Source organism: Loxodonta africana, chromosome 1 (genome assembly GCF_030014295.1).
Source record: "Loxodonta africana isolate mLoxAfr1 chromosome 1, mLoxAfr1.hap2, whole genome shotgun sequence".
In the NCBI taxonomy this organism is placed as follows: domain Eukaryota; kingdom Metazoa; phylum Chordata; class Mammalia; order Proboscidea; family Elephantidae; genus Loxodonta; species Loxodonta africana.
In genome coordinates, this window is record NC_087342.1 from 42253184 (window position 1) to 42541541 (window position 288358).

At 45.7% G+C, this 288358-nt stretch overlaps 1 protein-coding gene across 1 annotated transcript; it reads right to left on the reverse strand.

The window, feature by feature from the left end:
- Positions 1-2604: 2604 nt before the first annotated feature.
- Positions 2605-232980, reverse strand: SLC22A23 (solute carrier family 22 member 23). Its single transcript, XM_003417860.4, has 10 exons — positions 232310-232980; positions 172054-172157; positions 165747-165901; positions 69658-69826; positions 37982-38109; positions 30993-31095; positions 24266-24498; positions 22441-22473; positions 21267-21390; positions 2605-2968 (listed from the first exon to the last, which is right to left on the reverse strand). Exons 1-10 carry the CDS (start codon positions 232958-232960, stop codon positions 2605-2607), a joined length of 2064 nt encoding a protein of 687 aa, XP_003417908.2. The 5' UTR covers positions 232961-232980.
- Between the last annotated feature and the right edge of the window lie 55378 nt (positions 232981-288358).

Genomic DNA, 288358 nt, shown 5'->3' on the forward strand with positions numbered 1-288358 from the left:
TGTCTTGCTTGGGTGGCATGGGCTCTGCCCTCAGGGGAGCTTTCCTGCTTCAGCTGCATTTAGTAAAGGTGTCCTCAAGACTTCAGCTGCCCTCTGTGGAACCGGCCAGCAGAACAGCTCTGCCCCATCCTTGAGGCCCAGACTGGAGAGCTGTGGGGCCTCCTTCCTGAGATGCCACCTACCGGACAGTCAGTCTTAATAAAATCTGCAGACTTTGGTTAAAGGAGTGTTAACTTCCCTCTGTTCCAAGAGCCCAGACTCAAACCTAGCTTCCCTCCTAGTCCTCTGATGACTGGGTCCTGACTGCCAAAGTGCTTAGCTTGGTGTTTGTTGGATGGTTTCTACTGTCACCATCTGAGATGAAGATGGGAGATCTGAGGACGGAAGTTTTAAGTGCTGTGCCTTGCCACCACCTTCCTACAGGGCACTGGCAGCTTGCTCCAGCTTCAGTATGTTTCTTAAGAAGCTCTACACGGCCAGGCTGTGGGGTGCTCATGACTCCTGCTGTCTGAGTCTCCACAGCACAGTAAGTGGATCCTAAGATGTCCTGTGCTGAGGGTGCCTGGGTGTGGCTCCGTCTACCTGCCCAGCCACCACCTGGCTTGGCTGTGTATATGCCACGTGCTGCGTGAAGGAGTTTGCTGCCAGCTGGTTTTGTAGCAAGGACTCTAAAAAAGGCAGAAGGTATTTCACAAGTCTGGCATGCGAAGCTGCCCCACATCTAAGAAAGGCCTTTTTAAAGGTGAATGTGGACTAGCGTTGAAACACAGAACAGAAGAGACTCAGAAAGGAGACCAGGGCAGGCAAGAGTGAGTGGGCGGGGGCCCGTCAGCTGAGGGGGCTGGCCTGAGGACCACCCCTGGCGGAGCAGGTGGCTCTGTAGCAGCTCTGACTCCAGGCATCAGCTACAGACGAGTCCTAGTGCCTTGCAACAGTCTTTGTGTCAAGTCAGGGGGCTCCCACTGGTGTCTGGACTGTCTTTGGAGGAGAACCAGTAAGCTGAGCAGGTGAATCGGGAAGGAGAGAAAGGGCAGATGAAGCTACCTCTTTTCTGCCCTTCTGAATCCAGCTACCATCAGTTGGAAGTTATCCAATTGCTTAACACAGGCCCCCGGCCCAGCTTCTCTGGAGGACCTGCCCATAGCAAAAGTCTGCATCACTAAGGGCAGGTGGGCAGAGGAGGCTGGCTCAGGACCCTCTAAATTCTGGAAGAACCATGGCTGTCTGAAAAAAGCCACTGACTGTTGCTACAAAGAGGTGTTCCCCTGAGCCAGGAGGGCTGTTTCTCAGAGGAATCATCTGTGAGTTCTAGTAGCCCCCGGGTGTCCTGGAGGCCACTCTTCTACAAGTTCCCGCTGCGCCACCCCTTGAGACAGGGGATTAAAGCTTGACTTGGAAACCCTCCTTGTCTGGGACAACACAAGGGGCAACTGAAAACCCTCGGTGGATAGGCAGGAGGAGGGAGTGGAGCTTTGGTTGATTATTGCTTCCTCGTTTGTCTTGGTGCTCTTAAGAGGCTGGCTGGCCGGTAGACTCACCTGTTGAGACCTCCTGCTCCTTGCCCCGTGCCTCCCTCTGCGCTGACAGAGGGACAGACAGGGAAGAGGGCCACAGGAAGGCATTGGGAACAACACAGTTCTGAAGGCTTGGCCCCACAGGCATCTTGTCCCTGGGCATGGCATCAGCGAGCCGACAGGTGTCCCAGCTGGTGATTTTCGGCATGGCGTGTGCTCTAGGTGCAGGTGACAGGGAGTCCCCCTCCTGTGGATGTGCATTAGGAGTCTATTTCAGTTATTTTCCTACTACTTTTAGTTCAGGAAGTAGCCATGTTTTCAAGTAATGCCGGCAAAAGCTGATTGTGAAGGAGGGAATTTTTCTGCTGGAGCTAACTCTGAAAACGTCTCAGACCCCAAGACGTTTGTTTTCCACATAATTAGACAAACCTGGCGTCTGAAAAGCTGTGGCACTATTGCCACTGGTCATTTGATATTTCTAATGAAATGTTCAAACTTTTCCCAAAGGAAGTTCTGGCATTAAGTACAAAAAGCTGATCCTGACAGAAAGACTAAGCTGGTTTTAATGACATTTGTGAACCGCCTTCCCCCAAACACACTGAACAGAAGCTCTTACCTTGACAGAAAAAAAAAAAAAAAAAAAAGACCTTTTTAAAAACCATACACAGACTCTCTAGCAAAAACCTACGTAATGTATACTTCACCCCGTCTAAAGTGCGGTCCTAGAGGTGGCTGGGATAGCGCTGTGTTTTGTACAGGGTGGGCGCAGCCGGGGCCACGGCGCAGAGAACTGCTGGCTCTCCTGAGTGGGGCGGGGAGCAAGAAGACAGGCTGCTGCTGCTGTTGGTTAGTGAAGGGTCTTCCTTGGAAGGGCCGTGGCTCTGCCCACAGAGGTGGTCTCGTGTGATCAGCAGGAGAAGGGGAATAAAGTGCTTCTTAAAAATGACCAAATAAATACAAACATTTAATGGCAGAAAAGAAAGTCTTTTAAGAGTTTGTTTCCTCAAACATACGTTGCTGGGCTGTGTGGCAGACTGTCCCCATGCCGGCCACCTGCCTGTGCAATGCCCCTGGCCAGCGGTCTGCACGCCTACATGGCCTTCCTGCTGTTGGCTGTGGCGCCCTCGGGCTGCAGCGCATCCCCCGCAGCCAGGGCAGCCTCATGCAGCCCAGAGTAGTCCTTGAGCTCGGCGTTGGTGAGCAGCAGCGGCTGCTCGCCCTTCTTGTGTGGCAGGAGGGGCTGCCGCGTGTAGTGCTCGCCGTTGGAGATGCTCTCGGGCAAATTCTGGTGCCTGCTCTCGGGCAGCAGGAGGATGCAGATGATGCAGATGAGCGTACAGCAGGCGAAGATGATGTGGTGCAGGAAGTAGCCTTTCTGGTTGTGCAGCTCGATGATGGGCGCCGTTAGCATGCCAAAGCCCGCACTGGCCAGCACCAGCCCCAGCCCACCGCACCTGCAGGACACAGGCTGGTTAGCGGCCCTCCTGGTCAGCCCGCAGCCCCGGCCACTTCCCAAGGAGCCGGGGGCACCCACTGTGGGAAAACGGCCTGGCCGGGGTGCCCAAGCAAAGGCAGTCGAGGCCTCCCACCCCCCACCTTCCCGGGGTCATCTCCCTGCACCACTTCCAATTCCCTTACAGCTTTCCTCATCACAAGTTGTTACTTAACTAAGTTTATTTCAAGAGGAAACTTTCTAACACTGAGGTAGAGGGAAAATGCACATCACAAGGAAAATGTGCATCACTTGCCATGAATGAATACAACAGAAACGAAGTGCTATTAAGCAATGCAAGTTCCCTGAGGCCTGCTCTCTGTATAAAGGTGGGGAATTATTAAGGTATCAATCAAAATGCTATTAGACACACACTGCTGGCACTGAGAGAGGCTTTCTCCTGCTGCTGTTGGAGAGGCTGAAAGGTAATTTAAAAGAAAACAATTTTCCACCGTGCCTTGGCGTTATTTATTGCTGTGTACCATGTATTTGTCCCCAGGTGGTGCAAGCGGTTAAGTGCTTGACTGCTAACTGAAAGGTTGGTGATTTGAGTCCACCCGGAAGAAAGGCCTGGTGATCTACTTAGGAAAAATTAGCCATTGAAAACCCTACTCTGACACACATGGGATCGCCATGAGTTGGAATTGACTTGAAGGCAACTGGTTTTTTTCAGGTTGCTGGGTGGGACAAATGGTGACCTCTGTCCTGTGGACTTTGAGGGCTTCTAAAGGAAAAAAAGAAAATTCTTTTCTTCTCAAGGGGAAAGGCAGACCCGAAACATTAAAAGAATTCCTGGATCTCTAAAGTCTGTCCTTTTGAAGCAGGCTGTTGTGAAAGGGTTATTAACCATCCCATAATAGTTGTTTTTCAGAAAAGTCTACTCTTGATACATTTTTGTTATAACCTTTACAGCACTTCACCATGATTGGTTGAATCCCCAGGTTTCTTGTCTTCTCCTGGCAGGAGGCTGGGGGGGACGTGCACTGACTCCAGATCTACCAGCTATATGACCTTCCTGGGGTGGCAGTAGTGAGCCATCACCATTTTTTTAGGGCTGTTCTCAATATTTTTAGAGCCGTGTGCAAAAACCCATTCACAGAGATTATGTGGACTGCTCATGCATCACAGGACTGAAGATCCTCCCCTCACTGTTCACGCATATGTATGTCACTCCCTATAAAAGGAGCAAATCTGTCCTGGTTCAGGGAGCTGGCAGCCTTAGGTCATGAGACCCTGCCTGCCTCCGAGTTTGCAAACTGAATAAACCTTTCTGTTCTTCCAACCCTGTGTCTGGCTGACTTCAATTCTCTGGTCTGCTTGACAGGAACCTATTAGTTGAAGGCTTCACCTTGACATGAAGGCACACTCTGGGGATAAGGTGTTTGTGGCCCCTGAAGAGCTGTGCTGGGCTGCAGTGGAGGGTGTGGTGGTCCCATGGCAGGTGACCTGCATCTGTGATCTCCAGTTCTGGAGGCAACACTGAAGAGAATGGGCAGGGGCTTGTAGAGGGGGAAGCAGAATTACTTTGCCTTGCTCCAGAGAGCAGAACCAGGCCCAGTGGTCAGGAACTACATGGATGCTGACTTCAGCTGGCTTCAGGAAGAACTTTCTAGCAGAACTGCTCAAGAATGAATGCACCACCTCCTAATGAAGTGACCTCATCCTCGGATGCACTCAGGCAGTCTGGGCTGAGCAAGAGGCCCCTGCAGCAGATGGGAGGTGGGGAATGGGATTCTCTTGTCTGCACTTATGGGTCCCAGCTCAGGGAATGTTCTACAAGGTCACAAGATACAAGACCAATGCACACAAATCAATTGTAGAGCTACAGACTAGCAAGAAACAATCCAAAAATGAAACTAAGAAAATTCCATTGACGACAGCATCTAAAACAATACAGTACTTAGAAATTTAACAAGAGAAACACAAGACTCGTACACTGAAAACTGCAAATGTTACTGAAAGAAACTAAAGAACGTAAATAAGTGGAGAGACACTGTATGTTCGTGGACTGGAGGTCCCATATTGCCAAGATGGCAGTTCTCCCCAAATTGATCTGATTCAACATGGTCCCTATCAAAATCCTGGCAGACATTTTTTCCCCCAGAACATGATAAACTGATCCTAAAATCTATATAGAAGTGCAAAAAACCCAGAATAGTCAAAACAATTTTGAAAAACAACAAAGTTGAAGGAATTAACTTCCCAATTTCAAACTTACTGTAAAGCTACAGTAATTAAGTATACTGACAGCAGATCGATCAGTGGAACAGAACAGAGAATTCAGAAATAAACCCTTACCTTGATGGCCAATTCACTTTTTATAAGGGCGAATTCAGTGGGGACAGGATATTGTGGTGAAATGAGTTCCTTTCTGGGGCCTTTTGGCCTGGTTCTTTGGAAAAACATCTTGAGAGGTTTTTCCCTAAGCCCTGAGGAGTTACCTTTGCCCCAGTTTTCTACCCCAGAGGGTTTGTTACATTTCCTGGGTCAGCTGTAAACAACTTGGTTTGACACTTCTTGTCTGGCCCTGGGCTGCAGCCTGCCCTGTGATTGGCAGCCCTGTGATTGGTATGCGCCTTGCAGACTGGTCAACAGATTATGCAAATGAAGTTACTATACCTTACTATGCAAATGAAGTATCTGTAGCCTACTATGCAAATGAAGTGTCTGTGGCCTGCAGAGAGCTCGTGGCCTGCCCCATGGGAGAGGTTATGCCTTGGAATTAACAAGGAATTGGATATATAAGCAGGCAACCCCACAGAGGTTTTTGAGACAAAGCAGGAGTAAGACAGCAGGAAGAAGCAGAAGGAAGGAAGACGCAGAGAGAAGGTTAAGAAACCTCCTAAAAGAGCTGTAATACAGGTCAAAGGCTGTAACACTGAAGACCATGATAGGCCTGGAAAGGACCCAGCTGCAGAGCTGGCTGTGGCAAACCACAGGGCCAAGAAGAGCCTGTCCTGAAGGGGCCTGAGAAGCCTGTCCTGAGAAGCCCAAGAGAAGCATGTTCTGAGGGGCCTGTGAGGAGGCCTGTCCTCAGGGGGCCTGAGAGGAGCCTGTCCTCAGGGGGCCTGAGAGGAGCCTGTCCTGAGGGGGCCAAGAGAAGGATGTCCTGAGGAGCCTGAGAGGAGGACCGTCTTGAGGAGGCCTGAGAGGAGGCCTATGGCCAAGAGGAGCTGAGAGAGCTGTCCTGCGCTGAAGAAGGGAGTCTGTTTACGTGCTTCCTGATCCTGATCCTGATCCTGAGTGGTAGCCTGTTGACCCTGATCCTGAGTTGTACCCTGTTACTTCCTTAATCAACTACTTATCTGTAAGTACATGGTCTTGAGTTCCCTGTGGCTGAGAGATTATGAACTCAGCAGAGAAGCAGAGAGTGCTGTGGGGAAGGCGACTGGTGTCAGAAAAGGTTGGAGAGTGCAGGTACGTCTGACCTCTGCCTCATGGGAATCAGCTTTGGGCTAATCTTGGTTCTGACCTTAGGTTCTGACACTACTACTACTATTCCCGCCACTTTACAGGTATTCTTTTCAACAACCAGTGCTGGGGCAACAGGAGGTTCACGTGCAAAAATGATAAAATCACATCATCCACAAACATCAGTTCAGATGGAACACAGCTAAACGTAAGAGTGAAAACCATAACATTTCTAGCGGAAAATGTAGGAGAAAATCTTTGATCTTCAGTTAGGCAATGATTCCTTATATGGTATCAAAAGCAGGAGCCAACTGGGCAAAAGATTTGAATAGACATTTTACCAAAGAAAAGTATACAAATGGCCAATTAGCACATGAAAAGATGCTGAACAGGATTAGTCATTAGGAAAATGCAAATCAGAACCACACTGAGGCACTTCCTCACACCCACTTGGTTGTTAGTTGCTGTCCAGTCATAGCCAACCGGCATCACAGAGCTGAACTGCGCCCTAGGGTTTCCTAGGCTGTCATCTATACTGCAGCAGATTGCCAGATCTTTCTCCTGAGGAGCCGCTGGTGGGTTCAAAGCGCCAACCTTTCAGTTAGCAGTCGAGTGCTTAACTGTTGTGCCACCATGGCTCCTGTCAAACCACTAGGATGGTTATAGTTGGGAAGACAGAAAATAATAAATGTTGGCAAGGATGTAGAGAAACTGGAACCTTCCTCCATTGCTGGTGGGAATGTAACACTGTGCACCTGACCTTGGTAACAGCCAAGAGCTTCCTACCTGGCTCTGCGTGTGTCCTACCACCCCTTGGACTCCCTGTCCTCTCTGCTGCGCAATGACTTTTGATGGCTCTGGCCACTTCCGGAAGCCACAGGATGCTGTCAGGGCCATACCGGATGCCGGGGATGGTGGGTGTGTTTTCTCCGAGCCTCCCTGGTCTCAGCCGGACCTCCACTGTCAAGTGTGGGTGGCCCTGGCCCCCATGCAGGTAAGTCCACCTGTGGTTAACCCACAGAATGGCAGAGGGCATGGCCCACAAAGAGAATGTGCCCAGGTAGTTTCAAAGAAGGAAATGCTCATCACTGGGCAAAAGTCTCCTGTTTTCCAAGTCGAATGAGTTGAAATATATCTGACTTTTTTTTTTTTTTAAGGTAGGGTTATATGGTTTATTTTAAAAGTACCCGTGTATCTCTATATGTATGTATAATATGCAATATATGCATGTGTGATATGAAATATACCATTTTTTACGAATGTGATTTTCTGTTTAGTTTTCTATCAAGGATTCATTGCAATTATTCAGTAACATCAGGAACAATTTTGGCAAAATTTGGTATACATTTTTGGTTTTGTTTTTCCTCTTTTAAAATTTTAGTTTTTAGAATGCTTGACTGTAAGGTTAATTTTCTTCCCCCCAAAGGCCCTTATTTGAAGCTGCACGGCTACATTTCTCTGGTTTGTCACTAGGGGGCAGCATGTACCCATGCTTACATGTAAGGGTTGCTATGAGTTGGAATTGACTCAATGGCAATGGGTTACTTTACTAGTAATAACGTCCTAAATAACTTTAAGGGTAGAAAGACTGATGTATGTTGTTATTGTTGTGCGCCATCGAGTCGATTCTGATTCATAGTGATTCTATATGACAGAGTACTGTAATTTTTACAGGAGCAGACTGCCAGGTCTTTTCTCCTGTGTAGCTGCTGGTGGATTTGAACCTTTTGGTTAGCACCTGAGGACTTTAATCATTGTGCCATCAGGGCTCCGAGACTGATGTGTACCCATTGCTGTCGGGTAGATTCCAACTCATAGCAACCTTACAGGACAGAGTAGAACTGCCCCATAGAGTTTCCAAGGAGCGACTGGTGGATTCAAACTGCCAACCTTTAGAGACTAATGTATATATATATAAAAAAAAATGTACAGGCAGGGCTAATTATTAGAAGTAGCAAGCTTGAATTAAGAGTCCTGAAATCCGATACATGAGGAAATGCTCATGATCACTAGCCATTAGAGAAATGCAAATCAAAATTACAATGAGATTCCATTTCACTCTGACAAGGCTGGCATTAATCCAAAAAACAGAGAATAATAAATGTTGGAGAGGTTGTGGAGAGACTGGAACACTTATACACTGCTGGTGAGAATGTAAAATCGTAGAACCACTTTGGAAATCGATTCGGCACTTCCTTAAAAAGTTAGAAATAGAACTACCATACCATCCAGCAATCCCACTCCTTGGAAATATATTCTAGAGACATAAGGGCCTTTACACGAACAGATATATGCAAACCCATGTTCACTGAAGCACTGTTTGCAATAGCAAAAAGATGGAAGCAACCAAGGTGCCCATCAACGAATCAATGGATAAATAAATTATGGCCTATTCACACAATGAAATACTACGCATAGATAAAGAACAGTGATGAATCTGTGAAACATTTCATAACATGGAGGAATCTGGAAGGCATTATGCTCAGTGAAATTATTCAGTTGCAAAAGGACAAATATTGTATGAGACCACTATTATACAGAACCCCTTCAAGACATCAGGGAGGAAATAAGGCAATACACAGAGCAAGCCAAGGAACACACAGATAAAGCAACTGAAGAAATCAAAAAGATTATTCAGGAACATAATGAAAAATTTAATAAGATGCAAGAATCCATAGACAGAAAGCAATCAGAAGTTCAGAAGATTAACAATAAAATTACAGAAGTAGACAACTCAGTAGAAAATCAGAGGAGCATGAATTGAGCAAGTGGAGGGCAGAATTTCTGAACTTGAAGATAAATCACTTGGCACTAACATATTTGAAGAAAAACCAGATAAAAGACTTAACAAAAAATGAAGAAACCTTAAGAATCATGTGGGAGTATATCAAGAGAAATAACCTATGAGTGACTGGAGTACCAGAACAGGGAGGGATAACAGAAAATAAAGAGAGAACTGTTGAAGATTTGTTGGTAGAAAACTTCCCTGATATTGTGAAAGATGAGAAGATATCTATCCAAGATGCTCATCGAACTCCACATAAGGTAGATATTAAAAGAAAGTCACCAAGACATATTATAATCAAACTTGCCAAAACCAAAGATAAAGAGGGAATTTTAAGAGCAGCTAGGGATAAACGAAAAGTCACCTAAAAAGGAGAGTCAGTAAGAACAAGCTCGGACTGCTCGGCAGAAACCATGCAGGCAAGAAGGCAATGGGATGACTTATATATAAAAAATTGAAGGGATGAAATTGCCAGCCCAGAATCATATATCCAGGAAAACTGTCTCCCAAATATGAAGGTGAAATTAGGACATTTCCAGATAAACAGAAGTTTAGAGAATTTGTAAAAACCAAACCAAAACTACAAGAAATACTAAAGGGAATTCTTTGGTTAGAAAATCAATAATATCAGGTATCAACCCCAGACTAGAACACTGCGCAGAGCAAGTGGAAGTCAACCCAGACAGGGAAATCACAAAAATAAATCCAGATAAAAAAATGCTCAAAACAGGGAAACAGTGATGTCATTATGTAAAAAAAGACAACATTAAAACAATCGAGAGGGACTAAGAAATGTAGTCATAGATCTTCCATATGGAGAGAAAGACAAGGTGATAAGAAGAAATAAAAATTAGGTTTAAATTTAGAAAAATAGGGGTAAATAATAAGGTAACCACAAAGGAGACAAACTATCCTACACATCAAAATAAAATACAAGGAAAAAAAAAAAAAAAACAGACTCAGCAGAAACAATATCAACAAAAATGAATATGAGGAAAGAACAATATGTAATCTACTCAGCATATAAAATTAAGTGGGAAAAAGAAACTCTCAACAAAAGAAAAAAAGACATCAAAATGATAGCACTAAATTCATACCTATCCATAATTATGCTAAATGTAAATGGACTAAATGCAGCAATAAAGAGACAGAGAGTGGCAGAATGGATTAAAAAACACGATCCGTCTATATGCTGCCTACAAGAGACACACCTTAGAGACACAAACAAGCTAAAACTCAAAGGAAGGAAAAAAATATATCAAGCAAACAACAATTAAAAAGGGCAGGAGTGGCAATTTAATTTCTGACAAAATAGACTTTAAAGTTAAATCCATCATACAGAATAAGGAAGGAACTATATAATGATTAAAGGGAGAATATACCAAGAAGATATAACCATATCAAATATTTATGCACTCAATGACAGGGCTGCAAGATATATAAAACAATCTCTATCAGCATTGAAAAGCTAGATAGCTCCACAATAATAGTAGGAGACTTCAACACACCACTTTCAGTGAAGGGTAGGACATCCAGAAAGAAGCTCAATAAAGACACGGAAGATCTAAATGCCATCAACCAACTTGACTTCATAGACATATACAGAACACTCCACCTAACTGCAGCCAAGTATAATTTGTTTTCCAATGCACATGGAACATTCTCTAGAATAGACCACAGGTCATAAAGCAAGCCTTAAAAGAATCCAAAACATTGAAATATTACAAAGCATCTTCTCTGACCATAAGGCCATGAATGTAGAAATCAATTACAGAAAAAACAGGGAAAAGAAGTCAAACACTTGGAAACTGAACAATACCCTGCTCAAAAAAGATTGGATTGTAGAAGACATTAAGGATGGAATAAAGAAATTCATAGAATCCAAACAGAATAAAAACACTTCCTATCAGAACCTTTGGGACACAGTGAAAGCAGTGCTCAGAGGTCAATTTATATCAATAAATGCACACATCCAAAAAGAGCAAAGGGCCAAAATCAAAGAATTATCCCTATAACTTGAACAAAGAGAAAGAGAGCAACAAAAGAAACCCTCAGGCACCAGAAGAAAACAAATACTAAAAATTAGAGCTGAACTAAATGAAATAGAAAACAGGAAAACAAGTGAAAGGATTAACAAGACCAGAAGCTGGTTCTTTGGAAAAAATGAACAAAATTGATAAACCATTGGCCAAACTGACAAAAGAAAAACATGAAGGAAATAACCCGAATAAGAAATGAGATGGGCGATATTACAACAGACCCAACTGAAATTAAAAGATTCATATCAGATTGCTATGAAAAACTGTACTCTAACAAATTTGAAAACCTAGAAGAAATGGATGAATTCCTAGAAACACACTACTTACCTAAACTAACACAAACAGAGGTAGAACAACTAAATTGACTCATAACGAAAGAAGAGATTGAAAAAGTAATCAAAAAACTACCAACAACAAGAAAAAAAAGCCCGGGCCAGGACGGCTTCACTGCAGAGTTCTACCAAACTTTCAGAGAAGAGCTAACACCACTACTAGTAAGGCATTTCAGAGCATAGAAATGGATGGAATACTCCCAAACTCATTCTATGAAGCCAGCATATCCCTGATACCAAAACCAGGTAAAGACACCACACAAAAAAGAAAATTACAGACCTAGATCTCTCATGAACTTAGACGCAAATATCCTCAACAAAATTCTAGCCAATAGAATTCAACAACATATCAAAAAAATAATTCAGCATGACCAAGTGGGATTCATACCAGGTATACAGGGATGGTTCAACATTAGAAAAACAATTAATGGAATCCATCATATAAATAAAACAAAAGGATCACATGATTTTATCAATTGATTTAGAAAAGGCATTTGAGAAAGCTCAACACCCATTCATGATAAAAACACTCAGCAAAATAATAGAAGGGAAATTCCTCAACATAATACAGGGCATTTATACAAAGCCAATAGCCAACATCATCCTAAATGGAGAGAGCCTAAAAGCATTCTCCTTGAGACCGGGAACCAGACAAAGATTCCCTATATCACCACTCTTATTCAACATTGTGCTGGAAGTCCTAGCCAGAGCAGTTAGGCTGGATAAAGAAATAAAGGGCATCCACATTGGCAAGGATCATGATATCTATTTGAAGATACCATGATCTTATACACAGAAAACCCTAAGGAATCCTCCAGAAAACTACTGAAACTAATTGAAGAGTTCAGCAGAGTATCGTGATACAAGATAAACATACAAAAATCAGTTGGATTCCTCTACACTAACAAAAAGAACATGGAAAAGGAAATCAGCAAATCAATACCATTTATAGTAGCCCCCAAGAAGAAAAAATACTTAGGAATAAATCTTAGCAGAGATGTAAAAGAAAACCACAAAACACTTCTGCAAGAAACCAAAAGAGACCTACATAAGTAGAAAAACATACCTTGCTCATGGATAGGAAGACTTAACATCATAAAAATATCTAGTCTATCAAAAGTAATCTATCAATTTAATGCAATTCCGACCCAAATTTCAATGACACTTTTTAATGAGATGGAGAAACAAACCACCAACTTCATATGGAAGGGAAAGAGGCCCCGGATAAGTAAAGCATTACTGAAAAAGAAGAACAAAGTGGGAGGCCTCGCCCTACCTGATTTTAGAACCTATTATTCCACCACAGTAGTCAAAACAGCCTGGTACTGGGACAACAACAGATACATGGACCAGTGGAACAGAATTGAGACTCCAGACATAAATCCATCCACATATAAGCAGTTGATATTTGACGAAGGCCCCAAAACAGTGAAATGGGGAAAAGACAATCTTTTTAACAAATATTTCTGGCATAACTGGATATCCATCTGCAAAAAAATGAATCAAGACCCATACCTCACTCCATGCACAAAAACCAGCTCAAAATGGATCAAAGACCTAAATATAAAATCTAAAATGATAAAGATCATGGAAGAAAAAATAGGTACAACGTTAGGAGCCCTAATACATGGCATAAACAGTATACAAAACATTACTAACAATGCGAAGAGAAACTGGATAATTGGGAGCTCCTAAAAATCAAACACCTATGCTCATCCAAAGACTTCACCAAGAGAGTAAAAAGATAATCTACAGACTGGGAAAAAGTTTTTAGCTATGACATTTCTGATCAGCGCCTGATCTCTAAAACCTACATGATACTGCAAAAACTCAACTACAAAAAGACAAATAACCCAATTAAAAAATGGGCAAAATAACATGAACCAGAGACTTACATCATCCTGAGACCAGAAGAACTAGATGGTGCCCAGCCAGAACCGATGACTGCCCTGACAGGGAGCACAACAGAGAACCCCTGAGGGAGCAGGAGATCAGTGGGATGCAGACCCCAAATTCTCATAAAAAGACCAGACTTAATGGTCTGACGGAGACTAGAGGAATCCTGGCAGTCATGGTCCCCAAACCTTCTGTTGGCCCAGGACAGGAACCATTCCCGAAGACAACTCATCAGACATGGCAGGGACTGGACAATGGGTAGGAGAGAGATGCTGATGAAGAGTGAGCTACTTGTATGAGGTGGACACTTGAGACTCTGTTGGCAACTCCTGTCTGGAGGGGAGATAGGAGGGTAGAGAGGGTTAGAAACTGGCAAAATTGTCACGAAAGGAGAGACTGGAAGGGCTGACTCATTAGGGGGAGAGTAAGTGGGAATATGGAGTAAGGTGTATATAAGCTTATATGTGACAGACTGACTTGATTTGTAAATGTTCACTTAAAGCTCAATAAAAATTATTTAAAAAAATGGGCAAAATATGTGGACACTTCACTAAAGAAGACATTCAGGTAGCTAACAGATACATGAGGAAATGCCCATGATCATTAGCCATTAGAGAAATGCAAATGAAAACTACAATGAGATTCCATCTCACTCCAACAAGGCTGCCATTAATCCAAAAAACTGAAAATGATAAATGTTGGAGAGGTTGTGGACAGACTGGAACACTTTAACACTGCTGGTGGGAAAGTAAAATGGTAGAACCACTTTGGAAATTGATTCGGCGCTTCCTTAAAAAGCTAGAAATAGAACTAGCATATGATGCAGCAATTCCACTCCTTGGAATATATCCTAGAGAAATAAGAGCCTTTACAGGAACAGATAGATGCACACCCATGTTCACAGAAGCACTGTTTACAACAGCAAAATGATGGAAGCAACCAAGGTGCCCATCAATGAATCAGTGGATAAATAAATTATGGTATATTCACACCGTGGAATACTACGGATCGATAAAGAACAGTGATGAATCTGTGAAACATTTCATAACATGGAGGAATCTGGAAGGCATTATGCTGAGTGAAATAAGTCAGTTGCAAAAGGACAAATATTGTATGAAACCACTATTATAAGAACTGGAGAAATAATTTAAACAGAGAAGAAAATATTCTTTGATGGTTACAAGAGGGGGGAGGGAGAGAGGGAGGGAGCGTGGGAGAGTGGTGTTCACTAATTAGATAGTAGATAAGAACTATTTTATCTGAAGGGAAAGACAACACACAATACAGGGGAGGTCAAAACAATTGCACTAAACCAAAAGCAAAGAAGTTTCCTGAATAAAATGAACGCTTCAAAGGCCAGCATAGCAGGGGCGGAGGTTTGGGGACCATGGTTTCAGGGGACATCTAAGTCAATTGGCATAATCTATTCAGAAAACATTCTGCATCCCACTTTGAAGTGTGGCATCTGGGGTCTTAAACGCTAGCAAGCGGCCATCTAAGATGCATCAATGGGACTCAACCCACCTGGACCAAAGGAGAATGAAGAACACCAGGGACACAAGGTAATTATAAGCCCAAGAGACAGAAAGGGCCACATAAACTGGAGACTACATCAGCCTGAAACCAGAAGAACTAGATGGGGCCCGGCTATAACCGATGACTGCCCTGACAGGGAACACAACAGAGAACCCCTGAGGGAGCAGGAGAGCAGTGGGATGCAGACCCCAAATTCTCTAAAAAGACCAGACTTAATGATCTGACTGAGACTAGAAGGACCCCGAAGGTCATGACCCTCGGAACTTCTATTGGCCCAGGACAGGAACCATTCCCAAAGCCAACTCTTCAGACAGGGATTGGACTGGACAATGGGTTGGAGAGGGATGCTGGTGAGGAGTGAGCTTCTTGGATCAGGTGGACTCTTGAGACTATGTTGGCATTTCTTGTCTTGAGGGGAGATGAGAGAGTAGAGGGGGTTAGAAGCTGGCGGAATGGACATGAAAAGAGAGAATGGGGGGAGGGAGCGGGCAGTCTGATTAGGGTAGAGCAGTTGCGGGTCTGTAGCAAGGTGTATATAACTTTTTGTGTGAGAGTCTGACTTGATTTGTAGACTTCCACTTAACGCACAATAAAAATTAAAAAAAAAAAAAAAACCTACACTGTCTCCCCCACCCAAAAATTCTGAAATTCTAAAAATCATTCAGTTAAACATATGAACATCACCGTCTTGCATTTAAGTGCCAGAAACCAACCTCCCATGTTCACTTCCTCTTTTATGTTACATAGTTTATCCTTACTACATTTCTGTGAAGGAAAAAAAGAAAACAACTAAAGAAAACAAGCCCAAACCAGTTGCCATCCAGTTGATTCTGACACACATGGTATCAGAGTAGACGTGTGCTCCACAGGGTTTTCAATGGCTTACCACATGTGTGAGTTAGGATGAGCTGCACTTATGACTGTCTGGTGATCTTTGTTTTGTACGTTTTATCATGAGTAATATGTACCACGTACAATGCTGCAGTGCATAATTTGCTGATTTATCATTTTCAGGCGTTCACTCATAGATGTTCAATTTTATGATTTGCTGTTTAGAACACTGCCGCATAGCAGGGTGTGACCTGGTCTATGATGAAGTCCATGTTGGCGTTGGGAGGCATAATGGTTAGAAAGTTGGGCAATGTTCAACTCTAACAAACATGCTCCAAGCATTCGATTGAGCTAAGGAAGAAATCAGAGGGAAAATCATCCATACGGCAAGAACGCTGAATTTAGAACTTGGTATCGCGGGTGGCATAGTGGTTAAGTGCTTCGGCTGTTAACCAAAAGGTCAGTAGTTAGAATCCACCAGGCGTTGCTTGGAAACTCTAAGGGGGTAGTTCTACTCTGTCCTACAGGGTTGCTATGAGTCGGAATTGACTTGATGGCACTGGTTTTTTTTGGGTTTTTTATCGCGGATGTGGACCAACAGCTCACAGATCACGAAGAAGGGAACTGACAAATCAGGATTTAATGGATTTGGAAGAAGAAAGAAATGCTGAAGAACAAAGAAATAATGAGGAAGAGGAAGGAGAGAAATCAAAAATTTTATAGTGAGAGGATTAGCTGTAGTTTTTTCTAAAAACTCAGGGGTTTCAGTTGCTCAAAAACATGGGCCCAAATGCTGTTGGCTTCGCTAAAGTCGATGAGCAGATTCAGGAAACAGTGAGATGTTAGTACAAAATAGATGAAGAACAAAAGAAAAGGATCACACGTGTCCTCTCATTAATTTTCTGACTAGAAACGCCATCCCCATTCCCAGGGATAATCCAGATGATCCAGAACCTTCCACAAGTGGAGTAATTACTGCAAATGACAAAATGCCAATGCCGTCCAAATCTTCATCTTCGGCATAAATTTTTAGGACTTGTGTATTTTTTCATGCATGTATGTATTAAAATACATCTGTAAGTTTATATGTAATGTTTCCAACCCCTAAAAACAAAGATTGAATTTATAAAGATTCTGGATAATAAAAGGAATAATGAGAACTAAAAAAAAAAAAGAAAAAAAAAATGAGGTCTTGACTTACGTTAGAACTGACTTACGATAGAGTCATCAGAACAGAACACCATCTTAAGTTGGGGACTACCTGTAGATTGCCAGGCCTTTCTTCCGAGGTACGTCTGGGCGGACTAGAACTACCAACCATTTGGTTAGCAACTGAGCTCGTTAATCACTTGTACCACCCAGTGAGGATGGTCAAATTTGTACCAATTTTTCAGAAATAAATATAGCTGACAAAATATTTAGGCAAGAACACTATCAGCTGCCAGGCCCTTTCTCTCTCTCTTCATTCTTCACAGCCATATTCACAGGGAGGCATGACTGTTCTTATTTTAAGACAAAGAAGCTTAGGGCAAATGATTTGTCTGTGGCCACAGAGGAAGAAGTGGGCTGTGAGTCCTGCGGGCTCTGCCTGGCTCCTCCATCTTACTCTCCCACCGTGCTGACGACCTGATGTTACCCCGCCCCAGGCCCACTGTGCACTGTGCACGCAGGCCTCTGTGTGCTATTGTCACCTTCTTGTGCCCCTGCTGTGACCCCAAGACCATGGGCTCTTTTCCCTGCAGGGCTAGCGTGGTGCTGTACACAGAGCAGGCCCGGAATAAATACTAGCTTCTCATTTGCTCCTTCACTCAAATATTGGATCTTTTTTAGGGTACAAATATTCAAAGAAGTTAAGCAGACTCCCAATATTACATTAAATAGCAGCCAGACACTCCCTTCCCTGTCTTGGGCCCAGCTTCCTAGGGGTGCAGCCCCAGGTGAGCAGTGGGCTCAGGCAGGTCCTGTTCTGGATGGAGACAGGGAAGAGGTGGGCAGAGAAGCTTTCAGGGAAGGTGTGGGAAGAAGGCTGGGAAGGCCTGTGTGGCAGAAAGGTGGCCAGCACGCTGCGGGGTGGAGTGGATGAGCCAGGGAGGGACGTGGCACTTGGCAGGTCTCTGCGGAATAGCTTCTGAAAATGTAAAGGGCCTGGCACTATCACTGACACGTGCCTCCTCTGTCTGGGATCTTCATGAAAAGAACAGGAAGACAGCCAAGGCCTTGGTGGCTCACACTGGCAGCTTCTAAACCCATTACCGTCCAGTCGATTCCAACTTATGTTGACCCTATAGGTCTGAGTAGAACTGCCCTATAGCATTTACAAGGAGCAGCTGGTGGATCTGAACTGCCAACCTTTTGGTGAGCAGCCAAACTCTTAACAGTGTACCACCAGGGCTCCACGTGGCCCTAAAAAGCCACTGACTGCTCCTAGATCTCCCGCGGCCCCAGGCCACTCTGCTTCAGTGCAGGGGAGTGAAGCTGCCGCCACATCTGGGGTACCCAGTGCTGCCCGTCTACCTCCAGAAGTCCTGTGAGTGAAGCTGAGAAGAGTCTGGGTGTTGGCCAGGGTGAAAGCCAGCTGACTGAGCCTGAGTGGCAGTGGTGTGTCTCTCTGTAGTGAAGACCTGGGCGGGACCTCAGGAGACACACTGAGCTCACTCCTGTAAGCCAGATCCTTCCTGGACAAGCAACCTCTGCGACCCTCTAGGAAGAAGCACTCTAGCTCCTCACCCATGTTTCCAGCCAGCCGATCTTGAAATCTCATGACTGCTACTGTTCTCCTTTGGAACGTTTGTTTCTAATACGGCATTGTCGAAAACGGCTAGTTTTGTGATAGGAAACATAAAGCTCCTAGACCCCAAGTCCACCCATACTAGCTTACTGTAGGTTTATCTCTGTGTGAACTATTGGGGTGGGGAGGGACAGCAAGGCAAGTGTTTATCCACCCTGCCTCCATGGCTGGAATGATTTCCTGGGGTACACACAACAAAGCCATGGCCCTAAGGGACAGAAGAGGAGAAGGCACAGCGAGAAGAGGGACTCTCAGTAATGGCAGACATCCTTCCACCCTGGCCAGCAGACCCCACGGTACTTCACTTCCTTTCTTCCTCTGCAGGTACAAAAGCATCACCAAGGGTCAAATAATCTTTCTACTTTGTCACCTTAGCAAGCTGAGCATATGTGCTAAATTTTTGTTGCAAAATAGCCCTTCCAGGTTTGCATCAAAGAGGAAGAGGATACTATCTGTCCTTCAGTTGAGCTCGCTAAGCAAAATACACCAATAAGTAATGAGGTCTACCAGCTTGCATGACCAGAGCAAAGTGGTGGTCAAGCCACCCAGAGAAACACTTGGGACCATGCCAAGGCCTCAGAGAGGCTAGCCGAAGACCACAAAGGTCCAACCTTCACTTCTGTTCTGTTGAAAGAATCATCTTTGTTTTTTTCTTTTCTAGAATAAAGAAAATTTAACCAGGTGAAGAAAAAGACACAGAACAAGTTACTATATGCTTAAGATCTTTTGCAACTGCAAGCATGAACTAAACTCTGGGCTGGAATCTTTGCTTTAGCTTGTGTAGAAGGTAAGGACAGAATGAATTATTTTGCACTTAATTGCTTTTTTTCTTAAATATACAATTTCTTGGCATTTTCTTGCAGGTACCGAGCAACCTTCAGGCTTGGCATGTATAGACAAATTCCAGGAGAATGAATCAGAATGAGGTCATGTGGAAATTCTACCGTCTGCAAGACCCCTGGCAATGTGGGAAGGCAGTCTGTGAAGCTGCCTGCCAGAGCTCTTCCCCACAGCACCAGAAGACCAACGTCACCGGCACTGCAGATTCCCCGGCCTGCGACGGCTTGTGCTTGCCTCTCCTCGTGAAGAAACAAGGGTGGTGGGATGCCACCAGGCTGATCTCTGGGTTGATCTTCCCTCTACTCACAATTTATATTAAATGTGAATGTACTTTAGAAATGCTAATGGCGTTCCTACAAGAAGTTCAGCATGAGCACACCAGCAAGTCACGAACAGCCATTCTCAAGAAAGCAACACGCTGAAGCAGTTAAGGGATGCACTTTTAACTTGGGGCTGTTGTTGTTAGGTGCCGTTGAGTCGATTCCGACCCATAGTGACCCCACAGGACAGAGTAGAACTGCCCTGTAGGGTTTCTAAGGAGCGGCTGGTGGATTCCAACTGCCGACCTCTTGGTTAGCAGCTTGAGCTCTTAACCACTGCACCAGCAGGGCTCCTTGAGGCATATCCTCTTGTTATGCTGGCATCTTAAAAGGATAAATGGTTTGTAGTGCCTCGGCACCACGGCCCGGGAGTACTACCAGAAAGGACCAAACCTTGCAGTGTTGTTGGGTGCCCTCAAGTCGATTCTCACTCATGAGAGTTGCTGGGTGGGTTTGAACTGTTAACCTTTCGGTTAGCAGCCAAGTGCTTAATCGGTGTGCTACCAGGGCTCCCTGAGCCTCTTGCTAGGAACTAAAATAAGAGTAACTTGTTGTTAGCTGCCATCAAGCTGGCCCCTGACTCGTGGTAACCTCATACACCACAGAACAAAATGCTGCCTAGTCCTGCACCATCCCCATGATCCGTTGGGGACTGGACTGTTGTGATCCACAGGATTTTCATTGGCTAATTTTGCAGCAGTAGATCACCAGGTCTTTCTTCCTAGTCTGTCTTTGTCTGAAAGCTCCCCTGAAACCTGTTTAGCATCACAGCAACAGAAGAACCTCCACCGACAGACAGGAGGTGGCTGCATGTGAGGTGCACTGGCCTGGAATCAAGCCCCGTTCTCCTGCATGGGAGGTGAGAATTCTACCACTGGGCCACAATTAATAGCACCTTCCAGGAGAGGAGAAAATGAGACTAGCCCTGTGTAGACAGGGTCTGCGTTGTTCCTGCTGATCTGGCCTTGCTCGGGCACACACAGTGCTCAGTAAAACTCTGTGAGTGAATGGGCTGGGCTACTCGCTCGGCTGTCTCTCCAAGTCTTTCCTCTGGATTGATGGCTTCTCAGACCAATAAAAAACAAGGTCCTTTCTACTTCACTTCTTTCTATTTTGAAGCCTTTTAGAAGAGCTGGCAGCCTCTGACTTCAGTGGCAGTATGGGCATATGTGACCCTCTTATCCCCCATTCCCTGGCACGGCCTGGGCCCTTGCACCCTGGAACCTTGACCCTCCACATCCTGTGGGCTGCACAGACAGGTCTGGGCTCTGTCCTCCCTTCACCGTCCGTCGCCCTGGGCCAGTTTACCCTCTGGCTGTGGACGATGGAGCCATGTGCCCAGCCCACATGCTGCACCTGACCTTGCTGCCAGCCAGGGCAGAGCCAGCATTGGCAAATTCAACAGGAGCTTGGCCAGGCAGGCGCCCCTCCCACCGTGACCCAAGAAGGACATCTGAGTGTCAGGGTACCCCAGCTTCTTACCGTATGACTGTCGGGGTGATTTCTGCACAGAAGAAGACACTGAGGCTTCCCACCGCATGTGAGGCGAACATGCCCACGATGGAGAAGGTGATGGAGAACTTGTCCTTTATGCTGTCACTCATGCCTGCCGGAGGATCAGAGGGGCGGTAAGAGGGGCAAGAGGGAAGAAGAGAAAGAAGCTGGTAACAAAAAGGGCACAGCCGAGCAGAAGCAGGAGGGCTCAAGCCTGTGGGGTCCCCAGTCTGCCCTCTAGGAATGGTAGAGCTGTGGGTTAGAAGTCAGAGGCCTTTGGTCTGAGGACTACAGGGGTCTCCAGAGAGGGCAAGCCCACTTCTGCCAGGCCCTCAGGTCAAGAGCGTCTGCACCCTGGGCCTCAGTATCCAGTGCCCAGGGCAGTGCCAACTGAAGAGAATGCCACCTTAGACCACCTGCACGGGGCCCAGGGCACTGCGGGCCTGGAGGAGCCTGGAGAAATCTGCACAGAGCTGGCTCACAGCGGGGCGGGGTCTAGCGCGCAGCATGCTTCTGGGGTTCATGCGCATGGGGCGCAGCTCAGTCTTCTCCCCAAGCTGGCCAGTGACCTCAGGCTCAGAGGCGCACATTCTAAGGCAGGTGAGGGCCTGGCTGGGCTTCTAAGGCAGGTGAGGGCCAGACCAGGCTTCTAAGGCAGGCAAGGGCCAGGCCAGGCTTCTAAGGCAGGCAAGGGCCAGGCCAGGCCAGGCAGAGAGCAGCAGCAGCAGCAGCAGGCCGCAGCTCCCTATCCCCCGACACAAAGCAGGGAGCGCAGGACTGACAGGGGAAGCAACAGCTTCCCCTGCAGCACGGAGAGCCAGGCCTGGAGCACACGGCCTTTCTGTCTGGCCCTGGCTCTGTCCTAGACCAACTGTAGTGGCCACAGCCAGAGGGAGGGGGTGAAGGGACCAGGCGAGGGGACGCATGCCAAGTGGGCCAGAACCGGGAAACCGAGTAGCTGGAGCTAGAGGCACGAGGGGCAGAAAATACAAATGTGTGCGAATAGTGTCCAACCTACGGCCAACTTCAGCTGCACCTCTTGGAGGGGAAGGGAGCGGAGGACAGAGAGAGGAAAGGGAGACCAGAGGTCAGTGAGTCGTCACAAAAGTGCCTGTGTTGACGCAACAAGATGATGAGAGGCGTGGCGCGAGTGGGGCTTTACCTGAATCTGGGTGCTGGCTGTACTTTCCAATCACTGGCTCCGGGAAGTTAGAGCACCCCCATGCACAAAAATGGAGATAGGAGGGGAGAGAAGAAAGCACATCAGGTATGTGCCTCTATCACTCTCCCAAGTGACCTTCTGTAGACAAACACATGCCCTGGGCTGGCCCAGCCTGCCTCCCACCACGAGGGCCCCCTCCCCACCTACAGCCCACTCCCCCATTACACTCCACTGAGGCCCCACCTACACCCCATTGGGGGCCCACCTACACCTCACTAGGAGCCCTGGTTACGGCCCACCAGGGACTCTACCGACACCCCGCTGGGGGCCACCTACAGCCCACCGACCCACCTACACCCCCACCCCCGCCCCCCACACCACGCACAGTGACCAGTTAGCACTGGCACATATAGGATCTTTTTGTTAGAATGGGTGGGATCAAGCCCTCGGGCTCAGAGCCCCTAGCAGATTTGCCCAGCCTCAAACAGAAGATGAATGTTACTGTCTCAAAATTATTTGAGTCTCTGCTAGGCTGTGCTCAAAGGGACAGAGTCTACTAGGTGGCATTTTGTGTGCTCAAGCTCTGTTCCTCACAGCCACTTGTCACTTTTGCCATGTTCCTGCTCAGAAGGTATCCTGGCATTCCCTGGGCCAGGCGCTGGCCCCCACATGGCACGGGCTCACTAGATAGGGTTCCCAAAGGGTGCCTCAGTACTGCCCACCACCAGGGGCAGGAGTGATAAGACAACCCCAGCCCACCTCCCCCAGGTTTGCCTTGTCCATGTTCACTCTTGGTGACAGCTGAAAGTCAGGCTTGCTTCCCAGCAAGACACAGAATGCACAACTCCATGAGTCAGACAGACTGCTCCTAAGCGTAAGCTAGCTGTTCTATACGCCAGTGTGACAATAAGGCTGGGAACAGGGACAAGATTCTCCTTCCCCCTTCTGTTCTGGGTACGGATTCTTGAACCGGGGCTGTGGGAAAACCTGAAATACTGGGAGGCTTTTGTTTTCTGTTCTGCTACAGGATGACCCAGAGACTAGCTCAGGCTGTGCTGTCAGTTTCCCTGTAGGAGGGGAAACACCAGCGGGTCAGGTTCCCTCCAGGTCCTGAGCTGTCTCAGGGGAGCCCAGCCTGGGGATGAGGAGGGCGTGAGCCTCGGTACACAGAGTGTGTGCTCCAGGCAGCTCCAGGAAGCCAGAGTGATGCCTGCGGCGGCTTCCATGCTGCACGAGATGGCACGAGCTTGCCTAGTACAGCTGGGGTGCTAGATGGACTCCCTGGTTTTGGCTTGCATTCTTTACCTTGACTAGAGTTCTCAGCAGAGCTGGTGCACCTGGAGCAGGTGCTGAAGACGGGGCAGTGCGCCTACATGAGCAGTCGAAGCTTTAAAAAAGTCGAAGCTTTACCTCCCCCAATTTCCAATGAAAGAGACAAGCCTTTTTTCTTTGCTGAGTGATACATGACATAGAAACAGATGGCCAGTTCATCCAAGCCATGCCCTTCAGGGCTCTAAGGCCCCCAGGCTGCAGAGTGGTGCAGCCAGCAGGACTCTGTGCTGGGCCAGGGAGCCCAGCCGTCATGGGGGTGAGGAGGGTGGCCTGGCACATTTGAGGCTGTCACTGTAAAGACTTTGATTCAAACTTGGTCCTTCCCAACATACTTTCTTCAAGCTGCTGACTTAGGAGTAACAACACAGGTCACTGAAGTCTTTTTCAAAAGTCTTATCAAAACCTTTTCCAGTACCCCTTGGTGGTGGACACGGCCCGGTCCTCAGGCAGCCCCTGCCCCACAGTGCCTCCCCGCAGCCCTGGCCCCACTCACGGTTGAGAAGCCCGAGCTGCAGGAGCGAGGCCAGGGCTGTGAGGATCATGAAGAGCAGCAGCCCGCCCCTGCGCCCCAGGAACCGGACCAGCACGCACATGGCCAGGCAGGACGCCAGGGCGATGGCTGCTGTCGTGTAGTAGTCAGCATAGAAGTTCTCCAGGAGCGGCACCTTCACCTCGTGGCCCATCATGCTCCGGGCAAAGCAGTGGTGGATCCCGAACCCTGTCAGCCTGCACAGGGACACACAGGTGAGCACAGGGAGGGGCAGGGGGCGGGGTGTGCAAAGGTACGGGGACACGGCATCTTCCGGGGAAGTCGTATGCAGTGACGAGGACACAATTAATAGTAATGCTTAATATGTGATGTAAAAACATACTGTTACCAGAAACTAACGCACTGGAGTAAAATGTAAAAGAGAGGACTGCAGAGAAACGTCAGCAATGCCCCCCACCCATGGTGCTGTTGGCTGTGTCAGGTCGGCCTCCGACTCACAGGGACCCCGTGTGCAGTGGATAAAACCCTGCTTGGTCCTGCCCCATCCCCATGATCAGTTGTGGATTGGACTGTTGTGATCCACAGGGTTTTCACTGGCTGATTTTCAGAAGTAGATCACCAGGCCTTTCTTCTTACTCCGTCTTAGTCTAAAAGCTCCCCTGAAACCTGTTTAGCATCATAGCAACATGTAAGCCTCCACTGGCAGACAGGTGGTGGCTGCGCAGGAGGTATGATGGCCAGGAACTCAACCTGAGTCTCCCCCATGGAAGGTGAGAATTCCACTGCTGAAACCCCACTGCCCCTGCCTCTGCCTGCCATGGGGGGTACATACTCAGTCTTCGCTGCTATCACTTTAGTAGAAAGATTTGAGCATAAAAGCAGTGAAGCCTTTTGTTCAGGTACAGCCTTTCAGGGGACTCTGACATGTGACACACATGAAGGTGGAGCTGTGACTGATCATGGGGATGGGGCAGGACCAGGCAGGGTTTTATTCCAATGCACATGGGGTCCCTGCGAATCGGAGGCCGACCTGACACAGCCAATAGCACCATGGGTGGGGGGCATTGCTGACGTTTCTCTGCAGTCCTCTCTTTTACATTTTACTCCAGTGCGTTAGTGAAGGTGGAGTGGGGAGGGGGGACCAGCAAGGCTGGCAGCAGCAGACCATGGCAGGCTGAGCAGGTCAGGGATGTGCGGTGCACACGGCAGGAGGTACTGGAGATGACCCATCACAGATGGATTAGTGTTTTCAAGAGGCCACTGGCTGCTGCATGAATGTGAGAGATGCAGGCCCATGGGGGCTGCTCAGCCACCCTGGTGAGAGGCTGACAGCTTGGATCATGCTGGGTGTGGAGGAAGATGACAGCCTGGGATGTGTTGCAGGTGAAACCGACGGGATTTGCTAGCGGGGGCGAGGGATGAGGAAGAATGGACGGCCCAGAGGGCTTTGGCTTGAGCCAATGGCAGGGGATCATCTGTTCTAGGCAAATTCCAGGCTATCTGGGTGGGGTGTGGATGGTGAACTGCATGCAGGGAAGGCAGCGTCAAGAGCATGCTGCCCACACACAGTGTGGGATGCCCACTCAGCCTCCAATGAAGCCGCCAAGTGTGGAGCTGGAAGTATGAGCCTGCTGGCAGGGGAGAGGTCAGGGCAGGAGATGCCAGCCTGAGAGCCCTGGCACGCAGGTGGTGGGGAGCCATGACCCGATGTGAGAGGCCCCCAGGTATACACAGAAGGTTGAGGGCTGGGGTCCCAGCCTTGAGGACTCTAAGGTACAGATGTCCAGCAGAGGAGGGGCAGCCAGCAGGGTGACAGGGAGGAAAGGTGTGTGGGAGAAGAATCCTGGAGACACGGGGCCATGAGTATGTTCCAGAAGGAGAGGGTGGTCAGTCATGCTGACACTGCTGAGGAGTCGATGAGGTGCGGGCAGAAAAGCGAGTGATGGATTTGACAACGGGTCGGTTACTGGATGATGTTCCTAAGAGCATTTCTGGCATGTAGTGACTCTAGATGTCCAACTAGAGCGAGGAGGGCCTGGGAAGTGAGGAGGAACAGACGGCAACCACAGACGGTCTCCGCTGGGGAGAAATAGAACTTTTTTTTTTTTTTTTTAATGGAAGAGCATGTTTATGTGCTGATGTGAAAGAGAGAAATTGATAATGAAGGAAAGGGAAAGTCCTGGGGAAGGCAAGAGGAAATGGAATCCAAGCTCCAGGGGGAGCTGGCCTGGGCTGGAGCAGGGCCAGTCACCCACTGTCATTGCAGGGGAGGTGGATTTAGTGGAGGGAAGATGAGGGAGCTCCTGTTGGGTGATTTCTATTTACTTGGTGATGTCTGAAACAAGAGCATTAGCTGGAAGCCGGGTGACGAGCAATGGCAGCGTTGGCTACCTGAGGAGAAAAAAGGCGTAAGGTAATTGTTTGGAGACTGGGAGAGTGAACTGACTAGAAAAGTGAAGTAAGGCGGCTGGGCTGTGTAGAATACCTATTGGGAACTGCTGGCCATGACTTTAAAGTGAGGATGACCAGCAGGACGGTACTTTCCTCCAGCCACATTCAGCTGCGTGGCAAAAGGCAGTGTAAGGTCCAGGCAGCACAAGTTAGGATAAAGCGGTGTGGGGCAAGGGACTGACAGTGGGGTAAGGAAGTGAGCAGATGAGGGGCCATGGACTTTAAGTTGGGTAAAAAGAAAGTGGGGAGATGAGGTTGGAAATGGATGATGAGTACGGTCAATGGATTACAAGACTCAATAAGAAGAACTGTTGGGGAAGAGGTTCTTGAAAGATAGGAAAGGATGAGGTATAGTGGGCTAAGGTGTGGTAGGACAGGAGAAAGGATAGTGTATGGTGGACTAAGGTGTGGTGGGAGAGAAGAAAGGATGGGGTATGGTGGGCTAAGGTGTGGTGGGACAGGAGAAAGGATAGTGTATGGTGGGCTAAGGTATGGTGGGACAGGAGAAAGGATGGGGTATGGTGGGCTAAGGTGTGATGGGAGAGGAGAAAGAATGAGGTATAGTGGGCTAAGGTGTGGTGGGACAGGAGAAGGGATAGGGTATGGTGGGCTAAGGTGTGATGGGATAGGAGAAAGGCCGGGGTATGGTGGGCTAAGGTATGGTGGGACAGGAGAAAGGATGGGGTATGCTGGGCTAAGGTATGATGGGACAGGAGAAAGGATGGGGTATGGTGGGCTAAGGTGTGGTGGGACAGGAGAAAGGATGGGGTATGGTGGACTAAGGTGTGGTGGGACAGGAGAAAGGATGGGGTGTGGTGGGATAGGAGAAAGGATGGGGTATCTTGGGCAAAGATGTGGTAAGACAGGCGAAAGGACTGGGTATGGAAGCCAGATAATATGAAATGGACATCTCAGATGTGATGGTGTGACCAGTGATGAGGTCAGTGATGATGAGGTCAAGATTCAGTCCAGGTTGAGGTGGGCGAAGGGCAATCCCTGGGAGGTGAGGATGTGAGTGCCCATGTTGCCAGTAATCAGGTTGGGAGTACAGTGGAGAGAAACAGAGTGATCCTGGTCCTGTAATCACCAGTAACTGAGAGGGAGCAACCACATGGTTGGTAGGTGGTGTAGGGGGTGGTATGGCCTAGAGTCACAAGCTTCAAAGGAGTTGGTGTTTCTGAGGCAAGATGAGGGCAAAATCATTGGGAAGCAGCAATGGGGAGCAGTAGACATCTACACCCCTCCTGGCCTGGCAGGGGCCAGCAGGCTTAGTGAACACAGGCTGAATTTCTTTTGGGTCATGCTAGAGGAGATTCCCTCACTCCCATGTCATCTGGCTGCCAGGGCAAAGATGCAAGCAGACCACATGAGTGGCAGGGTCTTCTGCCAGAAGGCCGCCCACTGGACATGTGGCATGGCTCTCTCGTGTAATTCTGCTCAGGAACTGGAGAGGGAAGGGTGGGTTGCCACTTTGGTCCTGCAGTCATGGTGCCCTCCCACCAGCACCCTACTAGCTACCTTCTGCTCAGAAACAGCCACGGGCACAGGACTGTTTCTTTGGAGGAATCTCAGAATCTTGCTGCCGGTGTATGCTTAATCCTTCAACTAAATATATTTTCTCCAAAAATAAGGAGCCCTGGTAGCACAATAGTCAAGTGCTTCGCTGCTAACCCAAAGGTCAATGGTTCGAACCCACCAGGGCCTCCAAGGGAAAAAAGACCTGGCAACCTGCTGTTATAAAAATTACAGCCTAGAAACCCTGTCCTATAGCGTTTCTATGAGTCAGAATCGACTTGACGGCACACAAAAACAATCTCCATTTAAAAAAGTGAAAAAAATGACCTGCAAATTCAGTGTGAGGGAGTGAGGAAAGCAGGCCGACAGAGCCGGGAGCCCTACCCTGACCCCTGAGGCAGCCTACTCTCAGCCACTCCTCTTCTCACAGGCACCCCGGCACTCACTTTAAGCAAGTACATAAGGTCCTGGCAGGTGAGAAGAGTTAGGGAATGCCTATGCTTGTCACCAGGACGCTTCCCTTACTTCCCTATCTGGGATTAGAGGATCCTCTGCTGACCTGGGGGTTCATTCTTTGCGCTGCCCAGTGAGAGCCAAGCCAAGAAGTGGGAGAACCAGTGAGCTGGGTGTCTGGAGGTGCTGACTGCCACCTGGGCTCACAGAGGGAAGAAGGAGCCTGGGCCTCTTCTGGACCCTAGTGCTCACAAACTCTGTGACCAAGACCTGGGGGTGTTCGAGCATCTTTGAGCCTTTGCCTCCTGAACATCAGAGCAGGGAGCTGGCCTGAGGCCCTTGTTGGAGGTCGTGGGCTTGCCAGCTTCTGGACATCACTTGCTGAGGGGGAAGACCAGCAGGATGAAGTAAGGGAGTGGGTGTCATGGGATTCCAGAGGACACCAGGCACAACCTCACTGGATGGATTTGTCCTTGACACTTATTTAGGCTTACCAGGTGCCAGGCTGACACTAACTGCTTTCCACATGTGACTTCATTTAATCCCACGGCAGCACTGTACGAACTGTTGCCATATCCATTTTACAGGTGGGCAAAGAGCCTTGGAGAGTTTGAGTGACGTGAACAAGGTTACTCAGCTGGCACTTCTAGGACAGGTTCTCTGCCTCTTCCCACAGGTACTCATCCAAAGAACTACCCCTCCCCTCACACCTGCCCCTACTCAAGTGCCTCCTGGAAAAGCCAGTGGGAGTCAGCTTGAGTGAAAACACTTGGTCCTCAGGAGGTTCTCTGCAGTTGTCTTCATCCCTGCTTCCCTACCACCCCTGGTCACAGCCTGTTTATTGCCCCCGTGATCATATGAACCTGTTGGGTACCGCGGTCCAGATCCTGGGGACCGATGGCCACCCTGGAAAGCAGGAATGTAGGAGCAGCTGTGCAGCCTCAGAGACACGTAGGCGGTGACGGTGCCCACCCACATCTGTCGGGGGTCTCCTGGGCTCCCCGGGGCCCCATGGGATGTGGCCGTGTGCACACGGCACCACCCGCAGAGACTCTTCCTGTGTCAGCTCCTGGCATCCATCCCAAAGCTAGAATTCCTCCCCCCAGCCTCCCTTAGTGCTTGGGGAGAGCAAAGTGCTCTTCATCAACCCTGAGGGGGCATCAAGGCCCACAGTGTCTACGCCCCTGCTAGAGGGGCCCTCTGACCCACGCCAACTGCACCCCTGAAGTGGGGAACCTCGACTCGTGCCACATGCACCACTGAAGTGGCGGCCCTCTAACCTGTGCCACCTGCACCCCTGAAGTGGGGGCCCTCTGACCTGTGCCACCTGCACCCCTACAGGAGGGGCCCTTCCAACCCTCACGACAGACATCACTGGGTCAGGCAGGGGCCCTTCAGACAAAGGTAGGAAAGGCTTTCTAGGTATACATGAGCCAGGGGATAGTAGCTGCCAGGAAACGGTGTGACAGGGGTCACAAGGGCCTAACAGGCCAGTGACAACACACCAAACAGGTGGCTGGAGGGGCGGGATGGAACCACTGAGAGAGTCCCTAGAGGTCGTGCATTGTCATACACAAAGGAAGGCAGGCACTCCCACACTTGCTGGCTGCAGGGGTCTGGACCCTCTGAGTCTGGGAATGGCTGCCAGGAGGCAGGTGGAGCCTGGCTTAAATGGGTCATGATGGCAGGGTTGATCCTGGCTTAGGAGCTCAGGAGACTGCTAAGGCCCCATTTGTCCAATACCCTTGCCTGGGACAGCACCTGAAAATTCCACCTTAGGAGTCATTTCCGGAAAGAAGAACATTTACCGAAACCTTTGTCTTCTCTCGCACCCCAAAGGGGCCTGATGCTAGTGCCAGCTCCTGGGACTTATATACACTGGATAAATGAGACACCCACAGAACTGCTCTTTGTGAAATACGAGGAGACACTCATTTTACCACCATCTCTGTGTGAAATAGTTCACAGCTCCCCACCCTCTTCACAGCACACATGGAAAATTCTTATTTGTGTAGCGCACAGGGTATGTTGACCAGGCTGCCCCTGACCTGACCAGATACCTCAAGGCTGGGGGCGGGTCAGTTTCTTCCAGCACTCGTACCCTTCAGACCCAGCGGCAGGGTTAGGGTTAGGAAGCTCTGTGATGTTCACCAGATAGCCCTGTGATCCCCTAGCAAAGGACAGACCCTAGGGACTAGGACCCTGACAAGCATGTGAGCCCCTGCAAAGCTGTCCTTCACAGTCCAGCAGGGAGGACTGAGTCCCTTCTGCACCCCTCCCACGGCACTCTGCAGTCTCCCCGCAGACTCACGAGTTCACACACAGGACCACGATGTTCTTCCACAGGTTCCTGGTGCCTACCACCTTCACGATGCAGACCTTCTTGGGCGTCCGGGACAGCTCCTTCTCCAGCTCTGCAAGAAATGGGCCACATGACCACTGAGACTTGTGGATAGGGTAGACAGTGTTTCCCACAAGCCTGGGGAAAGGGTCTGCACTTTATGGATAGAAAGTGGACGCAAAAAAACTAACCACCCAGTTTACACTTCCCTATGGTGCCTGGAGGTGAGCCATGAAGCACGCTCAGTTTCAGTTGCCATCGCAAACCTTCTCATGGAACCAGGCAGAACACACACAAGTAAACAAGCAGCACTAAGCCATTTCACTTTTGCCCAAGTATAGAACTGAATGATGATATTCTAGGTCCCTGAGGCACTAATTGGGGCACCAACAGATGAAAACAAGCAGTTCTTTTCTTTATGGAGTCTGCATCCGTCAGCGTCACTTAAGCTGAAAAGGCCCAGGGACAGCACGCACAGAAGCTCCTCAGTGTGGTGGGCAGGACAGAATGTGACTGCCCCTAGAGTACAGGCACCATTGGGAGATAAGTAAATAAACGTATATATACCTATAACCAATTGCCATCGAGTCACCTCCAATGCATCACAGCCCCGTGTGTGCAGCATCAAACAGCTTCATAGGGTTTTCATGACCGTGACCTCTTAGAAGTAGATTGCCAGGGCTTTCTTGCAAGGTGCCTCTGGGTAGACTCAAACCTCCAACCTTTTGGTTAGCAGCCTAGTGTGTTAACCATTTGCACCACCCGAGGACTCCATGTCTAGCTACACATACATGTATTTATGTCTACACATGTGTATGTACATATACATATATCTTAGTTAAAAGTCAAAAGTTATTTGGAGCTAGGTAAACTGAACAAGTTGGAGAGTGTTTTGGTTCAAAGTTTTGGAGTCTAAAAGCACTCCAGTGTCATGTTAATAAGGTCAAGTAGTTTGCTAAAGGCCTGGTGTTGATTTGTCAATTTAACAGGGAAGATCAAAACAAGGAAAGGCCTCCATAGCTTCCTCACAGGCCTGTGAGCAGAAAGTCCAGCTAATCTCCCTACTGAAGTGCTATACAAGAGACAGGAGACTTAACAGAAGTGGTGGGTGACCAGGACTCTGCAAGACTGTCCCAGTTTGGAAAGCAAGGAAGGCTGAGAAACTCTGAGAGCCCAGAGGCGGCTGGGGAGACAGGCGCCTGCGTCCATGTGGTCCTGGGGCAGGACGGGTTCAGGAATGGAGAAACCGGGAGATCCCCATAAAGGCTGGGGTCCATTTCATAGCAAGGACCCAGTGTGACCAACGCATTGTGGTAATGAAAGACATCAGCCCTCAGGGAGCCTGAGGGAAGGTGCACAGAAACTCTGCATCCATGCAACTTCCCTGTAAATCTAATGCTATTTCAAAATAAATGATTTGTTTGCAAAACGGCAGGGGGTATGGGCGGGCCCAGCCCACTGAGGAAGCCCTTAGTGCTTGGAAAACAACTATGGGGCAGGGACCCTGTCAGCGTTCTCCAGGGCCTGCCCTGGGATGTCCTAGGGCCACTGTCACCCTGGAGGCCCCATGTTCAACCTCCTCCTCTTCCCTCTTGTCTGCCACCCAGGGGGGGAAGGTCACCGGCCACATTATTACAAGTTGAAGGGAAAATATACTGTTTATCCATAAAGGTTTAAGGAGTTTTTTTATTTTAAAGTGTTTTTTTTTTGGACTCTGTCATCAGCAGGGGCACCGACAGGGTCACCGGCACGGCATGAATCCCTATATCTGAGGGATACCGTGCCACCATTTCTGGAATTTCCTTACTTCCTGTTTTAGATGCAGGGAAAAAAGAGAGGTGTGATCTGAGTGGGCTTGGGGGTGGGGGTGAGATAACTGGCTTATCCTGTGTCATGTTCATGTGTCACTGGTGGAACTTGAAAAGCACCAATTATAGAAATGATAACCAAGAGATGACCAAAAAAAAAAAAAAAAAGAATAGATCACAGAAGTTATTAAAAAAAAATGCACACACTCAAAGCTCCAGTGAAACTGCTGTGTGACCCCAGGCCCACGCTTGGAAGTTGAGAAAGCTTCATCTCTCTCTCTCACCCAGCCCCTCAGCTCGCAGGTCCAGATTAGGCGATGGTGGCTCTTGGCTACTGGAACAGGACTGTTCCAGAAGCAGCTGGAGGTGACGGTGGCAATACCAACAGCTCACCTAGGCGTGCCCACACTGTGGACGGCTCACCTAGGCGTGCCCACACTGTGGACGGCTCACCTAGGCGTGCCCACACTGTGGACAGCTGACCCAGCACTCTCATCTTTGTAACTCTCCCTCCGCGCACGTGGTCTCATCTAGCCAGGGGCCTGATACACAAGAAGGACACTTGTCTGCCCAAGCGGTCACAAGCAAGGACTCTGGAGTCACCTGCCTGCATCAGATCTTAGTGTCATCACTCACCAGTGCCGTAACTTTCATCAGCTTACGTAACACTGAGGACTTGGAGGTGCCTGATGCTGGAACCTCTTTTCACATCAGGTTCTGAGCAACTGACAAGAGGCAGGAGAGGGCACAAAACAACCGCTGTGTAGGTGGGGAGGAAGCCTAAATGGAGTCCCTGGGTGGTGCTCTGCTGCTAACTGAAAGGCTGGAGGTTCGAGTCTACCCAGAGGTACCTTGAAAGAAAGGCCTAGTAATCTACTTCCAAAAAAAAATCAACAACTGAAAACCCTATGGAGCACAGTTCTACTGTGACACCCGTGGGGTTACCATGAGTCCGGGATGACTAATCGTGGCTGGCTGGCTGGCTGAAGCCCCAAATGGGCCTGGTAGCTGAACCTTCGAATACCACAGACTCCCCCCGCCCCATCCTGGCCATGCTGGAGCAGACTGGCTTCTCCAGTGGGGGCGCCCAGAGAGCAGATAACCCTGGAGGACACAGGGCACTTGTTCCCTGCATGTGTCTCACCCCTAGGGACAAAAGAAAGGAGCAAAATGACCTCACCCCTGGAGGCTCACTTCCCACTAAGAGCTCTTCTACCTGGAGGGAAACATCAGGAATAGGAAGCTGGGTTTCCTACAAGGGGTGGCCTCTTTGAGCCTCACTTCCCTACCTGGAAAGCAGGGGCAACGGGCAACAATTTCATCTGCCTCTGAAGGCTCTGAGGAGCATTAAACGCGGTGGTGCATATGTGTTTAACCTGTGCTAGGGTTGTTATTGCTAAAGCAAAGCTTGAGAGTGCTCCATTCCAAGGTTTCCTTTCGCCATGGGCTGCAGTCTACCTGGCCACAAAGGGAGCCAGCAAGACTTCTCCTTCTGCTGTAAATTTCTGAAGTGTTGGGTATCACTGGTTAGGAAAGCTCTCTGTACTTGAGCCTCGTGATGCTGCTGGCTGTAAGACGACACTGTGAGTCACACCGGGGAGGGTGCAACCGTAAACGCCATTAAGAAAATCAGACGTGTCCGACGATAAGCCAAAGAACACTTTAAAAGAGGAATGGAAACCAGGAATTTTGGAGCGTCGGGTTTTCTTCTAGGATAAGTCAGCCTAAATCCAAGGGTAGGATGCTTTTGACACCCTGTTCTACCTCCACGGCTCCCCATACCCACACCTAAGTATATCCAAGCTGGAGACCCTCATCCGCCCAGAGGCAACAGTGCCAGCAACTGCAGTTGGCTCCCACGTAAGACTCCCTGGCCCTTCTGACCCCCAACTCATTCACTCAGTAAATATGCATGGGAGTAGGCTCTGCATCAGGTTCCCTGTGGCACTGGGGTACAGCAGAAGCCGGGCAGACACCGGCTGTGTGTCAGCCCTCGAGCACTGCAAGGTGACAGACGGAGACAAGAAATTCTACAGTCATTCCTCACTGCTGGGCTGAGGGGACTGGCACAGTGCCTGCAGCTATGATGGCAAGTAACTGGGGGCTGACTTGGCCCTGGAGGCCTGGGCTCACGTGGCCCCCGAGTCCTTGGCCAGGAGAAGAGCGGGGCCAAGAGGACCAGGGCAGGCCCTGAGGGGAGAAAGGGCGTGGTGCATTCTGGGGGCTGTTGGAAGGCCAAGTGCTTGGGGAGAGGGGCAGAGCTCAGTCTCCGAGTTGGCTTCAAGGACTTGGGGGCCATCCTTAGTGTCCTGGGAAGCATGGAGGAGCACTAAGCCAGGTAGTAATGGGGTCATCCCTGGTCTGGCTGCCGAGAGAGAAGGGCAGCAGGAAGCAGAGTAGGGCAGGCCTACTCAAGAAGGTAGCCAGCAGGTCTAAGCACGAGATGGCCAGCCGAGACTGAGTGTTGGTATGGTCACCGGGCAAGACCACTGGAAGGGGGGTCCAGGGATTCATCTCAGGAGCCCAGACGGGCATAGCTGCCAGGGGCGGTGGAGGCAGAGGAAACAGCCAGGTGCCCACCTCCCACCTCCCCCGCCCATAGGCCGTGTCCTGACGGCGAGTGAGCAGAGGTCCAGGCAGGGAGGAAAGCTGTGCCCCAGGAGGCCTGTGACAGCCACCCATGTGGAAGCCAGATGCCTCCTCTTTGCTCAGTCACACATAGAAACTACCTCTTGCCCAACCTCCTGCGCAGACACCTGAGTAGAGATACATGCCAGCTGAACTCATAAGCAGTTTTAACAACAAAAAAATTAAAAAAAAAAAAAAAGATTCAATACCACGTTCCAAAAATAGAAGGGGAAGTGAATCCGTGTAATTAGGATTGAGAAAATAAGCTTTTCCCAGACAATATTTTCACCGGCAAGAAGTGTGACGATTTTATTAAGTAAATCCAGAAACAAATTATACTGTATGCAAGGGTGAGCACATTAACCTGCCAATCAGTGGGGCCTGAGAAGTTCTGGAGGACACCTGGACACATGGGTGGATTATCCAATCAGCAAGGTAAGCACGGGCTTACTTACTAATCTATAGTGAACAATCTCACATGGGTTTCACCACGTCACATCAGCGTGAAACTGTTCACTACAGATTAGTAAGTAAGCACAAGTAAGCCTGTGCTTATCTTGTTTACTGAGTCAGCCATCCCTGTCAGGGACTGTAAATCTGAAAAGAGGCTTTGATTCTATAGGAAGGTGCTGTGGGGTTGGGAGAGAGACAGATGGCAGTCATACCTAGAAGCAGAATCTTTGATGTGGTGAAAAAATGTGGAATTGTTTACTACAGCTTAGTAAGTAAGCACAAGTAAGCCCATGCTTACCTTGCTTATTGGATAATCTGGCCCTGCCTGGACAGTCCAAGATAGTAAACATTTTGAAGAATAAGCAAGTGGCCAAGGAGGCACGAAGTCCATTGACTACTTATTCCCATCCATACAGCACCTTTAACAATTGTGTCTATCTCTCAGAAGCACCACAGGGCAGGGGCTTTGGTCTGGACTTGCTGAGTTCAAGTCCCAGCTCTGCTACTGACCAGCTGTGTGACCTCAGGCAGGTTACTTAACCTCTCTGTGCCTCATCTGCAAACAGGGACAACTACAATCCCTCATAGGACTACTGTGAAGAAATATAAGTTAACGCATGTACAGCAGTTAGGATTCAATATTACATACAAGTTAGTATCTGTGAATCACTGCGGGTGGCGCAGAGCCCCACTGAATGCTGTCTCATCTGTCATTACCACCACTTGATGAGAAGGGCTCACCGAGGTCCCCTGGCAAAGCCCAGCACTTGGGACTCTTCATGTCAGCCCTGGGGCTGTCCTTCTTTATTCCAACAGAGCAAGAGCTCCTGGGTTCCCCTCAACTCCTCACCTGTGCTGAAGTGCTGACGTGCTCAAGTCAGGGGCACAGGCCTAGGCAGTGGTATCGTCCTGGTAGGTCAGCACCATCGCTGGGGGAACTTTTATAGGCACCAAACCCAGATGTCCTGGATCAGAAGTCTTAATGAAAAGCCAGTCTAGGAACCCGTGGGCTCCGTGGCTCCAGAAATCCTTCCCAGCCAGGAGGCTCTGGCTCCCCTGGTTCAGGTTCTCACGCGTTCTCTTCCTGTTGTTAATGGAGCACTGCAGGGCGAATTCTGTTACCTGCTCAGGTGTCTGCTGCCATGCCACCGTAGAGCCAGACCTGCCCTGCCGACTGCAACCCTACCTGGCTGCCCTCCAGACCCTTCCTTTACAGCATGAACTCTCCTGACAAACTCACATCTCACTGCTCCTGAATGTAAGCCCGTGGGCAGTGCTGGCATGGGGCAGCTTTTAATAAAGATGGCTGGATGAACGAGTGAATCACTGTCCCGAGAACTTCAGGCTGGGGAGGGGCGGGGACACGGATGTTCTCTCTTGGAAAAGTGTTTGTAGATGATTTTCCCAGGCAATGCCATCTGTAACAGCCTGTCAGGTGAGGGTGGCGGGTCAGAGCTTGGGATGGATCTGCTGGTGGTTTGCACAGGGCTACACTAGACCCTCTTCTGGATCTGAGTACAAACGCAGGCTTGCAGGGCTTAGGCCCAAGGCTCGGTGCAGGAGAGGTCGTGGAATGTGGGTTCTAACCTCCTGGTGTACCATGGCCCCTGCAAGGCAGCCTGACTGGGACGTGGTAATGCCTGGTGGACAAGCCCACAGTGCCAAACACTTCACGTCCCCAGGTCTGCAGCTGGCCAGCAAACAGGCCATGGCCAGAATAGCCACCGGCAGCCCTCTGAAAACCACGTTTAAGAGGTAGGGGCTCTGGCCCCATCTGAAGCTGGCAGGCCAGTGTGGATTCCACCCCCCAAGCAGGTCCTGGAAGATCAGACGCCTGTTGGGATTTGGACGGGCTCCCCAGGGCTGATGTGTGCTAGACTCAGTAAGGGAAGAAGCCTGCACCTAGAGGCAGGGAGAACTGAGCTTATGTCACTGGGCTCACACGGCTGCAGCCGCCTCCATGCAGACCAATTGGCTACTGGATGCTGAGGCAGGGCCAGGACAGCTGTACAGGAAATGGCTGGCCTAGGCTCTTCCCTATCAGTGCCATGGCTGGGCCAGTGTACTCACCCGACATCACTCCTTTGATGTCACTCTCAGGGCTCATGTGGTTTTTCTGGGTGAAGTGCAGAATCAGCTTCTTGGCGGACTCAAACTGCTGGGTCGCCATCAGCCACCGCAGGGACTCTGGGAAGATCCTACAGAGAGACAAAGGGAAACGGTAGATCCTTCGCGTTCTGCAAGGCACGCAGGCTAGTCTAGGCTCTACCCTGTGTGGTGGACAGTCACAGATCGCTCATGAGCCCATAGGGTGAAAGCAGCTGGGGCAGAAAGGTTTATAATTTCCTGTTAGAATGTGCAAAAATCAAGGGTTTAAAATGTGGCACATATGAACAATTTTCTTCCAACTGTGTCAAGAAGTCACTGTATACTTTTCAAGATACCCACGAATTTCTGAAGCATGTGTAGGCAATATATCGAAGAGTTGCTTTTGTTACATTTTGTCACACACAAAAAAACAAATATTAACAGAACGATTTTAAGCTTAAAAACTTAGCCCACACACTACCAACCCGACAGTCATTATTTTCAGCTTTCAAACATCAGAAGGCTCACTTTCCCAGGGCTTGTGCACATCACTTCCCCACCTGGTGCTGTACAACAGGGCTTCTCAAGGTTTACTGGCAATAGACTCCTTTGTTAAGACAAAATGTTGTGAGGGGCCCCAGTAGAAGAGAAAGTGGTATTTTATTAATATGGACACATTCTGTAAATTCACGACTATGATAATAATTTACAGGCCAATCAAAGGGACTGGAGCAGGAGTCACCAAACTTTTTCAGTAAATATTTTAGACTTTGCAGGCCATGTGGTCTCTGTCCTAACCATTCACCTCTGTCGTGCAGCAAAAAGCAGCTGCAGATCCTTACATGAATGGCTGTGTGCCAGCAAAGCTTCATTACAAAGACAGGCAGCAACAAAAATGGCAACTGTAGCCTTCTGTCAACCTCAGTGTTCAGGTTAGCACTGTATTTTAATTACACAGTATCAATAAAATCACAAGTCACATTGATCAGTTATCCTTTTGTAACTAGGCACCTGCCTTGCACCTCAGATTGTCTTTAATTAAATTAATTCAGGAGCTTGCAAGAGTATTAGTGGTAATTTCTTATTTCACAGTCACATCACATCAATATCTAATAACAGCTTTGCCACCCCCTTACCTATATGAACAAAGATTCAGTTTCCATTTGCTTGTTAATATATTTTACAGAAACAGCCAGGCAGGTTCCCACAGAATTGGGTGGTATGTTTGAGATGGTCTGAGCCTGATGTTACTTCACTCTGGGAGACCAGGGGGCCTTGGGGGGAGCTGAAGCTCCCTCCTGAGCAGCTGCAGCTGAGGGCCAGGAAGCCTGCACAGTTTCACAAAGGAGCCCCAAGTGGAAAGCCATAAAAATGTTTCAAATTGTAGGCACCAATTTTTAAAAAAAGTAATGGAAGTTAACATTTGTTTTACTGGCTTACGGTTTTTAAAAATTAACTTTGAATAACATAATTTAAACAAACAGAAATACTCAGAATATAACATAACATCAGTATTATACAGATAATGACTTGCCATATGTTTGTCAGGTCTTTATAATGAGATCACCTGACGCAAACGCCAGTCCCTACAGCTTAAGTTCCCATCTAGATTTCTTCCTTTTTCTGACGTATTTGGGTTTACTGTCCTTTTCTGGTTTCTTGAGATAGATACTCATTAACTTTAATTCTTCTTTTCTAATGTAACCATTTAAGACTGTTAAGTATTCCTATTTATCACGTTAGCTACATCTCACAAGTTTTGAAATACTAGTTTTTACTATGATTTGAGTCTAAATGTTTTGTGATTTCCATTAGGATTTTTGTCTCTGGGTGGCACCAATGATTAAGCACTTGAGTACTAGCTGAAAGGTTGGTGGTTCGAACCCACTCATAAGTGCCTCAGAAGACAGGCTTGGCCATCTGCTTTTGAAAGGTCACAGTCTTGAAAACTATGGAGCACAGTTCTACTCTGATATACATGGGGTCACCATGAGCTGGAACCCACTTGATGGCAACCACTAACAACATGAAATATATTTAAAAACAAACAATTGTTGCCTCAAGTCAATTATGACTCATAGCGACCCTATGGGACAGAGCAGAGCTGCCCCATACGGTTTCCAAGGAGCGGCTGGTGGACTTGAACTGCCAACCTTTTGGTTAGCAGCTGAGCTCTTAACCACTGCGTGTTTTTACATTTTAAAAGGTATAGGCTTAGTGGGGCAAGTTATGGGGTTGCAATCTTTGTTCATGTTTAATTAATTACTATCAGATGACACAGTCTGCATTACTGGATTCTTTGCTACTTTGCTGGGTATTGCATTGTGACACAGGATGTGATCAATCATTGCAAACCTTCTGTTTGTGCAGGAAAAGTATTTTATTACTGTACACAGGATTCTGTACACAGCTAATAATTCAAACGTATTCTTTGTGTTGTTAAAACCACTTTCTCCATGTGAACCTGTCTGCTCAAGTTATTGGTAGGGAGACAGGTGGGTTACCCTGCTACTCTGACAGTTCCTTTCAGGCTCTGATTTTGGCACACTCCTTCTCAGATAGGCCACTCTGTGTGCAGGCTCCAAGGTGGATGATGGCAGGACTTTGGAGCTGAGCAACGACGCTTCTCCCAGCAACACTCAGGGCAGAGGAGACACTTCCTATACTGCATCTCACAGCGTGCAGGCTACCTATCATCCACGGCTGTCCCTCAGCAAAGTGGCAGAGCCTGGCATGGACTGGCCTGGATGGGTGTTTGCCAGCCAGTGTGGGTGGGTGTATACAGCCTGTACGTTCAGTGCCAGAGCTGAGCTTCTCCCTTCTTGATCAGAGACACATTTATAGGAGCTCAAATAGACTTCACAACTTCAGGAGAATCTTTTAAAGAGAGCTGAAAGACCACTTGGTGGCGGGGGAGGCGGGGGTTGCGGTTCAGTGGTAGAATTCTTGCCTTCCATGTGGGAGACCCAGATTTGACTTTTGGCAGATGCACCTCAAGCACAGCTACCACCTGTCTGTCCATGGAGGACTGTATGTTGCTATGATGCTGAACAGGTTTCAGTGGAGCTTCCAGACTAAGGTGGACTAGGAAGTAAGGCCTGGCGATCACAATGGTCCAGTCTACGACCCATCGTGGGGATGGCGCAGGACTGAGCAGTGTTTCATTCTGTTGCGCTTGGGGTTGCCGTGAGTTGGGGGCTGACTGGAGGACAGCTAACAACAACAACTAGAGATCAGCTAATATGTTAATATGTGGCATCTGAAGTATAAAATAAAAGCTGGGCTGCTAACCAAAAGGTCGGTAGTTCGAATCCATCAGCTTCTCCTTGGAAACTGAATGGGGGAGTTCTATTGTGTCCTATAGAATCGCTATGAGTCTAATAGACTGGATGGCAACAGGGTTGGGCTTTTTTTTTTGTTTGTTTGTTTAAAGTGTAAAAATATAGTATATAACACATGTCAGTTTGTGTCCTTTTAAAGTACCTTCAAGTTATGTATATGGAAATGTTCATGGAACAAACTCCACAGCAGGGAACAGAATGTGCAATCAAGACCATAAAGAAATGTGATGCAGGGCAAGAAGAAGGCCATTTGGAGAACAGGAGGCAGCAGAGGGAGATGACATACCTCTACCTTCCAAGCCCCAGAGCCTATCCCCAGAGCACCCTGTGCTGAGACACAGGAGTGAGTAAACAAGCATGGGGAGATGTCTGAAACACAACATTTTCATCACTCGAAACCTGAAGTCCCCCTCCTCAATCTGTCCTAAAGCTTTATGACAAGGTGGGGCTGGGGGAGGAGGGAGGCTGCAGCCATGTGCTCACAGACCAGCAGCTCTGATTCCCGGATGGGACGTGGGTGGCCACTCAGGGAAAATACAAAGAGGTGTGTTGAGTAGCATCATTTTGTCTTCCAGATAAAGCCCTGCCTTGGTGGTTTTTTTGGGTTATGCATAAGCAGCAGACATTTCTGTTACTGGGATTCCACCAGTCGAGGCCATTAGACCCCAGCAGACACAGCTGTGTGCACCTCTTATCAGGACCATAAGAGCCCTTGTCCTTCAGAAGCGCCCCCGCTTCTTCCAGGATTCAGAGCTACAGACAGAGACCTGTGTCCCACAAGGAGCTTCTGTGTGCGATCCAGCAGCGCACAGGCCAACGGGACTGCGCAACGTGGCCATGCAACTCTCCACAGTCAGCCAGTTGCTGTCACTCAATCCTGTCACCCCAAAGCTGTGTCTACAGACAAGAGTCAGGCTGACTAACAGTGATGGAAATAAACAAATCCCCTATGAGAAATGGCCATGAGCACATCTCTGCCTAGACAATCTTTGAGAATTGCAAAACTTGTAGAAAGGTTTCACAGCTAGCTCCACTTGAAAATGCACCATGTGCTCTTAGAATTGAAGAAGTGGGTGCAGGCCTCTTCCGGGTCTCCAGTTTTCACTTAGTCACCAGATTGTTTTCTCTAGTATGTATCGAGCATTGTCACTGCAAAGGTGAATACGATATGTTCCTGACCTCAAGGAACATTTAGATAGATAAACAGGTAGGCAAAAAGTAAGTAAACACACACACAATAGATTTATGAGTGATTTGTATAGTACAGGAAACCCTGGTGGCGTAGTGGTTAAGTACTACGGCTGCTAACCGAGGGGTCGGCAGCTCAAATCCGCCAAGCGCTCCTTGGAAACTCGATGGGGCAGTTCTACTCCGTCCTATAGGGTCACTATGAGTCAGAATCGACTTGACGGCACTGGGTTTTTTTTTTTTTTGTATAGTATAGGATACAAAAAAAAACAACAACAAAAAAACCCAAAAGACAAAATACATTGTCATTGAGTCGATTCCGACTCATCGCAACCCATGTGTTACAACAGAGTAGAGCTGCTCCATAGGGTTTTCTTGGCTGTAATCTTTATGGGAGCAGATTGCCAGTCTTTCTTCTGCGGTGCTGTTGGGTGGGTTTGAACCACCAACCTTTGGGTTAGCAGTTGAGTGCAAATCATTTGTGCCACCTCAGAGGTTCATTAGCATGGGATACAGTGGGGGCTAAAGAAGAGGGTGGGCAGTCCTGGGGAGGGGGCGAAGAAGGTGCTCGGGGAGTCTTTACAGAGGCGGGGTAGGCTGGGCTGAGGTGTGCTGGGTGGGGTTGTGAAAGTTAGGGAACCTAGTGAGCAGCAGCCACCCGTCCAGAGTGAAGCGAAGGGGTTTCAGCGGGAGAGGCGTCGGCGCCCGTGGGCAGGTTCCCGCTAGTCACGTAACTAGTCTCCCACTTCCTTCCTTCGCTACAACTGGACTTAAATTTCCCAGGCACTGTTCCAAGTTCCTTATGTATTAGCTTTCAAGCTCATTATGTGGTGGTACTGTTACTGTCCCTATTTTACAGGTGGGAAAAGGGAGGCAAAGAAAGGTCAAGTCTGTCGCCTAAGATTACACAGATACTCAAGGGCAGAGCTGGGATTTGAACCCACACTGTCTTGACTTGGGTCCACAGAGTGGACATGGCAAAGAAACAGACCCAGAATACATAAGTGATGCTTAAATGACTGAAGATTGGGAAATGCTATTCTAACAAGGTTGCCAAAGACATCCCAGAATGCCGCAGGCCCAGAGGGCACACAAATGGAATAATGGATTTTGTGATACCTGTGTGCACTTAAATCTGCTGCAAAGACAGAGAGAACTCCTTGAACTGTGGGTCGATGAAAAAGTCCAAAGATGGCAGTTTTCCTTTATGTAATGTGTAGGGTGGCCACGTTACGGGAATTCAATGAAACCTCTCCTAACAAGTAAAAAATTTAGTAACACCTTGCAAATCGAAAAGTGAGCCAGTGGGCCCAGGACCTAAAAGAAGCAAAGCTGAGCCTCAGAGAAATCAGGCTGATTATTTTCAACAACAAAAATGAAAAGGCAGGGTAGTTGGCTGGAAGCGATGTCACCCGGTACCCTCATGCTTGGATGGTGGAAAGTGGCTGTGAGGGTGGCTTCCCAAACCAGGGGGGCAGTCATGAAGAAAGGCCAGAGTGGCTTCCTAGTGGGTGCCTGACAGTTGGCACCAGAAGTGGCAGTGGCCAAGGCAATCTTTGCAGTTGTTCGATATGACGACACATCAATGGGGCAGGAGGAGCTACCAGCCAGGAAGCCCGCAGTGCAGGAAAAGGAAGGCCTTCCACAGAGTGAACGGCTTGTCTTGCCCCATGGGGTACGACCGAAGTTTCCCAGGCTGGAGATTTTCAGGCTGGGGTGATGGAAAGGAGCTCGGCGTTTCCACCTGAAGAGGGATCCCTCTAAGCTGGGCAGTTCCATGAGCCCTCAGGACTTCTGAGAGGGATTGAGAGGGCCCAAAATAATAGTTTTCACTTGTCCTTCTAGGGGCAAAGCTAAGTGCTGGGGTGTGGTGTGGAGAAGCCTTTGCTTCCAAAGAGCGAGCTGTTCTGGGTGAAGCCAGTGTCCTGGATCAGAGCGTCCAAGCCACAGGGACCCCAACCAGGAAGGAGCAGCAGAGGGGCGCTGGGTTGGGTGTGGCACATGAGGCCACCTGGAGTAGCAGAGATACCCTTTGCTGTAGATGGTGCATCCCCAAGTCCCCAGCTGCGTCCAGTGATGCTTCCAGGAAGCTTGCTTCCAGGAAGCTTGCTTCCTGGGTGGTCTAGCTGGCAGATGTTTCTGTCAGTGTGTGCGTGCTGAGCAGATACCACACTGAGGCGCAGGGCACCAGATCATGGTTCCTTAACGTGTCGAGACTGGGCACAGACCCACACACTTACAGGCACCTCCTTGGCTTCCCCCACTGGCTGGGTCTCAGCTTAGCTCTCCTTTGACCCTTCCAGCCACCTGACCCTACAGAGTTCCTCAGGATCTTCCTACTGCAGACAGGCCTCTCGTGCTCCATGGCATGGCAGACTGTCCGCAGGCCTCCTAAGAATCATGTCCCAGGAAGGGGCCTCACCCATCAGGAGGGTTAGGAAGGCCACAATCCCTATTCACAATTCCAGAATCCAAACAGTTCTGAAATCCAAAAAGAGCCTTCTGTGTAACCCATTTGGCACCAAAACCTGAATGGAGCTGAGCTCACTGGAGCAAAACCTGATGCCTGGGAGTATGGGTGCTTGGCGTTGGCCATCTCACTTGCTGTGACGGCGTACACATCCACTGCAGGGAGTCCTGTGTGTGATTACATAGTGTTGCCCCAGACCCGATGGGTGTTCAAGAACACTCAGGATTATGCACTATATTACCTTTCTGAAGTCCAAAAAATTCTACAAACCTGATCCCCAGCGTTTCAGGTGAACAGTGGTGGGGCCATCTGAGGAAGGGAAGAACGCTGTTGGTGTCTACTTAGTGCAGGGACTGTGTTAGCAGGCACTTCCCAAGGCTGACTGCAGCTGTCCTCCCCCACAGCTTAGGCCAGGCACTGCCAGCAGTGTGCTAGATGAGGAAACTGGGCCCAAAGAGTTTGGTTACGAGATTAATTTTTACTTACGTGACGGATAAATTTTTTTCTATGTTAAAAACAAAAGTATTGGGAAGATGAATGTCCTCTTGACCTCTAGCCCCACTGCCATGCCCTGCACTGCCACGCCCCCCGACCTGCTATGTGATAACTCCACTGCTCAGAAGTGTATTCTTCCACGTATATCTGGAACACCTCCCCACATACCACAGCAGCTCCTTCACTATGTCACGTTGCCTCCACAGTCCAGGGAACAAGGTGTTTTGTTCTAAAAACCCCCTTTCCTCCAGAGTGGCCCATATCTGCCCCCAGTGGCCAGAGACATTGCCCCTAAGTGTGTGCACAATGGTTTCTACCCTGAGGTCCTGGATACAATCCACAGTCATTCCCTAGTTGTTTTGCTGAGGATGTTAACATGAGGTCAGTCTCATCTCAGCACAACTTGAACAACATCATTTTCCATCCTGTCCTTGGAACATGAAACCACTGCATGTATCACAGGCCACTTACCCTGTGGCTTCCATTATTCTAAAAAAAGCCAAGAGCCAGAAATTAAGCGAAAGAGGCTTCTGATGGAACAACAGGAGGTCACTAAGTCTTTCACTGGAAACACAATCTCCATGCACAGAAAAACCCCCAGGCTCTTCCTTGTACACCTGAAGTCCAGGTTAGAAAATAGCCCTGGGCAGGCAGTATGAGCAGGGCGGGCCCTGCAGCCACAGGAATGATGAGCTGACAACAGATTTGGGGAGACACCAGGAAGTCAGCCAATGGACAGCACAGATGCGCAAACCCATTTGAGGTAGGTGCAAATGCTTTACACTCTGTAGCAACTTCTGGAGGTGTCGCTCTCCTATAACACAGGAGGAACTGATGACCATAGTAATAGCCCTTGAGTCAATCATCAAGAAAAGCCAAACATACAACACTGAATTTCAGAGCCCCCATTGGAGGGGTGGACTTAGTCCCAAACACAGGCAGTGTCTGGCCTAGGGTAAACATTAATGGCAGAGTCAGTCCTGAACTTGGGTCTTGAGACCCTTGTTGTTGTTGTTAGGTGCCGTCAAGTTGGTTCCTACTCAGAGCAACCCTATGTACAACAGAACAAAACACTGTCTGGTCCTGCGCTATCCTCACAAGCATTTGCTATGTTTAAAGCCCATCGTTGGAGTCACTGTATCAATCCCATCTCATTGAAGGTCTTTTTTTTTTTTTTTTTTTGCTGACCCTCTATTTTACCAAGCATGATGTCCTTCTCCAGGGATTGGTCCCTCTTTTTAATAACATGTCCAAAGTACATGAAACCAAGTCTTGCCATCTTTGCTTCTAAGGAGCATTCTGGCTGTACTTCTTCCAAGACAGATTTTTCATTCTTCTGGCAGTACATGGTATATTCCACATTCTATGACAACACCATAATTCAAAGGCACCAATTCTTCTTCAGTCTCCTTTATGCACTGTCCAGTTTTCACATGCATTATGAGGTGATTGAAAATACCACAGCTTGAGTCAGGCCTACCTTAGTTTTCAAGGTGACATCATTGCTTCTTAACACTTTAAAGAGGTCTTTTGCAACAGATTTGCCCAGTGCAATACATTGTTTGATATCTTGACTGTTGTTCCCATGGGCTTGATTGTGCATCCAAGTAAATGAAATCCTTGACAACTTCAATTTTTTCTCCATTTATCATGATGTTGCTTATTGGTCCAGTTGCGAGGATTTTTGTTTTCTTTATGTTAATATGTAATCTATACTGAAGACTGTAGTCTTTGATCTTCATCAGTAGGTAAATGCTTCAAGTTTTCTTCACTTTCAGCAAGCAAGGTTGTGTCATCTGTATAATGAAGGTTGTTAATGAGTTTTCCTTTAATCCTCACGCTGTGTTCTCCATATAGTTCAGCTTTTCGGATTATTTGCTCAGCATACAGATTGCATAAGTATGGTGAAAAGATACAACCCTGACAAACACCCTTCCTGATTTTAAAACACACGGTATTCTCTTGTTCTGTTCAAACGACTGCCTCTTGGTTTACAGACAGGTTCCTCATGAGTACAATTAAGTGTTCTGGAATTCCCATTCTTTGCCATGTTATCCATAATTTGTTAAGATCCACATAGCTGAATGCCTTTGCTTAGTCAGTAAAACACAGGTAAACATCTTTCTGGTATTCTCTCTCAGCCAAGATGCATCTGCCATCACCAGTGATATCCCCTGTTCTATGTCCTCTTCTGAATCCAGCTTAAATTTCTGGCAGTTCCCTGTCGATGCACTGCTGCAACTGTTTTTTAATTATCTTCAGCAAAATTTCACTTGCACGTGATGTGAATGATAAAAAAAAATTTTTTTTAAATAATTTCCACATTCTGTTGCATGTGCACAAATATGGATCTCTTCCAGTCAGTTGGCCAGATAGCTATCTTCCAAATTTCTTGGCATAGACAAGTGAGTACTACCAGTGTTGCATCCATTTGTTGAAACATCTCAATTGGTATTCAGTCATTCCCTGGAGCCTTGTTTTTCTACCAATGCCTTCAGTGCAGCTTGGATTTCTCCCTTCAATACCATTGGTTCTTGATCATATGCTGCCTCCTGACATGGCTGAACATCAATTCTTTCTGGCACAGTGTCTCTGTGTATTCTTATTTTGATGCTTCCTGTGTCATTCAATATTTTGCCCACAGAATCCTTCAATATTGTAACTTGAGGATTTTTTTCTTCACTTCTTTCATCTTGAGACCCTTAGGCTAGTGTAATTTTCTGTCATACCACCTTTGCAGTATTGTTCAAAGAGCAGGAAAAATATATTTTAGAAAAATGTCCACCCAAAACAGCTATAGTAGATTATTTTCCCAATTCACCACCTATCTGTCAGTTTGTTGTACTATGGTAGCTTGTGTGTTGCTGTGAAGCTGGACGCTATGACAGTGGTATTTCAAATATCATCAGGGTCACCCATGGTGGACAGGTTTCAGCAAACCTTTCCAACTAAGACAAACTAGGAAGAAAGGCCTGATTACCCACCTCTGAAAACTAGCCAGTGAATACCCTATAGATCACAACAGAATACTGTCTGATATAGTGGTGGAAGATGAGCCCCCTAGGTTGGAAGGCACTCAAAATACACAGTGGCTGCAACAATAGACTCAAACATACCAACGATTGTGAAGATGACACAGGACCAGGCAACGTTTCGTTCTGTCGTACATGGGGCCACCACGAGTCTGAGCCGACTTGATGGCAACTAACAACATTTTCCCAATGGCGTCACATAAATGATGCTACTATATCAAGACAGATAATTCCCCTATGTTTTAATTACTATTAGCACACAGATATTCCTCAAAGGTGAGGGCATACTTGCAGTTCCAACAAGGAGAACTCTGTTTCTTTAGTACCGCTTGGATTCTCCTTGAGTCTTTTGGACCATGATAATTTATGATTCAATAGTAATGTGTTGCTTCCATTACACATTTCCATCTTTGTCCTCATTCCTGTCTTTCTATTATTTGGCTGAGCCGCATGCCCATCTGTTTGACATTTCATTGATTTGTTTTACATCTTAGTCCCTGTAACCTGCACAATCACTCAACAGAATTGGGAACTAAAACTCGATACTGTGGTCTTTTCATAATACCATGAGGTTGATCATTTTTCCTTGACATTTTAAAATAAAAGTATTCCTTCTCTCTAATTGGGGAATTTGACATACACGTGTACATTACATAGGCTGCCTTCTTGCTAATTCATTTAACACCCATGCTGATAAAATGCCAACCTGGCAACTGTCTACATAAAATGCAACATCCTCGTTGAAAGGGGCACTGGTGGTACAGTGGTTAAGTGTTTGGCTGTTAACCAAAAGGTTGGCTGTTCGAATACATCAGCCGCTCCTTGGAAATCCTATGAAGGCAGTTCTATTCTGTCCTACAGGGTTGCTATGGGTCGGAATCTACTTGATGGCAATGGGTTTGGGTTTTTTTTTTTATGGTTAACTGTCACCTCCTTCTGAAAGACAAAAGAGATGCTGACCACTGAATGCAGTGAACAAGCATTCTTATGCTGCTTTAGGCTTTTGCCAGGCAGAATGAAGGATTGGCAAACTAATTTATCCAGGAAAGCAATTACCAGCCAGCAGAAAGGTGTACAGTACAAAGGACACCCAAAGTGACGTTGCAGGGGGAATCTGGCATTTCTGCAAATTATTTGAAAAAAGTGATGTTTAAAAGCAATTTGAGGAGAAGATGTGCAGGCAGAAGGAGCAGAAGCTGGTGTTGCTTCTGCTTCTCACTGGGGTCTCACTGGCACCTCTGTACTAGCAGCCCTGTGCCTGGCACGACCCCACCCTGTCCTGGCCACAGACACATAGACTCATCACCGTGCTGGTCTCCTGCTGGTCCTGCCCTGCGCTGCCACCTGGTGCTGCTAGTGGCTTCCTGCCGTTACAATGTGCCATTGCAACATAACAAGTAATGATGACTCATTATCGAATCCTAATAAGTGAGTGTCATGGATTGAATTGTGTCACCCAAAAATACCTGTCAACATGGCTAGGTCATGATTCCCAGGACTGTATGACTGTCTACCATTTTGTCATCTGATGTGATTTCCCCATGTGTTGTAAATCCTGTCACTATGATGTAATGAGATGGATTAGTGGCAGTTATATTGATGAGATCTACAAGATTAGATAGTGTCTTAAGCCAGTCTCTTTTGAGATATAAAAGGCAGAAGCAGGCAGAGAGACATGGGAGCCTTATACCACCAAGAAAATAGTGCCGGGAGCAGAGTGCATCCTTTGGACCTGAGGTTCCTGAGCAGAGAAGCTCCTAGGCTGAGGGGGAAGACTGATGACACAGATCTTCCTCCAGAGCCAATACAGTAAGCCTTCCCTTGGAGCTGACGCCCTAAATTTGGACTTGTAGCCTCCTAGACCATGACAGAATAAATTTGTCTTAGTTAAAGCTATCCACTTGCAGTATTTCTGGTACAGCAGCACTAGACGACTAAGACAGAATTTGGTACTGAGAGAGTGGGGTGCTGCTCTAACAGATACCTAAAATGTGGAAGCAGTTTTGAAACTGCAAATGGATAGAAGGCTCAGAAGGAAGTGAGGAGAACTGTTAACACTGGAGAAGGCGCAGATGGTGAGAAACAGCAGCAGAGAACCAGAAACTGCAGAGGACCGGCAGCCGAACCAGGAGATCAGCACCAGACGGTGCTGGAGGCGACCCACAGAGAGAGCTGAGTGCCTTTGCGCAGGAGGCTTTCTGGCAGAGTGCGGTGGCTCCCAGCACTTACTGGTGGAGCTAGACTTGCCGACTCACGGAGCAAGAGAGCTGAGTGCCTTCCAGCCAAAGTTTACTGGCAGAGTGGGGTTACCTCCAGGCACTTATTGGTGGAGCTGCAGGGCTTTGGAACACTTGCCCCAGCAGGACAGATGCAGGTGTGAGGCCCGAGGGCTGAGAGGCCAACGAACACAGGAAGCTGAGCAGACTCAGTCTCAAAAGGTATGGACTTGACCATTGTGGTTTCAAAGGGTGCAGCCATAGCCTCTGGTGTTTCTAAGGGTGGAGTCCCACTCAGATGGACTAAGAGAATGGTGTGTCTAAAGCCAAGGGAGCAGAGATGTCATCCCAGTGGGTCTGGAAGGCAGAGCTGAAGCCTAGAGCTGAGGGGCCTCCACTCAGAATCTGGAGCGTGTGGCCAATACCTAGAGTCTGCAGGGCAGGGCTACTGTATAAATGGTCTCCGAGAATAGGGGATTATTTTCAAGTTTTGAGGGCTAATGTGTTCTGTTGACTTGCTTGGTGCCTGTTATCCCTTCTTTCCCTCCAACTTCCCCATTCGTAATGGAAATGACTAGCTTGTGTCTGTTCTGCCATTGTACCTTTGGAAACAGACAACTTGTATTCTAGATTTCGCAGATAAGGAAGAATTTCCGGATTTTGGACTTGAAGTTGATTTAAGGATTCTGCTACAATATGATGGGGTGAATATGTTTTACATGTGGCAAGGATATGAATTTTTGGGGACCAAAGGGTGGAATGTCATGGATTGAATTGTGTCCCCCTAAAATATCTGTCAACTTCGCTAGGTCATGATTCCCAAGATTGTATGACTGTCTACCATTTTGTCATCTAAAGTAATTTCCCTATGTGTTGTAAATCCTGTCACTATGATGTAATGAGATGGATTGGTGGCAGTTATATTGATGAGATCTATAAGATTAGACAGTGTCTTAAGCCAATCTCTTTTGAGATATAAGAGAAGGGAGCAGAGAGGCATGGGGGCCTCATACCACCAAGAACACAGTGTTAGGAGCAGAGCGTGTCCTTTGGACCTGAGGTTCCTGCACGGAGAAGCTCCAAGGCCAAGGGAAGATTGATGACATGGACCTTCCGCCAGAGCCAATAGAGAAAGCCTTCCCTGAATTTGGACTTGTAGCCTACTGTACTATAAGAAGATAAATTTCTCTTTGTTAAAGCCATCCACTTGCGGTATTTGTGTTATAGCAGCACTAGATGACTAAGACATGAGTAACCTCACGTTGACTTCCTTTCTAGGATGACTATTTCTTTGGTATTGAAATTTGCCTTGCTAGAGTTCCTTTAGAGGTTAGAGCCCAACCTGATGGGTGGCTGGGTCCCTCAATCTGACTCTCTTTATCCATTCACATGGACTTCTGCCCACTGCCGGGGGGACAGCCACTTAGCAGCTAGCACTGGACACCTGTCTTTAAATGTTCATCTGCCTGAATCCTCATTCCTGCCAACACCAATCCCCCAATGAACACATATGCATGCTCACATACACGTACAGATACACTGCACACACACACGCAAACATGCCACACACACACCACATGCACAGGCATACACACACACTGGCTGTGCTGTGGTCCACCCAGTGACCCTCAAGCTGACTTTAGGCAGTACCCAGCTTGTTCAGGGTGGGCAGGGTAGTGAGAAAACATCTCAGCGCTCATTCTAGGCACAGGGACTGTAGTGATTTCCTAGGGCTGTGTAACAAAGAACCACACACTGGGCGGTTTAAAAGGACAGAAATATATTATCTCATAGTTCTGGAGGCTAGATGTCTAAATCGGGGTGTCAGCAGGGCCATGCTCTCTCTGAAGGCTCTAAGGGGGGATCCTTTCTCATCTCTCCCAGCTTCTGGGTCCCTGGTTTACAGCATAACCCCATTGTCACACGCCATCTTCCCCTGTGGGTCTCCTCTTTTGAAAGGACACCATTCAGATTGGGTTAGGACCTTCCCTACTCCAATAGGACCTTGTCTTAACTAACAGCATCTACAGACACCAGTACCAAACAAGGTCACACTCACAGGTACGGAGTAAGTACTTCAACGTAAATTTTGGGGGGACACAATTCAGTCCGTAACAGGCACAGAAGGGACAAAGGCCTGGCACTAGGGACAACAGCACTGGCCTTTAGAACAGAGGGTGGCCACTCTTCCAAAACCCCTGGCCAGCACATAAAAGTAACACAGGAAAGCTTAACAACTGCCTTTCCCACCTTCACTGGCCGTCCTTCATTTCTATCTGGAAGCAGAGCTGTGGACCTCAAGGTTCATATTATTTTACCCTAACCCCTGCACACTCAGAAGTCAAAAATAGAGCAGCCTCTTGCCCGGGGGCTCCCGAAAACCCCACGCCACCAGCAAATCCCAAAAGGCCAGTGCAGAGGACATTTTAATCTCACTTTTAATTTCTCATTTAACTTTAATGATTGAAATAGGGGCTATCATTTGTAGTTATTAGCTTGTCTTTTGTCATTGGTATCTCATCTTTCCTCGCTCTAGATAATCTGTAGACAAGTAGGGTTCGATTAATTAAAAAAAGGGTTTCTTGTTTTAGTTTCCTAAAATTAACTATCCAGTAACCTGTGAAAGTCATTATATCCCGTATTTACTCAAGCTCTCAGTGGCTACAGGCTCCTTACCGCTCCCCTCCTCCACTTTCCTTTGAGGAAAACTGTTTCCTGTGCAAATTCACTGTTAGTACAGTGGGGTGCAGCTTCTCTCCTTGTGCAGGGAACCCCACAACCCCTTTTTTAAATTGTACTTTAGATGAAGGTTTATAGAGCAAACTAGTTTCTCATTAAACAATTAATACACATATTGTTTTGTGACATTGGTCAACAACCCCACGACATATCAATACTCTCCTCTTCTCAACCTTGGGTTTCCAGCTTTCCTGTCCCTTCCTGCCTTCTCATCCTTGCTCCTGGGCTGGCGTGCCCATTTAGTTTCCCACAACCCTTATTTTGCTTATCACTAAATCTCTTTGTATAATTTTGACCCCTTTGAAATAAAAACTTTTTTTGATGGAGGAATGTGCTGTACCCTTCAGGTGTGTTAAACCTGTTGCCGTCAAGGTGATTGCGACTCATAGTGACCCTGTAGGACAGAGCAAAACTGTCCCGCAAGGTTTCCAAGGCTGTAAATCTTTACAGAAACAGACTGCCACATCTTTCTCCCATGGAGCAGCTGGTGGATTTGAACCACTGCCCTTTTGGGTAGCAGCTGAGTGCTTAACCACTGTGCCACCAGGGCTCCTTCTCAGGTGTGTTAGGACAGGAAAAAAAGGCTGAGAACCACTGGAATTAAGCCTATAAATTTAAACAGTAGTTGTTATGGGTTGAATTGTGTCCCCCAAAAGGATATATTGAAGAACACAAACTTGTTTGGGAATAGGGTCTTAGAAAATGATATCAGTTCACATGAGGTCAGCGGGGCAGAGGGATCCTAAGCCAATATGAGTGATGTCCTTTTGAAAGAGGACCACAGACACAGAGCAGAGCCATGCGAAGATGTACATACAAGCCCAGGAACACATGGGACTACCAGAAACTGGGAGAGACAGGGTCTTCCCCTAGAGCTTTCAGAGAGAGCAGGGGCTGGCCAACAGGTTTGGATTTGCACCAACAGGTTTGGATTTGCCTCCAGGGCTGTGAAACAGTCCCCCCTCTGTTCTTAGAAGCCACTATGTTAGGGCAGTTCTGGAAAACTGTGACAGTGGTCTTTTAAAACAATCTCAGCAACGAGGAGCAACATCAATTCATCCGCTTAGTAAGTTTTTACTGAGCCCCAGCGCTTTTAAGAAATACTTTTGTAGATGTTAAAAAATACGCTAAATAAAGAAGAGGGATAAAAGAAGAGAATCCCTCCTGGGTCCGAAGCACAGCCCCAGGCCACGTTCTGGGCACTGTGGTCTTTCTCTCCTGCGTCTTGCCGAGTTGGCCCCAGAAGCGATATGGCCTGTCTGACGGGCAGAGAAGTGAGTGGTCAGAATCCAGGTTTGGGTCTGCTGCCTGAATCTGAACCCCAGCCCACCTACCCCTGTGGGCCTCCAATCACTGCATCTCTCTGTGCCTCAGTATCTCTGTCTGTACAGGGCCACCCAGCTTTTATATTAGAGGGCCGTGGTGAGGACTGAATGAGGCAAGTCATGTAAAGGGCTCAGCAGCACCGGACTCAGAGCAAACCCGCCGTGAATGTTAAAAATGACTACTACTCCACACATCTATGTTCACTGCAGCACTATTCGATAACGAAGCAGATGTTCATCAATGGATGAATGGCTAAACAAAACGTGGTACATACATACAATGGACTACTCCTCAGCCATAAAGAAAAACGAGTTCCTGAAACATCTCGCAATGTGGATGAAACTGCAAAACATTATGCTGAGCAAAATAAGTCAATCACAAGAGGACAAATATTGTATGATCTCACTTTCACAAAATGACAAAAATAGGTATATATACAGAGACCAGTGTCCATTGGTGGTTACCAGAGGTGTGGGGGAGGGAAGAGGGGAAACTGTTCTCTAGGTAACAGTCACTTTTCGTTTATGGCGATGGGAAAGATGGCACCAAATATGGGTGAAGTATGCACAGCTTGACTAATGTGGCTGATACCACTAAGTTGTACACATGAAAAAGGATGTATTGGTAAATGCTATGTTATACATGGTTCTGTACCAGCAACAACTTTATATATGTATAATGAAATAAACAGGGATGACAGACACTGATACTTCTTAGACACAGTCACCCCATGGGGTTAGTTTTTCTGGTTTGAAGACTTAGGATCATAGTCTTGTGGAACAATTCAGTCAATTGGCATAATATAGTCCATATCGTCTATGTTCTATATCCTAGTTTGGTGGGTAGTGTCTGGGGTCTTAAAGGCCTGCAAGCAGCCATCTAAGATACAACTATTGTTTTTCATCTCCATGGAGCAAAAGAAGGAAACCTAAGAACCAGAGAAGGAACCAGGCTATAGGACTGTCTTCATGAACCAAGGCCTCCTCTACCTTGAGACCAGTGGTACTCAGCTACCACTACCAAATGTTCTCATCAGGGGCACAATAGATAGATCCTGATAGGGAGAAAAATGCGGAACAGAACTTCAAATTCTCAAAGAATTCAGACTTACTGGACCCACTGCGGTTGGAGAAATCCCCAAGACTACTGCCCTATGTGGTGAGGTGAATTCCTTTATGTGGCATTTTGCCTTGGTTCTTAGGAGATTTTTCCCCTAAACCATGAATAGTTACCTTTGCCTTAGTTTTCTACCTCAGAAAGTTTGTTACTTCTGTCCGGGCTGATTGACATTTCCTGGGTAATCTGTAAACAACTTGATGGTTTGATGCTTTCTGTCTGGTCCTGGGCTGTAGCCTGCCCTGTGACTGGTCTATTTTACACAACTTGCAGGGACTGGTCAGTACTTATGCAAACAAAGTGACTACAGCCTACTATGCAAATGAAGTGACTGTGGCCTACTTAGAGGGAATGGGTTAGTTTGGGGCCCTGATGGGAAAGCCATGCCTTGAAATTGACCAGGAGTTTGCTTATATATGCAGCCAACCCCACAGTTTTATAGACAAAAGCAGCAGCAGGAAAAAGAAAAGGAATAGAGCAAGAAGTGAAAAGCAGCAGAGGTGAGACACATCCTAAAAGAGCTGTAACACAGAAGACCGTGAGAGGCCCTGCAGCAGACATGGTAGTGATGGTAGAAATCTGCTACTAGGAATGCAGCTAACAGAGCTGAACAAAATTGCTACACTGACTATAAGCTGGGTCAGTTAGCAGTGGAGAAGCCAAAGACATGGAGGTCAAAGGCAGAGAGGTCTGTCCTCAGGCGGCTGGGAGGAGATCTATCCTGAGGGGACTGAGAGGAGGCCTGCATGGCAGAGGGAAGGGCCTGCCTGCTTGCATGGCAGAGAGGAACTGAGAGAGCTGTCCTGAACTGAAGAAGGGAGGGATATGCTCTCCACTTCAGGGGTGTCTTCCAGACTTTACGTACATGCTTTCTGATTCTGATCCTGAGTTGCAGCCTGTTGATCCCAATCCTGAGTTGTACCCTCTTACTTCCTTAATAAACCACTTAACTGTAAGTACGGTCTGTGAGTTCTGTGTGGCCAGTGCAACAAACTAATGAACACAAAAGAGAAGTAGAGCGTGCTGTGCGAGGGATGGCTGGTGTCAGAATTGCTAAAAAGGTTGGAGAGTGGAGGTCTGGCCTGCACCTCATAGGAATTGGCTTTGGGCTGCTCCTGGTTCTTATTCCTAAGAAATCTAGAAAAGCTCTGACACTACTACCACCATTTTACACCCTGAGATACTCCTTACATCTGGAGCCAAAACTATTCCCTGACCAAATGGAGATCAGTTACTCTCAAGCATGGATGAGAAAGTTAAGCGGTCGTGAGACTAAGTTAATGGGAACAGAACAACTAGAATGGAAATGAGAATGTTGACACAACGTGAAGAATGTAACCAATGTCACTGAACGTTACGTGCAGAAATGGCTGAATAAGGAAACTGTTTTGCTGTGTACACTTTCACCAAAAATACAATAAAATATTTTTTAAAATTACTATTACTCTGTCCAAAATATTTTGATTGAAATTTAAGAGCCAAGAATTAGGACCACTGAATTCTAAGTAATTTTCTTTAGCGGACACATACTGTATTTTTATGCAAATAACGTGTGCCCTTTGTTTGCCAGCCATACCCCCCCACCCCCACCCCAGCTGCAAGGCATTTTCGTAAGCATGCTAATTTATATATATATATGGAATCGACTTGACGGCACTGGGTTTTGAGGTTTTTTTTGGGTGTATATATATGTATATAAAACATATAAAAAAGGTTGGCATAGCAGTGCTTAATACCTCACCAGGGGAGGGCATGACTGGTAAACGTAGACGGCTCGTGTTATTTGTATAAAAATATGGTATCTGACCTGAGGCCATTTAAATATTTTAAATGGCTTTTTAATTGAAATTAAAAAAAAATTAAACTTCATTTTGGCATGCATGTTTTTCCCTAGGGGTTTTTACACTACCAATCTCTTAAATCCCCCTCGTCCCACACCCACCCAAGTTGAGTCCTTTCGAGAAGCAGGCTCTGATGTCCTCCACTCTGGGTTTTATCTTTTACTCAGAGAGTTGGTGCTATCACTTATTCTCTAGTGTTCTGAAGTGCAGCCTGATCTTTCTCTAGTTTTCCCATTATTTCCCATAGGGTTTATCGTCATCTTCTTATTGCTTCTCCAGATGCATTTTATGCTTAGGCTGATTGCCAACAGCACTTTCCTTTGGTTAGAATTAAGTTCCAGCTTAACAGCGTAGTTAACAATTCACCATCTTCACATATCTCAGTGTGTCTGTTGTCCTTTGCTGAAGGGCTCACTCTCCAAGAAGAGAATCCTTCCTAATCAGGTACTTGATTAAAAGCCTTGAGGGAAGGCTACAAGAAAAGCATACCCTAACACTTCCCTGCAGGCGTGGAGGGATGTGTCTGAAAGCAAACCCCACAACAGAGAGGCCCCACTGCTGCCTCAGAGAGAGGGTGTAAGTTAAGGCTGGGGAAACCTTCCCTTGCCTTCATGAAAGCAGCCATCATTCAAAACTACCACATGTACTAATACTTAAATATGTGTTATGTGTTTACGTCCCTGGGTGGTACAAATTGCTTAAGTGCCTGGCTGCTAACCCAAAGGTTGGCAGTTTGAATCCAGCCAGAGGTACCTTGGGAGAGAGTCCTGGTAATCTACTGTTGAAAGGTCACAGCTATGGAAAACCCTATGGAGCACAGTTCTACTCGGACACACATGAGGTTGCCATGAGTTGGAGTTGACTCGAAGGCAATTGGTAGTTTCTACGTTTATGCATGTATAGTGCAGAATAAAACGGTCACGTTCCTTCAGCATTCCCAGGAACATCTATGACTTCTGCTGTCCGAGAGGATCGAGACCACCTTGTTCACCGCGGTGACACTGGACCAGACCATCAGGTCACGGACTGATACTTCACTGAGCACCTTGGGAACAGCGTCTGTTTAACTGCACAACAGGTCTGTACAGACTCTGAATTATGAAAGGTGTGTGCTCTATACCAACCCAAAAGCTGCCTTCTTGTGCCTCCTTACAGCACCTTCATTCACAAAGCATGTCAGTTACCACATTCACATGTAGGACATCTGGCATCTTATTCCATTGTAGGTGCCTGGAGTATGACTGTGCTTCTCAAACTTTCACACATCAGCACCTGGAGGGCTTCTTAATGCAGTCTGCTGGGCCCGCCCCCAGACATGCTGGTTCAGGAGGGCTAGGAGGCCTGAGAATCTGCATTGCTACCAAGTTCTCAGGGTATGCTTACACTGCCAGTCCAGGGACCACACTTTGAGAACCATTGGCATTTGAAAACCAGTTTTTAAATGACTCTTGTACATGTTTAAATGTCTTGGTAAAGCTTTTTAATGCCTCAGTTTCCCCATCTATAAAACAGGAATAGGCTCAGCACTGCCTGTTCTTACTTAATCCAGGAGTTCTGAGGGGCTCTCCTGTGGCCCTCTCCTAGTCCAGGATCCCTCCTGTGCCCTCCACTGGTTCAGGATCCCTCCTGTGCCCTCTCCTGGTCCAGGATCCCTCCTGTGCCCTCTCCTGGTCCAGGATCCCTCCTGTGCCCTCCACTGGTTCAGGATCCCTCCTGTGCCCTCTTCTGGTCCAGGATCCCTCCTGTGCCCTCCACTGGTTCAGGATCCCTCCTGTGCCCTCTCCTGGTCCAGGATCCCTCCTGTGCCCTCTCCTGGTCCAGGATCCCTCCTGTGCCCTCCACTGGTTCAGGATCCCTCCTGTGCCCTCTCCTGGTCCAGGATCCCTCCTGTGCCCTCTCCTGGTCCAGGATCCCTCCTGTGCCCTCCACTGGTTCAGGATCCCTCCTGTGCCCTCTCCTGGTCCAGGATCCCTCCTGTGCCCTCTCCTGGTCCGGGATCCCTCCTGTGCCCTCTCCTGGTCCAGGATCCCTCCTGTGCCCTCTCCTGGTCCAGGATCCCTCCTGTGCCCTCTCCTGGTCCAGGATCCCTCCTGTGCCTTCTCCTGATCCAGGATCCCTCCTGTGCCCTATCCTGATTCAGAATCCCTCCCGGGCACTGGGAGGGCCTCTCCTGCGCCTCTCTCCAAGCTCTGGTGGCTGCTGTAGTCCTTGGTGTTCCTTTGCTGCTTACAGATGCCACATGGTGTGGCTTCTTCCTATGTGTGTGACTCTGTTTCCGTATCTGTCCCTGTTTTTTATAAGACGCTATCAGAAGGGATTAGGATTAGGACCACCCTACTCTGTTAATTTAACTGATAACATCTGCAGAGAAAAACCCTATTTCCCCAAACAAGGTCAATTCACAGGCACAGGGGTTAGGACTTCAACAGATCCTTTTGGAGAACACAATTCAATCCTAACACAGTCATCTGCTAGGAAGGATGCACAAGATGGACAAAGCATGACACTTTCCTTCCTGGCTGAGTTATTCTATGAGTGCAGGCTGCACGTGTCTGGTTTTCTACGGCACCCCTCCCCCATGCACCTAGAAGACATGAAGACTGATGGAAGAAGAGTGGGCACTCAAGTACTTGGTTGGAGCCTTCCTCCTATGCGCTTACTCGAATCATCATCACGACTGTCCACCAGAACATGGCCAGCACAAAATAGTGGAGGTGCAAATATTGGCTTTGCAGATAACAGCATGCACCCAGCATCCTTAACTCACATTGCGAGGCATGATGGCGGCATCTACCAACTCTCTGGGAGAGTGGAGCTAACGTCTTTGTTATCTCTTGAATTCCTACTTAGCATGGCTTCCTCTAAAACACTCTAGGTAGATATTCTGTGAGTGGCTTTCACTCTCACACTTCACTCTTGGGCTGTTTCTCCACAGAGAATGCCATGCAGAAAAGCCTGCATCACCCTGCTAAACTTACTACCTTCCTGACTCTCCACCTACAGTTCTCCTAGGTGTTCTGAGATAACACAGACCTCACCCCAGATACAGTTACCTGGGTGGTAGAGTGTCCAAGGGCTGCTAGCTGAGGCCGGCCCTCTGTCACCCAGCTATCACCCAGCCCTCCCTCACCTGGCCCTCCCTCACCCAGCCAGGCTCCATCACCCAGCCCTCTGTCACCTGGCATTCTGTCACCTGACCAGGCTCTATCAACCAGCCCTCCGTCACCCAGCCCTCTGTCACCCGGCCCTCTGTCACCTGGCCCTCCCTCACCCGGCCTTCCCTCACCCAGCCAGGCTCCATCGCCCAGCCCTCCGTCACCCAGCCAGACTCCATCAAGCAGCCCTCTGTTACCTGGCACTCTGTCACCCAGCCAGGCTCCATCAACCAGCCCTCCGTCACCCAGCCCTCCATTACCCAGCCCTCCATCACCCAGCAAGGCTCCGTCACCCTTCTTCTCCCCTGTGCCGTGAGGAGGCTGCTGCCCTCCTCTGTTTCGTGTCACTCTGCTGCCCAGCACACCTAGAGTGCCTCCGATGTTCTCCCCTCCTCCTTCAGAACATAAGTCTTTCCTCTCATCTGTCTGCTCTGACCCTGGAAGAGGGCCACATTCATTCTGGAAAAAAAGATGATGGGTCAGTATGACTTCCTTCTAGGTTAGCACGGAAGCACTGCTGCCCTTTCCCCAGAGATAATGAATACCCAGGCAATATGGCTGAACACACGTCTCTATTTGTCCCAGGTCCTGAGGTAGTGGCGTCCCTCAGTGGAATTGCCCACCACTTTACCAGGGTCTACAGTCAGTCAGAAAATATCCCCAACTACTTTTTCTGTTCTCGCTTCATGACATGTGACTGAACTGGACTCAGCTAGCAGACTAGAGTACCAACACCCAAGAAGCACATTCGTGCATTGTCTCTGGCCACTTCTGACACTCTGCCTGTACCTAAAACTCACAGGACAACAATAGCTGCCCCTGACTCAGAATGCACATGTAAGTTCTGAGCACCCCAGGGGCTCCTGTGATGACATTAATCTATACCAGCTCCATTCCCTGAGCCCACACCATTCCTGCACCGCATCCACCCTGTCCCCAGAACCCACTGCATTCCCTACATCTCTGGTAAAATCCGTTTGGTCCCAGGCCATTGTGTCTCTGCTTCGACCCCTCTTCCAGGATGGCTTCTTCACCCCAGGCCACTCCATCCCAGATCATACTTAACCCTGTAGCTGCCACTGGGCTGTGGTTCTGTTGTGTCTTCAGGTCTCTAAGCTCTTCATTGCCCTCTGATCAAACCTCCCTTTGCAGGTCTCCCTCTACACTCTACTCTCAGAACAGACTTCATGCCCCATTCCTGCCCAGGACAGGGCAGGGACCAGTCTTCCCATTCCAGGAAATGGTACCACTGTCCCCACCTTGCTCAGGCCTCAAACCCCAGCCAATGAACCTTCTTTCACCCCATGTGCCACACTGAAGCCATCGACAAGTATTATTGTGATCACCTCCAAAACATGTCTCAAATCAGACCTCTTCTGGTCACCCCACTTCCCATGGCCTAGTCCAGCACCATGATACTTCCATGGACTAGCCACTGCCCATGGCTGGGTCCAGCACTGTGATACCTCCATGGACCGGCCACTGCCCGTGGCCTGGTCTGGCACTGTGATATCTCCATGGACCAGCCAACAGCCCATGGCCTGTCCCGCTCTGTGATACCTCCATGGGCCAGCCAACTACCCACAGCCTGGTCCGGCTCTGTGATACCTCCATGGGCCAGCCAACTGCCCTTGTTGCCTCCACTTTTTTTTTTCATGTTTTCTTTTTTTTTTTAAAAAATATTTTATTGTGTTTTTGGTAAAAGTTTACATAGCAAATTAGGTTTCCATTGGACAATTCCTATACAAAGTGTTAAGTGACATTGGTTATATTTTTTACAATGCGTCAACATTCTCTTAAAATGAGTTCTGGTTGCTCTGTTTCCAGTACTCTAGTTCCCCTGCCCCCTCATCTTTAGAGTAATTGTTGACCTTTTGGTCTCATATAGATGGTTTTTTAATGGCACGCAGTACTCATTACCCTTTACATCGTGTGCAATGTTACTTCGCTAAAAGGTGACCTCAGAGAATAGTTTTGGGTCAAGGTTTAAAGAGTACCTCAGGTCATAGTCTCAGGGAGTCCTCTAGTCTCAACTGGTCTAGTAGGTCTGGACTTAAGAATTTGAGTTCTGTTCCGCATTTTTCTCCTGTTCTATCAGGGTCCATCTATATCGTGGCCCTTATCAGAACACTTCGTAGTGGTAGCCAGGCAGCATCTAGTTCTGATCTCAGGGTAGATGAGGCTGTGGCTTGCTGCCTTCCTGTTGTCTCCCCTCCATCCACTCCTCATGCAACACACCTGGAGACCTTCTCAGAGGTTCCCTGCTGAGAACCTCAACTGCTTTTTCATGGTACTTAGAATAAAACCCACCTTTAGGTGGTGTAAATGGTTAACATGCTCTGCTGCTAACCAAAAGGTTGGAGGTTTGATTTCACTAAGAGGCATCTTGGAAGAAAGGCCTGGCAATCTACTTACAAAAAAGCAATCATTGAAAACCCTATGGAGCACAGTTCTACTCTGACACACATGGGGTCGCCATGAGTCAGTGTTGACTCAACAGCACCTGGTATATACAATGAAACCAATAGTGCTCAAGATCCTACCCAGTCTGACCCCCACCTACATTTCTGAACTCCAGTTCTGCCCCCAGCGCATTCACCATGTTGCAGTGACACCAGCCTTCTTGTTCTTCCAGAGTAAGACAAGCTGCAACCAGATTTTGCCCTGGCTGTTTCCATTTGCTAGGAATGTTTTTCCCTGGAATCTTATGTGACTTTGAGGTGCAATAGGTTTCTTTCATGGCCTTTCTGGCCCTGGGTTTGCAATTCTACCAAAATGATTGGTCAGTCCTCAATCTGCCAAGTGATTGGTTTGCTATCTGCCTAAGTGGCTGCAATCCACCCAATAACACTGGTCAATTTATGATCTGCCTAAGGGACTGGTCAATTTATGATCTTGCTAGGAAAGCCACATCTTGAAATTGGTAAGGAGTTTTCCCATAGAAGCAGCCGATTTCACAGAGGTTTTGGGGTCCTCCGGATCAACAAGAGCCCAGGGAGGAGAGCATCCTTTGGATCCAGGGTCCCTGTGTTGAAAACCTCCTAGACCCAAATAAAAGAGCTGTAACTGGGTCAAGGGCTGTAATACTGAGCCGGTAACACTGGAGACACCCAGAAGGAGCCCAGCAGCAGAGAAGATGGGTGTGGTCTGAGTGGCAGAAACCATGAGGCTTGCAGCAGGTGGCAGTCGGGATGGTGGTGGGTATGCTGGCCCAAAGACAAAGAGGTCTTTTGCAGCAGATGTGCCCAATGCAATGCATTGTTTGATTTCTTGACTGATGCTTCCATGGGTGTTGATTGTGGATCTGAGTAAAAGGTAATCCTTTCCAACCTCAATATTTTTTCCAGTTTATCACGATGTTGCTTATTGGTCCAGTTGTGAGGATGTTTATTCTCTTTATGTTGAGGTGTGTAATCCATACTCAAGGCTGTGGTCTTTGATCTTCATCAGTAATTACTTCAAATCCTCTTCACTTTCAGCAAGCAAGGTTGTGTCATCTGCATATTGCAGGTTGTTAATGAGTCTTCCTCCAATTTCAGACATAAGTCGGTTCCTCTCTTATGATGCTAAGTGGGGTACTCAGGGCAGTGGAAGGGACTGATTCACCTCACGTCTGTTCCTGTTGTTTTCTGTCTACCTTCTACAAATAGTAATAACAGCTTTTAATTGCCAACTCTTTGTAAAGTGTCTGTGTATGTGTGACCCAGGTGGATCAGACAGCAGACTCCTCATCCTAGCAGTCTCATGACTGCTTGGGATTTAGAGGACAACCTGCGTGTGTATGCACACAGGTGCATATACAGACAGTTCAGACTTCCCGTTTTCAATCACTGAGGTCTCAGTTGGAATGTCACTTCCTCAGAGATGACTTTTCTGGGCACCTTACTTGTCATTCTCTACCCCATTGCTTCATTTAATTTCCCTTGTACCGCTTATTGTCTTCAGGCATTGGCTGTGCTTGTTGGTGTGCCCGTGGTCTGTGGGCTCCCTTCCACTGTACGCCCCACTGTACTGAATGCTTCAAGTGAGCAGGGGCTGGGGTGTGCATTGCAGTATCTGGATCACTTAGGACCTAGGATAGAATTGGGCATGTGGTAACTACTTGGTAAAAAAAAGTCCCTGGGTGGTGCTCAGCCACTAACTCAAAGCTTAGAGGTTTGAGTCCACCCAGAGGTGCCCTGGAAGAAAGGCCTGGCCATCTACTTCTGAAAAATCAGCTACTGAAAACCCTATGGAGCACAGTTCTTCTCTGACACACACGAGGTCACCAAGAGTTGGAAGTGACTTGATGGCAACTGGTAAAGGTATAAAAGTACTTAGTAATTAGCTGAATAGACTGTTCTTCCAGATTGTTCTATTTTCTATAGTTCCTGAGATGGAAATCCCTCAGTTTATGAGTTTCGATCCTCATGGTGGTTTCCTCACAGGCTCTGTGAATTTTGCCTGTGAGCTCGTCCTGGGTGAGAATTTCCTTCCATGTCACCCTGAGTACCTGGTCACAGTGATGCTTGGGGTCTTCATTTCTAACTCTGAGGGCCCAGTGAGCTTCACCAGCTCTCACCCAGGTCCTACCTTATGCTCTCAGGCACAGGGCTTGGAATGTAGAGCACATACCCACACATAGTGCAGACTTTGAGGCTCCAATTTCTTCAGGGTGAATCTTTTTCTGCCCACAGTCCAAGGCCACCAGCCAGCTTTTAGGCTGAGTCCCTGCGGTGGATACTGCCTTTCTCATCCTGTTTTCATTGGCAGTTTGGACTCCCAACCTCTTTAAGGACCTGAAGACCCCTCTGCAGGGTCAAAACTGAGCATTTCAGGCCTCTTTTGGGCCCAGTCACCACACAGGCTGCCCTTAGTGCCTGTTCCTGCCCATTCCAGGCTCTGAATCTTCTTGGAGCTGGTCCAGAGGACTAAACCAAAAAAAAAAAAAAAAACACCCCAACCCATTGCCATTGAGTTGATTCCAACTCATAGAGACCCTATAGGACAGAGTAAAACTGCCTCATGGAGTTTCCAAGGAACGCCCAGCAGATCTGAACTGCTGACCTTTTGGTTAGCAGCCTTAGCACTTAACCACTATGCCACCAGGGTTTCCTCCAGAGGACTAGCCCTTCTTAAACCAGAGCTTGGCACTGTACTTTTATTCATGCTGTATTTTGTGCAGCACTGTGTATGTGTTTGGAGGGCCCTTTGGTCTTCCACCCTGATGAGCCCTCCCCCTGCTACTCTGCCCCTCAGTTTTCCTGCCACCCTCAAAGTCCCTGTGTTTGCAGTGCTGCACTCACACGATTGGTGGATAGCCTCGTTAACGTACAAGCTTCCATGCCTGTTCCTTGGGCGGCTGGAAGTCCAAGGACAGGGCTGGGTCCACTCACACACCCAGTAAATGCCTGCCCATATTTTGCCACCAGCAGCTGCCAACCTGGGGCTGCAGCTCCATCCCGCTCCCTAGCAGCCGCTTCCTCCTGTCAGGCAGCAGAGCCTTCCAGCCAGGAAGCCCTGCTCCAGCAGGTGGGAGAAGATGGTAATCAGGGAGCCGGCAACAGGGATGGCACCTCAGAAGCCACCCAGTGATTCTCGTAGAGCCCTTCCGGGCTGGTAGGCAAAGGGGGAACATACTTTTCACCACCAATTTCTACTTAACCTATCCCTGTAAGGCCCAAACTCTTACACACAGTAACAGGTAATGGAATAACAATGATGATGATAATGACAGCAGTTACTATTTATAAGCTACACGCCAGACATGTGGTAAGCACCTTAAATACCAATATTGTCACAGTAGTAACACTCAGTGACAGGCATGGTTCTAGGTGCTTCTCATGTATTAATTCACTCCTCATTGATTCATTAACACCATTATTGACCATTATTACTTAGAGCGGTTAAGCCTGAGGCACAGCCTCTGAATGACTTGCTCAAGGTCACACAGCTAGCCAGTGGCAGGGCTCTAAAGCCTGTGCCTTAGCCCCCAAGCCCACTGGCCTGGCCAGGCCCCTCATTATGGAGACGAGAAAAGAGAGGCTCAGGACAGGTTAAGTAGGCCCCTGAGGATCACAGACAGCAGTACAGCCCGTTCCATGCTGCTGGAGAGGTGAGTGCTAAGCACTGGCCTCAGGCCTCAGGCCTCAGGCTACCCACAAGCATACATCTGTACCAATCAAAGTCCACCAATGCCCTTTTAGCCAAAACATGTATTTTTACATCGTATTTCAAGGAATTTTTAAAAACGGTTTTAAAATGTCTTTAAGTAAGGTGGCCACTTTACCTCGTCTGTCATTAAACCCAATATATTTTTTGAATTTAAATTAAAAACATAAGACAAACCAAAGCTCCAGCCCCTCCCTGGGCACCAGCCCAGGAGGCCTGGAGGCTGGACAGCAGCTGCTTCCCACTGGGCTGCCTGGCTGGCCTGGGGTCCAAGAGGCCCTTCTCTGCCTCTCCTCTGCCTAGGCTGGGGCACGGGGTCCAGGGGAGGGCAGGGCTGCCCCTCAGAGCCCAGAGGTGGTAGAAACAGCATCTGTGCCTCCCTGGGAATGCTAGTCTCCTGAGGCTGTGCCCCCAGCCTCAGATCTCCCCAGGGGCCTGCATCAGTGCCTTGGGGCACTGTGGAAGCAGGAAATGCAGAGGTGGGAGGAGGGAACGCCCCAGGGCAAAAAGGATGTGCTGTGGAAAGAAGGGGACGCTCACTCTGCAGAGGCAAGTTTCTTGGTTGTCAGAGACAGGGGATGGACACTGGTGGAAGGTGGGAGACTGGGAGGGAGACCTCGGGAGACAGCACGGTGCCTGTAATGGAAGCGGCTCTAGTGTACACTAGCTGTGTGACCTCAGGCAGTTCACGCAACCTCTCTGTGCCTCAGTTTTGCTGTCCGTACAACGGGGCGATTAAATATGAACATTGAAGGATTTAATGTTGGCAACTTGCTTGTGATCTGTTGTCTGAAGAGAGGAGTAACTATGCAAGCATTTGTTAGTGAATAAATGCCCTTGAACTAAACAAGTGAGCCCCAACTATGCATGCAGCAAGGGAAGGGACAGGAAGGGTTTCCTCAGGAAAGAAAAGGAAAAGTGCTGCCGATGTCATCCTGCTCAGGGAGCTGGTTTCGTTCCTTGTTCTTAAGACCTGCTGGAGGAGGACCTTCTGAAACATGCATGGTTTGTGGCAGGAGGGGAAGCAGACAGGGTAGCTGGAGGGCCCATGAATCAGAGATAACAGCTCCTCGCTCCTCCTTGGGGGTGGGGGGTACAGAGAGAAGGTAGGTAGCGATGAGGGGCAGCTGGCCAGGGAGGAGCAGTTCTGGCACCTGTTAGGAGCGCTGGCCGGCCTCCCGGCTGGTGGCCTCTTCCATCAGTTATTGCTAGTAATCATCTGCTCCCCGCGGCTGTCAGCAAGAACTGGGCTTCTGAGGACAATGCAACTGTGCCTTGGCTTACCCCAGGTACTGCTCCTCCCGTGCAGTGGGGCTAGCACTATGAAGCTAGGAGGTAGCTGCTTCCTTCCCCTCACTGGTACTTTAGGGAAAAAGCCTGATTATAACAGCTTTCCCTGCTCAGTGAGTACTTGAAGCAAGGACACAGGTGACTTGACTTCATGCCAGAAATGTGATTTTCATTAGTGACCAAATAATAGAAATACAGGACGGTGTGTATATATACGGGGTCCTGGTGCTGCAGCAGCTAAGAGCTAGGGCTGTTAACCAAAAGGTTGGCAGTTCAAATGTACCAGCCACTCCTTGTAAACTCTACGGGGCAGTTCTGTTCTGTCTTATAGGGTCGCTGTGAGTTGGAAATCGACTCTCTGGCAATCAGTTTGGTTTTTGGCTTGGTGTATATATACATATACACAGACCATCGTACTGGTGGGTGAAACTAGGGTGTTGGCAGGGACGGGGATGGTAGGAAAAGGAGAGAAAGAGAAGAGCTACTTTATGTAAGGGTGGAACGACCATTTTTTTCTCAATATCTCTCAACCTACGGAGCAGTGCTTTCAACCCTGGTTGAACATTAATCCCATGGGGAGTTTTTAAAATCCTCTTGTCCAGGTCATGTCCCCAGACCAATGAGTTTAGTGGGTTTTTTCCTGAAGTCAGCAAGTCAAAAATGAAAGTTATACATGGTCTAAAATCATACTGGAAAAGGTAGGGTAGGCAAATTACTCCCCCCCACCCCCAGCCCCATGCAAACAGCCAGATAAGTAAATATTTTTGGCTTTGCAGGTGACACCATCTCTGTCACAACCACTTGACCCTCCTGTTGTAGTGAGAAAGTGGCCACGGGCATAAATAAGGGGCTGTGAGCCCGGCTGCATCCCAATAAAACTTTATTCACAAAAACTGACCACAGGCAAGATTTGGCCAAGGACTATACTTGGCCCACCCTGACGTTGAGGATGTAAAGGGCTTTTTCTATTGCTCCGTGAACACTGCATAAAAATTCATGTCTAAATAACCCAGTGGGATGGGTGGCTACAAGCAGGCAGAGGCTGACCCACCACAGGCAGGCTATTGGGACTGGGCAAGGGGCATGAAGGGTGGGGTCAGCCCACTCTTCTGCTTGCTTTTGTGTATGTCTGAACATTTCTCAAGATTGAAAGTTTGAAAAAAATTAAATTTCTGAAAAGAGAGAAAACTCCCCTCACACAAACAAGCAGGCAAGTCCACGAGACATCAGCAGGGTGTCTAGGGGTGGACCTCATCTCCCGGGGGTCTTGGCTGCGCACGGGGCATGTTGGGTACTTACGACCAGTAGAGCAGCATGAGCAGGAAGGGGCAGATGATGAGGGCCTGCAGCACCTGCCAGTCCCGGCACAGGACGGCCAGCCCCGGCATGAGGAACTGCCCCGCCATGGCCACAAAGCTCGCCACCATGGCGATCATGAACCGCTTTCCAGGGGGGCACAGTTCTATTCCTGCAACAAAAACAGAACAAGACAGATGTGAGCATAAGTCCCGTGGCCAGGGGAGTCACAGGACACCCCCAAGCAGCAAGCACTGTGCCATCACGTCCACTTGCTGGTCACCGTGAGAGCCCCATGTGTTAAGTCAAGTGTTGAGATCCTCGCTCGTGTCGGTGGCAACGGAGGCCCTGACAGTGAAGGAAATGAGTTAGCTGCTTAAAGCCACAAAGCAGGCTGTGGCAGAAGGCTGCACTTCAGAGCTGTTTAGTTTGGAAACCCAGAAACGCTGCAGCGCTGGGTATGGAGCCCTTGTATCACCCCTTGCTCCCGATCCTCTGCTCGTGGGTGTCCCTGAGCTGGTTTGGAGAATTCTCCTCTCTGGGCAAAGCTATCCCATTGAAGCCCAGCTCACTGCTACCCTGTGGCCACTCCTTCCTGCTCATGGTGCTGTACCATGGGACCCCCAGTCCCAGGACAGGATGGCAGGACAGCCGTCTACTCGCTGCCACCCACCTGCACTTCTCACTCCTGATGCTTCTTGAGGACTCTGAGTTACAGGCACCTGCTCATAACAGGAGGCCAAGAGAGATGGAGCCTAGCCACATTTCCACCCTCACAGACACATTCAAGTGCATCCGACATTCACCATCTGACGAGGAGCTCTTCCCCACATTGTTGGCGCTCTGTGACCCAGTGTGATAGAGGCGAGCTGTGTGTCCCTTTCTCTGGCCCTATCACACAGCTCCTTCGGGCAGGGCCATGTCTGATTCATCTCGTCGTTCTAAAACCAAAACCAGTGGCTGCCTTCCATAAATGTTTGCTTCATGGGAAGAGACAACTCCCCCTGCTGTTTGCCAGAATTTATTCTCTTAAACTGACCTTGAGAAAAATAGATGGTCATAATACCTTAAACTGTAGCACCCAAGTGACAACCAATACAGATCTACTACATGGATTCCTATAGTAAAGGTCCCTAATACTAGAAAAAGCAACTGGTTTCATACATTTTTCCCCTACAGAGTATGTACATCTGTTTGCTACTGTTCCTCTATAATATGCAATGTTCCTCAAAGTTCTCCTGCTTGCTTCCTCTTCTTGTTGTTTAAGTATAGTTGAAATGATTCAGACAAAAAGAAGAGTGAGCCTCAGGAGGGAGTACTTTTCTCACCATTGCACAGAGCCTGTGCCAACCGTGGGCTTTGGAGACAGTCACTGCAGCCCATCTGTGGGCCGTCTAGAGACCTAAGCAGAGGGAGGTAGGAGGGCAACCAGAAGGGGAGCAGATTACCAGGCACAGCAGACAGATCATGACTTGGCTACAAGGACAGAATCAGCTCTAACAAGGGTAGGGCACCATGCCAGCTAACATCTATACCAACACATCTTCAGGAAAAAAAAAATAACGTAATCAAAATTCCCCTTCCTGTTCTACCACAAAAAGATTGTCCTCCAAGCTATAGGCAAGCAAGAGAAACCCAGCCCCGCAACGATAGCTCTAAGAATCCTTCCACAATTTAATTACAAAAACTGGCGGTGCAGCGGTTAAGAGCTTTTTGGCTGCTAACTGCCTATGGGGCAGTTCTAATCTGTCCTACATGGTCGCTATGAGTCAGAATCAACTCAATGACCTTTTTTTTGGGGGGGGGGGCAAATATCGGGATGCTGTTCTTGCGATGCCATGGGCTAGGCTCACTTAGAAGATCACTTCCAAGCAGGGCCCTAGGGGTTGGCCCAGATCTAGCATTTCTGTGGTTAAAAAAAAAAAAAAAAAGATTAGCAGTCACTTGCTCTAGTTTTACCTATTAAGCCCAAGCAGTACTTTGCTGCTATGGAAACCAGACATCTGCATTAGCCAGGATAACATCCATGTTCCGGAGGCTGGCACAAGCCAGTATCAGAAGAAAACTTAGCACCTGGCTGCCCAGGTAAACTTTTAAACAAAGTCAGCAAGATAACATCAAAATAGCAGAATGGTTCCATGTCTACAGGTTTGTTGGCACAACAGACATCGTTGCTTGTGACTTTTCTCCTCTCTTTAATGCTCCTCTCTTTAATTAAATGATACAATAAGCGTGACAATACCTGCAGCTACAATTCTTCTACCACAGCCCCCTCTGGATCATCTACTTCCACACACCAGGCTACACATACGCAATGCCATGTGACAGGTCACGAGGCAACTCCCCAAACCAGTCTCTAGCCAAAGTCAAGTCATCCCTTGATGAGCAAATGATGCCAGAACCTGACTTCTCAGTCCCCTTGCTGAAAATGAGCTGCTGGGACTGGCACATACGTAACCGTTAACATGACAATTATGAAGTTGTCATTGTCTTCCGTAATGCTCCCCCATTCCTCTCCCCTAAGTGGTCTAAGCGGTCCTCTAACTCCTTGCTACTTGAAGTGTGGTCCAAGAACCAGCAGTAATGGCGCCACCTGGAGGGTTGTTAGGAATGCAGAGTTCCAGGCCCTACCAGACCTACAGGATCAACATCCATGTTTTAACAAGACCTCAGACTACTCACTGAGAAGTGCTGGCTAACCATATTTTCCCCAAACCATGAGCACCACCCACAGCAGAAGTGGCTTTGCCTCACAGACACATATCTATAGAAGCTGAGTAAGTGAAACCACCCCCTGACCTCTGCACTCTTCCTGTTGTTGCTAGGAAACTTAGTGGAAATTTACTCTATTGTACCAGGTAGAAAGATTCAGGGCACTTCAACAGATTCTGGGCGTGTGAGCATGCCTGCCTGGTCAATGGAAAAACCCCGCAAGCTGACGTCAAGGCACAGGTGTAGTCACTTACAGGTGATTAACCTTTCTGCCCTGACTCACCAGAAATTCTTTCCAAATCACCTGAATCCAACTACATTCTGAAAGTGGCTATAAAGATGTTCAAAAAAAAAAAAAAAAAAAAGAAGGCAATTATCAAAGAACCACCGGCACTTTGGGTTTGCTGTTAATCACATGTTCTTTCTGATGAGGAGAAATCAGTTTTTCTCCAGTGGAAGAGAGGAAAAAATACACCAGAACATCAGAGCCTTAAGTGCTGGCATCTGCTGGGGGGATGTGTGGAGTGTGGTAGGTTTCTGCTCACAAAGGGACTGCTCTCAGCTCAGCAAACAGGAGTGGATGCTGTGGCTCACACACTTGGAGACACCTGGGTACAGCTACCTGGCCAGAGTCACTGGCTGTGATCCTCAAAGGGTGAGAAACCTGCCACCAACAGGAGACAGTGTCCACAGCCCACATGCCCCCCTCAGGCCAGGCTACTGCTCCCACTGCCTCCTGTGAGTCACATCTATGGCAGACTCAGGGCTGTAAGTGAAGTGGTGTTGTGGAACTTCTTGGAGTCGATTTCTTTGCCAATGGAACTGTCCTAGATACCTCATGCTGCTGTAATAGAAATACCACAAGTGGATGGCTTTAAAGAACAGAAACACATTTTCTTACAGTTCTAGAGGCTAAAATTCCAAACCAGGGTCTCAGCTGTATCGATTCCTTCTGTGGGTCTCTCCTGGTTTCTGGCGTGTACTAGCAATCCTCGACGTTCCTTTCTTTGTAGATGGGTCCTCACATGGTATCTGTCTTCCCCCATACATGTGCCTCTGTGCCTACTCTGCCCTTTGTATTTCTCAGAAGTGTTTAGGTTTAGAACCCACCCTATGAGGGTACGACCTCATTAATATAAGAAAAGAAAAACCCCATTTCCTAACAGGATCACGTTCATAGGTTCAGGGGCCAGGACTTCAATACATATTTTTGGGCAACACAGTTCAATCCATATATTCCACTCTTTGGCCTGCAAAAGTTCATGTCTTTTCCACATGCAAAATATATCCACTCTATCACCTCATCCCTCCACATCTCAACCCATTCCAGCATCACCTGCAAGTCTGAAATCTCATCTTCTTAATCATCTAAATCAAGCAGGGGTGAAACTCTGGGTGTGTTCCATCCTGGAGCAAAATTCTTCTCTATACTTTGACCTGTGAAAACTAGAATACAAGCTTTCTTCTTCCAAAGTGCAATGGTGTATCAGGCACAGGTAGACATTTCCATTCCAATGGGGAGAAACTGGAGAGGAAGAAGGAGTTATGGGTACTGAGCAAGTCTAAAACCCAGCAGGGCAGATCTTATTACCTCTCAACCTTGAAACTAATCCTTATTTTTCAGGCACATCTGGGCAAAGCCTCACCCTCCAGACTGAGCATTCGCCAGGTTGTCTGGATTCTGGACAAAGAGGTCCCTCAGCCCTGGACACCGGCCCTGCCTTCAGGCCCACTGGGATGGAGGTGCCACCCCCTCAGCTTTGGGTGGCTCCATTCTTCTGGTAAACTGAAGTAATGACCCCACCCCTATCCTGCACAATCCCATTCTCTCACCCCACCAGCATAGCACCCCTGGCTCCTCAAATCTGAGCAGTAGCCCCATTCTCCTGGCCCACTGGTATGGAATTCCCGCTCTTCAGAACTGAAATGGTAGTGACCCTACTCTTTGAAACCTAGGTAGTAGCCCCACCTTTTGAAACACAGGGGGTGGTGGATCCACTCTTTGAAACCAAGGAAGTGGTGCTCCCTCTCCTTCCCCCTACCCCCATGCTCCTTCTGATAGTTATTCTTGTCTCTGAACTGCTCAGAGATAAGGGTGGTCCCTTCCATTTCTTAGAAGACAACAGATGTTCACAACCAAGTAGTCCTACTGGTCCATTTCTGTTTACAGAATTCTAGGAAGCAGACAACTTACCTTCATTTTGCATTGCCTCTGTCCCCTTCGGTCTAAGCCGACAGGGGTTCTGCTAAGATGGTTTATTAGATCCATCAGTCACAGGTCTGATCTCTTTAGCAAACTGTTGTGTAGCCATAGCCTTGGTATCATTTCCAGGACAAGCTCTCTGATTTTTACAAAAGAGTTTTTCAAATCTTCATGTTCTGTCCCTCCCCTCCAAGTTTATTTTTCAATTTATCTCTTTCCTCCCATATTTTACTATAAACAAGGAGAAGCCATGCTGCATTTTCAAGGTCTTGCTTAAAAATCTCCTCAGCTAAATATCCAAGTTCATCACTTACATGCTCTACCTTCCACAAAACATTCAAATATAATTCAGACAAGTTCTTTGTCACTTTATGATAAGGACTGCCTTTCCAACAGTGTCCAACAACATGTTCATCATTTCCTATTAAAGCTTCACAGGAGCATATTTAACACCTACTTTTCTAGCAATATTTTATTCATGGTGATAGAAGCTTTCCCTATAGCTCTCAATGCTTATAACCCTCATCAGAATCTCCTTTAATATCCGTAATTCTATCAAGGGAATCTAGGATCTTACTATCAAGTGCATCAAATTCCTTCACCCTCTGCCTATTACCCAATTCTAAATCTACTTCCATATTTTAGGAATTTATTAGAGCAGCACGCCACTTCTCGTCTCCAATTCTGTATTACTTACTTAGTGCTGCTGTAACAGTAATATCACAAATGGGTGGCTTTAAAAACCAGAAATTTATTTTCTCACAGTTCTAGAGGCTAGAAGTCCAAATCACGGTCTTGTCTGTGTCAATTCTTTCTGCAGCCTTTCTCCTAGGGTCCCACACAGCATCTGTCTTCCCCCTGTGTGTATCTCTGTGTCTATTCTGCTCTTTTTATAACTCACAAGGAATTAGATTTAGGATCAACCGTACACTGGTATTATGACCTCACTAACATAACAAAAGAAAACCTTATTTCCAAATAGGATCACATCCACTGGTACAGGGGTCAGGGCTTGAATACATATTTTGGGGTGATATAATTCAATCCATAACAGGAATCAAACCCCAAATTGTCTTAGTGGCTTTTCACTTATGGGCATCAAGACTTCTCCCTGATTGTGTAAGATAATCAAGGGTCATAATAAATTATCATCTTAGGTGATACATCAAAGATTCAAACATAAAAACATCTCAAGTGTCTAGCATTCAGTGCTTTCATTGGTATTGTTATATGCATAGATTATAGAGTACTGTGTCTGGGTTCTAATCCTGCCTATAGTACTAAAACATGTGTGACCTTGGTTAAGTCACATCAGAGCTCTCCTACTGGCTCTGCTTCTCTGGTGGACTCTGACTGATACTGAGAAGCCCTGTCGTACCTGCCCTTCTCCAGGTGCTGCCAGGGGGATCGATGACCCCCTCATCTCATCCCTGCTCTCTTCCCGGGCCAGCCTTGGGAAGGCTCCACAGCCTCACAGGCACAGCCAAGCTGGAGGAGACATCTAAGTCACAGCACAGGGAGGCAGCAGGCATTAGCATGCTTTCTCGGTTGTGTATGTAGATGGGGGGGGGTGAATGGGTCCCCAGATTAAATATCAAAGCTGCACTGAAGCAGGCAGTGCAGCAGCCTCTGGCAGAGGGGAGCAGGGCAGGAAGGGAAAAGGGGAGGAGTTAGGGGCTCAGGACTTAAGAACTAGGGAGCTCAGAAATGACTTAGAAATTCTGCAATAAAAAGAAATCATAATGGCTCTTCGTTTTGGGAGCAAGAAGGTTGGGAAGACGGTGCTCTGTCCCACTGCTACCTCCTGACCACCGTCTCCCAGGAAGAGGAATCTGAGGGGCAACTTTGGCTTTCCAAAGCCCTTTCCAGGTTGGAAATTCCACAATTGTACAAAAGCTCTGGGCTTCCTGACATGGCACCTTAGCCACTAAGAGGCTGAACAGGCAAATGGACCAGATTTCTAACGCTCCCCACTTAAAGTGATGGCATCAAAAAATACCAGTTAAAATGAACTACATGGTCTGAATGAAGGGTTTTGGGGGTGCAGAGCCCCAGTGTTGTCTGGGGAGCCCCATCATGGGAACCCAGTCCTACTGTGATGGCTGAACCAAGAGCTCTCACAAGCTTGACGAATCCAGTGGGCTGGAGACAGGCACCTCGGGGAGTATCGTGGACTGGGAAAAGCTGGTGCATTCTCATGGGAAACACCACTGCATGTGCCCACCATGAACCCAAACATACAGAAGGTTCTCCTTTGGCCTTGACCAGAGGCTCTGTCTTCTCCTTTACTCACTCTCTGCTCGTCTACATGCAGCCTCATGGGTGTAACAGCCTACTGTTTTGCCGGCATGGAGTGCCAAGTAAGGATATTAGAAACCCCTTGCTTACATAATTCTTAAGACATATACCTTGTTCACATAAAACATGGTCTATCGTTGACATTTGCACACATAGCAATAGTAGGCATCACTCAATTGTCAGGTCACAGTCCCTTAAATTATTGCTGTATAGCTGGATAAGAATTTTGCTCTGTGTATAAAGATGCTTACACTTAAGTACCTAGGGAAGAAGCCCTAGGTAGAACACAAGCTTTGTGGTGGTGTTAGCTGGCAGAAGTCAGCTCTGGCTTCAATGTTGAAGTATTTGCCTGCCAAAAATGCCGTTTGGAGAACGAAGCCTTTACATTCTCCTCCATCTCTCCACACACACACACACACACTAATTGTTCACTGGATTTGCTACTTACACTGTAATTATTTAATTAAAAGAAAAAAAACTTTTGAAACCAGTGCTAAAAAACATGTCTTACCTTCCTATAATACGTGAGTGAATAAAACACAGCCCTATTCTTTTTTAAATACGTTTTTAAAACTGTGTGTGTGCCTGGTAAAAATAAAAGTGCATATTTTCCTTGGATTGCTAAACAATCCTACCTTGTAAAACGAGTCTAGTAACAATGGAATACATTAAGTGAGCTGGGAATATTTAAACCAGGAAGCAGTATTCTCAGAGCCGTGGTCCTGGTTGAGGGTGCCCTGCAGCCAGATGTGAGAGCTCAGACACAGCTGACGGTGGGAGGAACTCCTCCTATGCCTCTCCAGGCAGCTTGAGGTTATTCAACCTCCTTGTGCTTCTGTTCCAGTGCACATGATGAAGCAGCTAATAGTTGTACTTACTGTACAGGGTGGCTGTGAGAAAACAGGAGGTGCTCAGACCTGCGTTTGGCCCCTCCCTGTTGCTCACAGATGCTCCGGAGGCGTCCCTGCTCTTGCAGACAACAGGACTCTTGGCTCAGTACAATTAAAAAAGGAGCTTCTGTCAGTCAAGTTCTTCCACATGGCACCTATCTTGTGTTTTAAGCCAAGCTTGCTCAAAACTGACCCAAACAATGGAGGTTATAAGGCCCATGTGATAGCACCCCTACTTTGTGATACCTCCGCTATCCGACGAAAGTTGACAAGGCTCTGTAGGGAAAAGAAAATCTGGGATGGCTAAGGACTTTGCCCCATAGCCTGATTCCAGTTCTGAACCAGAGGCTGGGAAAAGGTGGGGGGTGAAAAGGGGGCACACCAGCATAACCTCGCTCTTCCCACACACTCCCCCTTCTGAGGTGCTTTATTTTAGCCATGGAACCCACTTCCCAGACCCACATCTCCTCTCCCTCACTAATTTAGAAACGGCATTCTGCAGAAAGAAGCAGGAGGTCTGTACTGAGGAACAAGCAGCCTCAAAGCTCCTAATGAATTCGGAAAGGGTTTAAAAAAAATTATTGTACATTCTACCTGGAAGGCCCTTTATGAGAAAAGCCAACCCTTGCAACTTATCCTGTTGTGTTCCATGTAATTCTGGTTACACCTAAGATAACTTTCCGTGGGGGATGAATTTGCTCAACTCTTGGCCAAGGGAGGAAAACAAGTCTAAGAAAAGAACTGTCTCCAAGCCTTACATCAAACACACTTTCTGTCGCAGACCCTGGGAAGGAGAAACCCACTGACGCTCAGGCCACTGCTGCAGACCTCAGCTGTCCCACAGGGCACAAGAGCAGCAGGGCTGGCCAAGGCCAACTAAGAAACCACATGGCACAGCCCCACAGCAGGTGCTCATATAGTCACAGAGGGCACGCTTCCAGACTTGCCGCCATTACGCACTGACCCTGACCCCTCCTTCCCCTCCCCGGGTCCTCCCTATTACCAATCACATGGTTTAGAGGTGAATCTCAGCCACGGGGAGAGAGACTACAGAGCTAATGGAGGCTCTGCTTCCTCAGAGGCATCCACCTTCAGTCACCAAGGGCAGGATGCTACTGGGCTGAAATGGTGGCTGCCCCCTGGCCTGCCTCACTCTCACCAGCAGGGTGAGCCTTCCAGAGAGCCCCACTGGTCCCTGCCTTCATGTGTCTGCAAAGCTTCTCTCTCCCTCCTGTACTTCCCTTCCTTCCCACCGCTCCCCTAGCCGGGTCTGGGGGTCCACTCGCACTCATAATTACAACCACAGGCAAGGACACAGCCCCTGGAATCCTGAAAAAGAGGCCTCTGGACATGTTATTATGGAATCCCTTATTATAGCAAGAGAGCCTGAGGGTGTGGCTGTAAAAGGCTGTTAGTGTCACAACAGTCCGAATGGTCCTTTCCTCACGGAAGACTTATTTTTCCTCTTAATTTAGGACTACCAACTCAGAGGAAGGTTGAAAGAATGTGAAAGAGCTGTTTTCTCCGTTTAGAGAAACCGAAAATTAAAAAGGGAAATTTTAAAGTATCTCCTACAAATCACATTCCAGTGTCTGCCACACATGTAGGAATGAATGTTTAGTGCTCAAACGCATAGGTTCTGAATTAACTATCAACTGACTACCTATTATGTGTCCAGGACTGGGCTAGGTAACAACGTCTACTTGCTGTCACTCAAACACTTCAGTGGGTATTTTTCATGCATTAAACTCACGCGCCCATCTGCAGTTTGTCGTACTGTGGTGGCTTGTACATTGTTGTGATGCTGGAAGCTATGCCACCAGTATTTCAAATACCAGCAAGGTCACCAATTCTGGACAGGTTACAGTAGAGCTTCCAGACTAAGACAGACTAGACAGAAAGGCCTGGTGATCTACTTCTGAAAATTAGTCAGTGAAAACCCTGTGGATTACCAGAGAATACTGACCAAGTCTTCGACCCACTTACTGTGGACATGGATATCCTGGAGAAGGATATGATGTCTGAAAACCCTCAAGGAAATGGACTGACACAATGACCTCAAGAATGCACTTGAGCGTACCAACCATCACGAAGGTAGCGTAGGCCAGGTAATGCTTTATTCCGTTGTACACGGGATCACTATGAGTCAGAGCTGACTGGAGAGCAAATAACAACAACAAACTCATTTAATCTCCATAAGAATCTTAGGATGTAGGTACTATTTTTTTTTTATTATTAACTTTTATTAAGCTTCAAGTGAACGTTTACAAATCCAATCAGTCTGTCACATATAAGTTTACATACATCTTACTCCGTACTCCCACTTGCTCTCCCCCTAATGAGTCAGCCCTTTCAATCTCTCCTTTCGTGACAATTTTACCAGCTTCCCTCTCTCTCTATCCTCCCATCCCCCCTCCAGACAAGAGATGCCAACACAATCTCAAGTGTCCACCTGATATAATTAGCTCACTCTTCATCAGCATCTCTCTCCCACCCACTGACCAGTCCCTTTCATGTCTGAAGAGTTGTCTTCAGGGATGGTTCCTGTCCTGGGCCAACAGAAGGTCTGGGGACCATGACCACCGGGATTCCTCTAGTATCAGTCAGACCATTAAGTATGGTCTTTTTATGAGAATTTGGGGTCTGCATCCCACTGATCTCCTGCTCCCTCAGGAGTTCTCTGATGTGCTCCCTGTCAGGGCAGTCATCGGTTGTGGCCGGGCACCAACTAGTTCTTCTGGTCTCAGGATGATTGTCTCTGGTTCATGTGGCCCTTTCTGTCTCTTGGGCTCCTAGTTGTCGTGTGGCCTTGGTGTTCTTCATTTTCCTTTGCTCCAGGTGGGTTGAGACCAATTGATGCATCTTAGATGGCTACTTGTTAGCATTTAAGACCCCAGACACCACATTTCAAAGTAGGATGCAGAATGTTTTCATAATAGAATTATTTTGCCAATTGACTTAGAAGTCCCCTCAAACCATGGTCCCCAGACCCCTGCCCTTGCTCCGCTGACCTTTGAAGCATTCATTTTACCCCGGAAACTTCTTTGCTTTTGGTCCAGTCCAATTGAGCTGACCTTCCATGTATTGAGTGTTGTCTTTCCCTTCACCTAAAGCAGTTCTTATCTACTGATTAATCAATAAAAAACCCTCTCCCTCCCTCCCTCCCTCCCCGCCTCGTAACCACAAAAATATGTGTTCTTCTCAGTTTTTACTATTTCTCAAGATCTTATAATAGTGGTCTTATACAATATTTGTCCTTTTGCCTCTGACTAATTTCGCTCAGCATAATGCCTTCCAGGTTCCTCCATGTTATGAAATGTTTCACAGATTCGTCACTGTTCTTTATCGATGTGTAGTATTCCATGGTGTGAATATACCACAATGGTATATTTATTTACCCATTCATCTGTTGATGGACACCTTGGTTGCTTCCAGCTTTTTGCTATTGTAAACAGAGCTGCAATAAACATGGGTGTGCATATATCTGTTTGTGTGAAGGCTCTTGTATCTCTAGGGTAAATTCCGAGGAGTGGGATTTCTGGGTTGTATGGTAGTTCTATTTCTAACTTTTTAAGAAAACGCCAGATAGATTTCCAAAGTGGTTGTACCATTTTACATTCCCACCAGCAGTGTATAAGAGTTCCAATCTCTCCGCAGCCTCTCCGACATTTATTATTTTGTGTATTTGGATTAATGCCTGCCTTGTTGGAGTGAGAGGGAATCTCATCATAGTTTTAATTTGCATTTCTCTAATGGCTAATGATCGAGAGCATTTTCTCATGTATCTGTTGGCTGCCTGAATATCTTCTTTAGTGAAATGTGTGTTCATATCCTTTGCCCACTTCTTGATTGGGTTGTTTGTCTTTTTGTGGTTGAGTTTTGACACAATCATGTAGATTTTAGAGATCAGGCGCTGGTCGGAGATGTCATAGCTGAAAATTCTTTCCCAGTCTGTAGGTGGTCTTTTTACTCTTTTGGTGAAGTCTTTAGATGAGCATAGGTGTTGGATTTTTAGGAGCTCCCAGTTATCGGGTTTCTCTTCATCATCTTTGGTAATGTTTTGTATTCTGTTTATGCCTTGTATTAGGGCTCCTAGGGTTGTCCCTATTTTTTCTTCTGTGATCTTTATCGTTTTAGTCTTTATGTTTAGGTCTTTGATCCACTTGGAGTTAGTTTTTGTGCATGGTGTGAGGTATGGGTCCTGTTTCATTTTTTTGCAAATGGATATCCAGTTATGCCAGCACCATTTGTTAAAAAGACTATCTTTTCCCCAATTAACTGACACTAGTCCTTTGTCAAATATCATCTGCTCATACGTGGATGGATTTATATCTGGGTTCTCAATTCTGTTCCATTGGTCTATGTGCCTGTAGTTGTACCAGTACCAGGCTGTTTTGACTACTGTGGCTGTATAATAGCTTCTGAAATCAGGTAGAGTGAGGCCTCCCACTTTCTTCTTTTTCAGTAATGCTTTGCTTATCCGGGGCTTCTTTCCCTTCCATATGAAATTGGTGATTTGTTTCTCTATCCCCTTAAAATATGACACTGGAATTTGGATCGGAAGTGCGTTATATGTATAGATGGCTTTTGGTAGAATAGACATTTTTACTATGTTAAGTCTTCCTATCCATGAGCAAGGTATGTGTTTCCACTTAAGTATGTCCTTTTGAATTTCTTGTAGCAGAGCTTTGTAGTTTTCTTTGTATAGGTCTTTTACATCCTTGGTAAGATTTATGCCCAAATACTTTATCTTCTTGGGGGCTACTGTTAATGGTATTGATTTGGTTATTTCCTCTTCGGTGTTCTTTTTGTTGATGTAGAGGAATCCAAGTGATATTTGTATGTTTATTTTATAACCTGAGACTCTGCCAAACTCTTCTATTAGTTTTAGTAGTTTTCTGGAGGATTCCTTAGGGTTTTCTGTGTATAAGATCATGTCATCTGCAAATAGTGATAACATTACTTCCTCCTTGCCAATCCGGATACCTTTTATTTCTTTGTCTAGCCAAATTGCCCTGGCTAGGACTTCAAGTACGATGTTGAATAAGAGCGGTGATAAAGGGCATCCTTGTCTGGTTCCCGTTCTCAAGGGAAATGCTTTCAGGTTCTCTCCATTTAGAGTGATATTGGCTGTTGGCTTTGCATAGATGCCCTTTATTATGTTAAGGAATTTTCCTTCAATTCCTATTTTGGTAAGAGTTTTTATCATAAATGGGTGTTGGACTTTGTCAAATGCCTTTTCTGCATCAACTGATAAGATCATGTGGTTTTTGTCTTTTGTTTTATTTATGTGATGGATTACATTAATGGTTTTTCTGATATTAAACCAGCCTTGCACACCTGGTATAAATCCCACTTGATCAGGGTGAATTATTTTTTTGATGTGTTGTTGGATTCTATTGGCTAGAATTTTGTTGAGGATTTTTGCATCTATGTTCATGAGGGATATAGGTCTATAATTTTCTTTTTTTGTAATGTCTTTACCTGGTTTTGGTATCAGGGAGATGGTGGATTCATAGAATGAGTTGGGTAGTATTCCGTCATTTTCTATGCTTTGAAATACCTTCAGTAGTAGTGGTGTTAACTCTTCTCTGAAAGTTTGGTAGAACTCTGCAGTGAAGCCGTCCGGGCCAGGGCTTTTTTTTGTTGGGAGTTTTTTGATTACTGTTTCAATCTCTTTTTTTGTTATGGGTCTATTTAGTTGTTCTACTTCTGAATGTGTTAGTTTAGGTAGGTAGTGTTTTTCCAGGAATTCATCCATTTCTTCTAGGTTTTCAAATTTGTTAGAGTACAATTTTTCGTAATAATCTGAAATGATTCTTTTAATTTCATTTGGTTCTGTTGTGATGTGGTCCTTCTCGTTTCTTATTCGGGTTATTTGTTTCTTTTCCTGTATTTCTTTAGTCAGTCTAGCCAATAGTTTATCGATTTTGTTAATTTTTTCAAGGAACCAGCTTTTGGCTTTGTTAATTCTTTCAATTGTTTTTCTGTTCTCTACTTCATTTAGTTCAGCTCTAATTTTTATTATTTGTTTTCTTCTGGTGCCTGATGGCTTCTTTTGTTGCTCAGTTTCTATTTGTTCAAGTTGTAGGGACAGTTCTCTGAGTTTGGCTCTTTCTTCTTTTTGTATGTGTGCATTTATCGATATAAATTGGCCTCTGAGCACTGCTTTTGCTGTGTCCCAGAGGTTTTGATAGGAAGTATTTTCATTCTCGTTGCATTCTATGAATTTCCTTATTCCCTCCTTGATGTCTTCTATAACCCAGTCTTTTTTTCAGGAGGGTATTGTTCAGTTTCCAAGTATTTGATTTCTTTTCCCTAGTTTTTCTGTTATTGATTTCTAGTTTTATTGCCTTGTGGTCTGAGAAGATGCTTTGTAATATTTCGATGTTTTGGACTCTGCAAAGGTTTGTTTTATGACCTAATATGTGGTCTATTCTAGAGAATGTTCCATGTGCGCTGGAAAAAAAAGTATACTTTGCAGCAGTCGGGTGGAGAGTTCTGTATAAGTCAATGAGGTCAAGTTGGTTGATTGTTGTTAAGTAGGTCTTCCGTGTCTCTATTGAGCTTCTTACTGGATGTCCCGTCCTTCTCCAAAAGTGGTGTGTTGAAGTCTCCTACTATAATTGTGGAGGTGTCTATCTCACTTTTCAATTCTGTTAAAATTTGATTTATGTATCTTGCAGCCCTGTCATTGGGTGCATTATTATTTAATATGGTTATGTCTTCCTGATCAATTGTCCCTTTTATCATTATATAGTGTCCTTCTTTATCCTTTGTGGTGCATTTAAGTCTAAAGTCTATTTTGTCAGAAATTAATATTGCTACTTCTCTTCTTTTGTGCTTATTGTTTGCTTGATATATTTTTTTCCATCCTTTGAGTTTTAGTTTGTTTGTGTCTCTAGGTCTGAGGTGTGTCTGTTGTAGGCAGCATATAGATGGATCGTGTTTCTTTATCCAGTCCGTGACTCTCTGTCTCTTTATTGGTGCATTTAGTCTGTTTACATTCAGCGTAATCATAGATAAATAAGTTTTTAGTGCTGTCATTTTGATGCCTTTTTATGTGCGTTGTTGACAATTTCATTTTTCCACATACTTTTTTGTGCTGAGACGTTTTTCTTAGTAAATTGTGAGATCCTCATTTTCATAGAGTTTGACTTTATGTTAGTTGAGTTGTTATGTTTTTCTTGGCTTTTATCTTGAGTTATGGAGTTGTTATACCTTTTTGTGGCTACCTTATTATTTACCCCTATTTTTCTAAGTAAAAACCTAACTTGTATTGTTCTATATCGCCTTGTATCACTCTCCATATGGCAGTTCAATGCCTCCTGTATTTAGTCCCTCTTTTTGATTATTGTGATCTTTTACCTACTGACTTCCGTGATTCCCTGTTATGTGTATTTTTTTTTTTTAATGAATCTTAATTTGTTTGTTTTTGTGATTTCCCTATTTAAGTTGATATCAGGACATTCTGTTTTGTGACCTTGTGTTGTGCTGGTATCTGTTATTATTGGTTTTCTGACCAAACAATATCCTTTAGTATTTCTTGTAGCTTTGGTTTGGTTTTTGCAAATTCTCTAAACTTGTGTTTATCTGTAAATATCTTAATTTCGCCTTCATATTTCAGAGAGAGTTTTGCTGGATATATGATCCTTGGCTGGCAGTTTTTCTCCTTCAGTGCTCTGTATATGCTGTCCCATTCCCTTCTTGCCTGCATGATTTCTGCAGAGTAGTCTGAACTTATTCTTATTGATTCTCCCTTGAAGGAAACCTTTCTTTTCTCCCTGGCTGCTTTTAAAATGTTCTGTTTATCTTTGGTTTTGGCGGTTTGATGATAATATGTCTTGGTGTTTTTCTTTTTGGATCAATCTTAAATGGGGTTCGATGAGCATCTTGGATAGATATCCTTTCGTCTTTCATGATGTCAGGGAAGTTTTGTGTCAGGAGTTCTTCAACTACTTTCTCTGTGTTTTCTGTCCCCCCTCCCTGTTCTGGGACTCCAATCACTCGCAGGTTATCCTTCTTGATAGAGTCCCACATGATTCTTAGGGTTTCTTCATTTTTTTAAATTCTTTTATCTGATTTTTTTTCAGCTATGTTGGTGTTGATTCCCTGGTCCTCCAGATGTCCCAGTCTGCATTCTAATTGCTCGAGTCTGCTCCTCTGACTTCCTATTGAGTTGTCTAATTCTGTAATTTTATTGTTAATATTTTGGATTTCTACATGCTGTCTATGAATTCTTGCAACTTATTAATTTTTGCACTATGTTCTTGAATAATCTTTTTGAGTTCTTCAACTGTTTTATCAGTGTGTTCCTTGGCTCTTTCTGCAGCTTGCCTTATTTCGTTTGTGATGTCTTGAAGCATTCTGTAAATTAGTTTTTTATATTCTGTATCTGATAATTCCAGGATTGTATCTTCATTTGGGAAAGATTTTGATTCTTTTGTTTGGGGGGTTGGAGAAGCTGTCATGGTCTGCTTCTTTATGTGGTTTGATATGGACTGCTGTCTCCGAGCCATCACTGGGAAACTAGTTTTTCCAGAAAATCCGCTAAAAAAAAATGCAGTCAGATCCCTATCAGAGTTCTCCCTCTGGCTCAGGCAATTCGGATGTTAATGAAGCCGCCTGGGGAGGGTGGGGGAGGGATCAGAGAGATAGGAGAGTAGCACCTCAGAATATAGCTAGAGTTGCTTGTCTTGCTTGGAATGACTATTATATCTGAGATTCCCGCGGGGCGCGTCGCCTATGTGTGCTGGCTGTGTGGAGATTGTCCCCGGGGGTCTGGCCCGCTGAAGTCACGGTCAGATCCTCCGCTGCCAGCCCCATGCCCAATGTCAAGGTTCCCCTGCTGGGACGGTGCACTCTCGACTCCAAAATCAGTCGCTGCCTCCCGGGGACTTCTCGTCCCACCAGCCGCGTCGCCGTGCCGCCTCCGCGAACTGCCTGGGCCCCCTCCCGGGGTTAGTTCAGGTGAGTGGAGCAGCTCCCCGTGCTTGTGCCGTGACAGCGTGTCCCGGCTGGGACGCTGCTCTCCCCGCTCCAAGACCAGTCGCTGCCTCCCGGGGACTTCTCCCACCGGCTGCGTCGCCACGCCGCCTGCGTGAACCGGCTGGGCCCCCTCCCGGGGTTATTTCAGGGGAGTGGAGCAGCTCTCCATGCTTATGCCGTGCCTGCACACAGTCAAAATCCCAGCGGGACGGTTCCCCGGCTGGGACGCTGCTCTCCCAGCTCCAAGACCAGTCACTGCCTCCCGGGGACTTCTCCCACTGGCTGTGTCGCCACGCCGCCCGCGCGAACCGGCTGGGCCCCCTCCCGGAGTGAGTTCAGAGGCTAGGGCTGGGCCCCTTGTTTGTGCCGTCTGCTCCCCTGGGCTCTGCCCTAAATCGGGCACCGAAGGTTACCTGACTGGTACGCTGGCTCCAGGCCCTGAAAACAATCACTGCTTCCCCGTATTTGTTCGTTCTCCGTCTCTAAATCTGTGTTTGTTGTTCAGGGTTCGTAGATTGTTATGTATGTGATCGATTCACTTGTTTTTCCGAGTCTTTGTTGCAAGAGGGATCCGAGGTAGCGTCTACCTAGTCTGCCATCTTGGCCCCGCCTACTACTATTTTTTTTTTAATAGTCATGGTAAAATATATATAACATTTGCCATTTCGACCATTTTTACATGACCATTACATTACCACAATTCCTGTTGTGCGCTAGGTTATGTTTTTAATGCTCATTACACTGGCCGCCATGAAGTCTGCACCTCCAGGCACAGCACTGGCTCCAAGAGGAAGGGCAAAGGCCCCCCGACAGGGGTATAGGTGCCACTGACTGGGAATGATATGAGGACGTGGTGATTAATAAAGGCCCAATGGATCATCCGTCTAATCTGCAACCAATCATGAGGATGGCGCAGGACCTGGGCAGCATTTCGTTTCGTTGTGCATGGGGTCACCTTGAGCCGGGCTGACTCAAAGGCAGCTAACAACAACAGCAAAGTAAAAAGGGAATTAAACTATTACAGGATACTTTGTTAAATAATTATATAGAAACTTCGCTGAGCAATTAAATAGCCAACAGCCCCTGCAGCTGAGAACTATCAGCCTCTCCTGTAGAAAGTGAACAAGGCTGATGGGGATTCTATAGCATCAACTTCCTCAGTTTTCATCACAAAGAGCATGAAACTTCCTAGCAATGGAAACTTCTGGAAGGGGGTTCTGTTCTCAGATAGATTAGCCCACTGGATAAACTGTCTGAGAACCATGCCCCTAGGAATTTGGTGGCAACGGTGGTGGTGGAGCTAACAGTACATTTGCAGAGAATCTTCTGAGTGGAATTTCTTTTGGTCATGTTTTCCCCTGGGTTTTCATGTTTGGTAGAAGAAGCGTTGTGCTTGGGAGCTGGCAATGCACAGGAAAAAGAGTTTTTTGTTCTTCAGAAGGCTGCTAATTTTCATGAAGCTTTGAGTTTTCAAACTGTCCCTTATCAGCCCTCCTGGGTTCGACTCATTCACAGGTCTAACAGTTTCTTGGGTAAGTTACTCAGCCTTTTTGAGCCCTGCATATGGAATTGCCTGATTCAGCGCAGGGCACTTCTAAGAGGCCATTCTCAACTCAAACATGAGCACATTCTTCTCACTGAAGATCTCATACTCTGGGTCTTCCAGAAAGGAGAGCACATGGTCAGAATCTTCAGCTTAATAACTTTGGGGCTGAATTAAAAGTAGTATAAGGTTGGTGCCACTACTCACCTGTCAGTTTGTCATACTGTGGTGACTTGTGTGCTGCTGTGATGGTATACACTATGCTACTGGTATTTCAAATACCAGCAGGGTCACCCATGTTGGACAGGTTTCAGGGGAACTTCCAGACTAAGACAGACTAGGAAGAAGGATCCAATGGTCTACTTCTGAAAAGAATTAGCCAGTGAAAACCTTATGAATAGCGGCGGAACATTGTCTGATATGGGGCCGGAGGATGAGCCCCTCAGGTTGGAAGGCACTCAAAAGATGACTGGGGAAGAGCTGCCTCCTCAAAGTGGAGTCCACCTTAATGATATGGATGGAGTAAAGCCTTTGACCTTCGTGTGCTGATACGGCACGACTCAAAATGAGCAGAAACAGCTGCAAATATCCATTAATAATCGGAACATGGACTGTACAAAGTATGAATCTAGGAAACCTAGAGGTCATCAAAAATGGAATGCATAAAGATCAATGTCCTGGGCATTAGTGAGCTGAAATGGACTGGTATTGGCCATTTTGAACTGGACAATAATATGGTCTACTCTGTTGGGAATGACAAACTGAAGAGGAATGGTGTTGCATTCACCATCAAAAAGAATATTTCAAGATCTACGCTGAAGCACAATGCTGTCAATGATAGATAATATCCATACGCTTACAAGGAAGACGAGTTAATATGACTATTATTCAAATTTACGCATCAACCACTAAGGCCAAAGATGAAGATATTTACCAACTTCTGCAGTCTGAAATTGATCAAACATGCAATCAAGATGCGTTGATGATTACTGGTGATTGAAATGCAAAAGTTGAAAACAAAAAGAAGGAACCAAACCAAACCCCCCCCAAAAAAAAGACCAAACCCACTGCCATCAAGTCAATTCTGACTTGTATCAACCCTATAGGACAGAATAGAACTGTCCCATAGAGTTTTCAAGGAACGCCTGGTGGATTTGAACTGCTGACCTTTTTGGTTAGTGGCCATAGCGCTCAACCACTACACCACCGGGGTTTGCAGAAGAAGGAACAGTAGTTGGAAAATATGGCCTTGGTGACAGAAACAATGCCAGAGATCACTCAATAGAATTTTGCAACATTGATGACTGATTCATTGTAAATACCTTTTTTTCAACAACATAAACAGCAACTATACACATGGACCTCACAAGATAGAATATGCAGGAATCAAATTGACTACATCTGTGGAAAGAGACAACAGAGACGCTCAATATCATCAGTCAAACAAGGCCAGGGGCCGACTGCAGTACAGACCATCAACTGCTCATATCCAACTTCAAGTTGAAACTGAAGAAAATTTGAACAAGTCCACGACAGCTAAAGTATGACCTTGGGTATGCCACACCTGAATTTAGAGACCATCTCAAGAATAGATTTGATGTGTTGAACACTAATGACCGAAGACCCGATGAGTTGTGGAATGACATCAAGGATATCATACATGAAGAAAGCAAGAGATCACTAAAAAGACAGCAGAGAAAGAAAAGGCCAAAATGGATGTCAGAGGAGACTCTGAAAGTTTCTCTTGAACACAGAGTAGCTAAAGAGAAAGGAAGAAAATCTGAAGTAAAAGAGCTGAACAGAAGATTTCAAAGGGCAGCTCAAGGAGACAAAGTAAAATATTATAATGAAATGTGCAAAGACCTGGAGTTAGAAAATCAAAAAGGAAGGATACACTCAGCATTTCTCAAGCTTAAAAAACTGAAGAAAAAATTCAAGCCTCAAGTTGCAATGCTGAAGGATTCTATGGGCAAAATATTGAATGATGCAGGAAGCGTCAAAAGAAGATGGAAGGAATACACAGTCAGTGTACCAAAAATTGGTCCACGTTCAACCATTTCAGGAGGTAGCATATGACCAACAACCAACAACCGTACTGAAGGAACAAGTCCAATCTGCACAGAAGGGAGTGGCGAAAAACAAAGCTCCAGGAATTGATGGAATACCAATTGAGATGTTTCAACAAAGGGATGCAGCACTGGAAATGCTCACCTGTCTATGCCAAGAAATCTGGAAGACAGCTACCTAGCCAACTGACTGGAAGAGATCCATATTTGTGCTCATCCCAAAGAAAACTGATACAACAGAATACAGAAATTATCTAACAATATCATTAGCATCACATGCAAATAAAATTTTGCTGAAGATAACTCAAAAACGGTTGCAGCAGCACATTGACAGCGAACTGCCAGAAATTCAAACCAGATTCAGAAGAGGACGTGGAATACGGGATATTATTGCTGATTTCAGATGGATCATGGCTGAAAGCTGAGAATACCAGGAAGATGTTTACCTGTGTTTTATTGACTATACAAACACATTCGACTGTGTGGATCATACCAAATTATGGATAACACTGCAAAGAATGGGAATTCCAGAACACTTACTTGTGTTCATGCAGAACCTGTACATAGACCAAGACGCAGTTGTTTAAACAGAAATAGGGAATATTGAATGGTTTAAAATCAGAAAAGATGTGCATCAGGGTTGTATTCTCTCACCATACTTATTCAATCTGTATGCTGAGCAAATATCTGAAAAGCAGGGTTATATGAAGAAGAATATGGCATCAGGATTGGAGGAAGACTCATTAACAGCCTTTGATATGCAGATGACACACCTTGCTTGCTGAAAGTGAAGAGGATTTGAAGTACTTACTGATGAAAATCAAATACTACAGCCTTCAGTATGGATTACACCTCAACATAAAGGAGACAAAAATCCTCACAACTAGGCCAATATGCAACATCATGATAAACAGAAAAAGACTTAAAGTTGTCAAGGATTTCATTTTACTTGGATCCACAGTCAACACCCACGGAACCAGCAGCGAGAAATCAAACGATGTACTACTGCATTTGGAGAATCTGCTGTAAAAGACCTCCTTAACGTGTTAAAAAGCAAAGATATCCCTTTGAGGTCCAAGGTCCAAGGCCCTGGCCCAAGTCATGGTATTTTCAATCCCCCCACATGCATGTGAAAACTGGACAATGAATAAGGAAGACTGGAGAAGAACTGACATCTTTGAATTATGGCATTGATGAAGAATACTGAATATACCAAGGACTGCCGGAGGAACAAACAAGTCTGCGTTGGAAGAAATACAGCCAGAATGCTCCTTGGAAGTGAGGATGGCGAGACTTTGTCTCAAGGACTTTGGACACATTGTCAGGAGGAACCAGTCCCTGGAGAAGGGCATCATGTTTGGTAAAGTAGAGGGTCAGCAAAAAAGAGGAAGATCCTCAACAAGATGTACTGACACAGTGGCTGCACCACTGGGCTCAAGAATAACAATGATTGTAAGGATGGCGCAGAAGTGGGCAGTGTTTTCTCCTGTTGTACACAGGATTGCTATGAACTGGAACTGACTCAGCAGCACATAACAACAACAACAAACAAGAGGACCCTGGAGGTCAGAGTGATTAAGTGACTTGTCCAAGATCACACAGTCAAGGAAGAAGCAAGGTAAGAACTCAATCCAAGTTTCCCCTCTACAGCCCCATCCTCTACTGCAGGCAGGAGTTCCCATCAAATGGGATTTGACTCCTTTGCTGCCTCCACCCTAGAATCTATGCACTGGGAAGGCAGGTCCTTTGCCAACTTCACTCACCGCTGGGTCCCCAGAGCCTACAACAGTGCCTGACACACAGTAGGTCTCCAACATTTGTTGAATGACTAAAGTATAACAGGTTCTTCCTCTCTAGTTCAGTCACTTTACCTGCATCCTTGTTTTCATAGATTTCTACAACAGAATCCATTATATTTATTGTGGCTGAGATCAGTGAGTGAATGTGCAGAAGCCAGCCTACTGCCTTACATGGACCTCAGAAAAGACCACATCTAAAGGTCTACAGTTTCATATGCTCACAACTATTTAAGGAAATATCGACCCTAAAATCCAGCTACCCAATATGTACCCATGAGTACATTTTCCTTTCCAGATAATAAATTATTTCTACCATGTTGTTTCTTTTTATAAAAACTAACATTACAATTACTCAAAACTGGCATAGGAATTTAAATGTGCAAACATTTCTGCTCGGCAGTTTCTTCTGTTTAAAAACAATGATTGATGTTCAGTAGTACATACTTAAGAATTTAAATTGAATGCTTCGAAGGCCAGCGTAGCAGGGTCAGGGGTCTGGGGACCATGGTTTCAGGGGACATCTAAGTCCATTGGCATAATAAAATCTATTAACAAAACATTCTGCATCTCACTTTGGAGAGTGGTGTCTGGGGTCTTAAACGCTAGCAAGCAGCCATCTAAGATGCATCAATTGGTCTCAACCCACCTGGATCAAAGGAGAATGAAGAACACCAAGGACACAAGGTGATTACAAGCCCAAGAGACAGAAAGGGCCACATGAATCAGAGACTACATCATCCTGAGACCAGAAGAACTAGGTGGTGCCCAGCTACAACCAATGACTGCCCTGACAGGGAACACAACAGAGAACCCCTGAGGGAGCAAGAGGACAGTGAGATGCAGGCCCCAAATTCTCATAAGACCAGACTTAGTGGTCTGACTGAGACTGGAAGGACCCCAGTGGTCATGGCCCCCAGAACTTCTGTTGGCCCAGGACAGAAACCATTCCTGAAGCCAACTCTTCAGACAGGGATTGGACTGGACAATGGGTTGGAGAGGGATACTCGTGAGGAGTGAGCTTCTTGGATCAGGTGGACACTTGAGACTATGTTGGCATCTCCTGCCTGGAGGGGAGATGCGAGGGTGGAGGGGGTTAGAAGCTGGAGAAAAGGACACGAAAAGAGAGAGTGGAGGGAGAGAGCAGGCTGTCTCATTAGGCGGAGAGTAACTGGGAGTATGTAGCAAGGTGTATATGGGTTTTTGTGTGAGAGACTGACTTGATTTGTAACCTTTCACTTAAAGCACAATAAAAATTATTTAAAAAAATTTTTTTAAATTAATGTCACCTTTGGTCTGCCAGTATTTCACAGGAACAGAAAAGACCAAGGAAAGAAATGACTTCAAACATCAGAACAACCCACTGTCCTTTAAATCCTTACATTTCAGGTCTCCAAGCATCTTCAAGCTAAATGAAGGAGGAGGAAGGGAGATTGGGTGGTTTCATGGGTCAACAGCACTGTCTGAACTTGCCATCCAAGTTTTCCAGCTGCCGGTTCCAAAGTCGTAATTCTTACCTCCCCAATTCCTCCGGTGTGCTCTCCTTTTTACAGAACAAAGCCACATTGCTGACTGATCAGGTTTGCATAATTATATTATGCATTTGAGCAAATGGGAGCTTCGTGGCCTTCAGATTTGGAATCTCAGAGGAGTGGGGCAGACTGGGAAGTGGCCTGAGTCGTTTCCAACTTGGCCCTGACAGTAGCAGGGACTGGACTCCCCAGCTGCCAAACGGCAGGAAAGATTCCCCAGCCTGACTTATCATCAGTACTGTTTAAGTCACTGTTAATCAACAAAGCTTGGCAAGCAGTCAGGAAATTAGGGGCTGAGTTAACAGAAGCAGAACTTATCTCAACACGAGTTCACAGCATCATTTCGTGTAGCATGTAGTCCGAGCAAATGCATTTCTCCCTTTGGCATCAATTTCCTAAGCAGGAATCATTACTAGCAAACCTGTTATATAGTTTTTTAAAGATCTAATTATTTGCTTTAGTCTCTCTGAAAAAAAGCCTTCCTTTTTTTATTTTCTCACCTTGCCCCTTCTCTTGTATCTGTGTTAAAATAAAAAACTTTTGAAAGTGCGTACACTCACAAAAGAATAAGCGTAACGAATCCCCATATACCATCTGCTAGATTCAGCAATTATGGATATTTTGTCATTCTTCTTCTTTTTTCTGTAATATTTTAAATCGAATTCCTAAAATCATGTCATTTCACTTCTAAATACAAATATGTTTCTCTAAAAAAAAAAAGCATATTTTCTTATATAACGACAATACCATCCTCCTGTCTAACAAAATCAACATAATTATTTAATATTATTTACTACCAGTCTATGTTCAAATTATTCTAATTACCTCAAAAAAGTCTTATAATTTTTTTTTTTTTTTAAATCGGCATCCAAACAAGATCCCCATATTGCATTGTGTTGTTGAAGGAGCAAGGCTGGTTTTAGTTGATTACTTTCCCAGGGTGTGGTTAACTTGTTCCCCCACCTTAATGTCTCAACAGGAAGTTAGATCTACAGGTCTGATTAGATAAGTCTAATCTGCACACTTGTAAAACCCATTGCCTTCCAGTGGACTCCAACTCATAGCGACCCTATAGGACAGAGTAGAACTGCCTCGTAGAGTTTCCAAGGAGCACCTGGTGGATTTGAATTGCCGACCTTTTAGTTAGCAGCCATAGCTCTTAACCACTACGCCACCAGGGTTTCCAGAGCACTTGTAGGTGGGGGAATATCTACCCTTACTGATGCAAAGACAATCAAGGATTCCAGAGGTGGTGCCTGACCCTCCTGCCCCAGAGTTTTCAGTACCTGTCTCCCTAACAGACCACCAGTGTCTGTGTCACTTTGTCATTAAAACCAAAACAGTTGCTGTTGAGGCAACTCCGACTCACAGTGAGCCCATGTATTTTCAATAGGACTGTGCTCCACAGGGTTTTCAACAGCTAATTTTTTGGAAGGAGCTTGACAGGTCTTTCTTCCGGGGTACCTCTGAGTGGACTTGAACTACCAACTTTTCAGTCAGCAGCTGAGCATATTAGCCATTTGCACCACCCAAAATGTGAAGTGGTCATTAGGTGTGAAGCGGTCATTACGAGGTGCAAAATGGCGATTTTCTAATTCCATCACTCCTTGTGCACTTTTTTTACATTGAATTATTCTGTAAAGAAGAAACTTTATTTACGAATACGGGCTATCTGTTCACCCCGAGATAGAGTTAATTCAGAACAGGCTATAACATCATGAGCACTCCCGGTGACGGGTAATTTCACACACTGTGGCACCCTCAATGGCTCCTACCTCACTCAGAGTAAAAGCTGAGTCTCTCACAATGCTTTAAGACCCCCATGGTTTTCACTCCCCCATCCCTCTGAACTTTCCTCCTGCCACCCCCCTCGCTGACTCCATGCAGCCACACCAGCCTCCTTGCCATCCCTCAAACCTAGCAAGGATCCCCCCTTCTGGGCTTCACACTTGCGGTCTGTCCCCTTAGCCTCGAGCGCTTTCCCTCCACTCATCACATGGCTCCCCTCTGCTTTTATTCAGGTCTCTGCCCAAATTTGCCTCATCAGGGAAGCTATTCTTGTCCACTCTATATAAAATAGAAATCCTTCCCCGCTCTCACTTCCCCATTTTCCCTCAGGACTTATCACATAGGGGAGCATTCCTCTACAGAGGAGCTTCTCAAGTGTGCTCCACCGGGGACTATGTAAGAAACAAACTTGAGGGCCACCTCGGGACCCTCTAAAAAAGAAACTGGAGGAGGGGACCCGGCACCTGTTTTTACAAGCCTCTGGAGCCCACTAGAGTTTACCAGCCACAGCAGTTGACTGTACAAACAGTGAATCTTCCATCATCATAATAACCCTATGAGGTAGGAAAGCACTTTATAAGCCCACCCCCAGAGTTACTGATTTAGTAGGTCTGGGCAGGGCCCCAGAATGTGCCTTTCTAACTTGCTCCCTAGTGCTGCTGTTGGTCCAGGGACCACACTTTGAGAATCGCTGCTCTGGAACACTATACGTAGAGCTTTACACATCTTAACCCTGAAATCCTACCATTAATTTTCCTTTGAATATTAGCATATTCAAAACAAAACAAAGCTGCATTAGAGCTTACTTGGCCTACCAGCCGTGCAGTGACAAGCTGCTTGCCTTGCCCCATCACCAAACACCAAAACCAAACCCACTGCTGTTCAGTCAGTTCCGACTCATAGCGACCCTATAGGACAGAGTAGAACTGCCCAATAGAGTTTCCAAAGAGTGCCTGGCAGGTTCGAACTGCTGACCTCAGAGTTAACAGCCATAGTACTTAACCACTACGCTACCAGGGTTTCCGGCCCATCACCAGGCATGAGAAAATCCATTGAAAATAATGGTTCTTCTAACGCTCAAAGGGTAAGGCAAGCAGAGGCTGAAAAGACCTGGAGTTGCAAGCAAATTCACCTTTCAGCCAATTTCAGATGAAGGGAAACTCAGAGAACACCCACCAGTGTGCGCAAAGACAAATGGCAGGCAGGTAACACAGGTGTGAAGCTGACCTGGTGTGGGTGGGTATGTGTCTGTCTGTCTGTCTGTCTGTCTGTGTGTGCACGCGCGTGGGTAGTTGCTGCAAATTGCAGCATGCCTGCCCAGTTTATAGTCATTTAAATTCAATTAGAAAACACAACACAGCATGGGTCAAGAAGAACATGAATGCGGGGTCAGAGTCTGACTACACACTGCCAATTTACGACCACTGATCCTTGTCCCGCCTGCTCATTTTACTCAAGGGGGAAATAAGGTCACAGAGCTACTTGGCAGCAAATCCAAGACATAAAGCCTGGAGCTCTCCTGACCTTACCACATTGACTTTGGAGAACAGAAGTCACTTGGATCCTTTCAGTTCATTTTTAAATATAAATTACAACGAAAACAAAAATCAAACTTGTTATGACATACAGTTAAAATTAACTTTGTCGTCCTCGGCCAAATTGGCCAAATTGGCTACAGCATCAGCCAACTCAACAAGAGTCAGGTCAGGCCAGCCACTGGAAAGAGATCTTCAAGAAACATGTCAATGGTTAGGGAATATAACAGCAGAAGGGAGCAGTCAGTGGTTTTCCTCCCAACCTGGTGAAATGATACGTCCTTCTTAGCAGTGGAAATACTCCGGCACAGTCTAAGACCTGGCACCATCTTGTTTTGACAGAGCTGGTTCCACATGTGACTTGCCTTTGAATTTCCTGCACATGGTGGGGGAAGGAGATGTGGAATTTGACACCACAGTGCACTAGCTCTGGGCCAAGGCCTGTGCTAGATCATTTACAGAAGACACCCTACCCAAGCCTCACAGCCTGCTCTCTGGGAAATTCTTCTCTGTCATGTGGTCAGGGGGAAACAAAGCACTGAGGGCACACGCTTGAGTCCCATCTAGAACTCCAAAGACTATATTGGGTTCACCACTCCACTGCCTTGCTAAGCGCACAGTGTGGGCTCAGTAACTGTGTGCCGACTGACACATTTAGAATCTTCAAGTGACAGAAGATGCCCCGCTTAAGTCCCCGGCCATTTATGCCAACCTCTCCACCACCAAGCTCCACTTCATTCCACAGAGGCAAGCTCCAACTGTGAGTCCACTTGCTCACAGCTGTGTGGCCTTGAGGTGGCTGCTTAGCCTCTTAAAACCTGAGTCAGTGGCTGCTCCTCTGAGAGGAGGAGCAAGAATTTCTTTTCCGGAAGTCAGGGGCTTTTCTCCCCATGGCCCCTTAGGCCCCTCTAGTCCTAACAGGTGTGAGCTTATACCGGTGCTGACTGGAATGTGGACCCCAGGAGAGCTAGTTCCCTCCTGCTCTGCTGTCTCCTGGAAGTGGCTCTGGCAGTTAGAAAGAATGCATACACAGAGATTTGCAGTTCCATCAGCTCAGCAGGTGGGCACATATTTCCAAACAAGCTGGGGCACTGGGGACCAGGGCTGCAGTGTGATCCCCTCATGGTAGAAGCTGGGGACCAGGGCTGCAGTATGATCACCTCATGGCAGAAGCTGGGGCACGGGGGCCCAGGGCTGCAGCGTGATCACCTCATGGCAGAAGCTGGGGCACTGGGGACCGGGGCTGCAGTGTGATCACGTCATGGCAGGCGCTGGGGACCAGGGCTGCAGTGTGATCACCTCATGGCAGAAGGTGGGGACCAAGGCTGAGTGGGATCACCTCATGGCAGAAGCTGGGGCAGTGGAGACGAGGGCTGCAGTGTGGTCACCTCATGGCAGAAGCTGGCGATTCAACTCCACCACCTTCCCATTCCCACTCTCGCGGCCATGCAGTTGTTCCCCAGCTGGACTGTGCGACAGCCTTCTGATGAAGGGGATCCCCACCGGACCCACCCCCTTTCAACTCCTCTGACACGCAGCTGGCAGGTTAATGGTCCCGCAGCACAGCTCTCGTTATATTCAAACACTGCTCAGAAGTCCCAAGCAAAGCTCAAGCAAAGCTCAAGCAAAGCCCAGATTCTGGGCACAGCATTCTGTCCCAACCCTCCTTCCCAGCACTATTTCCATCCTCACATGCTGCTCTCCCTCAGGTAATTCAAGGTCCAAGCAAACCACACGGTTTAAGTCGTATATCACCTGCCCCGTCCCCTCTCCTGCCCCTCAGCCTCTCAGGCTGGCTGCTCTGCCTTTCTCCGGTCAAACCTTTCATCCACCCAGGCAGCGCTTAGAGGTACCTTCCTCCACTCTCTGATCTCCCAGCAGGCATACCCTCCTCTGAACCCCCAGCACTTTATAATCATATTTTACCAGCCAGTCAGCCAAGTGCCATGGAGCCCAACTCATGGTGACTCCACACGTGTCAGAGTAGAACTGTGCTCCGTAGGGCTTTCAATAGCTGATTTTTCAGAAGCAGATCTCCAGGCCTTTCTTCTGAAGTACCTCTGGGTAGAAATGAACCACCAACCTTTTGGTTAGCAGCTGAGCGCATTAACCATTTGCACCACCTAGGGAGATTGCTCATGTTCAACCTCTCCCTTGAATCTGTCGATCTTGTCCCCACGGTAGTTCCCTGAGAACAAAAAGTCTGCCTCCCACCCCCGCCTCTTTCCCATTGTGGAGCACAGCATTCAACACCACCAGCCTCACAGTAAAGGGCTGCTGGGTCCAAGAATGACAAAACAGAGAGAGAGACAATTTCTATGGGAGCCAGAGAGTCTGGGGAACTGGGAAACAACTGCAGCTTTGTGAAACCCACTCACATGAGGGCACAGGGGGCCCTCGTGAGTTCAGCCTCTAAGGGCTGCTCTGGACTAGGCACAGTGCACGGATCCCTCAAAGTGACCCCCAATCGCAGAAAACTCAGTAGGATCTATTTCCTTACAGCAACCCCACCCCAATGGCTCTCAATGAACATTTGCTGTCTACAAGATGGAGATAATGCCCCCCAGACTGGGTAGCCCTGAAAGGTGGGTGGAGCTCCAGTTTTCACTGGCTGGAGTCTGGGTGCAGCAGACACGTGCAATGCGCCCTTCCTTTTCATTATTTTATTCTTGGAAGGACCCTATGAAACAAACAACTATTCTTTTCTATAGATGAGATAAGCAGGCTTTGAGAGGTTCTATAAGACACCAAGGCACACACGACCAGTGCCAGGTGCTTACACACATCTCATTTATATTTTATCTGCACGACTTCCCTTGGGATGTTAACTCACTGGCTCGCAGAACGCAGCTAGTAAAGGCAAGGGCCGGATTTTAAACCCAGGTCCCTGTGGAAAGGTAATGGGGGGAGGAGGACAAAGGGACGGGGACATTTATTTATGAATAAATGTGTGCTCAGCTCCAGAAAGGAGGCAAACAGCTTGGAGAGTAGACGGGGCCTGGCTGTGCCTCCAGGGACCCATGGGACCCTCGGAGGTGAGACACCGTCTGGTACTTGGTGTTCTCATTTGTAAGAGCCAAGCTGGGCAACATGACAGAGTTACACCCTAAAAATTGTAACCTTTCATAACTGTGTGATAATTTTTGTCATAAAAGAACAAAGCCGCTAGAGAAATATATAATTTATGCAAACTTAACAGCAGCAACGCTAAGATCAACCCAAGTGTATTAGATGACATGTTGTTACTGTTGGGTGCTGTCTAGTCTACTCTGACTCGTACAGATTCCAGAGGACAGAGAAGAACTGCCCATACGGCTTCCAAAGCTATAATCTTCACAGGAGCAGATCACAAGGTCTTTTATCCCAAGGAGCTGCTGGGTGGGTTCGAACCACCAACTGTTTAGTTAGCAGCTGAGCACTTCATTGTTACGCTATCAGCCTCCACAAGATGACACAGCTCTTCATATTGTCTTCTCTTGTCTGAGAATGTCGGCTCTTTCCACCCAGAGTGGCCATCCCATCAAGAGGGACCAGATGGAGAACAGGGAATGAAAGAGGTCTGAGAAGGAGCTCTGGGAGGAGGGGTGTGGTCCAGGGGGCTCAGTGGAGGAAGGGGCGCCTGGGCTGACACTGAAGATGGATGGGGGCACATCAGCAGAGGGAGTGGCCGGTTCACAGGGAAAGGGTGGTCAGTCCTTTCTGAGGTGACACAGGGCCTTTGTGGCCATTTCTTCCAATGCCACTCAAATCCCTGCCGTCCTCCTGCTGTGAAAGCTCCTCCCCCAAATTCCAATGAAAATAAAAATAGTGTGCTTTCCCTGCATCTGCTCCAGATCTGGTAACCACCCCCAAATCTGGTAACCACCCTGAAATCTGGTAACTACCCCTGTGCACGCAGGCCCTGGATGCAAACAGAGGGTGACTGGTCTTCACAGACTGCTAAGCTCTACCACAGTGTTTTCTGTCCATTCCCCAGGTGCAGAGGAGGCCCAGCCTGGCCCCTTCCTTCTGGGGTGAGAGCACCCTGGCTGTCCAACTCGTAAAGCTTGAGCACTATCTGACCAAGGCTGGCCTCCTATGCTGGTGTGTGAAGCTACGATGACTGTACCCATGAGAATCCACCCTGCTTCTCCATCCTTGTGGGGATGCGCTTACTGGCCCAGAAGGCTCCAGTATTATCCAAGCCAGACAGCCTGGACAAGAGGTGGGAAAGGGCAGGGGCTTTGAAAGTGGTTTCAATCTCCATTTTCCAAGTTCCAGCTATGTGACATTGGGTACAGGGCTTAACATATTGTGCCTCTCTTGTACAATGAAGACAGGAACTACCTGAAAGAATTTTTGGTAGGAGAATTAAAAAAAAATAACGATAAAAGGCAAAATGCCTGGCATATTGGCTCTTGGGCCTTGAAACAGCATATGAGTCTAATCATTCGGGGTACACTACAGACCAGCCTCATGGGTGGCCTGGGGATCTGCTCACAACCATAACAGAGTCTAGGACAGAAGCTCTTTTAGTTCCAGGTAACCAAGATATAAATGGACTTTTGCAAATGTTTACCAACTCTTGCAAAAGTTGGGGACTTCTGGCGTAAGAATGGCTATCTCCAAATGAACCCAATTTCTAAAAGTACAAGGACCTTTCTAAATGGCCCTGTGTATAAAGGCAAAAACCATTTCTACGGTACCATATGAAAAAGGATTAGACAATCTCCACAGCAAATTTATAAAGCAACAGAGTTCAGGCCCCGAGGGCATAGCCAGCTCCACACAGTGCTGAAGGCAAAGGCATGGGCACTGAGAGACAGCTCCAAGGTAGTCATGATGGGATCAGTTGGAAGAGGTACGTTTGGTATTGGAAAAAACAGAAATGGAGGCACTAAAGGTTAAAATTAATTGTGTTTAAAAATAAACAGTCATGTTTTCCCATCATGTTCTTCCTTTTAAAGAATAAAGTGGATAGGCTGCAACACCATCTTTTGCATTCCATCAGTATCACAGATGCAGACCAGGGCACCATCTGGGTTTACTTGGTGCCTGCCAGTCCTTGGCTCTGAAGGAAACACATTCTGAACATGCAGCCCTTTGTAGAGAGACCTCCCCAAGTGGAGGGCTCAGGTGGGCGGGCTTGGGTCACAGAAGCCTAAAGAGGTTCAGGGGAAAGAGAGAGAGCTTCTCAGAAAGCATTCTCTCACACCAGGTTGAGAGGAAAAACGTAATACAAAGGACTTATACTTATAAAAAGTTATACCACTGAAAAACAATTTTTTTTTTTTTGGTTGTTCAAAGGTTTCATTCCAAAAGTTTATCTTCTATGTGTTGAAGGCCGGGCTTCAAACTGGTTCACACTGGTTCAGTTATGGCTGACGAAGTGAAACTGGAAAAGACTCAAATTTTTACAATTTGGGTAATCTGAAATGGCAACCAAAATGGGAAAAATTATGGGTGGAAAGCCCTAGGATGGGAGACTCAGAAGAGGCATAGTGTGCCCTTTCAAGAGCCTGATATGTGAGACTGGATTACTGGCAGGACCGTGGAGATAGACACACATTAAAGTGGTGCAGTTGGCTGCCATCTTTGAGCTGGGCACCACTGTTTCTGACTTTGCTCAAAATCCAATGGGCAAACGATTTGGTTGCTATTTTCAACACATATGCTGTCTTTGTTTTCTAATAGGGAGATTAAGTTTCTAGCATGGCTTCGACCTGTAATTTTTCCCATTCTGGTCATCGTTCCAGCCCACCCCAAAATTTTAAAATTTGAGTCTCTTCTGGTTTTGCTTCCTCAGCCATGACTGAATTGGAAAGAACCTGGTTGAAAAAGGCTGTTTCAAGGCGAAGTTTTAAGGGCTTATTTGAAGATCATTTTTAGTAATACTACTGTTGAACCCCACAAGAAACTTCTGCAGCAATTAGTTTTGTTCTCTCCCTCCTTCTCACACTCTGTCATCCTATTACTCTACTTGGGATGTGCTCCTACAGTCACCGATTAGGTTAATCACTCCTATGGTATCAGGCGACATTCAAATGGAAATGCTGTCACGAAAGAGTCCCAGGAGGCTACATCTGGGACAGTGTTGAGCCACTGCTTCTGATTCACACCGGGATGCCTCTGACAAAGCTGACTGGGAGAGAAGGGGTGAAAGAGCAAGCCATCTCAGCAGCCCATCGATCATCTCTTATGAGTAAGGTTTTCTCATCAAAAGGGCGAGGGGTGAGGAGGAGATGCTGTGCCAGGCAATAAAACACAAGAAGAGAACAGTTCCAGGCCCCATGCCTCACCGTCTCTGCTGGGTTTGGCAAAAAAAAAAATAATAATAATAAAATTTGGGTGATGTGCTTTAGGCAAAATAAACCATGTCAATTCTTAAAAAGTTTATACACACACATATTAATTTTATAACTTAAACCCCCATGCACTTCTCGCATTTATTAAACAGATCCAATCCTTGGGCTCAAGTGATTAAACATATCTTGGTTCATGGGTAGAGGAAGCAACCTGCCCATTAGAGTTAAGGAGGCAATCCAAGTTTAGTAACTCCTATACTAGCAAAATGTTTCTCTGGGTAAAGAGTATGGGTTTAAGATCAGGGTGTGTCCATGTAAGAACTTATTTTTAGCCACCATTTTGTTTTAAGGTGGGACCTGGAATTTCAAATTATACCCAAATACAGCTTCATATTTGAAGGGTATGTGTCTCTTTAACATAATGCAACTCCTTTTTTTTTTTTTTCAAAAAGTCATTGTGTGGCTGACAGATTGAGATAGTGCAAAATTGAAAGGGACACCTCATTTCATTTAGGCAATCAAACATTGAACTGAAAATTCAAATTCTCAATGGGGTACAGCCCCCAGGAACTAGGAAAGCAAGACCCCCACGGCTCATCTCACCACCCTCTCTGCAGCGTTTCTCAATGGGGCTTGTTGACCCTCTGCGTCAGAATCATCCTAGACCCAGACTCCAGAATCAAAGCTTTGCAGTAGGGCCTGGGAAGCTGAACTAGGGGTCCCAAGTCATTCTGAAGCACATTAAATTTTGAGAATCTTTGCCATAAAGTGTCAGCAAAACCACCTCAAACACCATCATGACAAATAACACCTTCTCTGTTCTCAGACTCAGCCACCTGCATCACCACCTGTACTCCTAACCATGGTCTTGTTAGATAAGGAGCCACCTATTCCTGTTTTACATGGTGGCCCTGAGAGGTGGGATACCGGCCTGGGGCAACCAGGTTTACGGCATCCAGGACTTGAATAAAGACCTCTTGGTTTGAATTACCAGGGTCTATCCTTTAACAACAAAGCAAACAACCCCCCATGAAAAACATTCCCAGTATTTAAACATACTGCCTTCCTCTCAGGCACCTTTTTCCAACAAGAGAGGCACACTTTATCACTGTGACCATTAAAGAGACCAGCCTTTACTACACTGAGCTTCGTAATGAGACTCACTGCGGTATTTGTTGGGACATAATTAAACGCTCGGCTACCAGCTGGCCATCTGAGGACCACGGGTTGCTCTTGACTTGTCCATCTGCTTCCAAACATGATGGCGCTAATTGAGGACCTCGGGGACCAGGCTGTAGTTACAGCTAGCAAAGAGATAATTTCTATCAAAGCCTGGTGCCTACTGGAGGGCAGCTCTTACATGGAAGGAGGAAGAAAAGCACTTCACCTGAGCAAGGACCAGAGAGATGGCAGCAAAGCAAACTACGTTCTATACATAGTCAGCAGATTATTTCCCTGAATAAAATTTAGACTCGGTTCATTAATTCCAAAGTGAGAAACTTTTAAATGAGGACTTTGGCTAAGCGAATGGTACACAAACTAGGGTATGCAACCTGGGTCTTTCAACGCATCAGGGGTACACTGGTTCTCTTCTAGAAATGCGCTGTTCAATACGGGAGCCACATGTGGCTATTTAAATTTAAACCTAAATTGATTAAAATGAAATCGAATTAAAAAATTCAGTTCCTCAGTTGCATTAGCCACATCTGAAGTGCTCAGTAGTATACACAGAACTTTTCTACCAGCCCTGATCTAGGATCCGGTATCAAAGCACTGAAATGAAGATGCGTTGCTGTCTGCTGCCAGCATCCATCAGAACCTGTAAGCATGAACGATGAGAAAAAGTAAAGTTTTAAAATAAACTTTATTAGGGAATATTTCAAGTACATCTAGAAAGTACCCAACAGTCAACTTTTTTTTTTTTACTCTTTGCCATATCTTCCTCCATTTTACTTTCCTTTGGTGAGAATAACAAAACACAATAGATTCAACAGAAGCCCCATTTAAGGAATACTGTAAATGCTCTCTTGAGTTCAAAGGCTGCACGTACACAATCACAACCGTGGGCCCTGGAGCTGGCCAGCCCAATTCCAGCCTCCTGGAAAAGGAGGAACAGCTGGAGAATGTCTTGAATTGTATGGAAAGCTGAAGGGAGACCAGCTTGAAGGCACAGAATGATGCACAGAGACTCTTCTTAGAGGCAGAAATGGAGACATGTCTTGAAAGCACCGATTTCAAACTTTAAGCATAGTAAAATAAGTAATTGTTAGGACCAATCACAAGCTCCTTCAACATCACCTACTGGTCCTTGTAATATAGGAAATGAGCTTCTTGCAAACTATCCACCTGCTGCCTCATTGTAATGGAGCAAAGGTGCCTCTATATCGAGAAGCAAACACATGGGTATCGAGAAGCAAACACATGGGAGAGACACTCTTAATTGGGTGGCTGGGGAGCCTGGACTGAGGGGGCCTCTCACTGATGTTGGCCAATCAGTCACTGAATTTTAAGTTTCAGGAAACAAGCGCACCCCTCACTGACCAAGCTTTTTTTGTACAAAGAAAAAGGCTATTTATTGTCCAATATTTGAGTAGACAAAACACCTGCTGCTAGGTCTGTCCTAAGTGTGCCCCTGTGTCTGAACGCCCAGCACATCCAGCTTTGCGGGATTCTTTACCTACTCTTGTTTCACTGTCTTCTATTCTCTAACCCAGCGGGCTCCAGACATATCACTCGGGGTCATTACCACCCAGAGGTGTGGCTACAGAGACCCAAACGACTGAGGAACAGATGGAAGGCATTTTTTGTATGGTTCATCTTTATTTATCTTAAGAAAACAACTTAGAGGGAAACCACTCACTTTTAAGTTATATAGAATGTACACATAGCCTGCATTACTAAAAAAATGGTGCCCTTCACAGGGCAAAAGAAGTAAGGAAGAATGATTCTTATGGTCATGGACCTGCTGACAACATTTCTATTACTGTGCAGAAATATTAGAAATAATCATATAATAAAACTGGCCCTACCTGGGGTGAATTTTTTTTTAGATTTATAACCTATTAGTGCAAACGGTTAATGTGTTTGGCTGCTAACTGAAAGGTTGGAGGTTGGAATCCACCCAGAGGTACCTCAGAAGAAAGGCCTGGAGATCTACTTCTGAAAAATCAGCCACTGAAAACCACATGGAGCAAAGTTCTACTCTGACACACATGTGGTTGCCATGAGATGGCGTCAACTGGACAGCAAATGTAACTGGTATACCTACAGGTATACCTACAGGTGGGCATTTTTTTCCTTTCCCTCCTTCCTTCTTTCCTTCCTCAGCTCTGTTCTCTCTAAAGCACCACGTCTGCTGTGGGGCTTTTTCGGGTTTATAGACACTGAAATTAGATGGTACACTGTTACACTGCTACAAAGGGTGTGCACTTCAGCACTTAAAATGTCTCGCAGACAGAGCAAAGCAGTCATGCAGCTTCTTTCCCCTCCAGCTGCTCACAGCCAGAGACGCCGGGCTGTTTTGTTTAGCACGCAGCACTTCCTGCCCTCCTAAACGCAAGCTCTGCACTTCTGCCGACCTACCTGCATGTTTCTCAACCTCTAAACCCCAGCACTGCACATCTGAAACTAAACTTGCCATTACCCCATCCCACATGTAAGTCAACCCCCCATCTACCCTTTACGTCTGTAAATGACACATATTCTCTCAACACCCCCAGGTCGGGAGTGCGGCAGCATCTGACATCCTCCTCCCGAGACACGGACTCAGTCCTCAGGTCCCACAAGCTTCTTCCCTACAAAGCCCCTCAGGTCTGCCTGTTGTCCTGGCTTCTACTGCTACTGCTGGAGCTCAGGCCAGGGCCCCTCCTCACATTCCCTAATCTTCTCCCACGTGACTTAGGAGGCCACTCCTAAGGAACCACATGCATCTTGGCTCTCCTCTCTGTGAGCCCTCCTGATGGCATCCCATTCCTATGTCATTAGGTCCAAATCCTTAGCCCAGAATTCCAGGACCTCCACTGACATTTTTTTTTTTGTGTGTGTGTGGTAAAGTTTATATATAAAATTTGTATTTTAATGAAGTCAGTGGCACTAATTACCGTCACAGTGCTGTGCAACCATCACATCTTCTACTTCCAAAAGTTTTTCATCACCCCAAGTAGAGACTCTGTAGCCATTCAGCAGTAACCCCTACCCCTGCTCCTCCATCCCCCAAGGGCCTCTGATCCACTTTCTGTCGTTGTGTATTTGCCAGTCCTGGAGATTTCACACAGTGGAAGCACGCAATCCCCAGGGCTTTTCTAAGGTATCTCGCACAACACCCCACAGATGTCCTGCGTCGATACCCCTCGAAGTACCTCATGGTTAATATTCTCATACCAAGCCCTGACGTGACCTACTCTGCCCTCCTCGAGAACCAGGACGACTTTTAGCTGCCACCTGCTTAGACTCCTCCGATGTGGCAAGGCTGACTTTGATGAGGACACACATTTGGCCTTCACCACATATTCCTTTGTAGCACTTAAAGCCTGTGTACACAACATGACCTCTAAAATTAAAGGCATGGCTACTGTGGGAAATCCTGAAAAGACAGGCACGTGTACAGTAAATGAATCACCAGTGTGATTCCAAACACCAAGAGTTCATATTCTAGTACATTCTTCCCAATCTTTCAAAGACTTATTTACAAATAACTGGGTATCAGCTTGCTTTCGTTATTTAGCACTATAATGTAAATATTTCCCCAAACCATTAAAAATGCCACCAAAACAGGGTATTTCACGGTGGCATGAGAAGGTCCTGTGTGGCTGTACCATTAACCCACTTCTTCACTGCTGGGCATCCAGGTTGCTCCCAGTTTGTGGGTGGTTACATCATCTTGTGCACACGTGGGTTCATCTCCTCAATGGGACCTCAACATCCTCACGGGCCGAGTCCTGCTCTCATACTTCTGTGAACCCCCAAAGGGCCTTGCGAGAAGCTGACACAGAGCAGGCATGGATACAGACTAGCTGATTGGCTGACTGAAGGAGCAAAGCATCTCCTAAAGTCGGAGCTCCTCAAAGTGTGGAGTATGGACTCGAACCACCACAGAAAATCCCTGGTTATCCCCCAGAGAGCAGGAAGCAGGGTCTAACCACGGCTGAACTCGCAGATGCCTCAGGTCTCTGTTCCTCCACATGTGCTACGGAGTTCTCTGGTTTCTCTTCCAGTCTCCTCAGGAAACACCTCTTCTTTCACTCAAAAGCGCCTGCTGGAAACCCAACACGTCCTTTCTCCTCCTGATACAATCCCTCAACAAATCCTGGTAATTCTCCCTCCAGAAGCCCTCCGAGATCATCTCCTGTCCATCGCTTCCTGCCACCACCCTGGTCTGCTGTCATCTCTTGCCTGGACAATTGCAGCGGCCTCCTAGCTGTCCTCTGTGCCTTCATCTTGTTGCTGTTGTTAGCTGCCATCTAATCAGCCTGGATTCACAGTGACCCCATGCACAAGGGAACGAAACGCTGCCTGCACTATCCCTATGATCAGTTGAGGAACAGACCATTGTGATCCATAGGGTTTTCAATGACTGATTATGCAAGCAGATCACCAGGGTTTTCTTCCTCTCCTAGTCTGGAAGCTCCGCTGACACTTGTTCAGCATCACAGCAACTCACAAGCCTCCACTGACAGACGGGTGGGGGCTGTGCATGAGGTGCACTGTCTGGGAATGGAACCTGTGTCTCCGGTGTGGAAGACGAGAATTCCACCACTGAACCCGCACCCCCCTTGCTTCCATCTTACCACCTTTCAAGTTCCCAGCTACCTTCAGACAAAGTAACCTTTCTAAGATCATGAATCTGATGTTCTGTCATTATAACTCTAATCCCTGCCACAGCCCCTCATTTTACCTACGAGAACCCCAAGGCCTCTGTGTGGCTCGGGAGGCCCCACATGGTCACAGCCCTTTATTCCACTAACAGAAGGGCCAAGTACGTCTCTGGTCCTCCTTCTCCCATCCTCCCCTGGTCAGTCTTCAGGTCTGTGCTGGGTGTCACGTCCTCAGGGGCCCTTCTCCCCCTACCCTGCATGGAACTCAGGTCATCCATGCTCTCTTAGGTCACCCTAGACTCTTCCTGCATAGCCCCGATCCAACTGGGGAGACACATCTATCTGATTCTCTGCCTAAGATCTGCCCCCTGCCCTGGACTCAGAGCTCTGGGAGGGAAGAGGTTTGGTTCTTCTTTAACACCCATGTGGTGTTCACTCCTGTACCTTGTTCACATCCCAAGCTTTTGGGAGGAAGGAAGGAAGGAAGGAAGCAGGGAACGCTGGCACTGGTTTCTGACCATCGCCCAGTGCACCGAGCAATTATGGGTGTGGACTCTGAACAAAGCCCATGCCCACGGTCCCTGGTGTGGACCTGCGTGTTCCGCGAGCTTCCTCTGTGTCTTCCTACCTCTGCAGGGCTGTGCTTGGTCTACTTGGAGCCACCTGCTTACAGTGTGACCACAATCTCAGTTTGATTCGTCTTCTGCTGATGGTTCTGTATTTCAACAGGCCATCATCTGGTTACTGGTCTGTGCATCTGAACGCGTCCATACACAGGACATGGGCTTGCTGATGGCACAACGTGCCTGCCACCCCTCACTGACTCAGCAGTCATCTGAGTGTCCAGCAGGCTCCGGGGCTGGCAATGGGCTGCTACCCTGTCTGCCCCCAGGATGTGCCTACCCTTACACCACAGGTGCCCACCACACCACAGTTGCTGTCCTCACACCAGGGCCCAACTAGGGGGCTGCCCCAGGGAAGGATGGCGCCACAATCTCCTCTTGCTGGGCCTTACAGCAAGGGTCCTGGACCATGAAGGGACAGCCCCCACCAGCCTGCAGGTCAAAAGCAGGGCAGGGTAGAGGATGGCCACTGCAATTTAGACTCCAGAGCTGAATCGACCGGTATTCTCTTCCTTCCGCCCTTCTCCTCAGCCTTCATCACCGCCCCGTAAATAGAAGCTATCTTTCATCATTCCTTCAGAAAGATAAACACATTCTCCCTCTGAGTAAACAAGAAAGCCTCAAGCACCATGTGGCAATACGAGGAGGAAGCAGGCACACCTCCCCTGCAGACAGGGAGTTGAGGGGCTCACCAACCCTTGCCATCGCAGCCTCCGCTGGCCTCAGCACTGCTTCCCCTGGTCTCCATTCCTCCCACCAAGGCTTCCAGAGCCCTGGAGCCCAACGCCCCTGCTGGGGAGCTGCTCTAACCACTGGGGAGGAACAGGGAGCTGCGGGCTGTCCTGGGTCCCACATCTTTCCACCCTCACCTTGCCCTCTTCCTCCCCTGCACTTTTCTAGAGCTGTCCATGGCAGGGACCCAAGTCTGTCTCTCCCTCTTTGCCTCCGCTGCCTTCCCACCTGCCCAACAACCTGCCAGTCAAGCTGATTCCCACCACTAAACACAACCCCCAGCCCAAGCAGTCCTGTGATCCTGGCAGTCCCTTGCTGGGAATTCCCTGTGGGCCTAGATCATTACAGTGCAAGGAGTCACTCCTCCCACCCCCTCCACCTCCCGGAAGCCTATCTTGTAGTTGGGAAGGAACAGCCATGGCTGGCATCAGTTGTTTTTATTAGATTAAAATTTATCATCCCTCTTCCCACACACTACTGTGCTTCTGTTTGCTAAAGAATACCGAATACCCTACCAACTGCTTTAAGTATCATGAAGGTTGGGGAGGTGGGGAGAGCAGAAAGGAGAGGTCGAATTCCTGGAACTCCTCAGAAATGAGCAAAACATGAAAGCAGGAAATTCACATTTAGTGGGTGGTGCTCCAAACAGCTACCTTAAGGATAGATGCTTGCTTGTAGCTCCACCCTTCTGTGGTGCAGACCCTGGCAAGGACATACGCTGACCCTTGGCTCCTGTGACATATGAAAATGATGTCCATGCTCACCTCTGCCCCGCTTATGGGCTAACTGCACGAACACCTGGATGGCTGTGTCTTTGTGTTCTCTGGGGCACATAAAAATCTGTAGGATAATGAGGGGTATGGTTTATACAAAGTTTTTCCTAAGTACATCCCCTAGGAAGAACTATATTTTGAACAGTGACCTAGCACATGCACACCCCAAAATTCTCACGAAGCAATACCTTTTTATGGGTGATGCACTAATTCTATTCTTTTAAAATGCTAGTTCCACCAAACACATTTCATAACCCCCCAATATGTCATGACCTGCAGTTTTAAAGACGCTAATCTAAAGAAGGGTCAGCTAACTACTACCTGGAGGCCATATGTCACTCACTGCCTGTTTTTTATTCGGCCCTCAAGCTAAGATGGTTTTTATATTTCAAGTAGTTCGAAAAACAAAATATTTTGTAATACATGAACATTACATTAAATTCAAATTTTAGTGTCTATAAACCAAGTTTTGCTGGCACACAGCCACGCCCACTCATTTATGGATTGTTCACGGCTATTTTCATGCTAGAACAGCCGCTATGAGTGGTTATGACAAAGACTGCATGATCCGCACAGCCTAAAATGCTTATTTTCTGACCCTTCACAGGAAGAGTTTGCTGAGACTTCCTCTAAAGCTTTGAGAGCTGCATACTGGATCAATTTGTCAAATTGGTTATCAGGGCAGGGATATTTAAATTTTGCTTCAGTTTCTAACAGAAAAATCAGTAATGTCATCTAAAAAGAGCAAATAGTAAAATGCTAATTTTTATTATGAGGGTGGATTCCTCAAGGGAGGCAATTTATCTTCACACAGGAGAAATAGCACCAATGGGATGTGTTGGGGGCAGCGGGGAGATGGGTGGGAGGGTCTCTGAGGGCAACGATACAGTACTGTCAAAGGACATTTTAATTTTTAATGTTCCTTTCTTACCGAGGCATTTAATTTGTGGTGGAGCAGAAAAATTTTAACAACTGCCCGTTTTTTATTTACTAACTTATAATCATAAGCATTTCCTCTACAAGAGGAAACACTGGTTGATTTGAACAAGTTTCACTTAAAATTCAAGAAGCTAATGTTGGATGGAAAATGTCCTGTCAGAACGGCGGCAAACAAAGAACTCGTAAAAGGCTAATGCCATCTGTATAGAATTACAGGAAAGAAAGTGAGCCCCGGAGGGGCCGGGGTTGAAGTCCCTGCTTTGTGAGGTCCACAGGGTGTAAAAGAACCACCCCCCCCCCCACCATTAGCATTCCAGCTAGATGGTTCTATGCCCCCTGTAATCAGAGCACTGTGGAAACTCCAGGAAATTTAGCCTCTTGGGGTGGAAAAAGGAGGTGGGGGAGAGGGTGAGGGGAAACTTAATCTCACATGAGCGCTAATGCTGGCAGAGAGACAAGCCTCAAGATGTCAAGTGTGGGGGTGGCTGAGCCGGGTGACAAGTTGGCCTGAGAATGCTGGCCAGCACCCAGGATCCAGCCCATGAGTCAGGATCCTGAGGCCATCCTGAGCACAAACACCCTCTGTTCCCCGTTCCCTAGCCCCACCCCCACCCAGCCTCTGTAGAAACCATTTCTTTGCCCCTCTCTTGGCATTGGCCTAGGAACACGCCACTGGCACTCTGAAGACCCAGTAACGGGTCCCTCCCTCCACACAGCACTGTGCACTGGTCAGTAATGCAGATACCGTATTTCTGTTACTTGGCACCAAAACTGTAGCCGTGGGACTTGTTGCAGGGGGAGCCTCAGACCAGACACAGCAGAGAATGTTTGCTCTTGTCAAACATTCACGTCTCCCAGCTGAGTGGGACAGAAAAGGAATCCAGAGGCCTGAGTGCCCTAAAGACGAGAGCCAACGTTCAGGTGGAAGCAAATCCCCTCGTGGCCACTGCCAACAGGAAGGCAGGACATGTGCTTTGGGTGGCTACCGCCTGAGGTCTAACTGGCCAGGTCATTCCTGCTCTGACCTCTAAAGTCAGTCAAGATCAGAGCACCCACACGCCCTCCATGGAGTAGGGCTGCCCAAGGCGAGAGGTGGCAACAAACCAGACAGCAAATGTAGGCCCGTCAACACCATGAAGAAGGAAGAAAAACGGCAGGTCTGAGAGAAAGTGTGTCTCTGTCCTCTTGTCAGAAAGGGGAATGTCACACGCAGACACACACACAGACCTAGAGACACAGATACATACAAACACATACACAGAGATACAAACACATACGGATACACAGACACACATACACACAAACACATACACACAGACACACAGAGACAGACATAAATACATGCATACACATAGAGACAATCACACCCATGCATACGCATATACACATAGGCACATATCACCACAGACGCACTCACACATACACGTATGGGCACACATACACAGATACGCACACACACACACACACAGATACACACACCACCAGGGACTCAGCTCTCACAAAGGGTGTTTAACAAAGGCAAAGAATGTCTGCTTTCAGGGTGTCATTTGCAGGACGCAGATCTCTGTCTCCGTCTCATTCTCATTTTTCCAGCTGAAAATCAGAAACCCGCTATTGGGCCCCATCCAGATCATGGAAAACTGAATCACTTGGCCCCTTACATCATATTCTCAAATGATGTGAAAAATGCCAAAGTCTCGGCATCAAGATTCTTTGAGGTCCGAGAATGATTAGTGTTGCTTACCAGTGTTAATTTTTTTTTTCTTTGACAATTCTGTCATTTACCTGAATGAAGCGTTTTTACCAAGAAGGAAAAGCATGTAGTGAAAACTCAGCTAGAGTAACAGTATCAAAGCCCTCTCATGGCCAGGACTGGAGAAGCTGAGGGTGATGCAAACACCTGGGAGGCTGTTCCACAGGCCTGCAACCTCCTACCTGAGAAACAGGGTGAAAGCCTTGCTTAAGAATGAAGGTGGTAGGTAAACAGAATTACTGTGCAAATACTGGACTAGTCCCACAATGCATCTCACTAATGCTCTCCTTAATCTAAAGCTAGATAGAACTGCTACTTCCGTGTTCAGAGGAATACGCTTTTATCTTTAGAGGTTTTGAAGAAAAGATGGCACACACATGGGCTGCCCAGACTGACACCTGGTCCCCTAGTATCTGAACAAAAAAAGAGAAGCTCTTTCTATCTCAGATTCCCTGTTCCATAGCCAGAACCCCAATAAAGAGGTGCTGCCCAATTTTCCTCCTGGTGGATTCCAACCTTCTCCATGGAGTTTCCACGTAAACTACGTGCTTCCTTGTGAGGATGACAAGACTTCAGCTCACTTACGTTCCACGTGCCATCAGGAAAGATCACTAGAGAAGGATATCATGTTTCATAAAGGATCAGCAAAAACAAGGGAAACGAAACCTCCATGAAATGGATTGACACAGTAGCCACAACAATGGGCTGAAACATACCAAAGATCTTAAAGATGGCACAGGGCCAGGCAATGCTTTGTTCTTTTATATGTACGGTTGCCATGAGTCAGAGCTGACTCCATGGCAACTAACAAAAAGATGTTTCCTTCACATCTCACCTGCATGGCTTGGCCTCACTGGCCCTGGGCACCCACTGAGACCACTGGGACTAAGGCTAGGTCGGCGTCAACACGCTGCTCTGGTTAGGTGATTACTCTTTACAAAATCCATACACATAAACATCGGAAAAAAAGTTCAGCTGAAACCCTAAAGCCTGGCTCTAATGGAACCTTTGTTCCCAAATCCTCCAAATACTGCTCTCCCCAGCTGAGAGGAGTGCCCTTCTCTTCCCCTGCTGAAGCTCTGAATGCTCCATGCTTTCCTTTCTTGTCCCTCCCAATGTCAACCAGTCATACTCATGTGCCTTCTGGCTCCTAGGATCACTGTTCCCAGGGCCTAACCTGGGGACCACTGCCTTCCCCAGCAGAGGCAGATCTCAAATGCCTCCCAGGACCTGAGTATGGACACCCGCATGGCAGCACGAGGAAACCATGACAAAGGCACCTCCCAAGACCCAGGCCAGTTATTGTGACACCCTGGGGGCTGCTTTTTCTAGGAGACAGAGGAAAAAAGGCTGCTCCCTTGGGCAGGCTGACTGAATTCTGTGGTGTGTTCCCTGGAATGACAGGTAGCTAAGCCACATGTTTAGCTGGGTAAACCTCCTTGGCAGACCTGAGTGGTTTGAGGGAATTTCGATGGCGGATCACAACTCAACTCTCTGTAGAGCTGCCATGGCCGAGACAAGAGCCACACAAACGGCTCAGGGAAAGTTCTGGGCTGGGTGCATACACAGCCACAACACAGAGCACTACTGATCAGGAAGGATGAAACGATCCTTCCCTCCCAAAGGCAACTGGAACACCAGATGGCGCAAAGGCTTCTCTTCAAGACACCTCAGGGGCAAATTCAACAGGAAATGCTGGTGACTAAGGACACTTAGAGTCTCTCCCTTCTCCTCCCCTTTGTTAAACAGTACCTTTTACATGAAGGGGAGCCCTGGGTGGGGCAAAAGTTAGCACATTCTGCTGCTAACCCACAGGTTGGAGGTTTGAATTTACCCAGAAGCACCTGGGAAGAAAAGCCTGGTGATCTAATTCCAAAAAATCACCCATTAAAAGCCTTATGGAGCACAGTTCTATTCTGACACACATGGAGTTACCATGAGGTGGAGTTGACTCCACAGCAAATACGTTCTATTTTTTTCTGTATATAAAAAAAAAAAAAAAAAAAAGTAGCTACTGGTATCTCCCTTTATCAACGAGGAATCAAGTCTAAAAGAAATTAAGCAACTTGTGAAACCTTTCTAGGTCAATACTGATCACATTCTCCTTCTCCCACATCTCCAATGCATTTAGTACATGTCTCTACCACAGTGAACACTGTACTGTGGGCAGGGGCCACAGTTATACTACAGACCAAGGGTGTCTGCTGCAATGACAGGACCATGCCTTTTCACCGTCAAAGCCCAAGCTCCCAGCAAGCACTCGTGAACTAGTGGATGGACCATTTGTTAGTGGATGAACTACCTGGGTGAATGGAAATACGGTTTGTTTTTCTGGTAGATGCCTTGTCAGGAGTGTTAGAGGGAGGACAAGGAGTTTGAGAGGTTGCTCTAGGTTTCAATTATCTACACCATCTCTAATTTCTCCAATTTGTGAATGTCTACAGTGCGGAAGGTACTATGCTGGGCCAGTTACCATGTAATTGGTTGCTGAATCTTATAATTCAGTGTCATCTTCTTCAATTAATATTTGTCCTTCCTTATTAATTGAAGAGGCTATTCTAGTCAGCTCATGGGTGGGCAACATGGTGCAACAGAACAAGTCATGATCTGAGGGTCAGAGGGTTATAGTGTCCATTCTGTCCCTACAGGCATGCAGCATCTCAGTAACCCTGTGCTGGGCCTCTTCCTTTAAACAGACAACATGAAGAATACTGAGGCTCCTGTTAATGAGTTTGTAAAAAAATAGTGCGTCTTTCCCCATACAAAATGATATTGTCCATATCCTTATCTCTGGGTTCCATCTTCCACCACTGGAAATGGTTCCTTCTCTTTGTGGCTACTGCCCTCCTCCCCAGTTCTCCCCCAAATACTGACTGCTTGCGCAGGGTCAGAAGAAAAGAGGAAGACTCTCAACGAGACAGGCTGACATCGTGGCTGCGAAAATGGGCTCACGCGTAACAATTGTGAGGATGGTGCAGGACCAGGCAATGGTGCAGGACCAGGCAGTGTTTCGTTCTGTTGTATACAGGGTGGCTATGAGTCAGAACTGACTCCACGGCACCTAACAACAACAACAACAACTACTGTCTACCATCACGTCCCCTTTACATCATGGAAATCAAGGAATATGAGGAATAAAGAGGCCTTCTTGATACCATCCATTTCCTCCTTTTTGAGATGGAAATAAGATGTTGACCTATTATGTATAGTAAGGAACCTTTCAACTTAAAATTAAAAAAAAATAAAGAAGGAAGACAAGTGTCCTGTCCATCAATTCTCAAGCCCCTACTGTTGGCAACACAGCCAGTCTTCCCTGGTTACAAACTGCATTTCTCCCCTGACTAGGTTTATTAACAGAAGGATGAGAATGGGGTGATGGGCAGAAGACACCGCCCTGTGAGAGAGCTCATTCTCAGATTGGGCTTTGACTGGGCCCTTGTGCCCCACCTGCCTCAGCCTCACTCACAGGCTCCAGGGGAAGGCGACTAGCTACCCAGTGAACCCTTCCTGTGCTTTCCCCAAATGTGATTTCAACAGAGGAAACAGAGCCAGTCCTGAACAAAACCCCAACATCAAAGCAGACCCAGCTCTAGTTCACTCATTCTACCCACACCAATAATGAGAAACCTTGAAAACATAATGCTGAGTTCAAACAAAGAATAATAAAAAATGCAAGGTAGAAGAAAAAATATAACATGATACCATTTACATAAACTTTTTCTAAAGACAAAACAATACTATACGCTGCTTTTCTAAGCTGCTTAGGAACAAACATATTGTTGCTGTCAGCTGCTGTCAACTTGGCCCCCACATCATGGTGACTCCTTGCACAATGGAACAAAACACTGCTTGGTCCTGCTCCATTCCTGTGATCAGTTGTGGACTGTTTTGATCCACAAGGTTTTCACTGGCTGATTTTCAGAAGGAGATCACCAGGCCTTTTTTCCTAGTCTGTCTATAGTCTGGAAGCTCCGCTGAAACCTGTTCAGCATCATAGCAGCATGGAAACCTCCATCCACAGACGAGTGGTGGCTGTGCACGAGGTGTGCTGGCCAGGAATTGACCCTGGGTTTCCCACTTGGAAGGTGAGAATTCTACCCCGGAACCACCACTGCCCCTGTGCTGGGATAATATTGATGCAGTAAAACTAAGGGGAATGCGTGGAGTAACAATAACAGATACAGGAGACTGGGGACTTCTGGACAGGGACCTAGGAGGAGCCCAGGGTGGGGGCGCTCGCACTGTATCAATGATGCTTTATTTCTGAATAGATGTTTGATGTCAGGGAAGTTTCATGATTAATAATGAGAAGAGAAATCAAAGCACACACACTTCCCCTGAGTGCTTTTCCTAAGCCCGCCAGCCCCTGTGACTTGGACTGCTGGCTACCGGAAACATCCAAAAGGAAGTGATGAACAGCTCAACAGCTGGCAGAGCTGGGCCATAAAACAGGGCATCAAATCCAGGCTGACAGCAGGCAAGGTTAAAGGGCCACACCACTATCCTGGAGTGGACAGTGACCTCAGAAAGTGGAAACCTCAGAGGGTGATTTTGGCAGCCTCTCACTTCCTCACTGGCCTCTGAAAATAATGCCGGCTGTAAACTTAGACACTTCACACTAACTTCCTTTGCCTTCTCCATTCACTGGGCAGAGCTTCAGCTTAAGAGACGAGCGGGTGTATTTCAGAATCAAAGTCACCACCCAGGAGACCATCGGTGTCAAACCCTGTATGTCGGAAGCCTTGTTATAACTGTGCTGTGATACTACTCATCAGCGAGGCTGTGCGTGTGGACCGAGCTGGACCTCTGGGTTTGGAAATTGGCCGTGACATCAAAACCGTCCATAGGAAGAGGCACGGTTCCGGCCACTGCTCGGTGCTGCAAAGCATTTTTAGGTGCATCACCTCATCAGCCCTCACCAAATTTTGCAAACAAGGATTATCAAGTGTTGTCCCCATTGCTAAGATGAAAAATGGCACCTCTAAAAGTCAGTCCGTGGACACGGAGATACTAGCGGTACCCCTAAGGCAGGCACAGGCTACTCGATTCCAACTCTGAGGCAGCCACGAATGCTGCAGCAGCCTAGAACCCCAGGCAATCCTCAAGGAGCCAATTTAGCGACCCAGCCTGGGAAGAGGAGTCCAAACAATAAAGAAGGCAGGCACCATATGTTAAGCTGACAGTTAGCATGCTGCCCACACAACATTCTCCAAGCCTCAGAGACCCTGCAGCAGTCAAATGTCATGGGGATATTTACCATTGTTTGGGCTAAACAAACCCTTTCTTAACTTAAGCAAAGGTCAAATACACCATAAAACCCGAAGTACAAACACCTGGATGGGAGGACTTATTCTCAGCCTTTTCAGAGACTTTGGTCATAATTATCCAGAAGTTTTTTTTTGCAAATGCAGGTGGCTGAGCAACAGTGTAGGGGTCCCCCCTCATCAGTGAGCACCAGGGAACTACTTCAAACACAGCGCTGGTATGTTATTCTACTGTACCAGCCGCAGGGCTCCACTGTTTCAAAAACTAACCCCATCTTCTTTTCTTTAATATTAAAAAGACATCTAAAAGCAATTCATAGATTAAAAAGTTGGAATTGACCTTTCTAGCTACCAAATTCAAAGCTCCTTGAGTTTCAGGACTGTGTTGTTACTCAACTTCCTGTGCCAGCTGCTGACATGGAGAAAATGCCGGGTAAAGGGTGACGGTCGTGCCCCAGGGGTTGCTGCATCCACTGAGCCAGGACTAGGCCGTGGGCGAGAGCAGCGGGGCTCCCCCAGGCCCTCTCTTTTTAAAGGGGCTGTAGATTCATATACCACTTCATTCTTCTCTAAAAAGTTGGATAAATTAAACTTGTGCCTGTGACAATTCCTCCAGCTTGACCCCTTGCCTCTCATAACTTGAGGTGCTTTTCTTACTGATGGTTCAGGGCCACCCTCAAACAGCATTCCCACGATGGCCTTCCACTGGCCTGGGGGTGAGGGCCAGTACGTCGGGGAATGGAGGTGTCTAACAAGTCACTGAGAGGTCCTGAGAGGGGCTGCTGACCCAGCCTCATTAGCTCAACATCCAGAAAGCTGGGCTGTGGGTCCCCAGGCTTACACATTCACCCCCAAGTTTACATGGGCAGTGAGTGGGGTGATACCCTGGAGAGCCTCTCTCCACTTGAGTAACGCCTCCCTCTCCCGGGGACCAGGTACCAACAGGCCAGCAACACCCTCTGTACAAAGCTCGAGCGTGACAGCGGCACCCTCTGTCGCCTGAGGGAAGCCACCAGTGTCCCGTCGCCAGGGCCATAGGAGACGCGAGGCCATCTCAACAGATGACAGGTCACTTGTACAATCAACATGTCAGGTGTGGGCTAGGTGCCCATTCCCACACAGTCCCCGGGGAGTGACCCTGGACACAACACACTCCATATCCAAAGGCAGCACTGCCCCGTGGCAAGCTTCATCCCAGAGCCCCACAGCAGAGGCACAGAAACCCAGGAAATGCGTTGGAATCATCTCAGGGGCTTTTCTTGGAGATTCACATGCATATCTGCAAAGTAAAGCCTTTGTGAGATCCTCTAGCAAAAAGTTACCATGTGAAGCTATACTTTAATTTCACATATATTCTACCCAAGAATTGAAATACCTAATCAGAATTTTTCCTGATACAGTTAAACAGTGAGGGCTGTGTTCCTTCTAGGATCTCTCAGACAGCGGGGCTGCAGCCAGGTGCCAGTGAGTGGGACCCGTGAGCACACCACATGCCAGCCACAGCCTTTTACATAGGAGGACAACACTGGAACCCTGGTGGGCGGAGGTCCCTGCCTGAGGTCTCCTCAGCCTGTGAGAGGTTGACAAGGTCCTGGGAGGACCGCTGCAGGCCCCCAAAGTGAAGCACACAACCCCACTAACCAGGAGAGGGAACCCATGAAGTGTAGCTGATCAAGGACAAGGTGGCAAGGGTTGGGCCATGGCAAAGTCCAGGGCCAGCTGCTGCTGCAGGTTGCTGTTTTTCCTGTGTGTGTGCGTGTGTGCGTGTGTGTGTGGACACAATGCTAATGAGGCTCAGCAGTCAGCAGCCTTTAACGCCACAAAGCCCTGCACAAGGAAGGGGCTCTGGTCTCCTCACTAGACTCACCAGCACTCAGCCAGGACCAGGTTCCACTTTTAGCACCCAGTGGATCCCTCTCCCTAGGGCCGCAGCCCCGCCCTCCAGGCAGGCGAACACCAAGGCCTGTACCCCTGGCCCTGTGGTGCCCGCCTCTGAGGACAAACTCGGCTCCTGGAGGCTCGGCCGGTGCTGGCACCTGTGGCTTGCTGTAGTTACACTGTCCAGCCACCCAGTGGGCTCCCCCCATGGCAGAGGGGCACAGCAGGTGCAGGCGGTGGCATACTTTTTCACCTAAGCTCTCTGTCATTTCAAAACACAACAAAATGCACCAGGAGCTGCCTCTCCCCACCCCCAATTCAGTGTTCTCTTCCCACAAGCCCTGGGCTCCAAGCCCTGACCTAGCACAGAAGCAGTGAGGGGTCAGACAACACAGCCCTGTGTTACATGAGGCCAGGCAGTCAGCAGGGGTCTGGGGGCTCTGCCTCAGAGGCTAGGCCACACAGGACATGAGGCTTTGCCCAACTGGGATGTGGCACTGCCCAGGGACACAGGAGGGAGCTGGGTGGGAAAGAGGAGAGGGCAGGGCAGGGAATGTGGCTCGGGGCTCAGCCCCAGGCACGGCAGTGTGGGTCCCTCAGCGACAGCAGCCTCCTGGCTGCAGTGAGCATGGGTCCCAGCAGCCTCGTCCAGAGGAGACTGTGTGGCCTCCAGCACTGAGAGGTCAGCCAGAAAACCGTGGCACACCCCCGTGGCTGTGTGGAAGAAGAAAGAAGGACACCCCCTGTGGTGGTCATGGAGGCACCAGCTGGACTTTAATGACCGCCCCACTGACCACCCCTCCTGACCTGGCCCTCTCAGTGGCACTAGCTTCTTATTTCCAAAAGAACACAGAGAACAGGGAAAACTCAGGGGCCAGCTGGCCCCAACAAGGCACTGGCCACTCACAGCACACACGGAGGGCAGCCAAGGACCACCACCCAATGTTCATAAACCTCTCTGGGATGGGATGTGGGCAACAGAAAGTCCATCATTCAATCCGCACACAAATAACAATACCGTCTTGTCTGGAAAGGAGCACTGTGTGTCCTGAGGCCCAGATGTTCACACGTTCTTACGGTTGAGGAAAACGTTCCCTACATGTGAGGACGCACAGCCGGGAAGGCAGAGCAAGTGCTGTTCCCACTCTATAGACTAAGAAACCAAGGGTCAGCACTCTGAAGTAAACTGCCCATGTCCACATAGCTAATAAGGCCTTAGGTTTGGGACCAGAACACAGGTTTTCAGGCTCCTAGGGCAAGGTTCATTCACATTTATTCCCTTCTTTAAAAATACATACGTGGTAACAACCAGGACCAGTGCAGTACACAGAACATGACAAGCGTGTCTCACAGATGGGCCAGGTATTAGGTCTCACAGGAGAGCATTGAGGCCTGACTCGGAGCTGACAACAGCACCAGGTGGTGTCTCAACAGTGCCAGTGGGCTATCATGTGGAAGGAGCAGCTGGAGGGGGTTACTCCTGGCCACGGAAGCAGAGGGAGATGGCCTCATGTAGCTGGGACTGCCCTCCCTGCTCCCTAGGACGGGCCTGGAGTGAGAAGCACAAAAGGGAGTGGGGAGAGGAGTGAGTCAGCCCACCCTGGGACGGGGCTAAGACTGTAACACCAGGACTCAGGACTGCCCCAAGGACAGTCGGAGCCCCTGCAAAGATTTGAGCAGAAGAGTGGTATGATGGCTTAGGGTTTTAGAAAGGTCCCTTAGGAAGTTCCTGGAGCAATCCAGAGCAGGGTGCCAGGGGGAAATTAAAAAATCAAAGGACAAGGAAGAAGCACCCCTGTGGTGGCTAAGTTAGCAAACTCCTCCAGCTCTGGGTCTGTCTGCAATTTCTCTTTCTGGGCAAATGCAGTAAACCTGTCTTGGCACACCTTTGACAAAATAAGAGGGTTTCCTAAAATACAGGCTTCTAGATCTGGTCCAGTCAGTCAGCAACTATTTCTGGAGTTGTCCTGTGTGCCAGGCACTGATTTGGTGCCAAGGACACAGCAGAGCGAGGCCACCAGGACCACTTGCTTTTCTAGTGTACTCACTCTCTATTCTACAGTCTCTGTCAAGAACACAGCTGGGACCTACACCCCTGGAAACTATCCATTCTGGGTTTCTGGGATCATCCCGTTAGAAATATTCTTTTCTACTGTTAGTGTGTTGAACCATGTGTTCAGTTGTTTTTTTTTTGTTGTTGTTGTTGTTGAAAAAAACATAAAAAAAGTCACCATGTCTGTAATGCAAGCATGCTTAAGTTTACTGGAACATCAGAGTGTACAAAAGGAAAAAGGAGACCAGAAAACTTTATCTTCTGAAACTATTTATTAATTGGTCATCCAAAAGATGTTGTCTTCTTTTCATTCACTTAATTTCTCTTTGGCTCCTTCAACTCGCCATATGAATTATGCATGTGTTAGAACACTTATGGCATCATGAGGCAGTAGAAGAAAGGGGAGAAGTTGTGGGCATCGGGGTCAGAAAGAGGTGGTCATGAATTAAGACTCCACCATTTATGGCTGTGTGGACTTGGACCACCCTTTGAGCCAGGTTTTTCTCATCTGTTCACTGATGTGAAACACCTAACTCACAGTGCTGCTGGTAGACTGGGGTAATGCCTGTTAAGTGCCTAGTACAGAGCCTGCTCAATAAACAACTTCTCATTACTTCGTTATTATCTCCAATAATGTTCATAAAGAATAACTTTTTCTGAGCTATTTGCTACTCCACATACCTCACGTGGAAAAATACTTTCTATACTACCATGAGCGCTAAAATCCACCAACAAGCACGCAGATTTTCCCATAAGCAAAACTATCCTGAAGAGCTCTGAAGTCCAGAGCTAATGACTTTTCTCCTAGCCTTGTGCCCAGACAGAGGCCACGAGGACTTGAGACTCATGGGATCCCAGCACTGGGATAAGTGAGTGGTCTCTGTCTGCCGCCTACCCTCTTTACACAGTTAGAGCTTCACAGAGAGTTGTCAACGCTGCCAATTCCCCATGCGGAAATCACTTTATCCATTTCCTCTAGGAGGGAGGGGCAGGGGAGTAACTGTCAGGCAGCCAGCAGACGAGCCTGCCCTGCCCATACACCTACACCAAAAAAAAAAAAGAAACCAAACCCACTGCCATGGAGTCGATTCCAACTCACAGTGACCCTATAGGGCAGAGTAGAACTGCCCCGTAAAGTTTCCAAAGAGCACCTGGTGGATTCAAACTGCTGACCTTTTGGTTGGCAGCCAAAGCACTTAAACACTACACCACCAGGGTTTCCAAACACACCTACACGGGCATCAGTAATGAGGCTCACTCCTGAACTCCTGCTGAGCTGCCCTCTGCTTTCATCCAGCTCTGTAGGCACCTGTTAGAGGAGACACTCTTCCCCAGGAGTCTCTGGCTTTCCTAAGCTTCCTGGAGAACACAGTGCTTTAGCGAAGACAGTACTGGCCTCAGGACCTTCACAAACTCCACACACATTTCTGAATATGAAACAGCCCAGAAACCAAACCTGTGAGGCCAGATCAGGCTGGGTCACCACTGAAAGCGTATGTTATGTAGGCCACTTCCCAGCCGTTGGCCAGGTGAGGTGGTCATCTCGTTGCCCAACTATGGTCCCAGAAGTTAACATAGGCACATGTCCCCCACAGCCAGCCCTGAGCCACCTCCGGGTCTTGGGGAGAAGGCGAAAGGAGGAGACAGATCTTAATAAGAGCCGAGAGTCTACCACACACAGCCAGGGACTTTACAATATGAGCTCATGATAATCCTGAGAGATAAGCATTATCGCCCCACTTCATGGATGTGGAGACTGAGACTCAAGGAGGCCCGTGGGGTTGCCCAAAACCACACAGCTAGAAAGAGGCACTAGTGGGAGGGACTTAGAGTCAAACCTAGGTGAGATCTTCCAGCAGCTTCTATGCTGAAGGAATCCTGACTATTCATTGGCATTAAAAAAACTGGTCACAGGGAGAGAAGAAGGCATTAGACCTCCCATCCCCACCTCCCTGCACCCAGTGACCTCATTTAGGACTCAAATCAGTAACAACTTTCTGTTCTACTTAAACCTGCTGCCGTCTAGTCAATTCTGACTCATGGCGACCCCATGCGTGTCAGAGCAGAACTCTGCTCCAGGGTTGTCAATGGCGGATTTTTCAGAAATAGATCCCCAAGCTTTTCTTCTGAGGTGCCTCTGGGTGGACTCGAACTGTCAATCTTTCAGTTAGCAGCAAGTGTGTTAACCAGGGACTCCTTGTTATGCTTAGAAAGGGCAAAGTCCAGGCACGTAGCCACTTCTTGAACACAAAGCCCGACTGCACTGTGCTGCTCCCTTGCCTGGAATCGCTGGCTCTCAGCAACTTCACCAGTGTACCGGGCCAGGTGATGCCAAGGGCACTGAGGGCTGAGGCATAAGTCAGAGGCCACTTGGGTTAGGGATTCACAGGTACTTAGTTCCCACTATTTTAGATGGAAGGTATTTTCTAAAAACAAAAGTTTCCAATCAAAATTTGAATCCTTGCTTCTATATTACAAAAGACTTGATAACATCTACATCTTTCGAATAAGCTGTGCTCTCTGACCCGCCATACAGTAAGTCCTCTGCATGGCCCCTGATGCCTGCTGGGGCAGCCAGGCTCCCCTGCCAGGTCTCTGCCCTTGTCCTCCACCTCAGCTGCCCTGGTCATAGAAGCCAACACCAGGGCTTGGCAAGGGCTTCAGCAGCACTGCTAAATGGGAAGCAAATCAGGGAGTGTGGACTTAGAAGTGACCTCTGAGTGGCTAAGAGAGCGGACTCATCGCGTGTCTTGCCAAGAGTGCTGGGAAGAGAAAACCTTTACAACAGAGCTTTTCAACCTGAGATCCAGAGACGCATTTTAGGGATATCCACAAACTCTTGGCAATTTTATGTAAAATTGTTTGTGTCTATGTGTGATATACAACTTTCCAGGGGAAAAAAACCCCATTGCTTTCATCTAATTCTCAAAGGGGTCTCTGACCCAAAAAGACTCAGAAATACTGCTTTCAAAGGAACTTTCCTTTCTGTCAAATTGGCCACATTTCAACAAAAAGTGGGTCAAAGAGATTAAAAGCTGAAGAAAGTCAAGGATGGGCAATTTAATCAGGAAGATTTCAGGGAAATTAAACCCTCCAATGCAATAAATTATGCAAATGGATTTCAAAAGAATGGGGAACTGTCAGCTGTGGAAGGGATGGGGGGCAGGAATAGGACAGTCAGGGAGGAGACCAAGAACCCATGGAAATACCTCACAGGGAGGATGTTCTAAACGCAGCTAGGTAGCAGTTTCCTATTTCTAAGACGTATGATGGTCACAGGGTAGGCTCCAGATGCAGCTGGTTTAGGCTGCACACATGTCCCGTTTTTACTTGAACCTACTGAAAAGGAAGCGTGGATGCAGGGGAGATGAGCCGGCACCTCTGGGACGCACTCAACTGACAGGTCAGAACCACAGGGGCAATAAACTCACTGAAAGTCTACGGTCTTTCCCAGAGCTGACTCTTTATTTTTAACCTAATTCTTACTGTCACTTAGAGTGTGAGGTCTACAATTTTTTTTTAGAAAATCCTTTTTTTCCTTCTTAATATTCCCATGAATAATTTAGCTTAGCTGATAATTCCTCCAGTCTCCTTCAAACACTTCTTCTGAAGACGGATAAGACCATTCCCGGGCAAACACAAACTGATGTAAGCTGTGGGGATCCTTGAACCCCACGGTCCAGAGCCCCTAATTAAATACCAAAAAACTGTCGAGTTGATTCCAACTCATGGTGGCCCCATGTGTCATGTGCTTCATGGGGTTTTCTTGGCTGTAATCTCAATGGAAGCAGATCACCAGGCCTTTCTTCCACAGCACTGCTGGATGGGCTTGAACCATCAACCTTAGGTTAATAGTCGATAAAAAACTGCTTGCACCACCCAGGGACCTTAATTAAATACAAAGGGATAAAAAATCATGATGCACCAAGGACCGCAACCCTAATACTAAAAATCACCATCACCCCCTGTGACTGTCCTCCAACCCTGTCTAGGCAGCGTCCACCTCACACAGACTTTCCCAAAGTCCATGTGTAACTAGCTTATTAGAAACGACGGTATCAAGGCATGTTTAGGTTCCCAGTCAGAGGCCACATTTCAGGGGTCCTGGAGCAGCCCATACAAGCATTTTTACCCAAAGATTGCTGAAATGCTTCAGGCTTAAAGTGTGTTCAAACAATACTTGTTTCAACATGAGAAGTGGTTTTTAAGTTATCTTCAGCACAATTTTTTTTCTTATGAAAATTTCCCTTTAATATAAGGTATACCTCCATATTCAAGAGAAAGAAGAAAGAACACACTATAGCCACAATTAAAAAACTTGTTTGAGCGTCACACTTTCAGGAGAAAGAGGCAAATTATAAGAAAATGGATCAGGAGGAACATTAGGGAACAGGTCACAGCACTCTCAGCTGGACTTTACTTGATGATGAATATTTACTTCCACTTTAAAAATGCCTCAGTGGAGAAGTTTTTCCCCCTAAACTTATTTTTCCGTTGATTTTCCTTATAAAACCAAAGGTGGTTAGCCACATCAGACAACGCAGAAAATCTTTTTGAAAGCATGCATTTCCGTGGAAATGTCTAAATTACTTAATAATAAAATGCCTAAAACGAGTTTTGAAGAATCCTGCACGTTGGTCCTGGAGGTTCAGCACGTTGAGCTGGGGGTGGAGGGGGGTGCTGTGTGAGATGGAGGCTAGGGCAGGGGCCCAGCGGTGAAGAGCCAGTGGTGCGGTGGCGGGTGGGGGGCTGTGTTCAGAGCAGCTCACAGCATCAGTGGCCCAGGGTCCCAGGGTAGGCCTGCTCTAAAGCTGCCACAACTACAGCCTACAGGCTTCTGCCAGGCCCCGGGGGGCAGCCGAGGCCCACCCCCTTTCAGGCAGGTTCCCCTGACCTGACTCAGTGGGTCCTGGGGTCCCATTCCTTGCTCAGACCAGATGCTGATTCTGGCCATCACACTGACCCAAGGGTGCCTAAGCCTTCCTCAGTGGTGAACTATGGAGAAACGCTAGCTGTGATTTCGTTTCAGTAACTCAACTCAGCCCTTGAAACGGGCAAGGCTTCAGCCAGGACAGCTGGACCCCCTGTGGGGTCTGCAAGGGCTTACCGGCAGGGTGAGCAGCTTCCTGGAAACACCTCCTACCTGGGATTTATTTTCCCATTCAGCTGCTCTTTGTCCTTCAGGAATGACTGTATTTACTCTCCAGGAGATACTCCAACACAAATATGAACTATTTTAAAAAGTGCCTTGGAGTGTCTCTGTAGCTGGTTTTCCTCTCTTGAAGCTGATGAGCGTTTCACTTGGATGTTTATCTGGTGTCATAGTAACCAGCATGCCTGGAGACTTAACTTTTCGGATGTAAGAGAGATTACAGAAATTTGATTTAGCAAACATTTATTGAGTGACCACCAAGTGTGGGAGGTAAGAAGACAAATGAGACACTCTCTCCTCAGAGAAGGACATAAGTCAGAATGCCAAGGAGGAGACTGGCGGTGGCAAATGCTTTTCATAAAGGCTTAAATAACAAATATTTCAGGCTTTCTGGACCACAGGGAACCCTGCTGTTGTCACAGGAAAGCAGACACAGACAATATGTCAACAAATGGGCACAACTGAACTAAAACTTTATTTGTGGACACCAAAATTTGAATTTCATATAATTTTCACGTGTCACAAAATATTATTCTTCAATTTTTTTCCAACTCTTTAAAAAAGTAGAAACCATTCTTAGCTTGCAGACCATATAAAACAGGCAGCTCACCAATCTAGCCTGTGGCTGTAGTTGGTAGACACCTGGGCTAGACACCCAGATCTGCCTCTTACTGGCTCTGTAAGTAAAGGTAAGCTGCCCGGCCTTCCTGAGTCTCCATTTCCTCATCTGTAAAATGGAGGTGGGGTGGGGATATTTGTCTAGCAAGTTGTTCAGAATTAGATAATGAAGCACAGCTGAACGCACTATAAAACCATTAGCTGACCTCCCTCCTTGAGGTGGTACCTATTTGATAACGATAACACAGCACCGATGACGGCAGTAACAGCAGCTAACCTTTACTGAGCATTTACTTTCTGCCAGCACTGTGTTAAGTGCTGTTTACTTTTTACAGTATCTCATCTAACCTAAGATGCATCGATTTTAAGATGCACCATTACTGAATCTAGGATCAGAGAGAAAACACAGCCAGCTAACTAACCTCTGACATGTTATCGATCATGAGCTGGGTTCTGATTTCAGAAATGCTAAAGCATGTGTGTGTGTGTGTGTGTGTGTGTGTGTGTGTGTGCGTGCGCGCGCACGTGCATGGGATGTCTGTCTTTGGATTGATGAAATTGGGTGTCTTCTTTAATCTCCACAACAGTGCTAGAGGATGGGTACTATTGTTATCCCCACTTTACAGATAAGGAAACTGAGGAATAGTTCCTAGTCTCACGTCAAACACTGGGGTGGGGGGGCCGGTGCTGAGATTTTTAGCCCAGCAGCCCAGTCAAGTCTGAGCTCCACCTGGCAACACGTGGAAGAGGGCAGACAGTTGAGAATCTGGACACAAACTAGCAGGGTCAAGTCTGCGAGGCCAGTGAGCATGCACCAGGCCAGTCAATCTCACCCCCTTGATGTTTCAAAGCAATGTGACCGTAGGATGAGGTAGCAGAACGTGAGAATTTTAAAACAGGGCACACAAATGGCAAGACGCCTGACATCTGAACTCACAGCTGTCTCCTGGCAGTGTGTGGGAAAGCCTGTCCCGCTCAAGGAAGGGATAGAATGGATGCTAAGGGTAGGTCAGATGAACAGAGCAGGGTGTGAGGAGGCCAGGGAGGCTTATCCTTGAGCTGGTAGAGCGTCGAGAGTCCGGAGACCAGCCTGCAGCCCTGTGGTGGCCTGGCTAGGAGGCCAGGGGAAGACCTTGCTCCCCTCATGCCTCACGCCCTGTCCTAGTTACCTGGTGCTGCCATACAAAATATACCACAGTGGTGGCTTTAAAGAACAGAAATGTATTTTCTCACAGTTCTGGAGGCTAGAAGTCTGATCAGGGTGTGGGCCATGTCGATTCCTTGGTGCAACCCTCTCCTAGTTCCTGGTGTCTACTGTCATTCCTTTGCTGTGGACAGATCCTCACGTGGTCTCTTCCCGTGTGTACTGTTTTGGTGTCTGTTCTGCTCTTTTTAGAAGACACCACTCAGAAGTGATCAGGTTTAGCGCCCACCCTACACTAGTAAAAAAAGTACGACCTCATTAATACAACAAAACAAAGCCCCTATTTCCAAACAAAGCCATACACACAGGTACAGGGGTTAGAACTTCCACTTAAGTTTTGGGGGACACAATTCAATCCATAAGACACCCTTGCTGTGCAAGAAAGCTTGGCTGTGAGCGTCCCGCAGGCCGTGGGAGCCACAGAGGGCTGAAGCATGATGTGGGTGTTAGGCTCACTTGCCATTAGGGCAGAATTACAGGAGAGTTGAGGCCCAAATTCTCTGTCAAATTCTGATTTGTTTTTCTCTTGGGGTTTGATCTCACGTCTCTGTCTTTCTCCCCACTATTATTTCATTACCAAACATTTAAGAAGTGCTTAAAATATGGCAAATGAGAGACAGGATCTCTCTTTTTCCTGTAAACTCCAATTAGTCAAAAGTTTACCCATTGGTAAGTTCCGCCTATACCTTTGTGGGGACAGTGCCCACAGCAGGCCTGCGACTGCCATCCTCAGAAGGGCCTGATGGCAAGGTTGGCAGCGGGAACTTGGACCTGGGGAGGGTTCCACTTCTAAGAAAGGCTCACTGTGCCTAAACTGTTTGTGCAAACAGTCTGGCTTTTGCTGACACCTGCTTTCCTTCTGGGGGCCTGGGATTTTGGTATGTGCCAGGCAGAGGGTGCGTATGAGGCCAGCACCCAGGAAAACCTTGGGTGCTGAGTCCCTAACGAGCTTCCTGGTGTATAATGTCTCATGCATTTGTCACTACTCACTGCTGGAGGAATTAAGTTTGTCTTGTGCGACTCCATGAGGTGGGGCCCTGGGAAACCTGTGCCTGATTTCCTTCAGACTTTGCCCCTAGCATCCTGTCTGTGGATTCTGTTCTGCACTCTTGGGCTGTAAGGAATCTTAGCCACAACTACAACTATATGCTAAGTCCTCCTGTGAGTCCTCCTAGGGAATCACTGAATTCTGGGGTGGCCTTGGGGACCCTCAACACAGTCATCCTCAGCCAACTGATTTTACAACACTGTCCTGAAATAGTGCTCCATGAGTAAGGTCTGGGGAGAGGCCGTTTTCTATACTGATACTGAATCAAAAGTACATGAGAAGTCAGGCGTCAGATTATATATTCTTCGATCCAAATGTTTACCAAGTGCCCACTGCATGCTCAGTGGGATATGAACATCAGGATCTCTGTCCTTCAGAAATTTATGGTCAGGTACAGAAGTCAACAGTGGCGATGATGATGATCATGGTGGTGGTGGTGGTGGTGGTGGTGGTGGCGGTGGCAATAGCTAACACTTATCTGGCACTTACTATGTCCCAGGCTCTTTCCACATTATCTCATTTAGTCCTCACAGCAACCCTGAAGGTGGATACTGCTGTCAAACCCCTCTTAACAGATGAGGAAGCTGAGCAACGAAAGGCTAAGAAACTGCCCAAGATAACACAGCTAGGTAGTGTCAATCCATTCTCTGGCTTCAGAACATGGCACCATGCTGCCTCTCTCTGGGCATAAGCAGGCCCAACACTTGTCTGATGTATTTTTAAAAAGTAGCACTTATTACATTCTATCCAGCACCAGAATTACCTGTGCACATGTTTTAGTGCCTGTGCATGACCAGGTGCCAGCCTAGTACCTCCATGGCACTACATATGGCACATGGTAAGGGCTCAGATGCCAGATTGTAGATAAGAGTGACCGTAAAAGGGGGCAGTCAAGTCTAGAATTGTCATGCCAGGCCTCAGGGAACAGGAGGACACAGAGGTGATCTCAAAAGGAAGTTCTGGACAGTCAGAAGGGAAAACAGGCATTCCACGGGGTAGCCGCCACATGAGCAAAGTTTTGGAGCCAGTAATGGCCATGATAAGTTGAGGGGCAAAGAGAAGACCAGCTAGAATAAAGGGTGTGCCTTGGGGAAATTGGTGGAATCAAACTATGGCGATCCTTAGATGTAAAGCTAAATAGTTTAAAAGCAGTGGGCAGCCAACAGGGAAGAAAGTGACAGTGGTGATAGTGATTCTTTGGAATATTAATCTGGGGGCAAAATAGGGGATGGCTTAGATGGGTCAGTGCCCTGAAACAGGGTGAGGAGTTGGGAAACTGCTGCATAGTCACAGCACAACGCCGACCAGGCTGGTTTGCTGGACAAGGCCCAGGACGGGAGGGTGTGTCGGTGCGGATGTACTGCTAAGACAAGACCTCAGACTACTCAACCTTTCTGAGCTGACGGGGTGCAGAATTGAGCGCCTAGCCTCCTCCTCCTCTTTATTTCATTGTCTGACTTAAATGAGTCATGTAACCATATGTCCTCCGGTATTCTTTCCCACTTTAACCTTTGAGGACCCTAATAGATTTGGGTTGGAGGTAAGGTGGTAGGTGGGGGTGTATAGAACCATTTCTAAAGAGAATTGACGGAGTCTGGTTTCTAATTAAAAGTGGCAGAAGTGTTAAAGACAGCTAAAGAGTAAGTGCAGAGAACTGGGTGATGATGTTGGTACTGACGAGAGTAAGGAGACCCAGAAAGAAAAGTCAAAGACAGTCTTTATGGTACACACACACACACAAAAAAATGTGCTTAAAGGAAAACAATCACCTCAGTAACTGTAACAAGTGAGACTTTAAATGCCTTGTAGCTAAAAGAAGAAGAAAAAAATTAAAAATAACCCCAAGAGAAGATGAATCAGTTGATAGTTGGTTTATCAACCCATTCATTACCTAGCATTTTCAGAACTCCCAGCTTTAAAACAAACTGCCCCCCTATCAAAATATTGCTTTAAAAACTACCATTGAATCTGACTGATTCTCATGATTATATCTGAGCACATCCTGTATTCTGAAATAGAATATCAGGTACTGGCCCTCAGGAAGCTATCTGCTTTTCAATTACGTTTCCAACTCAACTCTTTACAGGCACATGGTGGGCGCTACAGTGAGGTTTATTACCCATGAATTGATGTGGGCCAGTGGAAGCCCTGGTGGTGTAGTGGTTAAGTGCTACAGCTGCTAACTAAAAGGCTGGCAGTTCAAATCCACCAGGCGCTCCTTGGAAACTCTACCGGGCAATTCTACTCTGTTCTACAGGGTAGCTATGAGTCGGAATCGACTCAACGGCAACAGGTTTGGTTTTTGGTTTAGTGGGCTAGGGCCAAGGGCATCACTGTGGGCAGAGATGTGAGTTCTGGGGAGAATGCACGCGGTCCACCAGCACGAGCCCCGTGTACAGTCTTTCTCCAGGGAGGGGATTTAAAGCCTCTATCTAATGTGTGTATCTGTATTGAATATACAAGATAAGCAATGCTGCACCTGGCTACCTTCCAGTTAATTATCTAGGTACACACACCCTAGGCCACTGCTAGCAAAGACCAAGTTTTGGTTTAATGGGGCAGAAAGAAGAGACCCAGATACAAACGTCTGTCAATTGTCTCTATTCTTACTAAAACACTCGCCTAAGAGGAAGACCCATGCCTATTCTGCTTACTTGAATTTGCCTTTTCACTGGTTGGTCAGTTAGGAATTTTAACAGTAGAAATCAATTTGCTTTTGGTGCCATGTATATTTCAGTTCCATTTCTGGAAGGCATTAAGAAGCCTCTGATTTATTTCATCTCTGAATATTTTATAGCCATATACCTTTCTTTGGGAAAACACACCGCATTTGGTGTAAGAAGGATCCTTACCACTGCATTAGTAAGAGTGTAAAAGTAAAAACTGACTCTAGCTTCAGGGTACACACGTTCACTGTGCAGTCGTTTCAGACTCTCTCATTAGTGAGGAACCAAAGGATCCAGTGCCCAGCCTCTTCCTCCTCTTTATTCCATTGTCTTATTTAAACAATTCATTTAACCACTGCTGTGCCTCGGCCAGGAGCCCTGGTGGCACATGGTTAAAGAGCTCACCTACTAACCAAAAGGTCGTGGTTTGAACCCACCAGAGCTCTACGGGAGAAATATGTGGCAGTCTGCTTCCATAAAGATTGCAGCCTTGGAAGCTCTACGGGACAGTTCCACTCTATTCTATAGGGTTGCTATGAGTCTGAATTGACTCAGCTGCAGCAGAGTGGGAGACCTGGCCAAGCGGAGTGGGAGACCTGGCCAAACAAGGCAACACTTAATCACGGAGCGGAGTGAATTCTGCTCTGCCTTCCACGGAAGCCCACCTTCTTAGCAGGTCAGTGTGGCTACAGGCTCCCTCCCCCAGTCCTGCCAGGAGCTCCCTCTGCTTGTGGCCAGTCTGCATCTCCTTCATTGCAAAACGTGCTTCCTGTCCCTTCCCAAACTAAACGCCACCTGTCCCTGCAGGTGGGCCGTCCGTCTCATAGCACTAAAGCCCTGCTTCCTCTTCGCCTGCATTTCCGTGACTTTCTGCCAACCTGCGCCATTCCTTAGTTCATCCACTTATTGCACAAACATCTCAGTGCCTGTTGAGTGCACTTTGCTGTGTCTTGCCACAGGTTACTGTGGTGAGTCATCTGGACACAAGTTCAATGCCGTCTTGCCAGAAAAGAGAAGGCCTAAGGAAGGCCGACATGAAATGGGGCAGATGGGTGAGACCTGTCCTGGGGGGTGGGCTGGTTGCAGGTGGAAGAGGGTCTGTAAAGACATATGATGGCAACAGGGGCATTTTTAGTTGGCCTCGTGAAAAAGTGCTTTGGATATCCAAATGGTGCGCAGAGGAAGAAGGTCATTTCAGGTGGGGGAAGGTACAAAGAAAGGCCAGGAGGGAAGGACTAGATATACCAGGTGAGCAGAAGAGAATGTAGAAAGGAGAACAGTGGGAAATGATGCTGAAAGGGTGGGATGGGGCCCATTTTTAGACCACGGACGGGGCAGGCATCAGCTCAGACCAGGCCCCCTCTGGGAGGCCTCTGGGGCACCTGCAGTGCCTGGGCCTTCGGGGCCTCAGCGCAGTAAGCCACCTCAGAACAGCTGGGGCTGTGCACTAGGAAACCGGGCAGCAGAGAACAGCCCCAGAAATGGAGAGGCTGGGGCAGGGCGGCCAGTTAGGAGACTGTACAACAGTCCACGCAAGGCGTGCTGGCACGAGGGCAGTGGCCCTGGGCAGGGAGTAACAGCTGCCATTTTCTCTGCTCCACAGAATGCAAACTCCATGCACACAGCAAGTCCCTCCAGATCCCAGTGGCCACTGTAAGCGTGGCAGGACATGAGTAGCTTTGCCTGGCTGAGGATGTTATGTTACTCAGCTCCCATGAGTGATTCCACCAAGGAGCAGCCACACCCGAGGAGTCCTGGGCAATGTCTGGTACAAGATCTGTTTATCTGGAACGGTGACCACAGCACATGCCCATGACACATGTGACCAATTCCTGTGTGCCATCAACTCCTCCTTGGACACTTGTGTCATCTGCACACCTGAGACTTGTACTTCTTGCTCAGTGACAGAGAGTCCTTTGCCCCTTTGCTGGGCCTGCCTTTGTCAGGCTGGTGCCTTGTGAGGCCTGAGGCCGAAATGGCCGAAGATCCACCAAGCAGGGCAGGGTAACCTGGACAGTTCTACCAGGAACAAATGGCTAGAAGGATGTTAAAACCACGGCCCACGTATCTGCACCTATTCCTGAAAGACTTGAGGGGTATTTACAAACTTTAGACAAAGGGACCCCTGGGGCTGCTGCTACTTAGGTGACAGGCCTCACTCTCCCTGGAAAGCCATCATTTCCTCTCCTGTTTGGTACATTCCCTATCTGACAAACAGGAATTCTGATCCTGATGCCATCTGTATGGCCTAGATAAGTCTCTTAACCTCTCCTTGCTTCAGATTTGACATAAAGAATGAGCTGGACTGAGATTCTGGGCCCTCTGTCACCGCTGAAGCAAGCCCATCTTTATAGGACGGCTTGGCTCGGGCTTCTCTGCCAGCCTGGCCCTGTTTGCCCTGCTCTCTCTCTCATGCTACTCGGCATCTCCTAACGGTCTCCCTGGTGATTCTCTCCTGTGCCTGGCCTGCTTCTGGTCAGTTCTAGTCTCCACTGCTAAGTCTAGACTAGTGCAACAGTTCTAAAATGAACTTCTCCTCCACTAAACGGGCTTGAGCTTTCCCCGCCACATGTACTCCCTCCTCTTGGCAAAAGGACTTTTACAACCTACTAGAATGGAAGTTCTCTGAGGGACTCACAACCATAACCAGTTACCATTAAGTTGATTACGACTCATGGCACCCTCTTGTGTGTCAGAGAAGAACTGTGCTCCATAGGGTTTTCAATGGCTGATTTTTCAGAAGTAGATTGTCAGGCCTTTCTTCTGAGGCACCTATGGGTTGATTCGAACCTGCAACCTTGCATTTGGCAGCCAAGTGCATTAATCGTTTATACCACCCAGGGACTCTCCTTGAGAGCTAGGCCTACCTTTTTAATGGTAATCTATAAACTCTAAAAATCACCAAATGCTTCCTGAGAAAACTCAAGGTGTGTCTCTCGTAGAATGTTGTCACAGAGCTAAAGAATCTCAAACAGCAATTTCAAGGTATAATGCTTGTGGGGGGAGGGTGGAGAAGGAGCTGAGAAAGGAGAGTACGGGACAGTATTTTCCATTTGGTTTGGAAATTTTAGCTTGAGTGAAAGAGAAATGCAAACATAACTTTTGAGGAGTGAAATGTTGCCATTTTTCTTCATCCCCAATAAAAAATTCTGCCACTAATTTCTACTCCTCTCTCTGACCACCTTGAACCCTAGTTGAAAACCCAAACCTACGGAGTATAGGCTGAAAACTTATGCCATTCAAACAAGTCGGGCAGCTGGGGTGGGCTCAGGTTACCCAGTGAGAACTCACCAGCTTCCTCAGTCCCCAGAGATACATTTCAAAGGGCTCCTACAGCCCATTCAGCAGGGATGACAGGTGCTGTGCAGACATTCCCCACTGTCCACCTTCTTAGAACAGGATCCATTTAAATCTTGTGTGTGCGTATGTGTGTGCGCGCGCGTGAGACAGAGAGAGCAAGAGAGAGAGACAATGCACGATAGAGGCAGACACTGAGATTGAGAATATGAAGAGGGATGAGGGGGCGAAGGGCAGAGAAATCCCATGTGACAACTCTAAGACGTGATCAATAGGAAACAGATATTGGGCTAGAGCAGCGCTTGGTAATTGAACAACTGACACTACAAGGTGGATGGTTTGCCCAAACACGACAAGTTAAGCAGGTTCTGGAGATTAAACAATGCATGTTTCAATTTGGCAGGTTTCAGTCTGGCACACAGACATGACACTGTGGAACAACTGTACACACTCATCCTGTAATATCTGACGTAGCCGGCTAGGATGCTAGTGGAAGGTCTTCTAATCAAGGATGATTTCAAACTACAATAACAAGGAATTGATAGGGAAAATATCCAACAGAATAACTCCTTTGGTGCATCAGTTTACAGTATTTATATAGTTTTGAGTCTCATAACAATGGCCTGACCAACGAAACAAACGTTTCTTGACACTGTCTTGAAACCAGTCATTTTGCTAGACTTAAATCAAGATGTGCAAAGTCATATGAAACCAGACTAATTTTGGAACTCCTTATTTACTCTATCATCTGTTGGTCTGTCGTCCCGTGGTGGCTCGCATGTTGCTGTGATGCTGAAAGTGATGCCACCAGTATTTCAAATGCCAGCAGGGTCACCCATGGTGGACAGGTTTCAGTGGAGCTTCCAGACTAAGACAGACTAGGAGAAAAGGCCTGGCAATCTGCTTCCGAAAATCAGTCAATGAAAACCCCACGGATCACAACAGAACATTTTCTGATATAGTTCTGGAAGACGAGCCCCCTAGGCTGGAAGGCACTCGAAATACACAGCTGCCACAAGCACAGATTCAAATGATCACATACCAATGATCATAAAGATGGCGCAGGACTGGGCAGCATCTCATTCTGTGAACTGGAGCTGACTCAATGGCAACTAAGAACAACAATGTTTACTCTCTACAAACCTCTACACACCCAAGGGCCAAATGAACATTCTCTCACGTTAGTCCTAACTCATGTAAAGCATTAAAACGATGGTACAAACAAGCTGTCCATAAGGGCAGCAGAAAATGGCACTGAGCTTGTGTTATCTGTCATAGGCTATGTCACATTGCAGTAACAAACAACCCTTAACGTTTGTTGTTGTTGTTGTTGTTTTAGGTGCCTTGGAGTCATTTCCGGCTCATAGCAACCCTGTGTACAACAGAACAAAACACTGCCCTGTCCTGCACCATCCTCACAATCATTGTTATGCTTGAGCCCATTGTTGCAGCCACTGTGTCAATCCACCTCATTGAGGATCTTCCTCTTTTTTGCTGACCCTCTACTTTGCCAAGCATGATGTCCTTTTCCAGGTACTGGTCCCTCCTAATAACATGCCCAAATTATGCAGAGGCTTAAAACATTGAAAGTTTATTTCTGGCTCACACTGCACACCCATTGAGGGCTGGAGGGGGCTCTGCTCATCACCATCACTTAGGGGTGCTGGCTGAAGGAGTAGCCACCACCTGGAACATTGAGGACTGGAGGTCTTCATGGGTAATTAAACCCTCTAGCCCAGATGTGGCATGTCACTTCCATTCTCAACTCATTGGTCAGAACTGGTCATATGGACCCACGCAACCTTGAGGGAAATATAGACAAAAGGCACCAATGACCTCCATACTTTGTTACCTGGACTTCATTGTTCAACATTTCAAAAATGTTTCAGACACACATCATATGTGGGGCATTAATCCCACTTGCCGGATGCTCTGTGTCCTCAGAGAAGTGGCTGATGGCTCAAGACCACTTTGAGCACCTCCCCCATCAGAGCCCTGGAGCCATGGCTATCTCTGTGGCATGGAGACCCAGCATCTTACCAAGCCCACGGGGCCTCTCTGTGGGGAGGTGACTGAACAAGATCTATGTGGTGCTTACCACAGCCCCTGTGTCATGGTGGAGGTGACTGTCTTCAGTGTTATACCCTGATCTTTTCCAGGGACTTTCCTAGGGCAGAGTCCCTGGGTGCTGTAAATGGTTAACATACTTAACTAATAACGGAAAGGCTGGAGGTTAGAGTCTCACAAGAAAGGTCTAGTGATCTACTTCTGAAATACCAGCCATTGAAAACCCTATGGAGCACAGTTCTACTCTGACACATGTGGGGCTGCCATTAGTCAGGGTCAACTCAACACAACTGTCTGCACGGCCAGCCACATAGGAGCCCCAGATGCTGGGATGAACAGGAAAGGAAGGGCAGGATAAAAGAAGGTGAGGTGGACATCCAAACTTTATCCCAGCCTGCAACCCAGGTCATACATAGTGTTTTTATTCCTGGGTTTGTAATGAAGCCTATACATGTTGCTGCTGTCGTTAGGTGCCGCTGCATCAGCTCTGACTCAGAGCGATCCCAGTCCTGTGCCATCTTCACAATAGCAGGTATGTTTGAGTTTATTGTTGCAGCCACTGTGTCACTCCGATAGGTAACATATGGAGCGTTAACATGTACTTTTGTCCTAGTTTGAAAATTGCTACCTTTCTACCTTGACTATAGCCGTACTATCTTGTCTTATGGCCTTAACAAGTATCACAAGCCCAGATCTGTCTGTCTTTGTTGTACTAGACTGGGAGGGTCCCCCTGGAGGCATAGGTGTGATCACTGACCTAGTGGCAGTATTATCCTCCCTTCCAACCAGGGAGGCTCTCTAGAGCAAGGTTGACAAACTGCAGCTTAAGGGCCAAATCTGGCCTGCCACCTGTTTCCATAAATAAAGTTTTCATATTTTCTATGGCTGCTTCCCTGCTACAAGGGCACAGTGGAGCAGTTGTGACAAAAACCATATGGCCTACAAAGCCATATGCCACTTGGCCCTTGACAGAAAAACGTTTGCTGGGCCCTGGTCTAGATTACTGTAGGAAGGAAAGAGCTTTTGCCGAAAAAGAACGGTATGGTCAGCGATTAGCAATGGAATGGTATGCCCACTCACATTCACAGGCAGACCCTTCAGACCAAAGGGCACGCATTTCATTTCACGAGTATCTTCTTACTTGGCAGATATTGGGATATAACAGTGGGCAAGATAAACCCAGTACCTGCCCTTTTGGAGCTTAAAATTGTGCATTGGGGTGAAGGTGTAGGTATAGGGAAAAGAGGGGAAATAGAGATATACAAAAAAGCAGTTACAGGCTAAACATGGCACGCTCAGATGCAGTAAAATAAATGAACTACAGCTGTAAGTGATGGACAACCCTCAAGAACAGTGCTGAGTGAAAGAATACAGACAGAAGAACACATGCAGAATGTTTCTACTGATGAAAAGTTCAAAAATGTTCAAAACTAAATGATATTTGGTTTATGGATAAATGGTAGATGACAAATGGTTAAATGATAAATGAATACGTCGACTATTTATTCATAGTCGACGTATTCATTTATCATTTAACCATTTGTCATCTACCATTTATCCATAAACCAAATTATCAAGAAAACCAAGGGAAGAAGTGAGATAAAATTCAGGCTTGTGGTTACGGGGGGGTGGGGAAGGTCAGGAGAGGGACAGATGGTGAGGAACATGTGGGGGACTTTAAAAATAATGATCACGCTTCTTCTCTAAAACTGGGTGGTGAGTATGTGCATGCACATGGTGTCAGGTTTCTTTATCTCTTACATATATTAGGATTTTTATATCTACTCAATATTTAGTAAAGCTAAAAAACCCTGGTGGTGCAGTGGTTAAGAGCTAGGGGTGCTGATCAAAAGGTCGGCAGTTTGAATCCACCAGGCACTCCCTGGAAACCCCATGAGGCAGTTCTACTCTGTCCTACAGGGTCACTATGAGTTGGAATCAACTCGATGGCAATGGGTTTGGTTTTGGTTTTAAGCAACTGTTAAACAGAACCGGCGTGAGGAGACTAAGACACTATGATATGGACGGTTGGGGACTGCTGGGCACACCAAAGGGGCCCCACACTCAGATTTGAGGGCTCGGGAGATAATGTTCAGAAAAATGGCACAGACATCAATTAAGGACTTTACAAAGTTCACCCAGAGATAAAGTCAAGGAAGAATATTCTAGCAAAGAGAACAGCCTGTGCAAGAGCCCGGAGGTACAACAGAATACACAGTTTTTGACGCAGAACCAGCTCAGCAAATGAGTAGAACAAGTGAAGCAGGGAGTAAGGGACAGAGGGCTGGAGTGGCTGCCTGGCCAACACCAGGAAGTCCTACAAACCACAATGAACAGCTTGTACTTCACTGTAAAAGCAATGGACACCTTGGAAAGGTTGATGTCATAGGTATAGTGACGTGATCAGAGATGCTTTTTACAAAGACTGTCTGACTGTGGGAACGTCACTTTATTGTTATCCTCAAGTCCCCTTGGACTTCTGCTGGGTTGAAAATGCCAATTTCTGTATATATGTAGCAGTGATGGATATAACTAAAAAAAAAAAAAAACGGAGTCATGCGAACATTAAGAGGTGTGTGATTATAATGAGGGACATTGGTGGTTCAGTGGTAGAACTCTCACTTTCCATGCAGGAGACCTGAGTTTGACTCCCAGCGAATGCACCTCAGGAATAGCCACCACCCATCTGTCGGCGGGGCACATGTGTTGCTATGAAGCTGAACAGCTTTAAGCAGAGCCTCTAGACTTAGATGGACTAGGAAGAAAGGCCTGATGATCTACTTCCAAAAAGCAGGCAACGAAAACCCTATAATCACAACAGTTCGATCTGCAACCAGTCATGGGGACAGCACAGGACCAGGCAGCATTTCAGTCAATTGTGCACGGGGTCGCCATAGGGCTGATCTGACAGCAGCTAACAACAACAACGACACATTATAATAGCAGGTGCTTATAGACTATAGACTGTTAGAAGCAGGAAAGAAGTTCTGTGCGAATTGATTTTTGTGCACTCACAGAGCCTGCAATCACAGACATCCTGTGGCGGCTGTTTGCAGAGCAAACACTCCTTCTCTAAAACAGGGATCTCCAACCACAGGTCGATTTTATGATCATCAGACCCATCAATCTATGAGACCTATTTTAAACAAGTACTTCTATCTAAAACAGCCTCTCAATTCTCTAAAACTAGAAATGTTATATAAACACTTGATAAATACTTAAAAATTAAGTCAGTGAGAAAATCAGTTAAAAATCCATTTTTCTAGTGGCAAGAATAAACACGTACACACATTTTTATGTAATGCTCCAAAGAGAACAAGCTGGGAGAACAGATGCTTTCTCGTTCCATCATCGCACCACCCAGTTCAAACTTGTACCTTAATTGCAAAATAATGACCCCCATTTTGGCCTCCTGTTACTCCTATTTAAAAAAAATGCTAACATAAACTTTTATTTATTAATGTCTGTGGTGAGTTAGACTAGATCCTCAAAGATAGTCTCTGAAGAGTACACTGACTTTAAAAGTCCCAAAATATGGCAAGGTGGATTTTACCTGAACAACATGACTGACAAGTTTACTACACACGAGCCCTGGCCTCCACTGCTGAGCTTACTGGTTCTAGTGGGCTTGATGTCTGGAGACCAGTTTATTAGTAGTTACCAGTGGCAGGAGGGGGTGGCTCATTGCTTAGGGGAGACTGAACTTCTGTTAAGGGTGATGAAAAATGTGGAAATGGATAGCAATGAAGGCTACAAACATGATGTGTATGATTAACGTCACTGCACTGCACATGTAAAAAATGTTGAAATATAAACGTTTATACACACACACACACATATGTATATAACCACGGATTTAAAAAAAAAAAAAAGCCAGCCAGCACTTTGGGGAAGTCCTCTAAGCCACAGCAAGTCTCAACACCACCCACGCTTGACGGAGGGGTCAGGCCAACCCTTCTCACTTCCAATGCTACCGAACACACTGGGCCTGCAACTGGCCCACATAAAAACCCAAAAGTCCCTGTCCTCAAAACAACAGCATTCCTCAGAGAGCGCTTTGTTGCCAGGGCAGAGAGATGTATTTATTAGAGTCTGGATTTTACGAAGGGACACTTGATCATGAAATTTTTTTCAGCCTGTCATCTACAAAGAACATCCACAGAATAATCCATTAGGCTGCAAAGAGACTGCAGCCAGCCCCTAGCCCTGGACTCACGCAGGACGCTGCCAAATTAAACACAGTGTACTCTAAAGAACATGGCTCTCGAATTCCCCACTCAACATTCATCCCCACTGGTCACTGCAGAATAGGCTTCAACAGGCTTTAAAGAAAGATGCTCCCAACCGTCCTCCTGGGTCTTTCACTACCTGGCGAGGTGGACTTGTTAATGTGTACTAACTTGTTTATGTCCCCTGAGATGACCCAGCTCAACCCTAACTAGAAACATGGCAGCGAAGCCCTGAGAGTAGGCCGTGAAGAGTTCAGAAATGGAGAACAAGAAAGGAAGAAGAAAGGCAAAGAAGAATGCCTGTAGGGGAGATGGCCCCGGAAGGTGTGTGCAAATGTGGTAGGCCTCAGAGTTGAAAAGAGCGAAGGGTAAAGAAAAGCTCACTCGTTGTACACACACCACAAAAAAGGCCAGCCTACATGAAGTCTGGCGGTGGGCACTAGTGACTCGCTTCCTCCATCCTCTTTAAGGAGCTGACTTGTTTGGCCAGCGGCCAGTGTGGCTCTGGCAGCTCTAAGGTGGCCTTGTTCTCTAGGTGCACAGTGAGCCCGACACTGCCAGCTGCAGCATCCTGTGGGCTGGGACTCTGGGCTGTCTCCTCCTTGCAAGCCACACCACACATGGTCAGGATAGCCAGGGCTCAGGGCAGCCTCTGAAAGCCAACCCTTTGGCGGAGGCAAGGCTGGGTGGCTGGGTGAGCTGCCTAGGGGCCACAGCTGTGAGTGGCAAGGCAGTGCAGAACCCAGGCCACCCAGCCAGCCATTCTTCCAGCCCGGGCACCATCAGAAGGGGGTTTGGGTAGCCTGCCTGCTCCTGCCATACAGACCCGGTGTTCACATGAAGAACAAGGAGATGCCTCCTCCTGGCTGGGCATTCTGGGGCAAGGGGCAGACCCTTCTCCTGGCCTATCATGAAGCCATTTGGTCACGACAAATTACACACATGCACTCATCTCTTCTCCTAACAACTTCACCTGCTTTTATCTCAGTTTTTCATAAAATCCTCATTAACTAAAAAAAAAAGTGATACGAATTTAAAAGAGACCCTGCTGGCAGTGGGGTGAAGAGGTAAACAGCAGTGCACCTAGCACCTGGACCCTCTGCTCTTCATCTCCGGAAGTCACTTTAATCAAAGAACAAGGTAAGTGACTTGCTTCTAACAGAGTGTGGAAAGGGAAAAACAGGGGCTCTACAGTGCAGAAACGCAGCAGACGCCATCTAACCAAGTGGTCAAGGTACATCACCATTGATAAGTCGTCTTGATAGCATGTGCCCCCGATGTGATGCTTCGCCTCTGCGACATTCTTCCCAAAATCTATAACCCCAGTCTGAACATAAGAAAGTATCAGACAAACCCAAACTGAGGGACATTCAGAAAATACTGACTGGTCCTTTTCACAAGTGTCAAGGTCATAAAAACAATAAAGTACTGAGTACCCGTCACAGATTGGAGGAGATTATGGAGACATGATGGCTAAATACAATATAGCATCCTGGAAGTAAAAAAGGACATTCGAGGAAAAACTGGTAAAATCCAAATAAAGTCTGTAGTTTAGTTAATAGTACTGTTGTTGTATGCTGTTGAATCAATTCTAACTCACAGGCAACTCCACATTTAAGAGTAGAACTGCCCCATGGGTTTTCCAGACTGTACCAATGTTAATCTCTTAGCTTTGAGAAACGTAAAATGATTGTGTAAAATGTTAACATTAGGGGAAGCTGGGTGAAGGGTATACAGAAATTCTTAGTACTATCTTTGCAGCTCTTCTGTCAGTTTAAAATTATTATCAAATAAAATGATTAAAAATTCCAATAAAATGTGACTGTATTTGCCTTACATTCAAAGAGCTAAAGAAACATAAGAGTTGTTGGCTTCCCTGGCTAAATTCTCATACAGTAGGGTTGGTGGGAAAGGAGATGAGGTCATGCAGACAACCCCAAGGTGGAAAGTTCTGGCAATCCATTACAGTCCACGCCGTGGCATTTCTTTTGGAGGAATTCCTGCTACCTGGGAGAGGGCCCCAACTAAGCAGCTCTGGCAAATACAGCTTGTCTCACCAGCTACTCTAAACCCAAATCAAGAGTGAAGACAGTCTACATCCGGGCAAACAGCTCGTCTTTCCAGCTCCTGGCTTTGCATCCTTTTATAAATGATAAAAATGGTTCAGTAGGCTAGGAACAGGGAGAGGTTAAACACTCCACAGAACCACAGAAGGGGGTTTCCCACAAGTATATTCAGTACTTGGGGACGTAGAGTACACAGGACAGACAAAAGCTCCAGCCTCATGGGGGAGATGGGCAATAAACAGTGGCATACGCAGACAATTAGGGTAGGAGGCTGTGGGAAGAGAAAGAGGTTGGGGAATTCTGAGCTACTGGTCGGAGGCTCCCTCTGAGGAGGAAACGGGGAGGATGACAGAGTGAATTTCTAGCTGGAGCACTCCATCTCCCATTTCTACTGCTTTTTTCTACCCCCATCACCACCTTCTCAGGCTGTTTCCCACAGCTGCCCCCTCCTCCAACCTCATGAAGTCAAAGTCATCAGCTGATGGAGTCAACGTGTGATTAACCCACTGCTCTCTGGCCTGGGCAGGGACCTAGACGGTCCTTCCTGATTTGAGAAAGCTCAGACTCAGCCCCTGCAAACCAGGCACCAAGGTGAAGAGTGCTGCTGTCTGCATTTCAGATGCTGCCAGCTGCCTGAAATCATCAGCCCAACACCAGACCGAATTTGCACCCACTGTTTGCCTTTTCAGAGCCCTGGTGGCGCAGTGCTTAAGAGCGCAGGTTGCTAACCAAAAGGTCAGCAGTTTGAATCCACCAGCTGCTCCCTGGAAACCCTGCGGGCGGTTCTACTCTGTCCTACAGGGTGCTAAGAGTCAGAACTGATTCGACGGCAATGTTTTTTTTTAATTTTTTTTTTTTTTAATAAAGTGTCTATGAGTTGGAATTGACTGGGCAACAACAGGTTTTGGTTTTGATTTGCCTTTTTGCTACCTTGACAAACCTGATATAGTTTGTTCTAAAAAAAATAACATTCAGCCGGAAGACAGGTTAACGTGAATGTGACATCAACATTTTGTATTTCAAAGAAAGGTGCGGTTCTGGATGAAATGAACAGACCACTCCTGGCATGGCAGTCCCAGGCCAGTTGCCACTATCTGTCCCTTAGTACATCTGGAACAGCTACTGGTTGTGAGCCACAGTGAGAGAAGAGGGAACGGGTATCTCTTCACACTCCCTTGACCTAAACTAAGCCTGACATCCTATGACACTGAGGAAGAAAAGATACTGGGAAAAAAAAAGGCATTGTTGTGTAGAAAATTTATGATATGTTCAACCACCTCATGAAATTGGCCTCAAATCACACTAAATCAGAGTTTTAAATATCCCCCTCTGAGGATGCAGAGGGATCTCAGTACTTCCTGTATCTTCTGCCCTGCCCCACTCCCTCCTCCCCCCACCCTGAAGAGCTAGTCGAGTCCTCCGCAAACCCCACGTGGGCAGCCCCCGGAATTCTATTTCTGTTTGCGATCCCCTATCAGAAGTCCCTGGAGCCTGGGGTGAACCCAATACTCCTCAGGGCCCAGAGTTCTGGGTGCACTTAGCGCTCACCAGCAGGCTTAAATCTCCATGAAGAATGACCTCAGCCTGAGATGTACACCTTGGGTCCACTTTGGCCCCACCTCCCTATCAACCTGTCTCATATACCAACTACACCCAACACCAAACCAGTCGCCATGCAGTCAATCCCGACTTATGGTGATTCCACGTATGTCCGAGCAGAACTGTCCTCCACTGGGTTTTTGGTGGCTGATTTTTAGGAGGTAGATCACCAGGCCTTTCTTCCAAGGGGCTTGTGAGAGAATCTGAACTGCCAACCATCCGAAAAGATGGATGAAAACAGAGGAGCTAGCATGCGCCCCATGCTGGACACTTGGCATCTCTAAGCCTGGTGTGTATACTAACTGGAACCTAAGTGAGGACATCGACTGTATCAAACTCTGCTGTCCTCATTTTCTAAACATTAGCTTCAGGTCCTGTGGGTTTAAATAATACACTAGCCATTCTGTGAAGCCATTGACTGTACAGAATTGAAACCAAAGGCTCTCAAACTGAAGCGGGAGTCCTGACTAAAGGCTCCACAGGCCAATCTACATGAACCAAAATACTTACCGTTCATGTTGGTTCCACCTTTTAAATGAATATAGTGAAACATGGACGGACCGTACGGAAAACACACCCTCACCGTTGACAATGATGCAAAGTCAAGAGAAGGCCAGTTTGCTGGAATATGTCCAAGATCAACAGGGGCCAGAATGTGCAGGACCTCTGGGCCACGGGAAGATTTGGATTGTATGAGGAAAGCTGCTGAAGGGTGTCACAAAGACCACTAGTTATCCCTCATACTCATTGTCCCCTTCTTTCCAAAGGCTCATGGCTGTGCAGAAGCCTACATTTCCCCGTCCTTCTTGCAGTTGGGTGTGGGCAGGTCCCTAAGCTCTGGCCAAGGCGTACAAGGAGCAGCACCTGAAACTTCTGAGACGTGACCTTAATGAGAAGAAGCGGTCCCCTCCACCTCTTCCCACCTTTCCAATGGCTGGTGGAAGCATTACAGAGGGCCTGGGTCCCCAATGTCATGGGGCTGTCATTCCAACCCTGCACTGACTTCACTGACGATAGATAAATACACTTCTACTTTGTCTAAATCCCTGTTACTGTGGTTTCCAGTCCTGCACAAATGAAGCTAATCCTAACTGACATAGAGGGTTTGAAGTGGGTGAGTATATGGTCTGATTCATGTTTTATAAATATCACCCCAGTTGTTAGTGAAGAACTAATTGTAGAGGTTTGATAAGAGAAGGCAGAAGATCCATTCAGGAGCTATCTAGGTTATCCAGGCAAGAAATGAAATGGCTGTGCATAAGATGGTTGCAGGCAAGGTGGAGACAAACAGATGTACTTGGAATCTAATTTGGAGATAGAGCTGAGGGAACCAGCTGATCAAGGGGGAGAGAGAAGAAGAAAGGATGACTGACATTTTTGGCTCGGGCAACTGGATGGATGGTGGTTTTTAATCTACTGAGACTGGAAAGGCTAGGGAGGAACAGCTTCGGGTGTAGGAAGAATGCAGGCTTTATTTGGACCACATTGAATCTGAAATGCCCATCAGACACCCAAGTGGGAATATCAAACAGGCAGCTGGATATGAGTTGGGAGTTCAGTGGAGAGATCAGAGGTGGTGATATAAATTTAGGAGTTGCTGGTATAGAGATTTTTAATGCCATGTTTCTAACAGAGCTGACGTGAATAAAATAAAGATGCAGAAATGCTGGGAGCCACTTCAACCTTTTGAGGTACAGCCAACGGAGGAGTAAAACTAAGTGGGCACGGTATCATGGAAATTACAGGAAGAGGGAGTGGTCAAACTGCGAAATGCTGCTGAGAAGCCAAGTTACAAGAACAGAAAAAGTTACCAGTGCCCCTAGCGGCACAGAGGATGCAGCTGCTAACCTTATCCAAAGCAGTTCCTAGAGCAGTAGAGATGATACAAGCCTGGGTGGATAGAACAAACAGTGGTCTCCAAATGAGGCCATAGGGACAATGCTCATGTAGCTCATGTTTTAGAGAAATTTTGCTGTGACAGCTGTGGAGGGGAAATGAGGCTATCATCTTAATTTCTACTTGTTTTCTCTACCAACACCATCCAATATGGTAGCCACTAGCCACACATGGTTATTTACATTTAAATTAAATAATTAAAATTAACTAAAATTCAAAATTCAGTCCCTCAGTTGCGGTGGCAACATTTCAAGTATTCAAGCATTCAAGTATTCAAGGCTAGTGGCTAGAGTAGCAGACAGCACAGACAGAGAACATCTCCATCTGTGGGGCCAGTCCTGTCAGAGAGCTCTGGTCTAGACACCCATCTCTAAAGGTCCAAAGTTCCTCTTTAGAAATAATTTGATAGTCTCATAGGATTAGGCACGTGAGAGAGAAAATAAAGCATGTGCTTTTTCATTTGGTTTTTTTGTTGTTGTTGTTCTTGTATAACTTAGCTGTATAACAGGCATTGCTCTTATTCCTTTTGTTTCAAATCCTTCAGGTTCACGTTTATGAGCTGTTCATTAAAACTCCAAATAATTGCATAGTTTTTCAGAAGGTAATTATCCTAAGGCTTTCAACTGTTCTTTCATCCTGAGTTGCCTCATCATCCGTTTAAAAAAGGGACAGAATAAAAAGTGATGATCTTACAATCTACTGAAAGAAGCCTGACCTCTCTGCACCCTTCCACCCAACCCCCCTCCACACAAACTCCAAAGCAGCGATGACAGAATGGAAAAGCCAACTGTGCAAACATTTGCTCCTACTGTCACAAGTTGAAAAGGAAAAAATGCCAAAAAGGAGATCTTGGAAAAATACCACAGGAGCAATTATCCCCTGAAGAGAATATGAAATAAGACCCTGCAGTGACCCCACAAAGGAAATGGAAAATAAGATCCAATTGTGACCAGGTCAGGGATTACCACTGTGTTTTAGGGTAATGACTACAAAGGAAAAAAAGGACTTTAGCTTGGGGCTCACTGGGTGGTGTATTCTCTCATTCAGTTAAACCTTTTTAAATAACAAGATATATGTATCATAAAATAACTTGATACTCCCATGTGAGTTCTAACAATAATTCTTACACGTGGTTGGTAGCCCTGTGTGTTTGGGACTCGAGAAGACCGTGTAAAACATGAGAAAGCTGAAAAACTAGTCCAAAGAAGGAAACTGCCAAGAAGAGGAATGATTTTGGAAAATTTCATTTATAGGAAATATAGATTTGGATAATTAGCTCTCCATTTAATTTTTTCCAGGATAGCTTCTGAATAAAAGAGGAAATCATTGGGTCAAACTTGTCAAGCTTCACAAACCACTGATGTTTCATGGCAGCCCATGGGCTAACAAGAAGTATGCTCGCCCCTGGGCAGTATCCCCCAAAGATACAACAGCCTACAGTGCTCTCTCACTCAAAAAGCTGGCAATGGCTCTCCACTACCTACAGAGCAAAGACCCAACATCTTACCTGGCATCCTGTCCCTTCTGGCCTGGGCCTTTTGACACTCCTGCTTCCTGCTGTGGAGAGTCACATCCCAGGCTGCCCAGGTCCTTGGTGAGACAGGCTGAGCTACGTCTTGGGGAGGGTGCCTTGCCCTCAGGACACTAGAGAACAAGGCTGACAGCGAGTGTGGAAGCTGTGCCATGAAGTGGACCCGGGGAGCAGGTCTAAACCAAGCCATCCCCCCATGGGGCTGGAAGGGCAGTGGGAGCCGAGGGGTCAGGAATGGGGACTGGCAGTGAGGCCAGCTGAGGCCGGTCTAGACTTTAAACAATGTTTCCTGAAGCAGGGTGGAAAGATTTGGGGCCTCAGTGGATGTGTTCCTGGAAGTCCATAAAAGTTTTTAAACATGTTTTGTGCAATGAAGATCTCAGTCCACAATGACGTAAGCATCCCATGACCAGTACAACCATGAGATTTCAGAGCCCACGTTTGCATTTGTGCTTATACTCTCCTAGATCCAGCTGAAGGCTGCCCAGGTGTAATGGACTGAATTGTGTCCCCCAAAATACGTGTTGTAATCCCTAACCTTTATGCCTGTGGTTATAATCCCATTTGGCAATGAGTTGGCTTTGTTATGTCAATGAGATATGATTAATAAAGGCTGTGTTTTGAGTCAATCTCTTTTGAGATATAAAAGGGATCAAACATGTGAGCAAGCAGAGCAGAGATGGGGTAAGAGAGATGCCAAGACACACGGAGATCTCCAAGGAACCGGGATGCAGAAGCTGATGAGATGAGGACCTTCCTCCAGGGCTGACAGACAGAGAAAGACTTTTCCTAGAGCCGGCGCTCTGAATTAGGACTTATAGCCTCCTAAGCTGTGAGAAAATAAGTTTTTGTTTTTGTTAAAGCCCCCCATTTGTGGTATAGCAGCTTAGATAATGGAGATACCAGGTGAAGGTTAAGAGTAGTCTCAATAAGGTAGGAGGAAAGTTGGTGTAAAACAGCCAGGCAAGGGGACATCAGACAAGGCTGGTGCCCGCCCCACTTTTGCAGGGCCACCAACTTCACGAGCAGCAGCAGTAATAGCAAACACGCAGTCATGAATTCTCGCCTCGATTCTGGCCATGAATGGATTAAAGACCCGTTTAATTAATACTTTAATAATGCCACAAATCTAACGTTATCTTCCAGAGAGGGAGACAGGTTAGCAGAGCTGTCAGAGATGTCCTGTTAAAAAGAGCAGTCGAGGGGGGCTCACGGAGCAGCACAGAGCTGAGAGATGAAGGCTCAGCGTTCCCTGCTGGCAGAGCCATAAAACTGTCAACACCATTTTGGGCAAAAAATTCTGTGAAAACGCATCCAGCACATTGGAATTATTCAAGTCAAAATGCCAAAAGAGATTAAATATAAGATTGAACCTGGAACAACTGGACCCAACAAGGGTGGTGGCGAGTCAGGTTCAGAAGCAGAGCAGGGCCCACCACCCCGAGGCTGCTGTTAGTATGGGCTGTGTTGGTTTTGAACCATGATTTAAAAGTTATAAGAACTAATGCCAACTCCTTATGGGATATCTACACATTTAGATAATATTATGATAAAAATAATTTAAGACAAAAAAGGATGTTAGGAACAAGGAGGCAGTCACAAACATGAGCACTGGAAACTCGCAGACCCACATTCGCGCTCTGGCTCCTCTTCTTAGTATATGCCTTACTTAGGTCAAGTTCCTTACTAAACCTCAGATTTTCCATTTGAAAAATGGGGGTAATGGTAGTGTCCATACCACGGCATTACTGGGTGGATTAAATAAAACAGTACATTGTACCTGGCAGTGTTAGGTTCACTGTAAAAGTTCAGTGAATGTCAACAATTAAAGGTATCACTGGCAAATTGGACAAGTCTAAAGATTACAAGTCTCAGTTTCCTTACCTGTATGTAAAATGTGGCTTTACTTTATGTGGATAATATAAAATTTAAATATATGTACGTATGTACTATGCATAAATTTGCATAGTACTGAACACAATAAACAACTCATTTATGTCTATAAAGAGCTTGTTATTACTATTATCAAAAATATCATCCTGATTTCCTTGGTTTCTCCTTTTTACTCCTTCAGGTAAAAATCCTACTCAGCTGTAAGTACCATCCACACACATGTATACACACGCTGGAGTGTACAAAAAGGGAGGTCTCCTTACAAGGACGTTTCAGCTTCTGCATGTCTCAACATTAAATGGCAGGGCCACATGAGAAGATTCTTTCTAAAAGGAGGTGGGCGATGGGGAGTGAGATAGATAATGGCAATGCCATAGATCAACTCTTGCTTCATGCCCTGAGGGTGCCTAAGCGGAGCTAACGACAGCTGCAGGCAGTGGGCTCTGAGCAGGCCCCTTCCCAGCAATGGGAGCTGTTACCTGCCCCATGTCCCTCAGGAGCTCTCGCTCGCTCGCTCACCCTGTGGCCTTATACTGATGAGGCAGCAAGGCCAGTTGGGTGGATTAAATAGATGCCAGGAAGGAAATGGTCAGAAATTCCAAGTCCTGGTATTTTGAACTAGCGGGATTTCTCTCTTCTTATGTAAAACTGGGTATGGGCTGGAGCTAAAGAGCATTTTATTGCCCCTTGCCCCATCCTGACCATCTACATCGTTTGGAGGCAGTTCCGAGCCCTCTCCCAGAAGTGGCCCAGAGTGGGTAGTAAGCACAGAGACGCTCTGAAAAAACCTCAGGCTGGAAGAGGAACAAGCACCTTTTGGCTCTCAGAGAAGGGCATGCAGAGCCCACGTGGCCGAACACAAAGCATCTTTCCACAGGCTCATCAGAGGCCCTGCAAGACAGAAAATGAGGGAGGACAGCAGTCCTCAATCAGACACCCCTCGTTTCTGGTTTCCATATTCAATGCTGGAAGCTCAGAGGGAACCCTATTCCTGGGCCTCTGCAGCCGGTTCCCATCTACTGTTACCTGGGCCCACTTCTGCAGAGATGTGGGGCCATGCCCACAGCATGCGGGGCAGCTACAACCGCTCCCTCACTTCCTCCCTCCCTCCCTCGCTCCAGACGTCCTGAGGTCAGTTTCTACTGAGGTGGAGGTTATGGCTTTAAATAACCCTACGGGGCCCATGGAAACCCTGGTAGTGTAGTGGTCAAGAGCTACGGCTGCCTACCAAAAGGTAGGCAGTTCAAATCCACCAGGCACTCCTTGGAAACTCTATGGGGCAGTTCTACTCTGTCCTATAGGGTCACTGTGAGTTGGAATTGACTTCACAGCAACGGGTGGATGGGTTGGTTGGTTGGTAGAGGGCCCATGAGTCTGACCTCACAGTTCAAGAACCTCCAGAAAGGCCGCACTTCTTCAGAGTCTGGAGTCTCTGGGTGGCGTCAATGGTTAATGCAGGCAGCACTGAGGTTGCAGGGTTGAGTCCACCCAGAGGTACCTTGGAAAAAAGGCCTGGCAGCGTACTTCCAAAAAATCAGCTATTGAAAACCCTGTGGAACGCAGTTCTAATCTGACACACATGGGGCTACCATGAGTTAAAATCGACTCCAAAGTGTCTGGTTTTACATAGTCTCATCCAGTCGGAGCTGGGAAGTTTGTGGCCTTTCTTTTGTAACCACTGGTGCGGGTAACTCCAGCCCAGGGAGGAGCCTCAGAGGCTAGGGCTGTGCCAGCCCCATGCCCGCTGTTTCTAAGGACCTGGAATCTGGATGGTCCTTTTCATACGAGGAAACGTTTCTCCAGAGGGTACAGCAAAAACAAATAAACAAAAAGCTAAAGGTCCTGTTGGTCATTTTAGTCTAATTATTTGTTGTCTTACATGTTCTTAGACCAGCAATTGGAAGGTGGCTCCCGAACAGCTTCTTCCCTTGAACAGTCATTTGAAAATACAATAGCAAACGAACCTGGTGCTATTCAATGTTTCTCCTCTGCCACCCAAACCTGTCCCCGACACACATGTGTCTGCACAGATCACAGCACAAAAGGGAGCTGCCATCATCCCAGCACCAAGGAAGTCAGTGCAACTTCATGGCAGAATGTGGCCCACAGCCGTTACGAGATGATCAGCAAGTTCCAGGAGTTAAAATTTAAAAATACAAAGACTGCGGTATGATTAATTATGTTTGTGTGTGGCCTTTCTAGCCATGGTCTTGTAACTCCCACCCAAGTGAACTGTGTGATAGGATAACTGTTGCCTGCCAAGGGGACTGGTCAGTTCTGCCTTAAAAGAGAGCCAATTCCAGAGCAGGAGCGAGGAGCCCAACACCACCAAGGAAGGAGAGACCCGGCAGCAGCAGACAGTGTGGTGGGCTTCCTGGCTCAAGGAAAGAGAAAACTTGGGCAGAGACTGAGGGCCAGGGAGAGGCATGCCTGAGAGCACAGCTGGGAAGAGGCCATCCTGATGGAAGAACTGTATCCTGAGTGTTCTTGAGCTTGAGTTGTAACTGTTACTTCCCTAATTCAAACCAAAACCAAACCCAGTGCCGTCGAGTTGATTCTGACTCATAGTGACCCGATAGGACAGAGCAGAACTGCCTGATAGAGGTTCCAAGGAGCGCCTGGTGGATTCAAACTGCCTATCTCTTGGTTAGCAGCCGTAGCACTTAACCACTACACCACCAGGGTTTCCTACTTCCCTAATAAATCCCATAATTGTGAGCATGGTCTGTGAGTTCTCTGTGGCCATTGCAATGAATTATCAAACCCAGTAGAGAGTGCCGTGGGAGGGATGGTTGATGTCAGAATCGGTAGAGATGGTGGAGAGAGGAGGTGTGTCTGACCACCTCATAGGTATCAGCCTTGGGCGGTTGATCTTATATTTTCCTTCCCCCTTGCGGGATTGGAGAAGGTCTGACACTGCCCCCACGCCGTTTTTACAGAGACAATGCATATAGGCACTTTTATAAAACATAAAGGATAGCTCTCTCAAATATATGTAAGATAAATCTAGAAAATGGCAACCAGTACCTGTTTAGTGTCCTTTCTTGGCAATTAATGGAGCACTCTGGCATGATGGATATACAAGCGCTGGGACCTGGCAGAAGAGCCAAGGTCTTTAGGTATAATTTGTCCAAGACGATTTTTTCTTTAGTTTATTAGCTCCTCTTTCCTCTCAAAACAATTAGGATTTTGAATATGTAGCATATAGAGTTCTGAATGAATATTACCTGGCCTGCTGCCATCAAGTCAATTCCGACTCACAGTGACCCTATAGGAGGTAATTTATTAATCCATCCAATAGAGAAGCGATTACAAAGCAGACTTGTGCCCCCCGCCCCTGACCACCACAGTGGCTCTCCCATGGTACCCTGAGCTAATAGACACTCCAGTCCAAAGTTCCTCTTTTACTAAGATTTCAAGCTTGCTATGAGCACAGAGAATTCCTCATATGAGAACGCCCTACTGGGAAAAAAAAGAATCGATATTCTCAGCACAGGACGTGCGTGTTCAGCAGAATGATGGCCAGCTCATGGACAGAAATGAGTGTACGCACACACAGGTGGCCACCAACATTTCTCTGGAACATCATGGTTTACGAATGGTGACCACATTCAACCTCTCATCCATATGCACAGCATTTTATAGGTGGGAAAACTGATCTGGACTAGTTAAGTACTTTGTCCCAGATCATAACTGGGGAGTGGTGGGTTAGGGCTTATATCCCAATGCTGGGCTCCTTCCCATAGCCCAGAGCTTTCCAAGTGCTTACGTATAATCATGCACATGCGTGTATATGCCTGTGTGCATGTGCATGCACGTGCATGTCTGTGTTGATGAGAGAAAGGGTGGGGAGCACTGTAGGTCTGGGTACACGGCCTCTCAGCAAGGCCAGACAACATAACACAGAGAACAAAGCTGCAGCTTTAATTCAACTCATCTGTATATTTTAAACCACATTTGAGTCAAGAGAACACAGCATTTCAGGTGACTTCAAAGAAAAATGGTCATTACTTCTTCCAATTATATTTTTTCCTACCTAATTGTAATGAACACCTACCACTCTTAAACAGTTATTTTCTTTCTAAAATACTTGGCATACAGACAAAACATTACTCCTCTGGGGCATATGTGAGTTAAAACCTATTCTTGGAATAATCTATGTTACATTTCGCACTAAACTGAATTAAAGCGGCCCTCGCTGCAGTCACCTCTGGCCTCCTGCACAGTCACTGCTATATCCGGTGGACATTTTTCAATCCTGTCCTGCATCACATGACACTGCTGTCCCTTTCTGCTCTTGAAAGTGTTTCTTTAGCTTCCTGGTTACAGCCCATCCCGACTTCCCTAAGATCAAAATCTGAACTCCTTTGCATGGCAGACTGGATCTTTGCGAGTGGTCCTATTCTCCTTCCCCGCGCCTTGCTAATCACAGCCCAGGGAGGCATGGTCGCCCAGAAAGTGCCAGGCTCCTCTGGCCTCTATGGCCTTTCAAGTGTCCACCCACTCCTCCCTACCCTACAAAGCTTGCAGCTTGATGTACCTCTCCTGACCCTCTCAGTGCGTCCACCCTGTCTTGCATCTTGACTCACTAAACCCTGTGCGTCGTTGGAGGCAGAAAGATTTGTCAGCCTCTGTGTCCTCAGCACCTACCAGTGCCCAGCACTTAGTCGATACTCACTGCATGAGTTAGCAAACTGCTACCCCCCTAGTACCTAGTACCCATAAAACCCATTGCCATCAAGTCAATTCCGACTCAGTGACCCTATAGGACAGAAAAGAACTGCCCCGTCAGGTTTCCAAGGGGTGCCTAGTAGATTTGAACTGCCTATCTTTTGGTTAGCAGCCGTAGTCCTTAACTACTGCGCCTCCAGGGTTCCCCTGGTACTCTATTAGGATCTCAAATGTCTGCCGAGCAAATGAGTGAAAAAGAAAGTTGTCTGTGTTTCAACTTAAGTCAACCAAGAAACAACTTCATCTCTCTGAAATAGGGCTTACCTGGCGTGATGGTGACCTGAGCGGCAGTTCCTAGCTGCAGAGTTCCATGGCTCCGTACCATCTGAGTTCTACTTGCTCTGCTCCCTCGGCCACGATTATGTCTTTTGACTAACAGTGAATCTTGGCAAACCAGTAATGATTTTACTTCCCACCACGTGTGTTTTGAAGAAACCTAGTGTTCCTTACTTGCTTTTAAGGTGGCTGATTTGTTTCCTTACTTTTTTATCTGTTTCAGTAGTAAAAACAAGGCAAAACCAAGTCAGTTCAATATTGGGCTCTTACTTTTCCTGAAACCCCTCTTCTAGATAGTACAACTCTCAGCCTTTTGTTCAGTCCTGTCTTTACAGGTGAGAAAACAATACCCAGAGCTGTGTAGTAGGATTCTGGAGACTGAGCTGTGAATCCAACAGGAAAGACTATGGTGAAGAGAAGAGATTGGAAGCTGCCAAGAAAGGTTTTCCCACAAGGGTCAGGAAAGGTGAGGTTGCCAACATGAGGAACCGTCTGCAACCAAGGGACAGAGGGCTGTTAACCATTACTCCTGCCCTATCCCTTCCCAGGAAACCGCAGGAGAAGCTTGGCTCAATGCCTCCCGAAGAGCAAGGCTGAAGGTCCAGCAATGTTAGTTAGCGATGTAGACTTCAGAAGGGGCGTGACTGGGGAGACAGTATCCCTGGTGTCACTACTCAAGGAGACTAATGGCTGAGCGCTGAGTGAAAAGCCACAGAACCTGTAACCGGAAGGCACGCTGGAGCGCAGTGGTTTGCCATTTGTTTCTGTGTCCTGTCCCACTTCCCAACAGTTGGTGCCAAGGACAGATCCCACCTTCCATGGCTCATTGCTGAAAAACCATTCCCAACTTTACAGCCAGGGAGACAGAGCTCAGAGAGACGCGGCCATCTGCCACTGTCAGATTTCAATGCAGTGCTCCCACTGCAGCTCAGATCTCCTGGTTTCCAGATCCTTCTATGTCCCCTTTTAGTGTGGTAGAGTTTTGTCTCAGGCAAACACATGGACACCACTAATTCCTAGTCTGGGACGACCCTCGTCATTACAGGTCTGCACAGCCTCAATAACATCATTCCATTCACTGTGGGAAAGGCATCAAATGTTCTGATTTTAAAATGCCCAAACAAACAAAAAAAAAAAACTCGCTGCCGTCAAGTTGATGCCAACTCATAGTGACCCTGTAGGACACAGTAGAACCACCCCACAGGGTTTCCTAGGCTGTAAATTTTTACAGAAGCAGCCTGCACATCTTTTTCCCACTGAGCAGCTGGTGGGTTCGAACAGCTAACCATTTTGTTAGCAGCAGAGCACTTTAACCACTGTTCCACCAGGGCTTTAAAATGCCCAGTTATATCTAAATATTGCCTGATTTTTTCCTCTGATTTTGAGACAAATCTATCTTCATCAAATTCAAAACACATAGAAACGTACACTTTGGCGCCTAGCTGTATGCTTCGGTGGCATATATGTGTTTCCCTGCCTGACAGGCGACGACGGGTGTGTGGGTTTCACTTACGCTCTCTGCCCTCACAGTTCCATCTTTAACATGCAGGTGGGTGAGAGGCTATCTCCTTACCTGCCTTGCACACTTACAGACATTTGCATTTTTCTCAGACAAAAGGCTCTATATAAACCCAAGTTTTGGCTAATACATACAGAGGAACATAGAAGGAGGTCTGAATCATTTTTATTTGAAGAACTTGTCCAACTTTGAGAAAAACTGGTCCTCTGAGGGACCTCTGGCTCCCTACTAGATGACTCTCCCTTCCACTGAGACCAGGGAGCAGCATGGCCCATGCGACCGACCACATTATCCCCTTTCTGGGGAGTGGAGCTGCTAGCTAGGAGTCACTTTTCTGACTCCGTGCTCCTTGCTATACCCAGACGCTATGGTTCTCAGAGGCAGAGTGGAGGGAAGACAGGAGTGAACAGGACTCTTTGTTTGTAAATGTACTCCTTTGCTTTTTGAAAGTATGCCTGCAGGAGTAGTAATGTGTTTCCAGAAAAGAAAAAGATCAATGGATGGCTCTCCATCTGTTAAGTTCCCTGGCATATCAGGTTGAACCTGTGTAAAACCAAAATTTTTCTGAACTTTAATAAATAAAATAAAAAATTCCTTGTCAAAGGCCTACGGTAAACTCTGATGCATCTCCTTGGTGGAAAAAGTCCTGTCTGTCGAGCCTGTCGCACCAGAAGAAAGAGGCTGTCACTCAGAGTGCTGGCAGCTACTGGGACGTATAAGACCAGCCCAGGTATCTGAAGATGGGGAGGAGGTGGGAGGAAGAGATGGACAAATTCCAATGAGGACAGGCATATTTACAGGAAACCTTCCCTTAAGCTAAATGCAATGCAAATATTTGCTCCCCAGAAGTCAAGTGCACAAGAGCTGAAGCCACTCCTATTTAAAAGAGCAGTCCTCATTTTATTCATTCCACAGATCAACAACTACATGGAACCCTCCGGGTCAGTCAGGTTTGTTTGTTTGTTTTGTTTAATGTTCAGCACAGTTTTGATGCTTAACAACACTGCTGACCAAAATATGTTCCAAGAAATGCTAGTTCAGAAAAACATGAAATTATAGAAATATGCAGAATAGTGAGAAAAAGAAGAAATAGTGAGAAAAACACATTAGAAATTCCTCAGCCACTTTAGGGAGAGTCTAAAACCATCAGGGCCATGTGAGGAAGAGAACATCACCCCGCCCAGTGCACACTCAGGCTCTTCTGGGTCTTTTCAACAGTCAGTCGAGACTAAGCCTTTACATCTGCAAAGCAGTCAGTAACTTAGTCACCTGTGAGATTGCTGGTCACCCTTGATTATGTATAAAACTTATCCAATTATTTAAGCTATCTGGGTTTATTTACCATAACAAGAACATGAATCTCTGAGATACTTTAAATGTTTCATTGTTCTTAGGCAAAAAAAAAAAAAAAGTTATGTCCATTTGACCACAGTGTGACTAAATTTATGGTCTCTCTACTAGGTTGGGGACAAGGAGTAGTTATGGGAAGTTGGGTGGTGGGGAGATCAAATAAGGAGAGACACAAAAAAAGTGCTTATATTAAAAATAGTTATTTCCCTCCTATAGAACTTGGCTGAGGAATTTCTAATGTGTTTTTCTCACTATTTCTTCTTTTTCTGAACTGAAAAAGCAGTATTTTCTCCTATAAACCAAAAACCCAAACTCACTGCTGTCAATTGGATTCTAACTCAGAGTGATCCTATAGGACAGTGAACTGCCCCCATAGGGTTTCTAAGGCTGTAATCTTTACAGAAGCAGACTGCCACATCTTTCTCGTGCAGAGCGACTGGTGGGTTAGAACCGCTGGCCTTTCAGTTAGTAGCCAAGAGCTTAACCACTGTGCCACCGAGGCTCCTATCTTCTCTTATAAAAAAACCAAAAAAAACAAACCTGTTGCCATCAAGTCGATTCTGACTCATAGCAACCTTATAAGACAGAGCAGAACTGCTCGGTAGGGTTTCCAAGTCTGTAATCTTTATGAGAGCAGATTGCCACATCTCAGTTTGTTGTACTGTGGTGGCTTGTGTGTTGCTGTAATGATGGAAGCTATGCCACCGGTATTCAAATACCAGCAGGGTCACCTGTGGTGAACAGGTTTTGGCTGAGCTTCCAGACTAAGACAGACTAGGAAGAAGGACCCAGTGGTCTACTTCTGAAAAGAATTAGCTAGTGAAAACCTTACGATAGCAGCGGAACATTGTCTGATAGAGTGCCAGAAGATGAGACCCTCAGGTTGGAAGGCACTCAAAAGACAGCTGGGGAAGAGCTGCCTCCTCAAAGCAGAGTCGACCTTATGATGGATTGACATAGTGGCTGCAACAATGGGCTCAAGCATAGCAACAATTGTAAGGACCGGGTAGTGTTTCATTCTGTTGTGCAATGTTTCACTATGAGTCGGAACCAACTCAACGGCATCTAACAGCCACAACAACAAATATCAAATCACCTCAGAAAGCAGCAGCCTCTCACTGGCTTGTCCTGAACAAAGGCACCTTTTATACAGTGCTCTATTATCCTGCCTGAAATATTACAAATGCTGGCTGGAAGAGACTTCATACCACAACAAATCATAGCTGCATACATTGAAAATCAACTATTTCTTTAGTCTCTGATAAGACTTTGTTTCCATAAACAAATAAGGAAAAGCGATCTACTGCTTCTTTTCTTGGTCTGTGGTTCCCTAACTCTCATCTAGCTAAGTCAAGTTTTTCTTTCTTTTTTGTTACCAGGTAAAGGGATAAATTTAAGCCATCAACATAGCTCAAGTGTACTGAACGATTTTGCCGTCTAACATGGTGGTCTCAGAGCAAGCAGGAACCGCTGCTGCAGCCTACCCAAGCCCACTCAGCTTTGGTTGTTTCCTCTCGCTGGCCAGCACCCACTGCTTCCATGTGAGAGGCTCCCAGGGAGGGCACCACCAAACCCACTGCCATGGAGTCAACTCTGACTCACAGCGACCCCATATGTGTCAGATTAAAACTGTGCTCCGTAGGGTTTTCAATGCCTAAGTTTTTTGGAAATAGGCCACAAGCCTTTCTTCCAAGGCACCTCTGGGTGGACGCAAATCACCATCCTTTTTGGTTAGCAACTGAGCATGTTAACTGGTTTCACCACCCAGGGACCCCAGGGGTCTTTATGTCCTCATTACGCAACTACGTCTCCCTTTGGCAAGCTTGAAGGAAATAAAAGTTTAGAGACAAGTGTAACTTAAATGTACCTTAGAAAAATTCCAAAGCAGAAAAAGCATGAAGGAGCCTTGCAAATACAGCAAAAAACTTTAACAGTCAGCAGCATTTCTTAAAACTAAGAGTCAGCCCCTCGGGGCAGTTACACAAGACACTAAATCTGCAAAGATGGGTACTTCATCACACTCCCAAGCACCTGCGAGACTGAAAAAAGGAGGATGCCAGCTCTGCTCTGAGAAAGCCCAGGCCTTTCCAGGAGCTACGTGAAGTGAGGTAAAAACCTGAGGCTGAAGGGAACCTTTAAAAATGGACCTTCCAAATAATCAATGCCCAAAAGTTTCAAACATTTCTTTATAGTCAAGAAATACTTCAACCCTGTAACCCAGCTTTTCAGTAATTCCCTTTAAGCAAAACAAGCAATCCTCAAGTGTTAACTAGTCATATATACTACTCAGGTATAAAATGCTATCAAGCACACTAATTTGAAAATTCACAGTCACCGGCTCTCTGGACTGGGAGCTCCTCTCTTCTCAGCACCAGCCTCTGTCTCCTCCCCACCCTAGCCCACCACATTCTACCCCGACCCTGTGTGCGATGACAGCTTTATTTCCTTTCTTTCCTTCTCCCTTACCAAGCAGAACTCTGCTGCCCTGTCTCAGTCTCCCCCTGCCAGTTCACATGGTTTCAATACTATCTCAACGAGCTCCAAGTAATCAATCTCACAGCCTTATGTCCAATTTTAACTTTGCCAGCAGATATGGTGTCAGCTCACACGGTGGGTCCCTGGCTGATACTCAGAAGTTTCTATTGCAGTGGTGATGTCTGACTTGGAGCCTCAGTCTAAGTAAACAAGATCACTTACTTATGCGCCACATTATTTCAGAAACAACAAAGGCAGCTTATACAAATGTGAACAATCAAATAACACTTAAATTATGGAGACAGAAAAATGTGACAAAGGAGAAATGAAAATAGGAAGGTTAAGATGAAACCAGGAGAGAGGTCTAAACTCAAGGCTCATGTTCTCAGGCCCACACAGCTGCCATACTGGATTCTAAGCTCCCTAGCAGCCAATGGAAAAAGAGAATCAGTTACATTGGCGGCTGAAAAGCTACAGCCTCTGGCCCACCATGTTTTGTAAATGAGTTTCACTGGGACAGGAGTGTGCCCATTTGCCCACCTGGTATCCATGGTGCTTCATGCTAACAGGTGGAGGTGGAGGTGAGTCGTCATCCCAGAGACCAGCTGGCTCATAAAGCCTAAAGTGTTTACTATCTGGCCCTTTATAGAAAAAGCCTACAGACCTCTGAGCTGTATGATTTTGTGCCTATCAGGTAAATGCAAAGCAGTTTCTGAGGATAAGCACATTCTTTTTATGGTTCTGAAGTGCAAGAGAATGTAATATAAGGACCTTGTTATGTAATTAGATTATAATAGGAAACTCATTCCTAGCATCATATTGTACAGTAAACACAGGAGCAAGTTTCATAGGGTCAATGGGATGAAGTCATCACAGGGCAGCCAGCACAATCCTGTGTGGGGCTGAAGCAGAGCAGACCAGGTGACATCTCTCCTGGTCTGGTGTAATTCAGGGACATACTCTGGAGACAGACTCAGCTGTGTGTGCAGCCATCCTCCATCCCCCTTCTGTCTCATTGGCAGAGTGGCTAATCAATCAAGTAAGTGTTCTTCCCCATTGAGCCTGCAGTATCCTCAGAAGTCTTCTCTGAGTTCTCTGACATTCTCAGCCAATCATTAGCAGCTGGCACACAAGATAAAACTGATACATGCTGTTTTTGCTTTAAGGAAATTTTCCATCAATATTCTCTGGCTGAGTATGATAAACACTGGGGTGGCGAATGGGGGTTCTCCTCTCTGCTCAGCCGTTCTGTCTGCCCAAGGTAGAGCCACGCGCATTCATGGCCATCTGGGTGGAAGCACTAGACTAGCATCCTCCCATGAGAACTGAGGGACCTCCAAAGACTCATGTCAAAGACAAGACCCCCACCATGCCTGCACATGTGTATGCCAAGAGAGCGTCTGCGAGCAGGGCCAGGGGTCTCCTCCAGAAAGGAGCCAAGACAGCAGCTGTGGGCAGGGCCAGGGGTTTCCTCCAGAAAAGAGCTGAGAGTCTGCGCCTCTGCACGGGCCAACTCCCATTTTGTCTGGCACCATTATCCAGCCCAAGACCCATGTGGTTTGTTCAAAGAAACAGAACCCCAAAACATTGATCACCAAACCTACTAACATTCAGCACTAACCCACTAACCACCCCCAAGAGATAAGGCTTCCAAAATAAATGCAAATAAACTGGTAAAGGTGATTTCTAAGAAACTACAATTCAGCTATTAGAGGAGGGTACCAAAAACGCCGACTGTGGATTAACCCTTCTCCACGGCCATTCCTCCTTTATGACTAGAAAACCACATCATAAATTGATTATATTTCTAGTCTGTACAGCAGAGGAAGAAAATTCCAGCTTACCTAAAAGTGCTATCATGTCTTTAACATGCAAGTTTAAAAGAACTACAACTAGCCTTATTTCACCCTCTAGACATTGCTATTCCATCTATAACTGACCCCTATCCATGTCATCAAAGGGAGGGAAAAAGACAAAACAGATCATAAATTTATAAATTATAAATTATCATACCTGGTTCCTAATAGATCTTTCCATGGGTGATTAACAAGTATAAACCAGTAAGTAAACAAAGCACTCCCATCTGCAGCCCCTCCTCCTTTTGGGTTTGCCCTGTGCTCTGGACACCAACTACAGAGAAGTGAGGGAGCCACAGCGACATAGGAGCTAACACTGCCAACAGCTGATGGAGGGGATTTTCATTTACCCCTAAAAGGCAAGTCTTGCCATTGTCTCTTCCAGTACCAACACTTAGGGTCCAAGTCCAGACCACCTAAGTCTACATTTGGGCATGAAAAGTGGAAAGCTTAGACTCTGCATAGCCTTAGGAAAAAAAAAAAAAAAGGAAGATAAAATCTTAAAGGGTCAATAAAAAAATTAAGTTCAGACCCCATGATAACAAGTCCTTGGTGTGGTCTTGGATAACAAAGGACAGGGACCCCCAATTGTGCACTGGATTTGGGAGTGCACAGAAGGCCAACCAACACAGAAAATTCAGGAGAAAAGCAAAAGCCCCTTCCTACCAGCTACGGGTTGATCCCTACTTCACTAAGCAGTTACGTAGCCCTCCATGGTCTTTGATAGAGCCCTGGTGGCACAGTGGTTAAAGTGCTTGGGCCGCTAACCAAAAAGTTGGCAGTTCTAACCTGCCAGCTGCTCCACAGGGGAAGATGTGGCCATCTGCTTCCCCAAAGCTTTACAGCTTTGAAAACCCTGTGGGGAAGCTCTACTCTGCCCTATAGGGTCACTATGGGTCAGAATCTACCCAACAGCATTGGGTTTTGGGTTTATGGCCTTTGATATGGACTGAACCCTAGCTCAAAATCAGAAGAGAATGAACGCTGAGTGCTACTACCTGAGAAAACTTTTCACAACAGTTGCGGCCACTAAAGTTTGTGCTTCCAAAAGACTGCCATCCCAAACGACCAGAATACACAGCAACTTTCCCAGAATCTTTTAAGCAAAAATATTTTGCCAACTTTTTCAAGAGTAGATAAAAAGTTTCCTACTTACGTAATGCATACAAAGTGAGAATTATTCCAGCCAGGCAGAATCCTTCAAAGAACCTGAGTGTGCTGAACATTGTCACATTCACTGACAGTGCTACGGTCAGTCCAAAGATCAGAATGAAGATGATGGAAAAGAGCAGCACAGGCCGCCGGCCGACCCTGCATGTGGAGAGGGAAACAATTAGAAATCATCGTTAAACAAACGGTGATGCTAGATGCTGACGCTCACTAAACCCAACCCAGTGCCATGGAGTTGATTCCGACTCATAGCGACCCTACACAGCAGGTGATAAATCTACGCTGAATGAGTACTAGACTAAAACTCTCCATACCATCTAGAGCCACTTCAGTAGATGACAGAATACCAGGGGTAGAAAGGGCCTCAGGAAATTTAGTCCAACCCCTTCATTTTATAGACAGTGAAGCAGAGATCAAGCAGTTACCGGGTAAGGGAACTGAGACATGAGTCCCATTCACTGCTGAATCTACTACTTTTCCAGAGTCAACCACTGTAAGAACCATTTTACTTTTCCTCCCTGTTTTATAAATTACTTCTGAGTATATGCAAGGACGATTCAATGCAAGATTAACGAAGTCAACAATAACTCCCCAAACTTAAACCTTGACACACCTACCATAAAATGCCTTGAGAAATAACTGACCTTTAGAATTGGTTCAAAAGTCAACACAGGACCTGAGTGAAGCTGCTTTATTTCCTTTCTCTGGGTTATTCCCTGGTCTCACACAGCCTGCCAGAGCTGAGCCAGGTCCCAGGTGGCTGTGAATTTGTTTCAACTACAGCATGACAAGAGGCAATGTTTAAGGGCTCACAAATAACACTAAGATAGGTGGAACTTTAAATAATCAGTGTCCACCTGGAAGTAAGCTAACAGTGAAGCAAAAAGGAGCACCTTCCATGGTGTTTTTGGAAAGGCTGACAGATCAGAGTCGGCCAGTGCAACATTGGCAACCACCCTAGTGGCCATGTGCTTCTCGGTGTGGCTGGGAGGGCAGGAGGAGTAGTCCTTGGGACCAGACAGTTCTCCACCCTCTGATCCTAACCTTTTCCTTCATCAACTCATTAAAAAAGAAAACCCTTCATCAAACCAGGCAGTTTAGGCTAAGTTAACAAAATACAACCAGCTTGGACCCAAAAGGAGATCTCCCAGAAAGTGGCCCACTGGATCTATGTGCCAGAGGAAAAACGGGAAAAATCTAGGCCCCGTACACCGAACACCACCTAGGGGAGCTGATGGCTTGAACTGTCCTAGGCTTACTTATGACAAGGTGTCTACATAGAAGTAAAATGTCCAGAAAAGGCCAATACAGACAGCCAGGACACAGATTTGTGGTTGTCTACGGCTGGGGTGGGAATGGGAAGTGACTGTAAATGGGCTTCTTTTTAGGGTGATGCAGACGTTCCAAAATTAGACTGTGGTGGTGGTGTATAACTCTGTAAACATACTAAAATTTATTTAATTGTGCCCTTCAAAAAAGCAAATTTTATGGTAATTCTCTCTCAACAAATCTGCTTAACAAAATTCCCAATAAGGCATGGCCTTGCTTTATGGAGGTGGGTATAATTTTAAGAAAATTCAAGGAGGGATTGATAGGATAGAATTTCATTGAGAATTCTTAGGGTATTCGACGGCAATGGGTTTGGTTTTGGAAGCATCCTCATTAAGGGACCCGGTGGAGCAGCAGTTAAGCACTTGGGTACTAACCAAAAGGTTGGCAGTTTGAACCCACCAGCCGCTCCATCAGAAAAAGCTGTGACAGTCGCTTCTGTAAAGATTACAGCCTTGAAAACCCTTTGGGGCAGGTCCACTCTGATCTATAGGGCTGCTATGAGTTGGAAGCACCTTGACGGTAATAGGTTTTTGATAATCATCGCCATTAGTCACTTCAGTTTAGTGAAATGAGGTCAAGGCTATGAGTTCAATACCACCGTGGGTCAATTAATTATCTTGTCTAGAGATTTTAGCCATTACTTCCCTTGACCAGTATCAGAGTCACTAAGCCCATTTCAGAAAAGACTGTATAGATGATTTTGTCCAAACCCAACTCATTTATAGAAGCAAATTAAAATTATGGCTTAGTTGGTTGCCAAAAATGAAGGGAAACACACAGAATCTAATGTATCTATGTGTAAAAATTGTTGAATTGTAAATGTTTTCTTATGAGGACTTTTACCACAATTAAAAACAAAACCTAACATACCCATTTCTAGTTTTATAAACGTTACTTTCCGTGTCTGTACGAGGAACAAGCGTCCCGTTTGGCAGCGCTGGTCAGATCACTAGGGGGCGCTGGACACGGCACAGGACCCAGAACAAGTGAAGAGTGCCATGCTTTTGCTCCCATTGTGATGAATCGTTTCTGCTTCTCCACGTGTTTTCCCTGTCCTGCTACTTCAGAAAAGATCTGATTTTTTTTTTTTAACTTGTAGAAACTATACTAAATCTCTCCCTCCCAAATGATTAAAATCAGTAAGTAAAAATTACCATTAAGGATTGTGGGGCAAACATGTTCTTTGAAGTCAGCATCCTGCCTTAGAATCCAGGCTCACCCCTCGTGAACTATGTGATCTTGGGCAAGGCCAGGCTTGTTCAGATGAGCCACATTTTTTCTTGCAAGTAAGAGCCAGTTTGGCCAGCTCCCGCCTTCCTAGGAGGGCGGCTATCAAATAGGTATGTGTGAGTGACTCAGCACTGCTCAGTAATGTGAGTCACAGCCCTCTGGGTTCTTGTGTGAACTGGCTCCCCAGAGCAGCTTCCTCAGAGATGGCTGATAAAATCACATTCCTGATGCTGGAGTGCAGAGGACTTTATCAGTTAGGATCTGTGGTCGCAGGGTAATGGCCACCAAAGATATCCAAGTCCTAACCCTTGGATCCTGTGAATATGCGATCTGACATGGCAAAGGGACTACAGATGTGATTAAAGTCAAGGATCTTTCAATGAAGAGACCATCCAGGTGGGTCGAATCTAATCACATGAGTCTCTAAAAATGGAGAAACTTTCCCAGCTGCAGGGAACCAGAGAGAGAGCAGCGTGACAAGGACCTGACCCACTGTTGCAGGCTTTGAAGTTGGAAGAAAGGGGCCATAAGCCAAGAAATGCCTGTGGCCTCTAGAAGCTGGAAAAAGCAAAGAAAACAATTCTGCCCTAGAGCCTCTAGAAAGGAGCACAGCTCTGTGGACACCTCGATTTTAGCCCAGGGAAATCAGTGCTGGATTTCTAAACTACAGAACTCTAAGATAATACCTCTGTATCGCTTAAGCTACCATGTTTGTGGCAATTTGTTACAGCAGCCTAAGAATGCTAATACAGGATCTCAACAGGAAACAGATGTTCCACTCAAATTAGATAACTTGAGGAGATTTTAATAAAGGGATTATTTACAAAAGAGTGATCGAGATGTAAGAAAAACCACAAGGGGTAGCGTACTACCTTAGAGCTAGCCACAGTAGGGAGCTTAGGAAGAGGGATGGTTCTGGAACCCAGAGAGAGGCTATGTGGAGAGGGTCTTCAGACAGGAGGCAGCCAGCCCTGAGAGCCCACAGAGGCAAAGCTGGGGATGCAAGTGCTCTGGCCTCACACTTCTCTTTCCCTTAGGTCTCCAGCCCAGGCTCCCCACTGGCCAACCTCAACCAGGTCCTAGGGGGCAGGACTCCTGAGCAGCCCACAGAGGCCAGGCTCCAGGACCAGAGAGGGCAAGAAGTGCCAAGAGGGCACCTAGACAAACCAATGCAGAACACCCAGCAAAAAATGACAGAGGGGAGGGGCTCACCCAACAAGGCCACAACTCAGCCATTCTCTCGTAAATGCAATGTATTATATAAACATACATAACTTATAGCCCCAAACACAAGGAGTGGTGGAAAACTTAAAAAGAAAAAAAGTGTGCCATTTATAATTCTGTTACCTGCTGCTAATGGTCTTTGGAAGGCTGACCTGTGACGTGATGGACTACCCTTAGCAGGTGAACAGGGACACCTCCCAGGTACCATGAGACGGTGACCACAGCGGTGACACCTGGAACTCCCTTACTGTGTGTGCTCCAAAAAAAAAAAAACCAAACCCAGTGCCGAGGAGTCCTTTCCGACTCATAGCGACAACGCTCCAGCAGGGAGTAAAATCCCGAAAAACAGGCTGGAAAACACCAAACTTTCAAACTGAAACCAAGGGGCTCACTCAAATTTTTGGTCACAACACAAAGAAGCCTGTTTTTAACTTTCTGGAGCACCCATCCCTCGTGACCTTGGGAAAAATAAGTCAAGAAGTGGGTGGGCAACGTCAGACTTCTGGTTACTTGCCAAGTAAGACTCCAAACTCTTTTGACTCTACCCCGCTACGCAGCGTCTGATGGAGGACAGCTGAATAGCAGGCATGTGCAGATGAGAAACTGCGGAGGCAACTTTAAACACTGTCAACTGTCACAGACTACCTGGTTCCTGAATGGAAATCCATATTTGCTTTCCCCATGGAATCATTTATTTTTTTGAACTTAGGAACTAATTTTTTTAATTTCAGAGTAATCTGCCTAACCTATTTCAGTGCAGATTTCTAAGAAACAAACATCCTGGTAGTTAAAACACTGGGATTGGAACGTCTTTTAGATAAGTAAACCACACACTGGAGACCTAGGCACCCAAGTATTTGGTTATAAAAAACTACAGGCCCACACACAGAACCCCAGGCCGGCCTGGCCTCTGGGGGTCAGTGAAAGCTTCTTTGTTAAACTGTCCTCAGGGAATATGTTCAGAAGAAGCCTTACAAATGATGATTAAGCAAATTCCGATCTCACAGGAAGTCATATTACAGTGCTAGTGCGTGGAACTCCCAAATGTAAAAAAGCTTTTGAAGAGAAATTTCCTCAACTTTCAAGTGGTCTAAAAACCCCTTGGGTGACCTCTGCTGCTGTGCCCCACCCTCAGGCTCTCTGGGGCTCCTCAGCCAGTGTTCCTAGTTAACCAGGGTCCAGAAAACCCAAAATCAAATCCACTGCCATCTAGTTGATTCAGACTCCCAGTGACCCTGAAGGACAGAGTAGAACTGCCCCATAGGGTTTCCAAAGCTGTAGTCTTTAACGAAGCAGACTGTCACATCTTCTGCAGAGGCTGGTGGGTTCAACCCACCAGAAGGCAATGCAAGACCACAAGAGTAAGGGGTTTGCTTCATATCACTCTTTCTCACTTATGATGTCATTGGGCCCAGGTTGTCCTTATTCACAAAAACATATTCCTTTAACAATAAAAAAAGTGGGGGGGGGAGGGGAGGGGAAGGACAGTGTTACGCCACACTTTCTCCTTTACAGTTCCATTCTGCCCCCTGCCCAGACAAGCCCTCGCTTACTGCTCTTATGACCACAGAAGACAACCCCCAGGGCCTTAAATAAAAGTCTTATGGACACTGGTTAAGAAAAGCCTCTGGAGTCACATGGCTTAGTTTCACATCCTGGCTCTTCAACTTAAAAATGAGTTAACTTGGAGATTTCACTTAATCTTCTGTGCTTCAGTTTTTCAACTATAAAACAGAGGCAATAATAGTAGCTACCTCATAGGGTGTTATGAGGATGGAATATTTAATGTGTGTAAAACCTCAGCACAGTGCCTGGCACACGGTGGTCATTCTGTGTTAACCACTATTACTGTTATTGCCATTATCATCATCACTGCTACCATCTCCCCCTCCCCAATCTCATCACTCCACCCTGTACCACACACCTAGGTCCCAACATTTGGACCTCCTCTCTGACCCAAACAACCTGTTTTCATTCTCACCTCTGACCGCCATTCTTCCCACCTACAATGACCATTAAACCAAGGTCCCAGTCAGTCCACGGCCCTTGCAGACCCATCTCCTGGCCAATCCAACCCCAGAACCACCCCTCTCTAAAGTCAGGGTGACTCATGAGGTATGTGTTGGCACTGCCTAACCCTTTCAGTTCTCCTCCTCCCTCCACACTCCCCTGAAGAGTGGGAGCCATCTTTTCATACATCTTTGCATCTACCCAGCCCAGCCACAGAGCCCTTCCTGGCTAAACACTGAATATCATTAGGAGAACTGGGCCAGATTCTGGCAGCTAGAGAATGACAGTGAATTTAAATTCCTACTTCAAAACAGTCCATTTCATGCATTGGTCAAGTCCTTCCCGTTCTGAACTCTCTGAGTGACAGCTTCAGCCTTCTGTTCTGACACCAGAAACAGGGCCAAGGCCGGCCCTTCCTGCTAACACTGACCACTGCCCTCCAGCCAGCAAAGGTGCTGAGGTTTCCCGAGGTTCGCGCAGCTCACGCCAGTACTCACCAGTCAGCAATGCATCCAGTTATTAGGTAGCCAAAGATTAATCCAACCAGTAAGGAGAACTTAGCGATATGGACCTTCCAGGCATTATCACACACAAGATCCCACTAGAAGGGGCAAATAGAAAATAAATCAGAGAGAAACATACACAGATGATGTCTGTAGTCAACCACAGGACAATATGATTACCGCTTCAATGACCGTGACACTTTTCAGCTCCAGGTTATATGTACCATTAAGAGTCTCTTAAATGTTTTTGAAAATCCAACAAAGTAAAATGTAATTTGCTCACAAAAGGAAATGCAACATTTTAGTCTTGGATGGGCAGTGATGCAAGAAGCTTCGGGACTCATGCTCCTAAGTCCCAGCTACACAGGCTATAATGTAAACTGAGGGACAGGGGAGCATCTCAACAGACTGAGGGCCCTGTTCACCGGCACCTCCCGCCCAGCCAGCAACGCTGCTTCCAGAGGCCCGGAGGCAGAAGACCGGGCTGACTGTATGGGGTGCCATCATAACATGAGAAAATTAAAGCAACTTTTGCATCTTCATTCCAAAAAACCTCAAGGTTTGTAAGTAGTCTTCAAAATAAAGGCTCCGGAGAGTTAATAGTGATGCTGAAATTCACCTTTAACTGGACATTCTTATTTTCCCCTCGTAAATATCCCTGTTTTCCTATATTCCATGTTAAAGCTGTCACTCAACTTGAAGGGGAAGCCAGTCAAGTGGTAGACACAACTTTTAGACTATTCTCACTATTTTTACAATTAAGTCTCACCACTTTTAAAAAAGAGGAAAAGCCCCCTCATGATTTTTCTTTCCTCTACTTGGATAAGCAGGAAGGAGACCCCTGTTTGTTCCCTTGAGTGGTGTATATCCTTGTGGGGCTAGAATTCACAGGAGTTTACATCACGCCCACAGGGAACACATGGGAACACACGGGGAACACATGGGAATACACAGGGAACAAGCGAGGGACCTACAGGGAACATGGGGAATACATGGAAACATACAGGAACACATGGGAACACACAGGGAGCATAGGGGAACACATGGAAACATAGGAACGCATGGTAACACATGGGTAACATAGGAGAACATACAGGGAACACATGGATACCCATGAGAACATGGGACCACTCAGGGAACATAGGAGAACACATGGGAACCACGACTCTGCTGAGGAAGCCCATGCAGCAATCCCCACTGTTTCTGGGCTTCTTGCCCACCATGAGTGGTACAGATGTTGATTTCTGGTGGAATCAAATGGGTAAAGCTTCCAGATCTGGGCTTTCAACTCCAGGTCAGTGGAGGTGGAGGGTGGAGGTGGAGAAGGATGCTGGAGAGAAGTGTGATAAGTGCGGAATGTCAGAACAGCAGAACTCTGGAAGCAGAAACAGGATTTCCTGAGGTTGGGGGGAGGGGGACACTGGACTGGGACTGATCAGCTCTGTCTCCGGATCCCTTGTCAGTCCATCCTGAGACCAGGAATGCAGTACTGAGGATCCATAAAGGGCACTGCAAGCTCAGGTCCTGTCACCTGTATCCAAAATTCTGGAAAACCTGATGGAGCTCCCACGGGGTCTATAGCTTTGGGCCCCTGCTTCCATACGCTTTAGAAAAACTGTGTCATCCGTTCCCTTTCCTCCCCTGCATTCTGTGAGAGACTACTTGCTGGCTGCTGCCCCCAAAGCCGGTTCAGTGTCCAGAGAACGACTTACTGCTGTCCACCCTGTCCACCCATCTGCTTCTAGAGTGGTGGGCAACGCCAGACTCAGGAAGAAGGGGAAGATAAACATTGTCCACAAAGGATGCTGTCTCAGTCATCTAGTGCTGATTTAACAGAAATACCAGAAGTGGATTGCTTCAACAAACAAATTTATTTTCTCACAGTTTAGGAGGCTACAAGTCTGAATTCTGAGCTCAGCTCTAGGACTCTGTTATCTATGGAGGAAGGTCCTTGTCACTTCTGAGCTTCTGCTCTGGGGCAGTCTTTATGTGGCTTGGTATCTCTCTTCCCCAGTGCTAGCTTGCATTTAATCTCTTCTAAAAGAGATTGACCCAAAATACACCCTACACTGATCCTGTCTTATTAACATAACAAAGACATCCCATTCCCAAATGGGACTGTAACTAGAGGCATAGAGGCTAGGATTTACAACACAGATTCTGGGGGGGACATAGTTCAATCCATAACAGGTGGTTTGAGATTCGTTGTTGTTGAGGTTTATTCCCATGTTTGTGGGGGTCTGGGGAGCACAGCTGTTCGCACAGAATCTTATCCTGAGTTCAGATGTGGAAGTACCTTAGGGTTTTGCTTCCTTCTATGTCTACTCTAGCAGTCCCCTAAATGTGCCCCAGGGATTAGCTGTATCAACATTACTTGGGAACTAGTTAGAGATGCAAACTCTGGGGCCCCACCCCAGACCAGCTGAATCAGAAACTCTGGGGATATAAGACAAGAATCTGCTTTAGGAAACCCTCCAGGTGATTCCAAAGCCTGCTCAGGCTTGAGAACCTTGGGCCAGCTCCAGCCTGCCTTATGCCTACCACTCTGAAGACTATGAATGCGTTTCACCATCCCAGGCTGGGGATCAAACAACTGCCTCCTAAGGGCAGGGTGAAGCTCAAGTGCCCTTTGAAGCATGCACAATTGTTAGTATTGCGTTTGGTTACAGTAGCATGGTAAAACTGGAGAATGAGTTAAGTGGGTTTTTGTGGGCACGCCTTCGAAAACAACAACCACAAATGTATATTGTTTCTAGAAGAAATTTTACTTTAAACTCGTCCCCTCACATAACTTTCAGTATGCAGCTACTTCTGATTTCAGGAAGGCAGGCTCTGTTTTATAATGTTTGTTAAAAAGTTATAATTAACAGTGTGTGTGTGTTCTATTTTCCCAGCCAGATTCAGGACTCCAAGGCAGACTGTTCTTGAATCACATTCTCTCCTCTCTGCCAGTAGCACAGGACCTGCACGCAGAACAATCCACTCCCGAAGTGATAGGTGTATCTACAAACACACTCGCTTACTGCCACACCTGTAATCATTGTGTCACGACCACATCACACGTGTGTGTGCCTCAGCCTGACGTGTTCCTAGTGAGAGGTACACACCTATGGGTGGTCGCTGGGGGAGGAGGGCAGCAGCTGGGGCTCACACGCCTCCATCATCCCCCTGATGAGTTTATCTGAATTTAACTGATGTCAGGGGGCACATTATGCTTCTAACAGATGGCCAGGCAATAAATAAGATTTTAGTAGAAGATTCCCAGGAGGGGAGGAAATCACAACACTGCTTCAGGGACAACCACCTGAACAATACATACACCTGGCCCTGGGCAGCCATGGCCCAATCTGGTTGCCACTTAATAAGATGTCTGTGTTCACGTCAACAAGGAGTCCTGGTGGTGCAGTGGTTAAAGCCCTAGGCTGCTAACTGAAAGGTTGGTGGTTTGAACACACCAGCCATTCCACAGGAGAAAGATCTGTCAGTCTGCTTTATAAAGATTACAGCCTTGAAAACTATGGGGCAGTTCTACTCTGTCCTATAGGGTCTCTATAAGTCGGAATCAACTCAATGGCAACAGGTTTGGTTTCTTTGGGTTTGGTTCACCTCAACACAACTGCCATGAATTAACAACACTGGAGTGGGAATGAACCACTCCACACAGCCAGCAGGGAAAGGAAGAGGTTAGCAGTGTCTGTCAGCACCACTATTCTCGTGTGTGGGGCGGGCACCCACCACCCTAGGGGGGGTCCCACAGAATCCAGAAGGAGGCAGCGAGCCCTGAACCTTAACCTACCCTCAACTAGGCCCAGAAGAGATAACCACCTCTGAGTCAAAAAACACATAGAATCAGAGGCCCCAAGAGGCTTGCCAAGATAAGGTTTTCATCACACTTTGGGATCTGCCTAAAGACTACACCCTTGAACCCATGAGGTCACCACACATTCCCACATTTCCGACAACTGGGTGGGTGGGGCGGGGGACCCAGGAGGTGGCATCACTTGATATAGGCCTGCTACAGCTGGTGTTGGCAAAAATGTATGGGAAGTGAGGACACGAAGTATCTTGAAGAGTTTCAGAAGCATGAGGGAGCTTTGAGATAACCTGGCTCTCGAAATGTTTTGCATTGCTATAGATAAGAGAGAGCAATTAGTCACTTCAGTCAGCAAAAGCTAAATCTCACAGCAGCAATGCTCTACAAGGTGCAAACCCCACACTCGATGGAATGGGCTTGTCTCTGACCCTTGTTCCTCCTTCTTCTCACACCCCTCGCATCAAATCCATCACCAATTCCAGCAGACTCTACCTTCTAACCAGATCCTGAATCCAGCCCCGCCCCGCACTCCTGGTCCACCCTGACTTACGGGAGGCAGGGCGGCTGCTCATTCATCATCTGTTACCCTCCTCCTTCCAGTGTGTGTCCCTGTCCTGTGGGCTGGGAGGCTGAAATCACCACTATCCTGACTCCCCGACAGGTACAGCTAAGGTTTCACATGTGACTTAGGTTCTGCAAATCACCCTCAAATCAGTCAACACACCCCAAAATAACTTTCAGTGTGTGATTTATTTCTAACTTCTGGAATGACTTGGATTAGGAAAGGTGTTAAATGTGGGGTAAGGAGGATGCCCGTTTTGCTGGTAAGCTGGCAGGAGCTGGTGGCTCTGGAGCCAACCAGGTGTCCAAGGGGGTACGATCTTGCTGCCCAGGGTTGGGGCAGTGATCTCCTGATTCCCCAGGCTCCTCACAGTTCCCGTGGCAGGCCAGTTCTGGGAGGTGTTCTAGGAGTCCTTCAGGAGGTCCACCTTAGCACACCAATAATCCAGGAAACACTTATTTCTCTGTATCAATCCCCATCTCTTCTACTGAACCCTACTCCCTGATTAAATTGTCTTGGGATAGGGTTTGGAGGAGGAGGAGAAGACAAAGGCCAAGTCACCATCCCCCTCTCCTGAACTAACACAAAGCTGCCTCTGGGCCCCTCTCCATGCACTGACTCCACCAGACCCCGTGAATCCATTTCCTACAGAACAACAAAAAGTCTTCTAATTCATCCTGTGAACACTTCATCAGCAGGTTTAACAAGATTATAAATGCATTAAAGGCACACCCATGTCATAATCTTAGGTTCCAAGACCAGGGACATTCTGTGGTGAGACCATATGTTTGTGAGCCATGATGAAAATGGTAACATAAACGAGTCTAGAAAGTGTTTCTATGTTCTAAGTTTTAGCTGTAGATTTTGTTTTTTTTAAAAAAGGACTAATGGAAAATCTACTAGATTGTCTTTCTACTTATATACTTTTAAGGGTAAGCTAGAAAAAAAATATAAACTTTTCATTATTTTCAAAGAAACAAGCTAATAGTCTTACCTCACTAGGGAAATACTCATTATGAAACTTCTGAAAAAAAATGGAAAATAAATGGGAGATAATGAAAACAATCTTAGTTTTTAATAACAATGAATTCTATGTTAAAGACAAGGTAAGAACATAAAAAAATTGGAAGAAAACAGATTTATCTAAGTTTGAAGGGAGGATGGGCTCTCCAAAGACAAAAACTGAGAAAACTATCTATGGAAATGACTGGTAGATTTATAACAGTTTAATTATTAATACTGTCTTATTATTTAAGGCTTTCATGCATCAAAAATACCATAAACAAAATTGTAAAGACCCAAATTTGTAAAATATAGCCAATAGGTTAATATTCTTAATCTTTACTACCAATATACACTTATGCTCCAACTAGAAACCGATGAAATACCCAGGCAATTAACCATTAATACAAATGGTTAATAATAAAAAAAAAACCCAACACTTAGTAAATGTCCAGTTCCACTAATGAAAATCAAAGCCTGCTATTTTGTTTTTAAGTTACTGTCTGTTTTTGATTTCCCAAAGACGCAGGAGAAACAGGTAGAAAACTGTGCTAGGAGTGTACACTTGGCCCCGTGTTTCTGGAAGGCAATTTGGCAACGTGCATCACATTACATGACAATACGTTCTATTATATATGACATGCTTGGAGCCGTTTCCCAAGGAAGCCATCAGCCATGCCCACAGAGGTTTCTGTGCAGTGATGTCGCAGCTTGTCACAGACACGAATGAAAAATGGGATGCCAACTAAAGGCCCAAGGATACTGCGTAGCCGAGAAAGCCTTTGCTTTTGTGAACTCATGATTCAGGAAGATGCTCACGACAGAGTGGTCTGAGAAAGCCCCAGGATGAAAAAGCAGTGACTAAGGGGGATGTTTCTGTAACAAGAAAAATTGGAAGACAATATTCCAAGATACTTAGAAGTGATTATTTCTGGAGGGCAGAATTAAGACTGAATTTTATTTTTGATTTCATACTGTTCTTGATTTTTCTGTACTTTCTACAATTAATCTATAAACTTTGATGAAAGAAAAAAGTAGAATAAAGTACATACTCTAATGGTGGTAGTGATGGTGGTAAGGGTAATACTAAATGATTTAAAAAAACCAAAAAAAACCTTTTCACTTTCTCAGGAACATGTACTTTAAAACAATTAAAAACTCAGGCCTAGACAAATGCCTGTCTTGAAAGGCGCTTGGCACACACCATGCCTTCTCAGCCTGAGGTTTACTTATTTTAGTGTTCATGGATTAAAGCAAAAAGAGCTTTTTAGGGAACTAAGTGAAAAATTCCCCCAAGTTTCATCTTTTGTAATGGAGATCCCCATTTGAGCTTGTTCCACCAGCCAACCAGAAGGGTTTTACCAAACACTATGCAAACTCTCTGTCCCAACTCTCTGTCCTAAAGCTGGGGGCAGTCAGTTGAGACAAAAAGAAATATTTCTGTTCAAGACTACAAAAAGGATAATACTGCCGAAAATTTCAAAAGCTTAAATAAAACGAAATTCCTGACTAAGTCACAGGAATTTAGAGAAATGCAGGGTTGGCATTCTTCTGCAACCATTCCCCGACCCCCATTCGAAAGAACCACTGTTTTATAGATCATAGATCTGCTGTGCTCGGCATTTCTTAACTGGGGACAGTAGAAACGGCAAGAATATATCCACTCACCTCACAGACAGACAGACAGACACACACACACACTGAGTCCACCCCGGAATATCAGTCACAGAGAGACAAAGGAAACCCCCTACTACATCTAAACTGATGAAAAGCACTGGCTGCAATCCGCTTCTCAATATTCCGGCTGTCTATTGCTACCCTGGACTTTTCAGTATTTTCAACCTAGCAGAATAAGGTTTCCCTTCACCCCCTCCAAAGAGCCTATTAATAAAAAAAAAATAGTTTAGACATATTGCACATTTTGAGATCCCCTAATTCCTCTCTGCTTTCTGCCTCTAGACTCGTCCTCCAGGGCTAGGAGACTCACTGTCAACAGTGGCCATGACACTGCCAATTAGGGTTGGCTTCCTCACCTACTTCCCTAAATGACGTAATGACCACCCTTGCCAGGTACTCCTGGGGATTTCTATTTTTATTTTGTTTTTAGCTTCGTTTCTTTGTGTTTTCGTTAACTGCTGCTTGCATTGCTCCTCAGGTTTCTTTTTTTCTCATTTGGTGTCAAAATAACAACCACGCTGCTTTGAATGAAATGGTTGTTAACAAAAATCTGTTACAAGCCTATCCCTGCTAGGTGGAAGACAGACCCGGACTACCAAGCCTGCATCCCCGTCAGCTGCAGGAGCCCACTCCAAACTACAGGGCTAGCCTCCACTCAACTTCTAAGGCTTCAAGTACATCCCATTTTGATGACTAACATAGTAGTTATGGGTTACTTCTAACCCTGAAGCAATGATCTTTTTCCTTTTTTTTTCTTAAAATGAAAACTCTTATTGCTGGCTTCTCATCTGCTGTGGGGCAGCCTTCCTGATGGAAGAGAATAGAGACGACTCTGCTTCGTTTACTGCCACTGGGGCTTTCCCTGCCCTTCCTGAATTTGATCATTTTTAAAGGGCTAGATGTAGATGTACAGAATTTCTTTCAAAGAGAATCTAACAGGGAACCTGAAAAATAACCACCTGGGCAATCAATCCTGCAGTCGTTGAGGTAGGATTATGCCTGGGGACAATACAATGAGGTGTTCGTTTTTCCGTTACTTTTTCTTAAAGGAAACACAGATATGCAGTTCTAAGCAGAGGTTTCCAATACTGAATGTTCTCATTCATTTGGTATAATGCTTTCTATGGCATTTGGGGGAGTTAAATATATACCCCAAAAAGCAGCAGTGATCATAAATAAGCAACGTCCTTTTATCAACCAAAACCTTAAAGAATCTTTACAAATTCTGAAATGTGTATTTTACTAATGGCTTTCTCCAATTACCTCTAATAAGAGAAATTAAGAGTAAAACCTATAAATTAAAGGGGACAGATAACAAGAAAGAAAGGAAAAAGGAAGGCAGACAGGAAAAGAAGACAGGGAAGGAGGGATGGAAGCAGGGAGAAAGGGAGGGAGGGAGAAAGGAAGAGAAAAGGCAGGCAGGCAGGATCTGCACAAGCCCCAGACATAAAAATGGAGTAACTATTAATGTCCTAAGTGAAATCAACACACCAGCCTAGCACACTAACCTGTGTTAAGTAACCTAGACTGAAATGTGAGGAATTCAGAAGTTGTCGGTATGTCACCAGAGCGCACCTTCTAGCATAACGAAGAACACCACGCAAGGCTGAGCTACGGCATTCACATTCATGGCAGCTCCACTGATTGCAGAAGGCAGCCGAAGCTGGACAACTTTCGCCTGTAGGATCCCAGACTCTTCGGAATGAGAAGATGTTTAACGACCCAGGTAATCGGTCATGGAGAGAACGCCGAAGCAAAGGAAACTCATCTCCCACTTGCTGAAAACAAATTCTTCAGTGGCTTCCCACTGCCACCACGCTCTAGCCCTGATCCTAGTGCAGCCCTCGTGCCCTTTAAGCCCACCCCTCCACCCCCACCAGCCCTGCTGTCCATCCACGCCATCACCACCCATGCCAACCACTAAGCAATTCCCACAAAGGCACACGCCCTTTGCCCGGGCTGCTCTCCTCTGCGCTCCCCCTCCACAATATCCACACATACCCCATCTCTTCTAGCTCAGCTCCTCCTCAACTGTGAGACTCACTGCACCCCAAAACTTTTAACGTTGCATATCACCTGTGGACGCCAATATGGCAGGCTTTCTACACCGCTGTTTTTTCTTTTTTTTTTTTTCCCGATGAGCATGCATTACCTTCACAACCACACAATTAATTAAATGAAAACAGAAGGCAGTACCAAATTAAAAACGTACAGATGAATAAAATTCTCTATTTCTATCAAGCTTAATAAACTAAATACAAGGGTGCTCTCTCCCCAGCTGGACCAGGTGCCCCTTCTCTGTGCTTCACCAGCAACCTGTATTCATGATAAACACCCAGACCACCTATCACAGTATATCATAACTGCCCATTTACAAGGGTTTCTTCTATTATGGCAGGGGTCAGCAAACTCCAGTCTGCAGACCAAATTTGGCCCTGCACCTGTCTTTGTAAATAAACCTTTATTAGAGCACAGCCCTGCTCATTCACTTATGTACTGTCTATGGCTGCTTTTGCTTGACAGCAGGAGAGCTAATTAGTTGTGACAGAGACCTTGTGACTCACAACACCTAAACCATTTATTATCTGGCCTTTTTGGGAAAAGTCTGCAGACTCCTGCACTATAAAGTGAGTTCCTTGAAGAAAGTGACTGTGTCTTATTTCTGTATTCCTAGGACTTGGAGCCAACTTGAGGGCAACTAACAACCGTACCTAGGCTAATGCCTGGAATCAGGGAGGTGCTCTCCTCTGGAATGTACATGAAGGTGGAGCCAGAGTGGAAGCACTGGAGGCTCACCTTCCATGCAGGAGATACAGGTCTGATTCCCAGGCAACGCACCTTAAGTGCAGCCACAACTCATTTGTCAGTAGTGACTTGCATGTGGCTATGATGCGGAACAGGTTTCAGTGAAGCTTCCAGACCAAGATAGACTAGGAAGAAATGCCTGGCAACCTATGTCTAAAAATCAGCCAATGGAAACCTGGTCTGATCTACAACTGATGGCTCAGGACTGGGCAGCATTTCTTTCTTCTGTGCATAGGGTCACCATGAATCGGGGCCAGATGCGACAACAACAACAGAATCAGAATAGTTCTTTCTGTAAAGGGACATGGTTGTGTAGAAACCACATTCCCAGAGCCAGAAAGCCCTTTGTGTTTGCCTGTGTTCACCATGCCACGCTACTTATCTTCTTAATCCTTTTTACCCTGAGATTATTTCTCAATATACAATTTAATTTAAATAATTAATGTATAATTATTATACAAAATTTATATAGGCAATATACTTTTTAAATGTTTCCACCAAACTTTTCACTATCAGTAATTTCCCCCCAAGGAAAAATATTTCTACTTTTATTATAAAAGCCAACAGAGGCCGTTCTGCAAGAAACCAAAACAGACCTCCATAAGTGGAAAAACATACCTTGTTCATGGATAGGAAGACTTAACATGTAAAAATGTCTATCCTACCAAAAGCCATCTATAGATACAATGCAATTCCGACCCAAATTCCAACGACATTTTTTAATGTGATGGAGAAAGAAATCACCAACTTCATATGGAAGGGAAAGAGGCCCCGGATAAGTAAAGTATTATTGAAAAGGAAGAACAAAGTGGGAGGCCTCACTCCACCTGATTTTAGAACCTATTATACAGCCACCATAGTCAAAACAGCCTGGTACTGGTACAACAACAGATACATAAACCAATGAAACAGAACTGAGAATCCAGACATAAATCTATCCACATATGAGCAACTGATATTTGACAAAGACCCAAGGTCAGTTAAATCAAGAAAAGACAGTCTTTTTAACAAATGGTACTGGTATAACTGGATATCCATCTGCAAAAAAATGAAACGAGACCCATAACTCACACCATGCAGAAAAACCAACTCAAAATGGATCAAAGACCTAAATATAAAATCTAAAACAATAAAGATCATGGAAGAAAAAATAGGGACAATGCTAGAAGCCCTAACACATGGTATAAACAGTATACAAAACATCACTAACGATGCAGAAGAGAAACCAGGTAACTGGGAACTCCTAAAAATCAAACACCTACGCTCATCCAAAGACTTCACCAAAAGAGTTAAAAGATTACCTACAGACTGGAAAAAAGTTTTTAGCTATGACATTTCCGATCAGTGTCTAGTCTCTAAAATATACATGATACTACAAAAGCTTAACTACAAAAAGACAAATAACCCAATTAAAAAATGGGCAAAGGATATGAACAGACACTTCACTAAAGAAGACATTCAGGTAGCTAACAGATACATGAGGAAATGCTCATGATCATTAGCCATTAGAGAAATGCAAATCAAAACTACAATGAGATTCCATCACACTCCAACAAGGCTGGCATTAATCCAAAAAAAAACCAAAATAATAAGTGTTGGAGAGATTGTGGAGAGACTGGAACACTTAAACACTGCTGGTGGATACGTAAAATGGTACAACCACTTTGGAAATTGATTTGGCGTGTCCTTAAAAAGCTAGAAACAGAACTACCATACAATCCAGTAATCCCACTCCTTCGAATATATCCTAGAGAAATAAGAGCCTTTACAGGAACAGATATATGCACACCCATATTCACTGCTGCACTGTTTACAACAGCAAAAAGATGGAAGCAACCAAGGTGCCCATCAACGGATGAATGGATAAATTATGGAGTATTCACACAATGGAATACTACACATCGATAAAGAACAGTGAGGAATCTGTGAAACATTTCATAGCATGGAGGAATCTGGAAGGCATTATGCTGAGTGAAATTAGTCAATTGCAAAAGGACAAATATTGTATAAGACCACTATTATAGGAACTCGAAAAATAGTTTAAACAGAGAAGAAAATATTCTTTGATGGTTACAAGAGGGGGGAGGGAGAGAGAGGGTTTTCACTAATTAGATAGTAGATAAGAACTACTTTAGGTGAAGGGAAAGACAACGCACAATACAGGTGAGGCCAGCACAACTGGACTAAACCAAAAGCAAAGAAGGTTCCTGAATAAACCGAACGCTTCGAAGGCCAGCGTAGCAGGGGCAGGGGCCTGGGGACCATGGTTTCAGGGGACATCTAAGTCAATTGGCATAATAAAATCTATTAAGAAAACATTCTGCATCCCACTTTGAAGAGTGGCGTCTGGGGTCTTAAACGCTAGCAAGCAGCCATCTAAGATGCATCAATTGGTCTCAACCCACCTGGAGCAAAGGAGAATGAAGAACACCAAAGGCACAAGGTAATCATGTGCCTAAGAAGCAGAAAGGGCCACATAAAGCAGAGACTACATTAGCCTGAGACCAGAAGAACTATATAGTGCTAGGCCACAACCTATGACTGTGCTGACAGGGAACACAATAGAGAACCCCTGAGGGAGCAGGAGAGCAGCTGGATGCAAATCCCAAATTCTCGTAAAAAGACCAGACTTAATGTTCTGACTGAGACTAGAAGGATCCCGGAGGTCATGGACTCCCGTATCTGTTAGCCCAATACAGGAACCATTCCCAAAGCCAACTCTTCAGACAGAGATTGGACTGGACAGAAAATGATACTGGGGAAGAATGAGCTTCTTGGATCCAGTAGACACATGAGACTACACTGGCACCTCCTGTCTGAAGGGGAGATGAGAGGGTAGAGGGGGTTAGAAGCTGGCCAAATGGACACAAAAACAGAGAATGGAGGGAAGGAGTGTGCTGTCTCATTAGACGGAGAACAATTAGGAGTATACAGCAAAATGTTTATAAATTTTTGTATGAGAGTCCGACTTGATTTGTAAACTCTCACTTAAAGCACAATAAAAAAAATTTTTTAAAGCCAATAGAAAATTGGCTACATGAGAAAGTTATTTAGAACAATCATTCTATCTTTCTAGAATAAATCTATTATACAAATTAAGCACTGTTCTAAGAAGAAAGAAAGCTAGAAGTATCTGCCCTATGAAAGGGACTCTGCTAGACACTCTAGTGGGGTTTCTTATTCAATTATCACAGCAATCCTACAACATGGGCATTATTACTGGTGTACCCACTTCACAGATGAAGAAACTGAGGCTGGAAGAGATGGAGTGATTAGTTCAAGGTCAAATGCCTATTAAACAGAAGACTATAAATCCAGGCCTATTAAACCTCATATTCTTTACCCCAAACTCCAAGAAACAGCCCTAGTTTGTGCACATAAAAAAGAAAATCTCTGCTTCTATTTTAAATTGTTATAGGGTATAGCATTTGTCTTCCAAAGTATTCAATACACTTGTGTGGAAACACATATTATAGTGGAAAGAGGGTAGGTGTTGGTGTGATTGCATTGTTGCTCACTAAACAAAAATAACATGTAAAGTGCCTGAGAATAGCAGGTATTCCACGGCAGCTATTAAAAACGTAACATTCAAGTACCTTATTTTTCCTAGAGTTTTAGTACTGGAATGCTGGAAAAGTCAAGGTCAAGCTAATTTTGAAAGTGAGGAAACTGAAGCCCAGATAGTTGAGTGACACGCTCAAAATAAAAAGCTCAAGGATGAACCACACATGGACAGGCCAGGTTCCCCTGTCGCAGCTGCCCCACACAAGGCTGCATAGAAACTCTCATTTTCCAGCAAGCAAACCAGACACAGGCGACGTGTGACTCTCCCAGCAAAACTTGCCATGTCAGTTACTCAGAACCAGGTGGACCACCAAGTCTAGTCTCATCGTCATTGCATTCGTACTACTGTCGTTCTAGTCTCAAACTTCACGTATGGAGGATTAAAAACATTTAACCCAATATTTTAATGTACCAGCCCTTTGTCCTCCTGCCAATAGTCATCTCTTTTATAACACATGCCTCAGAGTAGTTGAGAAGCTAAACCAGTTTTTCTCCTATTTCAACACTGGCCTAACCATCCTGAAGGGAAAATGATTGACAGAAGGTGAGCTGGTCTCTTCAAGCAATGTTGTTTGTTCTCCCTGTCCAGCTCAAACTGGAAGCCAGTACAACTGTGAATCTAAAATTGTCACCTTTTCCATGAAGATGACCAACACAAAGCTGCTAAAAACAAGGGACACAAAACCCTGAGGCTATACCTGGCCCACATCATGTTCCAAAGACACTGCACTCAATGAATGGTCCAATCAGAACAGAGCAGGGTTTTTTAAATGTTCACCAATTTGGCCTTTGCCTTCATTAGACTTGGGCTGGGCTATTCTTGCACTTGACAGCTAACCAAAAGGTTGGAGATTCAAGCCCACTCAAAGGTGCCTTGGAAGAGAGGCCTGGTGAGCCACTTCTGAAAAATCAGGCATTGAAAACCCTATGGAGATGCTCATCAACAAATGGATAAACAAAATGTCATACATACATACAATGGAATACAACTCAGCCAGAAGAAGAAACAAAGTCTTCATACATGCTACAACATGGATGGGGCTTGAAGACATTATCCTGAATGAAATGTCAGTCACAAAAGGACAAATATTCTACAACCTCACTTATATAAAAAAGACAAACAAAGGCTTTCAGAGGGCTAATGGTGACAGAAAAATCCCATTGATTAAGGGTAGCGTTGTACAGCCAGTTACTGTAATTGCCGTCAATAAGTTGTACACCTGTAAAAAGTTGAGCTTGCAAAAGTTGTATGACAGATATACTTACAACAACAACAGAAAAAGAAAAGAGTAGATAACCAAAAACCTCATGGCATTTGGTTCCTTGATTTGGAGGTTTAGGTCATGGTTTCATGGGACATCCCAGTTAATTGACCTAATAACGTGTTCAGTGCTTCTGTCCTACCTTCTAGTTCATCGGGTAGTGCCTGGGGTCTTAAAAGCTTGCAAGCAGCCATCCAAGGCATAACAATTGTTCTCTATTTGCCTCGAGCAACAGGGGAAGAAGGAGAGTCAGGTGCAGGAGAAGCACATAGAATGTGTGGCTAATTGCCTCCAGGAACAATTGTCTCCTTTGCCAAGAGACCAGAAGAACTGGATGGTGCCCGGCGGCTTCCATTACAGAACATTTTGATCAAAGATTCTATAGAAGAATCCTGATCAAAAGAGAGAGAATGTAGAACAGAATTTAAAATTTTCACGGACTCCAGGCTTTCTGGACCAAAGGGTGCTGGATGAACCCCTGAAACTACTGCTCTGAGATAATCTTTAAAACTTAAACCAAAAATATCCCCTGAAGTCATCTTAAAACCAAACAATAGTTTAGCTTAAACCGACTGCCGTCGATTCGATTCCAATTCATAGCGACCCTATAGGACAGAGTAGAACTGCCCCATAGAGTTTCCAAGGAGCGCCTGGTGGATTCGAACTGCCGACCTTCTGGTTATCAGCCATAGCACTTAACCACTACTTAGCTAGTAAAAATGTCTGCCTTGAGCATTAAGCTCTTTTAAGAACTATCTGTATGGGATCAAAGTGACAACACTTGAAAGATCGGGTAGGAACCTTAGGGGGCAGTGAGTTTCTGTTAATTGGGGGGAGGAACAAGTCAGAAAAGGATGTTGAAAATGGCTGCACATCTCAAAGAATGTTATTAATGTCACTGAATTGTACATGTACAAAGGGTTGAATTGGTGTATCTTTTACCACGTATATTCTCAACCACAAATTAAAAAAAAAGAAAACCCTGTGGAGCACAGTTCTACTTTGACACATGTTGGGGGGGTCACCAGGAGTTAGGGTCTACTCCACAGCAACTGGTTTTTGCACTATTCTTTACCATTATTTCAAATGAAGAGCACTGGATGGTCAACAGAAGGTTGGAAGCATGAAACTTCAAGGCTAACCTGGGGTATCTGCCTGTGTTTGGATATAACCATCAAGAGCAGCTGGCCATTGAGGGTTTCACAGCCTGGTGGGACTGAGTTTCCAGTCTAGTCTCCCCCTTGTCAGCTGTGGGGCCCGGGGCAAGTTATTCAGCTTTTTGGGGCCTCAGTTTCCACACCTGAGATAGCAGTCATAAGACCTACCAGGCAGGGTTGTTATAAGAGTCAAAAATAATATGAAGAACGTGCCAATGCAGTATCTGGCTCAATGTGGTCACCGCTCACTGGTCATTGGCTTATGTCTGCAGGTAAACAGTATTTGAATCTGGGAGTAATAAAACTACTTTCCAAAGGAGTAGCCATATCTAGAGTCTCAGTTATGCACATTAGCCTTACCTCTACCTGATCCAAATTAAGGGTATTTTCTCATTTCCCTTCCTATCTGCCCAGCCAGCCCTAGAAGAGTGGGAGTGGCCAGGGTACAAGAGGCTCTCCAGGAGCCCACTGCAGGCACGGCAGTGCAGGATCAGGCTGCAGGGCTGAGCTCTGTTTCTCTGACCAAAGGGAAAAAGTAGGCCGGTTCTCCAAAGCTAGCAATGCTCTTACACCCATAGGGGTGTTTGATTTTTTTTTCCCCCTCCAACTAAATATTAATCTCCTAAAGACACTGTGCTGAATTGGCAGTGTGACGCTAAATGGTGATTGTGCAGAACGGCTCCCAGGCTGGCCCCAAGCACAGCAGGTGCATGGCCAGGCAGATGCAGCCCTGGAGGCAGGGTGAGTGGTGAAAGGGCCCTCACCTCCTGCAGTGGACACCTCTGACATCTTGGGTGATAAGCTGACTGACGGAATGTTCTCCAAGAGTTTTCCTCAAATAAAACCAAAAGGCACTCTTAAGCCAAAGCTAGAATCATCTGCCCAAGGAACTGCTTGCTCCTGTGAGCTGCCTCCCTGAGGCTGCCCCCAGGAGCTCTCAGCAGCCTGGCCAGGTGTACAGGGAAGCAGGAAAGAAATACAGTGTGTCATGGGCGATGCTGTATGTCCACCTGGTGAGGCTGTTGTTTGGCCATTTACTGATCTAGACATTGTTGTGAAGGTATTTTGTTGATGTGGTTAACATCTACCATCAGTCGACATTAAATAAAGCAGAATACCCATGATAATGTAGGTGGGCTTTATCTAATTAGGTGAAAGCCTTAGAACACACACTGAAATTTCCTATAGAAGAAGGAATTTTGCCTCAAGACCGTAACACAGAAATCCTGCCAGAGTTTCCAGACTGTCACCTGCCATACAGATTTGGACTTGCCAGTCCCTTAAATCAATCTCTCTCCACCAGAAGAGCTGATGGTACTCAGCTGCTGTTACTGAATGTTTTGATCAAAGATTCTACAGAATAATCTTGATCAAAAGGGGAAAAATATAGAAGAGAATTCAAAATTCTCATGGAATCCAGACTTTTTGGAGCCACTGGGGCTGTATGAGCCCCTGAAACTCTTGCCCTGAGATATCTTTAAACCTTAAACCAAAAAAAAAACCCCAAAAAAGATTTTAAACCGAATAATTGGTTAGCATATTTTGAAGAACTATCTACATGGGATCAAACTGACAACGGCAACTCAAAAGGTCAGATAAGAAGCTTTGGTGGCAGTAAGTTTACATCAGTGGTGAAGGAACAATTCAGAAAAGGAAGGCAGGACAGTTACTCACATTAAAGGATGTAATCGATGTCACTGAATTGTATATGTAGAAATTGCTCACTTGGTGTATGTTTTGCTGTATATATTCTCAACAACAATAAACAAAATCAATTTCTCTCTCTGTATTTCTCTCTCTCTCTCTAGGTTGTCTCATCTCTCTGTTCCTGTTTTTCTATTGTTTCTCTCTTCTGTCTGTCTGTCTCCCTAACTCCTACCCCTGACCCTCTACTGGTTCTGTTTCTCTGGAGAGCCCTGACTGATGACCAGACAATGTGAATCCCAGCAAGAAGGGAAAGAGGAGAGAACATACCCTCTCAAGCCAAAGTAGCTACCAAGCGTGGCACTCACATCATCTCCCCAGTGGTTTTCCAACTTTGCTTGGGTGGATGTTCTTAGCCCCTCCTGACCCTGCAGACTGGTTAGAGTTATAGGGTTACTTTAATATTGAGGTCAGACCTGGGATGGATGGAGAGCTCAGGCACTGCTAAAGGATCTGGAAGAGCAGGACCCAGTGGAAGGTGAGCATGTTGGAGGCAGCCCTGGATAGAGAACAAGCCTAGTTGTTCTGCTTCTAATGACCTTTTCAAGACCTTGGTCCTTCTGTGTAGTGTTAACTATAATCAGGGTTTGGAGCTCCGCCTAGCCTTGCTTAGCTAACCCAGAGCACCTGGATTCCTCCCCAATACTAAGCCACGCACTGAACAAATTCAACCCACAGACAATCCAAAATAATATTCCCCATTAACCACTGAGGCAACAGAGCAGTACTGACAAAGCTATTAGGCAGGCCTACCAACTAGGCTTTCCCCCACTTCTTCTCTCTCTATAAGGCAAATAGGAAGCAAAAGACAAGATAAAATAAATGATCCGCAAACCGGAACACTTTACAGCTGGGTTATCACCCTGTGTGGCTGCATCTTTGAGATAAATTCATTTCCGTATCAGCAGCAGGAACATTATCTGAAAGCCACCTGTCTGAATGGGCATCAATCAGTGTTCATCTGAGCAAAGGGGCTGATGGCCAAACAATATAGGGTAACAGTGAGTTAAAAAAGGCATGCTGGGGCCCCAGCTGCAGGATTTCCCAGAGCCTTTACTCTGTTTGGAAACCCTGGTGGAGTGGTGGTTAAGAGCTACGCCTGCTAACCAAAAGGTTAGCAGTTTGAATCCAGCAGGCACTCCTTGGAAACTCTATGGGGCCATTCTACTCTGTCCTACAGGGTTGCTGTGAGTCGGAATTGACTTGATGGCAATGGGTTTGATTTTTTTTGTTCTCACTCTGTTCATGTGTACCATGAATCTCCAAGAGGACCCTGTGTGCTGTGCTCCCCAAACTTAGTTGGCCTTGGAAACCCCCTCCATTCTAAAGAGTGCGTCTTTGGACTGCAGAATACGAGAAATGTTGCCACGTGTTTTGTTTGCCCTTCATGGCCTAATAGTTGAATAAATGCAAATTATAGTACACTGGTGGTGTTGTGGTTAAGTGCTATGGCTGCTAACCAAAGGGTTGGTAGTTGGAATCCGCCAGGAGCTCCTTGGAAACTCTATGGGGCAGTTCTACTCTGTCCTGTAGGGTCACTATGAATCGGAATAGACTTCACTGCACTGGGTTTGGTTTTTGTTTTTTGGTTTACATGGCAATTCTGGGATTCCGTCAACCTCGCCTATCCACATGGTTGGGGGTGGAGGGGCTTGGTATTGACGTGCACCAGAGGATGTTCACAGTAAGCAGAGGTATATTTTCTACCCTCCTTGACCAGAGAAAAAAAATAACTATTTTCCCCTTCTTTGTAAGAAACTATAACTGCTAACTGGTATTTTTAACTGGTAAAAGATGAACAAATATGCATAGGAAATGACATGCAAATAAGGCCAAGCCCAGGAAGAGTCAATTGTCATCGTAAATCAGCCTCCTGGAAAAGAAATGTTAACTGCAGTCAACACCTCTCCTGCAAGAGGATACTCCCTCAGTTGGCTCAAATCCCTGATGGTTATGTATGCCATAGGCGGACTGTCCTTAATTAGAAATGGTCTACCTTCAAGTCTTAGCTTAACTGTCCAGCTGTATTCTAGTTCTACCAATGACAAAGCCATGGTGTGGGATGGAGGGAAAGAGGTAATCAGTGCCACAATTAGTGTAAACATAGCCGTTTGAGAAGAACCCCAAATCAAGGTCTTGGCAAAAAGTACTGGAGTAACTACTTTTTTTTGTGCACATTCTCTGTCTGTCTTGGGGATTATATTCTCAAGAAAATTTTCCCCAAGGTTCAGGGATCTCTCACTGGTAAGTTACCACCTCTCTCCATTGGCAAGTTACCACTTTTCTTGCAGAAAGACAATGCCTGGCAGCTAGACGTCTGTTCTCAAGTTTGCCCGTGGGAGGGAGGGTGGAAGGGACAGTGCCTACAATAAAGGAAGAATGACCTTGCCTTCCTACCCCACACAATCACCCCTCCCTCCACCTCCAACTTCACGCAATGCACAATGTTCAATATAGGTTACATCGAGCTCTTAAATTTTATTCTCCTGCAAATAGGTTATCTTCCTTTGTATCACGACTCAGCACCTAGCATCATGGTCTACGCCCATCAGGAACTCATTTGGATGCTGTAGACCATGGATCAGCTTCAGTATTTAATGACAATTTATTGGTCTCCTCTGAGTTCCAAACATCAGGGAAATAACAGTGCACACAATGCTGCCCTTGGCCCAGCTTCCTTCACTGAGGAATTCTACCAAACATTTAAATAATTAACACCAATTCTTCGAAAACTTTACCAGAAAAGAGAAGAAGAGAATACTTCCCGACATATCCTATGAGGCCAGCATTACCCTAATACCAAAACCAAACAAACATGGTAATATAAAGGAAAATTACAGACCAATATTTCTCATGAGCATAGATGTAAAAATCCTCCACAAAATATCAGCAAATTGAATCCAGCAATGTAGAAAATGAATTATACACCATGACCAGTTGGAATTTATCCCAGAAACACAAGACTTGCTCAACATTCACAAATCAATTAATGCAATTTGTCATATCAATAAAGAAAAATCATACGATCGTATCAGTAGATTCAAAAACAGCATCTGACAAAATCCAACATCCATTCATGATAAAAACGCTCAGTAAATTAGGAAGAGAGAAAATTCCTCAACTTGAGAAAGAACATTTACAAAAAACCTATAGCTAACATCATACTTAGTGGTGAGAAAGATCGAGAACAAGACGAGGGTGTTCCCTCTTACCACTCCTAGTCAACATCAAACTGGAAATCCTAGCTAACACAAAAGACAGGAAAATACAAGATATACTGAGAAAGAAGAAATGAAACTATCTTTGTTCACAGAGTATATGATTTTCTACTTAGAAAATCTCAAAGAAACAACAACCAAAAAACCTGTGGAACTAATTAGCTAGCAATTATAGCAAGGTTGCAGGATACAACTTTAATATACAAAACTGAATTGTTTTCCTATAAACCAGTAATGATTGGAATTTGGAAAAAAAACCATAATTTATACACTGGCACGAAAAAACTAAATGCTTAGGTATAAATCTAACAAAATATGTACAAGATCTATAGGAGAAAAATTACAAAACTCTGATGAAAGAAATCAAAGATCTAAATAAATGGAGAGTTATTCCATATTTGTGAATAGGAATACTTAATATTATTAAGGTATCGATTTTTCCCAACTTGATATATATGGATTCAAGGCAGTCCCAATCAATATCCCAGCACGTCATTTTGTAAATATTGATAAGCTGATTCTAAACTGACAAAAGACCCAAAATAGCCAACACAACACTGAAGATATCTGCAATACACTTACTTACCTGATAAAGAGCTTACATCCAAAATATACAAAGAACCCTTGAAATTCAGCAACAAACAACCCAATTAAAAAATGGGCAAAATATCTGACTACAAACCTAACCAAAGAAGATGTGTTGTTATCGTTGCTACATGCCGTCTAGTCAATTCCAACTCATAGTGACCCTATGTACAACGGAACTAAACACTACCTGGTCCTGCCCATCATTGCAGCCATGGTGTCAATCCATCTAATTGAGAGTCTTCCTCTTTTTCCCTGACCCTCTCCTTTGTCAAGCATGATGTCCTTCTCCAGGGACTGGTCCCTCCTGACAACATGTCCAAAGTACATGACACCAAGTCTTGCCATCTTTGCTTCTAAGAAGCATTCTGACTGTACTTCTTCCAAGACACATTTGTTCATTCTTCTGGCAGTCCATGTATATTCAATATTCTTCACCAACACCATAACTCAAAGGCATCAATTCTTCTTCAGTCTTCCTTATTCATTGCCCAGCTTTCTCAAGCATATGAGGTGACTGAAAATACCATGGCTTGAGCCAGGACCACCTCAGTCCTCAATGAGGACAGGCTGCCCAATAAACAAGGTACACATGGGCATACTTGTAATTACTTACTAATCTGTAGCACACAATTTCGTCTTTTTTTCACATCTTTGTGGTGAAACTCATGTGAAACTGTGTACTACAGATTAGTAAGTAAGCCTGCGCATACCTTGTTTACTGGTAAATCTGACCCTGGTCCTAAAAGTGACATCTTTGCTTTTTAACAACTTAAAAAGGTCTTTTGCAGCAGATCTGCCTAGTGCAACATCATCATTTGATTTCTTGACTGCTGCTTTCAGGGGTGTTGATTATGAATCCAAGTAAAACGAAATCCTTGATGACTTCGATATTTTCTCTGTTTATCATGATGTTGCTTATTGATCCAGTTTTCTTTATGTTGATGTATAATCCATACTGAAAGCTGTGGTCTTTGATCTTCATCAGTAAGTACTTCAAATCCTCTTCACTTTCAGCAAGTAAGGTTGTGTCATCTGCATAATGAAGACTGTTAATGAGTCTTCCTCCAATCCTGATGCCGTGTTCTTCTTCATATAGTCCAGCTTCTTGGATTATCTGCTCAGCATACAGACTGAATAAGTATGGTAAAAGGATACAACCCTGATGCACATCACTTCCGATTCTGAAATCATTCAATAGTCCCTTGTTCTGTTCGAACAACTGCCTCTTCATCTATGTACAGGTTCCACACGAACACGATTAAGTGTTCTGGAATTCCCATTCTTCCCAATGTTATCCATAATTTGTTGTGATCCACAAAGTTGAACACCTTTGCAGTCAATAAAACACAGGTAAACATCTTCCTGGTAGTCTCCGCTTTTAGCCAACGTCCATCTGATATTAGCACTGATATCCCTCATTCCTCGTCCTCTTCTGAATCCAGATTGAACTTCTGGAAGTTCCCTCTCAATGTACTGCTGCAAATGATTTTGAATGATCTTCAACAAAATTTTGCTTGCGTATGATATTAATGGTATTGTTCGAGAATTTCTGCATTCTGTTGGATCATCTTTCTTTGCAATATGCACAAATATGGATCTCTTCCAGTCAGTTGGCAAGGTAGCTGTCTTCCAAATTTCTTGGCAGAGACGAGTAAGGACTTCCAGCAATGCATTTGTTTGTTGGAACATCTCAACTGGTATTCTGTCAATTCCTGGAGTCTTGTTTTTTGCCAATGCCTACAGTGCAGCTTGGGCTTCTTCCTTCAACATCATCGGTTCTTGATCATATGCCACCTCCTGAAATGGTTGAAAGTTCAACCAATTCTTTTTGGTACAGTGACTCTACATTCCTTCCATCTTCTTTTGATGCTTCCTCTGTCTTTCAATATTGTGTCCATAGAATCCTTCAATATTGCTGCTCAAGGCTTGAATTTTTTTCTTCAGTTCTTTCAGCTTGAGTAATGCTGAGTGTGTTCTTCCCTTTTGGTTTTCTAACTCCAGGTCCTTGCACATTACAGTATAATATTTTACTGTATCTTCTTGAGTCACCCTTTGAAACATTCTGCTCAGCTTTTTCACTTCATCATTTCTTCCTTTCACTTTAGCTACTCAGCAATCAAGAGCAAGTGTCAGAGTCTCTTCTGACATCCATCTTGGTCTTTCCTTTCTTTCCTGTCTTTTTAACGACCTCTTGCTTTCTTCATGTATGATATCCTTCATGTCATCCCAAAACTTGTCTGGTTTTCAGTCATTAGTGTTAAATGTGTGAGATCTATTTTTGAGATGGTCTCTAAATTCCTGTGTGAAATACTCAGGGTCATACTTTGGTTCTCGTGGAGCTGTTTTTCTTTTAAATTTTTATTGTGCTTTAAGTGAAAGTTTACAAATCAAGTCAGTCTCTCATACAATAATTTATATACACCTTGTTATATATATATATATATATATTGTTATATATATATATATATATATTTTGTTATATACCCCTAGTTGCTCTCTCCCTAATGAGACAGCACACTCCTTCCATCCACTCTCTGTTTTCATGTCCATTCGGCCAGCTTCTGACCCCCTCTGCCTTCTCATCTCCCCTCCAGACAGGAGATGCCAACATAGTGTCACGTGTCTACTTGATCCAAGAAGCTCACTCTTCACCAGTATCATTTTCTATCCCATAGTCCAGTCCAATCCCTGTCTGAAGAGTCGGCTTTGGGAATGGTTCCTGTCTTGGGCTAACAAAGGTTTGAGGACCATGACCTCTGGGGTCCTTCTAGTCCCAGTAAGACCATTAAGTCTGGTCTTTTTTACGAGAATTTGAGGTCTGCATCCAGCTGCTCTCCTGCTCCCTCAGGGGTTCTCTGTTGTGTTCCCTGTCAGGGCAGTCATTAGTTGTAGTCGGGCACCACCTATTTCTTCTGGTCTCAGGCTAATGTAGGCTCTGCTTTATGTGGCCCTTTCTGTCTCCTGGGTTCATAATCACCTTGTGTCTTTGGCATACTTCATTCTCCTTTGCTCCAGGTGGGTTGAGACCAGTCGATGTACCTTAGATGGCTGCTTGCTATAGCCTTTAAGACCCCAGACGCCACTCTCCAAAGTGGGATGCAGAAAATTTTCTTAAATAGATTTTATTATGCCAATTGACTTAAATGTCCCCTGAAACCATGGTCCCCAAACCTCCGCCCCTGCTATGCTGGCCTTCGAAGCTTTCAGTTTATTCAGGAAACTTCTTTGCTTTTGGTTTAGTCCAGTTGTGCTGACCTCTCCTTTATTGTGTGTTGTCTTTCCCTTCAACTACAATAGTTCTTGTCTACTATCTAATTAGCAAAAACCCCTCTCCTTTCCTCTTTCCTTCCTACCCTCCCTCCCTCCCCACTCTCATAACCATCAAAGAATATTCTCTTCTCTGTTTATTTTTTGAGTTCTCATAATAGTGGTCTCATATAATATTTGTCCTTTTGCAACTAATTTCACTCAGCATAATGCCTTCCAGATTCCTCCATATTATGAAATGTTTCAGATTCATCATTGTTCTTCATTGATGCATAGTATTCCATTGTATGAATATCCCCACCCCCCCCTCAGTGCCATCGATATACCATAATTTATTTATCCATTCATCCACTGATGGGCACCTTGGCTGCTTCCATCTTTTTGCTATTGTAAACAGTGCTGCAATGAACATGGGTGTGCATACATCTGTTGGTGTAAAGGCTCTTATTTCTCTAGGATATATTCCAAGAAGTGGGATTCTTGGATGGTACGGTAATTCTATTTCTAGCTTTTTAAGGAAGCGCCAAATCAATTCCCAAAGTGGTTGTACCATTTTACATACCCACCAGCAGTGTTTAAGTGTTCCAGTCTCTCCACAATCTCTCCAACATTTATTATTTTGTGTTTTTTGGATTAATGCCAGCCTGGTTGGAATGCGATGGAATCTCATTGAAGTTTTGATTTGCATTTCTCTAATGGCTAATGATCGTGAGCATTTCCTCATGTATCTGTTAGCTACCTGAATGCCTGTTCATATCCTTTGCCCATTTTTTAATTGGGTTATTTGTCTTTTTGTAGTTGAGCTTTTGCAGTATCATGAACATTTTAGGGAAACCCTGGTGGCGTAGTGGTTAAGTGCTACGGCTGCAACCCAAGAGGTCAGCAGTTCAAATCTACCAGGCGCTCCTTGGAAACTCTATGGAGCAGTTAGTTCTACTCTGTCCTGTAGGGTCGCTATGAGTTGGAATCGACTCGATGGCAGTGGGTTTGGTTCTGGTTTTGTACATTTTAGAGACCAGACACTGGTCAGAAATGTCATAGCTAAAAACTTTTTCCTAGTCTGTAGGTAATCTTTTCACTCTTTTGGTGAAGTCTTTGGATGAGCATAGGTGTTTGATTTTTAGGAACTCCCAGTTGTCTAGTTTCTCTTCTGCATTGCTGGTAATGTTTTGTATACTATTTATGCCATGTATGAGGGCTCCTAGCTCCCTATTTTTTCTTCCATGATCTTTATTGTTTTAGATTTTATATTAAGGTCTTCGATCCATTTTGGGTTAGTTGTGCATGGTGTGAGGTATGGATCTTGTTTCATTTTTTTGCAGCACCACTTGTTAAAGAGACTGTCTTTTCCACATTTAACTGACTTTGGGCCTTTGTCAAATATCAGCTGCTCATACCTGGATGGATTTATGTCTGGGTTCTCAATTCTGTTCCATTGGTCTATGTATTTGTTGTTGTACCAGTACCAGGCTGTTTTGACTACTGTCGCTGTATAATAGGTTCTAAAATCAGGTAGAGTGAGGCCTCCCACTTTGCTCTTCTTTTTCAGTAATGCTTTTTTCTTTTTTTTACTTAATCGGGGGCCTCTTTCCCTTCCATATGAAGTTGGTGATTTGTTTCTTGTGGGGTTGTTTTAATTTTCTTCAGTTTCAACTTGAACTTGCATATGAGCAACTGATGGTCTCTTCTGCAGTTGGCCTCTGGCCTTGTTCTGACTGATAATATTGAACTTCTCCATCATCTCTTTACTCAGATGTAATCAATGGGATTCCTGTGTGTTCCATCCAGCGAGGTCCATGTGTATAGTTGCCATTTATGTTGGTGAAAAAAGGTATTTTCAATGAATACCCACTAAAAAAACCCATTGCCGTCAAGTCGATTCCAACTTATAGCGACCCTATAGGACAGAGTAGAACTGCCGCATAGAGTTTCCAAGGAGCGCCTGGCAGATTTGAACTGCCAACCTCTCAGTGAGCAGCACAGGTCATTGCAAAATTCTATCATGTGATCTCTGGTGTCATTTCTATCTCCAAGGCCATATTTTCTTAACTATTGACTCTTCTTCATTTTCAACTTTTGCGTTCCAATCAACAGTAATTATCAGTGCATCTTGATTGTATGTTTCATCAATTTCAGACTGCAGAAGCTGGTAAATAAGCATATTAAAAGATGCTCAACATCATGTCATTAGGGAATTACAAATCAAGACAACACTGAGATACTACTATAAACCTATTTAAAAAAAAACAAAAACCCACTGCCTTTAAGTCGATCCTGACTCACAGCAAACCTATTAGGACAGAGGAGAGCTGCCCCATAGAGTTTCCAAGGAGAACCTGGTGGATTCGAATTGCTGACCTTTTGATTAGCACCTGTAGCTATTAACCATAACGCCACCAGGGTTTCCACATATCTACTAGAACGTCTAAAATCCAAAACACAACACCAAATGCTGGTGAGGATGTAGACCAACAAGAACTTTTGTTACAAATCTAAACATAGGCTAACCATACAATCCAGCAATTACGCTCCTAGGTACTTAATCAAGTGAGACCAAAACCTATGTCCTCAAAAAAAAAAAAAAAAAAAAAGCCTATCAAGAAATGTTTACGGCAGCTGTGATGACTAATTTTATATGTCAACTTGACTACACTATGATGCTCTTTTGTTTGCCCAAATGCTAATCTAGATATTGTTATGAAGTAGTTGAAGGGGACAGAATCAGTTGGCCTTATATAAAGGAGATTACCTTCTATAACTCGGGAGGGCCTCGATGAATCAGTTGAAGGCCATAAGAACATGACTCAAAATGAGAAGAAACAGCTGCAAACATCCATTAATAATTGTAACTTGGAACGTACGAAGTATGAATCTAGGAAAATTGGAAATCATCAAAAATGAAATGGAATGCATAAACATTGATATTCTAGGTATTAGTGAGCTGAATTCCCCATGTGTCTGTCAGTTTGTCATACTGTGGGGGCTTGTGTGTTGCTGTGATGCTGGAAGCTATGCCACCGGTATTCAGATAACGGCAGGGTCACCCACGGAGGACAGGTTTCAGCTGAGCTTCCAGACTAAGACAGACTAGGAAGAAGGACCCGGCAGTCTACTTCCAAAAAGCATAAGCCAGTGAAAACCTTAAGAAAAACAGCGGAACACTGTCTGATACAGTGCTGGAAGATGAGCCCCCCAGGCTGGAAGGCACTCAAAAGATGACTGGGGAAGAGCTGCCTCTTCAAAGTAGAGTCGACCTTAATGACGTGGATGGAGTAAAGCTTTCAGGACCTTCACTTGCTGATGTGGCACGACTCAAAATGAGAAAAAACAGCTGCAAACATCCATTAATAATCAGAACTTGGAATGTACGAAGTATCAATCTAGGAAAATTGGAAATCATCATAAATGAAATGGAACACATAAACATCGATATCCTAGGCATTAATGAGCTGAAAGGGACTGGTATTGGCCATTTTGAATCAGACAATCATATAGTCTACTATGCTAGGAATGACAACTCGAAGAGGAATGGTGTTGCATTCATCGTCAAAAAGAACGTTTCAAGATCTATCCTGAAGTACAACGCTGTCAGTGATAGGATAATATCCATACGCCTACAAGGAAGACCAGTAAATACCACTATTATTCAAATTTATGCACCAACCACTAGGGCCAAAGATGAAAAAATAGAAGATTTTTATCAGCTCCTGCAGTCCGAAATTGATCGAACATGCAATCAAGATGCATTGATAATTACTGGTGATTGAAATGCGAAAATTGGAAACAAAGAAGAAGGATCAATAGTTGGAAAATATGGCCTTGGCGATAGCAACAATGCCGGAGATGGAATGATAGAATTCTGCAAGACCAATGACTTCTTCATTGCAAATACCTTCTTTCACTAACATAAACGGTGACTACACACGTGGACCTCGCCAGATGGAAAACACAGAAATCAAATTGACTACATCTGTGGAAAGAGATGATGGATAAGCTCAATATCATCAGTCAGAACAAGGTGAGGGGCTGACTGTGGAATAGACCATCAATTGCTCATATGCAAGTTCAGGCTGAAACTGAAGAAAATCAGAGCAAGTCCACGAGAGCCAAAATATGACCTTGATTACATCCCGCCTGAATTTAGAGACCATCTCAAGAATAGATTTGACGCATTGAACACTAGTGACCGAAGACCAGACGAGGTGTGGAATGACATCAAGGAAATCATCCATGAAGAAAGCAAGAGGTCACTGAAAAGACAGGAAAGAAAGAAAAGACCAAGGTGGATGTCAGAGGAGACTCTGAAACTTGCTCTTGAGCATCAAGCAGCTAAAGCAAAAGGAAGAATCTATGAAGTAAAAGAACTGAACAGAAGATTTCAAAGGGCCTCTCAAGAAGACAAAATAAAGTATTATAATGACATGTGCAAAGACCTGGAGATGGAAAACCAAAAGGGAAGAACACGCTCAGCATTTCTCAAGCTGAAAGAATGGAAGAAAAAATTCAAGCCTCAAGTTGCAATAGTGAAGGATTCCATTGGGAAAATATTAAATGATGCAGGAAGCATCAAGAGAAGATGGAAGGAACACACAGAGTCATTACACCAAAAAGAATTAGTCGATATTTAACCATTTCAAGAGGTGGCATATGATCAGGAACCGATGGTACTGAAGGAAGAAGTCCAAGCTGCTCTGAAGGCATTGGCGAAAAACAAGGCTCCAGGAACTGATGGAATATCAATTGAGATGTTTCAACAAACAGATGCAGCGCTGGAGGTGCTCACTCGTCTATGCCAAGAAATATGGAAGACAGCTTCCTGGCCAACTGATTGGAAAAGATCCATATTTATGCCTATTCCCAAGAAAGGAGATCCAACCGAATGTGGAAATTATAGAACAATATTTTTTTATCATTAATATCACACGCAAGCAAAATTTTGCTGAAGATCATTGAAAAATGGCTGCAGCAGTATATCAACAGAGAACTGCCAGAAATTCAGGCCGGTTTCAGAAGAGGACGTGGAACCAGGGATATCATTGCTGATGTCAGATGGATCCTGGCTGAAAGCAGAGAATACCGAAGACCAAACAAGTTGTGGAATGACATTGGGGACATCATACATGAAGAAAGCAAGCGGTCATTAAAAAGACAGGAGAGAAAGAAAAGACCCAAGTGGATGTCAGAAGAGACCCTGACACTTGCTCTTGAACGCCGAGTACCTAAAGTGAAAGGAAGAAATGATGAAGTAAAAGAGCTGAATAGAAGATTTCAAATGGTGGCTCGGCAGAAGACAGTAAAGTATTACAAAGCCATGTGCAAAGACCTGGAGGTAGAAAACCAAAAGGAAAGAACACACTCGGCATTTCTCAAGCTGAAAAAAATGAAGAAAAAATTTAAGCCTCGAGTTGCAATAGTGAAGGATTCTACAAGGAAAATATTAAATGACACAGAAAGCATTAAAAGAAGATGGAAGGAATACACAGAGTCACTATACCAAAAAGAATTGGTCAACGTTCAACCATTTCAGGAGGTAGCATATGATCAAGGACCTGTGGTACTGAAGGAAGAAGTCCAAGCTGCACTGAAGGCACTGGTGAGAAACAAGGCTCCAGGAATTGATGGAACACCAACCGAGATGTTTCAATGAATGGAGGCAGCACTGGAAGTGCTCACTCGTCTATGCCAAGAAATTTGGAAGACAGACACCTGGCCAACTGACTGGAAGAGATCTGTGTTTATGCCTGTTCCCAAGAAAGGTGATCCAACAAAATGTGGAAATTATTGGACAATATCATTAATATCACATGCAAATAAATTTTGCTGAAGATCATTCAAAAGCGGCTGCAGCAGTATATCAACAGGGAACTGCCCGAAATTCAAGGGGAATTCATAAGAGGATGTGGAATGAGGGATATCATTGCTGATGTCAGTTGGATCCTGGCTGAAAACAGAGAACACCAGAGGGATGTCTACCTGTGTTTTATTGACTACGCACAGGCATTCGACTGTGTGGATCGTAACAAATTATGGGTAACATTGCAAAGGATGGGAATTCCAGAACTCTTCACTGTGCTCATGAGGAACCTTTACATAGACCAAGAGGCAGTTGTTTGGACAGAACAAGGGGATACTGATTGGTTTAAAGTCAGGAAAGGTGTGTGGCAGGGTTGTATTCTTTCACCATACCTATTTAATCTGTATGCTGAACAAATAATACAAGAAGCTGGACTATATGAAGAAGAATGGGGCATCAGGATTGGAGGAAGACTCATTAACAACCTGCGTTATGCAGATGACACAACCTTGCTTTCCGAAAGTGAAGAGGACTTGAGGCACTTACTAATGAAGATCAAAGACCACAGCCTTCAGTAACGACTATACCTCAACATAAAGAAAACAAAAATCCTTATAACTGGACTAATAAGCAACATCATGACAAATGGAGAAAAGACTTGATGTTGTCAAGGATTTCATTTTATTTGGATCCATGATAAACACCCATGGAAGCAGCAGTCAAGAAATCAAAAGACACATTGCATTAGGCGAATCTGCTGTAAAAGTCCTCTTTAAAATGTTAAAAACCAAAGATGTGACCTTGAAGACTAACATGTGCCTGACCCAAGCCATGGTGTTTTCAGTTGCCTTGTATACATGCAAATGCTGGACAATGAATAAGGAAGACTGAAGAAAAATTGATGACTTTGAATTGTGGTGTTGCCAAAGAATATTGAATATACCACGGATTTCCAAAAGAACGAACAAATCTGTCTCAGAAGAAGTATATGCAGAATGCTCCTTAGAAGCAAGGATGGCAAGACTAGCCTCACATAATTTAGACACGTTATCAGGAGGGATCAGTCCCTGGAGAAGGACATCATGCTTGGTAAAGTAGAGGGTCAGCGAAAAAGAGGAAGACCCTCAACGAAATGGACTGACACAGTGGCTGTAAGAATGGGCTCAAGCATAATGATTGCGAGGATGGCACAGGACTGGGCAGTGTTTCGTTCTTCTGTACACAGGGTTGCTAACAGTCAGAACTGACTCAAAGGCACCTAAGAACAATAACAACAAATACATGTACATACTTTATGTCCGTGTGTGTGTAGTGAGGAGGCATTGGTGGTTCAGTGGTAGAACTCTTGACTTCTACATGGAATACCTGGGTTTGACTCCTGGCCAATGTATTGCATGCACAGCCACCACCTGTCAGTGGAGACTTGCACGTTGCCATAATCCTGAATAGGTTTTAGTGGAGCTTCCAGGCTAAGACACACTAGGAAGAAAAGCCTGGTGATCTACTTCTGAAAACCAGCCAGTGAAAACCATATGGATCACTAGGTTCAATCCGCAAGTGACCACGGGGATGACAGAGAGTTGCCCTGAATGGGGGACTGATTCGACAACAGCTAAAAGCTAACAACAATAACAAATATATCTACATCTACTGTATTGTTACACAAATAACGTGCACCTTCTGAGTTTGTTTGCTGGCTGTGCCCTCCCCATGATGTCCTTCAATAAGTGAATGGATGAACAAACAGTGTTACATCCATACAACGGAGTATTATTCAGCAATAAAAAGAAATGAGCTATCAACCTATAAAAAGCCATGGCCAGGAGTGTATGTGTAGAATGGCAGTGAGTTCCTTACAGAGGAAAAGCCCACAATATGACTTAGGCAGGGGAGGTGGGGGGTGAGTGGGGGTTGGCCATGGCGCTGTGGTAAGTAGATGAGGGTGGAGAGATGTAAGTGAGCAGTCATGTGGGGACCTTGTACACTGTTACAGAGTGGAAACTCTGTAAAAAAAAAAAAAAAACTTCCAAATGAAATTAAAATTTTAATTTAAAATGTTAATTAAATTAAAATTTTTGGTTGATGCTATTGTGGTGAGCAATATCCTGATCAAGGATTGCAAAAGAGCCCTGGGGGTGCAATGGTTAAAGCGCTCTGCTGCTAACCAAAATGTTGGTGATTCGAACTCACCAGCTGTTCTGCCAGAAAAAGATGTGGCAGTCTGTTTCTGTAAAGATTACAGCCCCGGAAACCCTACGGGGCAGTTCCACTCTGTCCGCTGGGGTTGCTATGAGTCAGATCAACTCTCGGCAGGGAGTTTTGGTTTTGGGATCAAGGATTGTAGTCTTTCAGGGAAGGAAAGAATGCCTGAGAGTGACTAGATGGGGGAAGATGGGGAGAGTCTATAAAGATCAAGCCATTCGAAATATACTAACTACAGGGGGTGGGTGTGAAGACTACATCTATTAATTAGTCAGTGATTAACAGCCTTAAAGACACAGATAGGCTTCTCTTCTACCTCCTAGTTGGTTGTGTACTGCCTGGGGTCTTAAAATCTGGCAAGTGGCCATACGAGGCACAACAATTGGTCTCTATTCACCTGGAGCAACAGAAGATGAAGGAGAGTCAAGAACAGAAGAAGGATATGGAATGTGTGGCTAATTGCCTCCACGAACAACAGCATCCTCTGCCACGAGACCAGAAGAACTGGATAGTGCCTGGCTACCGTTTGTGAACATTTTGATGAAAAATTCCAGAGAAGAATTCTGCTCAAAAGGGGGAAAATGAAGAACGGAATTTAAAATTCTCATGGACTCTAGACTTTCTGGAGCCATGGAGGGTAGATGAACCCCTGAAACTATGGCCCTGAGATAATCTTTAAACATTAAACCAAAAATATCCCCTGAAGTCATCTTAAAATCAAACAGTAGTTTAGCTTAACTAGTAAAAAAAAGGTCTGCCTTGAGCATTATGCTCTTGTAAAATCTATATGGGATCAAAGTGACATCAACTCAAAAGGTCAGAAAGAACCTTAGGGGACAGTGAGTTTCTGTTAATGAGGGAGGAACAACTCAGAAAAGGAGGGTGAGAATGGTTGCACAACTCAAAGAATGTAAACAATGTCACTAAAATGTACATGTAGAAACTGTTGAATTGGTGTATGTTTTGCTGTGTATATTCTCAACAACAAAATAAATATAAAATTCGGGAAAAGAAATAAAAAGATATGGTTAAGCACAGAATAGAGACAGATTAACTCTATCAGCCATTTACAATGTTGTGTGAATTACTTTACTCTCTTAGCTAAGATTAGTTGCCCAGATGTTCATTTTGGGAAGTAGGAATAGAGAGAGGACATTTTGAGAGAGCATTTTAGGGAACACTCTTAAATGAGAAGATGGTGAATAGCCTGAAGATGACATGGGGCCACAGGAAGGGAGATTCCGAAAGTGAGAAAGGAGAAAGAGAGAAGTCCACATCTACCTTGGGAGAGCGACAAAGCTCAGCCGGCCAGCCATATGCCACAGAAGACCATCATTTGTGAGAGCAGATTTTAATTACATTCTGTGATCCTCCATACTTCCTGCTTTAGAAGCCTGTAATTGATGACTGAGAAATTAAGGGTCATTTTAGGATGTGTTATAATAGTTGATCACCTGAGTATCCTCCCAGCTCTAGAGGGAGCTCCTTGCAGAAAAGAATTCAAGGTAAAAGTGCATTTCAAAGCACACACTCCACTGGGAGGGAGCATCTACATCTATCATTTCATCTACTGCTCACAAAATCTTATGCAAGAGATGCCATCTCCACCTTGGAAATTAGGTTCAAAGAGGCTAAACACCTGCCTGAGGCTACACAGTGGTACCATGGTGGAGATGGAATGCAGACCCAGTTCTCCCACGTCAAGCCAGGTGCCTCTCCTGGCCCAGCTCCCTGAGTCTCCAGAACATGTCAGTGCCTGGTGCCAAGGAGAGCGTCCAAACACTCTGTTGAGCGAACAACGGCGTCTTCAGTGGTTGATGTTAATGTGGCTGTGAAACTATGGAAAAGCCTACCTTTAAAGTAAAATTTTAAATGTTTTTAAAAAATTTCCATTAGTGTTTTTACAAAACCCAACGGAATCTACCTGCTTGGCTGCTGTGTACATACAACTGCTCCTCAGACCACTGTCACTAAGTGCAGGGGCGCCCCAGGAGGGCCACCTCCCTGCCTTCTTCCTGGGCTCAGTCACTCCAGCCATCATGATGGAGGCATCATTCATGAAGAACACCTGGCTTTTGGTCTCCACACTGTTATCTTCAATCAAGGCGCATCAGTTGCCTAACCTGCTTTAAACAGAATGCGGCTCATCCGGGGTGACACCCATACACAGGAATGCGGCTCATCTGGGGTGACACCCGCACACAGGTGCAAACACACGTGCTGGCAGACTGACCTTAATGTTCACAAACACAGAACAATGTGAGAACTCTATGTTCAAAATGGTGGGAGATTCTGCCTGTACTTCATTGCTCACTTTAAGGGTTTTAGAAAAGAAGTGACAAATTGGACTGGCTGACTCTGCTCTTCCTCATCCCTGTTGGGAAGCACTTTCCTAATTCCCTCCTGGCCCTGGTGCAGGGAACGGTCGTCTTAGGAGCCACAGGCAATGCTGCCAGAGGATGTGCCTGGCTCAGGGGGCTGCATGGGGGGCTCTGCACTGGTAGCTGTAGGCTAGGGTAATAAGCAGCTGGACACCTGTCTCTTTTGGGATTTTGCTCCAAAGGTAAGTACCTTTCTCTAACTCCTGAGCTGTCTACTCTCACAAGGCTGGCCCAGGTCACCCGTGAAGGAGGACAGAAGAAAGGATAAAGGGTCCTTGTCACATCGAGGTTCTCATACAGCTACAAGACAGGCAGGAAGTCCTGGCTGCTCAAAGCCTCTCTAAACCACCACAGAAGACTGGGGAGGACTCCATCAGTAAGCTGTGAAGTCATCCTTGGGTCACACGACAGAGCCGGCCATGAAGCCACCTCCAGTGTGGCTTCTCACTGCCCACACATTCTACCGGTCCTTAGGAAACAGTTCACATCTATTTCCAGGGCCTGCTCAGCTGCCTTTGAGGGTGACTCATGGGAGCTGTGGGGCCACAACTCCCTAAGGCCAGGGCCACAGTATCAAGATCCCCACCCTTGAGAGATGGCAGCCCCCTACTCCACCCACCAACATCCTGCCTGTCACTCCTGCTCACCCCCATTCCCCACCAACCCAGAAGAAAGAGACAAAGAACTCATCTAGACTGTAAACAAGTCAAGCCTTGCACAGGCTGCCCTGATTCTGTCAATCGACTTTAAATGTCAGAGCTGAAACGCAGTAAGGAGCAGAAAGGATGTTCACAATTCAGATTACAATGTTCATAGTGGTTATGCATCACAGTCACCAACTGGAAGCAACCCAAGTGTCCATTAACAGGTGAGCAGATAGACAATATGTGTGGTACATTCACACAATGGAACACTACTCAGTGACAAAAAGGAAAGGCCACTGATATATACAGTAACAAGGATGACTCTCAAAGACAACGCTGGCTCAGAGAAGCCAGACGCACAAGACTACATGTCGTAAGATTCCATTTACATGAAGTTCTAGAATAGGCAAGCCTAAGGGATGCAAATGGGAACAGTGGTTGCCTGTGTGGTGGGTGGGGTGGAGACAGGGATGAGGGAATTTACCAGGCAATGGAAATGTTCTATGTCTTAATTTAGGTGGCTAATGGGTGTATGGAGCCCTTCGGTGGTGCAAATGGTTAACATGTTCAGCTGCTAACAAAAAGGTTTGAGGTTCGAGACTACTCAGAGGTGCCTTGGAAGAAAACCCTCACAATCTACTTCAGAAAAATCAGTTCTCGAAAACCCTGTGGAGCACAGTTCCACTCTGACACACATGGTATGCCATGAGTCAGTCACCTTGACAGCAATTTTTTTTCTTTAAACAGGTCAAGGAGTCCCTGGGTGGTGCAGCAGTTAGCACATGTGGCTAGTGGCTTCTCAGTGGACAGTACAGACCCAGAACATTTGCACCACTGTGGAGGGCTAGCAACAGACTCTAGGCTACTAACCAAAAGACTGCTGTTTGAACCCACCCGGAGGTGCCTCTGAAGAAAGGCCTGGTGATCTGCTTCCAAAAGGTCATTGCCTTGAAAACCCTATGGGGCACAGTTCTAATCTAACACACTTGGGGTTGCCATGAGTTGGAAATGATTCGACGATAGCTGGTTCATATGTGAATTAAAGTTCATTAACCTCTAGCCACATAAAATCTGTTCGTTTTACTACATATAAATTATACCTCCACTAAAAACAACCTGGGAAACTGTCTTTACTTGGATCCCCAAAGAAGGGGCAGAAACATCTGCTTGCTTTGGGCTTCAGAGTCCCCCGCCCTTCAGCAGTCCTCTGGTGACAGGCAGAGAGAGAAGGAGACGTGAGAAATCCGGAGAACCCACTGACACAATGATGAGACCTCCACTCACAGCTCAACATCAAGGAGTGAGGGTCTCTGCTGGTGCTTTCCCTGCTGCTACGGAGCCGACCTCCTGGCCAAGAGCTCATAACAGACATGAGGAGTTGACACAGATGCTCATTCAAGGCCTAAGATTCTAGACAAGTGAGGGTATAGGCTGCATGTCCTTCAAGACGGAGCACTACTGTCACTGGGTCAGAAGCGAGCCCGCGGTGTCAGCACCCCCCACCCGCTCTTCTCCTTAGAACCCAAAGAGCAGAGTGCCCCAGGATGGTCGGGGGCAGGGGGCAGGGGCAGCTCACACAGAGCAGTGCTAGGCAGCCTCTGCTTCAGACACAGTCACTTGGGAACAAGGGCTTGGGTGCAGAGATTGGGGTTCGAGTCCTGGCTCCACCACTTAGATTAGCCTTGTCAGCTCAGCCATGTTACTCTGGCCTCTGTGAACCCTGAGTTCATCAGGTAAGCCACAACCATCCCATTCCCAGGAGAACCGATGGCAGGATAACATAAGACATAAATAAAACTCCTGACAGAAGTGCCCTGCCCCCACCCCCCATAAAGGCTGCCATGGGGAGGGCTGCACCCCCTCCCCTCCAGCACCCACCTAGGTCCCGGCCTGCCTGAGAAGGTCCAGCAGCCCTCTTCCTTCACTCACAACTCAACCATCTTACATTAAACACAATGGGACAGAAAACCCTCTTGCAAAATTGCTGTGAAGGACAGAACGCCCCCCGTCCTGGTAACACAGACCTTCTCCCCTTTTCCTGTGGGGACTCTACACTGGAAGACCCCTGCACCCTCCTGCCATCTTCCCATGTCACCTGCTCTGGGACACCTGACCCAGCAGAGGCAGAGGCCACAGCTTTGACTCCCATAGCACCTCTGTCCCTGGGCAGCCTGAACCATCTATCCCCGCCAGAGACTGCGGGCCCTGTGGGCCCTTGACGGGATCGCACACCTAGCCCCTGGCATGGTGTCTGCCCAGAGCTCTAGGAGGCCAACATCCCAGGCAAATGGAGGCCATAGGGAGGTCAGCAGAGAGACCAGAGCTGCTGTGGGAAGTTGTATGGCAACTCGGATGGCAGGAGGCAAGTGAGAAGTTCAGGTAGAAGACAAGGTCTCGTGAAGCAAGACAGTGAAGCTCAGTAAGCAGTGGAGGTGGCCCAGCTCACAGCCCTGTGCCTGAGGGAGCAACCTAAGCCATTCTCAGAAGGGCAGAAGTCAGCACCACAGGTTCCTAACAGGAAGTGCAGAAGGAGGTGGGAAGAGAACCTGCCTACACTGGCCCAGCAGGCGAAAACACCAGCTCCAGGAATGATGGTGGGAGACAGTGCCAGTCAGCAGCCACCCAACACGCTTCTCCTGAAATAACACAAACAATTAAGACTCGGGGGTCCATGAAACAGATCGGGTTTGGGGGTATCAAATGTTTGTGTGGGCTAGCTCTGTTGGGGTGCAGAAGGCATAAGCTGGGTTTATTTTTTCTTTATACTTCTCAGTATTTTCTACACTTGCTACAATGAGCACACTGTGCTAATGAGAAAATATTTATAAAAAGGGTACGATAACCAGGCTTGGATTTCTCTATACTGCATGTCGCGCTGTCTGGACAGAAACAGAACATTTAAGACCCAAGGGCGGGGTCACTCTGCCTGGAACATCTGGTCAACACCTCCGGCAGGCCTGGTGTGGAACTACCCAAGGAGCACGGGCAGGAGTAGGGGGCAAGGAGAAGGAAATGGGAAGCAAAGGTCAGGGGCCACAAGGTGCCAAAGGAGAGCCTACAACAAGACAGGCTCCTCACAAGCCACACCAGGCTCCAGTGTCTCAGAAGACCAATCTTGACAGCACGTTATCACGTTACTCCAATTGAAAGAATTTCTCCAACATGGAATCTGTACCTTTTCTTTCAAATGAATGAGGATATTAACAAAAATGAATTTTTTTAATAAAACCTATCAGAAATCATTGTAACACCAATGCAATTCTGTGTTGAAATCACATTTAAAAACAAATTAAAAGCCATGTCAAGAACATAAGATACGCCCTTTTTAAGTATCAAGTCTCATAGAAAGCATAAGTTACAACATCTACCATGAATCTCAAAACAGAGGAAAAGATGAAAATGCAAATGTGCCAGCAACACTGATCCCATTTCCCTACTAACCCAGGCTCCACCTGAGCATCATCCTGGATGCTGTGTTCCTGCCCACCTCCTTCCAGCTGATAAACTAATTACTTTACCTCCCAACTAAATTGGTGCGTTGGAATCAATACATTCAAATCGTGGTGTTGGTGAAGAATACCAGTTATACTGCAGTCTACCAGAAGAATGAACAGATCAGTCTTAGAAGAAATACAACCACAATGATCCTTAGAGGTGAGGATGGCAAGATTTTGGCTCATTTACTCAGGAAGGGCCAATCTCCAGAAAAGGACATCATGTTTGGTAGAGGATCAGTGAAATGACAAAAACCCTCAATGAGATGCAGTGACAAACAGCCACAACAATGGACTTAAACATACCAACTATCATGAAGATGTCACCATCCACCAACTGTTATGTCAATCTGTGGTGCTGTGGTGGGTTGTGTGTTACTATGATGCTGGAAGCTATGCCATTGGTATTTCAAATACCAGCAGGGTCACCCATGGCAGACAGGTTTCAACAGAACTTCCAGACCAACGCAGACTAGGCAAAAGTACTTGGCTATCTACTTTTGGAAAAAAAAATTTTTTTTTTTTAGCCAGTGAAAACCTCATGGATAGCAGTAGATCACTGTCTGATACAGTGCTGGAAGATGAACCCCTCAGGTTAAAGGGCTCGATGAGGAGGGCACAGGACCAAGCAATGTTTTCTTCTGTTGTACGTAGGGTCATTATGAGTTGGAACCAACTCAACAGCCCCCAACAATAACATCACCATGAGTCGAGCCTACTCAATGGCACCTAACAAAAACATTTTACCTCTAGCAGCTCTCACAGCCACACATGGCCCAGGCCTTTATTATCAACAGGGCAGACCCCCATCCTTGCGGCTCCATCCTTGGCCAATACCACGCCCTCTTATCTCAGGACCCACAACCAGCGCGACCTCTGAGATGTGGAAGCTGGAATAACGGGAGGAGCATAGATTCTGGAGCCCGGATGACGCAATTTAGGATCCTGATTTCAGCAATTAGGCTGAGTTTCCCAACATAGAGCCTTAGTTTCCCTTCCTGTTGGGTGCTGATAACAGGACTTTCCTCACTGGGTGGCTGCCAGGGTGGAATGAGTGGGCCTATTTACAGCAGCTGGCACGCAGCGAGAGCCTGAAGGCCACAGGGAAACATATGCCACGATGTTGCTCAAACACCTTCAGCAGCTCTCTGTTACCTGCCAGGTAAAGTTTAAACTGCAGAGAGTATGTACTGATTACCTAGTGTCTATTCTCCCCAATTCCTTTCCTCTCAGAACCTTCCCCACCAGCTCGGGGAAGGGGTCGTGTTCCCAATTTGCACATGGCAGCCCCTAGGGGCTAGAACAGGTCCAGAAGCAGGAACTCGACCTGTGGTGTGGCGAGCAGGACTCCACTCAGTGCTGGAAGAAGGGTTGTCTGTCCCTCCCCTCCCAGTCTAGAGGGGGCAAGGGAGCACAGAGCCTGCTGGGATGGAAAGCCATCTTGCCCCTACCAGGAACTCAGCATTACCACAAGGCCAACGCTGAGGAAGAACTGAACCACAGAAAGAACTGTGGATCCTTCCCCACCAGGAGCCTATCCCATCCCTGAACTTCCAGAAACATCATGTATATTTTCACCCAAACTGTTAATGTAGTTGGCTGCTAACCAAAAGACTGGAGGTTCTAGGTCACCCAAAGCACCCTGGCAGAAAGGCCTGGTCATCTACCTCTGAAACATCAGCCACTGAAAACCCTATGGAGTGCAGTTCTACTCTGACACTCATGGGGTCACCATGGATACAGGTCAGCTCCATGGCAACTGCTATATATGGTATTTATAATACAGTTTGATTTGAGGTTTTCTGCTACTTGGAGCAGACAGCATCTTAATTGCTATCCCAAGCTTTCAAAGCCCTTCACACTATTGTGCCATCTCTCTTCCTGTGATGGACTGAACTGTATCCTCCAAAAAGATATGCTGAAGTCCTAACCACAGTACCTCTGAAAGCGACCTTCTTAGGAGACAGGGCTTCAGGTAGACAAGATGGTGCAGTCTGGGTAGAGGCAGGCAGCAGAGATGGGGTGGTCTGGGCAGAGATGGGGCAGTCTGGGCAGAGGCAGGAGGCAGAGATGGGGTGGTCTGGGCAGAGATGGGGCAGTCTGGGCAGAGGCAGGAGGCAGAGGTGGGGCAGTCTGGGCAGAGATGGGGCAGTTTGGGCAGAGAAGAGGCATGTCTGGGCAGAGGTGGGGCAGCCTGGGCAGAGGCAGGAGGCAGAGATGGGGCGGTCTGGGCGGAGATGGGGAGGCCTGGGTAGAGATGGGGTAGTTAACAAGAGGTCACATCAGACACACAGAGGTGCAGAGGGAAGATGGCCCTGTGAGGACACACCTACACTACAAACCAAGGCACGCTTGGGGCTACCAAAGCTGGGAGAGACAAGAAAGGCGCATTCCCTAGAGGTTTCAGAAGGGAGCGTGGCACTGCTGACATTCTGACTTCAAACCTCTAGCCTCCAGAACTTTGTGGTACTTTGTTACGGCAACCCTAGGAAACTAAGGCCAGCTGCAATCCAGACAATTACAACTCATGGCGACCCCATGTGTGTCACAGCAAAACTGTGCTCTGCAGGGTTTTCAATGGCTGAGTTTTTGGAAGCAGATCACCAGGCCTTTCTTCTGATGTACCTCTGGGTGGATCTGAACCTCCAGCCTTTCAGTTAATAGCCTAGCATGTTACTTGTTTGCACCACCCAGAGACTCTAGAAAACCAATAACCTTCTAATTAGGCAAATGCTTCCTCCGACTCCTTTCCATCGCAGGGTCTGTACTCTAGTTACCCCCAGTCCATGTTCAGCCTTCTCATCTGCATCCTTTGGCTCAGCGCTGCCTCTGCCCAGACCACCCTGTCCCTGCCCAGACCGCCCCATCCCTGCCCAGACCGCCCCATCCCTGCCCAGACCGCCCCATCCCTGCCCAGACCGCCCCATCCCTGCCCAGACCGCCCCATCCCTGCCCAGACCGCCCCATCTCTGCCCAGACCGCCCCATCTCTGCCCAGACCGCCCCATCTCTGCTCAGACCGTCCCATCTCTGCCTCTCGCCTCGCCCAAACTGCCCCATCTCTGCCCAGACCACCCCATCTCTGCCCAGACCACCCCATCTCTGCCCAGGCCGCCCCATTTCTGCCCAGACCGCCCCATCTCTGCCCAGGCCGCCCCATCTCTGCCCAGGCCGCCCCGTCTCTGCCCAGGCCGCCCTGTCTCTGTCCAGACCACCCCATCTCTGTCTGCTGTGACAACCTGGTCTTCAAGGCACAACGCACGATTCTCCCTGACCCCACACCAACCCCTGCCCTCTGCAGCTCCTGACAGCGCTCTGCACCCAATAACTGCACAATAAACATTCAAACACTATACACTGCCCTTGACTTATCTTGTGTGGTGCTTTTCCTGCCTGTATTTTTAAACATGAGACGAGGCCACTATATTAGCTGTCTAGATTCAAACAAGATTGCTGGGCACCACTGCCACAACTGCCCCCCAACCCCATTCTTAGGGAGAAAATGGCCTCCTAGAGATCTAAAAATCTATTCTCAATATGATAAATTTATAGTTTTTACATTCCCTGGCTTGGTAACCTTCCTTCAAGGTCATCCTCAGTTTCCCAAAAACTGCTATTGAAAATGAGATTCATGGTCAAGGTCGTAGCTTTGCTTTCTTCATCAGCCCTCCCTTCAGTCACTTATATAAGCCTCTTTGCCACAAAGAACCATGCCTCTAAATGGAGAAACAAAAGAAATCAAATGAGACATTAATAGAGAAACCCCTGCTCATTCTTAAACCACAGTTCAATTCTAACACATTATCAGCAGCCAAATAAACTAAAAAAAAAAAAAAAAAACCCTCGCTGTATTGATAATATCCATTTTTTAAAAGTTACGTCTTATGGGACTTCCCAGAAAGATATTAAATACAATCTTCAATGAAAGTGAAATAATAAAAAACCCTATTCTGGAACACAGGAGCTCTGATGGCTCACCATGCAATACAGCCCCAGAAATGGCCACACTGTGGGCAGGCACCACGGAAACACATCCACTTCTTGTACCTCACTCCTGCTCACGGGAGGCGCTCTAGTCTGAGTGTCTTAATTTACTACCTGAAGACACACGGGGCAGATCAAACACTCCATCCTGCAACAGAACCCGCAGCCATGCCTCATCCCTGCAGACACTCATGGGTCTTTGCTGGTACCATGAATTTCAGGAGCAGCCCTCAGAAGGACCAAGAAGATGGTACAGACAGAAATAGCTGAGATCACTCCATGGGAGAAAGATCATGTTGGGAGAAGGATCACAGGGCACCCTCAGGGAGAGGTGGGACTTGATGGAGTGGAGGGAGCGTCTGGCCAGCAGCACCAGCCAACACTGACACACTTACTTTCAGAGGTGACAGTACTGTGAGGACCCGGCCAGAGCACATACAGGAACCGCCGTGCTCAGACTCCTTTACCGTCACTACCTGTGCCGAGTAGGAAGTCAAATCGTGCCTGTTACCCAGCAAACATTAACTGGGCTTATATTTTGTCCTGGGCTACAGGGTTTGGTGCCTGCATCTCTGCACAGGAGAGTTCTTGTTTCCTACTGCTGAAAACACTATAAAACCAGTTGCTATTGGGTCAGTTCCAGTGCATGGCAACACCATGTGTGTCAGAGCAGAATTCCTCCACAGGATTTTCAATGGCCAATTTTTGGAAGTAGATTGCCAGGCCTTTCATCCAAGTCACCTATGGATGAACTCAAACCGCAACCTTTCCGTTGGTGGCCAAGGCCGTTAATCATTGGCACCACCCAGGGACTCTATAAAACCACCTTAATGGGGAATTACAGAGAAGGCTAGTCAGAATTAGTAACATTTTGAAAACAAATATCTTTTGCTTTCCAATAAATGTTACCTTTCAAGTAATTAACCATTATTCTAAGCAGAGATTCAAAGGTCCTACTTTAAGAAGCAACTTGGTCATTAGGAACATTCATTTGTACAAAAATATGCTAAGGCCTTTTTTCAAAATGTGCTTCTCTGGACCGCTAAACAGCCCTGCTGAAACTTTGTTTATGCTATTAATGAGCCTAGCAAGTCCTTTCTTCACAGAGGACAAAGGAAACCTCGCTGAACTGTGGTAATTGGCCATGTGACAGAATGTTCCTGGCTCCTGAACACAGAACACCGTGTGGGTCTCAGAACAGCAAATGTGTTTCACTCCAGGCTGATTTTCCCAGCCCTGAAGCCCCTGCCATCTGTTGGGCATGTTCTGCAAACATGATTAATCTTTCTATTAACCTAGGCCAGGGTTTCTCAACCTGGACACTATTGACATTTGGGTTGGGATAATTCTTTGCTGTGGAGGTTGTCCTGTGCATTGCAGGGTGCTCAGCAGCATCTCTGGTCTCCACCCACTAGATGCCAGGAGCAACCCCTCCTCGAGTTGTGACCATCAAAGATGTCTCCGGACATTGCCAAGTAGTTGGTTAAGCCTGAAAGGCACAATCCTACCACATAGGAATATCTAGAGAACTTTTTTAAACACTAAGTGCCTGGTCTTATGTAATTAGTCTGAGCAGAGCCAGGTATAGGTATTTCCAAAAGTTCCCCAGTTGACTCTAAGTGCTCCAGACCCTCGGCCCCTGACCCTGATAGCAAAAAGACCAGTTAATATGGGGTTTTCATTCTAAGACAAGGCTCCATGACTTAAAGTTCTGACAAACAGTGGTCTAAAGACACAGTCTACTCCACAGCCCAAGTCTCATTAGTTGCTGTTTTAGATAAACTACATACATCACCCTATTAGTCTTCAAGAGCTCACTGAAATTTGACTTTAGGTCTGACCTATGTGTACTGTCCTCTTTATCCTATTCTTGCCATCCTAGAATTTGAAGCACCCTACCTCACCCTGGTGGCGCTGTGGTTAAGAACTCGGCTGCTAACCAAAAGGTCTGCCGTTGGAATCTACTCAGGCAGTCCTTGGAAACCCTATGGTACAGTTCTCCTCTGTCCTATAGGGTCGCTATGAGTCAGAATGGACTCAACGGCAGTGGGTTTGTTTTGCTTTGGTTTTACCTTACCCAGATGAGAGCAGCAGCCTCTTAAACACCCCTCTTCACCATTCCAGAAATGGCACACCTACAGGTCATATGTACTGAGGATAATTTAGGTCAGGAAATAGAGGGGGGATGGAATGAAGGAATGGGGAGATGGAAGACTTGAAGGAGGCTAACTGGCCAAGATGAGGAGCAGAGGGGCATTGTAACAGCATGTGTGAAGGCAGAGCTTTGAGAACTGGGGGCTCTGTGAGGTACCACGGGGCTGGGGGCAGGAGGGGCAGGCAGGGCCCAGCCAGGTCATCAGGAACCCTTAACACCCGCCAACTAGGACTAACTTCATCCTAAAAGCCATGGACAGCCACAGAGGTGCTAATGTAGGGAAGTTGTGAAGAGCTGCTTGGCCACAATGTGGGACCCACCGGGCCTGGGGCAGGGGGCTGAATGAGATCAGAGGCTGGGAACACAGGTCTAGCGCTGGGAGGAGACATCCAGTTTGCAGATACAGACCTGGGGTCTTCAGTACTCAAGTAATACCTGAAGGTCACCCTACTCAGGTGTAAGCTGGAACCCTGAAAGAGGACTGGGAGAGGAGCCACCATGGGGGTAGGAAGGTCAGGAGAAGACAGCACCCTGCACCTCACATGTGAGGGTGGTTCAGGAGGGACTAGTGTCAGTGTTGCAGCAACACGAGGTCAACTCCCATAGCTGGAGCCAACCCAGGCCTCATGGCCTCCCTTCAGCACATTGTGCAGGCCAGGAGTGGTGGGATGCAGGAGGGAATGGGGTGGGGGAAAGGAGGCTATGGGAGGGGACGGGCATGCACACAGGTAGAGGGGCCTGGGCAGAAGCACAGATGTGCAGGAGGGGAGAGCAGCAGCCGTGGGGTGTGAAGACCAGTCTGTGGTGTGGGCTGCTGTGGTTCGTAAGAAGACAAAGACACGTGTGCACATGCAGTGCAGGGGCCACAGGCTGAGGCTGGAGCACAGGGAGGGGTCAGGGCAGTGCTGGAAGATCCTGAGGGCAAAGGCAGGTGGTGGACCAGGATGAAGGGCACCCTCCTCTGAGTCTTCCCCCCAACCCCTTGCATCATCTGCCTGTTTACAAACCCCAGGAAACCCGTGTTTACTGGGAAAACATTCACACTACTCCCCAGGAGTGGCCTTAGAGGCCACGAGGAGTCAGGTCCCCATCCCTCCACAGCTCACAGCAACCAAGCCTGGCCTTTGCGCCCTGCAGCACTCCTTTTGAGCCTGTGAGCTCCTCTGCAAAGAGGCCCTTTCCTCAATCATGCCCCCTCCTTCAGGCCACAGACCCCGGACTCCTCTGACCTGCCCAGATGGCAGGACTTCCTCTTGACCCCAGGCCCCTCCATCCCTGCCCTCCATTACACTAGGGCACACAGTTTATCTCACATTTATTTCTGTGCCCGCCCATCTCACCCCATGCCCAGCATGTAGTCGCGCCCACTGCCTTTAGACCCTCAACAGCTCTGCCCACATTGCGCCTGGAATCTCCTGCTCGACAGTTGTCTCCCGGCTACCTCATATGCTGCTAAGGCACAGACGGTCTTCTATCCATCTCTGTTACTGCCCAGGGAGGAGCAGAAGGCTGACCATGGAGCAGATATTCTCAGAGAAGGACCGAGCGGCAGGTACGTAGCTGTCTTCAGAAAGTAGGACAAAGTTCTGTTTATAAAAGCATATGCAGGAGGAAAACAGTGTGGTGGTTCTGCAAATAGTTAAACATAGAATTAATTACCGTACGATCCAGCAATCCCACTCCTAGGTACATACCCAGGAATCTTGAAAGCAGGGACTCAGACATTTGTACACCAATGTCTACTTCAGCATTACTCACAATAGCCAAAAGGTGGAAACAACCCAAGTGTCCATCGACAGATGAATACCAAAAACCAATTGCCATTGAGCCAGAAAGACTCATAGCAACACTATAAGACAGAGTAGAATTGCCCCCATAGGGTTTCTAAGGAGCAGCTGGTGAATTCGAACTGCCAATCTTTTCGTTAACAGCCAAACGCTTAATGAATGGATAAACAAAATGTGGTGTATACATACAATGGAATATTATCCAGCCATAAAGATGAACGAAGTTCTAATACATACTACAATGTATATGATCTTCAAAAACATCACACTGTGTGAAAGAAGCTGAACTCAGAAACCTCCCTGTTGTATAATTCCACTCACATAAAATATGCAGAACAGCTAAATCCATAGAGACCTAAAGCAGATTGCTGGTTGCCAGAGGCTGCCGGAGGGGGAGTGGGGAGCTACTGCTTAAAGGGTACAGGGACTCCTCTAGGAGTGATGGAAATGTTGGGAGGGAGAGAGAAGTGATAGTTACACTACATAGCGAATTTACTAAGTGCTCCTGAGATGTACACTTTAACGTGGTTCATTTTATGTTATGTGAATTTCACCCCAATAAAAAGAGTCAAATAAATAAAAATCTATACACTGCAAACACTCACTCGAGAACAGTGGAGTTCTTCACAACGTAATTGAGGGTATGTAATACATAACTGACATGTAACAATCAATGGTGTCCAATTTGTACAGCAGCTTTTAAACACACTCAAAAAGCAGCGTTTAATCTAATCTGGAAGGAAAAGCTCTATTGTCCACAAATTACAGTGCTGAGTGCATAAGCCATCCATAATTTAACATGACCACTGGGATGCTTGTGGTGATTTTACGCAGGCAATGTCTCCTCTGCATTTATTTTTTAAATGATACTGAGAAATTAAGTGTGACTGTTAGCTAGAAGAATTTAATTATATAAAGGACCCATCCTCCTTCTACCCACTTAAAAATGCCCATAAACACTTTACTAGCATTCCTGTGACTTAACACTCTTTTACCACACATTGCTATGACTCAGCTATTCGGGTCCACGTTCAGATAAGCAAACCAACGGCCTCACTTTCAGAACAGGCTTTCCAAACTGGGTAAGGCTCCTGGCTCCTTCATGCTGCTATACACCTTTAGGTAACTAAACGTCTGAAACCAAGTTGGTTAGGGTTTTACGAAGCTGTTCCCTGGAAAAAGCAAGCCATCAAAAGTATGCTCCCACAAAAGGACAGACTGCATGATCCTACTTCCATGAAATAGGCAAATGTACACAGACCAAAGCTTATTAGCAGTTGGTTGCCAGGAGTGGAAGGCAGGGGGTGTGAGGGAGCCACCGCTTAGGAAGCACTGGGTTTCTGTTAATGGAGGTGGAATAATTTGGAAGTGGATAGTGGTGACGGTTGTACAACATGACGACTATAATCAGTGTCACTGAGTTGTACACGTAAAATGTGTTGAATTAACAAATGTTTTGTTACATATGCTTTCACAATTAAAAAAGAAAAAGTATGTTCTACTTTTCACTAAAAGAAATCTAGAACATGATATAAAACGCAGCAGAGAAATAGAAGATACTGAGAAATAGGTGAAAGCATAGCAAAAGCTCAGGGCGCTTGCTAACTTTGCAGGGGTGTCTTAGTTTTCTAGTGCTGCTACAACAGAAATACCACAAGTGAGTTCACAAACAGAAATGTATCTTCTCAGAGTTTAGGAAGCTAAAAGTGCGAACTCAGAGCACCAGGTTTAGAGGAAGGCTTTCTCTCTCTGTCAGCTCTAGAGGAAGGTCCTTGTCTCTTCAGCTTCTGCTTCCTTGGAGATCTCCATGTGTCTTGGCATCGATCTTACCCCATCTCTCTTCCTTAATCTGCTTGTTTCATATTTTGTAAGGGACTGATTCAAGACACACCCTGCACTAATCCTGCCCATTAATACAACAAAGACAACCCATTCCCAAATGGGCCTATAGCCATAGGCACAAAAGTTAAGATTTACAACTCCTATCTTTGGGGGACACAATTCGATCCACAACAAGGGGTAACAGGGCTTTGTGAAAGAGGACAGTCTGGAAATCACTAAGAAGCAGGGCCCTGCGTGCAGAAGGCCTGGGCTTGATTCAAAACTCTCCTGTCACTTAATGCGCTTAATACTTTTTGAATGAGGTGACCCACATTTTCATTTTGCACTGGGCCTTATAGATTCTGTAGATAGTCCTGACTAGAAGAAAGGGTTGGAAAAGGGGAATCTCCGACCGGTGGTGTGGGGGTAGAGAGTGGGAACAATAATGTCACGAAATTGTTTTCAAGCTCCCTCAGAAAAGTACCTGAAGAAGCTATGTTCCTGCCAACTTGATAGTAAGTAGCTGGGTAAATTACATTCTGAGTCTCTGGGAAGGAAAACAATACTTTGGTTAAACTATTTACTGATAAAATCATCAATATTTAATTACTCTTAACTAACTGCCAAGAAGATCCATCTCTAACCCCTTCCACTCCAAGCCAAGAAGAGCTACCACCATACCATAGCTTAAAGGTGTCCTCAGGTCTGGGAGTTGCCTTTGCCCACCCTGGCCTCTGGGTTAACCACTGCATGACCAGGAACCCGAGGAGTCACAGCATCAGACAAAGCCAGTCTAGAGGACACGAAGCAGACTCTGGAGAAAGAGCTGGGCACTCCAGTGGCCCCTGACCTGAGCTCTCACCCCGCCTTAGCCTTGGAGTCTGCCTTTGGGTTCTCTGAGCCATCTTTTCAACACAGTCCTTCTTTATTTTGTTAATGAAATTTGAAATATGTTTTTGTCACCTGCAACCAAAAGGGTCATACTTAAGAAAGACTTAGTAAAATACTATTACACAAAGGGAATGGTCCATTGAGTCCCATGGCAGTTATATCACAGTGATAGATTTACTTTAGGGGAAATCCACTGAAAACAATCAATAGCAACTGTCCCTTTTCTAGAAGGGCAGGTCCTTGTCAATCTTAGGTCACCATTTGGAGGGGGACCTCCCCATTGACAGTGCCCATTACTGAGTGAAAGTTGAACAAATGAAAGGACAAAAACTACTACCCTCCAATTCACAGAAGATCAAGTTCTTTAGGATACTGAGGTCAAAGTGAATGGCCTCTCACATCAAAACTCAGCAGAGGATAATATTTCAGGTGGGAAGAGAAGGCTCTGAGGGGGTCCTGCCTGTTCTCCAGCCCCCTGATGTTCACCTCTGATTCCAGCGGTGAAGCTGGAGCCCAGGCTCAAGTGACCATCCACTCTTCCTCAACATTCCATTTTCTCTGTGATCTATGTTTTCACCTAGCCTAGTGTTGTGGATTGAATCATGTCCCCCCAAAATATATGTTCCAACATATATTTTAACCCCTACTCCTATGGATATGATCCTGTTTGAAGATAGGGTTTTCTTTGTTGCGTTAATTAGATAATACCTGAGTAGGGTGGATCCTAAATCTAATCGATTCTGAGTTATAAAAGAGCAGCTCAGACACAGAGATACACACATGTGAGGACCCACAAGGAACCAAGAAACACCTGGGGTACCAACAAGGAAGGAACTGACACAGCCATGACTATGATTTGGATTTTTAGCCTTCAGAACCTCGAGAAAATAAACGTCTGTTCTTTAAAGCTGCCCACTTGTGGTCTTTGTGTTACAGCTGCACTAGGAGACTATGCTCAAACAGAACTTTAAACATTTTTAAATCACACTCTATTAAATGGCATAAAATCGTATTTCTGACTCAAGATTTCCATCAAGGCCAGGGACGCACTTGGCAGACTGCTTTCTCTCCCCTTAGAGGCTCTGGCCTCTTTAGATCCCAGCCCTTTCTCTAAGCCATGTCATTTTCAAATCAGAACTCCAAAAACAAAGCCCTCAAAGGGTCTTCCAACCAACCTCCTGGAGGGTCCTTTTTTTCGACCTGACTTCTCAGACCACCCTGCAGTGTGGTTTCCCATTTAAAGGCCACGGCCAGTTGTCCCTCAGTTTCTAGGCGAAGGCCACACCCAGGGATCTTGTCTCTCCAGGTGTGGGCTGTGCTCAGCCACACACAGAGGGCATGATGGGACAGGGAGGACACATTCTCTGGCTTTACCTGCACAGCACCTGGGGGCAAGTACTAACACCTGCCACGCTGCCACACTCACCCCATTTTACAAACAAGGACACAGAGGGTCCAGGAGATGAAGTAACTCTGCCCAAGAGAAGATGGAAACAAGTAGCAGGGCTGGGACTTGAACCATGCTGGCTGAGCTAGAAAGCTCACGCTCTTTTCACGACTCAAGCTCAGATCAGCGCAGACACGTACATGCTAGACCTTGTGGGTGGAGGATGAACACAGCACCCCTCAGGGTATGAGCCAGGATATCTAAGTGTTCTGAGGAAGGGATGCTCTGGGTGCTGGGGGACTGTGGGGGCTTCCCCAGAGGAGGACGAAGCTGCTCTTGAAGGATGGACAGGAGCCAACCACGTGAAGGGAGGAGGAAAGGGTGGCCCAGCCAACTAGAAAGGTGTGAGTGGATGCATTCAAGAGGGTCTAGGCTGGGAGGTGCAAGAAGCCAGCAGAACAAGAGGGGCAGGAGAAGTCAAATGCATGTGGGATCCTGGCTTCAGATGTCTTTGCTGGGCACTTGGCTTACTGGGCAGTGGCAGGGGCCCCAGGGGCTTCAAGCAGGGGATGTGGACAGAACGCCTTGGGTTTGGTCTCCTGGTGCTTGTGGCTGTAAGGCTGGGAGGCTGTGAAGGCATAGAAGCTATGTAGGGTGGTCTGCAGCAGCTGACTCTTCCAGTCAGAGGACCCCCCCGCCCCACCCCGCCTGCCCGACTCCCAGGAGCTAAAGCACACAGCCCTAATCATCTCAGAGATGCCACTGAGCACTGGGCCAGGTGAAGAGAACCAACCAGAGAGAGGGAGGAGCCCTGCTGCTCTTTCTGCCCCTCCACTAGCCCCCCGCACCACATCCTCAAGAGTGCGGGACTTGGACTCTAACCGGGCTTGTCCCCATCTGGAGGCTGCAGATGTCAGGCTAGAAGGTAACCTTAAACGCTGCCGGGCCACGTGACCCTGCTGGGCACCCAGTAGATGTGAAGCTGGTGGACTGGAAGTAAACTGTAGACCTGACCTTCCATGTCAGAATCTCTGCAGCCCTCTGCCTCCCTTTTTAGCAGGAGGGTAAAAGAAAACGAGGGTACACCCCAAAGGCCAGCACCATCTATCAACAGCCCTGAGAACAGGCTGGGCCTTCACCCGGCCTCTAGGCTGCCCCCAAGTCTGGCTGGGTCTGCAGTCCCCAGCTGGGGTCTCCACAGCCCTCCTCAGGCCCCCACTTTCGCAGAACTTGTGGTCAAACGCTGCCTCCCCCTACAGTGCCCTCCTCCCGCCCTCTGCCCCTCCCGCTCCCATCTGGAGAGACTACATCTCTGGTGCTGGCAGGGTGGTCACAGAGGCCTGGTCTCACCACACACACCATCCCTCGGCCTCTGCCTCACCGTCCCTCCAGTCAGCCGACTCATCTCCTGAATGTCCCCAAGAGCATCTGCCTGTACTACCAGCCCCTGGTTGATGTCATCACCTTCTGCCTGGCTAGGTGGCCTTCCCGGGCCCACCTGACACAGCCCCAGCACTACCAGATCTTCATACTGCAGCCAGAACTGTTCCTTCAAGATGTGAACTCTAACCAGTCATACCTTGCACCCACTTAATGCTGTTCGGTGGCTTTCCTTTGCTCTGGAAAAGCAGGAAAACTTCTATCACAGCTTATCAGCCACTCCCCCACCTTGTGTTCCCAGCTACACTGCCTCTTTTCTACACCCTTGTGGTGTGCACTGCCTGCACACCACAGCCCCCTCGCAAATGCTGTTCCCTCCCCCAGAACACACAGCACACACTCCTGCACACCACAGGCCCCTCGCAAATGCCATTCCCTCCCCTGGAACACACAGCAGGGAACACACGCCACACATGCCTGCACACCACAGGCCCCTCGCGAGCCTCAAATCCCATCTCAGATGTCAGGTTCTCTCTCCAGCCAGTTGGTCTAGGTCAGGGTCTTTGTTCTATTCTCTGATTTCCCTCTCTTCCCACGCACTTAGCTCAGTTTGTAATTAAAAAGGTTATTACTGTGCTAGTAAAGGTGTGCCACCCTCATTAGTCTATAGGCTCCATGGACCCGAGCTGTCTATTTTCCCCTGTCACTGTCTCCCCAACACTTAGACATCCCAGAATAGATATTCATATTTCAGAAAGAAGAAGGGAGAGAAAGAAGATTTAAAAGGGGGAGAGGGAGGAGGTGGACAGTGGCCCAGAGTCACACTCAGCGGCACACCAACATCTGTCTGACAACTGGCTCTGCGAAGAAAAACACCTATTTGTCACGTTGGGCAATTTCCATGGTGTAAATTCTCCCAGCAGGGCTGATTTCAAGCTGACAACGTGATGTCACTGAATATGAAGCTGGACAGAGATGCGCTGATTGGCTGAGTCAGTAGAACCAAGCTAGCCTCAGGACACCACAGGTTTGTGGCTATGCCAGGACTAACACCCAGACAGTCCAATATGTCTTTAAACAGCACTGACTTTTGACTCTATCCCACCTGGGACTAAAGGCAAAAATGAATTGAGACTTGCAAAAAATGGTCAAGACAATGAAAAGAGGTTTTGAAGTTAGCTGAAAGAGATGAAGACACACTGCCGTGGAGTCAATTCTGACTTCTAGCAACTCCACAGGACAAAGAAGAATTGCCCCATAGGGTTTCCAAGGAGTGGCTGGTAGATTCGAACTGCCAACCTTTTGGTTAGCAGCCAGAGCTCTTACCAACTGGGCCACCAGGGTTCCTGTGTCCTAATAGAAGATGGCAAGAGCTGCTTTCCATCAGCCAGAGCTATTGCCAAATGGGATGTTTAAGACACAGTTACAAGCAAGGTCAAGCCTGCATGAAATGCTGGCTGTAGCCACTGACCTAATATTCCGCTTTCCAGCAATTTCTCCCCATAACTCAATAAAAGCAAAAAAGACCTCCAGGACCACCAAACGGAAGTAATGAGATCATAAAAATCATACAAAAGAAAGCATGAGACTTTTTCTAATATTCTAGGACCACGGAAGCCCTAAAACCCAGAATCCATTAAAAAAAAAAAGTTAATTTGATTGACTATACAAAAATCAAAAATCCCTGTATAACAATAACACCATAAACAAACTGGGGAAAAAACATTTACAAAACATCCAAAAGAATTAATATACTGTTTTTATATATATATATATATATATATATATATATATATATATATATATATATATATATATATATATAAAAGATTCCTGTAAATAAGTCAATAGAAACCCTGGTTAAGCATGCGGCTACTAACCAAAAGGTTGGTATTTGAACCCACCCAGTGCCTCCCCTGGTAGTAGATCTGGCCGTCTGCTCCTGTAAAGATTTAAAAAAAAAAAAAACCTGTGGGGCAGTTCTGCTCTGTCACATGTGGTTGCTATGAGTCAAAAATCGATTCGATGGCACCAAACAACAACATAAATCGCTAAGAAAATAAAGTCCCCCCATGCACATAAAGGCAAAGAACATGAAGAAATGGTTCAAAGGAAAAAAATACAAATGGCTTTAAAAACTTCAAAAAATGTTCACCCTCCCTCATATAAGAGAAACACGAGTTATAAGAATTACCAAACTTAGTTTCTCACCTATCACACTAGCAAAGGTTTAGAAGTCTAGTGAACTCCTGAGGCAGGGAGGGTGTGGGGAGCAGAAACTCACATTGCTGGTATAAGTATAAATGGGTACAATCTCTGTAGAGAGCATTCTGGCCACATCTATCAAACTAAAGGAGCCCTGGTGGTGTGGTGCTTAACAGCTGTGGCTGCTAAACAAAAGGTCAGCAGTTCGAATCCACCAGCTGCTCCTTGGATACTCCATGGGGCAGTTCTACTCTGTCCTAAAGGGTCACTAGAAGTTGGAATCGCCTTGATGGCAACAGGTTATCAAACTAAAACTGCAGCCTACTGCATCTTTAGGGCAGTAAAACTGTTTGGCATGATCCTGTCATGGTGGACACACGACACGGTGCACTGGTGCACCTTTGGGACTGTCCAACACTAACGCTGAACCCTAACGCAGACTACAATTTAATAATAATGTGTCAAATTGGTTCACCAATTATAGCAAATCTACACAGTAATGTAAGAGGCTAATAACGGGAGAAACTATACACAAAGGGGAGGGGATGTTTGAGAACTCTTTGTACTGTCTGCACAATTTTTCTGTAAACCTAAAACACCTTTAGGCAAAAAAAAAAAAAAAAAGCTCTATTTAAAAATGCAACCTAGTCTGACCCTCCCATTTCTAAGAATTTCTTGCGTATGTGCAGAGATTCGTGAGATCCAGGAACTTACTGCAATATTGTAATAGGAAAGACTGGAAATAATCTAAACTCCCCTCACTAAGTGCCCAGTTAAATAGAGTATGGCCCAGTCATACAACGGAATACTATGCAGGCATAAAAAGTGAAGGGCTCTTTAAGTGCTGATGTGCCTCAACCTCCAGTACAAGTGAATGGCATAAAGCAGCTATGAGTCGAAAATCGACTCAATGGCACCAAACGACAACGTAAATCAGTAAGAAAATAATGTTCCTCCATGACATGAAGGCAAAAAACATGAAGAAATGGTTCAAAGAAAAAAAAATACAAATGGCTTCTGTTTGCTGCAGAAAAAATACATAGATGAAAATATACTCAGAATATTTCTGGAAAGATACATAGAAACTGGTAACCATGGTTGCTTCTGAAGAGCAGAACTGGGGGCAGAGCCCAGAAGAAACCTTACTTTCACTGTATGGTTCCCGTACCATGTGCATGCATTATCTGTTACAACAATTTTTAAATTAGATATGCATGAAGATGTTCACTGTTGCGTTATATATACTAGACAACAGAAATAAAACCACCACTGGTACAGCCTGATGGTAGTCAGTCTGGTATTAAAAAAAGAATTTAAGAAATTTTGGTAAATCAGCAAGTTAGAATATCAGGCATTAAAAATGTCTCTGAAGATTCGTACAAATGTTTTTGATATGGTGCCAAGAGAAAATACACCAGATTCCATTAAATGTGCATTATGGATGTACAAAATATACATATATGTAAATAAAGCACCTTAAAGGTGAAAACAGTTATTAAGTGAGGTTAAGAGAATTGTGGCTGATGTAAAAAAAAAAAAAAAAGTTACTATTGCAATGATACTGCAATTATTTTTAATCCTAATCAAATTGTACTGAGTCACTTTGGAACTTGTCTTGAGTTCTAACTTCTAGTCTTGAGTTCCAGAAAAATGATACAAATTACTTTCCCAGGGTATTTAAACAACTTTTTTTTTTTTTTTTCAGGTGTACTTACAGGACAAAAGCTAGTGATCTTTGAGAATTCCTGGAGAATAGAGGAAATATCAGAAGACTAGGAACAAACAAACATCCCAAACTTCAAATATGGGAAAGAAATGGAATTGGAAATTTTAGCTGACACTGATTATTAGCAAAACTCTGGAGACGATTCAAAGTGTGAGCATTAGAAACCCACAAGAAGTCGCTCAGAATAATGCAGGATTAATTATACAAATATTTATGAGAAACGCTTTTAGATCAGTGGAGTTATTTTTTTGGACTACATTGAGTAAAATCTCAAGTGTCTGAGAACCTGGGCTGTGCAGGGAATCCCGGTATGGGGGAAGAACCAAGTAAGGAGGGCTCCTGCCTGGCACCACTGTCCTCAGCTCCCCCAGAGCTGTCCTCTATATGACTCTGTATAGGAACGCCATTTTTAGGAAGGACTGACAGTATCTGTCAACACAGCTTGAAGGTAAAATGTGGAATATGAAAGTCAATACGAAGTTGAACACCTGGCTCCTATGCAGAGCACCTGCCCACTCAAATGTCTGTGACTGACTCAAACGCCAATATATTGCTCAGGGGTGAGATGACGTCACATTATTCAACATCCTTAATCAAAGGAAATAATGTATGTGAAATGTTTTGAAAACTACAAAGGGCTGTATAAGAGAAAGGTATGACAGAATTTTTGAAGGCATTACATTTGACAGTGAAACAGATTCTGGAAGAGATAACAAATACCAATGACCAAAGCGAAAATAAATAAATAAAGATCCTAACGGGTGAGATCTAACAGCCCAAAACTATTAAGATGAAACCTAAATTATGCATCACACAACACACACGTGCCTGAGAGAGCCATGATTTGACAGCAATCACGCGAGAAAGACATGGTGGTTTCTTGTCTCAAGGTGAGTCAGAAGCACGTCCTGTTTCCTAAAAACCTTAATGCAATCAACTGTAGACTTCATTCATGGAAGTGTAGTGTCCACCTGTCCTCTGGTTTGGCTGCACCACACAGGGCCCGCCTGTCCTCTGGGTACCATGTTTAAGTGACACACAACGCCAAACGGAGCAATCAGTACGGCAGATTTTGTCAAGTATGGAATGGTTGCAAGTAGCTAGAGATTTTTTAACCAGGAACGAAACTACTTTGACTTTGCTATCCTCAAATACTTGAAAATGATACTGTATAGAGGAAACAGAATCATTCTGAGGAGCGAACTACACAAACTGGCATGAGACAGCCTGAGTTACAGTCGCCCAAAAACATGCCTCTGCAAGGAAGAGCCACAAGGGAATGGACTGCCTAGCTAATCCCCTGCCCCTGGGTGGAAGTCTTCACACCAGGGACGATGACCACATGCCAGGGACATTACTCAGGAGGACATGGAGGCCTGTCAGCCCCGAGATGCCTTAAGCTACAGTAACCTGTTATTCTAACTGGAGGTTTCACGTGTGTAGGTGCTGTTAAAATGAGGAAGAGGACAAGAATTGTGTCTGGCAGTTCTTCTGTCCCCCAGGCCCCCATTGAGCAGTCTTGGGACAGAACAAGGACATACTGTGCATGGTACACGCTGAAGGAGTTCTAATGATAAAGACAATGCATTAGGCTCATTTGCAAGTGGAAAGAGTGTGGTATGGAGCAAGGAAAGAGAATACAAAGGCAATTTCTCAAACGCTGGACTCTCATATACTGCCAGGGGAGAAACTTGCCACATTTGCTTCTACTTTACAGACAAAGCTGACAGGCCTCTGACCCTCAGAACTCCTGAAGGGATCACGTTACGCCTTCCATATTTGTTCACCTGATAGAGTATACTAGCGTGCTCACTCAGTCTGCCTTAGGACATTTGTTATGAAATAAAACGTTGTGCAAAGACAGTTCTTTATTTAGATCTTATTTGTCCATGAAAATCAATATGTCCTTTCTAGTCTTTAAGAAGAAAATGGGCCTCTCACTGTTGTTCCCAAGGTCTTTGCCTCCCAGTCTTGCCCTGTCAGTTATATGTAACTGTAAGGTGTCTATCAAAACACCCCAAAAAACATGCGACATGTGTAAGCGCTGTCTTTAACTCTCTCAACTGCTAATTTAGAAAAACTGTTCAGCTCTCCAATAAACCTCCAAAGTCTGTTTTCAGGAACTATTTAGTTCTCTCCTTCTACCATCCATGGTAGAGTGAATAGCTGTTTCCTGGGTCCCTACCTTCAAGTTCCCCTTTTCTTTGACCCCAGAACAGAGTACCCTCCTACACATACTCCATTACTTATTATGCTTCCTCTACCCTAAAAAGGGGCTTAAAGTACTTGAAAACGTTGCTGAATGCCTAGTTTGACAGAGATACGCAGAAAGATGAGGCCACTGTCATGATCGTTCTGAACTTTTTTGTGCCGGTAAGCAAAAAGGAATATTGCCCTCCACTGATGGCCACAGTCACAGACACACCTGTGCAAAGGACAGGCTGGGGCAGGGTGGAGAGAAAGGGGAACCCAGCCAGAACGACCTTGTCCATGAACTTGAAGGCAGCTGGGGCAGTTAATTCAGACAGTTCCCACAGGAGAGATCATTTCTTTCCCAGTTGGTGCAAGACTAAAACAATGGCAGAGATGATGTAGGGGTTTCATCTTACATGTCCATAAGCTACAATTATTTACTAACACCCGAAATAAAACATGCACATTGGCTATCATAAACTGTCAAATTCCCTTCTCACATTTAGATAAAGCATTTAAAAGTCTGCCCAGAACTGCCTAGAATAGGAAAAGAGTCTACATTTACTGTGAAATGTGTATTACTCATTTAAAACACAGAAAGGACAAAACCCACAAACTGCTTGGCTGGTATAAATATCGCTTCCATTTTGCAGACACTGGGAAGTAGGGGTTTTACCTCTGGCCTCTCCGCATTGTCTGCCCACACACGGTCTCTCTGCCCTTGTCACACACAATGCAGGACCTCCACCAGAGGGTCACACAGCACTCAGAGAGCAAGTCGGATGCCCAGCTCAAGCTTGCCAGGTGCTCTGCCGGACAAAAGGAGCTTGCTCTGTAACAGCAGCAGGGGCTCCAAAACACCAAACTGACATATCCTTATGCCTTCCAACACTCTAGTGATGTTTACTAAAGAAAGCATTTGCCGGAACACTCAGGGGGCAAAGTCTAGAGCCAAATAGGCCAGTCTTTGGAGAAGGCAGCTTGGCAGGGGAAAGAGAGTTTCAAAGGCTCTCCGCTTCTCTGGCTGTAACCAGGTGCTTTAGTTCCCTTCCGAAGCAGAGGTGGATGATGAGGTCTGCCAGATAAAGGGACATCTAGGGATAGGGTACTCTTCTAGTGAATGGGAATTTCTGTGTGAGAGACCCAGGGTGAGGAGCCTGGTATGTACGGGAGGAGGGCCCAGGCTTTATTTCGTGGGGGAGGAGGGCAGAGGGTATCTTTCCATACGTGGTCCTGGGACAGGAGTTTGGACACACACTAGGGATAGCTATGGCGTCCTTTGGAGTCCTGGTGCAGTGTCCCTGGGGAGGGTAACGAGAAGCCCTGGCTTCACGCCCAAGTAAACGCACCTTGATTTGGGAGATGAGAAGGGAGTTAAGCAATGGGAGATGCATGGACTCACAGACTAGCATCACTTCGGGGACTTGGATCCCTCGTCTAGTCCCCGCTGGCTCAGGATTGGCCCTCTGTCTGCACGGAGGGGCACCGAGGGAAGGGTAGAGGCGCCTGGGCCCCCACGCGTCGGGGTGCCTGAGGAGGGCAAGGGCTCACAAGGAGGCCGCGGGCCGGAGCGATCGCGATCCTCACCTTGCTAACCACGTTCTGGACGAGGCCAGTGCGGATGCCGTAGTCCCACGCGTGGCAGTCGCAGTCGGAGGCATTGTCCCCCTTGTCCGGAGGAGAGGGCAGGGGTGGGGTGTCATCTCCCTCTGGAACGCTGCTGTTGCTTCTGTTGCCTGCGGACCCCCAAGCGACAGTGGAGAAGGTGGTGGGCGGGGGGCTGCTCCAGTTCCCTAGGTCGCCGGCGCCCCAACGGTCCGTAGCAGCCGCTCCTTTGCCCGCCCCGCGGCACCAGAAGTTCGGCTGGTCTAGGAGGAAGGAGTCCGAGAACTGGCTGAAGCCGATGAACAGCGCCGGGATCCAGGTGAGCAGAACGAGGGTCCTCTGGTAGCCCCCGCCCAGCCCCCCGAGGAAGGGCAGCACCGACCCGTCATAGTCCAGCAACAGGAGGCTGGGAGCCGAGGCCGACGCGCAGCAGCCGGAGTGCGGGCCGCCGGCGGCCGAGGCCGAGGGTAGCGGGGGCAGTGACTGGATCTCCCCGTCCCCGGGGCCCGCGCGCCCTCCGAGGGGCACCGAGGCCGCGGCGTCCCCGGGCGGCAAGGAGCCGTTCTCCTCGGCCGGGGCTTGGTGCCGCCCGGGCCCGCAGCCTGCCGCCTCGCGTCGCCGGTCTATCGCCATGGCCCGGGCCCGCGGCGCCGAGAGGGGCGCATAGAGGGCGGCGGCGCCCAAGGCAGAGCGCAGCGCTCCGGGCGCGCCCGCAACCGCGGCCAAGGAGGAGCCGGCGTCGACCTCCGCCGCTCTCCCGCTGTCAGGCCGTCCCCATATCCCCCGCGCCCGGACCCCGCGCTCCGGGCCGGCCAGCCGGGCTGCGGCCCCCGCTCCGGCGCCGGGCGGCAGAGGCCTGCCCGGCCCCTCACCCGCCGCAGCTCATGAGCTCTCGCTGTCGCGCCTGGGCTCTCTGCGGTTCGGGACCGGCGGCGGCGGCGCGCAGCGGCGCAGGAGGAGCGGGTGCCCCGGGCCGCTCGGCGCGGGGACGGCGGGGCGGTGGCGGCGGCGGCGGCGGCGGCTTCCTGCGCTCTCCCGGCCTCGGATATATTTATTGGACTTCGGCGCCTCCCGGAAGCCCTGAGCTCGGAGCCAACCTGCGGAGCCGGCCGCGCGCTCCGGCCCGGGAGCCGGCGCCCGCCCCCGTCCTCTCCGCCCACGCCGGGCCCGCCCCCGCCGCGGCGGCCGAGGTAACAGCGGCACCTGCTCTCCGCTACTGCGCTCCAGCGCCCCCTCCGGCCGGACGCTCCGCGGCCGCCGCTGTGGGGTTGTGGAAGAGGACACTCGGATCGCCTGACCCGAGGATACCCCCCTCTCCGGCACCCGGCGCCGGGCGGCGCAGGCCGGAGGGGAGGTGCACCGAGGCGCGGGGGGGTGGGCGCAGGATCCCGGCGGAGTCCGAGGGCGCGGGGAGCTTTGATAGGTCTGTCTCGGAGTCTCGGCTCCTGCAGCAGCGCCCCTAGCCACCCCCCCGCGCCTGTGCCTCGTCTACGTGACCTCTACTCGCTCCAGAGGGGCCCAGCGCCCGAGATACCGTGCACCCTCTTTCGCCCCGGCCACCCGCTCGCGCTTCTTCTAGGCGCGGACAAGGTTTATTTTGCGTCCGCCGAGGGCCAGCTGAATTCAACCGAGCAGGTCAAGGAGGGGCAGCTGCCAGTTTCAGGTCGCCGGTCAGCCGCGGCGTCTGGTCACCTGCCACCGTCCGCAACATCCACTACCAAACCGCCGTTTCTTTCCCCACTCCAAAATGAATGCTTTCTGAGAGCAATGCGAGGAGGTCACACAGGAGGCACAGGTGACAGACACACACCTTATAATCGTGAGTGGTTATGGCACTCCCCACCCTCCCCTCGATCTTGAATTCATGTTTCAGACGCCGAATGCACAGGCGCACCTATCTGCACATGCTGGGCTCTAGACAGACCTCCTCTCCTTCCCTTATCGGCTCGGCCCCAGCCCTGCACAGCCAGCGCTGTATAAATAACGCCGAGCCTGCGGCAAACTGCCACGTTAGCCTATCTCCTCGCTGCACCCAGAGCCGGCACCCAAGATAACTGCGCGGCGCCTTTCACCTTAGCGTCCTCACTGTTGACGAAAATGCATATTCTGAGAAGCTTATTAATGCAATTGTTAAATGTAGCCACTCATTTCCAGCCTAATTTGGGGCAAGAAAAAAAAAAGTGGAAGAAATGCTTTTGCCTGTATCTGTAAGCTGCATACACTGCGTGTGTGCTTTTGTATTCCTGTCATTTGTTCAGATAAACGCGTCTAATTTAGTAGAATACATTTTAAACCTGCAGTTAATTTTGTTATGGGCAGCTGTGCTTACTATGTCGAACAAGGGCTCAGAATGTTTTTAACGCTAACCCTTTTCTGCAGGAGGCCAGTCAGGGCTTGGGGAGGACGTGGGCCTTCCTGACAGGCTGAAAAGAGATTAGATAGCCACGGGTGGAAGGGGCCCAAAAGGGCTGCAAGACGACACCAAACGTCGGAGAGGTGGGTCTCTAAAACCGCACATGGTTAAAGAGTGATTTGGGGGTATAGAGCCCATTGGGTATGTGGTAAGGATTTTTTTCTAACTTCACGGTTAGTCTTGACTTTTCCTTCTCCTCCCCTCCACCCCCCCCCCAAAGAGATAATACATGCAAAGTGCTTAGCCTCATGCCTGGATCAGAGTGAGTAAGTGTTCAATAAATGTTAGCCGTTTACTGCTATACTGTTGGTCCCTGGGTGGTGCAGACAATTAAGTACTGGGCTACTAACCAAAAGACTGGAGATTCAAATCCACCCGAAGGTACCTTGACAGAAAGGCCTGGTGATCTATTTTGGAAAAATCAGCAGCTGAAAAACTCCACAGAGCGCAGCTCTACTCAGACACACATGGGGTCGCCATGAGTCAGACTCCACTCCATGGCAACAGGTTTGGTTTTGGAAACTACTGCTAATATATACCATCAGTATTTCTTTTTAATCCAAATATAATTTTACAGATTGTATTTCATCTTCAGTGACAGATCTTTCCAGAAGCGGTCTACTTTGTGCCTGGCTTTGCTTCTTTTCCCCAAAGTAACAAGGACCCATTTGTTTTCTTATAACTCATCACAAAACAAACCTGGCCGGTGACCTTGAATGCCGTTCCAATACTAATAAAGACAACAATAATAGTGAACTTTGCACAATTGGATTTCCAATACGAACTCTCATTCTCTCCTCACAGGACCCCTAAGAGGCGGATCATGAGGGTGAAGTGATTGCCAAAGATCAAAGAGTTGGCCAACAGCAGAGCCACATGGCAGGTTTTGAACCCAGGTCTTCTGACTGGGAATTTTCAGAATCAGTGCCTGGTTTCTCTATTTCAAACGCAGGGAAATATTATAAAACCAAAGGAGAAAGTTTAAGAAGACATTGGTTAGTGTGTATTTTTAGGTGGAGTTTTATTATCAAGCTGCTGTTAGTCCTTGTTCAAAAAAACCCTCAAATAGTACATTCCAGAATTCAGGGACACACCAGAAAAGGGTACCCTCTAAACTGAAGCTAAAGGAATCAACATAGAATGTTTGAAATGAATCATGTGTAGCCGTGGCCCCTCGTTGTGATTAAGTTGCTGATGGGCTTAGAGGATTTTCTAAATCCCTCTTCGATAAACATTTCTCCCAAATCTAGTCAAGAAAATTAGATGTAGCTAATTTGAGATAAAAACTGGCCTTCAGCTCATTAAAACATGCCACAAGTAAGGCCCCAGATAAATAAGACATTACTGTAAAAAGAAGAACAAAGTGGGAGGCCTTACTTTACCTGATTTTAGAACCTATTATACCGCCACAGTAGTCAAAACAGCCTGGTACTGGTACAACAGCAGATACATGGACCAATGGAACAGAATTGAGAATCCAGACATAAATCCATCCACATATGAAAAAAAAAAATGAGCAGTTGATATTTGACAAACGCCCCAAAACAGCTACTTGGGGAAAAGACAGTCTTTTTAACAAATGGTGCTGGCATAACTGGATATCCATCTGCAAAAAAAATGAAACAAGACCCATACCTCACTCCATGCAAAAAAACTAACTCAAAATGGATCAAAAACCTAAATATAAAATCTAAAATGATAAAGATCATGGAAGAAAAAACAGGGACAACGTTAGGAGCCCTAATACATAAAGGACATGTGTTGTATATGACCACTATTATAAGAACTTGAGAAATAGTTTAAACTGAGAAGAAAACATTTATTTGTGGTTACGAGAGGGGGGGAGGGAGGAAGGGTGGGAGAGGGGTACTCACTAATTAGATAGTAAATAAGAACTACTTTAGGTGAAGGGAAAGACAGCACACAATACAGGGGAGGTCAGCACAGTTGGACAAAACCAAGAGCAAAGAAGTTTCCTGAATAAACTGAATGCTTCGAAGGCCAGCGTAGCAGGGGCAGGGGTCTGGGGACCATGGTTTCAGGGGACATCTAAGTCCATTGGCATAATAAAATCTATTAAAAAAAAAAACATTCTGCATCCCACTTTGAAGAGTGGTATCTGGGGTCTTAAACGCTAGCAAGCAGCCATCTAAGATGCATCAATTGGTCTCAACCCACCTGGATCAAAGGAGAATGAAGAACACTAAGGACACAAGGTGATTACGAGCCCAAGAGACAGAAAGGGCACATGAACCACCGACCACATCATCCTGAGACCAGAAGAACTAGATGGTGCCTGGCCACAACCGATGACTGCCCTGACAGGGAACACAACAGAGAACCCCTGAGGGAGCAGGAGAGCAGTGGGATGCAGACCCCAAATTCTCTAAAAAGACCAGACTTAATGGTCTGACTGAGAGTAGAAGGACCCCGGTGGTCATGGCCTCCAGACCTTCTGTTGGCCCAGGACAGGAATCATTCCCGAAGCCAACTCTTCAAACATGGATTGGACTGGACCATGGGTTGGAGAAGCATGCTGGTGAAGAGTGAGCTTCTTGGATCAGGTGGACACTTGAGACTATGTTGGCATCTCCTGCCTGGAGGGGAGATGAGAGGATACAGGGGGTTAGAAGCGGAAAGGACACGAAAAGAGAGTGGAGGGAGAGAGCGGGCTGTCTCATTAGGGGGAGAGTAATTGGGAGTGTGTAGCAAGGTGTATATGGGTTTTTGTGTGAGAGACTGACTTGATTTGTAAACTTTCACTTAAAGCACAATAAAAATTATTTAAAAAAAAAATGCCACAAGTGACATTATAACAGGACTGAGAAAAAAAGGAAGAATTTGACACTCTGTCTGCAGGTGAGAATTGAGGTTCCCCAGTCACTATGATTTGGAATCTGCTCGATAGCGAGGGGTTCAACGGGCCAGTATAGGGCAGCCAGCCAGGCACCTGCTGGTACATTAAAGCAAAAACCAGTTGCCATTGAGCATGATGAGTTCATGATGACCTCACCTGTGTCAGAGTAGAACTGTGCTCCATGGGGCTTCCAGTGGTAGATTTTTTGGAAGTAGATCACCAGGCCTTTCTTCCAAGGCACCTCTGGTTGGACTTGAACCTCCAGTCTTTGGGTTAGCAACTGTTTGTACTACCCAGGGACTCCTGCTAGCACATTACCCTATTCTAATCATATTTGCATGGCACTTGTCACTATTTATTACTTATTATCTCCCATCTCTAGAATATAAGCACCTTGAAGGACAGGTACCTTATACTCAGCTGTCTGCCTGGTGCCTAAAACAGTGCCTGGTACATGCAAGACACTCAATAAATATTTGTTGAATAAAAGAGTGTATCAAGTTATTATCACTTGATGATAGTATCTACCGAGACCCACAACTCTACTTGTTTTTATGCTTAAATCACCAAGCAATCTTTTCATATTTGTTCACCCCTCAAATATTGAACTTGACAATTATATTTCTTATTGAAAGTTATTGTGGCTAATGGATTAGTTCCCAATATGAAGTTCTTATGGGCAGTTACTGGCTTACATGCTGGTGGATTGTAGGCCAAGTGTGGCTCATAGAACACTTGCAGTGTTTCAGAAAAATACTTAGGAACAGTTCAAAGTCCAGAGATTCAACTTAAAAAAATAAATAAATAAATTTTTTTGCCTTAAAAAATCTGAAAGAAAACCCCTTTATTTCCCATCTTTGCAGGGCCATACTTCTTTGGAACACAAAGATTGACAGATGCTACCCAGCTCCCCCTCATCCCTGTCTGGAACACATCTGTGTTCATGACCCTAAATTTATGCTAGGATCCTGAACATATTGAACCTCCATGAAGAAGCTCACCATTCTCTCTTCCTTTGGAAAAAAAAAAAGAAAACTCGAATCGTCGAGTCGATTCAGACTCAATAGCAACTCTATAAGACAGGGTACAACTTCCCCATAGGCTTTCCAAGGAGCACCTGGTGAATTCAAACTGCGACCTTGCTTTGAAAACACGCTTAATAGTCAGCCAGTTTGGAGTTTCCTAAAAATTGAGAAAAGAAAGAAAGATGCAACCTAACAGCCAATACATTTGAACAATCTTATTTTTTTGGAGGTACAAGAGAAACATTTTTTAGGTTACTACTAATGTTGACAGACGCCTGATTTTAAAACTTCCATAGGACTGTAAAGGTTTATACCAAAGAATCAGTGTCAGGATTAATTAATTTAAAATGTGCATTAGTCATGCCAAATGGATTTCACGTTGGTTTTACCTGCAAATAATGCTCTTTATTCTTGAATTGTAAATAGATACTGCCTTTTGAAATATCGTGTGTTTTTCTTTTTCTTACTACAGTTTGGTTTTTTTCTTTTAAATAAGTATGTAAAAAATCAGTTACCTTGTTTTTTGGAGGGTGGGAGGTAATATAAAGTTTTTTCAACTTCTAATTTGTGTTTACTTGAACATTATTAATGTCATTCTTTGGCTTTTGAAATGCCAGCTCTGGCTCTTTAACAGGGGATTTGACATTTACAAAACCTATCATAAATGAGAATGAAAAAGCTACTTGCGCTCAGTGGCAGAACTAATAAAAATGTTCCATAATCTATCCTAAGCAAGGCTAAAGGTAATATCTTGAGAAAAACGACTTCTCGTCAAGTACAAGTCAGCATTGTCCTTCCTTACTTTCCAGGTGAAGATAAATAGAAGGTAAGACTTCTACGTGAAACGCTATTGATTGTAAAAGTGGTTGATGGGACCCAGTTACTTTTGAAAGCTTGGTCAAAATCTAATTCTGAACTCTTTTATTGAGTTGAAAAACAATTCGCGTAACAAATGGATCTAAAGAACTTGATGTTGACTCTTGTTTGATAAACATCACAGCTGTCATGCTTGCCTGCTGTGCCTAAGAATGCTCTTTAATGCACACACTCTCTGTCCCTCTCTTTCTCTCTCTCTCTCTCACACACACACACACACACACACACACACAGAAAAAAAGGACAGAATGCCAGAATGCACAAGTGAGCATTACGTGTTTTATTCCAGGAGGGAAACCGCTTCTTTTGCTTGATGAGACTTATTCCCAAATGTGTACATAAAAAACAACTGCGGACACTGGGCTTTCGGCAATGGTTGAGCAATCTGGAGACAGTCATTATTAGGACGGTTTGTTGGATCAAGTCACAAAGCTTTAGGGGAAGGAACTTTCACTTCCCAAGAGCCATAAAATACTCCTCTCTAAACAGTCCTTCTCTCCTATTTCCTACTAATTCTAAATGAAGATGAAGAAAAACCCACAGCTTGGTGGTCTGCATTTTATCCTACCTGAACCTCAGGTTATTTAAATGATTCCCCTTAATGACTAAAAGCTAGAGGGAGAAGAGTAACAAATACTCCTAAATCCAGTATGTCGTAGACCCTCAACATACTTTTTGAGGAAAGAAGTTTAAAGGAAGATTGTTTTAGATGAACTCTGCCTCTAATAAGGCTGGTTTGAATTTATGACTATTTGAAAGTCATAAAGAACTTCTTATATTTAAAAGAAATTGGCTATGTGTGTATATTATCTTCACAGAGCTTTGAATAAAAATTTAGCATTCCTTCAGCAAATATATATATAAAGCCACTAAATTTTCTTTACTTTCTTTACTTATAAGTAAACAGTATTTTAAAAAATGAACTGAGTTTTCGAACTTTGATTTAGTAAAACAAAAACACTTTTACTATTTTAAAAATGTGATTTAACCCCTCGGTAGCAATGAGCATACCTAGCATTCATATCTTGGTTTCTAATATATTATTATCCAATAATAGGAACTACGGCTCCTTGGAGAAATGAAGGCAGGAAACATACAAGATGAGCCTCATAGTGCCAGAAAGCAAGGAAGCGCTCAAAACAAAAACACAAACAAAAACCCCACGAAGACTGGGCATGTCAAAGGGACACAGGAGCCAACAGAAAGAGCTTTCAAGGGCTAAAGCTGGAGCAATCTTAACAACAAAACAAAGAAATATTGGATAATAACCCAAACTATAAAATATTTATAAATATTCATGAGTCCAGACTAATATAAATAAATGACCGAATAAATAAATAAATGGGGAAGAAGAGACAAACTCCCATGCAGAATATCCACGCAGAATTCCCAGTAATTGATGTAGCTACTCCACCTCAGCTAGGTAGAGTCTAACTCCCTGCTCCTCAGGGCCACTCAGGTGATCAAGGTCAACACCAGCATCAACAGTGGTAATAAGACAGGAAGCAAAGGCCCTGAGATTGGAGGGTGCCTGTTTGAGAAATAGCAAAGAGACTGGTGTGGTTAAAGGAGAAGCAAGTAAAAGAGAGATAGGCTATACTATCAGGGAAGTAATAGGGGGTTGAGTGTGGAATCTAGAGACTTGGTAAAACAGAGAACAGAGGGGCCCCCAAATCTGCAAAAAAAGCAACAAGAAATGGGCCAGGGGGCAGAAACAAAGCCATTGGCCAGAACAATGGGGCCAGGTATCTAAAAATAGCCTGCAAACTTCTTTAAAGTTGCCTTTCAGAGCAGCTGGAGAAAATCAGGCCCAGGGACATGTGCAGAATATCTACCTGTGACCACTATGAGACCTTCCACCAGGGGCAGTGAGGGACTGCAGCCCCAGCCGGGGAATCGAACCCAGGGAGCAAGACACTGCACAGGCTCGAAACCCCATAATAAGTCCTGCTACAAATCCCAGAAGCCTCTGGTACAGGAGCCACCTTGGAAAGCTGCTGTGCGCACACCTTAGTAAACATATCCCCACCTGTGCCTGTGAATAAACATGACTCTTTTCCCTCTCAAGAACTTTTAAAAACCCAGGCCTGTCTTTTGTTCTATGAGGCAGGTATGCGTTGCTCTAGGCCCTCCTCATCTCCGCTTGCAAGCCTCTTCAACAAAGCTTTGCTTGTGTGGAAAACTCTACATGCCTAACCTGCTCATTCTTGACCAGTGAGAGGCAAGAACCTTATTCTGGTAACAGTAAATCATGCAGACAGTATATACCCTTCATATGATGTGAACAGGCTGGTCTTCCTCCCCAAAACCCATAACCCCAGTCAAATTATGAGCAAAACAACAGAGAGATTCCATTTGAGGGACATTCTACAAAATACCTGACCAGAACTCCTCAAAACTGTCAAGGTCGTAAAAAACAAAGAAAGTTTGAAAAACTATCACAGCCAAGAGGAACCTAAGGAGACATGACAACTAAATGTAATGTAGTATCCTGGATGGGATCCTGGAACAGAAAAGGACATTAGGCAAAAGTTAAAGACATCTGAATAAATACAGGATTCAGCTAATGCTAATGCATCCATATTGATTTATTAATTGTGACCAACGTGCCAGGCTAATGTAAGAGGCTAATAATAGGGAAACTAGGTATGCGGTGTATGGGAAAGTCTCTGTCCTATCTTTGCAATTTTTCTGTAAGTCTAAAACTATTCTAAAACAATAAGTTATTATTTAAAAAAAAGGTAGTTTAACATACTTTTCAATATTCCAATATTTTCTTTTAAGCTGTAAATCAATGATTGTTGCTGTTATTATTTGCTGTCGAGTCGATTCTGAAGGCCTGGCAATCTCCTTCTGGAAAATCAGGCACTGAAAACTCTGTGAAGCACAGTTTCTCTCTGACGCGCGTGGGGTTGCCATGGGTCAGAATCGACTCAATGGCAACTGGAAAAAACATGGGTTCTGTCTCTGTAATTACATTTTTAATAAGATAAACATTTAATGGTTTGGAACCCAAAGCTGATGGGAGAGCAGAAAAAGATATAAATAACTGAAAAAATTTTGATAAAAGCTTTAGAGTAACTGATTTTTAAAAATACCCTAAAAGGTCAAAAGATAGCAACATTAGCAAACTTGCCAGCCCTGCCCCAGGCTCTCCTGTGTCAAAAGGCCAGCGGGGAGGCTAGGCCTCCAGCCCTGCCTGCACAACATGGCAACTGTAACTTTGTTTGAATTCTTCTGTGTCATTGGAGCTTAAATTTCCATATTCTATCCTGTTTCCATCATTGACTTAGAAATGCATTTAGACCAAGTTTTCCTTTAGTTTCTTAGAGCTATTTCTTCTGCCTTGTTAATCTTCTCAAGGATTCCATTTTTTTAAAGTAAACATAGGCCCTTCAGGGAGGCTGCAGAGCATATATGTGTATGGAATAACCAGCATAGTTTCAGGTCATGTAATAGAGCAGGCTGTAGCCTCCAGATGAGTGGCCTCTGACAGAGTCTTTTTATCAGCCAGAAAATACTGGAAATATAAATCTAAAGGCATTCAAGTAAAACTCCATTGTCTCGTTTACGTCCCCAAAGGACAGGGTCTCTGATTTATATGTCTTGGTAGCCCCACTGCCTGTCACAAGGCCTGGCACTCAAAGAATATTTGCTGAAGAGTGAAGAAAGAATAGGATGACATATGGGGTTTTGCCAGGGGGAGAAGTGGGAACAGTGTATTCCATGTCCAAGGAACAGCAGGAATGTGAACACGGATGTTACGCAAAAGTGCATGTTTGTGGAAAATGTACCAGTCAGTGGGACTAGATGGTGAATGGTATTTCTATAGCATGATTTAAGTACTGTATTTATAAAAGGTAATTTGATGAGGTTGCAGAAATGGTGTGTGCTCAACTTCGAGCCTAAAGGTTGGCAGTTCGAACCAACCCAACAGCACCGCAGAAGAAAGTTCTGATCATCTGCTTCTGTTAAGATTACAGTCACACAAAAAAAGAAAAAGATTACAGCCAAGAAAACCCTATGTCCTACTTTAACACCAGGAGTTGCTATCAGTCAGAATTGACTTGATGGCAGCCACTTACTAACAACAAATTTTAAATACATTACGAATTTTAAAGAAGTTAAGAAAATCCTAGGGAAATGCCTCACTTAGAAAACCTATGTTTATTGAGGTATAATTTACATGCACACCCTTTAAAGGTACAGTTGGTGATGTATTCACCTGTGAAACCATCACCATCATTGCAGTCAACATACCAAACATCTCACTCACCCAGCACAGTCCTGTGTGCAGCCAACCCCCCACCTCACACACCACACTAGGCAACTACTGGTCTCCTTTCTGCTGCTGTAGATGGGTTTTTCCTCTTCTAGAACCTGGGATAGTTGGAAGTACACAGCATGTGGAAACCCTGGTGGCGTAGTAGTTAAGAGCTACGGCTACTAACCAAAAGGTCAGCAGTTCGAATCCACCAGGTCCTCCTTGAAAACCCTGTGGGGCAGTTCTACCCTGTCCCATAGGGTCACTATGAGTCGGGATCTACACAATGGCAACGGGTTTGGTTTTTTCGGGTTGTACAGCATGTACTGTTTTGTGTCTGACTTCTTTCAATCAGCAAATACTTTTGAGATTCACCTATGTTGTTCTATATATAGCTATTTTATTCCTTTTTATTGTTGAGTAATATTTCATTGGAGCCCTGGTGGTGCAATGGTTGAGCACTCGGCTGCTAACTGAAAGGTTGGTGGTTTGAACGCACTCAGTGGCTACAGGTTTGTTTACTGGAGAAAAGACCTGGTGATCTGCACTATGGGGCAGTTCTGTTCTGTCACATGGGGTCACTACGAGTCAAAAATCAACTCCGCAGCACCTAACAACAACAGCGTTCCATTGTATGAACATGATAGAAGTTGTTATGTATTCTGGTTATGGGCATTTGGGTGTTTCCAGTTTTGGGCTGCTATGAAAGAAGATGCTATGAACATTCATGCACAATTGTTTGTGTGGACATGTTTTCCTTTCTCTGGGGTAAATGTCTAGGAACAGGACTGCTGGGTTATATCTCACTTTTGGAAAATGACTCCTGTGGCCACTGTCAGGACAAATGGTCCAGGGCTAGGTAGGGTGCCATCTAAGTGGGCAAGGGACACCTTATATTCTTATGAAACTAGAATAATGCCCATATTGTTTGAGGACACAGGCGACAAAGGGGAGACGGCACAGAGGGTACTGATTGGTGTGTCTAAAGCTAAAGTGAACACGTTACCTGTCAGCTTCTGAAAATGGACTTACTGCAGGCAGGCCGTTAGGCTCTCATACCTGCTGACATGGCGAGAAAGCTAGGAAATCACCTCAGATGTGAGTGCAGTAGTATTCTTTCAGATGAAAGTTAAACTGACTTGTGCAAAAAAAGAGGAAGCCACGCCACTTTTTTGAGCTTTCCTTTCCTCAACTGTGAAATGGGACTGATCAGAATACCTGCCTTACCTACCTGTCACATAGGTTTGCAGTGAGGAACAAATGAGATCTTGTGAAGACAGGAATTTCCAATTGCAAACATGATACAGATATTGGTATTGTTTACCCAGACCCAGTGCCGTCGAGTCGATTCCATTTAGGTACTATCAAAAGTGGTCACCTTGACCCCAAACCCCATGTCTGTCTGTACTGAGCTTATCTGGATTCATCATCACCACAAACTCAGGGTCAGATTCCAGGATCAATCAAATAGAGAAAAGAGGTTGGAATTCCCAGTGGACATTTCATTCCATTACCTCTGCTAAATAATTTCACAGTATAGCCAGATAGGCATGGAGCCTGTGGTCAGACTTCCTCGTAGGAAATGTTTGGTTGCCCAGACTCTATTGTCCTGAATCCCCATTGCTTGGCTGGGCCCAGGGGCAGGAGATCTGCCCCCCTTCTTCTCTACTAGGCTAAACAGCATCAAGGACTGTCCACTGAGATGCAGTGTCAGTCTACCCAGCCAAACTTCCACTATGAGAAGTTCTTTGTCCTCTGCCCCTGTTCTCATCCACTGGGCAAATCTGATCCAGGTCCTGGCCTACCCACCCCGCTTGCCCTGTCTTACTGCAAACACACTGCTCTCCAACTTTAACAGAGCCATGTTAAGAGTACAGCTGCATTTACTGAGTACTCGAACACCTTTCTGTATATATTCTCTTAAAGTGCCCTGCACACCTGTGAAGGCAGTATTACTGTCATCATTTTGGAGATGAGGAAACCAGGCTTGGAAGATGTTAAGTAACTTGCCCAAGGTCACACACTATCAGAACTAGGATTCAAAGTAGAATCAGATCAGTCACATGCCAAAGCTTAGGATCCTAATCCTAGATGACATGCCAGCATCCCTGGCAGGAGAGCACTCTGCAAAGCAGGGAACTGGCATGGGTCTTTGTGACCCATGATTGGGTGAGTTTCCACACCTGGCCAGCTCGTCTCTCATCATGGTTGTACCCCTCCCTCCTCTGCCCTCCCAGTGGAAGTCAGTCCTGCCCGGGGGGCTTCCATGACCCCCGCCAATGCCTTTGCTTCTGGGACCAGCTTCCTCTCTGCTCCAGCACCAGTAACCTTGAGAAAAAAAGTCCACGGGAGAATGTAGGCTGACAACCCCTAAGGTCGGGACACTGTCTACCTTCCTCCTGCAGAGGCAGCCCTCCCTCCATCCCTCCAGGAAGCTTTAGCATTAACCCCTATTCAGTGGCCCAAGCTTGGGGCACTGGTGGTTCAGTGATAGAATTCTCACTTTCCATGTGGGAGACCCAGGTTTGATTCCTGGCCAGTACGCCTCATACACAGCCAACACCCACCTGCCAGTGGAGGCTTGCATGTTCTATGATGCCAGACAGTTTTCCATGGAGCTTCCAGCTCCAGACGAAGGGCCAACTTGACAGCAACAGTGAGCAAAATAGAACTCTAGACAGTGAGGGCTTCTCCTAAAGTTGTCTGGGACTCAGAAATATTCCTCCCCTGAAAAGGTTCTGGATACATAATTCTGTGCCTTCAGCTCTGCCTTAATTACATGGGATGTTCAGAAAACCCCATTGGAGGTAAGGCCCTAACCAGAGCCATGAGGAACGACTTGGGCCGGTTCACTTCCACTGGAGGCCTCTCAGGCGTCACCAGTTCAGGCTGGAGCTGGGAGCTTCAGGAAGAATTGCCCTGAAAGCCATGTACAGATCTGGCTGTCGTGCAGAAAGCTGTCTTCAGAAAGAACCCCAAAAAGGAGAATCTAAATTCCATAGCATGTGAATCTAGTTTAAGTTTTTGCTGTTTTTTTTTTTTTTTTTTTTACCTAGTTCATCAGTTCACTTTAAAGGGACCTTAATGCCTCGTGTCAGAGTAGACTTTTAGTATTGAAATGGATATTTCTGAACAAGCAAGTCAGAACTGTACGTATGAATTTATCTCCTCTGCAGCAGAGGACAACGGACTTACTAATATGGTGCTGCTATTGCTCAACGCCTTTCTGGCCCCTTTTCCTAGAATTACATTTGGGCTCTGCAGCACATGATTTTTGAATAGTCTCAATTGTGAAAAATTTTATCCCTTGACTTTAAGAAAAATGGGCAAAAGTTGATTGAAACCAAGTTTAGTGATTAAACTAAGAAATACTGTTTGGGATTAAAAATGATCTGTGACAAGAAGAAAATATTCTTTGATGGTTACAAAAAGGGGGAGGGAGGGAGGGTGGGAGAGGGGTATTCACTAATTAGGTAGTAGATAAGAACTACTTTGGCAACGGGAAAGGCAACACACAATATAGGCAAGGTCAGCACAACTGTACTAAACCAAAAGCAAAGGAGTTTCCTGAATAAACTGAACGCTTCGAAGGCCAGCCTAGCAGGGGCAGGGGTCTGGGGACCATGGTTTCAGGGGACATCTAAGTCAATTAGCATAATAAAATCTATTAAGAAAACATTCTGCATCCCACTTTGGAAAGTGGCGTCTGGGGGTCTTAAACGGTAGCAAGTGGCCATCTAAGTGCATCAATTGGTCTCAACCCACCTGGACCAAAGGAGAATGAAGAATATCAAGGACACAAGGCAATTACGAGCCCAAGAAACGGAAAGGGCCACATAAAGCAGAGACTACATCAACCTGAGACCAGAAGAACTAGAGGGTGCCCAGCTCCAACCGATGACTTCCCTGACAGGGAACACAACAGAGAACCCCTGAGGGAGCAGGAGAGCAGTGGGATGCAGACCCCAAATTTTTGTAAAAAGACCAGACTTAATGGTCAGACTGAGACTAGAAGGACCTCGGTGGTCATGGCCTCCAGACCTTCTGTTGGTCCAGGACAGGAACCATTCCCAAAGCCAGGGGGACTGGACTGGACAACGAGATGGAGAGGGATGCTGGTGAGGAGTGAGCTTCTTGGATCAGGTGGACACTTGAGACTATGTTGGCATCTCCTCTCTGGAGGGGAGATGAGAGGGTAGGGGGGGTTAGAAGCTTGCGAAATGGACATGAAAAGAGGGAGTGAGGGAGGGAGTGGGCTGTCTCACTAGGGGGGAGAGCAATTGGGTGTATGTAGCAAAAATGTAGCAAGGTGTATATAAATTTTTATGTGAGAGACTGACTTGATTTGTAAACTTTCACTTAAAGCACAATAAAAACTAAAAAAAAAAAAAAATGATCTGTGACTATCAAATAAAGGGCAGACTGTCTTCTGTGTCCCAAAAGTGGCCTGACAGTAATCGTTCTCTTCTGAGGCCCATGAATATTTTTCTGAAGAGGAAATCCAAGGACTCTGCCTTGGAAGATTCAGCCCTGACTTTCTTCTCCCTCTCCACTTTAACAGGCCACTCCCTTATGATCTTTGCTGAGCATTTATCCTTCACATTTGCATTTAACCAGAGTGACAATGTGTTTAAACTCCGGTAGGAATGGGCTTTCTGGGTGAGGAATACAGGCGAAGAATTTAAAACTGTTTCCCCGTACCCCCTCCACTTAAAGGTGCCTTAAATTTTTTTTTTTTACTGTGGCAGGCCCAGCTTTCTAACAGTGGTAAGATGACCCAAAAAAGGTAAGATGAAGGGATTAGAAAACAAAGACAAAAGAGCGTAATGCTCCTCTGCACTTTCTCTTCTCCACTTTTCATTTTTCCCCCTTTCAAAGGAGTAAATATGTGATAGGGGCCCTGTTCACCTCTGCACCTGATTAGATTTCAGGTGTGAAATCATTGCTGCTCCTGATTTTTACATAAACACATCTTTATGGATAGTTTGGTAGGGATCTTCAGTTACTTCAGATTAATCCGCTAACCAGACACTTAGGGAAAATAACTCTGGTGGCCTCCTCCCTTTCCAGCTACCCAGCCACAGGTCTCTAATCTTTCCCTTCAGGGTTTCCTCCCTAGTTCTCAGGTGACGTCTACACTGAATGTTAGCCTCCCTCATCCTCAGGTGATGTCTACACTAGATGTTAGCCTCCCTTGTCCTTAGGTGATGTCTACACTAGATGTTAGCCTCACCCATTCTCAGATGATTTCTACACTGGATGGTACCTCCCTCATCCTCAGATGATGCCTATACTGTATGTTAGCCTCTGTCGTTCTCAGGTGATGTCTACACTGGATGTTAGCCTCCCTCATCCTCAGGTGATATCTACACTGGATGTTAGCCTCACCTGTTCTCAGGTGATATCTATGTTCATGTTAGCCTCCCTCACCCTCAGGTGATGTCTACATTGGATGTTAGCCTCACCCATTCTCAGGTGATGTCTACACTGGATGTTAGCCTCCGTCGTTCTCAGGTTATCTCTACACTGGATGTTAGCCTCACCCATCCTCAGGTGGCGTCTACATTGGAAGTTAGCCTCCCTAGTTTCCAGGTGATTTCTACACTGGATGTTACTCTCACTCTTAGAAGTTTTCTGTTGCTAAGAGATGCTCTTTGCATTAAACCCAAGTGTAAATTCACACTCATTAAAGTCTTTGTATAGCTTTGCAAATAGCTACTTGTGCTTAGGCCCAGGGCAGGAAGGAACCTTCTTTTCATTTCTGTTAATAGGAATCTTAAGAACCAGTGATGGCTAGTCAAAACATAAGAGGAAAAGAAACAGCTTGCTCACTGCTGCACTTGTTTGTGTATTTGCTAGGTGCAATGAACGGTTCTCTTCCAAGACAACAAAAAACAAGAATTTTTCCCTTTCCTGGGCAGGAAAGTGCAGTTTTGGAGTGATAGCCAACCATGAAGCTAGATGGACGCTCTTGTCATCTGTTTAAAGCATCTCATTTTCTGGGAGGGGAAACTGAGGCTCAAGGAAATTGAATCCTTTGACCTAAATTAAAGAGCTCATTAGAGGCCACCTTGGGACAAGAGCTCAAGGCTCTTGATTTCAGCCAACACTTCCTCCACACTGCCTCTCTAGAAATCCGACTTGTGTCAAACGCCTTATGATCAGTAATAAAGCCATTGACACACATTGATAGGGCATTTCCCCTCTAGCATAAATGATGGCTTACAGTGATCATTCTCCAGCTTCATCTCTTTGGAAACAAACAGCTTAAATGTGTGAAAATAGCTTCTCTTTGAATTAGTCCATTAAACTTTAAGCTATCTGGTGGCCCAACTGCGTGTATTCTTTATATTAAGCACCTAGTAGGGGCTCAATGAGTCCCTGGGTAGTGTAAACAGTTAACATACTCAGCTGCTAACTTAAAGGCTGGAGGTTCTAGTCCACCCAGAGGTGCCTCAGAAGAAAAGACTAGAGATCTACTTCCAAAAAACAGCCATTGAAAACCCTGTGGAGTGCAGCTCTACTCTGACACTTGTGAGGCTCCCGTGACTCAAAGTCAACTTGATGTCTCAATAAATGGTGAATGAAGGAGTGAGTGAAGCAAGACAAAGCCAGATATTCCACAAATTGACCACATTACTCATGCCGATTAATTTAGTTAACTAGCCACAGGTGGGGGAAAAAAAGCATCTATTATTTTGATGTGGAGTGTTTATTTTAAAACATTAATGCAATATTAAAAAAAATTAAATCCATAGTAAAATTGTTATTTATCCAAAGTTTCTCTTTAGATGCTGAGCACCCAAAAGAGATGCAATTCTTCAGGAAAGACTAGCCTCTTATAAACTCTGCCCAGCTTGAAATTTCCTAGTCTTTGTCAATCACCCTCTGCTCTCAGCACTGTGAATCTAGGAAGAGCTTACTTGTGTCCCCTAGGGAATCATTTCACAAACATCTCGGAATTCCACACAAACAAGGCAATGAACAGCCCAGGCTCCAATGACTCAGCACTCGTTCAGCAAACAGCAACACCCAATCTGGTGGTTTTTGCCAGGGCTTTTCAGAGGCTCAGCCGGGGTAGCTGTGGATCTGAATGGAGGAAGAAGCACGATCCAACCCTATCTTCATGGGGACATAGTTAAAATGCAGACCAAAACAAAGCGATAGGGTTTTGCAAAGTTAAGCTCGTTGTTATAATAGTAAAGTGACTCACAGTGCCTGTGGCTGAATTGGGGGAAGGAGAATGACTACCCCTTGAAAGTGGCGTTTCACCCCCAGGCATTGCGTCGCTGGCTTAGAGGGGTGGACTTTGGACTTCCTTTTTAAGCAAATGAGCATGGGGCTTCGGGGAGCTTGACCTCATGATCTGGACTTCTTACCTTAGCACCAGAGTTCTATGCAGATGTTTTCTCCCATCTCTTGATTTCTTTGGGTATTATTTATTGTACTTAAATTAACACCATGTGTAGTTTGATGGTGCTTGTGAATAGAATATAATATTTACACTGATTTTCTCACTTCTACCAAGACTTTTATTATGTATCTTAAAAAAAAAAAAGTCACTTGGTAAGTCCCCTTTGGTCCAGCTGACTTAGGACAGCAAGCTAACATTCCTTTTGGAAAGCCATGGCCTGGAAGGAATTGTACAGGCAGTCCCCTGGTTACGAAGTCCAACTTAAGGACAACTCATGTTTAAGAACGACTGCCATAAAGCCTATTCTATTAAACTGTTGAGTTAAATACAATGTTTCATAATAATGAATGCACACACTACTTTGCGATGCTCATGAAAACATTGTGTAGTTTGGCAGTGTTTCTTAATTGTTTTATATGCATAGAAAGGTAAAATATATACTATATACTAAGACAAACATTTGGCTAACTGATGCTAAATAAGAACAGCATGTACCTTTTCCAATTTACCTGCACATTCGACTTAAAGACAGACTTTAGAAGGAATCTCATTCGTAACCCAGGGACGTCGGTACTGGCTCGCTCCACCAGGAATGACCTGTCCAGTAATTGTTTCTAGTTATAACTTCCTGTCTGCTGGACCTAGAGGTGAGAACCGTGGGTTTAATTCAAAAGTGAAAACTTCAAAACATCACTCTATCAGCCCACAACGGTAAGAAGTTTAAAAGCAGTCGTGGTTTTTGGTGGTGGGTTGCCACTGCAGGCGTCATATGGTGGGGATTTGCACAGATATTTCTTTTGTTCATGTGTCACAATGAAAACTCTAGAACTGTGTAAGGTAAGGGTGATTGGCTAGAGGCCTTGTTGAGTTTAGAGCAGAAGGCCTTCACTTGGGTCGTGGGGTACTGAGCTGACATGCAAATCACCGTGTATGTCTGTGAGAAGGGATACACCTCCCATCAGGCTTTCAAAGGGAAGCTTTCTTCAGGCTTCCAAAGGGAAGCTTTCTTCAGGCTTCCATCAGGATTTCCTTAAGAGTTTCTGAAGTGAAGGGTTGTTCTACATCCATTTACTAGGATGTGCAATTAAAATATAGCACTTTGCTACCAAATTTGAAGCATGCATGTTTATTAAAATGCCGATCATTTTAAAGTGAATTTGATTTATTTTAGACCTACAAATTAAAAAGATGGTAAAAAATTAATTCCATGCATTAAAGTGCTCTGATGCCAGAAACCCCATTCCCTGGATGAACACATATAACATGGATGATGGCATGGATTCATTCATTCATTCGTCTGTGTTGCTCACTCATTGAGCATATGCTCTGTGCCCATACCGCAGTAGTATGGACAACCCAGAGACTAATACCACCAGTGAGCAATCTAGAGCCCAGTAAACAGATGATGATCACGCTGCATGTTTTGATAAAAGCTGGTGTATGGCGTACAGAGTGACTCCTGACCTAAACAAGAGTTCAGAAACAGCACAGGCAGTACGTGAATATGTCCAGATGAAGCTTTAGGAGTTGGCGAGCTGAAAGTGAACATTGGGTTCAGGGATGTAGGCAGCAGGAGCGGTTTTGTGTAGCCTGCTCCAACCTTCCTGTGCGTAGGAATTGCCTGGGACTTGGAAAACACGGACACTGATTCAGTAAGTCCAAATGGGACTCTGGTTGCCCTCGATTCAACTCTGGCTCACGGTGATCCCATATTTGTCAGAGTGGAACTGTGCAGTATAGGGTTTTCAACGGCTGCTCTTTCGGAAGTAGATCACCGGGCCTTTCTTCCAAGGCACCTCTGGGTAGACTCGAACCTCCAACTTTTGGGTTAGAAGCCAAGCTCGTTAACTGCATCACCCAGGAACTCTGGATGGGACCAAAGAGTCTGTATTTCCGAAAAGCTGCCTATTTCTAAAAAGTCGCCAGGTGATGTGGTTGTTGCCCAACCATGCTTTGACTACCGAGGGGAGAGAATAGGTCTATAACAGGCCATTTGGGAACTCGCGGTGTGGCTGGGGCTCAGAGAGGGACGGAGGACTGCCTTGTTTCAGAGGACTGCAAAAGACCCTCCCCTTCCTTTCTGTCAATGAATATTTCAAACTCACAGAAAACTACAGAGAATAGTATAACAATGTACCACCCAGATAATTGCCACTCTGGTGATTTTGAAAATGTTGACATGTTGTCATATTTGCCAAAAATGTGTTACATTTTTCCAGCATAGAGTGGAAACCCCTTTCCTACCGCTCCCTCTCCTCAGAGGAACCCTTATTTGCATATTGGAGTGTACCTTTTCCACCCATGATTTGCATTTTTACATTCGTATGTGTACATAGGAGTCCCTGGGTGCTGCAGTTAACATGCTCAGCTGCTAAACAAAAATTTGGAAGTTTGAGCCCACACGGGGCACCTCAGAAGAAATGCCTGGTGATCTACTTCCAAAAAATTAGCCATTGAAAACCCTGTGGAGCACAGTTCTACTCTATACACATGGGGCTGCCATGAGTTGGAACTGACTCAACAATAACTGTATATATACATAACCGATATTTAGTAGTAGTTTGCATTTTTTTTTTGCCAGTGAAGAATTTTCTTTCCTTTCTTTCATTTGTTCTTTATGTTGTTGAAAATGTACACAGCAAAACCAAAACCAATTCAACAATTTCTTCATATAAAATTCAATGACATTGATTACATTCTTCAAGTTATACAATCATTCTTACCCTCTTTTTCTGAACTCTTCCTCCACCATTAACGTGAACTCACTGCCCCTTAAGTTTTTTCTTCTCTAAACTTTAAAGTTGCCGCTGTCAAATTGATCCCATATAGATAGTTCTTTAAAAGAGCGTAATGCTCGAGGCAGACATTCTTCAATAATAAAGTTTAACTGTTGTTTGGTTTAAAGAAGACTTCAGCTGATATTTTTGGTTTGAGGGTTAAAGATTATTTTAGGGTAACAGTTTTAGGTGTTCATCTAGCCTCTATGGCTCCAGAGAGCCTAGTTTCCATGAGAATTTGAAATCCTGGTCTGCATTTTACCCCTTTCAATCAGAATTGTTTTATAGAATCTTTGATCAATACCTTCAATAACGGTAGCCAGTTGTTCTTGGAGGCAATTAGACAATCATTTAGTAGTGTGTATTTTGTATAAATAACACTTTAAACATTTTTATGCAATTTACATTTTTACTCAATTCTGTTTTAAAAATTTGTCCCTCTTGACACTTAGAGATCTAGTATTTTGAGGTGTTATGTTAGTATTTAATCATACAAATTTATCATGATTTATTCACCCATTTCCCTACCGGCCTCATCTTTGTGTTGTTAGGTGCCGTCAAGTCAGTTCCGATTCGTAGCGACCCTGTGTACCACAGAACAAAACACTGCCTGGTCCTGAACCATCCTTACAATCGTTGTTATGCGTAAGCCCATTGTTGCAGCCACTGTGTCAATCCATCTAGTTGAGGGCCTTCCTCTTTTCCGCTGACCCTGCACTTCACCAAGCATGATGTCCTTCACCAGGGACTGATCCCTCCTGACAACATGTCCAAAGTATGTAAGACCCAGTTTCACCATCCTTGCTTCTAAGGAGCATTCTGCTTGTACTTCTTCCAAGACAGATTTGTTTGTTCTTTTGGCAGTCCATGGTATAGTCAATACTCTTCGCCAACATGACAATTCAAAGGTGTCAATTCTTCTTTGGTCTTCCTTATTTATTGTCCAGCTTCCACATGCATATGATGCAATTCAAAATACCACGGCTTGGCTCAGGTGCACCTTAGTCTTCAAGGTGACATTTTTGTTTTTCAACACTTTGCAGCAGATTTGCCCAATGCAATGCATCTTTTGATTTCTTGACTGCTGCTCCCACGGGTGTTGATCGTGGATCCAAGTAAAATGAAATCCTTGACAACTTCAATCTTTTCTCCGTTTACCATGATGTTGCTCATTGGTCCAGTTGTGAGGATTTTCGTTTTCTTTATGTTGAGGTGCAATCCATACTGAAGGCTGTGGTCTTTGATCTTCATCAGAAAGTGCTTCAAGTCCTCTTCACTTTCAGCAAGCAAGGTTATATCATCTGCATAACACATGTTGTTACTGAGTCTTCCTCCAATCCTGATCCCCCATTCTCCTTCATATAATCCATCTTTTAGATTATTTGCTCAGCATACAGATTAAATAGGTATGGTGAAAGGATACAACCCTGATGCACACTTTTCCTGACTTTAAACCGTGTAGTATCTCCTTGTTCTGTCCAAACAACTGCCTCTTGATCTACGTACAGGTTCCTCACGAGTGCAATTAAGTGCTCTGGAATTCCCATTCTTCACAATGTTATCCATAATTTGATATCATCCACACAGTCAAATGCCTTTGGATAGTCAATAAAACACAGGTAAACATCCTTCTCGTATTCTCTGCTTTCAGCCAGGATCCATCTGACATCAGCAATGATATCTCCAGTTCCATTTCCTCTTCTGAATCTGGCAGTTCCCTATCAATGAGCTGCTACAGTCAATTTTGAACGACCTTCAGCAGTTTTGCTTGGATGTGACATTAATGATATTGTTCTATAATTTCTACATTCGGTTGGATCACCTTTCTTGGGAATAGGCATAAATATGGATCTCTTCCAGTCAGTTGTCCAGGTAGCTGTCTTTCACTTTTTTGGGCATAGATGAGTGAGCACCTCCAGCGCTGCATCTGTTTGTTGAAACATTTGAATTGATATTCCGTCAATTCCTGGAGACTTGTTTTTCGCCAATGCCTTCAGAGCAGCTTGGGCTTCTGCCTTCAGTACCATCGGTTCCTGATCATAAGCTACCTCTTGAAATGGTTGAACATTGACTAATTCTTTTTGGTGTAATGACTCTGTGTATTCCTTCCATCTTCTTTTGATGTTTCCTGTGTCGTTTAATATTTTCCCCATAGAATCCTTCACTACTGCAACTTGAGGCTTGAATTTTTTCTTCCGTTCTTTCAGCTTGAGAAACTCTGAGCGTGTTCTTCCCTTTTGTTTTTCCATCTCCAGCTCTTAGCACATGTCATTATAATACTTTACTTTGTCTTTTCGAGCTGTGCTTTGAAATCTTCAGTTCTTCTACTTCATCATTTCTTTCTTTTGCTCTTGACGTTTGAGAGCAAGTTTCAGAGTCTCCTCTGACATCCATCTCGGCTTTTCTTTGTTTCCTGTCATTCCAATGACCTCTTGTTTTCTTAATGTATGATGTCCTTGATGTCATTCCACGACTTGTCTGGCCTTCGGTCATTTGTGTTCAATGGGTCAAATCTATTCTTGAGATGGTCTCTAAATTCAGGTGGGATGTACTCAAGGTCATACTTTGGCTCTCGTGGACTTGCTCTGATTTTCTTCAGTTTCACCTTGAACTTGCATATGAGCAATTGATGGTCTGTTCCACAGTCAGCCCCTGGCCTTATTCTGACTGATGATATTGAGCTTTTCCATTGTCTCTTTCCACAAATGTAGTCAATTTGATTCCTGTGTATTCCATCTGGTGAGATCCATGTGTATAGTCACCATTTACGTTGGTGAAAAAGGCATTTGCAATGAAGAAGTCATTGGTCTTGCAAAATTCTATCATATGGTCTCCAGCATTGTTTCTTTCAACAAGGCGATATTTTCCAACTACAGATCCTTCTTTGTTTCCAACTTGTGCATTCCAATCACCAGTAATTATCAATGCATCCTGATTGCATGTTCGATAAACTTCAGACTGCAGAACCTTCAATTTCTTCATCTTTTTCCTCAGCGGTTGGTGCATAAATTTGAATAATAGTCGTATTAGCCGGTGGGACTGTCCTCATATGCGTGTGAAAACTGGACAATGAGTAAGGAAGATCAAAGAAGAATTGATGGATTTGAATTAGGGTGTTGGTGAAGAATATTGAATATACTATGGAATGCCAGAAGAATGAACAAATCTGCCTTGGAAGAAGTACAGCAAGAATGCACCTTAGAAAGTAGGATGGTGAGACTTTGTCTCACTTACATTGGCCATGTTATTAAGAGGTACAAGTCTCTGGAGAAGGACATCATCCTTGGTAAAGCAGAGGATCAACAAAAAAGAGAAAGCCCTTCAATGAGATATCTTGACACAGTGGCTGCAACACTGGGCTCAAGCATAACAATGATTGTGAGGATGGCACGGGACTGGGCAGTGTTTTGTTTCGTTGTATATAGGATTGCTATGAGTCAGAACTGACTTGATGGCACCTAACAAAAACAACAAAGACTTAGATTGTTTCCAATCGTTCATTCTGAAAAACAATAATTAATAGAGATTTTTTTTATGTATTCTGGATCCTAATCCTTTTTCGGTCCAGTGGTTAAGAGCTTGGCTGCTAACCAAAAGGTGGGCAATTTAAATCCACCAGCTGCTCCTTGGAAACCTTAAGGGGCAGTTCTATTCTGTCCTATAGGGTCACTATGAGTTGGAATTGCCTCGATGGCAATGGGCTTTTTGGTTAATCCGTTATCAGTTACATGCATTGCAAACGCCTTCTCCCAGTTTGTGGTTTGTTTTGTTGTAGATATAGGTTTAAGTTTTTTAAGCTATCTTACGTTATGTGAAGTATTAAATTTAAATGTAGTCCAATTTGTCAATCTTTTTCCATTATGGTTTTTATATCTTTTAAAAAAAATTATTCCTCCTGATTTCTAGGTCGTAAACATGTTCTCTTTAGTTCTAGATTTTGTAAACAACAAAGGAATTAGTTGAGAAGAATTAATAGAACATTGTAGGTGAACTTGGCTGCAGTTTTCGTAATTATTTTCTGAACTGTTAGTACAACTATGTCTCTTTGCAATAGGTGTAGCATAGATGGAGTCTTGTTTAATCTCTGTTTTTCTAGAAGACTGGTAAATTCTTCTAGATAGCAATAGTTAGAGGCAAGTCCTGGAGCTATCTGCTTTGTCTTTTAATCTCCTGGCTCTTTCACCCACTGCCCACTTGCAGGGTCTTTGGCGGAGCTCAAAGGAAGTTTGCAGGACTCAGTGTCTCCCTTGGAATTTTCTCAGCTCCTCATGATGACAGCAAGTACATTTACTACCCAGAGCGTGAGTGTCCCTGGGCCACCAAACCTCCTTCACTCGGTCTGGTCCAATTGTTTGTGGCAACTCACTAGTGTGTGTTGAGTTTCCTTTGTGCGCCTCCTTTTTGGGACCTTCATCTGCCCTGGTCTAGACTCTGGACGTTACCAAAGGATATACCCAAATCCCTTTACGAATCTCCTAATTCAAACTGTCATTGCTTTCTAGGCATCTTCTCTTTCTCGTAGCTTTCTATCATTTGCATTGGTAGCTGATTTTCCTTTGAGAGTCTGTTTCTACAAATAAACTTTAGAAACAAATTATAAGTTTTGATAAGGGCATTAAATTTTTCTATGGCAGAGTCAGTATAGTGTAATTTCTTTTAGGTTGCCTGTACTTTGAGTTGGTCCTTCACCTCCCTTTTCTCTTGACTACCCCACTTTTGGGGTGCTAGAGTCCACGTCTTCCTTCCCTCCATCAGAGCCCATTGCTGGTCCCATGGGAATCAGTTAATCCCATCAATGGCCTATTCTCCTGGACCAGCTCCCTGATTTCTGGGGCTCACATGTTCCCATGCACAGGGACCAACACCTTCCACGCTTTTGCCACCTGCCAAAAGCATCACACCTTACATACCTTATCCTTTTTTTTATCACCCAAATGGAAGCCCTCTCTATAAAATGTTGGGCATGAAAGTGTGGCACAGATTACTTGCATGTGGTAGATATCAGTTTTTATTTTCTAAATTGATTGTGACTTGTGTTTTGAAAGGTATGTGTTTATACCATCATACCCTTCTGTCAGTTCAATCATATCCCTAAACTATTGACTGATACCAAAATGTGTTCCCCTCAGGAGAGCTGCAAGATTCCTTCCTTGACTCAGTCATTCCAACCTTCTGTCATTATAATTCCTAACCCATCAAATACCAATACCAATACCCCATACCCTCAGCTTCCCCACTGAACATTCCTTAAGCTTCCTTGCTGTGACAGAAGTTGGCCTCTCCTGAGGATATTGGAATATCCTTTTCCCTGTAGCACTTGCATGTGGTTATTGTTCAGTCTCTTTAACTCTCAGGGCTAGGACAAGCACCTGGCCCTTTCTTGTCACTTCTACTGCTTTGAGGCTTATGTGTATGGCTATCCCATGTCCTAGTCCTCCAATTTTTTTTTTTTAACACCACGGTTTTGGTGAAGAATATCGAATGGACTATTAAATATTGAATGGGTTATTAAAGAATAAAGAATAGGGACTACCAGAAGAATGAACAAATTTGTCATAGGAGTATAGCCAGAATGCTCCTTAGAAGCAAGGATGGCAAGACTTCATCTTACATACTTTGGACATTTATCAGGAGGGACCAGTCCCTAGAAAAGGACATCATGCTTGGTAGAGAGTCAGCGTAAAAAGAGGAAGACCTTCAATGAGATGAATTGACACAGTGGCTGCAACAATGGGCTCAAGCATAACGATGATGGTGAAGGTGGCACAGGACCAGGCATCTTTTCATTTTGTTGCACATAGGGTCGCTATGAGTCAGAACCGACTCATCAGCACCTAACAACAATACCATCTTGGTCATGCTCCTGATTGGTGCTTTAAAGACTTTGGCAGCTGCCCACTGTCTCCACCACCCTAACTCCTATCACGACTCTGATGACTTTGATGTTTATGTGGCTGTCCCAGCTCATATCCTAATTTCCTCAACTTCAGTGACCTCTTCCTCCACCCTGTGTTAACCACCTCTCTCACGGCCATGACTTAACCTCATCGTTACCCATAATGGCTCCAACTCTGACAGCAATCACCAGTCTCTGAATACGATCTCGTTCTTTGAGATCATTTATGCAGGTACTCCCAACAATACCTCTTTTCACCTTTACTGAGATTTTTAGTAGTTCAGCTGCTCTTCTCACCCACTATTCTAACCTCATTCCCTTCAATGGCTTCATTTCTCCCCTCTTTACCCTAGAGTCTTGTGGTCCACCAATTCAATCATTTGTTAGTTGCTGTCAAGTTGGCTCAGATTCATGGTGATCTTATGTGTCACAGACTGAAAATTTGCCTGGACCTGACCCATCCTTGTGATTGTTGGTATGTTTGAGTCCATCATTTTGACTATTCTGTCAAGCCAATTCATTGGTGGTTTCCCTATTTTTCACTGAACCTTTACTTTAACAAACCTGTCGTTCTTCTCCAGTGGTTGGACTTTCTTGATAATGTGTTCCAAGTAAGTGAGTTGAAGTCCCACTATCCTCACCTCTGAGGAATATTCTGATTGCATGTCTTTTAAGACTGATGTTTTCATTCTTTGTCAGTCCATGGTATAGTCAATATATTCTTTGCCAACACCATAGGTCGAATGCATCGATTTTTCTTCTGCCTTGACCTTTTCATTATTAGATAATGAACTTTAACCATACTTTGGCCAATATTCCAAACTTTCTTATTTTGTTGTTCTTCCTACTCCCTGCCACCCCTTCCAAACCCTATTCATGGATCAGTCGTACTCTCCCCTTTGTGGTCCTAAATCTGGGTGCCAAACCTGGCTGGAGGAAAGCATCCCCTCCCATGGTGTGCTGAGCTATGGCACCACCAGGCAGCCTTGGATGTCTCCAAAGCCATTGTCTACTTTCATTCTCCACAGCAGCTGTTTCAGGCGATTCTTCCAATCCTGCCACCTTCCTCTAATTCTCAGCATTTCAGCTTGAATGCAGTTCTGCACACAAGGAAAACTTCTGTCCAGGTGGCCCCTCCCCACACCTTCTGCTTTCTCTGGGGTCCACTGCTTCTTCCACGTGTGCCTCCTGCTTCCACTGTTGCCAGACTCTGGGACCCTAACATCCCCAGTGGCTTCCTCTAGCTCTCCCCATGCTGGATTCTCAGAGGAGTCACGGAGTGGACTTGGTTCCTGCTGGTACATTGACCCACAGCCCATCCCTCTGTGTCCCCGGGCCTGTACTGTCACTGCTGTGGGCTTGTGGTGTCCCCCGTGACACTGCTGTCCTTGAGGCAGAAGCCATGCTCGCTCCCTGAGATCCCCACCACTGTGGCCCAGCGTCTTGCCCCTGGTGAGTGTGGCTTAGTGAATGGTTGCACCTCTCATCCTGGTCACTCAGTCATTCAGCGCTTAGATGTGAGAGAGACCGTGCTGGGTGCTGGGCCACAGCTTCGGCTCAATCTGCACACCGAGGAACCGCATTCTGTGTTTGAGTTGACAAAGGAACCACTGGGGTGACCTGCATTCTTACCACACCCTGGACATGCCTCGGAGCCCGCACGGGTTCACACAGAGACAGATTCACCTTGCGACCTGACTGCCCTGTAGTGGCTGCACCCTTTCCATTCCAGGAGCCTCACCTCTAGGGCCTGGGGAGCAATGGTTTATTTGAAAGTTTTCTGAGAGGAAAGCTACTGGGGAGACTGCCTCCTTGGGGATAACAAACTCTCCCTGCAGACTCTCTGCCTTGCAGGCAAAGCAGTAGAGTTTGGAAACTCAAGCTCTGTGTGGTTCAAAGTTTGCCTCTACCACTTATTTGGACAAGTCACTTAATTTAGTTTGTATTTGCCTCAGTGTCTTCATTTGTAAAACAGGATGATGATAATAATACTTGTTGGATTGATTTAAGGATTAAATGAATGCTTGGTGTATGTTTTAAGTACATAAAAACCAAAAAAACCAAGCCCATTGATGTAGAGTCAATTCAGACTCATAGCAACCCTATAGGAAAAAGTAGAACTGCCCCCCTAGGGTTTCCAAGGAGCAGCTGGTGGATTCAAACTGCTGACCTTTTGGTTAGCAGCCAAACACTTAACCTCTGCACCACCAGAGCTCCTGTAAGTATGTATTGTAATATGTAGTACCCAAACCCAAAACCCACTGCCTGTTGAGTCAATTCTGACACATAGCAATCCCATAGGGTTTCCAAGGCTGTAAATCCCTATAGAAACAGACTGTGACATCTTTCTACCACAGAGCCTACTGGTGGTTTTAAACCACCGACCTTTTGGTTAGCAGTTGATCGCTTTAACCACTGCACCACCAAGGCTCCCTAATATGTGGTAAGTGTACAATAAATGTAACCTGCCATCAGCATTCCTCCTTTTAAATCCTCCTTTTTGGGGCGAAGGGGAAATAAGAAAATATATCCATATTTGCATAAAGGAATATTGGAAAGATGCACCAGAAACTCTTAAATAAGAGTCTCAATACACAGGCTTTTTTTTTTTTTTTACTTGAGTTTTAAGCCATGTATCTATTTTAAAAATACTTCTCTGGCATCTGGGGTCTTAAAAGCTTGCAAGTGGCCATCTAAGATGCATCAATTGGTCCCATCCCACTTGGAGCAAAGGAAAATGAAGAAAACCAAAGGCACAAGGAATATATTAGCCCAAGAGGCTGAAGGACTCCACCAGCCTGAGACCAGAAGAACTAGATGGTGCCCTGCTACCACCAAGGACCGCCCCGACAGGGAACACAACAGAGAGTCCAGGACAGAGAAGGAAACAAGTGTAGAACAGAACTCAAATTCACGTAAAAAGACCAGACTTAATGGTCTGACATAAACTGGAGGAACCCCTGAAACAATGGCCCCTGGACACTCTGTTAACCTGGAACTGAAACCATTCCCAAAGCCCACGGTTCAACAAAGACTAGACTGGGGCTATAAAACAAAAGATAATAAACAAGAGGAGTGTGCTTCTTAGTTTAATCAGATACACAAGACCAAATGGGCGGCTCCTGTTGGAGGCAGGATGAAAAGGCAAGAAGGGACAGGAACCGGTTGAATGGACACAAGAAACCTGGGGTGGAAAGGGGGAGTGTGCTCTCACATTGTGGGGATTACGACTAATGTCACAAAACAATATGTATAAATTTTTGTATGAGAAATTGACTTGAGCTGTAAACTTTCACCTAAGGCACAATAAAAAAAAAAATGCTTCCCTGCTTCTTTTAACTGACAAATTTTGAAATCCCTCCTCCTTTGTATCTGTTTACAATTATCTGAAACTACACATACACACTTTTACACTCCTCCAACTCTGTCCCCTCTCACTACATGTGGGTTACAACAAAACATTTCCTGTAGCTTGTCTTGGGACCTCTCTGCTTACTTGGGACCTCTCTGCTTACTTGGGTTGTGCTAGAAGACAAGCATTTGAATTAATAGTCAGTGTTTAAGCCAGGGTATAACACATCCCATAGGGAATATCCTATTTATGTGAACTTGTATTTCCATCAATGATGCCAATGAAAAACAAATATCAAAGCAGAGCCTGGATTTAAAATGATTTGAATACATTATAGTCAGGGCTTTGAACCAGTTTTTTTTTTTTTTTAATTAATTTTTATTAAGCTTCAAGTGAACATTTACCATTCCAATCAGTCTGTCACATGTAGGTTTACATACATCTTACTCCCTTCTCCCACTTGCTCTCCCCCTATTAAGTCAGCCCTTTCAGTCTCTCGTTTCGTGCCAATTTTGCCATCTTCCCTCTCGCTCTATCTTCCCATCCCCCCTTCAGTTAAGAGTTGCCAACACATTCTCCAGTGTCCACCTGATTTAATTAGCTCACTCTTCATCAGCCTCTCTCTCCCCCTCGCTGACCAGTCCTTTTCATGCCTGATGAGTTGTCTTCGGGGATGGTTCCTGTCGTGTGCCATCAGAGGGTCTGGGGAGCATTGCCTCCGGGATTCCTCTGGTCGCAGTCATACCATTAAGTATGGTCTTTTTATGAGAATTTAGGGTTTGTATCCCATTGGTCTTCTGCTCCCTCAGGAGTTGTCTGTTGTGCTCCCTGACAGGGCAGACATCGATTGTGGCCGGGCACCAACTAGTTTTTCTGGTCTCAGGATGATGTAGGTCTCTGGTTCATGTGGCCCTTTCAGTCTCTTGGGTTCTTAGTTGTCGTGTGACCTTGGTGTTCTTCCTTTGCCTTTGCTCCAGGTGGGTTGAGACCAATTGATGTATCTTAGATGGCCGCTTGTTGGCATTTAGGACCCCAGACGCCACATTTCAAAGTGGGATGCAGAATGTTTTCATAATAGAATTATTTTGCCCATTGACTTAGAAGTCCCCTCATACCATGTTCCCCAGACCCCAGCCCCTGCTCCGCTGACCTTTGAAGCTTTCATTTTATCCCGGAAACCTCTTTGCTTTTAGTCCAGTCCAATTAGGCTGACCTTCCTTGTATTGAGTGTTGTCTTTCCCTTCACATAAAGCAGTTCTTATCTAGTGATTGATCAATAAAAAACCCTCTCCCTCCCTCCCTCCCTCTCCCCTTTGTAACCACAAAAGTATGTGTTCTTCTCCGTTTTTTCTATTTCTCAAGATCCTATAATAGTGGTCTTATACAATATTTGTCCTTTTGCCTCTGACTAATTTCACTCAGCATAATGCCTTCCAGATTCCTCCACGTTATGAAATGTTTCAGAGATTCGTCACTGTTCTTTATCGATGCGTAGTATTCCATTGTGTGAATATACCACAATTTATTTACCCATTCATCCGTTGACGGACATCTTGGTTGCTTCCAGCTTTTTGCTACTGTAAACAGAGCTGCAATAAACATGGGTGTGCATATATCTGTTTGTGTGAAGGCTCTTGTATCTCTAGGGTATATTCCGAGGAGTGGGATTTCTGGGTTGTATGGTAGTTCTATTTCTAACTGTTTGAGATAACGCCAGATGGATTTCCAAAGTGGTTGTACCATTTTACAATCCCACCAGCAGTGTATGAGAGTTCCAATCTCTTCGCAGCCTCTCCAACATTTATTATTTTGTGTTTTTTGGATTAATGCCAGTCTAGTTGGTGTGAGATGGAATCTCATCGTAGTTTTAATTTGCATTTCTCTCATGGCTAATGATCGGGAGCATTTTCTCATGTGTCTGTTGGCTGCCTGAATATCTTCTTTAGTGAAATATGTGTTCATATCCTTTGCCCACTTCTTGATTGGGTTGTTTGTCTTTTTGTGGTTGAGTTTTGACAGAATCATGTAGATTTTAGAGATCAGGCGCTGGTCTGAGATGTCATAGCTGAATATTCTTTCCCAGTCTGTAGGTGGTCTTTTTACTCTTTTGGTGAAGTCTTTAGATGAGCATAGGTGTTGGATTTTTAGGAGCTCCCAGTTATCGGGTTTCTCTTCATCATTTTTGGTAATGTTTTGTATTCTGTTTATGCCCTGTATTAGGGCTCCTAGGGTTGTCCCTATTTTTTCTTCCATGATCTTTATCGTTTTAGTCTTTATGTTTAGGTCTTTGATCCACTTGGAGTTAGTTTTTGTGCATGGTGTGAGGTATGGGTCCTGTTTCATTCTTTTGCAAATGGATATCCAGTTATGCCAGCACCATTTGTTAAAAAGACTATCATTTCCCCAATTAACTGACACTGGTCCTTTGTCAAATATCAGCTGCTCATACATGGATGGATTTATATCTGGGTTTTCAATTCTGTTCCATTGGTCTATGTGCCTGTTGTTGTACCAGTACCAGGCTGTTTTGACTACTGTAGCTGTATAATAGGTTCTGAAATCAGGTAGAGTGAGGCGTCCCACTTTCTTCTTCTTTTTCAGTAATGCTTTGCTTATCCGGGGCTTCTTTCCCTTCCATATGAAATTAGTGATTTGTGAACCAGTTTTTCTGGTTCAAATCCCAGCTGAGAATTTGCATTCCTAACAAGTTCCCAGTCAATGCTAATGTTGCAGGTCAGGGACCAATTCTGAGAACCAATAGTAGAGCACTGCTTCTCAAAATTTACTATACATGAAAATCACCAGTAGATCTTTTTAAAATGTGGATTCTGATTCAGTATATCTGGGTTGGAAATGCAAATCCTCAGCAGGGGTTTGAACTGGGTAAAACCCAGTTTGAAGCCCCGATTATAGCACACTAATTCCATAGAGGCCTTTGAATTAGACTGATCAGGCATTTGAAAATCATTTATCTTAAATGGGTCTCTGCAATGTACCAGAACATTAAAAATGACAGCAAATTATGTTTACTTCATGTTTTATATGAAAAAATAGGAAGCGTCCCAATTCCTGTTAGCAGTGAGGGCGTTTTCTAATCCCATAATTAGCTCTGCAAACATTTAAAATAACATCTAACTCCAGTCTTCTGAATAGCCACCTCTTTTTATAAAGCTCGCTAATGTATGCACTCACAGACGCGAAGGCTAAGATAGGTCAAGTGGTGCCTGTTTTGGTACCCGGAGGTGATGAGATAGGGAGGAAGGGAGACACTGGTAGAAAATGCTCTGGCTCTGGAATCTTGGCAACATTTCCTCCTTGTCCATTTGTTGAATCACACCACACACAACCCTGCCAATGTGGGAGATACCATGCCAGGGTTGGGATTCATAAGCGGTGTCCCCTGTCCTCGAGGAGCTCACTGTCCAGTGAGAGAGACAAAGCAGAATCACTTACTGACGATTCAGCATGGTCAGTGCTAAATGGTAGAATGAGACAGCATTAGCAGAGCACGCAGAAGTCAGAGGTATGCAAACACAGGTAAATCTGCTTATAATTATTTATTGCTTTGTTAATTTGTTTTGTTTGTTTTTCTTTGTTAATTTCTTAAATGTTTGTCTTGTCTGAGATAACAGGTAGAGGTCTGATACTGTATTTGCCTTGCAATTCGAAGTCACTCAGGAGGGGATGCCCAGAGCTGCTTTTTTTCTGCAATGCGTTCATGTGTGTGTCCCTTAGCAAACATTCGTTCAGTGTAAGGCACCTGCCAGTGTCTGCCAGTACTATGGACTGACAACAGATGGGAGTTTCTGCTTTAGTCACGACACATTGCTTACAGCCTTCTTATTTCATTATACCATGTCCTTGAACAGCAAATCCCAATACCTGAAAGTGGGAGGAGGGTCACTGACAGCCCAGTAAACTGAAAAACAACAGGAAGCTGAATGACTCCCAGAGACACAGACAGTCTGGGCTAACCACTTGTCGGGGAAGAATCACCCTTGCATTTCTCAAGCTGAAAGAACTGAAGAAAAAATTCAAGATTCCGGTTGCAATAGTAAAGGATTCTATGGCGAAAATATTAAATGATGCAGGAAGCATCAAAAGAAGATGGAAGGGATACACAGAGTCATTATACCAAAAAGAATTAGTCGATGTTCAACCATTTCAAGAGGTAGCGTATGATTAGGAACCAACAGTACTGAAGCAAGGAGTCCAAGCTGCACTGAAGGCATTGGCGAAAAACAAGGCTTCAGGAATTGATGGACTATCAATTGAGTTGTTTCAACAAACAAATGCAGCGCTGGAAGTGCTCACTTATCTATGCCCAGAAATTTGGAAGACAACTACTTGGCCAGCTGACTGGAAGAGATCTATATTTATGCCTATTCCCAAGAAAGGTGATCCAACCAAATGTGGAAATTATGGAACAATATCATTAATATCACAAGCAAGTAAGATTTTGCTGAAGATCATTCAAAAGCAGCTGCAGCAGTATAGTGACAGATCAACTTCCAGAAATTCCAGCCAGATTCAGAAGATGATGCAGAACCAGGGATACCATTGCTGATGTCAGATGGATCCTCGCTGAAAGCAGAGAATACCGGAAAGATGTTTACCTGTGTTTTGTTGACTATAGAAACACATTCGACTGTGTGGATCATAACAAATCATGGATAACATTGTGAAGAATGGGAATTCTAGAACACTTCATTGTGCTCATGAGGAACCTGTGCATAGACCAAGAGAACAAGGGGATACTTCCGTGGTTTAAAGTCAGGAAAGGTATGCTTCAGGTTGGATCCTTTCAGCATACTTATTCAATCTGTACTGCTGATCGAATAATTCAAGAAGCTGTACTATATGAAGAAGAACAGGGCATCAGATTGGAGAAAGACTCATTAACAACCTGCGTTATGCAGATGACACAACCTTGCTTGCTGAAAGTAAAAAGGACTTGAAGCTGATGAAGCTCAAAGACCACAGCCTTCAGTATGGATTGCACCTCAACATAAAGAAAACAAAAATCCTCACAACTGGACCAATAAGCGACATCATGATAAACGGGAAACAGACAGAAGTTGTCAAGAATTTCATTTTACTTGACCACAATCAACACCCATGGAAGCAACAGTCAAGAAATCAAAGGACAAGTCACACTGGGCAAATCTGCTTCAGAAGACCCAACCCAAGGCATGGTGTTTTCAGTTGCCTCATATGCATGTGAAAGCTGGATGATGAATAAGGAAGACCAAAGAATTGATGCCTTGGAATTGCCTTTTGGCAAAGAATACTGAATATACCATGGACTGCCAGAAGAATGAACAGATCTATCTTGGAGGAAGTATAACCAGAATGTTCCTTAGAAGCAAAGATGGCAAGACTACATCTCACATACTTTGAACACGTTATCAGGGAGAACAGTCCCTGAAGAAGGACATTATGCTTGGTAAAATAGAGGGTCAGTAAAAAAGAGGAAGACCCTCAACGAGATGGATTGACACAGTGGCTACAACATTGGACTTAATCATAACTACAATTGTCAGGATGGCGCAGGACTGGGCAGTGTTTCTTTCTGTTGTACATAGGGATCACTATGAGTCAGAACCGACTAGACGGTACCTAGCAACAATAACCAGTTGCCAGGGAGTTGATCCTGACTCATGGTGACGCCATGTGTGTCAGAGTAGAACTGTGCTCCATAGGGTTTTCAGTGGCTGATTTTCCGAAAGTAGATCGCTGGGCCTTTCTTCTGAGGCACTTCTAGGTAGACTGAAACTGTCAACCTTTTGGCTAGCAGCTGAGGATGTTAATTGTTTGCACCACCCAGGGACTCATAGTCTGGGCTAAGACATGCCCAATCAGCAGGGCATTGTCGGTGCTCAGACTGCACATGACGGAGAATCTGTCATTGTGCAATATTTGTCAACCTTGATCTTCGTTTGAAAGCAACTCCTCAGGAAGAGCACACGACTGATCTCTAGCGCTTACTAGCAGAAGAGATCAGTATGGACAGTGTGTGCCTAAGGATGAGGATGGAGGCAGCTGTCTGGTTGTTTTACTGTAAAACCAGTTAGGGGAGCCCAGAAGTTTGTGACAAAGAATCCCTAAGTGTGCAAGGCACTTCTAAAAGCCTCCACATTCATGATCATATTTAATCATTTGCACAATTGTGAGAACATGTAATATTCTCTCCCGTAAGAAAATTGAGAAACATCTGGTTAAGTGGCTTTCCCAAGAGAGCAGTATCTGGAGTTCACCTGTCTGAAGTCACCTGTCTGGAGTTCACCTGTCTGAGGTCAGTGGCCCTTTATGGCCTGATAGCTGCCCAAGCACATTGTTGTTAGCGGCCATTGAGTTGGCTCTGGCTCATGGTGACCCCATCCACAATGGAACAAAATGTTGCCTCATTCTGCACCATCCCTATGATCAGTTGCAGCTCAGACTGTTGTGCTCCATAGGATTTTCACTGACTAATTTTTGGAAGTAGATTGCCAGACCTTTTTTCTTAGCTATCTTTGTCTGAATGCTCCACTGAAACCTGTTCAGCATCACAGTTATATGTAAGCCACCACTGACAGATGGATGGTGGCTGCTCACGAGGTTCATTGGCTGGGAAGCGAACCCAGGTCTCCTCCGTGGAAGGCGAGAATTCTACCACTGATCCACCAATGCCCGTGTGCTCAAACATAGGGCCATGGAATGTACTTCCTGTGACTTGCCAAGTCAGACATATAAATAAATATCTGACATGTTCTTCTTCAGCTGTATGCACACCAGCAGGACTTGGGAGTAAAGGGCTGAATTCCAACGACAGCTAGATGCCCAGCACAGGTGAGGCTCAGTGAGCCCCGCTTAGCCGATTTGCTTCTCCTTTTAAACAAACCACCAGCAATGAGCTTTAGGAGAACCCAAACCAAAGTGTGATCCGAGGGTCACCAGCTTGGAACCAGCTGTGGAGCTTGTCGAAAATGCTGGCTACAGAGCCTAACACTAGACATTAACCCGCCACCAACAGTTGCTATAGAGCCCACTCTGATTCACGGCCGCCCTGTGTGTGCCAGAGTAGAACTCTGCTCCACAGGGTTTTCAAGTGGCTGATTTTTCAGAAGTAGATTGCCAGGCCTTTCTTCAGAGGCATCTCTGGGTAGACTCGAACTGCCAAGCGTGTTAACTGTTTGCACCACCCAAGGACTCCACAGTAGACCTATGGAACGAGAATCAGTGGGGGCCTGGGAATCTGCATTTAAAACACTGTCCAGCGAATTCTTATGCCACTAGACTTTGGCCTAAAGTTTATTCCTCTCTTATCTCCCAGGACTGTAGAGCCTCTCTTTTCTTCACTTTTTATACCTAGTCTGTGACCAAATCCTGTCGTTCTTACCTTGGAGCTGCCCTGCAAGTTGATCTTTCTAGAGTACCCTGCCTAATGCATAACACAAGACTTTCCCTGTCCTCCACACTCTGGCTCCACCCAGCCAGTTCACCCTGGCCCTCACTAATCCCAGCATATGCCCTTCTTTCTGACAGGACCCTGGAGACACTGTACTCTTTTCCACCTCTGCACCTGCCTTATGCTGGATTCTCTAGAGAAGCAAAACCAGTGAAACACACACACACACACACACACACACACAGATTTATCTCAAGGAAAGGACATGTGGTTGTAGAGGCTGGGAAGTCCCAAGTCCATGGGTCAGGCATCAGGCTACAGAGGCTGATGAACTCAAGATTGGCAGGTCAGACAGCAGGCTGCTGGTTCACAGGCTGCAGAGGCCAACGAATCCCAAGATTGGCAGCCAATATGGTGGCTGCTGGTTCAAGTCCCAAGAACGGGAGGTCAGATGATGATGAGCCAGATGTGGGATCCAGAGCAAGTGAATGAGCTTTGCCAGAAGGTCCATATATATTGGATGCAGTCCACACCTCCAAGGAAACCCCGCTTTCAACTGATTGGCTGCTCACATCAGATCACAAAATGGAAGGTGATCACATCAGATCACAAAATGGAGGATGACTACATCATTACATAGCTGCCAAACTACATCATTACAAAACTACCAAACCACTGAGCATTATGGCCCAGCCAAGTTGGCACTCAGCCTTAACCATCGCAATGTATTTGGTCATGCAATCCCCCTCACCCTTCTGCATCCTCAGGTTCTTGCCCACCATTCCAGGTACACCTGCCCTCAGTCATCTTCCCTTCCTGAGCTGTGATTAATGTTCGTATCCACATCCATCACACAGGGAAGCTTCTAGGGGCAGTCCTCAGTATTACTCCTTGTCTATTTACCATCCTCTGTGTTACTCCTCCCTCCTCGGGTAGGCAGTAAACTGCTTTAGGGAATGGATCACTTAGCGCTGCTCTTGTGCTTCCTGTGCAGTGCAGGACCTTGTGGAGTGCAATACTCTTAGCAGACATTCAGCAACAGCTAGTTGATGCAGATGAATAGATTTCAATTTAGGTGCCGACCTGCGCAAACATCAGGTAACTGATCAGTTTCCACAGCATCAGATGTGCCATTTTAAATCATTTGGGATGTGGAACCTGGCCAAGGATGCTTGCCGGGAGGGGAGGGAAACGTGCTGGCAACTTTCAGAGTTACCTGACGGCACAGCTGGAAGCCCTAGGGCAGGAGTGCAGGTAAGGAGGTGGTGAGATATGTGAGACAGAGGAGGTGTTGGCAACAGCAACACTGCAGTCATCCTACACAGAAACACCACTCCAAGGAAGGCAGACTGGGTTCCTGACGACCTGAGCTCAGAGGTGGCCAAGGAAGCAGGTGGCTGGGCTGCTGGTGCTCAGTCGCCTCCAGGGGAAAAGAGCAAAGGTCAGTATGGAAGGTGCCTGCCCACCCTCTCCCTCATGGCCATCCCCTCTCCACTTCCTGGTAAACTGCACCAATCTGGGGAAATTCAGTCCTCCGGATCAGAGGGCAGCTGCAGGGTCCTGAGAACTTGACTTTTACCTCGTGATTAAACCCTTCAGGATTTTCTGTCTGTACAGCCCTGCTGGAGGCACTGTGAAGGAGCAGGAGCAAACCCTGCAAGCAGCCCTGCCCTCTGGAGCGTAGTCCTTGTTCGCACTGGGGGTTCTTGGATGAGGACAACACTCTTTCCACGGAGGAGAGGAGGAATTTACGGTCGGGGAGAGAGACCATTTAAACAGGCAGTTATCCTAGAATGTGTGATGCGCATACTAAATAGCACATGTTTTAGAACTTGGTGCTCACACATCACACACTGGGCAGAGAGGAAAGTAAAACTTGCTAATAGGAGCATATTTTGTCTTGCTTTATTTTTTTCAAATTCTAGAGGATTTTCTAATATCAACATTCACATAGCTTGCCAGATCTCAACTTCCTGCCTTCACTGCCAACACTGTAGGCCTGTGTAGGCTAACTCACAGAAATATTTGGTGATTTTCAAGCATCTGGCCCTAGGAATGTCCAACTGGGTCATTGTCCTAGCCTACAGATGGCAGAAGGCCCCCTCCTATCCAGGTATCCTTTTTCTGCTAAAGCATCTCTTACAACTGAAAGACTCTTCTCTAGCCCTTGAGGATTGACAGGTGTTGTGGAGGGCGGGGTACTAACATTCGCCTTGAGAGCTATTCAGTTGCATTCTTGTAGAATGAGTACACTTCTGTGTTCTAAACAAGGCACTGAGCTACAGCCCACATTCAGCGCCCTCTACTTTATGGCAGGGGTGATCTTAAATGACTTCATCTTGTGTTAAAAACAAAGACTCCTCTGTCCATTAATATTTTCCCACCAATGAATTGGTGTGTGAAATTCCCACAACTAGGGTCCCTTTTAACCAGCTGTGTCTGTTAAAATGTAATTTTGTCACCTGCGGGAATGATACTTGAAGGCAGTAGTAGAACCATCTGGGGAGCTTTTAAAAATTGCTGGTCCCCACTCCAGATCAACAAGATCATGATCTCTTAGGGGTGGGACCATGACAAATTTTCTCAAGTTCCTTGGGTGGTTCTAATGTGGTGAAAATGTTGAGAACTGCTGCCTTAAGTTCATGAAACTCATGGAACCATTGAGAAAGGTCCAGTCCTTCAGAGCAGTGAGCAGGACCCGAGGAGAAGTCTTACTTCCTTGCTACTCAGAGTGTGGTCTGTGGCCCAGCAGCAACAGCATCCACACCACCTGGGCATTTGTTTTAGAAAAACAGATTCTGAAGGCCCCCCAGACCTGCTGATTCAGAGTCTGCATTTAATAAGATCCCAGAATATTCATGTGTGCATTAAAATTTGCAAAGACTGTCTTAGATGATGTCTTGCAGTGTCTGCCTTGGTATCTGTCAATTGCTCACAGGTTCTTTCGTCTCTTTCAAAACTGAACCCTCTGAGAGAGGACCAGAAGATATCCATCAGCCACCATCATCCCTTACACTTCATGGGCCCTCCGGGCAGCCTATAGTTTGGCTGACCAGGGCTTAAAAGCCCAGTATTAGTTCAATCAGCTGTGGCCAGGGTAGCAGCAGGCCGCAAGGCTAGTTTTCTTTGGAAGGTGGAAGGGTTTTCTAGAATGGTTACGGAGTGGTCTCACACTCACTCAGTCCCTCAGTCAGCCTTGAGCACTTCCACAGCCAGGGCACAATATCAGGAGCTCAGGCAAATCTGCTGCAAAAGACCTCTTAAAAGCGTTAAAAAGCAAAGCTGTCAGCTTGAAGACTAAGATGTACCTGACCCAAGTCATGGTGTTTTCAATCACCTCACATGCACGTGAAAGCTGGACAATGAATGAGGAAGACCAAGAATTGACGCCTTTCAATTATGGTGTTGGTGAAGAATATTGAATATACAATGGACTGCCAAAAGAACGAACAAATCTGTCTTAGAAACAAGGATGGCGAGATTTCTTCTATGTACTTTGGACGTGTTATTAGGAGGGACCAGTTCCTGGAGAAGGACATCATGCCTGGTAAAGTAGAGGGTCTGAGAAAAAGAGGAAGACACTCAAGGAGATGGGTTGACACAGTGGCTGCCACCATGGGCTCAAGCATAACCAGGATTGTGAAGATGGCACAGGACCAGGCAGTGTTTCATTCTGTTGTACACAGGGTTGCTATGAGTTGAAACTAACGTGATGTCACCTAACAAAAACAGCAACATGGGACTATGGGGAATTACGATTATTATTATCATTAATTCATTGTCTGCCCTATAGACATTTACAGATTGGTTAGGGGAGAGGAAATGTCTATAACCCAAGCAGATAGAGCCTCATGGAACAATCCACCTCTCTGCTGAGACATCTCATGTTGAGACTGGCCAGTATCTTGTAAGTTATTGTAAGATCCAGCTCCCTTCCCCCTAAACAAAAACCCAACTTCAAGAGCTTGACCAACAACATGGACTTTACTGAAGGTTTTGCTGGGAGATGAAGGAGAGGGCTGCATTGCCCCCACAGAGGCAACCTATCTCAATATCCGCCTCCCCCCCAAACTTCTCTCTCCCTTTGGAAATTGACAGATCCTTCTTAATCTTCAACACCTTCACCTTATTCTCCTCTCAGCATACCTTCTTCAAATTTTGGCAGTTAGTGCATCCCACTTCATCATCCAAAAGTGCATGGAGCAGCACTGCCAGGACTCTCTGGCCAAAGGCCACCAGGAACACACCTGTAATTGAATAAATTGGTTTGTTACCTGATGCAGAGAGGAAGAACACACACCACAGAGAGCCACAGGGTGTCTTGCTACATTGCCATCGAGTCAATTCCAACTCATGTTGATGCCATGTGTGTCAGAGTAGAACTGTGCTCCATATGGTTTCAATGGCTGATTTTTCAAAAGTAGATTGCCATGCCTTTCTTCTGAGGGGCCTCTGGGTGGAGCCAAAATTCCAACCTTTCAGTTAGCAACTAAGCATGTTAACCATTTGAACTACATGGGGATTCTAAGAAGAATTAGAAAGAACTTATTACAGGATTTGAGCTTTGGCTGCATGATTTGAGAGAGGATCTAAGGAAGTGGGGATGGTTCTAGATTGGGTACTGTCAAAAAGTGGGGCAATGCTGAGTGGGCATCTCAACTAATCTTACCTATAAGGAGGAGAAGGAGCCCTGGTGGTGCAATGGTGAAGCACTTGGCTGCTAACCTAGAGGTTGATGTTCGAACCCACCCAGCAGCTCCTTGGGAGAAAGACCTGCCCCCATAAAGATTACCTGCTCCCATGAGTGATCTACTCCCATAAAGATTACAGCCTAGAAACCACCCCCCCGGGGCAATTCTACTCTGTTACATGGGGTCGCTATGAGTCAAGATTGAATCCACAGCACCTAACAACAACATAGGGAGGGAGGACTAGAACAAGATAAAGCCGTAATTGGCAAAGAAGTGGCAGTCACCTGGTTTAGCCAAGAAAGAGTTTTTTTTATTGTTGTTGTTTTGTGGTGGCATAGTGACCTTATTTTTACCTGTGCTTAGACAAGGTTATGAAGTGGCTTTGCTCTGTCTCATTTTACCTGGTTTCTAAGTGTCTGGGGTTGGTGTTCTATGATTTGCTTATGTCCAGTAGGAGAATCACGTGGGATGGCTGTGAGTGCCAGGTCAACATCTGATGTCAAGGGCTGCTCTTTTTCATTCTCAGCACTTAGCAGAAGACAAACCTATGGTTTTCAGCCAGTCTCATTCCCCAGTTGTTTTTCAAGCATGGCTCTGGGTAGGGTTGGGCGTGTCAGTTCATCTCACCTCTTGTGCAAGGTGAGGGGCATACAATACAGTCTTATTAATGAGACATGAGGGTTGTGTCTACATGGATGTTATTAGTTGCCATCTGGTCAACCCCAACTCATGGAGAACTTATGTACAATGAACTAAACATTGCCTGGTCCTGGGTCATCCTCACAATGGCCAGCATGTTCGAGTCCACCATTGTGTCTGCTGTGCCAATCCATCTCACCAAGGGTCTCCTTCACTCTTGCTGGCCCTCTACTTCACCAAACATGATGTCCTCCTGAGTGACTGATCCCCCCGATGATGTGTCTAGAGGCGAAACTAAGGTATAGTGTGCAGGGTGCATGCCTTGGGTGTCACATGTGCACCCTGGGTGCCACTTGAGGCAGGTACAAGTGAGTCTGACAGTGTTTTGCTGTGATCCACAGAGCTTTCATTGGCTAATTTTTTTCCTACTCTGTCTTTTTCTGGAAGCTCCACAGAAACCTGTCCACCATGGGTGACCTTGCTGGTATTTGAAATACTGGTGACACAGCCTCCATCATCACAGCAACATGCAAGCCACCACAGTATGACAAACTGACAGATGGTTAGCTATATAGACATGATTTACTGATGCATCTACACACATTTATTGCAGGCTCCTAAGGACCAGTGGATATGCCAGGTACGAGGAGTGAACAATGCTCAGTCCCTCATATGCCAAGGTGCTTATTACATCTGTTGGAGGTCAGAAGGAGAGAAGAGTGCTGTGAGGCGGTGTCCAGGGGCTCAGCTGGGGGGCTCGTGGTTGCACCGGGAGGGAGAAACAGTCACGGGAGGTGAGGACCCACTTGGAGAGATGGCAGTGCCCTGAGACTTGACAGAGGATAGACATGTGCCCTGGGTGGGCACAGAGGTGGGAAAGGAATGGCAGGGCTCCTCTCCCATGGAAGAGGTCTGTGCTCTTGGCCATCTAGTTCAGTCCCCTGTGAGAAACCAGCAAAGCAAGGAAAGGGCTTGGCACATAGGGCTGTGGGTGGTAGGGCCTGTACCCTGTTCCCTGCAGGAGCTGCTTGTCATGCCTAGCTTTCTCAATCCACAGAAGAAAATAAAACAGTGATTGACTGGTTCTGGGAAGGTTGTGCCAAGTGGACCCCGGGCAGCACTGGCCATACTGTCTAGTTAGACCTTCCTAGGGGATCCCTGGATTGGTTTGTCTGTGGCTGTTTGTATACTGCCCTCTCCGCACCCCAGCCCCTTTCACAGACCCCTGGACAGCATTCACATCTCAGCTTTGCACCTGTCAGTTGCATAACTTTGGGCCGATAGTTGCTGACCTTCCTAAGCTCAATGTCCTGCTGGGGAAATGGGGACAATGCCACCCCCCACTGGGCTGCCATGGAAAGTTTGTGCAGTACCCAGCTCAGCACCCTTTCTTGCTTTTGCCCCAGAACCAGGTGGGGGAGGCAGGATTCACTTCTGGAAAAGAGAAGGAAGCACAGGGCCAAGTTGGCACACAAGCAGCTGAGCTGCACTTCAAGTAGTGCAAGACTCAGAGTTTGTTACAGCTGAAAGTTAAAAAACAAGGTGGGACTGGGTATAGTTTATAGCCTAGGAATGTTCAAAGGTAAGCTATAAATATCACTTTGTATTGAACATAAAAAGGAACCTTGAAAGTCAACTAGTCAGGGCCCCCCATTTAACAATGAATGAGGAAACTGAGGCCCATTTGTGAGCTGACTCAGTCATTCAGGCCCAGCTAAGTCAGGGCCACCCTGGAGTCCCAGAACCAACATCAGTGATCATCTAAATGAAAAAAAGAATAGATACTAGCTAATGCTTATACATCTGTCAGTTCGTAGTACTGTGGGGGCTTGTGTGTTGCTGTGATGCTGGGAGCTATACCACTAGTATTCAAATACCAGCAGGGTCACCCATGACAGACAGGTTTCAGCTGAGCTGCCAGAATAAGACAGACTAGGAAGAAGGACCTGGTGGTCTACTTCTGAAAAGAGTTAGCCACTGAAAACCTTATGAATAGCAGTGGAACATTGTCTGATACAGTGCCAGAAAATGAGCCCGTCAGGTTGGAAGGCTCAAAAGATGATTGGGGAAGAGCTGCCTCCTCAAAGTGGAGTGGACCTTAATGACATGGATGGAGTCAAACTTTTGGGACCTTCATTTCCTGATGTGGCACGACTCAAAATGAGAAGAAAAAGCTGCAAACATCCATTAACCTGGAACGTACAAAGTATGAATCTAGGAAAATTGGAAATCATCAAAAATGAAATGGAATGCATAAAGATTGATATCCCAGGCATTAGTGAGCTGAAATGGACTGGTATCAGTCATTTTGAATCAGATAATCATATAGTCTACTATGTCAGGAATGACAACTTGAAGAAGAATGGCATTGCATTCATTGTCAAAAAGAACATTTCAAGATCTATCCTGAAGTACAATGCTGTCAGTGATAGGATAATATCATATGTCTACAAGGAAGGCCAATTAGTAAAACTATTATTCAAATTTACATACCAACCATTAAGGCCAGAGATGAAGAAATTGAAGATTTTTACCAACTTCTGCAGTCTGAAATTGATCAAACATGCAATCAGGATGCACTGGTAATTACTGGTGATTGAAATGTGAAAACTGGAAATGAAGAAGGATCGGTAGTTGGAAAACATAGCCTTGGAGATAGAAATGATGCCAGAGATCGCATGATTGAATTTTGCAAGACCAGTGACTTCTTCATTGCAAATACCTTTTTTCACCAACATAAATGGCAACTATACACGTGGACCTTACCAGATGGAATACACAGGAATCAAATTGACTACATCGGTGGAAAATCTCAATATCATCAGTCAGAACAAGGCCAGCGGAGGTGAGGCCAAGATAATGGAGTAGTCAGACACTTCCTGTGGTCCCTCTTACAAGAAAGACAAAAAAAAAAAAAAAAAAGTGAATTGATTATATATGACAATCTAAGGGCCCTGAACATCAAAGGCAAAGTTGAAGAATCAGACCGAGCAGCAGGGGGAGGTAGAGATGGTTCAGAGGCAGAGAGGAGTTGCCAGACCTGACCTGGTGGGAACCAGCACCCCACAGGCCAAATCCTCAGGTGCCAGCATGGTGAGGCAAGCAATGGTGTTCAGGACACGTTTTCCACATCAGGTGAGACCAAGCAGCAGAGAGTCCTCTCACGCCTCCAGAATCAGTGAAAAGCAGAGTTCAGTTGGCAAAAGATAAGTACATGCATCTAAACTACCACAGAAATCAAAAAGCACCCCTTTGGGAAAACACTCTTTTTACTTGCCCCTTTCCCACCTTGCACTGAGTCTGAGCTGACTTCAGAGATTGCCGCATCCCTTGGGCTTGAAGTAGTACCCGTCAGGCACCCTGAGCAATTCTCCCAGCCATGGAGAGGGAACAAATCAACAAACAGGAAAAAATAATATGCCGGCTCCCCTAAGCCAGGAATTCAGGGCAGAAACAGCTCCTTTGCCTAGGCACAGGCATAAGGGGTCCATGGACTTTGAATGCCCTTCACCCCTGCACAGACCTCTGTGGGCCCATTACAACAGCGTAGGCCCTCATTAACACAGTACAACAGAGTATATATGTGAAGCCTAACCACAACTGTATCAGCTATATGGTGGAGAGGTAGGTTCCTGACATTTGACACCACCCTATTAAGCAGGATCCTCACCTAACCACATCAGGGGCCTGAGAACTGGTGGCTCCATGCATGCCGCCTAGCCACCCACAACAGGGGTCCAAGAATAAGTGGTACCTCCAGTCTTTACAGCCAACAGCACTGGGTGCCCATAGTCCAGCTGCAAAACCCACCCAGCTACACACTCTAGGGAGCAGGGACAAGCTTTCCTCAAAGACAGTCAGGGGCATCTGTGAGGCCCCTGCCTTGCTCAACATGTGACCCCCTACTGCAGTCAGATACCTGTGCCTACACCAATCACCCCTGCTTGTCTAGGACTGTACATGAGAGCCTGCACCACACACTTGGTGATCGACTACCTGGACACCTGAGCTGAATCCATACAGGAAAAGTAAATGGACTCCTGGGTTCACATACTTAGTAACAGCTCTAACCACCTGGTGACAGGATGTTAGAGCTTCACAGGCGTGAATAATCAAACTAGCTCACACAAGCAGCCTATCTGGGCATATCAAAACAAAATAAAATAAGAGGCTAGGAACAGTAAGCAAACATGAAATAAATAAAGACAATAACTTATTGATGGCTCAGAGACAGCAGTCAATATCAAATCACATACAAAGGCAGACCATGACAGCTTCAGCAAACTCCTAAAACAAACAATTAAGAAACCTTCCAGATGAAGAGAACTTCCTGGAATTACAAGACGTAGAATACAAAAGAATAATGGACAGAACTCTTCAAGTGATCAGGAAGGAGATCAGGCAAAATGCAGAACAAGCCAAGGAGCACACAGACAAAGCAATATATGAATTTAATAAGATTAGAGAAGAGCATAATGACAAATTTAACAGGCAGCAAGAATCTGTAGAAAGACAGCAAACAGAAATCCAGAAGGTTAACTATAAAATTCCAGAATTAGACAACTCAATAGAAAGTCATAGGAGCAGAATTGAGACAATGGAAGTCAGAATTATTGAGATTGAAGATAAAGCACTTGACACCAACATATTTGAGGAAAAACCAGATAGAATAATTTTTTTTTTTAAAAAGGAGAAACCCTAAGAATTATGTGAGGTTCTATCAAGAGGAATAACCTAGGAGTGATTGGAGTACCAGAACAGGGAAGGATAGCAGAAAATAGAGAGAGAATTGTTGAAGGTTTGTTGGCAGAAAACATCCCTGATATCATGAAAGATGAGAAGATACTGATCCAAGGTGTTTATCGAACCCCACACAAGGTAGATCCCAAAAGAAAGTCACCAAGGCGTATTGTAATCAAACTTGCCAAAACCAAAGATAAAAAGAGAATTTTAAAAGAGGCTAGGGATAAATGAAAAGTTACCTACAAAGGAGAGTCAACAAGATTAAGCTTGCATTACTCAGCAGAAACCATGCAGGCAAGAGGGCAATGGGATGGCATATATAAAGCCTTGAAGGAAAAAAAAAAAAAAATGCCAGCCAAGAATTACATATCCGGCAAAACTGTCTCTCAAATTTAATGGCAAAATTAGGACATTTCCAGGTAAACAGAGGTTTAGGGAGTTTGCTAAAACCAAACCAAAATGACAAGAAATATTAAAGGGAATCTTCTGGTTAGAAAATCAGTAACATCAGATAACAACACAAGACTAGAACACAGGAGAGAACAACAAGATATCAATCCAGATAGGGAAATCACAAAAGTAAATCAGAGCTAAAACACTCGAAATAGGAAAACAGAAACATCATTATGTAAAAAATGACAACATTAAAACAAAAAAGAGGGACTAAAAAATGTAGTCATAAATCTTTCATATGGAAAGGAAGTCAAGGTGATATAAGGACATAAAAGATAGGTTTAAACTTAGAAAAATAGGGGTAAATATTAAGGTAACCACAAAGGAAACTAAGAATCCTACACATCAAAATAAAAAACAAGCAAAAGGTAAAGACTCAGCTAATAAAAAATCAACAATGTTGAAAAAGAGGTAAAGAAAAACAACTCAGCACAAAAATTAAATGGAACAAAGAAATTGTCAACAGCACACAAACACAAAAGACATCAAAATGACAGCACTAGTCATAAAAAATACCTGTCAATAATTACACTGGATGTAAATGGACTAAATGCACCAATAAAGAGACAGAGAGTGGCTGTTTTTGTTAGGTGCTGTCAAGTCAATTCTGACTCATAGGACCATATGTACCACAGAATGAAACACTGCCCAGTCCTGTGCCTTCCTTACAATCGTTGTTATGCTTGAGCCTGTTGTTGCAGCCACTGTGTCAATCCATCTCACTGAGGGTCTTCCTCTTTTCCGCCGAATGATGTCCTTCTCCAGGGACTGATCACTCCTGAAACATGTCCAAAGTCTGTAAGACTTTGCTATCCTTCCTTCTAAGGTGGATTCTGGTTGTACTTCTTCCAAAACAGATTTGTTTGTTCTTTTGGCAGTCCATGGTATATTCAGTATTCTTCACCAACGCCGCAATTCAAAGGTGTCAATTCTCCTTCGGTCTTCCTCATTCACTGTCCAGCTTTCACATGCATGTGATGTGATTGAAAATACCACAGCTTGGGTCAGGAGCACCTTAGTCTTCAAGGTGACATCTTTGTTTTTCAACACTTTAAAGAGGTCCTTTGCAGCAGATTTTCCCAATGCAATAAGTCTTTTGATTTCTTTACTGCTACTTCATGGGTGTTGATTGTGGATCCAAGTGAAGGGAAATCCTTGACAACTTCAACCTTTTCTCCTCTTATCATGATGTGGCTTATCAGTCCAGTTGTGAGGACTTTTACTTCCTTTATGTTGAGGTATAATCCATACTGAAAGCTGTGGTCTTTGACCTTCACTTCCAGCAAGTAAGGTTGTGTCATCTGCATAATGCAGGTTGTAAATGAGTCTTCCTCCAATCCTGATGCCCATTCTTCTTCACAGAATCCAGCTTCTCAGATTATTTGCTCAGCATACAGATTGAATAGGTATGGCAAAAGGATATAACCCTGACACATATCTTTCCTGACTTTAAACCATGCAGTATTCATCTCTATGCTGTCTACAAGAGGCACTCCTTAGGCTTAAAGACACAAGCAAACTAAAACTTAAATGATGGGAAAAAATATATCAAACAAACAACACTCATAAAAGAACAGGAGTGGTGATATTAATTTCTGAAAAAATAGACTTTAAAGTAAAATCCACCACAAAGAATGAGGAAGGACACTATATAATGATTAAAGAGGCAATACACACCAGGAGGACATAACCATATTAAATATTTATGCACCCAGTGACAGGGCTCCAAATTACATAAAACAAACTCTAATGGTATTGAAAAGAGAGATAGACAGCACCACAATAATAGTAATAGACTTGTGGTGAAGGACGGAATATTCAGAAAGAAACTCAATAAAGACACGCAAGATCTAAATGCCACAATCAACCAACTTGACCTCACAGACATATACAGAACACTCTACTCAACAACAGCCAAGTATACTTTCTTTTCCAACACACATGGAACGTTCTCCAGAATAGACCACATATTAGGCCATAAAGCAAGCGTTAACAGAATCCAAAGCATCGAAATATTACAAAGCATCTTTTCTGACCATAAAGCTATAATAGTAGACATCAATAACAGAAAAAGCAAGGAAAAAAAATCAAACACATGGAAACTGAACAACACCTTGCTCAAAAGCTACTTGGTTATAGATGAAATTAAGGATGGAATAAAGAAATTCACAAAACAAATGAGAATGAAAGCACATCCTACCAGAATCTTTGTAACAAAACAAAAGCAGTGCTCAGAAGTTTTATAGCAATAATGCACACATCCAAAAACAAGAAAGGGCCAAAACCAAAGCATTAACCCTACAACTCGAACAAATAAAAAGAGAGCAGAAAAAGAAGCCTTTGGGTACCAGAAGAAAGCAAATAATAAAAATTAGAGCACAATTAAATGAAATAGAGAGTAGAAAAACAATTAAAAGAGTTCACAAGACAAAAAGCCATTTCTTTGCAAAGATCAATAAAATCGACAAACCACTGGCCAAATTGACAAAAGAAAAACAGGAGAGGAAGCAAATAACCCAAATAAAAAATGAGATGGGCGATAACACAACAGACCCAACTGAAATTAAGAGGATCATAACAGAATGCTATGAAAAATTGTACTCTAACAAATTTGAAAACCTAGAGGAAATGGACAAATTTCTAGAAACACAGTACCCTACCTAAACTAACACAAACAGAGGTAGATTAAATAAACTGATAACAAAAGAAGAGATTGAAAAGGTGATTAAAAAATTCCCAACAAAAAAAGCCCTGGCCTGGATGGCTTCACTGGAGAATTCCACCAAACTTTCAGAGAAGAGTTAACACCAATACTACTAAAGGTATGCCAGAGCATAGAAAAGGATGGGCTACTCCTAATCTCATTCTGTGAAGCCAGCATAACCTGATACCCAAACCAGGTAAAGACACCACAAAAAAAAAAAAGAAGAAAAGAAAAATTACCACCAATATCCCTCATGAACTTAGATGCAAAAATCCTCAACAAAATTGTAGCCAATAGATTTCAAGAACCTATCAAAATAATAATAATAATAATAATTCACCATAACCAAGTGGAATTCATAAGAGGAATGCAGGGAAGGTTTAAAATTAGAAAAACAATCAGTGTAATCCATCACATAAATAAAGCAAAAAGCAAGAACCACAGGATCTTATGAATTGATGCAGAAAAGACATTTGACAAAGTCCAACACCCATTCATGATAAAAAATCTTAGCAAAATAGGAATAAAAGGGAAAATCCTCAACATAATAGAGGGCATTTATACAAAGCCAACAGCCAACATCATCCTAAATGGAGAAGTCTGAAAACATTCCCCTTGAGAATGGGAACCAGACAAGTATGCCCTTTATCACTGCTCATATTCAACATTGTGCTAGAGGTCCTAGCCAGAGCAATTAAGATAGAAAAAGAAATAAAGGGCATTGATAAAGAAGAAGTAAAAGTATCTCTATTTGCAGATGATATGATCTTATACACAAAAAACCCCCAAAAATCCACAAGAAAACTACAGGAACTAATAGAAGAGTTCAGCAGAGTATCAGGATACAAGATAAACAAACAAAAATCAGTTGAATTCCTGTATACCAACAAAGAGAACATTGAAGAGGAAGTCGCCAAATCAGTACCGTTTACAATAGGCCCCCAGAAGAGAAAATACTTGGAATAAATCTAACCAGAGATGTAAAAGACTTGTACAAAGAAAACTACAAGACACTACTGCAAGAAACCAAGAGACCTTCATAGGTGGAAAAACATATGTTGCTCATGGATAGGAAGACTCAACATTGTAAAAAAATGTTAATTCTACCCAAAGAGATCTACAGATAAAATTCAATCTGGATCCAAATTCCAACAGCATTTTTTAATGAGATGGAGAAAAAAATCACCAACTTCATATGGAAAGGGAAGAGGCCCTGGATAAGTAAAGCATTAGTGAAGAAGAACAAAGTGGGAGGCCTGATTTTAGAACCTATTACACCTCCATGGTAGTCAAAACAGCCTGGTACTGGTACAAGAACAGATACATAAACCAATGGAACAGAACTGAGAATCCAGACATAAATCCGTCCATTTATAAGCAGCTGATATTTGACAAATACCCAAAGTCCATTAATTGGGGAAAAGACAGTCTCTTTAACAAATGGTGCTGGCATAACTAGATATCCATCTGCAAAAAAATGAAACAAGACCTATACCTCATACCATGCATAAAAACTAACTGAAAAGGGATCAAAGATCTAAATGTAAAATCTAAAAGAATAAAGGTCATGGAAGAAAAAATAGAGAAAACGCTAGGAGTCCTAATGCATAACATAAAAAGTATACAAAACATTACTAACAATGCACAAACACCAGAAGAAAAACTAGATAACTGAGACCTCCTAAAAATCAAACACTTATGCTCATCCAAAGACTTCACCAAAAGAGTAAAAAGGCAACCTAGAGACTGAGAAAGTTTTTTTGGCTATGAGAAATCCAATCAGAATCTAATCTCTAAAATCTACAAAACCTCAACAACAAAAAGACAAATAACCCACTTAAAAAATGGGCAAAGGATATGAACAGGCACTTCACCAAAGAAGACATTTAGGTGGCTAATAGATATCTAAGGAAATGCCCACAATTATTAGCCATTAGAAAAATGCACATCAAAACTACAATGAGATACCATCTCACTCCAAGGAGGCTAGCATTAATCCAAAAAACACAAAATAATAAATGTTGGAGAGGTTGTGTAGGGATTGGAACGCTTACACACTGGTGATGGGAATGTAAAATGGTACAGTCACTTTGGAAATTGATTTGGCTCTGTCTTCAAAAGCTAGAAATTGAAGTACCATACGATCCAGCAATCTCACTCCTTGTAGTATATCCTAGAGAAATAAGAGCCCTCACATGGATAGATATATGCATGCCCATGTTCGTTGCAGTCGTGTTCACAATAGCAAAAAGATGAAAACAACCTAGGTTCCCATCAATGGATGAATGGATAAATAAATTGTGGTATATTCACACAATGGAATACTATGCAATGATAAAGAATGCTGTGAATCTTCGAAACATCTCATAACACGGATGAATCTTGAAGGCTAAGTGAAATTAGTCAGTCAAAAAAGGACAGATATTGTGTAAGACCACTACTATCAGAACTCAAGAAAAGGCTTAAACACAGAAGAAAACATTCTTTGATGGTTATGAGGGTGAGGAGGGAGGGAGTATTCACTAACTAGATAGTAGATGAGAATTGTTTTAGGTGAAGGGAAGGACAACACACAATACAGGGGAAGTCAGCATAAATGGACTAAACCAAAAGTTAAGAAGTTTCTGGAATACAGCCAAATACGTTGAGGGACAGATTAGCAGGGTCGGGGGTCTGGGGACCATGGTTTCAGGGGACATCTAGGTCAATTGGCATAACAAATTTTGCTAACAAAATGTTCTGCATCTCACTTTGGTGAGTGACGTTTGGGGCCTTAAAAGCTAGCAAGCAGCCATCTAAGATGCATCAATCCGTCCCAAACCGCCTGGAGCAAAGGAGAATGAAGAACACCAAAGGCATAGGGAAAATTGAGCCCAAGAGACAGAAAGGGCCACATAAACCAGAGATTCCATCAGCCTGAGACTGGAAGAACTAGATGGTGCCCGGTTACCACCAATGAGCACCCTAACAGGGAACACAACAGAGAGTCCCTGATGGAGTGGGATAAAAGTGGGGTGAAGAGCTCAAATTCTAGTAAAAAGATCAGACTTGATGGTCTGACTGAGATTGGAGGGACCCCAGAGGACATGGCCCCCAGACTCTCTGTTACTTCAGAACTAAAACCATTCCTGAAGCCAACTCTTCAGACAAAGATTAGACTGGGACTATAAGACATAAAATGATACTCGAGAAGAGTGTGCCTCTTGTCTCAAGTAGACACATGAGACTAAATGGGCAGCTCCTGTCCAGAGGTGAGATGAGAAGGCAGAAGGGGACAGGAGCTGGTTGAAGGGACGTGCGAGATACAGGGTGGAGAGGAGGAGTGTGCCATCACATTGTAGGGAGAGCAACTAAGGTCACATAACAATATGTGTATAAGTTTTTGTATGAGAAACTGACTTGAATTGTAAACTTTCACGTAAAGGACAAAAAAAAAAAAAAAAAAAAATCAAGGCCAGGGCCTACTGCAAATGAGTCATCAATTGCTCATATGCAAGTTCCAGCTGAAACTGAAGAAAATGAGAGCAAGTCTGCGAGAGCCAAAGTACGACCTTGAGGGTCTCCCACCTGAATTTAGAGACCGTCTCAAGAATAGATTTGACACTTTGAACCCTAATGACCAAAGACCAGACTAGTTTTGCAAGGACGTCATACGTGAAGAAAGCAAGAGGTCATTAAAAAGACAGAAGAGAAAGAAAAGACCTAAAGGGATGTCAGAAGAGACTCTCAAACTTGCTCTTGGACATCAAGTAGCTAAAGCGAAAGGAAAAAATGGTGAAGTAAAAGAGTTGAACAGAAGATTTCAAAGGGTGGCTCAAGAAGACAAAGTAAAGCATTATAATGACATGTGCAAAGAGCTGGAGATGGAAAACCAAAAGGGAAGAACACGCTCGGCGTTTCTAAAGCTGAAACAACTGAAGAAAAAATTCAAGCCTCAAGTTGCAATAAGGAAGGATTCTACGGGGAAAATATCAAGTGATGCAGCAAGCATCAAAAAAATATGAAAGGAATACACAGTCACTATACCAAAAAGAATTCGTAAATGTTCAACCATTTCAGGGGTAACATATGCTTAGGAACTGATGGTACTGAAAGAAGTTCAGGCCTTACTCAGGGCATAGATGAAGAACAAGGGTTCAGGAATTGACAAAATACCAACTGAGATGTTTCAACAAATGGATGGAGCACTGGAAGTGCTCACTCATCTATGACAAGAAATTTGGAAGACAGCTACCGGGCCAACCACCTGGAAGAGATCTATATTTATGCCTATTCCCAAGAAAGGTAATCCAACTGAATGTGGGAATTATTGAACAATATCATTAATGTCATACACAAATAAAATTTTGCTGAAGATCATTCAAAGTGGCTGTAGCAGTATATTGACAGGGAACTGACAGAAGTTCAGGCTGGATTTAGAAGTGGATGTGGAACCAGGGATATCATTGCTGCTGTCAGATGGATCCTGGCTGAAAACAGAGAAGACCAGAAGGATGTTTACTTGTGTTTTATTGACTACGCTAAGGCATTTGACTGT

Bases quoted from the DNA above. Each gene is read 5' to 3' on its own strand.
- SLC22A23 (XM_003417860.4), bottom strand. From the start codon at position 232,960: ATGGCGATAGACCGGCGACGCGAGGCGGCAGGCTGCGGGCCCGGGCGG. The intron at 69,827-165,746 runs GTAAGTAGGAAA...TTTTTGTTGCAG, and splicing joins TCTCACTTTGTATGCATTAC to GAATAGAACTGTGCCCCCCT. The intron at 31,096-37,981 runs GTGAGTACACTG...CATTTCTTGCAG, and splicing joins CATCAAAGGAGTGATGTCGG to AGCTGGAGAAGGAGCTGTCC.